Genomic DNA, 288,358 nt, shown 5'->3' with positions numbered 1-288,358 from the left:
GCCACAGCAGAAGCTCATTACAGCTAATGTGATAGAGGCAGTGACAAGATTATTATAATTTTTTTGATGTATGTCCTTTGTTAAATGTTCATACTGCTTAGGAGCCAATAAAATGTATCAACCAATATGGTTAAATAAAATAGCATTTTTTTTACGTCAAATATTTGGATTAAAGGGAAAATGTATGATTGGATCAGAACCTACCCCTATGACTGTGAGGTAATAAAAAAGTCTGCGTAACTCCTGATTTAGTGTCATATATTAAGTGCTGTGACTTCTTTTTTATGTTACTATGTTACTATGTTACAGTCTGTGTGTTTAGATTGAAAGGGTTAAGTTGGGTAAATTGTGGTTATATTTTGTTTTTGTCTGCGCATGTACAGGGTGATTATTTCATATTCGTTTAGCTGCTCCTTGTGAATTCTAGATGCAGCTAGAAAGTCAGCGTAAAAATGTATCAATTTAAGTCCCTCTGATACTCGGCTCAGCCACTGAATCTCTAAGTAGCGGTCGTCGGGAAACTTATTACACTCATTTATTTTATTTGGTTTTGGGTTTTTTTAGCGATGTCAGTCACAATCACAATTTTTGGCGTGGATTCAGGAAGCTGACTTGCAAAGCATGCGATTAAGTTTTCGGCAAGTCGTTGAATCTGGAATTCAGCTTCCATGACGATATTATTAAACGATATATTTCAGAAACAGATACCGATTGGCTAACAATAAAGCTATAAAACTGTTAATAAATATTTGTGTTATTTTAGTTATTGTATTGACATCAGTTAACAATTGAATGGCTATAATCAGTAGTGTATTCGTCCCTAGGCGTAGGGCAGAAGGTCCAGGGGGGTCAGTAGCCCTTCTGGAGTATAACAAGGAACAAGGAGAGAATTGCTTTTTTTGGCAACCAGGCTCCCCGTAGAACCACTGCTCAGTGCGACGGTTAATAGATAGATCACTGATATCCCTACACGGCCCGTTGACATGATGGCCGAGTTGTCCATGGTTTTCTTCTGCCCAGTGGAGCATGTGGAGCACCAGGATATGACAGCATATCTCAACGCCCAGCAGTAAGGACCAGTGACGTACCCTGGCCTAGGCCTAGGGCGGAAGGTCCCCGGGGGTGGCAGTCCTCCTAGCACAAAACCTGCAGGCAATCAAGTCCTGCTAAACAATGGGCCAGTTACAAGGGGGATCTTTGATCTCCAAAACTGGCCTAATCAAGCTATGGAGACTGCGTCAGCTCAGCACAGCCACCATCGACTTCATTAAAACGCGATGGTTATGACGTCATACCCAGGCACCCCGCTAGGTCCTTGTCCGCTTCACCGTGGACTAGGAAACGGGGACATGACCTCCCAGTGAAGTTCCACAAAATGGCGTGGCTTCTCGGCACATCCTCTCCCTCGATTGGAGGAACGGAGGAGAAGAGCGAGTGCCCGAAAAACTCACGGAGAAGCGGACGAAGAAAGAAGACTTTTTGGAGCAGCAGAAGACGATAGAAGACAGAAGAACAAGCAGATGCAAGATAAAAAGTGGAGCTGCGCAGGGGCACGGAAGCGGTCGGCAGAGAAGGTAGGGAGACATTTGAGAGAGTATGAGAGAGCATGAATACGATGGCGGTGAGTGCGTGACAGTGAAAGAACCAACATCATTTAAATGAAAATTTTGATCTCTTTGCTTCCCTTCTCATTTTTAGGGATTCGTACAAATTGCCGAAAAACATACCAATTTCGTTAAAATTCGCACAAATCCAAACGCACAAGTCTATAACTTCGATGGCGGTGTGAACGTTTGCGCCTTTGTTCTTTCTTCTAATCTTATTCATAGCTGTTGGCTCCCTTTTCTGTGTCCTTCCTTTTTTTATGGCGACATTTTACAAAACAATAGATCCATCACTGCCCGGAATACTAAAGAAATGAAATTCAAGAGCCGTTACCAAACCGTTGCAAAGGCTGTAAATTCAAGAGCCGGCAAACTCATCGTTAGGAAGGAGGGAAGCAGAGCTCAGACGAGCAAAATAAATATCCATTACAGTTTATTGTACTTTATTTCGATATACTGATTGCGCAGACATCGGGCGTTAGATCTCCCAAGATACATTGTTGCACGAGGCTATTCTTTACATTCACGTGCGTGCATTTATAAGGATTACATTGTATAGCAAGAATAGCCGAGGATGTGAACGAGCTGCCAGAACTGGGAAATTAAAATGCATTTCTTACAAAGGCAGCTCTCCAAAGCATTCAGTACAGCAGGGCTGTCAATCACAGGTTAGAGTACTTCACCTTGAAGTCCGCGCTCCTTCTGTCTCTCTTTTGAAATGTCAGAATAGAGGTGAAAAAACAATATAGATATATATATATATATTATTATTTTTATTATTATTATTTGTTAATATTATTTTTTTATTATTTGTTAATATAATTTTTTTTATTATTTGTTAATATTATTTTTTTTATTATTTGTTATTTATTTATTTTTTATTATTATTTTTAAAGCTACAGCTCCTTGCCTCCTCTGAAGGCTGGCGATTCTCGCCAGTGATTATGGCGTGAAGCGGCCAATCAGCAGCAGGGAAGTGCTCCCATTGAACAGGGGTCTTGTTAGGCCTGACCCCCCCCCCCCCGGGCAACATTTGCCAAGACAAAGCTGGATGTATTCTGTATTGAAAATAGCAGGGGGGGGGGGTGATGAAAGGGGCAAATGCATATGGTGGTGGGGGGGGCTCTGCAAAATGGTAACAGTGTGCATTTAACGGAACCTTTAGGCTTTGATATGGATTAAAGTGCATATGATGGCTGGAATGCCCCCTTATTTGAAACACGCGTGATGGCGGTATCCACACCGTCTCATCATGATGGATACAGTAATAACCCTTCGTTTCTCTTTTTTTCCCCAAATTTTATTTATTCCCCATAAGAAAATATAGCAATGTTTTGGAATGTAATGTTTTTTAAGCACAAGAGGTTTTAAATATACAGTTATTACAGTCTCGGAATCTGATCGAGGCAAAGACATCAAAACGTGGTTTGTTTAGAAGAGGGAAGATGTATCGCACTTCTTGATGTCTGTTTATTCAGCGTGTATGAACCGTCCTCGTGCTCTGAATATATGTTTGCTTCTCTGGATTCTTCCTATTTCTCTCTCCAGCCGATATACTTGCCTTGTGTCTCCATTCTCGTTTCTTCGCTGTAATCCCCAGCTCTTAATTCTCTGCTCAGAACTTGGCTACTATTTACTTATCCAGAACTATTTTGTTTCAATAAGCCTTTCGCCTACTGAGTTTGGATTTATTTTATTTGGAACTTGTATTGTTTCTGTATTATAAAGTATATATTTTAAGTCAATCCGTTGTCACTCACTGTCATTCCTTCTCTCACTCTTTTTCACTCCTTTTCCGCAGCTCTTCTTGTCTTGCCTCTTTTTGTTCTCCATTTCTTCTGTCTTCTTTCTTGGTTCGCTTCTTCCCACTATCCCCTACGGTAACTTGGCCCCGTGGAGGACGTCCACGAAAGGGGCAGAGCATCTGTGCACACTATCTTTCCCCCGATTGGAGGAATGGGGAAGAGAATTTCTTGGTGGTGTGAAATGAAGTTCCGCCTTATTGTAGAAGTTCTCCAAGAGGCCAGAATAATCCAGACTTTTCCCGTGAATCTCTCTGCAATATTCTGGCCTCTTGGAGCACTTCCAAAAAAGGGCAGAGCCACAGCACATCCCTAAGACAGCCCATCCCCCGTTCCTCCAATCGGACCAAGAAAGAAGACAGAAGAAAGAAGACAGAAGATCATGAAGAGGTAAGACAAGACGCAGAGCTGGGACAGGGACACGGAAAGCGTTGGTGGAGAAAGTAGGAAGACAATGAGAGCATGAGAGAGCGTGAGAGAGAGTGTGAGTGAGCGAGAGTAAAAAAAAAAAAGAAGCTGCAAACGAGAATTCAGTGCTCTCTGCTCCGTTTTCATTCTTTTGCTGGGGGGGGTCTGAATATTTTTTCTGAATTAGTTTTATTTTACTTCTTCTTACCAAACTCTATTTAAAGGGACACTCCAGCCATCACATAGCGTTTAATACAAATGATAGCTGGGTGGTCCCTTAAGATTTACATAGTAATTGTTAGCACTATATAAATAAAAGATAATAATAATAATAATAATAATAATAATAATAATAATAGTATCGCTGTTGCAAATCCTGCTATATACATTTGCCCATTTTCCTGCCCCCCGGCTTTTTTCTGTGCTGGAGGTGTGTTCAGCCGAATACATCTTCCGGCACGTGATACACTTACCACCAGTCAGCTCCGGAGCTGTGAGGGGCAACTCAACCCCCATGTGCATGCGTAGAAATCAATGGAAGCACCTTCCTGTCACATTGGATGCTTTAAGTGGCAAGGATCACCAAACCACAGAGGAGGAGAGCAGCTGCAGCTGAGACGCTGTAGCTTCCACCACAGGTAAGTGCTTTATTGACTTACAGAGTACTTAATTATTAATTTAATTATTTTAGGGAATGTCTAGTCTGTCCTCTGTAAAGAACCCTAATCAGTCTTTGGTCTCGTCTTAGATTCAGGAGCCGTATGCCTACCCCATGCATGTTTAAATTCCCTCACTGTATTAACCTCTACCACTTCTGCTGGAAGGCTGTTCCACTTATCTACCACCCTCCCAGTAAAGTAAAACTTCTGGCATTCCATATATTGCTGGAGAAAATCAGAGATTAATAACAGAAATAGTTAAGACACACTTTTAACTTAAAACGTTGTGACTGTGATATATTCCTCTGTGTCATCTCGGTAGCAGCGCTGGACAATACCCTGAGTGCATTCCATGTTACTTTTCTAATGTGAAGAAAGGCGTCTAATGAGGTCAGTTTATCAATGTTGGATTAAAAACTGTTGGCACGCATTATTGCCAAACAATTTAGTCTTGATGAATCTTTTTTCTACGCACGATACATTTAGCAACAGCCTAATACGATTCCGGTGTTTCACTTGTTTAAATAACGCACATTAAAATAGTATGTTTTTTAACTTTTTTTTTTTAACAGTTTAAGTGGGTTTCCTCTAAGTTAAATTCTTGAGTTTCTCCTTCAGGAGCAACCGACAGAACACAAAAGGCAGATTGGGGGTTACTTTCAGTAATTATTGGTCTAGTAAATTACCTCAAGAGGCCCAATATAACCCCCAGCACTGTATACAGTAATATACCCCCCAGCGCTGTATACAGTAATATAACCCCCAGCGCTGTATACAGTAATATACCCCCCAGCGCTGTATACAGTAATATAACCCCCAGCGCTGTATACAGTAATATAACCCCCCAGCGCTGTATACAGTAATATAACCCCCAGCACTGTATACAGTAATATAACCCCCAGCGCTGTATACAGTAATATAACCCCCAGCGCTGTATACAGTAATATAACCCCTAGCGCTGTATACAGTAATATAACCCCCCCAGCGCTGTATACAGTAATATAACCCCAGCGCTGTATAAAGTAGAAACCACCAACACTGTGTACAGTAATTATGGTTGGTGTTAACAAAAACCTGGTTTTATCTCATTTTCTTCCAATAAACTCCCTTTATCTGCAGACCTGTCAGTTTGTCATGTGATATTTTGGGGGACTTTCACAGTGTAAACACCACACTGATGCTTTATGGCAATTCTAATGAAGTCCGTTCCTCCATAGGCTTTCATTAGTGTCTGACTGTGTGGTTAAGACTTAAGACTGAGCCATTCTATTGTTCCCCCCAGGCAGTATGATAAGGAGTCGGGGTGTTTAGTAGATCGGGGGATCAGGTAACAGAGCGAGAACCTCATACAAATGACTGATATGCAGCTGCCTGAAAACATTATATTATGGGGCAAAAACTAGAACAATATAGTTGAAACTTATTTTTAATCTGATACTAGCAATCCAAGTTGGCACAATATGCAAATGCAAAGGTCAAGCCACATTCGCTTGGTCTGTACACGCGTTTGGAATTCCAGTAGCACAAAGTATAGAACAGTTTAATGCTTTACATGCTGCGAACACTGTTTAGGCGATAAAGCCCTCTTAGCAATCCAAGCAGGAGGGTTCAGTAACTAGCTGTGCCAGGAGAGTTTTACTGATGGCAGTAGCTGCTTTTTGGGTCGCTTCTGCAATCGGACATCTGTCTGCGGATAGATTTACAGCCAGGACCCTGGCGTACGCCTTGGCCGCATCAAAAGGTTTATTGAGATACTAGAGATGCTTAGAAACAGAGTCCGGTCATTCTTTCCAAGCCCCGCCTCTACGTATTACATCACAGCAGCCGGACCTCCTATGACCACCCCCACTCCACTTTAAACTGATAGACCTTCAAGCAAACGCCCGGAATGTGATGTCATAAACTGGCACTGACATAGAAAGAGAAGAGGGCCCTGCTCTTCCGAAGCTATGATCTATTCACAGTTCTGTGCAATACATGGTCAGTTGGTAAATAAAGCATTATAATAGAATAATAATCAGGAGTGTTCCGTGGTTACATGTATATATATTATGTTTCCTCTTACTGGTACTTAAGAGGTGACGCTCTACTGATGTAGCTGCGAAACCCCCTGAGGTCTTATATGCGAGGAGAAAAGGTCAAAAGGCAATAAAGTCGTTTTTTCCCCAAGAAAAGATTAATGTAATCTTAGGCAACAGAGAAATAATGTTGCTGTGCGTATTAAATCATTTATTCAGTAGGGATTTGCTGGAACCCGCAATATATAAAATGTATTTTATGTGTATGTGATGGTGTGTGTATGTGGATTAGTGTGATTTATATATATATATATATATATATATATATATAATATAATGTATGTTGTGTGTATGTGGGTCAGTGTGTATGTGAGATATACAGTATATATATGATATATGTCTGTGTGTCCTCTCCATACCGAGTCCCTGATACATTGTGGTCACCCCAGGATCCACAGGCTATAGCATCTCTTACGCACGAAATAGAATCAGGAGATCTCATGACCGAATTAGTGTGGATCCGGCCCCGAGCAGACTCCCGATGTGATTATTCTTTTGTGTAATTTTTCACTTTTATCTTCATAAAATTGGCTATTTATATAAAATCCCTCGACCAACGCAACTTGGGTGGAGGAGATTAGTCCTGGACATGGATACGGCAAGCTTTGTTTCGGTCAGTTTTGTGGAAAATAATAGATGGTTGGGGGGGTGAATTTTTACCTAACTCCCCAAGGGTTTTAGGTTTGGAATAAGGGGTGTGTTGGATATACCTCTTGGTTACAGAAGGAAGCCCTCTGTTGGTCTCTGATGGATAATCGTGGATGTATAATCCCATCTATCATAGATTAGCTTCTTGGATTATCTCTGGCACTTCCCCACGCCATGTAATCAGAGGAATACTTTGTAACAATGGAAACTAGCTTGTGGTAATCGTTCGTCTCTTATTGTTCTCCTTGTAGACAGGATACAAGATAAATACAGCAGTGGGCGAGAGTAATGATGGCCAAGTCACGATATACTCATGGAAACAAAATATCACAAGCCACCTTCAACCATTACAAATCCTTCTCTCAATGCCAACTAACACAACTATGCCTTATTTCCTGAACTAAAGGACGTGGTGCTGAGAGCCCCAGAGGGGATGCTAGATAAGGGTACATTGAAGAAAATAGGGTGGTAGATAAATGGAACAGCCTCCCAGCAGAAGTGGTAGAGGGAAATACAGCGAGGGGATTAATCATGCATGGGATAGACATACGGCTCCTGAAGCTAGACGGGGGCCGGATGGGGCCGATCTGTTTAAAGAGTTAAAATAAGGATACACAGACTAGATAACGCTTTATCAAGTCATTAAGCTTTGTCTGATTTACCGCTCAAAGAAACCTTTTTTTGGCAACGCATGGCAAACCATGAGACTTAAACACATTTAACATCTGGACTCCAAAAGCAGCCAGTGAGATACGGAACCCAGGGCCGTGACGCATTAACGGCCGCCGCCGTGATTTATGACGTTTCATAACCCGCACCCTGAAAGGGTTCTGCCGTTCAGCACCTGATGCATTTGCCAAAGCTAACGGAAATATATTTTTTGGTATTTTTTTCCCCAGTTCTGAGTTGTAAATATATCGATAAAAAAAAATCCCAATTGTTAAAATTAAATCAATTAAAAAAATGTCTTAAATATATAAATATGGATAAAAATGACTACACAAAAGCTCCCAGGTATGGCAATACCGGTAGAACACAACAAAAACATGCAAATTCCTCTGGTCTTGTAGCTTAAAAAAAACCCTGGTCCTTCAGGGGTTAAATATAGGGCCAGATGCAAAAATTGGGGTGGATCCAACAATTTGTAAGCATATTTTGAACTATACAATCACTACAGGCAATATTGGGTCATTTTCTGGTTTCAGGTCCAGTTCAATAGGAAAAACTGTACGCTTTAACCCCTCTTTAACCATTACTTAAATCTGTCCCTCAACGGAGTGCTAACCCGCCCTTCAAACGCTCAACAAAGAATTGCACGCGTCTAACGAGACATCTCCTACATCATTATCGCCGAAGTGCTCCATTTCGCGTAGTTTTGTCCCTCCCGCTATTAATGTAATGTTTAAAAAAGCAGAAAGCACATAAATGAGCTATTTGACTTTATTCTAATAACCGCTTGCGACACCTTGAAGAAATAACGGACGGAGCCCAAAGAGCATCAGCCGCCTTCCACGAAAGTAACAAAATGCTAACAATTCCTGAGCGGACTGAAAATATTGCTATAAAACTGGAAATCGGTTCTCTCAATGAGCGCCGTTGCGTGGCTTTATTATCTGTAAAGGGCAAATCAGTGACTATATTGATACGCGAGTCTGAAATAGTACTTCGTGAAGGACATCAGGAATGGATTCATAAACCTATTAAAAAAAAATGGATTTAAAAGCGTTTGGGTTTTCAGTTTAACCCCTTCATGGCATTGTCGTTAATGGGCTTAAGGACAACCGGTTGTCCTTAAGGGGTTAAATAACACTTTCTGATCAACAGAATTTTTTACGTATTGGCCCCGGTATTGCATGTGTAAAAAAATAAAATGAAATAAAAGTAAAAAAAAAATAAAAAAAAAATAAAAATAAAAAAATAATAAAATAATAATAATAAAAAATAGATGTATATATTAATTGATTCTAATATTGTAATTAAAATAAACAAGGAAAGACTTGCAGCCACAGCTGAAGAAACATTATGGAAGCCTCTACCATGTTCACTCACACTCATTAATTGTCCCAATAGAATAATCAGATTTTTTTAATTGTCAAACTAATTAGCGAGCCATATTTTTTTCTACGCAGAGACATAATCTGGTAACGCGATCGAACGTTGCGCATGCAAGTAATTAGCTCACATTTCACTATTAACTACATTAATGATAACCAATTATTCATGGACGTTAGGACTTGGTTAACATCTACAAATGAGTTTAGCTATTAGCCGGGCTTTTCCCCGTTAAACTGTCCACATTAACAAGTAATTAGTGTAATGTATTTACGGGCAAATGCCATAGAACAGATCGCCATTGATTAGACCGCCGTTCTGAGATGATCTATTGGTCCATGATGCCTGTGAAAGGACATTGGGACAGTGCCTGAACATCGGGACTGTCCTGTGGAACACAGGGCACTTGGGAGGTATGGTAAATATACGGTTTTGGTCAATGTTCTGTTCTTAGAAAAGATGAGATGAGCTAATTTACACACTGAGTCTAGTTTCTCTTAAAGCCGGAGAGGACAGCTCTGTTAAAGGCATCTAGTTCCGACTGAAACATTATTATTATTATTATTATTTTTTAATTTGTCTCGAACCGATCCAAAAAAGTCCTTTCAGGCCTAACGATCATTTATCAATAAACAACAACTTGGTCTTATACTTTCATTGTCAGAAGTCACTGTCGTTATAATCATATAAATGCCCAACAGACGTTATGGCTGAATAATGTTTGTGATACGAAACTGAAGAAATAAAGATTCTGACTCCTGATTGGGTTACGCAAAGAGGTCAGAGTTTGACATTTAATGACTATGAATCAATATTCTATCCCAACATAAATTGACATAAATCATCCACTTAATATAGAATAGAAACAACATACCAAAAAAACACGTGAATTATGGCTTGGAAATCTAACATCTACCAACGGCAAGCAAAATATTTTGCCAGAAAACTATTGCTGGGGCAGATTGCTTACTTCTTAAAACATACACAGGGGCGCAGCAGTCATGGTCACCCAGGAAACCCCTGTGACCACGTGCCCCACTGTTCTGCCTCTTTAAAGCCACTAGGTACAGATAGGACACACAGATGATCTCTCACACTCTCTCCCCGCATGCTGTGTCTGACTGATCCAGCCTGCAGGAAGTGACATCACATCTACTTCCTGCATGCTGAATCAGTAGCGAGACACACTGCTCTTGCAGATAAGTGGTGTGTGCAGGGGGACAGGCAGGCTCTTTGGGGCAAAGATAGCATATGGTGCAGGCAAGCTGTTTGGGGACAAAAATGGCACTGGTAAGGTGTTTGGGAGCAAAGGGGGCACCTACAAGCTATTTGGGGGCAACGTGTGGGACATGTTGCTTGGTGAATTTGCCCCGTGGCAATTTTGTGAATCGGAGCCCTGTGATTTCAAGTTATACATACACAAAATGCACCCCTTCAGTAAATGCACCCCTTATTATCAGTCAGCTCAGAGTAGTGACCACCGGACCTTTTAACGATCAAAATGTTAAGCATGAAGGTTGTTAAAAGCAGAGAACAAAACGCACATAGTTTGTAGGTTCTCTGTGTTGCCCCCACAATAAACGACGCTCAGATACTGGGCTCTAATTAAGAACTCAACACAAAATTTAGAGACGCAGCGAAATTGACGTGCGATCATTTGTTTTTTTTCACTGCTCACTCGAGTCCAATATCACCGCGAATTAGTCACCTCCCTCGTGGCGGCGGTGGAAGTGTGTTATAATTGACGCCTATATTACAAGGTTTAAACGTCTCGTGGGCCCAAGTTTTGCTGGCTTATGAAACCGCAGTATATATTAGCAAACTGTTCTCAGCATCTGTGCGCGTCGCTCCGTATGTCTCTGCAATCTGTACTTTGGGGGGGATGGAGAAAAGAAAGTGTATATGGACAAAAGTATTGGGACACCTGACCGTTACACTAACAGGGACTGTGATGACATCACATTCTAAATACAGAGACAGTAATATGAAGTCGGCCCCCCTTTGCAGCTGTAACAGATTCCACTCTTCTGAGAAGGCTTTCCACAAGATTTTGGGGAGTTTCTGTGGGAAAGTACATGTGGTTGTATTTCAGTTTTAGTTTGCATCAAGGGGATCTGGACACCTTTTATACCTGGTTTAAAGTAATTGAATGCAATTGTGCAATTACTTCAATCTCAATCGGCAACATGCCCTCATTTGTAACTTGCAGGTACTTGGAAGCTCTAGTGCAGGGGCGTCCAACATGCGGCCCGTGGGCCAAATGCGGCCTGTGAGACCTTGAGGTGCGGCCCGCGCAAGATCGGCAGCCAGGGCAACCGATCTTACGCGAGCCGCACCTCAAGCCCTGCTACTTACTTGTGGGAGGGTCTTCTGGACTGCACACTTGCACAGAGGAAGCGGAGTTCACGTGACATCCTACCTCCTCTGTGCTTTAGCACGCCCCCTCTGTAAGTCTGTAAGCGGCATCGAGGAGCTACAGTGCAGGTAAGGGGGTGGGGAGGGTGTTTGAATGAGTGTGTGTGATTGAGGGAATGAATCTGTGAATGAATGATTATATGAATAAATGAGTGTGTTTGTGTGTGTGATAGCATGGATGTGTAAGTGCTGGAACCTAGGCATGATGGGACTGTGATTGCTGTTAGCAATCACACTCCTATCATGCCAAGTCAGCCAGTACATGCTAAAAACCTGGCCAGCTGCCCCCCTTGTGTATTGATGCTGCCAGCAGTATGGGGTCTGCACATCACTTACAGCCACCCTGTACCAGCATGTATTGGCTGACTTGGCATGATAGGAGTGTGATTGCTAACAGCAATCACAGTCCCATCATGCTTAGGTTCCAGCATTTACTGGATGGATGTGTAAGTGCTGGAACCTAGGCATGATGGGACTGTGACTACTGTTAGCAATCACACTCCTATCATGCCAAGTCAGCCAGTACATGCTGAAACCTAGCTAGCTGCCCCCCTTGTGTAGGGATGCTGCCAGCAGTATGGGGTCTGCACATCACTTACAGCCACCCTGTACCAGCATGTACTGGCTGACTTGGCATGATAGGAGTGTGATTGCTAACAGCAATCACAGCGAGCACAGTCCCATCATGCCTAGGTACCAGCATTTACTGGTTGCCTGGGTTGCCAGCATTTACTGGTTGCCAAGTCATATTGCTAATTTTGTCCAGTTGTGTGTTACCTACTTTTATTAAAAATGTGAGTTTTTATTATTATTTTTAAAGGTGGGGGCCATTTTCGGTTTTGGCTAAGTGAACCCTGAATGTTTTGGTCCAGAATTTTCATTTTAGTTCATCCCTAGAATAAATCTAGGGAATCCTGAATTTGTAGTCGCAAAACTTTCTAGGCCCAGAAATCAGTGAGAGGAAGAGTAAAGGTTTTGTGTCATTTTACTTTATTTTAATCTGCATATTTTATTAAAGGCCATATTTTTTGTCACAGTGAAAAATGAGTGCGGCCCGCGCACGTATACAATTCTGATGAAGTGGCCCGCTGCAGAAAAAACTTGGACACCCCTGCTCTAGTGCTAGCATGAGAGGGCATTCAACCGTAGTCGAGGCCGATCAGTCGAGTTAACCCTTAACTCGACTGGCCACATTGCTTCTTGGTGAATAGACCCAAATATTCCCCTTAAGCAAGGTATTTGAGTGGCTCCATCTTGTTTTAAAAGATCAAGCTCGTTGCTGGCAGGATACCTGACTGTATATAGAGAGATATTTCTGGCATAGCTGGCTCCTTACTGTCACACACAATGTAACAGCAGCCTCCCCTCCCAGCAGACTGAATGCAGTGTGGCCGATACATTGTAACAACTAACCTCACTTCTTTATAGTCTGTTCCTTAGTTAACCTCTTCAATACTCAAGTGCAAAAGTGACATTCTCTTCAGTTTAAACGTTTTTTTGTGTGTGCAATTAACTTTGTCAATGCTGGATTGCAAAGTATGTTTGTAATTAACCCCTTCAGTGCTGAAGCGCAACATTCACATGTGAGGTAAGTTAATAACCTCAGTGCTGGAGTGCAAAATTTCCGTGTGTGGTTAACCGCTTAAGTGCTGGAGTGGAAATCTTCTATGTGTGGATAGTTAACGTCTCTGCTGGAATGCAAACGTTTTATGTGTGTGTAGTTAACCTTGTCAATGCTGGAGTGTAAAATGTGCATATGTTTGTAATTAACCTTTTTAATGCTAAAGTGAAACTTTTATGTGTGGGTACGTAATACCTTCAATGCTTGAGTACAAAATTTCAGTGCCTGTGATTAACTGCTAAATTGCTGGAGTACAAATCATCTATGTGTGTAATGTTAACCCCTACTGCTGGTGTGCAAATCTCCACACACACACAGTGTGTGTGTGTAGTTAAGCTCTTCAATGCTGGAATGTAAAACCTCTTTAATACTTCTTCAATACCGCAGTGCAAAAATCATGATGACATCATGTGAAAAATGTGCCATAATGACTGTGATGCAATGAAACGAGGCGCTGTTGTGGTGTTGAGGACAGTTTATTCTTTTTTTCTTTATTTGGCAACTGTATAGTTAATAGATCCTCCAGTTTAAGTATGTGAAAACCTCTGTCCTTTCAGAATGTTCGTTAACCCCATGACGTGCCAGGCACGTCATTGGTCATTAACTCTACTTTAAAGCATGTAGCGAAAAATTCAAAAGGAAGTAGAGAACTATATAAACAATATGTGTGTACAACGGAACATCACCCTGGATTCCAAAAGGTTAATTTTTTATTAAAGTGTAATGCCACGGGCACTTTTTTAGTCCCTGGATAGAAGTGGGGTCCTTCAACTAATAGCAGAGGATTCTAAAGATCAAACAATTTCATGGGCCCAGTTTGTAAACCTAGAGATGGTTGTTATTGCCTAGGAGAGTCATTCAAACTAGGATTATGGGTAATGAAGCATAAAAATGATTACATGCTAATTCGAATGAAGGGCTTAAAATTCGAGAAAGACTATATTCTCCGAGAAAATAGGAAACAGGAAGTCGGAACCCGCTTACTGGATTTCATTCCGGCCGCGCAGGTCCTCTGCAAAGCTTTTATCGTTAATATCTTATGGCGAGTTAGCAAAGTAAACCTTGTGATTGTGGCAGCAAAATGGCGGCTCTAACATTTTTCTTATATTGCCACCTTAGTGGAAATAAACACGACTATTACATTTTAGATAGGTGCAAGAATTTGGACTCCTGGGCATTTTCCCCTCTCAGTGAAGACATTTACCTTCCAGCTCCTGCTTTCCGTCTCATTTTAGGGTAAATCTGAAGTTTATTTGTCATTTTCATTTCCAAATAGGGAAAGGTACAGAAAGGCAAAAAGGGTAGAGGGGGAATATACAATGACATGGGGCATACAGATAGCAACAGTGTATCCAAAACATACAACAGCGGTCCCAGAGTGCATTTAAGGCTGAAAACCAAAGGTTACATCGCGATGGTAATAGGGGACAAGACAATTATCACCGCCGTAAGACGGGGCAGCTTCGAGTCGAGTAACACATAGGAGGGGAAGTATGATGGGAAAGGGGCAACGGGGAAGATGGGACGGGAAGGGAGGAGGGGGGAGAGAGAGAGAAAAAAAACTATTACTGAGCCGTTGTAGTTGGTATGGTCCAACTACACATTTTGAAACCGCATGGTATTCCAGATACGAGGGTATTCACTTTGGCCTAGCATGGCAGTAACATATATTTACACGTGGTCACAGCACAGGTCACATGTACGTCAGCCGTGACAATAAAATGTAAAGGTGGTCACTTGCCTTGAGTGCAGTTTCTAATGGCAAACGAGTCCACGGCGGCCGTCGTTCCTCTTTCCTCCGCCACGTACTCCAGGGATATCCGAAAAGGTTTCTCCATGTGCCCGATGGCTCCTCGGAGCGTCACCCATCTGATTTCACCGGACATCAAAAAACAAGAGCAGAGAAAGATGGCGATCAGCATCATCGCTGACTTATAAGACCAAGTTCTCCTAAACGGCATATACATTAATAGACTTTCATGCGGACGCTTTAACCCAACCCTGCGTTCAGGCAGCTGCGGCAGCGGCTTCTCCCGAAAAACTTTATGAAGGAGACTCGGTGTTTTGAAAGGGCAGCTTGTGTCAGCCACTTGTGATTTGTACGCTAAATAGGCCAATTATTCCTGTAATTTTATCAAGGAAATTTGTGACAGACGGAATCTCATCAGAACCCCGAGTTACTAAACACAGTGGCCATTATTTGGTTCGCCGAAGTCATAACGTCGTTAGGATTCGCAGATCCCAGCCTGCCTGGGGGATTCCGAAAAGCAACTTTAATCGATGTCTTTATCAGAAGGCTTGTGTGTTTCTTCGGTGGTTAAATCACAAGCCTTTGTGTCATTCCCACCGCTTACAATTTTAACCACAAAGGAAGTAGAAAAGTTAAACTGAGTTTAAAGGAAACACAATGAAATGTAACACAAAAACTAAAATTAGTGATACAAATGAAGAGAACATTTACACAAGAATGTATTCAGAGATGTTACTTTTGTAAGATTTAGTTATATCGTGAAACTGTGATGTAGTGCTTCCCCTTTTGACATTGAAGTTTAAAGTTATTTTTTAATTTGCCTCTTTAATTTGGCCTTAAAACGTGTAATTCATAGAATTTCATGGCAGATCAGACCAATTCGACCCATGCATTTTTCCTGTTTTTTTTCCCTGCTGAAAAAACTCAAACCTTAATCAGCCGCTGGTCTCGTCTTAGATTCAGGAGCCGTATGTCTATCCCATGCATGTTTAAATCCCCTCACTGTATTACCCTCTACCACTTCTGCTGGGAAGCTGTTCCACTGATCTACCACCCTCTCAGTAAAGTAAAACTATTTTGGCAATGACAAAGACGGCCCTGTCGCTTTAAGGCCGGTGGCCACCAGATGACGCGGGTGTCATATTGCTTTGTAAAAAATGACCTTCTATCCTTCAAAACTTACATGAAAATGTATCTCTGATCTATATTCCCTAACAACCGAACCTCATCTAACTTTGAGATTTGCACAAGACGATTTTGCTGACGCTGCAAATATTACAATAAAAGTAGAAAAGCAACATGCTCAACAGCATCCAGCGTCACCATAAATTAAAAGGGACAACCTCAAAATTAATGGCCCTTTAAACGGAACGAAGTCCATTATTCATTCCAAGTTTTCTATACATCTCTTTAGCTGTTGACGGCTTCACTTAATATATACATTATCTTCAGCAAAGAAGGCTTAATGCGAGTGTCCACCTTGTGCCCCTTTTTAAATATATAACGTTCCATGACAGCCTTGATTGGAGTTTTGTATAATATATGGCAATCAGTCGCCATCCCGACTTTTAACCCCCTAAATGCGGGCGTTAACATAGTTGATCCAAGGCAAATACAGAGGTTTTATGAAGAAAAATATTTTAAAGAGTTAGGTTTTTATATTTAATGTAAAAAAAAAACGCATATCGGTTCATCAGTTAAGGAACTACTAGAAGTAATTTTTAAAAAAAACAAAAAAACTATTTTGGATGTCTAAAAAAATATAATTTTCTAAAGTTAAAAAAAAAAAAATAAAAGAACAAAATAATTTATTTTTAATAATAATAGTTCAATAAATGTAGACTTAGGTCTAGATCAAGCACAATGGGCAGGAACGTGTCAGCGCCATTTGGGTAACACATTTGGTTAGTTTTATATAGAATATTCACCATGGTTCTACCAAAGGGTTAATATTTCAAGACTGTAAAGGTCAGCTAATTTAAGTTTAAGAAATTTTAAGTTCTCAGGTACGCCCGTAACCGGCCTCGTTAACACTATGTTAGCTGACACAGCCTCCGACATGATCTTACGCCGCACCGCGTATGCAGCGCAATGGGTTATGATGTCATCATCATCATCATGCTCAGCTTGGTAGGAAGCAGCCGCGAAGGTTTGTTTAGGGGCAGCTGCGGCGCTCCCCAGAGCCAGGCCTAAGACAGGTTACATATTTTTGTCTATAACCCAAAGCCCAGGTCTGGGCCAACAGCTGGCTCCCCCACGTCTACTAATGGACAAGCTGCTATGGAGTCCAGACGTCCGCATGCGACAGGTTTGGTTTAATAAAATATAACTGTCAGTTTAGGAAGCAGAGACCTGACAGTATAATATTCCCCTCCAGGCGAGGACATGTCAGCCTGCCAGTGAATCCTTCCTTTTAATAGATCTCTCAATGACAACCAGCATCACGCGTATTAAGGAAATCTGGAGAATAATTTAAACGGCCTCGAAACTACCTGTTACTTAAAAAAAGTATCAGCGGTATTTGATAACGATAAAGAAATTTAATAACTTAATACAAGGATAAAACAAGATTGAAAAAGTTCAGATCTGTCTGTACTTCCCCTGATGCCCCTCTTTTCTAGGAGGTCACAATGTTTGCTGGGTTTGAGGGCATCGCAGGGTTCTCATCCCCAACCAAGCCGTCCTCTCCTACTATTTGACCTCCTCCTCCACTAGATTGTAAGCTCCCAGGAGCAGCGTCCTCTTCTCCTTTTATACCAGTTTTATACCAGTTTGTTATTGAGGTACCTGATACTTCCGGGTCAAAGGTCACCGGCAGACCGGGACGTACCAGGTACGTCATCGATGATACGCGATCCAGCGTAGCTTTGAACGCTGGGATCGCGAGGGGCAGCTGCTACTGACCGCTGGGTGTCACCAGCGATCCGTAGCATACACTCCCCCTCAATTCCGTGCACGTGATCGCTTTGCAGCGAATCACGAGCACGGAATTTAAATATTAAAAAAAAAATTCCAACGCCGGTCTGGAAGGGGTTAAAGTGGTTCCGTCCTTAAACATTCATGTTATACATTCAATTAACCTCTTAAGGACAGAGTTATTTTTATATCTTGTGTACCCTTGTGACGCTTTTGCAGTTTTTATGTTTAGCTGTAATTGTCTTCTCTCTCATTTAGTGAACACACACAAATTATTTATTGTTTTTTTTTTGCTTTCTTTAGATACCATAATCTAATTGAATCTGTAAAAAATATAAAATGTGGTGAAAAAATTGACTTCTGACTTTTATTTGAAAAATATTTTTCTCATCTACAAAAGCTAATGAAAAAACCTGCTAAGTGGATTATCTTATTTGTCCTGAGTTTAGAAATACCCAATGTTTTTATGTTTTTTTACAAGTTATGGAGCAATAAGTAGAAGTAGCATAATGCGGTTTCAAAACCATTTTTACAAAACGGTTTATTCGGCCCCATGTCCTATTTGGGACTTCTTTGATGTCAGAGACTCTACTCCCATCACTATGGAATAGTGACAATCACAATAATATAAGGATAAGGGTCTTGATTCACCTCTTAAAACCTCCACTATTGCAGAAATTGAGGATTGCAAGCTAATATCTTATTCTATTTCCGGGGCTCTAATAACTCGAATACATGTAGGCATTTAATGAGGGTATCAGATGATCATAGCACAGCATGCGCCGACTCCATGCCTGAACCAATGCCTGTCTACTGAGTACTGCAAAATAAAAATTCAGTATTTCCCCCCCAAAAAATGATCTAATACAGCCAATAATATTTTCCCGCACAGATATAATTGTCTTTTATTAAAATATTTAGAGTTAAAAAAGATACTGTGCACAAAATATCACCAAAGCCTATCTCTCTGTATAATATACTGTACATTATGTATTGTTGGGTTTTGGCCCCCTCCGATAATATACTTGTTATTGATGTTTATACATAAAGGCCCCTGATATCGTTGATGAAGATCCTTTTTACGATGGGGAGTAAAACACTTAGGCTGTGTGGAATTAGCTTGGCTATTAATCCGTAGAAGCCTCTAGAAGAAATCACTACAAGGCAACAATGGCGAGTAATGATCGCTGAGTAACGATACTGTTACTGTCCATGAATGTATCAGCATCATGGTTGGGACGGTATAAATATTGTGGATGTGATAAGCCGCCGTGTTTACAGGCAGCGCCGATCTCTTGTGTGGCCGTACAGTAAAGGCTGGTCTAGCCCTTTGCTTTTGTAGTGGTTCTTTGATACTCACCCAGGCTGGTCCTTCCACCTGGTAGGGGTGGTATTCTTGGAAGCTGAATATGGTATCCAGGATGGTGGCATCTCGGCGCTCATATGTGGTATGGGCTCGAGTAAGAGATATTTATTGAATGAACTGATGCATTCCTGAACTAACGTTAAATTGTCACTGGTGTTTATTCACTTAAAGATAGAATTTGCTTTAAGATCATCGCCATTCTACCCATCTAGCCTACCTATTTTTCCTGCTGTAGAAACGTAAACCTTAATCAGTCGTTGGTCTCGTCTTAGATTCATGAGCCATATGCCTACCCCATGCATGTTTAATACCCTCACTGTATTACCCTCTACCACTTCTGCTTGGTGAATGTTCCCCTTATCTACTACCCTCTCTGTAAAGTAATACATTCAGACTAGTCACATGCCAATCCAATATGTGTAAAAGGACCCCTAACGACCTCCAGCTAAAATTCCTTTAGCTGTTTGTCTTTGGAAAGTATCTGTTTAATGTTCTGCAAGTCCCATTTCTAAGTAGAAGTTGTTTTCTACTGACTCTTAATGAAGCATTTCTAGAGGTCACAGTCTAGAACCCACAATCAAACTCTAGAACCCCAAAGAAGGTTCCCCCCCCCCGGTATCCTATAAACTCAGCAAGTGCGCTCTAGAACGTCCAGCTGTCTGCGTGTCAGTTTTTCTAATTGAATAAGAAAAAGAATAACTAAGTCATTAGTTGGGCCATCGAATTGCATTAAAATCACCGTATTTAGAGCGCGACAAGGACAAGAAGGTTGGTGAAACCACTGGAAACCGGGCAAATCCATCCCAACCATTCTTTTCCCTGTGTGTTCTTTGTTTGAAACAGATACACATCAATCCTCGGGGCACGTTCTGCAATCACTACGATTGTTCATTCATACCAGGCGCTCGCGTCCGTCCTAATTCGGTTCCTCTTAGTCTTGTGTGGTGACCTACGTGTCATTAATAATACAATTACTCCCAACAAAAGACACAGCAGTCACACAAAGCCTTGAGCAGGATTGTGAAGCATGTTTTATATTACTTCTCTTAACCCTTGGGATGCCTGGGAGAACTTAATAGCACAAAAGGTTCCAAAAGTTAATGGCGAAGGTTTATTTATTGTTATTTATATATTTATTTTACATTACATAAAATAATTGTGACCAGAAGAAGGAGATCGCTCCATGACCACCAAGATGCCGGTTCTACATGCTTTTTGGGTACTAAAGCCGTAGAGGCTAATACAGCGAAGGGATTTAAACATACACGGGGAAGCATAGGCATACCTGGAAACTCTCAGGTGTGACCCTAAATCTCAAGGTTTTTGCCCCAATCTCAAGGTGAAGGGGCAGATTTTTAGCAGCACGCATTCTGGAGCTGACTCCTTCCTAATCAGCTTCCTGATGTGATCAAAATTGGTTCTTTTGCTACCAGTATGGGGAAGATGTTCCTCCTTCCTGGAAAAAGTCCTGCGGACGTCCGTGATCCCGGTCTAGTCCCATTCCAGCTACTGCTCGGCCACAATATATAATATTTTTGGAAGGTTAAGAGGTTTCTGTCCGCTGAATACGTATCACGGGGGATCTGACGCCTCCTCCCACTATCACTCAACATTGGAGAAGAGTTTAATATCAGCTTTAAAATCACAGCAGCAGTAAATCCGCCATCATCCGGATAAAACTCTAAGTGTCATGCATGGAATTCCAATGGAATTACGTTTTCCGGATTAAAATAACCAACGTATGAGTGAGAAATCCACAGGAGCAGCCATCTCCGCTTCCCGTTCTCAGGATCTGCGTGGTTATTCCTCAAGTTATCTCTCTGTATGAAGTTACTGATTGTTGTTGATTGGTTCAGCCAGTCTTTGTAAGGGGTTCGGGAAACAATGTGCATTCCAGAAAAGGAAATTCGATTAAATAATGCCATTTCTGCCACACTTAGCATCTAGTTCTACGTCTCGCAAACTTCCACAGTCATCGATGCCCGACCACCATACCTGGGAACTTCTCGGCTCCGGCGGTCCTGGACGGGACGCGTCCAGGACTGCACACTGACGTCAGTGGGCTGCCCCACTGATGTCGGTGGGTGTTCCTGCTGACATTGGTGGGCGGTCTCACTGATGTTGGCAGAGTTCCTGCTGACGTCGGCGGTGTTCCTGCATTTAAACACCCCCATTTAAAGGAAAAAATTGGCGGGGAGCGGGGCATGTGAAGACCCCACTCCCACGACCCGGAGGATCCAGGTCTTGACCCGGAGAACCGGAGGAGCAGAGCTCACGTGGCAATCTCCGGGTTAAACCCAGAGAGTTCCCAGGTATGCCAACCACCCCGCTCATGACCAAGCTCCAGCCCCCCCCCCCAAAGTATCATACAACTCTTTGGGTCCGTGATGTCTTTGTCATTCCAGATCCTCAATCAAAACAATCCATGTCTTCTTTTCCCCAGCCTCTTCTTTGCTCCCAGGGGAGGTTGCCCCCCCCTACATTCAATCAATTGAGTAAGTGACGTTTATTGGCCAATAGTCTGTTAAATGAATATATATATTTTATATATACATGTCTCCACGGTGCCTGATATTTATTGTATGATAATTTCAGTGCGCGGGGGAAAGCGCTTTTATTAAGTGTTCTAACTCATGTCACGGAATCCTCCCGGTGCTGTCGCTACCTATAACATTTCCTTGAGATAATGCCGTAACAAACGTCGAGCTCGTTCCTGCTAATAAAACTCATGCAAATGAGACAACTTTACGCTCAAATCAATCAGGTTTCAACGTAGACACATAATTTAGGGGAAGGGGGGGTTATTCCGGGGGGGGGGGACAACACTTTACGTCAATGTATCATCGCAAATGGTCGTGTCACATGGGGGCATCGGCAGAAAGCAAATCCGATCGTTATAATGTATCATCTCAAAACAATATTTCAGTGTCACCGCTGGGTATTTAAAGTCATAAATATTCTGTATACTCACATACCGGCCATTTTGAGCTTATTCCTCCCCTTTGTAAAAAAAATATGCATTTGTTTGCTAAATAAAAAAAACAGTAGTAACATTTAAACCAAATGCTAAATTATTTGTTACCTCCTAATTTTTTTTGGGGGTAAACTGACAGATCCACTTTATTTCTGTATAAAATGTACTTTTTAGGTAAATTGTACTTTTTCGTTTAGCTCTGCTTTTATTTTTTTTATATCTCCATTATTTAGCTGTAAATAGTCACACATGCCGTGGAAGGCAAGCCGAAGAGCGCTCTATAAACTTCCTAAAGGAAATTCCATTTGCAATTTAAGGTTTCCAGCTGTGCCGACTGCATTATCCGTCGCGAGAGCAGACTCCAGCAGAGACGAGTTAACCTCACCGGCTTCGGGCCCTAAATAAACAGCGCTCAGTCGCCTTAATCTTTCCAAAACGGATAAATCAGGAGCGGTAAATATATCCGAACAATAAAATCACCAGCGGCAAACGCAGAATTTAATACCAGGAAATTATTTTCTCATCTAAACGTGGATTTAAAGGAACTGTCACGGTATTTACATATAAATAAAATAATGACGTTCCCCATCTCACTTTATGACGAGGCTTTGGCTTTGTGCCTGAATCCCTCTTTTTGGGTGGCACTGTTTTCACCTGGCAGACTCTATGTGGGGTATTTGCCCCTTGGCGCATGGGCGCTTACATGGCTCCTTCTCATTATGTGCATTTGGAGGGTGGGTGATATTACTTGGCCATACCTGGGAACTCTGGAGGCTTCGCCCGGAGACTCCTGGTGAAGCGTCACTTCTCGGGGTCTCTGGGTCACAACGAGGGAAACTCCAGGTCGCGGTAGCCGGGTGGCTACACACCCTACTCCCTCGCCGCTTCCCCTCCAAAATGGGGTCTCTTCCAGTGGGACCGTCAGTGGGACTGACATCTACGGGATCCACCACTAACATCAGCGGGACTGCCTGCCCGCCTTCCGAAAAGGGAGAGGTCCAGGTAGCCAGAGCCTGGATGTTCCCAGGTATGTTCTTGGCTCTCTAAGGGACCCAGATCCTCGTGTTCCCTTTTTCCACCCCTGTTGCCCCTCTTTTCTAGGAGGTCAGAATGTTTGCTGGGTATGAGGGTATCGTAGAGTTCTACAGCCACAGTAATGGGTAAAGAAACAGCATTTAGGTTACAAAATTGCATAAAAAATATTTTTCTTCCACGTGCCTGGCTCTGTTGCGTAAATGGGTAACGACTACAATCGAATTCCATGGCTGAGATTAGTAAATACTAGCGAGCTGTGTGCTAAGCAAACAGAGCTCCCGGAAATCTTACAATGCACTGAAGAATGGTTAATATTTTGTTATGTTTTCGTCTAGGGTTCCCAGGTTTGTGCGTCTCGCGGGGCATCTGATATAATATGCATATATATACCGCCACTGCGGAAATTCATTTGGCGTAATCACTTTACAGAATGAGAGTAATTCTGGCTGCTCTCTGTCCTGAGGAGCTGTAAGCTGGGTCACTGCTCCCCTGCTTGGTGCAGATGGGAACGTTAAATAATAAAACTGGAAAATAATAATAATAAAGTAGCCGATACGCGCATATCTTGCGAACCATGTTGCGAAATCTTGAAATTAATGAGAACCAGCACTGGATATGCGAAATGTTACAGAAATGCCTGGGGCCAGAGAGAGAGAGAGAGAGAGGCAGCGTCCCTCGTGTCGGGGTCGGTGATCTATGAATGATCGGGACAGAAATGTCATTGTAAGGCCTGATACAGCGATATATGCGGATACGGCATCCGGGTCTCCGTGCTCGCTTGCAATGTCTAGTTGTGGGGTTCTGCACTCCCCTTCAGTGCCTGTCCCTTTTACTTGCCCCGTCCATCTGCTCTTCTTGTCCATTCTGACCTCAGCCTGCTATGGCTGGGCTTGTCAGCCAGTCCTGCTTTAGTTCCGGTGAGGCCACAAAGTTAGGCCCTGAAGGGTGGCCGGTAACCAAACAAAATATATTTCTGACACCCTTGGAATATTCTGCGGGGGCAGATCCATAACAGCAGCCCCAGGTGCCGGGCGCAGCAGCATAACAGAGAGCCAACCTCACTATTGGGCTATTAGGCTCCATGTGACTCCACCGCTGGTTAAGAGGGAGGTCACTAACATATCACTAACATATCATCTTCTTAACCCGGCAGCGCACATGTTTAATAAGCGGCGCACCAGGATATGATGTCATATCCCAACATCCAGTATTAAGGACGATGACTGCTGGTGGTGTCGCTACTGTCTGCCGCTATTTCCTAAAAAATAAACTCCCTTAAACCTTCGCCAGGCCAGATATTGGCCACGTCCTTACGGCATCTTCCAACGACAGGTAGAGGTCCATATTTGACTTCTCTTGCCCCGATATGGTAAAAATTATCTTTCGGGGAAATGTGCAAATATATCTGTTCATTATATGTTCATTAATGACTCACGGAATGTATCGGGCATCTCACAAAAATGACATTTTGCAGTTAGGTTATCATTAAAAAAAAAACCCATAATGTATTCCCTCCGCCTCGCCAAATATCCACAATATAATTTCGTTTGCGAGGCTGGCTTTTTAGACGCTGAAAAGAAAGATGACTTTTCTCGTTTTCAATTACAAAAGTCTCTAATGTTTTGAGTCATGGTCATTGAGTCTCGTCTTTCGACTCGCTCCCAGCCACAAATAACTAGTCACACGGGCACGTTATCATAATGAAGTCACCTCTGGCTTTGGGGGATTATACGTTAAAAGGAACTATTAACACCGTTTAGGCGGCCGGTACTCTACCTTTTCGCAAAAATATGAGGCTTTTCCAACTCTTTGCAAAGATCTAAATTTTTATCTATTAGACCCAAAAGGCAATTACGAGTCGACGGCAAATAGGCAAGCATTGATTTACAGAGGAAGGAGGTCGGGCAAGGAAATACAAATAAAGCTAAAACCATGGATTTTAAAACACTTTTGTAACCGACTTCAGCAGAAGATTCTTAAGTGAAAGGAACAGAGGTTATGCCTTTTCTGGCTAATAAGTGAACGTTCTAGATTGTGAGCTCCTTTGAGCAGAGCCCTCCTCACCTTTTGTTTCTGTGAGTCCATATTGTTATGTAATGTGCAGTTTGTTATGTCCTTTTGTACAATGCCGTGGAATATGATGCTGCTATATATATATATATATAAAAATAGTTATAATAAGTCGCAGGAGTTTGAGTGAATTTGTTCCTTGCTGTATAATTCCGCTTTTCACATTTGATATTTTTCTCTGCTGTCCTCAGCACTTCTTATTTATTGCCGATATTTGCCCAGGGGACTTGTATGACCCGAGTTGGTTTTTTTTCCAGTGCTAGGCTGTCACTCGGTCTCCAAACGTCTTAATTAAATATATCAGCCTCCACACAGCTAATCTACTTTGAAAGTAATTATCCATGTGGGAAAATGCCTAGAGGTAGTTGGGTTTCATATTTACAAATTTTGGACTATGTTGCCTGGCAAAAATTTGGTCTCATTTCCCCCAAAATCCCAGGAATTCTGCCCTGCAGTGGTGTACTTGGGGGGGGGTCTCCCCCGAGTGCAAGTGTCCTTGAAATTCCATCTCTCCCAATTTCTCACCACCTTCTCTGCTTCCATGTCCCTGTCTCCTTTCCCGCAGTTCCGCTTCTTCTCTTTCCTCTTCTTGTTCTTCTTTCTTCCTTCTTCCTCCGCTTCTTCTCGTGTCTTCTGTCTTCATCTACTTGAACCAAGCCTCCCTGAGCACTTCTTTCTTCCTCCGCTTCTCCCCGTGTCTTCTGTCTTCGTCCGCTTCTCTGTGAACCAGGCCACCTCCACGAAAGGGCAGCACACAACAGCGCAGCTTTTCTGCAGCTCCACTTCTTCTCTTGCCTCTCCTTGTTCTTCTTTCTTTTGTCTACTCCCCGGCATCACCATAAACCAGGCCTCTGGGAGCGATTCTCCAAAACGGCTCCACGCCTTGGAGGAACGGGGGGAGCTGATTCCGTGGAAAAACGGACAAAGAATGAAGCCTCCATGGACCGGGCCTCCCAGAGCACTTCCGCAATAGGGCTGAAGTACTCCGACGGTACAGAATAATGCAGACAGACGCGAGGAAGATTTTGCGAAGCCTGGTTTTGCAGAGAAGCGGACAAAGAAAGAAGACATAAGAACAAGAAGAGGCCAGAGAAGAAGCAGAGCTGCGTAAGAGGAGACTGGGACACGGAAGTGGTAGAAAAAGTAGGAAGACATTGAGTGAGAGAGTGTGCGAGAGCAAAGGTAAGAGTGTAAGACAGTGAGAGTATGAGAAAGCATGTAGGACTGAGTGAGCGTGTTGGTATTTTTACATTTTAAACCGGGGCAGGGGGGGATGCAAATATGGAATCCACCAAGGGTGTCAAATACTCCATGCTTTCCTGGACATCTTTCTCCCCATATGGGGAGGGATAGGACCAGGCCTTGGGGCAGGGGTAGATATGGAGGAGCCTGTCCAGCTGGAGGGATTGAAGGGGTGTCAGAAATTCGACCAAGGCTTAAGACCAAAAGAAACTGGCCCTGAAGCAGCTAGGGCAAATCCTGAAAGTTCTCAGGTATGCCAATATTGTTATGTAATGTAAAGTTTCCCGTGGTCATTTTTCTACCATCCTAACCAATCTTCCAGGTTTCCATTGCAGGTCTGGAAATGGGGGTGAAAAAGAAACAATGTCTCAAATTTTTGCCTGCCTCCTGGCGGATAACTCCTGGCAGAGCAAAGGAGAGCGTGGCAGGTTCTGCCCGCTGGCATCATGACACATGCATGAGACTTTTCCGACTGCCTTGGGAGGAAAGTGCTATTTTCTGCCATTTAAAAAAATAAATTAATATATTTTTTAATAAATAAATAAAGCATGAGTGACCTCACTGACACCTGCCGTCCACACATGACGGCGTTCCCTAATTGTCTGGCAAATGCTGACAGCAGTCCTGTGAGAATTCTGAATGTTGGCAGCTATACCCTACCTAATTTTTTTTTTTTTTTGTTTTTTTTTATTACTTTTTTTTTTATTACGGTTGTATTGCCACCTCATAGCCCCTTTAAAAAAAAATTAAATAAATAAATAAATAATGAAACCTGCTCGCAGCCACAAACATTTATCGCGTATGTTTCATTTTAAAATGTTGCCGCTGCATGAAATTCTGTAGAATATGAATTCCATTGTTTGGTTGAATCAACACAAAATGATATCATTATAAAGTAACTGTGTGCTGAATGGAGGTTGGAAATCCATTACTCATGTCGTAACGTTATATTTTCCATCTGGACTCTTTTGTTAATCTAAAAATGCGTAACTATGCTTATAAAAAAAATACGGGGTATTGCATATTCAAGTTTCCCGACTCGAATATACGGAAAAAGCATAAAACTGTTTATTGATTCTCTGGTGCAGAAGAACATTTTAAATAGGAAATTGTTTGTCAAACCAAAAAATCATTTAAAATTTATATTTATTTATTTAAATGATTTAACCTGATGCGTTCCACATTATCACAAATACTGTACTTATTCCTTCCCCTATGCACGGCATATTAATCACTTACATTTAAAAGCGAAGGTTTATCTGTTATTTACGATGCATTGTCTGCTGGAGACGCCATCCTGCCGCCACATCATGTATTAAATTGCTGCCTTATGTGTGATAACGGCTTTACTATATGGCATTGCACATAAACAATCTCTACCGCTAGAGGCTCTGGGGATATAACTGTGTTGGACGGCTGAAGATGGACACCTGGCTCTACACAGATCATCCACATGCCTATAAACCACCTGACGTGAAACCATAGCTGGGTAGCTATTGAAACCTCAGCGGCCTTTCCTTGATTGTTTTGGATGATCTTAACCTCATTACAGTATTTCAGAGGCTTTAAAAGTATTCAGGTGATGCAATAACGCATCCAAGGCATTAGTAGCAGTAAGGAAGTGTCAGGATCTGCAGGGATTTGGACCAGGAACCTTGTGGATTCCAGACGAATCACCTCTCTGCTTTGGCTTGGCTTGAAGCTCCACTCTTTTTTGCTCTCGGTCCAGATGGATAGCCTGTTCCAGTCCTCTACTTGGCCACCTACTACTCGAGTCCGATTCCTGCTTCAGTAACATCACACAATACCTGCGTCTCCCTACCCTCATCTGCCTGAAGGTCTGTATTGTTGGTGTCCTGTTCCAGAGCTTCTGCCTGGATGGCGTCTTGCCCGCGTCCTACCTACTTGTCAGGGTCCGGCGACCCGACGCGGCAACTTACCTGGATGCCCACTACCCGCGGGCATCGGATCCGGTGTGTCTTCCTCTGTCCGTCCGGCTTCTGCTAGGCGCACGCGCACCCCGTTCTAACTTTATTGTTCCCCGAACACTGTTCGCGGGAACTCGCTGCAGTAGCTTTCCACTCGGGGGCGAAGCTTCCCCCGAGCGGCAAGTTTAAAGCGAGCTTTGCTCAGTGCTCAGTTATTGTGCTTACCTGCTACATCCTGAGTGCGTTTATACCGCCTACCTGGCTTTCCTCTGACCTCGCTCCTGCCTGACCCTTATCCCCTAAACGGCTCGTGATTTATCTGTGCATTTACCTGTCTCTCCTTTGACTACGATTCTGCCTGACCCTTCTGTACCTCGCTGCCCGCTCGTGTACCATACCTCGGCTCGTGTCCTGATTCTGAATCTGCCTGACCCTTTTGTACCTCGCTGCCTGCTTGTGTACCGTACCGTGACTTATCTGACTCTGCCTGGGCCTTATCTGCTAAGTGCCTCTTCCTGCATACTGAGCTCCGTTTCCCTATTTGTCATCCTTCCGGATTGTTCCTGATATATCCTGACACTGCTCCTGCTAAACCTGCCTCTACAAATTTTGTCTCCACCTGGGGTTATTGCACTCTTCCCACTAGGGGGCTGTGGAGAGCCATGGGCCTTCTCTGAGAAACCTCACCCAACAACCTGGACCATATAGGTCTGTAGCACCTGCAGGGTGAAATGACTTCTGGGGGGGTAACCGAAAGTCTTCATTCTTTGAATTTGCCTTAGTGCATTATATATATATATATAAATATATTTGTTTCTGTATTTTTGCGTTGCATGAACATATGGGGCTATAGGGACTATAATCTGACTTTAATACACAATCTGTGTCCCTTTCCAAGGCAGGGTACATTACTGGAGGGGTCCTGGCAAATAGAAACTCCAAATAATTCTGCATTTTATATACCACGGGGCTGTCAGAAGTACACTTTATAAAGGTTAAGACTCTGTGAAATGAACGCAAATTAACAGCTGCTTGCATGTTTGATGGTAATAACAGCAGACAGATGCTCTTAGCCAGAGAACGAAATGCATATACTTTCCCCCCCGGGTCATTCGTAAGGAAGACCCACAGCGTGGTACTGAATGTTTATTAAAGGTGCAGGTCCTGCCGCGTGAACGCAGCCTCATGAAAAGGACAGGCTGTAAATAAATAAATAAATAAATATATTTTTACATATTTGAAATTTGGCTGACATTTCTTAATAATTTTATTATAAAATATAAATTATTTTTATTTTAATATTATTATAAAATAGTATTAATTATTTATAGATTATATGAAATTATTATTATTGATGGTATTTTTTAAAGATTAAATTGGTTATAAAAATAATAATTTTTTTATCCATCTGCGTTATTCTGGTCTCTCGGAGTACTTTTGTAAACGGGTGGACAGCCTCCGGTCCTCCAATCAGACTCCCCCAAAAAGTTGGGAGTCTCTCCTCGTTTTCGGACATTTGTATGAATTAACGAAATTGGCAAATTTCATTAAAATTATAATCCGTACAAATCCGAACGCACCGGTCCAGCTTCACTACGTTTTTCTTGCCTGGTTGGGCATGGCTTTTACTTTACCCATGGTGAGAGGAAGCCAAGAGTGAAATGATATTGGTAAAAATATCAAACAAGAGGATTAAAATGTCTTTGATCTGCCGAGGATACTTCTCTTTTCTATCCGGTATTAAATTTAAAAGGTTCATTAGTACAAGATACACTGAGGGTTCCGTTGGGACATGCAGTGACGGAGGCCTAGGCGATAGAAGTAACGGATCATCTAATCATCTTGATAGAATGTATGTATGTATTCCTGCGATTTCATGTTCCGGATTATTTTCTTCCATGAATTGTTATTATCTTAAAGACACAAGTTGCGAAGTAAAGCCTTTATCTTTCCTTCGAGAACCATGAGAGCAGTCGATGTTTACGCTGCAAAATCCACCACCGCGGCAAAGGACGCAGAGGTAGATGAGGTTGTAAAGGATCGAAAGCATTTTATTTGTCTTTAATTCCGGATTATAAGACTTCTTCGCTCGATATATATTCGTGCAAGTTATTAAGAGCTGGAAACAAGGTAATGACATTGCATGGAAAGCCAATGGAAAGCAGCAGGACTTCCTCATGCCTCTCATCGTTGGCCACATGGACGTCATCACCGGTCCGGCACTGGACAAGCCATACACGTCTCCCGCATGGCCTTTGGCTTGGGTTAAAGGGCATATGATGGCTGGACTGTCTAAGTTGCTGATTGTTGTTGATTGGCCCAAGCAGGCTTTAGGGGGGGATTTCAGGAAAAGGAAATTGATCAGAAACCGCTGAAAACAATTTCGCTGATTGACCACCAGAGAGGAAAAGCTATAAGCGCATCTAAATGCAGTTTGGGTTTGTACTGTTTTGAAAGGCATCTTAATTTAGTGCTGTTGAGGCTCAGGGGACTGAATAAATCAGTGAAAATAAAGTCTTCTATTTATACGTCTACTGAAATTCCCTGCCCAGAGCCGCGCATGCAAATGAGCTCCATGGAATCATTTTAGCCTGTTATTCCTGATGTCATTATGAATACATTTATATTAACATATCCCATGCCTGATGTGGTCTTTGATCATATTGGGGGGTTTTTGTGTCCTTTTAGTGAGTGGATTTAGCTTCTGCTTTTTAATTCATTGCTAACAGAAATAGTTCTAAAGAATCCACAGGCTATGTTGACTGTTCTTGTAATGAACGTCCAAGTAGAATTTTGAGGACATCGTTCCGTGTTTTTGTGACAGAACAAGAAATAATTGTGATTGCGGGAGATAACCACCAAGGACCAAGCTGACCTGAGGTGATTATTTGAAAGAACTACAAGAAAAAGTCAACGAGGTCCAACACGGCTCAACTGAGGTTATAAATTCTAGAATCCCCTTAAAACCTTGACAGGTTCTAAAGTAGGTTGACTAAGGTTCAACAGAGTTCTCTCGAGTCAGGCCCCTGAGTGGAATGCCTAAGTGAAATTGATAGTTTTGAGATACCCTGTGAATAGCAATGGTGTTGTGGACCTAATGTGATGGGGAGAACCATCTCACAAACAAGGTAAGAAAAACATTAGGCGTTATTCACTAACCATGTCTACAGGGACTCCATTTGTACTTCTTCTCCTTTCATGTGGTTCAATCCTTCAAGGCATTTTTCATTAAGCCATTAATGACATTCCAAATGGTCTACCTTAATCCGGAAGAGTTCCAGCTGTGTTGGGCAGAAATTCAATATGGCTGCCTTTGACAAGGCCATGTGCAAAATTGGTCCACTGTTAGCTGCCAAGATCTGCTTTGAATATTATTTCAAACTTGTTTAAAAGAATGGTTGGCATGGTATGGTTTAGTGAAACATGGAGCTCAAGAGCGGCTTGATAAATTATATAATATTAGAGTTATGTGCCAGGCACGTCATTGGTCGTTAACTGGCCGTTTTTGCAAGACGTGCCTGGCACGTCATTGGTCGTTAAGGGGTTAATTAACCGGCGGGTCAGAAATAACTTTCTTAAGGAGGTTGTGATGTAACTTCCAGGTCTCCTCCCTCTTTAAACATGTTTAAAGGGGGCTTTTCTTACACTTTGTGCATGGTAGGACAGAGTGTAATTTCATCAACCTGTGGGGTGTATTGCCCAAGTACATCCCCATTCTATAATGAACCCCCTGTCATGTATTCCCTTTAGGATGGGAGGTTAAAATAAACTGAATATTGTAATAAATTAAATTCCCTTAAATACCCTTTGAAGGCGTACAGACCCTATCCTGTGCCTCTACCCTCCATTAATTTCTGCACTCTAAATGTTGTGCGTTTCAGATGAGGACATCTGTGAGAGTTTATTGAACTTGCATTCCCTCGCCTGCATCTTGCTAAAAAATAAAGCTCCAAGCACCCACCTATTTTCCTAAATTCAACAGATTTGTAACTAAATACAGCATTCAAAACACCATTCCTAGCTCTGAAGAATGCCCAAGTCCTTCACAGAAACATTTTTTTAATCAACTAAAATTGTGCCTCTTTATATTTTTCCGTTGGAAGCGCTTAATTTTCGTGGAATTGGTTGAACATCATTTTCCTTGTATTTTTTCCCAGAACTAAGTTCATAAAATTATTTACGCTCCTTAGATAAAAAAATCAAACTCCCAGAGATTTAATTAGTGAAAAGCGTGATCATAACTTATTAATGGCATAGATAATGCATTCGGTTATTGGTGGACGTTGCTTTCAGATACTGTCTGTAACGCTGACATGGACAGATTACTCCTTAAATTATTACCGTCAATAACAATTATCCTGAAGCAAAAGAATGAGGCTTTTACTCAATTGAAGGAAAAGTGCCGCTTAAATCTTTAAATACTTCTTCTTGCGTGTTAAAGGGAAACTTTCACCAATGCAAGTAGTCATATCTGAGCATATCAAAGGTCAGCATAGAATACTTTGACTTTAGCAAGGTAACCTTCATAGGCTTTCAAGATTTCACATCTGAAGAAGGTATTTATAGCCCTTTGCGACTCTACATATTACTATATGGGCAAATATTTCAAATTCTATGTTTCTATGGTTTTTTTTTTTACAAAAAAAAAAATATTCCAGATTCTGAACACAGTCTGAACCAGTATGGTAAACATTTTAGACTGTAAGCTCTATTGGCCAGGGACCTCCTTTCTTAATGTATTCATACCCAATCAAAATGTCTCTATGACTACTATACTTATTATACTGTAAGTTGTAAAGCGCTAAGTAAACCTATTAGGGCTCAATAAATAAAAAATATACATATTTTTTTAAAAAACCCAACGGTAATTAATTAATTTCCCCATCTCTTTGTTGCTAGGCACCTGCTAATCAAACGCTCCTTGATACTACGTAACCTTGAAGCTCTTTTTATGCTCCTGTAAAAGTCTTTTATGCTTCAAAGCTGCAAGGAGCATGAATGAAGATTCAAAGGTGCTTCCTGAAATAATAATTATTTTTTTTGGTCTTTCTTACAGGCTTCTGAAGTTTTCTACCTAGAGGCTGTTTTGTTCTGTGTGTTTGGAACCAGGTTTGGGAAATAAAATGCTAAAAAAAACAGCGGTTGGCCACAAAATAAACCTGCTCTCCCGATTCCATGTAGATGCTGCAATCATGATCCCAAGCGACTTCAATTTTTTAGGTTTATCACATATTTTTTTAATGGCTGACCGCTGGACGCCCGGTACATTTTTATATTTCTCTTCCAGCATTCTAAGTCAGAGACAAGTAAAGTATTAAGGAAGGAATTTCTCAAATCGCATAATTCATCTTGCTTTCTTCCATAGCAAACCGCCAGGGGACCATATATTAAAGATGCTGTAACTTTTAAAAATAATAATGTTGCTTATTTTCATATCGACAGCTTTCTGGATTTGCCCAGAGCTCAGGGTGAGGATGCTGGACACCTGACACCTGGGGCAATACCTTTTTTATCCTCATGATTCGTAACAAATTCTAATTAGAATAGGTCTTTTAGCTTATTGCATCCACTTAACCCTTGAATTTCAGTCAATAGGAACAGATAAATACTTCCTATTTAGGATGATTTTATTATATTTAGGATGATTTATTATTATGTAACTCCTAACTGGTTTATTTTTCTGTAATTTAACCCCTGTAGCCCCCTTAATTACCCCTGGCCCCACAACACAATGGGATGGCAGAGGAGTAATCATTTCTACTCCCCATGGTTTCTTGTTTATTACTATTTTATAATTTCTATTATTATTTTATCAATACAGTGTTTTCCATGTTGCCCTCATTACAATCAACCCATCCTCAGCTAAGCAGTCATCTCCTAACGTCTCATTTCCCTCTGAACCCCCCCAGTAGATTGAAAGCTCACAAGAGCAGGGCCCTCTTCTCTTTCTGTATCAGTATGTCTTAAAGCGTGTTAATGATGTTGTCTTTGTTATATTGTATCTTATCACCTACTGTAACAGAATTATGGAACCTGCTGGTGCTATATAAATAAAAATCAAAGTGAGGGGGTTTGCAAGTTTCAGATGAGGACATGCAAGTTAAAGTCATTGCATTTACATGCCCTCCTCTGATATTCATGAAAGTAACAAACAGCTTGCAAGTTAGTCAATGTGCGAGTCTTACCATACGAGCAAGCAAACTGAGTCGCATCTGGTCAGATGAGTTATCCATCAATTAATTGCTGAATTTGCTGCTTAAATCAATTTATCTCTACCTCCTGGCATAGTTACCTCAAGTACCTTAATTAGAGCTATTTGGTTGCCACCATTAACTAATTGCTACAGTGTATGTTTTATGCCATTAAAGGGTTAATACTTCAAGTGTCTTTAAGTTTCCTTTCTGGAACTACAGGGGTTACAATCCTCTTTGGTGCGCCCCATAGACACTGGTGCGTTCTGCTAACGAGGTTTCTTCATTTGCTGAGAGACACCCTAACGAGGGTGTTGAAAGCTCCAAGCCTTTAGCTATTACTGACCCATTTCCACCTTCTAATGCCTTCAAATAAAATTCTGTTCTGCTAATGCGCATCAAACAATGAATTGTCCGCTAGAGGATCTATTAACGTTTTTGATCCAGGACACTTTTTGGCGGTTAGCAAATGCACATAAAATGTAAGCAGGTGGATAAAAAAATAATACACAGTAGAAAAAGAATCAGATGGAATCGGGTTGGTCAGTCTAGTCAATCGTGGAAGTGTTGGGTGGATGTCATGATGACGGGACATTATACCCCTGGGGAAAAGTTGAATGGAGTGAAGACTATTGGGATTTGGGTGAAAGATACATTTTAGTAGATGTTCCATAGGCACAAAATGGGTCCCACAAGCCTTCTCAATGACTCTAGTGTTTATGTATGGATACTTTAACAATCCCTGCTGGTGAGGAAGAGTGTATTGGGTTATGGTGGGGACTGCTGGAAGGACAAGGATGGTGTAGGTAGAAGTTCTTCTTTTCCTGGTCCATGTGATAATAGAGTAGACAGGAGATGTGGATGTCATAAGTAGTGGTGGGCGAAAATGAAAAGCGTGTTCCTTGGGAACCCTTTTACCCCCTTCCACAGTAAATTCCACGGAAACAAAGTAGCCAGAAGCTGGTAGTTTCTGCTCGCTGACCCCGCAGGGCGACCTCTTGGCAGAATGTTGCGTGCGTAATCATCATGTCAGGACGGGAACCTCAGAAAACAACTGACACCAAAGGCAGATACGTGGTGCAGAAACTCTATTGTTTCCACGGGTTGGAAAGTACTACTTTTCTCAGAATTTCATGGCAGACCACCAGGATATTAGGTGTATCGAAAAGCTATCACACTCCTTGATACAACAACGTTAATAAGAGTTATGGAACCTCCTAGTCCTAGAGGGGATATGATGTCATTATACAAAAACATGTAGGGACCAAAAACGCAATAGCAGTACTGAATAGAGCCCATGTATTTACACGTAATAATATCTCATGGCTAGAAGAAAAATGCAGGTTCTGTACAAAGGCTAAAGAAAACCGAATTATTGATTGTGTTTACGATATTGTAAGCCTTTGTGTCGGATCCCTTCGACGTGTCGTTTAACGAACCGTAATCCAGGCGTGGTAGTGAAAGCGCGTGGAAGTCGGGAGAAACGAAGGTCGCTGTAATAACGGAAATCAGTAGTTCTAGGAATCCTATTTTTCTTTCTTTATCATCGATGTTAGTTCTTTGAAAGCGGCTGTTACAAAGGGGATTACTGAGAGACGCGTTAAAGGCAAACGTTCCAAATGGATGAAGGAGCACTGATGGTTTATTATTTTAAAAATCATTATTTTTAATTTAGGGTAAAGTAGAGAGCTATGTAGTTAATTTACATAATTTAATTTATAAAGCTGTTTGCAGCTGTTTTAATACACATTATCGGGGCTTTTAGGGCCGTAGAACCCTGCGATCCCCTCATACCCAGCAAACATTCTCAGCTTCTAGCAAAGAGGGGCATCTGGGGATTTGGAATCCAAACTCGGGACACTTGGAAGGTATGTGTTAAAGAGACGGAAACCTCTGCAGATCTTATTAGGTTCTGCTTCAATGATAAAGTATTTGGACTGATCTTTAAAAATACTGTTTTTATTAAAAACTATCAAGGCAGCTACAAAACGATTTACAAACTACAACTCCCATGATGCTACACCGGATATAAGAAGAGCAATGTATTCTTGACTAAGCCAACTATGCCTCAGGTCCAGGGGGTGGCAACAGAAATAAGATCTTTAGAGATTAGTGATGTGATTGGCCCAGACATCCATCTGGCACACTGGGCAAATGCCTGGTGGGCTACTGGTTGATAACCCCCATGATTGCCCCCCCGTTTCTCCTGCTGTAAAGACTCAAACCTTCATCAGTCGTTGGTCTCGTCTTAGATTCAGGGGCCGTATGTCTATCCCATGCATGTTTAATACCCTCACTGTATTACCCCCTACCATCTCTGCTGGGAGGCTTTTCCACTTATCTACCACCATCTCGGTAAAGTAAGACCTGCTTACATTACATTGTAACGACTCAAAGACCAAAAAAAGAACTTGTTAAACCCAGAAAGATCTAGTAATACCAGGAATCGTCCTCAAAAGGTCCAGAATTCATACAAATTCCAATACGACAAATTCTAAACCCAAATTCCATCCTCCGTGACCACCATCTAATCCAACAACACTCAGCAGGAATATAAAAAGATAACAGAATAATAATGATGGCTAAAATCCACGTACATTCTAAACGAGCGCAATCGTTTTAGTGATATTGCGGGTGGAACGCGGGGATTTGATGGAGTAAAGAGAATTTCCTTGATGAATACAATTGCATTTGGTGGATTATTACAGGATCCGCTCTTTAGCTTGAGTTATCGGATCTGTCCGGCGAGAGACATCATCGGTTCTATTTATAAGGAGCCCTCCTGAGTAATTTTGGCTTAACTTACTGGGCTCCAGAAAGGTCAGGTTGGATTGATATCTTAATTCACAAGCGAAAATGGGGCAAAAAATCAAAAGCTAAAGTTCAGACGCGTTAATCGTAACCTTTGAAGTGTTTGGCCGACTTGCCTTAACGGTTATTAACCTCTTAATGACAAAGCCCGTACGTGTACGGGCTCAAAATGCATTGTTTGCAATGGGTTTAGGGACCGCCCATTGTCCTTAAGGGGTTAATCAAGTGTTCCGTTTTCGTTGAGGAACCGTTACAGTATAACGAGATATGGGAATCTTCATTAGCGGGGTAATTAATCACGGCTTTAAAACTCGATCGGTTAATAGACGTAGAAGCAGACCCATTAATACCCCGTCCATCACAGATCCCAGCTGATATTATTATTTATTGTTGTATATAGCGCCATCATATTCCGCAGCGCTGTACAGCGGGATGATACCACGTGAACATTTAAATTAAATATTTCAAATTTCACGTTTTTTTGATGAATAGATGTAGCTATATTAAAAATGATGAAGATGATCGTTCCTCTTTAATTGGCCGTCATACCTGGGAACATTCTAAATGAGGTAACCCTGAGACTTTAAATATTAACACTTTAATACCCGATTGTGAAGATTCTATTTGGTGACATTTGTTACCCAAATGGCTCTAAAACCGGCGCTCGTGGAAACCATGACCTGTCGTTATTTAAAGATAATCTTGATTGAGTCACCTGAATTCAAGCAGGGATATCCACCATAACATAGTGGCAGAAAAAGCACCAACTTATTTATGATCACCGTAGTGTAGGATAGGAAGGTGGCAGCTCGAGACTGTGGGACCTGAGAATCTGCCCCTTCATTAGGGCAAAAATCCTGAGACTCAGGGCACATACTCAAGTAACAAGAGCTAATTACTCATCCTCATAATACGCTTTAGTGGATGGAAATCAGAACGCTCAGGCATTTTTCACCTCTGTCGAAGCCACGTTTAGTCTCTAAAAATTGTCATGTATCGGGTATTGGAAATGCTTCTTTAATAAAGTCTTATTCCACGCGGCTAAGTAGCCAAGGGTACGGTATATTAACAGCTGACATATGGATCTTAATAGTTCTGTCAAAACCGTCCTCATATCAGCGGGATTGAAATTTATAGTCCCTTTTACACAATGACATTTTGATAAATTCAAATACAAAACATTCAATTCAATTTACTGCAAGCTCAGTTTCATTATGATTACAACATAACAGCTGTTTCTCCATATTATCGCGGGATGCACTTTGGGCCTCATGATCGGACCGTATAAAACTAGCTTTATTGGTTTATACATTCATTGATTTAACGACAATATGGACGATACAGGAAGTAAAATTTAAAAATAAGAGAATAAAGCCCTTTAAATCAAAGTCATTATAACCTGAAATAAATATTTACACTTGGAAAGAGATAGAAACATTGAGATATTTATATTATCTGCTAGACTTGTGCATTCGGATTAGTAAGAAACGCAAATTTACAGAATTTTGGTAAATTCGGCGATTCGTACGAAGCTCAGAATTTTCGTCCGAAATTTGTGGGCCCACATTCATTCACATTCTCTCACACACTCATTCTTGTTCACTCTCTCATGTTTTCTAAATGTTTTCCTACCTTCTCTGAGAGATGCGGACGAAGAGATTGATGATAGAATAAGGAAGATAAAAGATGAAGATGATGTGGAAGTGGTTGGCAGAGAAGGTAGAAAAACATTTAGAGAGTGTGAGAATGAACAAGAATGAGAGTGTGAGAGAGTGAATGTGGGCACTGGGAACAAATTTCGTTCCCGAATTAAAATTGTCCCTCAAATTTTTGGAAGAACCAAATGGGCAGGGAACGAAATGTCAAAAACGAAACCGTAACGTTTGTCTGAATTGTTTTTGGCACTTATTTTACTTACTATACTCGAATTTTTTTTTTTTTCATACTGACTGATCATTATTGTGTTTGCTCTGGTTCATTTGGTATAATCCTACAAAGTTTTAGGATAGCTTGCACCTATGTCCACAGGCAAGAAGAGTCCAATTAAAAGGACAGAAGTCAACAAGGAAAATGTCTTTTATTTTTTTTAAATAAAACCAAGAGCTTTTTGAGTTTAAAAATACACCAAAAAAACAATCATATCGAGGGACTTCTTGTGATGCCTCGTTTTTATAATGATTTTTTACTCAAAGAAGAGAAATGTGAGCTCAATACGGATTCTCTTCTTAAGTAGAGACTTTCGATATTAAGCGGACAGGGCAATTGCCTAGGGGCCATCCACGTTCCTAAGTATTAAACACATCCAGCATTTGAAGATTTTTTTCTCCACCAGAATATTACTTGCTATGATGATAATTCTCCTTTTTTTAACCCTAACGGTTAATTTACTGTTTTTTCCCCTAAATTAGAATAATAAGGATACGCTAAGAATCATATATTTGCCTTTTCTAGCCCTTCTTGCGTCTGTAAAACCTATTTTCGAGACACGTTGGCTTTTTAAAGGCTCAAACTTTCCCCCCCCCATATCCGAGGCATCCATCATTCACAAGCCGCAGGAATATTTCCATTTATATTTAAAAAAATATATTACCGGTACAGTCCGTTTGGCGGTGTATACATGGGACGAATATATTTTAGTGGCACGGCCAATTCATCATGTGTTTCCGAATCACCTCTGGAGGCTGATAAACATAAGTCAAACGCAGAGCTTTTTCTTGGTACAAGAAACCTGCGAATTAGCCCTGATTCATGGAGCCTGCGCGGGCTTCTCTACGTAACTCATGTTACCGAAACTATTATTTCTAGAGGGGGGAAAAAGAAGTGTAATTTCGGGGTGGAACTGCTGGAATTGTTTTAACTTACTGATTTCGTGAGCATAAACTTGGACGTTATATATATATTTTTTTTCCGGAGTCAATTCTTTTTATGAGACAAGAACAGAGATTGATATTTGCCGCTGCGGCCGCAATTTAATATCCAGAAAAAAACAAAAAAAAAGAATTATTTCCTTATATATGAACTTTAGGTTTGGGAAAAAAAAAAAGAAAATAAAAATGTGAGTTAATAAACAGGAAAATAATCTGTGCTTCCAAAGTACAACTTTTGGTACAAGCCGCGGAATATTTATCGCTGTTGTAACGTTATAAATATCTGTAAATCTGATATCAGGTTCACATGGGGGAAGAAATCCAATGTTCTAGAGTAAATTATTTGTAAAAATCATAGTGTTTTTAACACATTTTATTATATATATATATATTTATATATATATATATATATATATATATACTGCGACCGGGTCCGCCACTCTAAGGGGCCGGGAAGCCCCCACCAGGGCCGGCCTTAGTGGTCTGCGGCCGCGCAAGGCTTACATTAAAACATGGGGTTTTTTTTTTTAACTTTATTTAACATCCTCCATGTTAAATAAAGTTAACAAAAACTTTATTTAACATGGAGGATGTTAAATAAAGTAAAAAAAAAAAACCCCGATGTTTTAATTTAAACCCTGTGCGGCCGCACACCCGTAAGGCCGGCCCTGGTGGGGGCTTCCCGACCCCTTAGAGTGGCGGACCCGGTCGCAGTTGCGGCGGGCTTAAGGGGCAGGTGCCCCTTATGCCCTGCGTTAATGCGGCCGAACTGACTGGGCCTATTTTAAGGTAGGGGCCTGGAGCTGCAGCTCCATCAGCCCCTAAGTCAAGGCCTGAGGACGAGTCTTGGGATATTTTGCAGCCTCTGTAAGTTGAGAGTAAGGCAAGACACGTATCTCTTTATTAAGTGATGAGAGAGGACATACTTGCGAAAGAGCACCATGGTGGTTCTTACAGTACTGGGTTTACTATATTTTTAGTGTAGAATCATTCAATGATATATATTATATAAAGTATATTAAATAAAATACCTTTTTCCTTTAAAACCCTGGACCCTGTAGCCATAGTAAAAAAAAAGACATGCCTGGGGTGAAATATGATGAATTGTGGGCACATTTAGCACACACTGTATATTCTTTAATCTATATCTATATTCTTTATCTATATCCTTAGTGTACGATACATTTGTATCACATACATATCCATATACTCAAGGTATATAAAATGGTCCGGTTGAGTTATATTTTCTTACTGTGTACGTCCAATATTTAGACGGAAATGCCTTTCTGTTATCTACAGTATAGGAATGGAGGCATTTTCAGGCCATAGAACTGAAATATTTCTGGAAAACCGGTGGCAATAATTTGGACACCAAAGGAAATGGAATATTTATCGCGAGCAAATGGATTTTTAATGCATCAAAGCTCTCTCCGCCGCACTCCTAAAATACACAATAATGGAATATTAGTACATAAATACACATCCATAAAGAAAATAGTTTGTAAAAATCCTTACTCGTGTGATATATAAACCATAGCGGTTCTCTTGCTCCAGGGAGAAATAAAGTCCCTATGTACGGAGTGGTGGTTATTTTGTATTTCTTCATATACTTTTAAAGCCTTATCTCCATTATGTCTTTTCTAGGCCAAGTTCTACGTTGTTTCCTCGATACGGGAACTATATACACATACAAAATATTTCAAACAATTCCAGGAGGAATATCAATAATTACTAGAATTCCCTATTTTACACATTATATATATATATATATATATATATATATATATATATATATATATATATATATATATGTGTGCACCATACGATATTTTGTTGCAATTTTTATTTATTTATTTTATGTCTAGTAACATTTTCTTCTCTCTCATTTAGTGAATCCACGCACGTTATATATCATCCTTTTTCAGGACGAGAAGGGCTTTCTTTAGATACCATTATTTTTGATCATATCATCTAATTATTATAGAAAAATTAAATGTGGTGAAAACAAATTTCAAAAAAACACTTTCTGCCTTTTATTTGAAAAACCTGCTAAATACCGTATTTGCTCGATTATAAGACGAGGTTTTTTTCAGAGCAAATGCTCTGAAAAATACCCCTCGTCTTCTAATCGGGGTCGTCTTCTAATCAGACCTCAAATAGAGGTCTGATTAGGAGACTAAGATCCAGATCCCCCGCACCGCTGCAGGGGACCTGGATCCTCCTGTCTCACCCGACCCCCCCATCATACACACACTTACCGGTGCTTCCTGCTGTGTTGCCGGGGCAGCGGGTTGACGTCTACGCGATCCGCGTAGACAACGTCCGCTGCAGCCGGAAGGAGGTGTGGCTAGCAGCGGGGGTTGTCTGCGTCCGTCGCGTAGACCTTCCCCGATTGTCAGAGATCAGAGTTCCCCGCACCGGTGCGGGGAACTCTGATCTCTGACAGCCGGGGAAAGCATACACGACGGACGCAGACAACCCCCGCTGCTAGCCACACCTCCTTCCGGCTGCAGCAGAAGGCGACGTCAACCCGCTGCCCCGGCTGGAAGCACCGGGGAGAGAGGGGTGAGAGAGGGGGAAGGGGGTGAGAGAGGGGGGGAGAGAGAGTGTGTGTGTGTGTTAGTTAAATGGGGGTATAGGGTGTGTGTGTGTGTTAAATGGGGACATAGGGCATTTCTGGAGTGGCGTTAAGGGGGCATTTAATAGAGCACTCTGCCTCCTGAAATGCCTTATACCTCCCTATATGGCACTCTGCCCCATAATATGCCTTTTAACCCCCTAAATGCGAGAGTGGCATATAGGGGTATGAGGCATTTCTGGAGGCAGAGTGCTCTATACAATGCCTTTTAACTCCCTTAATGCCACTCTGAATCCTGGAATGCCTTATACCTCCCTATATGCCACTCTGCCCCATAATATGCATTTTAACCCCCTAAATGCCAGAATGGGATATAGGGGTATAAGGCATCTCTGGAGGCAGAGTGGCACATAGGGGGTCAAAAGGCATACCATGGGGCACAGTGGCATATAGAGGGTTAAAAGGCATATCACGGGCCACAGTGCCATATTGGAGTGGCAAGCCTGGGGGCAGATGTGCGTAACTGGGGGGCAGGTTGGAAAATACAAGGAAATAAAAACAAAAAAAATATTTTTCTCAATCATAGCTTTTATTAAAAAAAAATAGTTTACATGAATTAACATTTACCGGTAAAACTTTTTTCCTTTGGTGTCGTCTTATATTCAGGCTTTTTCTTTTTTTCCTAAGTTAATATTCAGATTTTGGGGGGTCGTCTTATAATCAGGGTCGTCTTATAATCGAGCAAATACGGTAGATTCTAATCTTGCCCTGAGTTTAGAATAGAAATACCCAATGTTTTGGTTATTTATTTTTTTTTTAACAAAAAATGCGTCGATTGCATCATTTTTAGAGCAGCCCGTACATGTACAGGCATTGTCACAAATTCATTGAATTCGGTGCCAGTACATGTATAGGCTTTGTCATGAAGGGGTTAATTGGACCATGCGCTTTTGCAAATTCTTATTCCTAAAATCATTATAATAGGCAGGAGAGCAATTTAGACCCAATCCAGCAAAAACGCCTTCCCTCCTTCCATTTCTGGTTCCTCGCGCATGTCTGGAAGGCTGATCGGTTCCACCTTTGGTCTCAATCAGACGTTTCCCCAGATATACCATCATATACCTTAACACATCATAACTCTTTTACAAATGTTTGTTTGCAGCATATGGACAGAATTATTCCAACGGCAAATTTCTTTTTCCTAATCCATTAAAACATTATCCGTTACAAATCACCAAAGAATGGATAATAATGATGGCTGCAATATGAATGAAAATGTTTTGTGCACCAAAAATATAGTTTTCCTTAAAAAAAAAAAGGTATCAGTAAATATTCATGAATACAAACACACAATTGTGTGACATTTCCCTGTGCTTTATGTCTTGGCATAAAACCGCAGCCATCTGCAAATGGTAAAAATGTATAATTTTCTAACTTAATAGGGGAAAACATTAAAAATCCACCACGCATGGGATGCCATCACTGAACCTGTTATGATGAGAGTCTTCCAGCTCTGCCGTATCAGCACAGTGTATAATTTATATGAATATAAAGTGTGTTCTTGGAAATTGTATGTTGATATCATGTGGCATGGATGTATCAGTGTAATGCCCACACACCATATAATGTACTGGAAATCATTCTACCTACACTACCAATCAAAAGTTTGGGGTCACTCAGCTGTGTCATAGAAAACAAGGCTGCAACATAATTACAAAAGGGTTTTCTAACCATCAATTAGCCTTTTAAACTTAAACTTGGATCAGTGAACACAACGTGCTATTGGAACACAGGAGTGATAAAGGGCCATTGGAACACAGGGGTGATGGGAGTGATAAAGGGCCATTGGAGCACAGGAGTGATGGGAGTGATAAAGGGCCATTGGAGCACAGGAGTGATGGGAGTGATAAAGGGCCATTGGAGCACAGGAGTGATGTGAGTGATAAAGGGCCATTGGAACACAGGAGTGATGGGAGTGATAAAGGGCCATTGGAACACAGGAGTGATGGGAGTGATAAAGGGCCATTGGAACACAGGAGTGATGGGAGTGATAAAGGGCCATTGGAGCACAGGAGTGATGGGAGTGATTAAGGGCCATTGGAACACAGGAGTGATGGGAGTGATAAAGGGCCATTGGAACACAGGAGTGATGGGAGTGATAAAGGGCCATTGGAACACAGGAGTGATGGGAGTGATAAAGGGCCATAGAGTGACAATAGGCTTTGTGACGGAAGCCTCCATCATTGGGGCCACTGGAGAAGCCTGACTGCCAGCCTCCTCCCTATTGACTATGGGCCCTGGGTTTGTAGAGACTTCTGTGGCTACCCCCAGCAGTATCATCTCATCACTGGCTGAGGGGATTATCTCCAGCAGACAGCCAGGGTCTGCCACCAGGGAGTGACCACCATTCTTTCAGTTTAAGTCTTCCCCCCACCTATTGTATTGTTAATCCCGTTACAGCCCCTGTTGTCTCTGGGAGGCAGATTAAGGGGGTTGTTTGTGTCCCAATATCTTGTTTTATGTTAATGTATGTTTTGCTGGATATATCCAGCTCTGTGTGTGAGAAATAAATCAGTCTTCGTTTGGTTTTACCCTACATTGAGTCTCGGCGAGTGACTGGGGAACCGGGGATAGTGTGTTGTCCCAGGCTAAGGGAGCACAAGACAGCGGAGGCAGTCGGTCGGACTAGCCAGCTCCGTTACAGGCTTCTAAAAGTATAATAAAATAATAAGGCTCTGTTAGTGGCGATTACAGATTATCGAGCTGCTGTCCAGAAAGCAGTTTGTGGTTTCTTAAGACTACAAGAAAAATCAAAGATAATTAAAGGCGGGAGCGCTAATTAAATCCTTACTCGAAACGAGAAACTTGAAACGGCAGAACCACATATACCGTATATACCAAAATGTATTTAATAACATTTAAAGCCAAAATTGATCCGTCGCACGCTATGAAAGAAAGGAAGGCTCTATGGGTGGGTAGGAGGTCAACAATGGTTGGGTCAACACCAAGTGGAAATAAAAGCTAAATATTTAACCCTAGCTTTCACAGATTTCACACATTGCCATAAGGCACCAAAGAATAAACAAAAAAGTGTTCAACCTTTATTTTATCTAAACTATAATAATGATGTATATATATTTTTAGGAAGAAAAACAATGGTAATGATAAGTGATGATTGCAGTATGGTTCTGTAAATAGAAAAAAAAACATTTTAAATTAAATTAAATGGTCATCACAATGACCTTTTGGTGGGACATGGGAACCACAGACATTTGACATGAAAGAGTGCAAAAAATTTTTTTTCTAATTTAAAAAGCTGTTTAAAAGTTTCATTTAAAATATAAATACATTACATGCATATTTCCTGTTAAAAATGTTCTATTTTAAAATGATTATACACGATTTTACCCTGAAACAAGGAATAATAATTTACCCTGAAACAAGGAATAATAATTTCCTCGTATTGCTTCCATTTTTTTATTGAACATACATAAGGAAATTTGGCAATGTCCAGTGATGACCCCCCCCTCGATATGGAAACATTGATTTTCTATTAAAAATCCAATAATTTTATATAGAATAAACATATTTCTCAGCCTTTTGTTAAGATGCAGCAGATGTATAACTCAGGTTTATGGCTTTTTTTTCTTTCCTTTGATTGATGTTTCAACATAAAATTTTACATGAAATAATCAATATTCATAGGGGGTCGATCTACATGATGGAATGAAAGACGATTCATATATGATGCATGCTGGTATCCTACGGAATTCTAAAAGGAGCCATTTAACATTTAGTCAAATGGAATTAGGGGATCAATTAATCAGATGTGCATCTAGGTTAGGTCAGCAACTTGTAATTTGGGGAATGGACCCAGCCTAATTAGTAATGGGAATGATGCAAGTCATATTAAACACGCACATTACCCTGATATGCTAAAATTAATAAACTGTGTACATGCGCACTAGAGCTCTCCACCGTTGGGTGGGAAGGTGGCATTCTCTCCTTGCCACCACACAAGACTATCTGGCAGCTCTTCTACCTCCACAACACTATCCGACAGTCCCTTTCAGTCATGCACATGCAAGGTTTTCCTGCAGCCTCTCCGCTTCTACACACAACGCTATCCAAGAGCCCCTCACCCTACCCCCAGCTCACAAAATTATCCAAGAGTCCCCCAGCTCAAAAAACTATCCGTCAGCTTTCTCAGCTTGCACACAACACTACGCAGCAGCCCCTCTCCTCCCCAAACACTAAACACAGTACAGATTTTTGTCTGTACAGAGATGCATATTCCACAAATGGAAAAAAATAAAAATAAAAATATATATATATATAATAACAATATAGTGGTAACACCATAGCTACATAAACTAAACTTTATGTAATCATAGAAATAAATATTGTGTCAAGTGTCTTTTTTGCAGATCTCTTAACAGAACATCCTTAATTGTCATTTTAATGGAATAAAACTACACAATTTACACATTAAGTTAGAAAACCACATGACTCTGAAGATAAACATTGAAGGTTATCTTTGTCACATTTTGGATTGTGTTCTTAATATGACATCATATTTCTATTGTGAAACCTGGCAGGACAGCAGCTCACCGCTGAACACAGAGCCAAGACACAAAGCTACAATATATCAGGGATGGTCTCGGCTGTGACCTGAGCATAGATTTCTTTTTAGGCTTCATTTATTAGGCGTCGTAACATTAGATGTCAGCATGCTATATTCCGAGACATTTATCTGAGTGATAAATATTATCGATGGTGCAATTAACATTTCAGGTGTAGGAAGTAGAGGGTTGGTGTCTGGAAATAACCCAGGAGAGCAGAACTGGTATTTTACAGTATCAAGGTTTCCTAAACGAAAAGGTAAAGATATTCTGAATGAAGTCACCTGGACTCAAGCAGGGATTTCAGCTCGTTAAATCGGAGTAGACCGTGTCACCCTGAGCAACTGCCCGCTCACCCTGAGACCAGGGAAAATAGACCTTGGGTTTCAGGGGCAAACTCAGTGCTCAAGTATTTCAGATGGACGAAGGACATTTGTTTTGGTGCTTGTGTTTAGAAGCATAAGGGCGGAGCTTCTGGGCACACCCACTCTCCTGATTGGCTGAATGAGGGAGATGCTATGCCCGCAACTCTGCTCTTTTGCAGAAGTGCCCTAAGAAGTCCCGATACTGCAGACAGATTTGCAGAGAAAGAGACGTGTTTCTGGGTTCTTAAGGTGCTTCCGCAAAAGAGCGGACACACGGAGACAGCCTCTCACTCGTTCCTCCAATCCGGGGAGTGGGTGTGCCCAGAAGCTCCGCCCTTTTGTAGAAGTGCTCCGGGAGTTAGCCTGAACACATCATACAGATAAGGTAGGAGACATAAAAAGAGAGTGAGAGAGAGCATGATAGAGAGTGTGAGAGCATGAATGAGTGAGAGAGTGAGTGAGAATACACGGTTACAATTACATTTTCTTTAAATTAATATAAAACTTTAGAGGTGTGGCCTTTATTGGGTTAAACATTTACGGAAAGATGTTTGACTTGATACAATGGCATGTGTTATGGAACCCAAACGAACACGCTTGGTATAGCACCAGAACTATAAAACTATAAAAAATAATTTCTTAAAAATAAAATTGATTTAAAAATACTTTAAAAATGTCCAAATGCATTGTATCAAATTGTTGTCTAAAGAGGAAAAGACCATGGATGAGTTTATTAACGCACTCTGTGGATGATAAATCACATTTTGACACATAGGCTGATGAATTTTTTTCCTGTCATATATTCCTCTGGGGCCCCCTTTGCCATTGATAATTTAGAAGCCTATTGTGTAAAAATATTGCCCACGGTCAGCTGAAGATATTTTAGTCCGCAAGAGACTTTTGTTATATGTGATGATATGTAATGAACACTATGATTTGCTATAAGGCACGTATATTAATCATATATATTGGGCATTGTGGAAACTCCATTGAATGGCATATATTGGCCTAGGCACAGGTTTCTAAACAGGCACTCCACGTCCATCATGGAGGTGCCTCGTTGGTGAGGGATTACGCAACTGCGATTAGTAATGTAGAACCCTTCAATATATCACTGATCCTATCCACCAGTGTCCACCCTGTGCCCATTTTGGCATAAATCTCCAGTGGTATATTCTGGTCAGCCTAGCCCTAGGGCAGCTGATCCTGGACGCAGAACCCCTCTCTGCCACATCACCCGGGTCCGATCGGCCTATTGGGCAATTGTGGTCCCCAGTGCATCAAATGATCAGGTTACACTATGAAGGATGGAGCCTCAAAAGCATTCTGTACCCATTGTCATGCCTTAGGAGGTAGAGGGATGGGATATGAGAGGAGAAGATGGCGGCACCAGAGGTAAGTGATGAGGGCTGCTGTGGCTCTGTCCTTGGTCAGGATTATGGCAGCCCAAGCCTAAATACACCACTGAATACCCCACCACGGACCTGCCTATGCCAGATATACCAAGAGGTTTATGGGAACCATTGCCATACCTAGGAACATCCAGGCTCCAGCTACCCAGAGCACTCCCTTTTCGGGATGCAGGTAGGCGGTCGCATTGAAGTCAGTGGGCGGTCCTACTATTGTCAGTGGGCGGTCACGTTGACATCAGTGGGCGGTCCTACTATTGTCAGTAGGCGGTCGTGTTGATGTCAGTGGGCGGTCCTACTATTGCCAGTGGGCGGTTACTTTGACATCAGTGGGCGGTCCTACTATTGTCAGTGGGCGGTCAGATGACGTCGGTGGGCTGTCCACTATATCGCGTGCGTTGCTAGCCCCACACGCAGGAAAATGTCGTGATTGGAGGGGCAGTCGTCGAGTCTCTACGACCCAGAGTGAACCGGAGACCCGCCGCTTCACCCGGAGTCTCCAGGCGAAACTCAGAGAGCTCCCTGTTATGGCCATTGGCCAAAGAATAGCAAACCAGCTAAAAGTGAGCATACGTATGCTGAGCTATATCATATACCCAATGCAAATAATGTCACGTCATATAATACAATATTAACATACAGACACTTTCGTTTAATTATTTCTTAATTAACGTTACGTATCTATTAACCCTCTCCGGAGCAGCGAGCTTGCAATACATTGGGTTAATAAACATGTATTTACGGTTTACAGCTGTCATCAATCTCTGGGGAACGTGGTTTCAGGATCCACAAATGTGCATTGTGTGCATTTTTTTTTATTTTTTAATTCAAACACCCAGTAAGTTTTATTTCTGCTCATACACATCAGTCTATATTCCTCTAGCCGTTAAACTGCAAAAAAAAAATATCCTCGGGATATATGACTTGCAAAATGGAATAAACCGGATTGTAAAGATTAAGCAGAGGTGTAAATTACATTTTCCGAGGAAGCTCCCCTCAGCTGCTCCACTATTTTTTTTTCTTTTTTTTCTTAAACGTCCGCACAAACCCAACACAAGCGATCAAATTGTCTCCGCATTCCGTATTCCGCGGCTAAGTATATTTTTTATTTTGTGATTTGTAGGCAATGCGGTGTCAAACTTACTGCCAGATGCTGGTATCCTGATAATAAATCTGTTACCTTTTGTAGTAATAAGTCAGAAGAATTTATTTTTTATTTATTTTTATTTTTTTACTGGATTTCACATAAAAATTACAACTTTGCTAAAGTAATATTTAGAACAGAGCTAAATAATGGTGAGAGGGCTTGTTACATCGTAATTCATTTCTGCGTCTTAGTATATAGCTCCAGCTGTAAATGTAAAATTTAAATTTGTTTAAAGTATATATATATATATATATATATATATTTTATATAATTTATTATTTATTTTTTTCAAATCTAGGACAGATATTTATAAATTAAAAATGTTTATCACCCTCACTTATTTTATTTTATTTCCCATGCTTTTTCACAATATTGATTTTTGAACAGCCTGCTGTTCCCAACATTGAATAGTAACATGATGTCATAAGACACCCCGATACCTCCTTTTTATGCCTCTGGCAATGTTTAGCTCTCATTACCAATTCTGTAACAAACCAAGGTATACTTGCTGTGAAGTTAAACATCTAAAAATGGACATGCGCAAAAAATAAAATGTTTACTACATAAAGCCAATGCATAAGAAACTGTTACTCATTATGATGTCATATTAAATAAACAAATGATAATATTATTCTTTATTGGTACCGTCCCTTTATGTGTCTGGTAATAGCTGCCACTTTTGTAGACCAATAAATATTTTAAATCAGGGGCACATGTTTAAAACAGTGGTTCTTTCTGTGTCTGTGTGTACACATATACACCTATATATATATTTATACACACACAATATGTACACTGTCATTCAAATGTTCGGGGTCACTTAGAAATGTCCTGATTTGGTTCACTAAAAAAATAACATTAAATTGATCAGAAATCCAGCGCAGACGGGGTTAATGTTGTAGGTTTAAGTTTAAAAGGCTAATTGATCATTAGAAACCCTTTTGCAATTATATTACAGCCAGAAATTTCCTTTTTTCCATGAAACCAGCTAAGTGACCCCAAACCTTTGAATGGTAGTTTATATGCACACAGCGCACTCCTAAAGCTGCTATTGAAACCTGGCTCCTTGACCAGTTTGACCAGTTGCTTGTGTCTGGCTGGTCACAGAATGTCGCTGTTATGGACCCTTTTCCTTGCGCCAAAGCCATTAGTCTCCCCAGGCCAAGTTGATCGAGGTGTACCTTGCCCTGCCCTTTGCCAGGGGGACTACAATCCCCATCCTTTCCAGGCCAAGTTGATCAGAGTGGTTGTCTGAAAACGTCACTGAGAGCACCATAACTTTGCCCTAAGGTGAACTTCCACCAAATTTACAGCACTTTCACTGACGTCCTCTCCCTCCAATCGGACAGATTCGCACGAAGAGAAGATGAAAGAGAAAAGATAGACGATGGAAGAAAGAAGACAGGAGATGCAGAAATGGAAGGTAGGAAAACATTAAGAAAGGGTGAGAGATAATGAACCAGAAAGAGAGTGAGTGAGAGTTTGAGTGAAAGAGCCTTATTTTCGTGGCTTTGTATAAATTCTTGAAATTCTGTGAATTTGAAATTCGTAGGAATCCTAATGCAAAAGTCCACCGAACATTAATATTATCAACTGGCTAACGCTTGATGTATTAGAACATTTAATTTACTAGACTTTTGAAATTGCTGGTATTAGACTACTATTATCTTATTATATTTAAATACATCCTATAAACACCAATTCACTTATTCCACATAATAATTTCAAAAAACTATATGAATTCCAAATCAATTAATTGATAAGAGTACACATTCATTAAAAAGAAGACCCTCGCATCTCTTACTGTTTTGATATCGGCAGTACTTATGTCAGGGGGTATATTTACCCCCAGCTGCCCCCTTTGTGGCTGCCGTCCTCACCACAGGGGGCGCAGCGCCTTCGAATGCAGCCTATGGAGGTTGTGGCAACTTGGCACAGTCTTCTGTAGCATCAGCGGTCCGGGTCAAGGTGACCTCTCTTGTATCCCATTTTTTTTGTTTTTTTTTTAATAAAAAAAGCTTAAAAGGTGATCCGCCAGTAAGAAAGAATAAAATGTTTCGTGATTACCAAGGGAAAAGGGCTCATTTTCTAAGTATTGTTTTCATTTAATTGATTTTTTCCCCCTTCTGATAACCCAACGCGCATGTACCGAATAAGAATATGCATTGATAATTTTGTTTTTTTAATATGTATTTTTATGGCGTAGATAATTGTTACAAAGACGAGGAGCCATCAAACGGCTGCATCAGAGACGTGGGAAGACTCCGCAGAATTCTAACCAAGATACTTCATGATAAATATCAGCTTACATCAATAAACGAGGCATCAGGGGAGGACGGCGCAGCCAAATTCTCATTACTTAGTGATAAAGAAGCAAGAATGATCAAGGGTAGCGATTTTAATAACTTAGAGGAGATATATATACTAGTATCTTTTATTCACTATAAGCAAAACCATGCTCTGGGGCCCCTGGAATGTATAAATAAACTAATTGGCGGCGTTCAAGGGTCTTAACTTTTGTCTGTAGGTAGAACTTTCGACTAAGGAGCGGAATTGGGGGGGGGGGGTTTGTCAAATCTTCTCATTCCTGTATCTACCTAAACCTTTCATCTGCATATGCTTTCCATCAAGAGTTCCGGTACTTAAACCTTTGAGATCCGGTTTGGGTTAATATAAAAAGAGTCACGTAAAAGATTTTAGAAAAAAAAAAAAAACTACTTTTATAAAATTAGAATGTGTGTAATGGGGCGGTTTCCAGGAGAAATAGGATTATTTCAAAGTTGAATTATTAAAGGCAACGGAAAATTGTATTAGGCTGGTCAGTAAGACAAACATTGAAGAAACCACTGTGGCCAAAATAGTAAAAAAAAAAAAACTGTGGCCAAAATAGTAAAAAAAAAAAAAAAATAACAATAAAAACGGTGGCCGAAATAGTAAAATAAATAAATAAATATAAAAGCATTTAGTAATTACAATTATTCAGGAGGAGGCAAAGCTATAAAGTTATAAGAGCTGCCCAAACACACGCAGAAGAGAGAATTGCCCCAAATGTTTTTTGGATACATAAATGAAAAAAAGAAAAGTATAACAAGGATTTGTTAGATTAAAAACAAAAGAAGGAAGGTGTGTCGGAGGATAAAGATCTAGCTGACGGCCTCAATGAATATTAATAAATCATTCCATTCTACACGGAACCTTCTCAGTTCCTCGTCATCATTCGAAAACATCTAGATCCACGCACCCTTCCACTTTCTGCCCAGTGCTTGCTTGTTCCACGTCCAGAATCGCCCACAATAAACCCAGCCCCGGTCCTCCCCGTCACTTGCCCTACGCTATCCGTCCCCGTTGTAAAGCTTCACAAGGTCCCGCTGGCTCACAAACCAGAGTCGCATTGGTATCTAGAACATCTCCAAACACAGATTGGTCAACGAATATTCGTAACAACGACTCATTGGACCATCGTTCCTTTTGGAACTCCAAGGCTTCCTTTTCCTTGTACGTTAACTCACCCGCTCTGCTTCTGTCGAGACTGCGTTAAGACTTCATAACTCGTGCTGTTGGCTGGCAGGAGTCGCACCGTGTACTTTCCACCTCTTTGGACGTAGACGCTGATCTCCACCACGCAGTGTCTGCTGTTACTCCTTAACCACGGACTAATGAATATTGGACTGTAAGCTCCAGATGCATCGAGGTATAAAAAATGCCCTAAAATGCAAAGAAAATAAATTAAAAAATTTTTATTAATTAATTAAGTAATTAAAGCAAATGAATGCATTTTTCAAACACAAGTTAACTGGTAATTACAGTTGGAAATTACATTTATGCTACTGTTCATATATTTTTCTAGTATATACTATATGGCCCTCTATCAATTGCAGGCTGACGTCTTGGTGAGTGCAGCTGAACTCTTTTATGCTCAAGTAGCATGCGGCCGCGCACTACAGCACTATCCTGGACCATGTGTGCTGTTGGCCAGCGGCCCACTGGACAGTTGCCTGGTTTTCCAGGTGTTCCGTCCGGGAAATGTGTAGAATACAATCATTTTTAACAGCCATTACATGTAAAACAAGGGTCTTAACATGAAGAGCCCCACCTACCATTTGACATCACTACGCAACGCCATATGCAAATGTCCCTGAGCCAACTGAAACTTTTTTTTTCTCTTGATCTATATTTTTGCTGTAGAGGTCGACTTTTAGAACCCCCAAACCTTTCCTAAATATTAGGACTGAAAATAATTTTTCAGTTTAGCCACGGTTTTTGGTAAATATAAAATTCCAAAAAATATCAATTTACGGAATTCATATTGTCTTAGATCTTTTTTCAATCCGAGAAGCTCTGAAAGTTATACCTTAAAAAAAAATCTCTTCTCCGCCAGTAGGATATTTTGGAGTGTTTACAAGCTTTTCATTGTTTTCTACTGAATAAACACGGACAAAATGCGAAACGCGTCAGTGTAACGGCATGAAAGGATCCCTTGCAGTGACACACTGGCACAGCTTTCTCGCCGACGTTCTATTGTGTCTGCCGCTTGTAATCTATTGTCCTCTCAAATGCCAGAAACAGTTGGCTACGAGAAGGCGCTTTGTCTGTAATTAATGATTCTGAGTAGACTTTATCAATCTTTTGCAGCAAATTAAAATGACCCCTCTCAGGGTAGATATACAGTCTCCAGAAAGTTATAAGACTTTTTACCTGGTAACACTTTATTGTCAGAACAATACTTATTTCTTTAACAGTTTTTAAGGTGAGTGGTGAGTTCGTACCTGGAAGCTCTCAGGGTTTAAGCCTGGGTCTCAGGGTTTTTGCCCCAATCTCAGGGTCTCGGGGTGAAGGGGCTGAATCTCAAGGTCACACAGTCTACAGCTGACTCCTTCCTATTTTACCCTGCGGTGAACAGATTTAAGACTCCCGGTTGGTGCTTTTGCTACCAGTGCGTTATGGTTGATATCCCTGCGTGAAAGCAGGTGACCTAGTTAAGTGTATCTTTAAATAATGACAATTCATGGTTTCCACAAGGGCCGGTATTTGAGCCGTTTGGGTAACACATTTGGTGAGTCACTACTACATAGAATCTTTATGATTGGCAATTAAAGGGTTAATATTTCAAAAATCGCAGGGTTGGCTCATTTAGCTATTCCCCAGGTAGGATTGTGCTCACTTATGGATAAAATGAAGATGATAGAAATGATTACTTTGCATGGTGGCATCTTTTTACATCATACATACCGGTCTCTTGGAAGACTAAAGGAACAAATTATCAAATGAAACTATTCGGTGTTATTTGTAGCGATGGATTTGAACCTGTAACAATTACATTTAGATTTGCTGCGTTTGATCCAGGGAGATATCCAGCTGAAAAGCCATTTTTGGATGTCCTGGGGCAAAATGTATAATAGGGGCCAATGTAGCAGAAGAGTAGGGGACCTCTTCAATGTAAATAACGTACCTTACTGTTAAATCTATTTTAATTTATTTATTTGATGCAAAACTGCTCATAAGTTCGTAAGAGTGCTGACCTTCAAAAGCTTGAGAAAGGGAAGAAAGAAAAGGAGTGAAGAGGAAGGAAAGGAAAGAAAAGGAAAATAAATGAAAGTGAAAAGGAAAGGAGAAAGGAAAAGAGAAAAGAAAGAATTAAAGGAAATCAAGCTAAACCGGCACACATTCAGCCAAATTAGAAAAAATACTCTCAATGCCAAAATTAACCCCTTAAATGTACGGGCTCAAAATGATTTGTTTTCAATGGGTTTAGGGACCGCCAATTAGCCTTAAGAGGTTAATAGACAAAATAATTAGTGCTTAGTCTTTAGTGCTTAGTTATTGGTCGATTTCATGACTTTACCACCCTCACTGCAAAAATGCTTTAAAAGTGAATGATCTCATTGTGGATCTGTGTGGCAACCTGATCATCTTCTGGAAACAAATCAGGTCGCTTCTCTTGAAGGTTGGAGCTCTAGCCCATTTTTTGTTTTGGTCTGCTAAAGGAGATTGCAAGCTCTTTAGAACGGAAATGGATTAGTGGAGCAATTACTTGAACAGTCAGAAGTGTGTTGTAAAGCGATTGCTATCAGTTACCGTTTTCTTCATTATTATTATTTTAAAGACAATGCAGTATTATCAAACAAGTCAGCTTTCAGTAATACCCAGATGGTTGAAGGACCATGAATGAGGTCCATGGACTTGAATGAGCTCATTTGAGCTCAATTTAAGTGACTGGAGGATGCAGTGCATTCTCCATCCACTGGGGGCTGCTGCAGCAAAGGAGTATACGGTATATATATATATATATACACTTTGCTCAGAGGACATTTCACAATCCGAAACTCCAGATGCGCAGACACGAAGGTGCAAGTATTTGCATGCACTCGCAAACAACTCGTATATTAGTGAATATCCTAGGTGTTTAACGAGTGTTGGCTCGATGTCACAGCAGAGCTTGTAGAGATTGCAGTGCCACTAGGGCCCTTGGAGTGCAATTGTGATTTCATTTCTCTACTTCTAAATATTTTACAGTTGGTCTGAAATCTAGCTAGATATACAATAACGCGCACATAACATAATGTTTCTGTGCTTGATAATGAACAGGTTAGGATTTGCGCAATTTAGATTGTTACATTAATAACAATAAATTACCCACTCGCTGAAAGAATCATTATCTTCTCCAGGAGCGTACTGCACTACAATATTTAATCATCACCATCAGTACATTATTCTGACTCATTTGTTTTACTATAGAATGCAATGGTAAATTAATTTCAAGTTCCCATCCTTATCTTTTAGTTTTACTTCAACACAGGCAGAAGTGAATTATTTGTAAAGGAAATAGTAATGTTGAAAATCATAGCTTGTCAATTCATAAATCATATTTAAAGAAAAGAACCTAGAAGAAAAATAATCCCCCCCCCCCAAAGGTGAGGAAGGGAAGAAAGAAAGAAAAGGAGAAAAGGAAGAAAGGAAAGGAGAAAAGGAAGAAAGGAAAGGAGAAAAGTAAGGATGGAAGGAATGGATAAACGAAGGGGAAGGAAGGAAAGGAAGGAAGGAAGGAAGGAAGGAAGGAAGGAAGGGAAGGATAGGAAATGAGGAAGGTAGAAAATAGTAACAACAACAAAATCACCCCCCTACACACACACACAAGAAAGGAATGAAGGGAGAACATAAAAGGTGAAAAGAAATTAAGGAAAGGGGGAAAAGGCTACTAGCCCAATAAGGGACATACCGGTGTTACCTGCCCCAGGATTCCACCTGCATCATTACCTATACAGATAGGCAAAGAAATTCTGCGGTGTGCGCCCCTGGTTGACGGCAGTCGTGACAGAAGGAGAGGAGAGTAAAAGGATGGAAGGAAAAAAGGAAATAAAGGAAAAAGAAGGAGGGAAAGTAGAATGAAGAGAATAAAAGAGGGAAGGGAGAAAGGGAAAAACATTCTGAGCTGATAGAAAAGATAAATATAAAGTTGATGAGTATCGTTGCCAATAATGTATTTTTTTTAAAAAAATCCCTTAAATATTTAGCAAATAACGTTCAGCTGATTCTTTCTATTGTTTTTTTTTTTACTTCACCTGGCATTCTGGTGTTAAATGACCAACCGGGCAACCAACCTCTTGCATTTGATTCACTGCACCGTTTTATGTGGCATTGAGGATTGTATTGGGATCCATTTTTAAGATTCCTTCTTTTAGCTTCATAAAAACCTACCAGGGCTCCAGACGTACTTTCTGGAAGTTCAGCGGGGCAATGATTGAAAACGCTTCTGCTTCGCCATTACGTGTAACGGTAAAACCGATCCACGTTATTTAAGAAGGAAGACTAAGGAGGTTCATATAAACCCCTTAAGTCTGACAGTAAAATGCGGAGTGGATTAGCCATGGAAATGGATTTTCACTTTTCAGACCGCGCAGATCCATTTTAATGCCTCCGTTGGCTCCTTTATTAATAAAACTGCCATAAAAATAAATACTGTAACCTTTCGGCACTCGCTTTACAACCACTTAGTAACTTTTTTGGCGTCTGAACTTTTACTATTTTTTCCTGTGAGACCGGCGTGTAATTGAAACGACAGAAATGGATTATATAGCACCTATAAAGGAAAAGCGTACATGGCGGAGAAGAAGAGGAAAGGCGTTCCTGAGGAGGAACCGTGCCAGTTGTCTAATTAGGATAGAGGATTGTTACGAGACAGGGCTGTAATTCCAGAGCAACGGATCTTGACGTAGGTGGACTAAGCGTAGAGCGGCAGATCGGAGGGGAAGCCATCCTCATGGACAATCAGGTCCTAGGTGTGGTGCAATGGCCCTGACACATGGAAGATCTCTTATCTCCCTGAGTTTTAAGGGGCCACTCCAGCTATTGTATGCACTTTAATGCATATGATAGCTCAGAGGTCCCTTTATATCTTTGCGGTGTCCCTCTAGCGCATGCATTTGCCCCTTTGTCCATGTCCCAGCTACTTTTCATGCAGGAGATGTGTTTGCATGCCCTCGCCCGTTATGTACTTACAGCGTTTTCCTGACGCTTTTCCAGGCATTTTATACACACACATACACACACACACACACATACATACATACAGACACATACATACACACACACACACACATACATACACACACACACATACATACAAACACACACATACATACACACACATACATACATACACACATACATACACACACACATACATACACATACACACATACATACATACATACATACACACACACACACATACATACACACACACACATACATACACACACATACATACATACACACACATACATACACACACACATACATACACATACATACATACATACATACATACATACACACACATACATACATACACAACGACAGTACCATAGGTAGAAGAACCTATCAGGGATCAGGGAATGATTGGATTACAATTCTGTTATTCAAAATGGACGCCACAGTGTCTGTAAATGCCATTACAATGACAAAGGTGATATAAATTAAATTAGGCGCTTTTACATCCTCATTAGACAATGACATCGATAAATAGGTTAACGTTCCCCTCTCAGACAGCTGACTTAATCCTTTCCTAAAGTTCATAGACGCTCGTTAACATACCCAAACGGTCCGTGTTGTGACACGGGTCATATATCGTGACCGGCTCGGCAGGGAAATGTATTTCGGGGCGACTCGTAATTTCTGTTTGTATTTTAGAACTTGAGAAATTACTTTTTCTTTTTCTGTTTCATCAGCAACAACGATAATTGAATTGTTCTTTTTTAAAATGGCTAATTAAGAGTAATTTTCTCCCCCCCAAAAATCTAATATTCCAAGTAATGACTTGCGCTACATTATTATGGCGCATACCTTTCCCCATTTTAATTAAGTGCTAATGACCCATGAATGGTTTAAAATTTGATTAAACTGAGGGCCATGTTACCAATACACATAATAAAATGTTTTTATTGGCATATAATAACCTCAAAAATAATAATAATCTGTGTTAAAACAAGGGGTTTTGGATAATGTCATTTTTACAAATAACCTTTATTTATTAAAACTGCCCAAATGTTGCATTTTTTTTATATTGGTGGCATTTTCTTTATTTTCATTTAAAAGTTGTTTTTTCACCCAATTGTGGCAAAATTGGCATAATAATTAGGGTCCCATTGAAATGAAACGTGTTCTATTTTCCTAACCTGTATATAAGAAATGACAAAAGCAAAAAGATACCACCAAACGGGAGGTAAACCTTCAAAATCTGGGAGCAATAGCTTATTGGGGAGGAATAATAATTCTGTATATTGTATTTGAATTCATTTTTTGTATTAATTATACTATACTGTTAGATGTAGGATTAGTAAAAATAATAAGTATATTTTACACATATCGCTGGATAAAATAATACCAATACTAATAACAGGATTAGATTATACATAAAAACAAAGAATTTTTGGACAATTCTATTTTTTCCTGATCTAAGTGGCCCGTTTTTCTACCTGTTGCATGATCTCATATGTTACAATATCTCATGAGGGCCATTTATGAAATAAAGATCTGCAGAAAGTATCACTTTCAGGCTATTAAAAACAGTTAGAGGGACCCGATTTATTGCATACTTAAAGGTAGTGGGTACTGATATATATATATATATACATGGGAACTTCTTAGACTAGGCTCCCTGGAGCTCTTCCTCTCTCAGGGGAGTGGCTTTGTGAAGGGGTGGAGCTAGTTATGCATGGGTGGGGAGTAGGAGGGACTTGTGTAGGGAATAGGCTGGCAGTGTTCTTGGACAAATCCTAGTCCCATTCCAGGAGAAAGAAGAAAGTGACTCGGGGGATCCAGGGATTAACCGAAGCCTCCGGGTCAAACCTGAAGAATTCCCAGGTACGGTGATACATATAAAACACGTTTCTATGGCAACGGAATGACACAGGAAGGCAGTACATGCATACAAACGGCTTAGTTTACAGTCCAGAAATTCAACATGAAGCAAAAGTTCCATCAAAAGAAAAAGTATCCAGAAAAAAATAATTAGAATAAAAAACTATTCTGGCACCACTCTTGTGCAAGTTTTATTAACAAAAAAGTAAATTAAGTAGAAAAAAGTAAATTAAGTAGATTCATGAAAGACTGTAATATTTCTGCAATCATATATATATTTTTAAAAAAAATTATGAAAAAAATGTCCTCTGGGCTTATTTTTATTATTATCATTATTATTCTGAGCAACCGAGGTTGATCCCAATGGTTGGCTTGGTCTTGGCTGACAGAAGATGAGGAGCAAGAGCAAGTACAACTGATGCAAAGGCTTCCCATCGTCGGGTCCTCGCGCATGTCCTCACTCTGGAGGGTGAGTAGGATCAGCTTGCGCATGCTGTGCTCCGGCAAGTTTATACAGCTCAGTTTTTGTGGCCACTATTCCATATATTTTCTCCATCTTCCATCTTCCGGAGACCACGAATTGACCAATTTGTGATCCTGAGATGAACATGAACTCAACCCTGCCAACTTTCAAAAACTACCACTAATATAAATCTTGGAAAGAAGAACTTCCTGCTCCATGGAAACCCCCAGAGGACTCATTAACACGAAACGCAAGGTTTCAGAGGAAAAAACTATTGAAAAAATTCCATAGGGACTACCGAGGAAGAAGGTAAAAGCGAGAGGATTCCACCATATATAATATTTTGACTTTTTTATAGTAGACATATTGCTCGCTTAAACCAGTGACCATAATCTATACATTAATTCCTCTTCAAGTGTTTCAGAAAAAATATTTCACATAATATTAATATATTAATATATTATTTATTATATTAATATTATTTTTATTCATTCATATAACTATTTTCAGCGCTAATTGGATTCTACCGGAACACGTTGTATATCAGATGCAAATATTATGGTAATGAGGCGTACGCCCCAAAAAAACACATATTTGGGAGATCCTCGTTAAGCATTTCCGAACACCAAAAGGCAGGTAAATGATGGTTTTCCACCTGAATTGACTCTCATTAAACAGGTTTCTGTGATATCACATGCAAACAAGCAAAATTTGCAAAATGCCATATTTGCAGTTTTTCCATAAAACTGCAAATGCAAAGAGCCGAAAAGCTTAACTATTTAACTGCCAATTTTTTTTTTTTTTTTTTGTGAGCTATGTGCTTCTCTGGCGCCCGTTAAAATCAGGTTTAAAGTTGGCACGGATCCGGCTGCGTGACGGACAGACTGCAGCAAGCGCGAGAGAAGATTTACCGCTAGACGGAATGACAGAATATGCTGCAGTGCATCAGGTTTAAAGGGACCCTAAAATACTATGACATCAGACTCTGAATATTTAATTTAGCTTCATAAATCTAGATGGTGTTTTTGTTAAGATGAACCATTCCTAGCTCTTATTGTATTTTATTGTTTTGGTTGTATTTTATGTGTATATTATGAGGTTTTGACCCATCTTCATGGATAAGCACTCCACTCACTACACAGGTCCCCCATTAATGGTGTTCAGAAAGGTCTAAAAGCAAAGCAGTCCGACTGATTCATCTCCACATCAGTGGCGTTTTCTGACCTTGGCCCACTAGATGTAGGACGAGGCTGGAAGGTCCACAGATAGCAGCTGCTCGTCCACATAAAATGGAGTCTGATTGTCCTATTGGGTGATCATGTCCCTTGTAGATGGGATTTAGGATGCATTGTGTGCCTTTAAGGTATGGAGAACCAGGATAGGACATCATATCCAGGTGCTCAGAAGTAGGCTTAAGGCACCATGGTACGCAATACATCCATGGTAGGAATTGATAAAATTTGTACTTTGACATAGCAGGCTAAGCAATATACACTATATGGAAAAGTATTGGGACACCTGACCATTACACTAACAGGGACTTTGATGACATCACATTCTAAATACATAGACATTAATATGAATTTGGTCCCACTTTGCAGATATAACGGCTTCCGCTCTTCTGGGGAGGCTTTCCACAAGATTTTGGGGAGTTTCTGTGGGAATTCTTGCCCATTCATCCAGTAGAGCGTCTGTGAGGTCCGGCACTGATGTTGGATAAGAAGGACCGGCTCGCAATTTCAGTTCCAGTTCATCCCAAAGGTGTTGGATGGGGTTGAGGTCGGGGGTCTGTGAGGCCAGTCAAGTCCTTCCACACCAAACTCATCCAACCGTGTCTTAATGGCCCTTGCTTTGTGCACTATATGGACAAAAATATTGGGACGCACCTCTTAATTATTGAAATCAGGGTTTGGGCCAATTATTTCGAGTAAAGGGAAATCAAGACAATAGTTGGACAATGCTCTGCTTCCAAGTTTGTGGGAACAGTTTGTGGAAGGCCCTTTTCTATTCCAGCACGACTGTGCCCCAGTGCAGAAAAGTCTGTCGACTAGCAGATTCTACATTTTCTTCCTTTTTTCTCCCCCCCTTCTGGCGCATACTAACCGTATACAGAATTCCTTAGAGCCATGATCCTACCTGGGTACTCTCTGGGTTTGACCTGGAGACTCTGGGAGAAACACTGCTTCCCCAGGTCTCCGGGGTCACTTTCGTCTTTGGTCATGACCACTCCCCTCCCACTTGTCATTCTACTCCCCACCAATTAAAGACTATCACACATAGCTAGCCCCGCCTCATACATAGCTAGCCTTGCCTCTACATCCAGCTAGACCCATCCCTCCATGAAGCCACTCCTCCAGGTAGCCTAAACTGGGGAGCTCCCAAGTACAACCATCATACATTAAACACATCATGCTTTACATGTACCGTGGATATCTTATGGGCAAATTCTGACTGAGGATCATGAGATTCATAGCTTAAAGGTAGTTGGATAGCTGCTTGTTTATCCAATTTGCTACTTTGGTTTTTGAAATTCTTTTTTTTTATTTACATACAAAAAAAGATGTCAAACAAGTAAAAAAAAAAAAAAGCTGATTTATAAATATAACATAAATTTATCGTCATGGGTCTTGCAGGGTGGCAAATGATGTCATACGGTTTTGTGGACTTTGACCTATTTAAATGCGGAAACATTGAATTACACCGTTTGGATACTTTCATCATTGATAAAAGAAAGAGAAGAAGCGAGAGACGGGATCTAGAGATCTTTAGTCCAATCCAGGGTTAAATACGGTGCGGCTTTTACTATAATGATGTGCCCCGTGGGCTGTCTGCCTTTGATCCATTTCTGCTTCGAGAAGAGAATCCGGCTGACTGTACGCGGAATACTAAATGCCGTTCTGTTACATATCTATGGCGCAGGAAGCTGCTGTTATGACACGTAATTACTATCGAATTTTTTTTTATGTCCTAAAAGTAGAATTAAAGCTAAAAAAAACCCCATAACTTAAAAAAATATATAAAAAAATATTCTTTAAAAGTAACAGTAGAGGGTCAAACAGGAGTCAGATGTTAGTGTCAAGCTATGCTTTGGAGCCAGTGTTAAAGAAGAATATTCACATACGGCATTATCTTAAATCATATTCTTGCACCCATTTAAAATAGATATCATCTTCTTATTTCTTTCATTTAACTATATTTATTTATTTTTTCTGTTGTGCTGTCTTGCGGCAACATTACTTTAAATGTTAAAACAAGAGGCCGTGATCTATTAGTGACTTAGATGTAAGGTTCAAGAATTTTTTCATTATTGAGAGGGTAGTAGATATATGGAAAAGCCTCCCAGCAGAAGTGGTAGAAGGTTTAATGGGGGGGGGGGTGAAATTTGTTGCCCGGTGTCCACATTCACGCTCGTGCTCTCTAAATGAGAGCTACTCTGACCTTTCCTTGATCCTCACCACAAGAGCCGCCATGTTGGCAGAAGTTATGTCTGCGGAGATGAGGAAGATAACAGACTGATTGACAAGATTGAAGATGAAGAGAGAAGAGAAGGAAAAAGATAGAAGACAGAAGATGATGAAGAAAAAGAAGATGTGGAAGCCAAAGTGCTCGGCAGAGGCATAGTTAAAATAATTTTTGAATTATAATTTTATTAATTGACTGTGTTGGCAAAAAAATGTCTGACATTCTCAAAACAGAAGAGAATGTGGCCACGTCTATTGTTTTCTTATTGGCTATTTTTCAAAAACATACTTAAAATTCCAATACATTGGAAAATGTGTACAAATTCTGAAATTGCATAGGATAATAATAATAATAATAATAATAATAATAATAATAATAGTAATACATTTAAGAAAGCTGCTATTTGTCTGAATTTTAGGATCTGAGCCTTAAACAAAAATTTAAGACTTTTTTTTAAAACTATTTTTGTACCTTGAGTACATTTTTTCCAATAAAGAGGAAACCAGAATTCAAAAACAAACATTTCAGCCATAAACTGACAAACTACATACAGCTTATGAAGGTTAGGCAGGATACACTGCCGTGTCACTCCTTCAGTTCCTCCATTTCCATTGACAGGTAAATAAAAAGCTGTCTAGACAACATCAAAATAAATTGAGAAAGAAAAATAAAAACTACTGCAAACTATAGGACTACTTCATTAAACTTGCTTAAAAAGGAACTAAATCCACCCCTGAGCCCATGGCTAAAAAAACCCCGTAAATTGTTATTATTTTTCTTAAATTATGTTTTTATATTATTATTATGTTTTATTTTAATTTTTTTATTTCCCAACTTATTTTACTCTAGAATAGTTGATACGTTGGAAGATGTGCCAAACATATTAAGATAATTGGTTCCATTCACTAAGAAGTTGAGCGATCAGTCCAGTTCAGGGTTAACGTGACTCCAGTCGAGTTGTTTGCAAGGACATGCAAGTACCTGTGACTTTAGATCTTGTGAGTTACAGGCGAGGGCATGTAAGTTCAATATGAACTGTAACTCGCAAATGTAACATCCCTGCTACATTTAGAGGAGGTCACTGGGGGTGGGGGTAATTAAAAACCTTTTGTGGGATGTAGGGGCCCTAATGGGAATGGGGGTTAAATAATGTAAGAAACCCTACCAGAGGCACACACCCCAAGCTGTGTCTCCCCTCCATCGGGTCAAACCATATTTCCAACCATATTAAGTATCATATGGCAAGCTGTCTTGTTGTGGGTTGTTTGAAGCGATCTCAGGGTCACCCACACAGGGTTAATCACAAAGAGGATATGAAATATGTGCCTCTGGTGGTAAAGACTAAAGTCGGAGACCAATTGGGCTGCAGATCCGGGCCATCAATGTTCGTGGCTTGGATACACCGTGACATTGTCATAGCCGGTGGCCGCTCGTATCAGCCAGCCGACGCACGTTTGGCATTTAGAAGGCAATGGCCTTGGCAAAACTACAAAGGTATAAGAGGGGTTAAAACTATAATATGACTAAATGCAGTAGCTTGTATACTTTGCACATAGCTTTCAAGAGTCTGCTCCACGGACTACTTAGTAGTCAGTAGAAGTAGCGATGCCCATTTCTATGTATATTTTTTCCCCTTTGCTCATTATCCTTATCGTTGGTGAACGTGAAAAATCCCTCTGAAATTATAAGCGAGGGATTAGGCAGGAAGAAGGAATGTGGGTAACCGTAAAGGTCATTCCAAGCGCATATCCCTGTTAATAGTAATGGAAAGCAGGATCGGGCCAGCGTTACACAATCATCATACACATGCTATGAAATGTCAGTTTTTTTAAACATTGTAATGGGTTCCTTGCAGTCGATGTATTACAGAATAACACCGTGAACTTGAGCTTTATGATTTGCTAGATTCAATTCAACATTTCTAGTAATGTAAATATTAAGCCGGGGATTTCATTCTTTTTATGAGCCAGCCATCCACTATATAGAATATTTTATTTTCCTTAAAGATACATGAACAAAAAAAAAAAAACAATTGCGCCATATTAACAGTTTTTTTTTTTTGTGTTTCATTTTTGGTCCATTTTTCAACAACACATTTCCTACACTGATATTTGGAAGTTTATGATTCAGAACCGAGATTTGTTGAGACTCGCTCTCTGTCACCCTCTGTCGCACTCTCTCTCAATGTCTCCCTACATTCTCCGCTAAAAGATCCCGTGTCTCCACAGCTCCCCTTCTTGTTTATCACGTCTTCATTCTTCTTGGCCTTGGCCTCCTGGAGGACTTCCACATCAGGGCGGGGGAGAAGGATAACTTCTCCCCCATTGGTGGAATGTGCGGAGAGCTCCACCCTGTTGAGGAAATGCTCTAAGAGGCCACAATAATGCAGCCTGACCTGTGGAAAAAGAGAAGCATTTCTGTGTTTCTCTTCCTCCGCTGATCCGTCTGTATTATTCTGGCCTCCTGGAGCACTACTGCATTTGGGCGTAGCCTCGGCCCAGACCACGGGCACAAACTCCAATCAGGGGAGAAGTTGTCCTTGTGGTGCATGCAGAGGCCCCACCCTGATGCAGAAGTGCTCCAGGTGCCAGGGAAATTCAGAGGATCACCAGGAGAAGTGCAAGAATGAAGAAGAAGCAGAAGAAGGTAGGGAGGAATTGAGAGGGAATGAGAGAGCATGACAGGGGGTAACAGTGGGTATTTTTGGTGAAAAACAAAATTAAAAAGAAAATTTTGAGCTTCCTGGTTTGTTTTTGTTTGTTTGTTGGGGAAGCTCCTCTTTTTCAGACATTCAAAGGAAATTGGACAATTTTGTTAATATTTTGTACAAATCCGAATGCACAAGTCAGCAAAATGTTATATAGTTTGTTAACTTAGCTGAAAGAGCATTATGGGAGATGTAGTCCTGCATCAGCTGGAGGGCCGCAGGTTGGACGCCCCTGGTCTATGGTAAGGCTTGTGAAGGTCCATAGAACATCATTAAATTTCCCACCACAGACCCCAGTAAATGTCCACCATGAGCAATGTTGGTGCCTACCCCGGGGCTGGGGGGGAGCGATGTTCATGCCCCAGTCCCACACTTAGTTGCCCCCCGCAGTGTGGTGCTACTTATGGCACCTCAATCTCACCATCGCCAAGTGAGGAAGAGAAATACGATCTTATGATTCTTATCTATATTATGAACACTTTCCACAGCAGCTGTTACATTGTCACCCTCTTCATCAAGTGAGATTTTGCACTCCGGTACTGCCCTCAAAATAATTAGGGCAGTATATATATATATATATATTGTACATGTTGTGGTAAAGTGTATGGGAGAGTGGTTGATGGGATATATATCTCACCTGGTTACCTCAGCCAGGCATGGTAGCAAACCCAGGTGCTCTCAGGTGAGGCTTCCTAAGCTCGTTACTGGGGAGGAAGCCTTAAAAGAGAGGGCTGTTAGGTTTGCAGAGAGAGGAGAAACTGAGTGAAAGAGCAGCTACAGCCAGCGCTGCAGCCCACCAGGTATGAAGCTTTACCCATGCAAAACCTGTTATTTTGCTTTGTGCCAGACCCTGGCTTGTAGAGAGGTATCCTGCTGTTTAGTTAGAGCCGGACAGGCTTAGAGTTTGTTTTGTTTATACGGTGCTCTGTGCCTACAGCATCTAAATAAACCCGCTTTACGTTTGAAACCGGTGTGAAGACTGTCATTGCCGCCCCATGCGTGAGCTGTTCCCTACAATTGGTGGAGAATGCGGGCATAGTGGTGCTAGGAGCAACGGCATGACAAAACACTGCATCTGAAATTTGTGGACATTTAAAGGGCCGGAAGCATATGTCCTGAGTGAAAGCTGCAGCACTGTACGGCCCATCCGGCACAATGGAGGAGGTGATAAAGCAGCTGATACAGGCTAACCTGAGACATGAGCAGGCTTTTGAAGCCCAGCAACATGCGCAACAGCAGACTATGGCCCAACAACAGGAAACGAATCGCCTGTTAATGGAGCAGATTGCTGCGCTCAGAGAGACTGTTGTGGCTCAGCCCCAACGAGTGGAGGCAAGCCCCCTTGAGACTGTGGATGTGAGGAGGGCCGTTCAGCGGGGCTTACAAAAAATGACGCCCGACGATGACGTCGAGGCCTACCTCACTGTATTTGAGAGAGTGGCGGAGAGAGAGAGACTGCCAGTTGCAGAGTGGGCAGAAGTGATTGCACCCTTTCTGACTGGTGAACCGCAAAAGGCCTACTATGACCTCGGGGAGCAGGATGTCCGGGACTTTACAAAACTAAAAATGGAGATCCTTGCTCGCCTGGGTGTTACGCCCGCTGTTCGGGCCAAGAGAGTCCACTGTTGGAAATACACCATGGACAAGCCTGCCAGGTCCCAAATGTATGATCTTATTCATCTTGTACGTAAGTGGCTGGAACCAGAATCCACTACACCAGCCCAGATGGTGGAAAAGGTGGTAGTGGACCACTACTTCCGCGCCCTCCCGGCAGAGCTACAACGGTGGGTTGGGCATGGAGACCCCAGAACTGCTGAGCAGCTTGTCAACATGGTGGAAAGGTTTATAGCAACCGAGGACTTCCTCCGTGAGGTCCCTGCAGCACCAACACCTTCCAAGACCGTCAGACCCGCGACATCTTTGGGTAAGAGAGTTCCAGCTGGAGGTGTATGGAAAAATGTGAGCGAGAGCAGGGCTCTAGAGTTTGGGCGAGGGCAAAAGACTGATCCTGAACCCCTGGGGCCCCACAGTCCTAGAAAGGGCTCCCTACTAAAGAGGCCAGGGACCCCCCAGTGCTGGAGGTGCCATGAGTGGGGACACATAGCCGCCTATTGCCCTCTTAACTCAGAACCCATGGTGTGTGACGCTAGTCGGCGTCAGTCCCTATTTGCAGAACCTGTTTGTGCAGCCGTTCCAGAGTCAGAGACTGAGCCACATTTTTGTATGGTGACAATAAATGACTGCTCCGTGAAGGCACTTTTGGACTCGGGTAGCCTGGTGACTTTGGTTCGGGCCGGTCTTGTGGCTATGGACTACGTGCCGAACAAGCACATAAGAGTGCAATGCATCCACGGGGATATTGTCGCTTACCCTGTGGCCCCCATTAAGTTGGTGACCCCATCTGGAACTGTGACCTACGAGGTCGGAGTTGTAAAAAGACTTATGCATCCGGTTATATTAGGCCGCGATTTCCCCTTGTTCTGGGAGTTGTGGAAAAGGGGGAACGTTTCTGCAGCTGGGGAACAAACTCCGGCAGAGTCTGTACCCTTCCCTGTAAATAATGGGTCATGTGAGACGGCCATTGGAAACAATGATACCAGTAAGGGGCATGATGAGAAGGATGTAGGCCCACCTGAAATGTATAGTGAAGGTTCTTTCCCCTTCCAGGTGTTAGCTGGGGAGGAAGAAGAAGAAACTTCCCTACCCGGCCAACAGGTCTTAGATTTAGAAATGTCTCGGGGTAACTTCGGGACCGAGCAAGTGAGAGACCCCACTCTGGGAACTGCACGGTCAAATGTTACCGTAGTAAATGGGGTACCACAGGAACCCGAAGCTGACCAGAAATTTCCACATTTTGCCATGAATGGGGATCTAGTGTACCGGGTCACCAAAGTTAACAAGGAAATTGTGGAACAGCTTCTGGTGCCAAAACCATACCGACACCTGGTGCTGGACATAGCCCATAACCATGTGTTTGGGGGGCACTTGGGGACTAATAAAACACAAGAGAGGGTCCTCCAAAGGTTTTATTGGCCTGGGGTATATGAAGAAGTAAAAAGGTATTGTGAGTCATGCCCCACATGCCAGAAGAGTGCCCCAACACCACACTTCCGTAGCCCCTTGGTGCCACTTCCCATAATTGAAGTACCATTTGAGAGAGTTGCCATGGATTTGGTAGGGCCCATTGTCAAATCTGCTAGGGGACACCAATACATTTTGGTTGTCTTGGATTATGCTACCCGGTACCCAGAGGCGGTACCCTTAAGAAACATGGCCTCCAAAAATATTGCTAGGGAGTTGTTTTACATGTTCTCTCGTACGGGGATCCCTAAAGAAATTCTTACTGACCAGGGTACGCCCTTTATGTCACGGGTCATGAAAGACCTGTGTAAGTTGTTTAAAATCACTCACCTCCGTACCTCAGTGTACCACCCTCAAACAGATGGGTTAGTTGAGAGGTTTAACAAAACCCTAAAGCATATGCTAAAAAAGGTGGTAGAAAGGGATGGTCGGGATTGGGACTGTCTATTACCCTACCTCATGTTCTCTATCCGGGAGGTGCCCCAAGCGTCTACAGGGTTTTCCCCCTTTGAGTTAGTCTATGGCCGACATCCAAGGGGTTTGTTAGATATTGCCAAAGAAACTTGGGAGACCGAGGCCACCCCATATAAAAGTGTTATTGAACATGTGGCTCAGATGCAGGACCGAATAGCGACAGTGATGCCTATAGTTAAAACGCATCTGCAAAGAGCACAGGAGGCCCAGAGCAGAATTTATAACAGATCTGCCAGGTTGAGGGCCTTTAATCCTGGGGACAGGGTCCTGGTTTTAGTGCCCACCGTCGAAAGTAAGTTTTTAGCCAAGTGGCAGGGTCCCTATGAGGTTGTAGAGAAGATGAGTGAGGTGAACTACAAGGTCCATCAACCAGGCAGGAGAAAACCTTTCCAGGTTTACCACGTAAACCTGATCAAGCCGTGGAAAGATCGGGAGTCTTTGGGGGCGACCCAGGCAGGGGTCAAAGAAGTGGGGCAACCAGTTCCCCCAGTAATAATAGGAGAGGCACTGTCAGTGCCCCAGAAGCAGGAGGTGAGGGAGTTCCTGCAGGAAAACAGACGCAAGTTTTCGGACCTACCTGGCCGTACCCACCTCATAAAACACCATATTAAAACTGAGCCTCACAGTAAAGTGAACCTGAAGCCATACAGGATACCAGAAGCACGTAGAGAGGCGGTATCCTCTGAGGTCAGGCGCATGCTTGAATTAGGTGTTATTGAGGAATCTACTAGTGAATGGTCAAGCCCCATAGTGCTAATCCCAAAGCCCAACGGGACGTGGAGGTTCTGTAATGACTTTAGGAGATTAAATGAGGTCTCAAAGTTTGATGCGTACCCCATGCCCCGAGTGGATGAACTGGTTGAGAGGCTTGGGAAGGCAAGGTACATCACAACACTTGACCTTACAAAGGGCTATTGGCAGATACCGTTGACTGAGGAGGCTAAAGAGAAGACTGCCTTTTCCACTCCAGAGGGCCTGTTCCAGTATGTTGTAATGCCATTTGGGTTACATGGGGCCCCTGCTACCTTCCAGAGGCTGATGGATCTGATTTTGAGACCGCATCGTGATTATGCCGCTGCTTACCTGGACGATGTGGTAATTTTTTCGTCTGACTGGAAAAGTCACCTCTGTAAGGTACAGGGCGTGTTAGACTCCATTAGTGATGCAGGCCTAACCATAAACCCTGAAAAATGTGCAGTGGGTCTGGAGGAAGCAAGATACCTGGGTTATATCATTGGTAGGGGGCTGGTTAAACCCCAGATCAATAAGATTGAGGCGATACAGAACTGGCCTAGGCCAGTAACTAAGAAACAAGTGAGGGCTTTCCTTGGCATAACCGGGTACTACCGTCGGTTCGTGCCCAACTTTGCCTCAATGGCAACACCATTGACAGACTTAACGAAGGGTGATAAGTCAGTGATGGTAAAGTGGAACCCCGAGGCAGAGGAGGCTTTTCAGAGTCTGAAGTCTGCCCTATGTGACCAGCCAGTGCTCGTTTCCCCAGATTTTAGGAAACCATTTCTGGTTCAGACAGACGCGTCTGCTACAGGTTTGGGAGCAGTTTTGTCGCAAGTGGTTAATGGGGAAGAACACCCAGTGCTGTACCTGAGTAGGAAACTGACCCCAGCAGAGGCAAATTATGCCATAGTGGAAAGGGAGTGTCTCGCCATCAAGTGGGCGTTGGAGTCCCTGAGATATTACCTGCTGGGCCGGGAATTCGTGTTGGTGACTGACCATGCTCCTCTGACATGGATGAAACAGAATAAGGAGAGAAATGCAAGAGTGACCAGATGGTTTCTCTCCTTGCAAAATTTTAGATTTACAGTGGAGCATAGACCAGGGAAGTTACATGGGAATGCGGATGCGTTGTCCAGGGTGTACTGTATGGTTGCTGACGCTGTCCAGACCTCTGGTCTGGAGTCGACGGGGGGGATATGTGGTAAAGTGTATGGGAGAGTGGTTGATGGGATATATATCTCACCTGGTTACCTCAGCCAGGCATGGTAGCAAACCCAGGTGCTCTCAGGTGAGGCTTCCTAAGCTCGTTACTGGGGAGGAAGCCTTAAAAGAGAGGGCTGTTAGGTTTGCAGAGAGAGGAGAAACTGAGTGAAAGAGCAGCTACAGCCAGCGCTGCAGCCCACCAGGTATGAAGCTTTACCCATGCAAAACCTGTTATTTTGCTTTGTGCCAGACCCTGGCTTGTAGAGAGGTATCCTGCTGTTTAGTTAGAGCCGGACAGGCTTAGAGTTTGTTTTGTTTATACGGTGCTCTGTGCCTACAGCATCTAAATAAACCCGCTTTACGTTTGAAACCGGTGTGAAGACTGTCATTGCCGCCCCATGCGTGAGCTGTTCCCTACAATGTGTATATATATATATATTTCCATAATGGACAATATGTCATATAATCTTCCTTTTAGAAAGACATTCTACCTGCCTCTGTTAAAGCGAATTGATTCTGGTTATCGATAATAATAATAATATCGTGCAATTTGCTGTCCCGTTTCCAGATGGCTGCGGAATCATTCATGGTAATGGGCTTTCGGCTTTCAGACATTCATTCACCTTTCGTACGCGGCAGAGGCAAGTTATCATTTTTTATAGAGCGCCTGTTCCTTTGTCAAACGTTATCTCTTTCTTTAATCTTATCAGAATGCCCTGTGATTTCTGACACTATTTATATAAAGTCATTTTATGTCCCGGGCCCTATCTTTGTTTGCGCGTCATTCAGCCTGACGACATTTGATGGAAGGTTTCAAGTCTAAGAGATTATGTTGAACTGAATGGCGAAAGTGTATTTGTCGCGGGTTCTTCCGATGAAGATTGAAGATGAGCTAACTATTTCGGTCCTCGAATGGATGCCGTAGCAAGCGCTTGCTTCTGCTAGACCTGGCCAAAGAGCCAGGCCAAGTGTGGAGGTCACCGGGAACACAAGGAGTTAATTCTCCATCTCTGATCTCAGAAACGTTAACCTGTTGATGCCGCTGTTTGCACTCAGATGAAACGACACATTACTGAACGGATATTCTAGAATGCGTCTACAACCAGTGGCCACCATACCTGGAAACATTCTAAATGAGTTGACCCTGAGACTCTTTATCTATTAATCGGTTAATGGCCCATCGTGCAGATTCTATGTAGTGCACCAAATGTGGTGCTCATGGAAACCTTGACTTTATTTGTCGTTATTTAAAGATACACTTAATTGAGTCACCTGTATTCAAGCAGAGATATTAACCATGACATACTGGAAGCAAAATCACCAGGTTGGAGTCTTATATATGATCACAGCGGGGGGGGGTAGAAAGGAGTCAGTTCTAGATCGTGTAACCCAGAGAATCTGCCCCTTCATCATGTTAGAAATTTGCTACTAAAGTTTTGGATTCCATTTACAGCACATGATGTGATATAGGGAGCAGTGTGACATCATAACATGTTCTCCAATAGGGAGCAGTGTGACATCATAACATGTTCTCTAATAGGGAGCAGTGTGACATCATAACATGTTCTCCAATAGGGAGCAGTGTGACATCATAACGTTCTCTAATAGGGAGCAGTGTGACATCATAACATGTTCTCCAATAGGGAGCAGTGTGACATCATAACATGTTCTCTAATAGGGAGCAGTGTGACATCATAGCATGTTCTCTAATAGGGAGCAGTGCGACATCATAACATGTTCTTTAATAGGGAGCAGTGTGACATCATAACATGTTCTCTAATAGGGAGCAGTGTGACATCATAACATGTTCTCTAATAGGAATCAGTGTGACATCATAACATGTTCTCTAATAGGGAGCAGTGTGACATCATAACATGTTTTCTAATAGGGAGCAGTGTGACATCATAACATGTTGTGCCGATGGAACACCCACCTCCAGCCCTTCAGCACCAGCACGGTGACCGATATGGGCACTTCTCATACACCTCCTCCAGTAGTCCTGAGAGATGGGATATATCAGGACTATCCTGGCATAATCTGCACTGTTGGCAACTATGACTACATTCTCTTGTACATTTCTTAAGGGTTTTTTTTGTGTTGATATTATCGTGCAAGTCCTGTAAACTATTATTAATAAAAATAAACTATAGGCTGTTGGCTGAAATTAAAAACTATAAATGATATTAATTCAATGTTTTCCTTGTCTTCTAATATACATTTCCTTATTGATCTCGGCCATTGCTCCCGGTAAACAAAGCTCCTCTGTTTCTTTTGTTCTCGCCTTCAAAGCGCACTCCTGAATTTTATTGAGCTTTTGGAAACCACGCAGATTAAATACAGCAGCGGGTTTGAGAAAATGAAACCAAGTGACGGATAATTATCGTTACAGTCTCTGGACACGAGGTCTATAAACTTTCTGGGGATCCGTCGAGCTTCTTTATTAATAAGACACTTTCACAAATAAAAACTTGCATTTTATTTGACAGGAAGATTTATGGTAACAATGAAAAACAATGAATTGTTTCTCTGTAATTTACTGCAGTCCACGCTGAAGGCAGGGCTGCCAAAAATCGCTTCTTCTGCAGGCCGAGAAATGAAGACATTGAGTGCTTTACCTATACAGCAGGCCGGGACTGGGAAAGGCCCCGGTGGGCCGCTGACCGCCGGTACCCCGTGCTCACCCGTTCTGACCCTTGGTTGTATAGGCCCGGCGGCGCGCCACGTGAAAACATTTATTTATTGCGTAGCCGCGTATGACATCATCAGAAAGACACCGGCTTTAAAGTGCCGGCTTGTCATCTCCAGTGCGGCCCTGTCCTGGGCCATTTTAAATTACCAAAGAGGGACTTTTTATGTGACCTCATGTGACCAAAAATGACTATGTAACTGAACAAGGCAATTAGAAGAAGAATAATGTACTTAATTATTTTATACTCTTTAATTCATGATTTTTTTCACATTTCTGGAGGTTTTAGAGCTGATTGTAAAGCGCTACGGAATCTGCTGGCGCTATATCAATAAATGTAATACTCAGCAAATATTCTGACATAAGATAAAAATATAGTGATACATTTCTATATTTTCCTATTATAATCAGTGATGTGACATTTCTTAACGTATTAGATAATAAATCATCTATTATTTTTTATTATTATTATTGTTATTATTATTATTATCTTTTATTTATATAGCGCCAACAGTTTACGCAGCGCTTAATACAATACATATATTCAAGGGGTCTGACAAGACGAGAATTGATAGACTAAGACAACCCGATACATTAGGCGGATATTTATGAATTATTAGATTAGCTTACTTTTAGCTTCATATTTCTAGATTAGGTCCCGTTATCTTAGAGACCTTCCCAGGGTATTAATATAAAGGAAATATATACGTAAGGGCATTTTAGATTTATAAGATGGTATTAGGCAAGGAAATAGTTAATAGGCTAAGATGTTTTACTAGTTTTAAATACCGGTATAAGATGATGTCAAAAGTTCTGTTTTTCGGCGAACCGGAGGTATAAGCAAAACTCGTGGCATGTCTATGTGTTTAACCCTCTACCTGGGGGGGCAAGGGAAGTTTAACCGTTTAACCACAGGAAAAAAGTTTTACATTTTTAGCTTCACCTTAACAGGTCATAGGAAAGAGGGGCAATTAGGGCAGGAAAGTGGGACACGGGGACTCGGGTCTCAAAGAGGGACTGGCCAAACCACACAGGGACATCTGGTCCTCTAAATCCCCACTAAATTTCCAATTGTTCTTTAAAGAGGGGAAACACTCCTTTTGTCACCCAAAAATTCCAATTGGGTTTCTCACGGTATATCTACTGCTTTTAGAAAAGGGAAACCATGTTGCCAAAAATCTTTAACTGTGGCAACAAAATACTTTTAATCTGCACAAAAAAGTTCTACTACACTAAATCACGTTGAACTGTCTTACTTTTAATCTGCACAAAAAAGTTCTACTACACTAAATCACGTTGAACTGTCTTATGCCCGAGTCATAAAACAATATATTTCAAAACTTATTTAATACCTGTATATTGCTTGACATATATAAATATTTATATATATATGCATAATATATATATATATTGTATAAATACAATGTCAAAAAATCAGAGTATTGCAGAGTATGCGGTGATACCTTTTTTATTGGACTAACATAATATTTAAGAGACAAGCTTTCGAGAATTATCCTTCCTTCATCTTACTAATCAACATGATAGATGTTACAACTTAAAACAAGTGATGGTATAAGAGAAGGGGGGGTTGAGTGGGGTGTCGTAAAAAGTGGGTTCTTAATGCTGATTCCCTTCGGGATGAGGTTCATTTTCTTACACCGGGTAAGAAAAAATATATCACTGTTGATATTGTATAAATATATATATATATAGTGTGACAAACCCTATAGCATGAGGGCCATACATGTCACTTTTAAGGGTCTTAAGCACAGTCCTCTAGGGCAATCAGAGTCAGGAACACCAGTTTTTAACAAAACAGCGCTTTATTTGTAATTGCTGAAACCCCAAAAACCAAATCATAAAACAAAAACCTAGCTCCCAATTGGAGCCCTCTCTAACTAAACTATGCTGGTGCAGACTGACCAGCCTAATCACCCACTATCTCAACCTCCCAGCCAGACCCAGCTACGCCAGGCTCTGGAAAACCTCCCCCAGACAGCACACAAAAGAGTCCAGGCAGGTATTGCCTCACTTGGCTCAGGGATGATCTTGTTCAGGGCCTCTCCTTGCCCTGGGAGTACAGGGAACTTCCTCTTCCCCCAACAGTCTCTCTGAGTATCAGGCTCCAGGGGTTTTTAATGTCCAGCACCTGTGCCTGATGTCAGCCTCATAGAAATCCCGGACCAGATCCTGTGGACTTCTTGCCTCATGGAAAACCCGGCATGGAGTTTCCACAAAATGGGGAAATGGAGCATTGGCCCACCCTGCTCTCCAATTGCTCCACCCCAGGGACCCATACGTATACTCTGCATAGCAGCTGTACTCAGACACCATGCTGATCATCTCCCTGGGGTTCACACTGTCACAATAGTAATATATATTGTGACAGTCATGTAGGATTGGTGGTGGAAGGGAGGTATGTTTCTCCTAGATTCCTTTCCTATGTGAAGTAACACCTGAGTCTTCCACCTGCTAGGTGATTCATTTAGGTGAATTAGAGGGTGGATATAAAAGGGAAGCCAGGAGGGCAGGTAGCTCTCTGGCTGAGGACACAGAAAGCCTGTCTGTGGGAGAGACATGTGAGTAAAGAGTGAGTAAAGAGTGAGTAAAGAGTGAGTAAAGAGTGAGTAAAGAGTGAGTAAAGAGTGAGTAAAGAGTGAGTAAAGAGTGAGTAAAGAGTGAGTAAAGAGTGAGTAAAGAGTGAGTAAAGAGTGAGTGAGTAAAGATTGCTGGACGTATTGTGTTAAGTTGGCAGAGAGAAGCTCTCCAGCTGGTAGTGAGGGACATCCTTTGTATAGTAAGTGCCGGACAGGCAAGGTTTTTCTTTTGTTGCTGTGTTATATTTTTTGTCTTTGTAACCTTTCCAATAAACCTGACCCTGTGTCAGATTGCACAAACCTACTGCTGTTTGAATGAAGACTGGCACTTGTCCCTTGACCTCAGCGAGAAGCGATCCCAGCCCTATCTCACAATATATATAGTATTAATATTTAAATATAAATATATATATATATAACAGAGCGATGTATTAATATTCTATTAAACATATTCGATAAGGCTACAGTCTGAACATGATTTAATAATTCATGTTAATAGATTCATGCAATTAATAGTTTCAAACATTGGTTTAATTAAGTGACAAGTAAATATAGAAGCAGTCACTGACGATTCCGGTGGCGGCGACTGCTTAGTAACCAGCGTTGATTGCATACATTTATTTATTCATAAATCTGACCCGAGCTACGAAATTCCTGCATCCACACTCGATATGAAATCATCTATAATTTATTGCCGAACTTTTACTGTGAATGCATTTCAATTCACTTAAAAATAAATAAATGAATAAGCGTATAATGAATCGAAAATACAGCAGAAAGGAGACTATATCAATGGTAATAAATTAAGATTTTTTCTGTTTGATAAATGTAATTACTTTTGACGCGCCTGCGGATTATTTTCAGTACATGATTGATTTATAAGAATCAGTTTCACTGTAAGTAAATGATTTACGTTCATGTTTTAGTATTAGGGTTGAGCCTAGGGTTAGTTGTGCGAGGGAGAGGAAGAGATGTGGGGTAGTATGCTTAAATGTATGGTGTTAGTATGTGTGTGTATGTGTGTGTGTGAAACATACAAAACACGGAATTTGGTGGCCCCATTGGTCCCCTAAACTGCCCTAAACTTGCTGTAAACTTTAATAAGTCATTGGCCTCATTGTATTAGCTTTTACCCCTTCTGCCTGGAAGCAGATCCACTTATCTACTACTTTCCTGGTAATCTTTAGCCTGCAAACCATTTATCCTGTTAGTTGCGCTTCTCCGAACTATTTCCAGAATATCATTTTTTTAGATGAGTTTCTGAAAACACTTCGATCAAGAGACCAAAAAACCAGCCTGTACCCCATAGCACATGATTTTCCGTACCATTTTTAGTGTCTGTTACCTATTCATTAATTTTTACTCAGCTACTTCTTTGTAACAGACATTCGCCTGCGAGGGCCATCCAGGAATGTGCGCTGAAGCTGAAAACGTACTGCAAATGGGCAAATAAAACATTTTTCAAGAACGGTAAACGAGCTCGCAAGAACAAAGGCGTCCAAAAATAGAAATTTATGGCAACTTGTAACAGCATTTAGCGGAAAACAACCATTTTAGTGCAGCTCAATCTAAGTGTTTAGCGTAAGACAATTTTCATATGCACATTCCTATATCCCATGACGTTAACTCATTATATTTTATTAGCAATAAGAAGTGATATATTGGCCCTATGAAATCATATTATTCACGTGCGTCCTTGCACCTCTGCTGGACAGCTGCTTTAAAACTAACGTAACGTCAGAGGTTCTTACAAGAAATTATCAGAGTTTACAAAAAATGAAACTCTGCTGCAACAATATCACGTTAATTCATACTAAAATGTTACGTAGAAACACAGTCATTTAGGTTGAAAAAAGACACAAGCGTATCAAGTTCATCCTCGCTGGTAATCCCGTCCTTATAACCCGTTATATCCTGTATATTCCTCATATTATATATTATATACTCTCCCCCGTATAACTAATCCCGTCCTTATAACCCGTTATATCCTGTATATTCCTCATATTATATATTATATACTCTCCCCCCGTATAACTAATCCCGTCTTTATAACCCGTTATATCCTGTATATTCCTCATATTATATATTATATACTCTCCCCCCGTATAACTAATCCCGTCTTTATAACCCGTTATATCCTGTATATTCCTCATATTATATATTATATACTCTCCGGCCGTATAACTAATCCCGTCCTTATAACCCGTTATATCCCTGTATATTCCTCATATTATATATTATATACTCTCCCCCCGTATAACTAATCCCGTCTTTATAACCCGTTATATCCTGTATATTCCTCATATTATATATTATATACTCTCCCCCCGTATAACTAATTCCGTCCTTATAACCCGTTATATCCCTGTATATTCCTCATATTATATATTATATACTCTCCCCCCGTATAACTAATCCCGTCCTTATAACCCGTTATATATCCCTGTATATTCCTCATATTATATATTATATACTCTCCCCCCGTATAACTAATCCCGTCCTTATAACCCGTTATATCCTGTATATTCCTCATATTATATATTATATACTCTCCCCCCGTATAACTAATCCCGTCCTTATAACCCGTTATATATCCCTGTATATTCCTCATATTATATATTATATACTCTCCCCCGTATAACTAATCCCGTCCTTATAACCCGTTATATCCTGTATACAGGGCCGGACTGGCCCACCGGGATACCGGGAAATTTCCCGGTGGGCCGGAAGGTCCGGTGGCTGGGCGGCCATGAAGACAGCCGCTGAGCTGCCCCCAGGCTGCCCGAAATCTAATCAAAGCGGCCGCTGGGTGCTGATGCGGTCGGCCGGCATCAGCACCCAGCAGCCGTGTGCGATGGCCGTCTAGTGATGGGAGCAGTGTGAGGAGTGAAAGCTCCGCCCCCTCGCACTGACCTTTCACCCCTCACGCTGCTCCCATCACTATGCGGCCATCAGATTGCTGGGAATGTAATCTAAACGGCCGGTGCGTGCTGATGCCGCCGGCCGCCTCTGCTTTAATACTTTTTTTTTTTTACTTTATATGGCGAGCCGATCCAACTTACCATATAAATAATAAAAAAAAAGTGTTAAAGTAGCTCCGGCCGGTGGCATCAGCACGCATCGGCCATTTAGATTACATTCTCGGCAGTCTGATGGCTGCATGGTGATGGGAGCAGCGTGAGGTGGAAGCTCCGCCCCCTCGCGCTCAGACTGCTGCAGCACCGGATGTCAGGTCAGTGGCATCCTGTCAGCATAGAGGAGAACAGTGTGCGGCTACCAGGAAGTCAAGAGAAGTAGAAGGTGAGTAAAATAATGTATTTTTTGTACTGTATGTTTTTTGTATTTGTTAAGAACAAAAAAATCGGCATGTGTGTGTATGTAAGTGTGTCCCCCTATATGCCACTCTGCCTCAGAAATGCCTTATACCCCCTACATGCCACTCTGTCCCATGATATGCCTTTTAACCCCCTATATGCCAGAGTTGCATATAGGGGTATAAGGCATTTCTGGATGCAGAGTGACATAGGGGGTCAAAAGGCATATCTGGAGGCAGAGTGGCATAAAGGGGGTTAAAAGGTATATCATGGGGCAGAGGAGCATATAGGAGGGTATAAAGCATATCGGGGAGGCAGAGTGGCATATAGGGGGCATAAGGCTTTTCTGGAGGCAGAGTGCCCCATGATATGCCTTTTAACCCCCTTCATGCCACTGTGCCTCCAGAAATGCCTTATACCCCCTATATGCCACTCTGTCCCATGATATGCCTTTTAACCCCCTATATGGCAGAGTGGCATATAGGGGGTTAGAAGGCATATCATGGGACAGAGTGGCATATATTATTTTTTAATTAATATGGCAAGCTGGATCGGCTTGCCATATAAAGTAAACAAAAATGTCCCATGATATGCCTTTTAACCTCCTATATGGCAGAGTGGCATATAGGGGGTTAGAAGGCATATCATGGGACAGAGTGGCATATAGGAGGGTTGAGGCATATCAGGGAGGCAGAGTGGCATATAGGGTATAAGGCATTTCTGGATGCAGAGTGACATATAGGGGGTCAAAAGGCATATCTGGAGGTGGAGTGGCAAAAAGGGGGTTAAAAGGCATATCACGGGGCAGAGGGGCATATAGGAGGGTTGAGGCATATCAGGGAGGCAGAGTGGCATATGGGGGGTATAAGGCATTTCTGGAGGCAGAGTGACATAGGGAGTAAAAGGCATTTCTGGAGGCAGAGTGGCATATAGGGGATTAAAAGGCATATTACGGGGCAGAGTGGCATATAGGAGGGTATAAAGCATATCAGGGAGGCAGAGTGGCATATAGGGGGCATAAGGCTTTTCTGGAGGCAGAGTGCCCCATGATATGCCTTTTAACCCCCTTCATGCCACTCTGCCTCCATGAATGCCTTATACCCACTATATGCCACTCTGTCCCATGATATGCCTTTCAACCCCCTACATGTCTCAATCATAGCTTTTATTAAATATGGAAAAAAATAGTCTACATGAATTAATAAAGAAATAAAAGTTTCTTACCAGAATATCGTGAAGAATAATGTGATCAGTGTTTTGTTCCACTGAATAAAATGGAACTCTTTCATCTAAAAATGTTCGCAGTAGTAAATGTTTTGATCCCATTCTGTGTAATGTATTTCATTTATTAGGGCCTTTTAACACTTTTGCTTTCTGGCATTTTAATACAAATAATGAGATAAAAAGAATGGCACATAGTGTGACTCGGGTGTGTATAAGGGGTGCGTGTGGGTATAAGAGCTTCACCGTGAGATAAACTATATGGGGCTGGTCTCCAAATTTTTCCATGGGCTGCTTTTCAGTCCCAGTCCGGCCCTGCCTGTATATTCCTCATATTATATATTATATACTCTCCCCCGTATAACTAATCCCGTCCTTATAACCCGTTATATATCCCTGTATATTCCTCATATTATATATTATATACTCTCCGGCCCGTATAACTAATCCCGTCCTTATAACCCGTTATATCCCTGTATATTCCTCATATTATATATTATATACTATCCGGCCGTATAACTAATCCCGTCCTTATAACCCGTTATATCCTGTATATTCCTCATATTATATATTATATACTCTCCCCCGTATAACTAACCCCGTCCTTATAACCCGTTATATCCCTGTATATTCCTCATATTATATATTATATACTCTCCCCCGTATAACTAATCCCGTCCTTATAACCCGTTATATCCCTGTATATTCCTCATATTATATATTATATACTCTCCGGCCGTATAACTAATCCCGTCCTTATAACCCGTTATATCCCTGTATATTCCTCATATTATATATTATATACTCTCCGGCCGTATAACTAATCCCGTCCTTATAACCCGTTATATCCCTGTATATTCCTCATATTATATATTATATACTCTCCGGCTGTATAATTAATCCCGTCCTTATAACCCGGTATATCCCTGTATATTCCTCATATTATATATTATATACTCTCCGGCTGTATAATTAATCCTACTTGAAAACGTGAATTTTTTGTTACATTCCATTGAAAGAACATCTCAGAAATAGCATTTCCTTAAGAGACATAACTTTAGAAAGCTGATTTAGAAAAATAAAAACCCTTCTGTTTTTTTATTAAATATGATTCGCAACAATGTTAAAATCCTGAAGCTCAGGATATTTCAAGCTTCAGTCCCAGTTTATATCAGTTTTAATTATTCAGATCTGCGCGGCTGTAAACATGATGTTAGAACACGGAACTTTGCATTTACTTTGTGGCTTTTTGGTCGTCACATAGTAATAGTTCCAGACCGATTGTACACACAGCAATGTGCTCTCTAATTAATTTTGTATTTGATTTGCTTTTACTTGGCGTTTTAACCCAGTCACGCTTCACTACTCGCTTATTTAAATCGGCTCTTGGATTTGCTTGACTGCCGTTTCATTAACAGTGAAGCCTCCAGAGTCAACAGGCCCCTCGTACTTTAACTTCTCCGAGATTTTAAAATATTCTTGAATACGTATAAAAACCATTACTAAAAAGCATCTGGAAGTGAAGTCCCCCCAGTTTTAAGAGAGGCCGTTTCTCCCCAGGCAGCTGTTAAATTAGGGACAGAGGTTATGTTTTGCTGCAAAATGGGTGATTTGGAGAAAACTTCAAAGTGTGGAGAAAAATAGGACAAAGGGAGAAGGAGTTTGAGAAAGGGAATGGAAGGCAGAGGCAGTGTGTCCAAATATTCATACTGTAAAGACTCAAACCTTAATCAGTCGTTGGTCTCGGCTTAGATTCAGGAGCCGTATGCCTATCCCATGCATGTTTAATACCCTCACTGTATTACCCTCTACCACTTCTACTGGGAGGCTGTTCCACCTATCTAGTACCCTCTCAGAAACCAAGAAGCAGACAAAAAGGTGCATGTAACACTCTGGTGGTATGTATGTGAGCATTAATATATATGTGAGCATGAATGTCTATGTATAAGTGTGTGGTAACATGAATCTGGATGTTAAAGTGTTTGTATGTAGGAGCATGAATGTGTAAGTGTTTGTGTGCTAGCATAGATGTGTGTGAGTATAGATTTGTGTGTGTAAGCATTTGTGTGAGCATGCATGTGTAAGTCGTGTGAGATGGAGTGTTTGTTGGCATGAGCGTTTAAGTGTGTTAGCATGGATGTGTATGTAATGTGTTTGTGTGTGAGCATGAATGCTACGGAATTTGATGGTGCTATATAAAACAATAAATAATAATAATAATAATAATAATAATAATAATAATAATAATAATAATAATGTGTATATATAAGTGGAGTGAGAGGGAGTGTGTGTGCGTGTGTGTTACTGAGTATGAGTAAGTGTATGTGTAAGCACGTGTAAATTTGTGTGAGTGTGTTTAAGTATGTGTGTCAGAATGTATGTTGCAAGGGGCAAAGAAGGCACAGGCATGGGGGGTAATGATGGCACAAACAAACTGTTTGAAGGCAATTATGGCACAGGCCACCTGTTTGTGGGCAAAGATGGCACAAATTTGAGGGTTAGGATGGCACTGAAAAGCTGATTGGAGTAAAGGTGGCACTCACAAGCTGTCTGGGAATAAAAGTGGGACATGTTGCGTGGTGAAATTTCTGCAATATTATTGTAGATGTCAGGGTCATGAAAAGTCATGATGTAGTTGATGTTTTACTTCATTTTTGTCTGATCAAATGATGTCATCGAAGGTGTTAATCGTGAAGGTAACTTATTTCTATTCTTTTTGTGTGGTTTTCACCTAAACCCGTAGTATCTCATACTGCCGCTCATCATAGGTTTCATAGACCTACCAAGAAACATCCTGTTCAAACATGAACGGGTCTAAAGAGAAATGCGTTACTCGTATAACGGGAGTCCCCCGTAGGATAAACTATAAAAAGATACTACGCTTTTATTGACCAATTGTACAGAAGACATTCATTCAAATTATTTTTTAGAGCCAGAGGGGGGCTATGCCTTTTATTACTTCATAACTGAGGTCTTCATCTGCAATATCTCTAGGAGTGTGAATAATAAAGCTGTTTATAATTTCATTGAGTGATCTATTCTTGTGCTAATGGTTCAAGCACTGAGTCTAGGAATTAGAATTCCTTTTTGAAGGGCATCTGGTCTAGGTCAGTAGGTGGACATAGGGTCAGTAGGTGGACATAGGGTCAGTAGGTGGACATAGGGTCAGTAGGTGGACATAGGGTCAGTAGGTGGACATAGGGTCAGTTAGAATCTTCACCCTTCGATGTTCAGGAAGTTCTAAATAATTAAGTGAATGTTTTGTCCGATTAAGAAAAATCTTGATATTTATTTATTTTTATTTTTGTTAATGAAAAAAAACTAAATTATTTTGAAAGGATAAAACCTGGTTTCTAACTGTGAGGCCAGTCTGTAGCCAGCGGTAGAAATAACCTGGATCCTCGTAGAGCAGAGAGGAGCCGCGATGTTAGACTCTTGACCTGCGAAGGAATATATGCACGCGCTTGCTACATACACAGACCCCACGATGTGGATGACACGCCACGGAAGTCACGCATGACTAACGCATGATATTTGTTAACAAGGAATGGAACATGCATGTATGGCTCACGTTCCCGACCTTGGCAGGTAAGGTCAATACACATTAGTGGAATTTTTGGTATCTATTATACAGTAAGTCGGCATATGTTATATACAGACACAAACTTGGAAAACCAAGAGCCCTTTTAAGGTGCCCCCCCCTTAATTCATAATGCACCTTACTTATAGATATTCCCCTCTGCCCCCCATATATGCCTCTCTGCCCCCCTGAAATGCCACTCTGCTCCACTGATATGCCACTCTGCCCCAGATATGCCACTCTGCCCCCCCTGATATGGCACTCTGCCCCCCACATTTGCCACTCTGCCCCCCCCGGGTTACCAATGCATCCCCAGACTCCCTGGTGTTTTCTCCCACTTTTAAAGACTTAAGGTGTGGGGGGGGAGTGCGCCCTATAATCAGGCCAATCCGGTACTTCCACGGAACGCGTTTCCACTGCTCCGGAGTCCAGCAGCTTTACGCCACTCCAGCCGACGCTTGGCATTGTGCACAGTGATCTTTGTGTTTGTGTGCAGCTGCTCGGCCATGGAAACCCCTTTCTCCTAACGGGTCAGCAATGGGTGCAGCTGAAACACCTGAACATAATAATTAGGAGGGGGGGTCCACATACTTTAGGTCATATAGTGTTTATGAACATGAAATTTATGTGAGATGCAACAATGTAAAAAAAACGGAATCATCCGAATACGAGATGCCGTCTGGGTCTGTACATTTCATCGAGTTCAAACTATGACTACTCTTTAGAAAGTAAAAACAAACAAATTGATTTATGCAGAATTCAGTTTGCCGCTGTCCTCTCAGTAATTAAATCTAGGTTCCGTGAAAGCTACAACTTAGAATTTTCCTGACTTTAGAATGCTGCGGCAGAACTCACAGTCTGTGAGAAGACAGACTTTAATAAATAATAAATAATAATAATCACGGCATTTTCCTGATTAAAGGCTGCTCTCCCCCCCCCAATTTAAATATTTAAAAATAGGGGTGCTGCCAATAATCGGGGTTTAGATATTTTTATTAAGTGTTTCCAGCGAGGTCAATGGGAATGCCCCCTGACATCAGCGGGACCGCCCGAGACATCAGCGGGACCGCCCGGGACATCAGCGGGACCGCCGGCGACATCAGCGTGACCGCCCGGGACATCAGCGGGACCGCCCGGGACATCAGCGGGACCGCCGGCGACATCAGCGGGACCCCCGGCGACATCAGCGCGACCGCCGGCGACATCAGCGGGTAGCCCTGGCCTAGCCGGAACCCAAACGTTCCTAGATATGGTGATACAGCCACAGCCGAAAGAATGCCAAAACGTGTTGCAAACCCCAAAACAGACAAACAAATGGGTAATGAATATTCAGACGTTTCTTTACATTTTCGGAGGTTTGTACGAATGCAGGAATTAGGGGAAAAAAATCATTAAATTCATTAAAATTAAGTCAATCCCAAAGCTCAAATTCATGTTGATTGCTTAGTGGGCTTTGCTTTTTCTTGGTAACCTAAAAAAAAGATTCAATATTCTAAAAATAAAAAAAATAGAAATTAAAGGGAGGGGGATTCCCGACTTTCCTTATCCCTGTGAAACCCAAGCAGTGTCCCAATGCCGCTGGGTTCAAACGACGCTTATCATCCCTGCACAATGTTCCAGCAGTCTAAATTTTTATTAAAATCCTTATTTTGTTTAATGGGTTGGCTGTTTCCTTAACACGATATTCAACGCCATCAGATCCGTGTGACGCCGTCACGTTAAGCAAATAAAGCGAAAAACAAAATTATACAGCGTCCAATTCCCGTTGTAACCCTAGAAATCCGAGTACGTTAGCGCTGGCAATATAAACACATTATTTTAATAAGTTGTGCCATACCGGGTAATTTCAGAGAAGGATTTAATTTTCCAGCCAGAAACATTACAGGTTCATTATGAGACCCACAGAAAATCGATTTTCTTTTTTTTTTATTGGCAAATTCAATTAAACTTATTAAAAAAATACAAATATTTGCGTCTGTTTTTTGTTTGGCATCCCACGTTAAGTACGTAGACGTTATAACGCGGTATTGTTACAATGTTTCTCAATTATCGGAGCGATTTTCCAATCAGCCCCAATCAGCCGCTCCTTAAAGTGAAGCTGCACTTGATTGTCGGCCGTTGGAGAGAGTCTAAGACCCGCTAATTCCTAATTAGAAACATCGAAATGACTTTAACGCGAGGGATAATTTGAGATTGTTGTCTAAATGACAGATAACGAGGAGGAATCGTATAAAAGCGGAGATTGTCTGGGGAATCAATCCCTTGTTATTAGTGTAAGTCGCATGAATGTGCGGTTTTCAGATTTCATTTTCTAGATCATTATGAACAATAAGCAGTTAGGACCTAGAACAGATGCATTCTGGGTATGTATCATTAATTAGTAGGGATGAGGCAAGAGGGCCAAGCATCACAACATACAATTTCTTGTCCCTTTAACCCTGTTGCGAAATCTGCCTGAATCCATCAACAAGCAAATTAACAACCGGAGACAGATAACATAAAGATAACATAACATATATAGTTTCTTTTAATAATTAAACATATGAAAATGGGCATACTTGGTCTCCGGGTGAAGGTCTGCTTTCCATGGTCTCTTTCTCCAGTGAGAAAGTTCATGTGAGGGCACAATGACGGTGCTTGGAGTAATGTAATCTCCTCCGATTGGTGGAGAGCTTCGCCATATTGCCCTCTGTTTATCTGAGGGAAATATGACGGCACTTGCAGTGACGTCCTCTCCCCCGATCGGAGAATCGGGAGAGGACTTCACCGCAAGCCCCTCCATATTTCCCTTAGTTGGCGCCATTTTGGAGAAAGTTGCCGGGTTATGTCCGCGGAGATGCAGGTGAAGAAACAAGATACCGGCTTAAGGATTAGGGATTGAAGATTGAAGAGAAGGGAGAAGATGAAGAAGTTGTGAAATCGGAAGTGGTCAGCAGAGAAGGTAGGGAAATATTTAGAGAGCATGAATGAGAATGAGAGTGTGAGAGAGTGAGTGAATGTGGGCACCCGGCAACAAATTCTGTTCCCGAAATAAAAATGTCCCCAAATTTTTGGCCGAACCAAATGGGTATTCCATACCGAAAAACTAGTCCAAATCGTTTTGGGCCCATTTGCACATGTCTGATATACAATCTCTCTAACATTTTGGAGAAGAGCAGGAGAAGAGGGTAAATGAATGGTAAACAAACAAATGAATGGGGAGTTGGGGACTTTCATCCCAGAAATATGAATTTCTCTTTAAAATATTGCTAAAAACAATACAGTTGGTTAATGACTTTATAATAAAAATTCTCATAACTCTAGCTGCTTGTCACCATAAACTGACGCGCATAAAGCGTTCAGATATTGAAAACATGTTTTTCCGTCTCTATGGAGATTTGAACCTCTCAGAGCTTCAAAGAAATGAAGAAAAAAAATTCTGAAATGTTTAAGTTGAGTACAATGTCAAGTTTTATGAGTTTGCAAGTTAATTTATAAAGTAAAAATAGAATCGTATCGATCGGAAAACCTGGCCGCTTAATTCAGTTATCACTGTCTAAAATATAAAAGGTGTACGAAAGAGAAGAGAACGCTCAAAAACCAGATGAGGAAAGATTCCGTGCTATTCATGGAAAACGGCCATTTATACAACCAAGAGGAGGAATCTCTAACGGGGAAATATTGTCAATTTTACTAAAATTGGCATATTTTTATGAAACTTTTGCCTGGGAGATAAGAAAGGTCCACGAGTCAACCCATTAGTGGAGATTGATCATCTTGATCATCTATTTATGTTCTAGACAGAGGATGTACGGCTTGGGGAAAAGAAGAGAGAGAAGATGGGATAGAAACATAAAGGAATTTAACAAAAGTACAGGAGAGACGTTTATTTCAAAGGAGAAGAACTGTAAGAACAAGGGGTAATCTAAAAGCAGAAAGACAGAGGCTTAGATGGAATGGGAGGAGAGAGGGTAGTAGATAAGTGGAACAGCCTCCCAGCAGAAGTGGTAGGGACGCATACAGCGGGGGGGAATTTAAACATGCATGGGAAGGGCATATGGCTTCTGAATCTAAGACTGATTTAGGTCTGAGTCTTTACATCATGAAAGATGTTTCTATGTTTCTCTAAGCTGTGTCATATATCAAATTAAGTTTTCTAGATTGTAAGCTTTTGAGGTTACTTACACACAAAACCTTTCTTCTTTTGAAGCCATTACATTATTATAGATACTGTAATACTCTCTCTCTCTCTCTCTATATATATATATATGTATATATAGATATATATAAAAACAGCCAGACAGGTTAAAAAAAAGATATTAAAATTGTCTTAAGAAATTCTTGGAATTCCATTATATATTTAAAAAAAAAAAACATCTTGTTATTGAAAAGTAATGATAAAATAAGAAAAATAAAATCCTGCGGTGTCTTGTTGCCACTCGCTGGGTTATTACGCGGGGTTTTAAGTTGTTGTTGAGAGGGAATGATGGGCGGTGAGTTAAATCTGCGTAACTATCAGCCTGCAGGTATATGTGCAGAACGCAGTGACTCGTGAATGAGATTCACCGGAGCTCATGAATGAGATTCACCGAAGCTCATGAATGAGATTCACCGAAGCTCGTCCCCGCTTTAAATGATATGTAAACCGGAACGGACCCGATAACGGCACCCTGGTGCTCGGTGACCTTTACACCCGCTAGGAAAAATAAATAAGTGGAACGATTATGCAACACGATATCCGCCAAGAACACACAATTTGGATTTCGTAAAACATTTTTTGAGGGGTATTGATGGTGAAATGCTGGAATTTAGGGTCAACAATCAGCCGGCGTAATAAAGATCTATGAAGTAATAGTAATAGGTGGATGCACAAAAAAAACAGAAAAAAAGGGAAAAAAAACAGAAAAACACAAGGTGCCTCAGATAATGAGATCCATCCCCGGAACAATGCCAAATGAAGCTATACACGCTCTTAATCAACAATGTCTGTTTCTGGTTAGTCCTGATGAAGACCATTGTGCTCGGAATGTCAGGATAATTACTTTCATTCATTTAGCATTATTAAAGAGTCTGCATGGTCTATCTTCATCTGTCATCAAATCAAAGTCCCTCCAACCTCAGCCCGTAAGATTGTGCACAAGACGTTCCGTGATCTCATTGTGAATTGTCACGGGTTCCTGAGTAAGGTTCCATCCTAGTCGTCCTTTGATTCCTTCAGTTTGACCGGTTCTGGATCGACTTCCATCCTTCCAAGCGATTGACTTGGTTTTGATGGACTCAGCAACTCAACTTGTCTCTTGCCTGAACAGGACCTTGTAAAATAGACCCCATATTTATTAGGAGAGTCTGAGTTTGTGATAAAACATAACGGCCGGTGGAGGTTGCCTGAAGTTGCCTAACACTGCAACTTCCAACCATTTGGAATGAAACAGATCAGTGGCTCATTAAAGGGTTTCGCCTCGCAGGGAAGCCATCTTTTCTGCCTATTCTGCTGTAAACAACTATTACCTGGACCTGTTTCTCATCAGAATCATTTCTTCACCAATTAGAGCTGGAAGTCCACCTCCATACCACTCAGTATGAAAAAGGTTTTGTAAGAAAGGGATTGGGCAAAATGTGAAGGTGGGTGGAATTCTTGACTCTTAATGCTTCCAAGGAAGCGGTCCTCATTGTGGTCTCCTTTGACGCAGCAATGGCAACAATGTTCCCTCACTGATACTGTTACAGTGACATCATTTTTGTGTGTAGGAGGAACAAGAGGGATCCTTTGAGTCCAACCAAGAGCTTTAATCTGGGCACCAAGAGCTTTAATCTAAAAAACCGCTCCTTGAGAAACCCTTTGAGATCCGGAAAGTCAGGAATACGTCTTTGCTTTCCCGGCCAAAATATTCAATAGTCCTGGTTTTAGGTGCATCATGTGCAGTAGATGACACGTATGATGCAATAATGCCAACATTTCGATAGTCCTCAACATTTTATATCCCTTGCTTCTCTCATACCGTTGGTTTAACCCCTTAAGGACAATGGGCGGTCCCTAAACCCATTGAAACCAATGCATTTTGAGCCCGTACATGTACGGACTTTGTCATTAAGGGGTTAAGACACACATTGTCTCTGGCACAGCCTCACGGCCGGTGCTCATAATATATAGGTATACGTCTAAATTAACTGGGTTGTTTTATCGCCGCGAGACTGAATTTCTGTTTTGGCTTAATTTACGCCCTCCGAATATGACTAATAAATATCCTTGTGTTACTCCATAATTTAAGGATTTTCTTTTGCGGGAGTGAGGAATGTAAGAGATTTGTAGGGGTTTGGGAAACCTTGGAACGACTCCATAAATCAAATATTGCTTAGGAAACTCCAACCTTGAATATAAATTAAACGTTTATCCGTACTGTAAACACCGTTCATGCATTCCCGCGCAGAGAAACGCAATAAATCAAACGGTGGAGGATAAAAAATATATAAAACTAATTTACCGGCTAGTTGTTGTGTTTCTGCGATGACGCTGAATTAATCAGTAAGGTGTGATGGCTTTCTTTGGGGGGGGGGGGAAATGTACTCAACAAAGCAGTGGGGCGGAACTAATTTTTTTGTCCTTTAGAAATGGAAGGTGATTTGGTGGGGGGAGGGGCTAAACAGGCGGAAAAGCTTTAAAAAAATGCATTAAACTGAAAAAATAAGTAAAATAAATACGTTGAAGATTTTTAATGATATCTAGGTTTAAAAAAAATCCCTTTAAAATTAATCAGCCACCTACACTAAGTTTATTTTATTTTAAGTGTTATCACATGTGAGATAAAAAAATAATTAAAAAACCATATAATAATAATAATAATTATTATTATTATTATTATATTTTTATTTAATGTTCCATTTTTACATTTTTTTAGATTAATATTTTCCAGGGTTGAGTTATGCTAAAGCCATAGCCTGGGTAATTTTATGTTCATTTTATCTTCATTTTCCACTATACCTCCAGTGCAGACTGTATCAGAATCCTCATATCAGCCCAAGCAGGAGTCTGCCCGCAGTCTTTTAGCAGATTGCGTCTATTGAGCCTCTAGCGTTAAAAATTCAAATACACGGTGCGGCAGCAAGATGGCAGCTTCCACGCACAGGAACATATTTAATATGTTTACCAAAAACAAAATAAACAATTCCTATGATATATAAAAAAACATTAAATCTCTTATTCTGGCTCTGAAATAAAGGACCATGTTTTTTATGTGTACTTTTTTCTTAAGGTCTTTTTCTTCCTGATGGGTAGAGTTGATTCTGGACAGAATGAAATCGTAGAGGGATGCTTAGATTCCTATGATGCCTTACTGAGGTTGATATTTGGACTCTATGGTTTCAAACCCTTCAATAATACCTCCAGCTTTCTATGATGTATACTAAACCAGCACATAAAACTGTGTTTATCTACCCCACTACAGCATCAAGAACTATTGGTAAAGCTATGTGCATATAAAACAGCACAGCTATTTGGTTAGCGGTAGGCGAAGGTGCAGGAACAACTGCGTAACTCTGGATTTTATCATGTGAAAAAAGTTTACTAGCATCCTCTGTTACCACTTTAACCCGTCATGTATATTTATACACTTTAATGGTTATGAATCAAGAGCTTTATACCAAAATTCATATAAAAAGCAATGTATATGTGTATATATATATATATATATGTACGGTATATATATATAATATATTATATATTATATATAATATATTATATATAATATATATAATATATTATATATAATATATAATATATAATATATTATATATATTATATATAATATATTATATATTATATATATTATATATAATATATTATATATTATATATATTATATATAATATATTATATATAATATATATATATATATATAATATATTATATATAATATATATAATATATTATTATATATAATATAATAAAGGGTCCTATGGGCAGCTGTTACATAGCTGACTAGTATTGGTGATAATTATAATGTTAGAACTAACAAGGTCATTCTTAAATAGATTGTTAATAATAATAACAATCAAGGCATTTTCAGTTAAAATGTAACACTTTCCAGAACGCTAGCGAAATGTGAATTCAATTACGAACTGATTACATCAACAAATTAGGACACAGCCATTAGCGAAAGGTCAAAAAAAAGCTGTAGATTAGTAGAACATGTTTCCAGTATATAGGGGAAGTGGGCTACATAAAACATAATTACACACAATTTTAATAAGTAGATGGGGGAAAAAAAGCGTAAAACAAAAGCCGCTACTTTTCTTCTTTGTTAGAATCTGTAAAGTAGTTAGATCTGTTAGAATAGGCTATCTTGTTGGGTACAGAAAGGCGAAGGTTCACGCTGTTATTACAATATATCTGCATTGATAATATATAATAGACGTGAGATTTAAATGGTTACAATTAACATCTTTGGTAACAAACTGACACACGTTGTAAGCGCCGGTTCATGCTTATTATGAGTTAAATTATTTGAATGGTCGTTTTGCGTTGCGATGTGAAGATGCTCTTTGTACGTTGGAGCAAGCTATCTAAAGTTAGAGTTATCCAAAGTTCTTCCAGCTGGGTCTCAGCGGATGGTTCAGATGACAACCTTGTATTCATCTGTGGGGATTCTAGATAGCCGGACAACGGTAGACCACTAGATACGCAACAGAAGAACTCTGTGTCCGGAGGTGCGTAGTTCTGATAGAACGTTCTGTGCGATTACCGGTGTTTGAGGCTACCTTAGGACATTGTAGTGTCAGGACTTACCTGAGATCCAGAAACCGTGTGGCTACATCCCCTGCTCCCCAACTAGACTGCGCCTGCTGCTTCTACCTCTAAGTAATGTTTGGGACATCATCGTTATGCATCTTGTAGTCTATAATAACGCCTTACTCCTGAGATTCTGTCCAGTTCTCTAGGTTTTTTTTACCCGGCTTAACTTGACCTCGCTCTTACCTGGTATCCTGACCCGGCTTGCCGTTGGGTTCCTGTTTGCCAGCCAGCTCTGCTCAGGGGTTCTGCTCCTGAGCACGGTGACGTAACATGTAGGCTTGCCAGACTATCGAAGGTCTCCATCTTTATCAAGGAACATATACGAGACCTTGATAGGAACTTAATCGGCTCTACCTAACCCATACAGAATGCAGTGATTGCTAGCACCAGACATGTCCACAGGTCTAACTCCGGAACCCAATGTTAATAAACGAAACAAAGCAATGGAATCATTCCAGACCAAAGTTAAAGGTGCCATGTGCTACACTATGTAGGATATGTGTGATGACTGGGCATTAGCTGGGTATATACAGTATATATATATATATATATATATATATATATATATATATATATACCTCTAGCTGTTTCCTGAATAATAAAATTTCTCATTTTCATAGATGTTCCGCTGGTAGAAGAATAGTCCTGTCTCAATGTTCTGCTGATGATTAACAGACAAACGTATCTGACTCGTTGGCTTTCATCATATCTCCCTTATCTCCTTCTCTCCTTATTTCTCTATTTCTTCTCTCTGCAGCCCCTGTTTTTATTTTATTGCACACATCAGTCACCCCCCTAATTTCTTTAAGATCTTTTTCTGACTTACGGCGGGATTTTATCCACTAAACCCTAAACTTGACCCTAAATGAACTGCTAAGTCGCTCCCTTTCTGAGACAGGTGGTAAACTTCAGGTCGAATTCCAGAAACTCATCTATCTTTAAAGTCAAGCTGAATCAAGCTTAAAAAAAAGGAAATAAAAAAAAAATCAGCAATTCAGGGAACCGTTAACCCACAAGTTGCTGGGAATTTGTATTGGAAACTTGTGTAGCGTTTGATAAATCAGCCCTGAATTACCGGTGCGCAAACTTCGGCAACAAATGTATCTTCTCCTAGGTTATGAATTCAATTATCGCATCGCTTAAAAATGAAAAATGCTATTTTAAATGGTCAGAGTGATTTACAGATTGGCGAGGCAGCCGGCGGATTATCCATCACCCTGAACCTGAATACCAAAAAAGAAACTAAATGTGACTTACAAGGACGTTGGAACAAAACTTCATCGTTTAAAACCAGATGGAATTAAAGGAAATTTCACCAGCGCCCAAGACGAGACCAACGAGCGATTACGAGTCTTTACAGCAGGAAAAACCGGCAAAAAATAATGGATAAAATAATGGCGTTCCATAAAGAGGCAAACTAAATATATTAAATACAAATATCAGAATATAACATAATGCTGTATATACGGTCTACTCGATTAGTGTATCTAACCCCCCCCGGCATACAAAGGGTTAACAGGTCACAAACATATTGATAAACATTTCAACTTCCGGCCCCGGGTAACATTTCGCTAATTCGGTTACGGCTGGAAGAGACATCGCCGAAATGAATTTACCGTTGACATAAATTATTATGAGTCATTTTTCTTCTAAAAACGAAAAAAAAAAAAACAAAAAAAAAACACATATTGTAACAAGATAAAAGAAATCCATAACCTTTTGGCAAAGCCTCAAGTTTATCTACAATGGGAAATGATGGAGGTTTAAGTTTGCTGTTTTGGTGTTAACCCTTTGTAGATTTCACATACTGGATTTAACACTTTTAGCACTAAATACGGTATCAGAAATATAATTCTTCGGGCTGTTGAATGACCAAACCATTTTTTTTTTTATTATGTAAGCTTTCGCTTTAATTTTAATTTTTTTAGGGAATTGTTCAATGTCACGTGGAATAAAACCAGACCCTGATAGGTTGTTGCCATAGTAACTGGGGGAAAAAAAAGTGATGAAAACTTCGGCAGAAAGAATAAAATGACCAATCTCCTAAGAATGATTTCCGTAACATGTTAGGTATAATTATTATTATTATATTATTATTATTATTATTATCTTTTATTTATTTGACGCCAATAATTCCTGCAGCGCTTCTTACAGTCCCTACATTCAAAGGGTCCGACAAAACCAGAATTGACGGACTAGATGCTGCCCCGCAACACATTTAAATACATAAATGGATTTAATAATTAATAATAATAATCAATATTAATATTACTTTTTCTTGTTACATGACTCTACTTTCTTTTTAATAGGAAATGCCAGAAAAAGTCATTATAGAAAAAGGGACGTAAAAATCGCTACCTTTTGCAAAAATATCGGCTTCTCACGCTCGTTTCATCCTGTCCCTGAGTCACTATAGATGACGCTGAATAATAATTGCATCATTTTGCAGCTGCATGGGGATCTGATGATGTCATTTGAATCATCCCCATCCCCTGTTGGTAATTCTGCAGAGCAATTTTCAAACCGAAATATGCCCGCTCCGCTTTGGAGTAATAATGTGAAAACAATCACAGGAGTTATTAAGCATTAGAATGCTCCCGGGGCCGCGTTCCGACATTCCGAATGCGCGAGGCTCGCTGATAACCATCTGTCAGCAGCTGCCGGCCGAGACGGCCACGGTTCACAGCACGGCAGGCGGCGCGACAGAGGTCCCATCGAAACCAGCCGAGGGTTTGTACCGCTTGCCAGTCCGTGCGCGCATGCCTTTGGGTAGCTTGTTATTAACCTTATGTCTTACAAATAACTGCAACGTGCCTAAACGGGTCTAAATCCTACCGCAACCGCGCTCCAGTATGCTAACTATCCTTACTATTACCTAAAAACTAGAGGGAGCAAGATGGAAAGTAAGGGAGGGTGGTAGATATGTGGAAGAGCCTCCCAGCAGAAGTGGTAGAGGGTAATACAGTGAGGGGATTTAAACATGCATGGGGTAGGCATACGGCTCCTGAATCTAAGACGAGACCAACGACTGATTAAGGTTTGAGTCTTTACAGCAGGAGAAACGGGCAGACTAGACGGGGGCCGAATGGGGCCGATCTGCCGGCAAATTTGGTGTTTCTATGTAATTTTTCAGATCTGCGTAAAATCTGCCCCAGATAATCCCTAGTTATAACGCTTGAACGCACGCCATTCTCTCTCTCCTTGAAATGTCTTGTTGGTTGGGATGGAAGCCGGCTTCTGATAGACTTTATATATGGTGATAATTACTCTGTATAGTGCTCGGCTCTCTCAGTGCCTCTTCTCTGCAAAAAGATTAAAGTAAAAATCAATTCTAGGTAACTCCCCAAACATTACGTTTAATTGCGTTGTCAAGAACCGGCGGAGTTAGCGGTACGACTGTAGCCGCGGGTCATTCTGCTCCGTGACACCGGCAGCCTGCGACCTTTTAACTCCCTATTAGAAGTGGCTGGCGGGGTAACAATAATGTTAGTGTGACCCACTACAGCGCAGGTTTCTCTCTAATCCGATATACCCTACAAATTTAGATCGATGACGACAAGGAGCAAGGTAACAAAGTAGCAACGGCAGATCGGCCCCATTCGGCCCCTGTCTCGTCGCCCGTTTCTCCTGCTGTAACGATTCAAACCTTAATCAGTCGTTGGTCTCGTCTTAGATTCAGGAGCCGTATGTCTATCCCATGCGTGTTTAAATCCACTCTCGATTTCAGACCAGATCTAAAGTTACATCACGGCGTAAATGATATCGTGTCATCATCATTATTATGGTTCCTTTCTATAGAACCAGCTCCGTATTGTGAAATCCCAATTCTGCCATTTTTTATTGTCTCATGGAAATTAGTATCAAACAGGGCTTGTGCTGCCATCATAACTGGATAAAGTAGCTGCCTAGGGCCCCTATTATTCACAATGGCCCCAGAATTTTGAATAATAGGGGGCCCAAGAGAACGTTGGGCTGAGACACTGATGCTTCAAACTTATATGACTATAATGCATAGAAAAAAATGCGATCAGATGTGTTTTATGGTTTATGTAGAATAATTCTGCTCCCCACTTTCACTATAGATGGGGGCCCCTTTATCGCCTAGGGCCTCTTTAAAATCCACCAACTAACTATACTGTTCATGGGACTGTATTTGCTTTATATATATATATGTTTAATATACATTGTATGCATGGGATCTTCTATCAGAACATTGGGAATGAGGCTGTAAGTCAGGAACCCCATTTATATGTTATTTTTATGTAAATATCAAACTCAACATTTAATCTTGAATCACCTTTTCCTGGAACTGAGTGCGAGGACCTCCTCGTATCATTCCCTCAAACTGGATGTTTTTAGAGCGTTGTAGACTTGTGCATATATATCAAAAACAATTCAGACATTACTCACACTCTCTCATGCTCTCTCACACTCTCGTTCATTCTTTCTCATTCACTCTCTCTCTCTCATTCACTCGCTCTCAATGTCTTTCTAACTTCTCCGCCAACCGTTTTCGTGTCCCTGCATGAAAGGAGACGGGGACACGGAAATGGTCTGAGGTGAAGGTAGGACATTCGCATGAATTAAAGAAATTGGCAAATTGTGTTAAAATTAAAAAATTGTACAAATCCGAAGCACAAGTCCAGAGCGTACTGAAGAGTTGAGCTGACAAAGTCTACTACACACACAAGCTGTCGTGATACGGTATGTATGGCTGTTAATATACCTTGTAAACATTTTTAAGACTAAAGCGTATAATATCTTTACTAACTAGATAAATGAAGCACCTCCTTTCGGTAAGTTATCCATTCCTAATGAAACAAGCTGCGAGCAGATGTTACATAATTAATGTTCAATCCGAATTCCCATGAAGGTTGAGCCCCCGCAGTGAACATATGCAGGTATGAAATTTTCATCAAAAGATGTTCAACTATTTAATGAGTTTTGAAATGTATTTGGGAACTTCTTATGTTTTATGTATCGCCGAAATTCTTCAACTGACCGAGTAATAAGTTTAGCAAAGAATGTTTCGTAAGAGCAAATCTGGGCCGAACCTCGAGAATTTGGTTCTATGGCCAACGCAACCAATGGAATGGAACACAAGCCTGGGTTAGACTGGGGGTGATGAGGCAGGTCCTGGCACTTTAAGCACGGTGCCGGCAGCTTAATGGCGGAATGGTGTTATGCTCACCTAGCCAGGTGTGTCCAGCTCAGGGCAGCACCTGATTCTGTGTATGTTGGCCAGCACGGTTTGCCAAGTGTGCCCGGTGGCCAGGGGCGGGCTGGGCCGGGGGGCAGGGGGGCAATTGACCCCCAGGCCGCCCGAAATCTAATCTAAACGGCCGCTGGGTGCTGATGCCGCCGGCCGGCGCTACTTTAATACTTTTTTTTAAAATTTAATATGGCAAGCCGGATCGGCTATTAAATGGAAAAAAAAATAGTATTAAAGCAGCGCCAGCCGGCGGCATCAGCACCCAGCGGCCGTATGCGATGGCCGCCAAGTGATGGGAGCAGCGTGAGGGGTGAAAGCTCCGCCCCCTCGCACTCACCTTTCACCCCTCACGCTGCTCCATCACTATGCGGCCATCAGACTGCTGGAAATCGAATCTAAACGGCCGCTGGGTGCTGCTGCTGCCGGCCGGCGCTACTTTAATACTTTATTTATTTATTTTTAATATGGCAAGCCGATCCGGCATATTAAATAAATAAAAAAAAGGATTAAAGTAGCTCTGGCCGGTGGCATCAGCCCCCAGCGGCCGTTTAGATCAGTTTTCCAGCAGTGTGATGGCCGCATAGTGATGGGAGCAGCGTGAGGGGTGAAAGGTGAGTGCGAGGGGGCGGAGCCACTTCACTTGACTTGCCCCCCAGGCCTTAGGCTGCCAGCCCTCCCCTGCCGGTGGCCTGTCCGGTCCTGGCTCCATCAATCACAATAAGGAACCGTATCTGAGATCCGTTTTATTTATAGATATAGAGGATGTTATATGATTGTGTTCTCATGTTAATTACTTAAGTTCTTGGGAAGTTGTCCACTGTGGGTCTCCTGTGCGTATTGTCAGCTTTCCCAATTGTTAGGCGACTCTGGGGTACTTTTTACGACAAACCTCCCAGTACCGGCCCTGGAGTAAGATGTTTTCCAGCGGTAAATTACTTATTTTAGCTTTTATCCCAATCAGGTAAAATATATCAGAAGTGGAAACGCCACGATCGAACAAATATGAAAAGCTAGAGGCTTTCAGTAGCAGATTAGAGCGCTCTCTATTCCCAGCATGAAAGAGTTAATAGATGGAAGTCAGCCGTTTCAGGTAAATCCAATTCACCTGCGCTGCAATGTTTAAAGGTCAGCCGCTGGAGGCATTTGGAGTCTGACAACAGGGAGAGAGGCCTGAGGCCCCAAGACTCCACAGCAACACACTTACACACACAGCAACATACTTACACACACAGCAACATACTTACACACACACAGCAACATACTTACACACACACAGCAACATACTTACACACACAGCAACATACTTACACACACACAGCAACATACTTACACACACACAGCAACATACTTACACACACACAGCAACATACTTACACACACACTATCACACGCACACACACACAGCAACATACTTACATCCACACTATCACACGCACACACACAGCAACATACTTACATCCACACTATCACACGCACACACACAGCAACATACTTACACACACTCTAACACACACACACACAGCAACATACTTACATCCACACTATCACACGCACACACACAGCAACATACTTACATCCACACTATCACACGCACACACACAGCAACATACTTACACACACTCTAACACACACACACACAGCAACATACTTACATCCACACTATCACACGCACACACACACAGCAACATACTTACACACACAATAACACACACACAGCAACATACTTACACACACAGCAACATACTTACACACACACAGCAACATACTTACACACACACAGCAACATACTTACACACACACTATCACACGCACACACACACAGCAACATACTTACATCCACACTATCACACGCACACACACAGCAACATACTTACACACACTCTAACACACACACACACAGCAACATACTTACATCCACACTATCACACGCACACACACACAGCAACATACTTACATCCACACTATCACACGCACACACACACAGCAACATACTTACATACACAATAACACACACACACAGCAACATACTTACACACACACAGTAACATACTTACACATACAGTTACATACTCCTTAATCTGGCTTTGCATTTATGTTGTGCTGAAAGTGTGTTGATGGCCTTCAAATGCTACGGCACCTGCCCTGAATATCTGGCAAGTTACTTCCTGTTCAAAAAAGGCACCAGAGAAATGCCAAGTTAATTGTTCACCGGGGAGAAATGAGGAAAAAGAAATGGCGACGCAGATCAATCACTATTTTTTTTAATGGGCAAAAAGTCAGATTTCCCAAGAGCGTGATCTGTCCCCTGGTTTTGTGGCAAAGGGGGCCGCCAACCCCTGGACCTGATGCCCTAGGCCCGGAATAAATCACTGAGAAGAACTATTATTTCTACTGAATGAAAGCCAAGCCGTGATTTCAAACTGCATTATGTAACATGTATGTGGATCTCTATACACCACTTAACCCGCAGATCTGAACGCACGCTAACAACATTGACTCAAAAGCCGCTGCTTTGAAAATAATACAAAGATTGGATTATTATGGAAACGACTCCTTCTATCTTTTCGTGATGAGATCAGATTAATGCATTGACCATTCGAGTGGCTCGCGTCGTCCTTCCAGGCAAAGGGTTCGGTGAAAATGCAAAACAGGACTCTCTCCCTCTCTCCCTCTCTTTGAAGCATGATATTCTATTTGTGTTGGAAGTTCGTCTTCATATAATCATCATCATACCCTAACAGCCCCCGACAAATATTCAAACTTGCAGTAAAAGATAAGAAAAGGGTATTTTGGGGATTAAGGACCACATTTCACGTGGGTTTTATTGAATCCATTGCGCACCAAAAAGTTTCCCATGCTTCCCATGCCATTGGGACACAGGAGTGATGGGAGTGATAAAGGGCCATGGGAACACAGGAGTGATGGGAGTGATAAAGGGCTGTTGGAACACAGGAGTGATGGGAGTGATAAAGGGTCATTGGAACACAGGAGTGATGGGAGAGATAAAGGGCCATTGGAACACAGGAGTGATAGGAGTGATAAAGGGCCATTGGAACACAGGAGTGATGGGAGTGATAAAGGGCCATTGGAACACAGGAGTGATGGGAGTGATAAAGGGTCATTGGAACACAGGAGTGATGGGAGAGATAAAGGGCCATTGGAACACAGGAGTGATGGGAGTGATAAAGGGCCATTGGAACACAGGAGTGATGGGAGTGATAAAGGGCCATTGGAACACAGGCGTGATGGGAGTGATAAAGGGCCATTGGAACACAGGAGTGATGGGAGTGATAAAGGGCCATTGGAACACAGGAGTGATGGGAGTGATAAAGGGCCATTGGAACACAAGAGTGATGGGAGTGATAAAGGGCCATTGGAACACAAGAGTGATGGGAGTGATAAAGGGCCATTGGAACACAGGAGTGATGGGAGTGATAAAGGGCCTCTGTACGCCTATGAAGAGATTCCATTCAAAATCAGCCGTTTCCAGCTACAATAGTCATTTACAGCATTAACCCCGTCTGCGCAGGATTTCTGATCCATTTCATGTTATTTTAATGGACAGAATGTGCTTTTCTTTCAAAAACAAAAGATTTCTACGTGACCCCAAACATTTGAATGGTAGTGTAATGATATACATGCGCCCACAAGAAACAAATAAAAGTCACCTGGTACAGAGAGATGCGTGCTTATTAACTGTTCTAATTTTAACCCCTTCACGACAAAGTCCGTACATGTTCTGGCTCACAATCCATTGCCATTAATGGGTTTAAGGACAACCAGTTGTCCTTAATGGCTCATTCCAGACCCACTCGCTTATTTCCAGGCAGTGAGTCGGATCTCACAGCATCCGACCCGGAGCATCCCCTGTATTTATTGGCGAGTGTCCCTTTAAGAGATTGTTAGCACACAAGAATAGGGTCCTCTTATCCTTCTGCCTCGGTGTTAATTTTATTGCCATTTTAAGTGGTCTTTTGTTTTTTTTCTGCCCCTTATTGTAACAGCGCTCCGGAATGTGCTGGTGCTATATAACTAAATGGAATAATTGTTAGGCGTCTCTGGGGTACTTTTTACGCCGCAGGATCCTTCATTTGACAAACCTCCCAGCACCGGCCCTGGAGTAAGATGTTTTCCAGCGGTAAATTACTTATTTTAGCTTTCATCCCAATCAGGTAAAAACATATCAGAAGTGGAAACGCTACGATCGAACAAATCTGAAAAGCTATTTCCATTATAATAACTCCCACGCAGATCAGCGCCGGGGATCAAATGGACGGAGAAGATACTTAATACCCGATTGTCACAAAAAAAAGATGAGATTTCTCGTCCAGCTGCTATTTTATGATATCATTCGCTCACGTGGTCACTCGATTTAAAGAATCAAAAACAATTACTGTCCAGAAAAAAAGCTTTAAATATAAGAAAACACTCTTAAAAATATTTTACCGCTGTATTTATCGACCACGTGTCACATGGCTATAAAAACGGGTTGTGCAGCAGCGTCTATTGATCCAGCGGCTGCACTAATGCCAGTTGGCGGCCGCTGGCCTTAAAGTCACAGGGCCGCCTAGTCATCCCCAGTCCGGCCCTGGAAACAAATAACCAGTCACTGACCATTAAGTTAAATTGTGGATGCAGAATAAGGAGTAAGGAGCATACTCAACCGTTCAAAAGTTTGGGGTCACTTAGAAATGTCTTGTTTTTGAAAGAAAAGCCAATTGTGTCCATTAACATAACATGTAATGGATTAGAAATCCAGCGCAGACGGAGTTAATGTTGTAAATCACTATTGTTGCTTGAAACGGCTGTTTTTTTAATGGAATCTCTTAATAGGCGTACAGAGGTCCTTTATCACTCCCATCACTCCTGTGTTCCAATGGCCATTTATCACTCCCATCACTCCTGTGTTCCAATGGCCCTTTATCACTCCCATCACTCCTGTGTTCCAATGGCCCTTTATCACTCCCATCACTCCTGTGTTCCGATGGCCATGTATCACTCCCATCACTCCTGTGTTCCAATGGCCCTGTATCACTCCCATCACTCCTGTGTTCCAATGGTATGTTTAAAAGGATAATTGATGGTTAGAAAACCCTTTTTCAATTATGTTACAGACAGAAATGTCCTTGTTTTCCATGAAAGTGACCCCAAAGTTCTGCAGTGTACCTGGGAACTCTCAGGGTTGACCGGGAGTCTCTGGGTGATGCAAATGCTTCCCGGGTCTCCTGGTCACTTCTCTCTCTCCAGGCAAAGCTGAGCGGTGTTTAGCCACGCCCACACCCTGCCCACTTTCCATCTAACACATACTGGTGGGGGGGGGTTCATAGCCAGGTAGCCACACATACATAGCCTGCTAGCCGGAGCTCCGGGCAGCCTGTCCTGGTAAGGATTATCAGTCAGCGTGCAGCGTGATATATTGAAGAAAGATCCTTGTGTTAGATGGCGGCGGAAACCTAGGCAGTGAGTAGAGGACTCGTCCTTAGGGGGATGAAGATAAAGTGGGCAGAATTATAGAGGTTTAACTATTTTTGCCCTTTTCTGCTCGTATCCAAGCATATTTTTTTGGAACTGAACAATGAAAGCGGTGCACAAAGCAGTATGTGTTCTACTCATGGAGCTTCTTCCAAAGATGCCGCGATAGTCTGGTTATTGACTCTGGCAACGGCACCGTTCAGGGAACGAGATTACTCTTTGGTAGCACCGGTGATGATTTTCAGCCACGCGGCTCCTCCTAGGGACAACCTGGCAAGGGTTGTATTTACAGTTTTCTTTCCCTGTAACCCAGCAGGTGATTCCCGTGCGCCCGTCGGCACGTATCAGACGTTCTTCGAGCGTTTTCCTCCTCATTAAAAACACTGTGCTGAATACATCCCGCAGCGAGAGCTCCTGAAGCACATATCACTTTGCTTTATGTTACAGGAATCTGTGCCGGTTTATTTTCTATTAAATATTTAGATCTAACAATGAAAAAATAAAGGAGTTTTGAAATTTATATCCAATTAATACTAATTGGTAGATTTAAATACATAAAGTACAGGAGGGAAGTTTATTTCAAAGGAGGAGAAATGTTAGAACAAGAGACTGTAATCTAACACGAGAGGGTCAGAGGTGAGAAAGGGTGGCACATAAGTGGAACAACCTGCCGGAAGAAGTGGTAGAGGGTAATACAGTGAGGGTATTAAACATGCATGGGATAGACATACGGCTCCTGAATCTAAGACGAGACCAACGACTGATTAATAGCCCTTTGTTTCCTGCCCTTTCGATGCAATTCAGAGGGCTTTTTCGAAACAAAATTCATTGTCACTCATGCTCTTTCACGCTCTCTCATGCTCTCTCTCTCACATTCTCTCACATTCCCATTCATGCTCTCTCTCAATGTGTCCCTACTTTTTACGCCAACCGTTTTTTTTTTTTGCCACCTGCTTCTGTGGTTTTTTTTATGCCTTTCCCACAGCTCGGCATCTTCTCTTGCCTCTTCTTGTTCTTCTGTCTTCTTTCTTCTATCTTCATCTGCTTCTTCCCGTTATTGGCTCTGGTAAGGAGCCCCCCCCATCACTTCCACAAATAGGGTGGGGCCCCTGGGCTCCTCCTTCCAGTGCAGAAAGGGGAGAGGCTAACAGAGCCAATGGCAGGGAGAAGTGGACGAAGAAAGAAGACAGAAGAAAGAAACCAGAAAGACAAGAACAGGCAAGAGAGAAGTGGGGCTGTGTAGAATGAGGCAAGAACATGATGCAGGTGGTAAGGAGAGATTAAGAGAAAGCTCAGAAATTCTAGTGATTAAGGTTTAAGTCTTTAAAGCAGGAAAAATGGGTGATTAGGCGGGGGCCAAATAGGGCCGATCAGCCGCCAAATTCTATATTTCTGTGGTTCTAGAATATATAATTATAGCAGAGAATAATTATCACAACAGCCTTTATTCTTTCTAACAGTTTGCAATTCTCCTAATGCTCTAATTTCATTTGCTAATATTTTACCTTAAAAATCTTATGTATTATTTTCCGGACATGATAAATCCAGCGCTTTACCTTTTGTACTTTAATTGTATGAGTAAGAAGCTAATTAGCTTTTGGCAAATTTTCCCGACACTGTAAGAAATCTTAACCAAATTATCATCGCTAAGGCATTATTTACTGAACCGGAGAACTTTTTTTTATGAAGATGATCACTTTTTTTTTTTTCATTAACCTCCCTGTAATGAAACAAACAAGGCGGAATATATATTGCATTCATTAAAAGAATTAATTATTAACAGATTTGTTTAAATATACAATATAATGATCACTATAATATGCTTTAGAGGGGGTTTATCACCTTTTCTAAATTCTATAGTTCTATAGAATAAAGAAAAATATATAATTGTATATATAGGGTATATATATATGGTGTATATATATGGGGTATATATATATATGTAGGGTATATATATATATATCGGGTATATATATATAGGGTGTATATATATAGGGTATATATATATATATGGTATATATATATAATATACCCTATATATATATATATATATATATATATATAATATACCCTATATATATATATATATATATAGGGTATATATATAAATAGGGTATATATATATATATAGGGTATATATATAAATAGGGTATATATATATATATGGTGTATATATATGTATATATATGGTGTATATATATATACCCTATATATATATATATATATACATACCCTATATATATATATATGGTATATATATATATATATATATATATATATATATATATATATATGGTGTGTGTATATATATATATATATAAATGGTATATATATGTATATAGGGTGTATATATATATATATATATATATATATAGGGTATGTATATATAGGGTATATATATATATATGAGATGAAGCCTACACCTTTTGGTCTCATGAACGTTTGGCTTCCCCTGACAGCATCATTCTCCGTCCCTTCACTTCAGTTATGATGTCATATCCCAGCGGAGGTACAGTGCACCTTGCGGCCCGTGACACATGTATGATCAAAACAACGCAAGATCAGTTTGTTACGTTCACCGTGAATGAACTCGTACGGGCAGAATCTTTCTCCGTGGTCCATCAGGAAGCTGATTTACATATAAATGACTTCACATTGTCTCGTATAAAGGATTCCATTCATAACCCTGAACCCACAGAAGAGAATAATATGATTATATTCCTTAGCAATTGAGAAAGACAAGTATGTATATAAGAGGGGCACTCGCTACACGAACCCCGCTGCATGCCTGCTGACACGTAGAATATAATAGGTATGTGGCTAATGTATGTGATGCTGATATATGAAGGTTATTATTGGACGAATAGCTTATGGAATATCGACAACTGCATTCCGTTCCGTGCCTGGAATTTTTATTTTTTTTTACAAAAAATGCTATTTTTTAGGCAAAGTAATAACCAGACAGGACTGATGTGGAGCGTACAGCTCCTGGAAATAATTTGATCCTCAGTTTCATTTTCTGCGACGTCTTCCATCTGTGTGAAACATGTGCTTTCGACAAAATGCCTTTAACGCGCTAATATGCGGTAATGCTTCCATATTTTTTTTTTCCCAAAATAAAAAATCTTGACCTTGCAAATATTCTGGGTAAAACATATTCTTACTAAAAGGCTCATAATCATCCATATCCCGGGATTTTAGTGGCTCTGAGCAATTTTAAGCAGCACGGTGAGTTATGCTCCTCGCTAAAAGGCAAATAATGGCGCCCATATGGTATATAGCCCAGAGTCTCTCATCTATTACGTCTGAGTCTCCCTCACTCAGGGGTGAGTCTAGGGTTAGTGACGCCTAGGTACAACATTTCTTCAGCGCACCTAACACACACACACATTCTAACACCATACAATTATACATACACACTGACACAGCCTCTCCCTGTTCTCCCTTCCCCCTCTCCAAGGTGCCACTTACCCTAGGCTCACATACTGACGCATACATTCACACTTACACAATACACTAATACCCACACACACACTCTTAACACCAAATACTAACACACACCTATACATAACACTGTACACTGACATACACATACTCTTACACCATATACTAACACACACTTGTTAACACCATACATACACTAACATACACACAGCCTAACACCATACACTAACACACATACTCTCTAACATCATACAGTAACACGCACGCCAACACAATATGCTAACACACACTCTAACACCATATGGTGACACAAAGTCATGCTAACACCATACACTAACACACACACACTCTAACTCCACATAGTAACACATATGCACTCATGCTACTGCTTTACATTGACACAGACACTCTAAAACCATACAGTGGAACGCACGCACACACACACGCTATCACTGAACACCAACACACAGCACTAATCCTATATAGGGATACAAGCTACATGCCTGGTAGACAGTACACACATGTGCACTCAGCCACACTCCTCTCCAGTATGCTATGTGCTCATTCATGCATCCCGCGTTCCGAGATTAAACCCAAGGCAGCCTGGATGAGCGCGCCAACATGGGCAGCACCAAGGCCGCCATATTGGAATCTCCCAGCAACCGGCACTGTTCGGGTAAATTTGTTGCCATCCAGTCATTTTGGGTGACAATTCCTCTTCTAGACTTCCTGAAGAAGCGTCAGAAGTTACCTGAACTTTAGGTGTTTCATTGAGAACACGACCCGGGGTGATTCACATGTCAAAGGGGCAGGTGTGTGTGGCAGGCAAATATCATTAAGGGCAAAAACTCATCACAGAACAAACATTTTCTATTTAACGAAGTGGCAGCCGAACGAGAGAAATCGTAACGTTTCAAATACGGCCGTTTATTCCGATACTATTTTCTAAGTCATTTAACTCTTCTGTGTAACATCTGCCCAGATTACAGATTCATACCACTTCATACTCGCTACGCACCCATCGTAATAACATGCGCCGCCGCTAATCGGTCTGTTTTATTATATTACAACGGAGGGGGAGTGAATTCACGGTAGATGGGAATTTGTGCAAATTAGGAGATTTTGAGAGACTTTAATTATTATTTTTTATTTTAGAACAGGTTTTTTTTTTTTTTATAACACATTTCCGACCAATAAGAAAGCAGGAATAAATATGCAATCACCATAGAAACCAACGAAACTTGTGGATTGCTGGATTTTAACACATTGAATGATTTTAAATGAATAACTAGCACCGTTTCATCATTTTTTTAAAATTACATTTTTTTTACGGTAAAAAAACCCCCAAAAAATATTTCTTCACAGATGGAATTAAAGGGCCATCACAGTTGATGTGTGACAATGAATAACTCCTACCGCTTGATGAGTTTTCAGAATAATCTTGTCTGGGGCCGTTCTGGATGTTCGCTCGCAGTAACTCCTCCGCACTGCTAATCCTCCATGTTTTCTCAGTTTTGTGCATAGGGGGCAGGTATTCCAGATCGCAAGGGGACTCAAAATTACAGTCAAATTCTAGAATCAAATAAAAGGGAAAAAAATAAATAAAAATTCACACAAAATGAATATAGTTTTTTTTAAGGTGAGATAATAAGATTTTTTTTAGCATATTTAATGGTAAAAGTTATTACACGTATTTACAGTGGGTGACATAACAAGTATAATAACAATTTTAACTTAGGTTAGGGGGGCCCTGCTCACAAGAGCTTACAATCTAGTTGGAGGTGGAGGTATATAATACAAGTGCAAGTGTTTGCGATGGGGTGTAGCTGGGAAAGGGGAGGGTGGGGCCAAAGGCAGGCATGGGTGGGGTGAAAGGCAGGCATGGGTGGGGCCAAAGGCAGGCATGGGTGGGGCCACTCATACATCACAGACCTCCACTGACTTTACAGCTCCAGGGGCCAGTCAGAGGAGTTAAGAGGATCTCCGCAACTGGCCCATGATCCCTACCCATTGAAAATCGGGACTGCTTTGAAAAAATGGGTAGGTGGAAGCTGTAGTTCTCTGTATCTTGTAGACTTATTATAAAGTGCTGTATTTCTCTGAGTCTGTATATAGTTAATGCAACATTTAAGAGAATAATTTTTCCGTTTTCAGCAATTTTTTGTAAACTCCTTTTTGATTGGATCGTTTCACCAATCGCTTATTGACGAATATCTCCAATATGTGCCGTTCATCTGCGCTGAATTCGAATTGATTGCGAGACACAGCCTTGGCACCGCCATTAAATTATCTCCAATTATATATTACTATTGATAGAGTGTCTTATAGCTCAGTTTAAATGGGCATTATTACTTATTTCTTTTCTGTTTTCACAATATATTTATGCTGTAAATTGCATCAGCGTTCATCGATTTGCTTTGTCACTCAATGTATGTACGAGTGAACGATATTAAGAGGAAGAATGATGTTGATGGTATTAATTCATTAGCTAATGCATGTAGTAGAAATACTAAAATATTTGATTGATAGAAACCTCTGATGTCTCTCCTTTATGACCCTGCTACCTAAGTAGCGGTTTAGTGTTATAAGCATTATTATGTCCTTCTCAGCTGTTTCATTGGACAAACACAAAGCCAGGTGAGTACCCGTCCACACATAGAAACCCAGAACCTGCCAGCGGATCGTCCCCATCCGGCCCCCCGTCTAGTCGCCTGTTTCTCCTGCTGTAAATTCTCAAACCTTCATCAGTCGCGAGTCTCGTCTTAGATTCAGGAGCCGTATGTCTATCCCATGCATGTTTAAATTAGCCTCTACCATTTCTGCTGGGAGGCCGTTCCACTTATCTACCACTCTCTCAGTTCTCTAGTTTTAACACCACAGTTCGTTTCTCTGATGTCAGTCTGGGGCAGGGGGCCAAATCCAGCCCATTAACAAAGTAGCCTAAAACACATTTGGCCGACAAATGCTCTAACGTACATGCATACTGACCCGAGCTTGGCAAACCATAAAATGGAAAGCATGGAAAGGAATCCGTCGCTCTCAACTGAAGTCCTTGTTACTGAAAATGCTTTGGTGGGATCACCAGTAAAAACTCATATACTGGTCCAGAATCGCCCCTGCCTCCTCGCTATCCCTCCCTGCATATCTCCCACCTCCTCTAGATTGTAAGCTCCTTTGAGCAGGATCTCCCTTACCATGATGGCGCTATAGAAATCAGTAAATAATAACCCCCTATTTGTTCATTTTATGTAAGGCTTCATCCATTGGATTCTTTCGTAGTAAGTTTCATGAATCGGGTTCCATTGCTGTGTATCCAGCATGGCCGCCATGAACTAAAGCACCGGACCGGCATCACAAGTGACGATCAGTGCTATCCCCTCATTTACTGATTTACCAACATTTCTTGCCCCCATATATATAAAAATATATATATCTTTAGTTTTACGCCACTGCCAATTATACCTATTTCACAGAGAGCACTGGATTTAACATTAAATCCATACTACTAATACAGTTAGTGCACACGTGAGCACTTCTTTCTTTCTTATAGTCTAAAGCTCCGATAATTCCAATTCCTGGCAATCTCAGAGAGCCCCGCTGATCCTAATTAAGAGACAATAAAACTCTACAGCATTGATTGTGTGATGCACCTGTCAAAATATACGAGGGGAGATAAAAATTTAAGTTACAACAACTATTAACCGCCGAGATACATCAGACTAATGTTACATTATGATACATTGTGTTTTTACGGTTCTATTGTACATTGTGGTAACAATCATTGGGAACATTCTGTAAAAGTGGACGTGCCATGTGGAAAACAGTCTAATAATTTTGGCCCCATAAACCTTTTGTTTGGAATTTGGCCCTTTCCATAAAATCCATACAAATCATTTAGTGGCAGTTTTCTTCCTATTTTTTTTTTTATTTTATTTGGAAAAATAGAAAAATCGGGCCTTACCAATATATAAATATTAAAGGGACGCTTAGGCCTCATAATATGTTTAATATCTGCCAGGTCACCACTTTTTTAGGACGGGAAGCCACCAAATTGTACATACAAGAGAAAAAAAATTTCAATATTCATGATGCTGAAGTTAAAGGGAGAGTACGGGTGGGGGAAAGAAGGCACTAAATTAATCTTCACATTTATTAAAAAGTATCATTTTACAATGTAAAGAAACCCAAAAAGTCAGATTTACACCCTTGTTATAACGCATGCTGCGGCGTGGTTTGCATCCATTTTTCGGTGCCCGTTTTCATTGCTGTTCTGTGATCTCCTACGGTTCCTGTCCCTTTAACTTGCCCCGACCAGACACTCTGCTTGTCTAGTTAGACCTCAGCCACCAAGCTTGTCGGTCCTGCTTTAGTTCAGGTGTTGGATCTGCTGACACCATCTGTACCATCTAGACCAGACCCCAGTCTATGGATCATTGCAGGCGAGACCTCCCCATGTGACAGAGGGAATGCCATGCAACTGGACCGGCGGCCCTATGGCTAGTTGGCCAAGTATAACACAGCTTCATCCATGCTCTTTTATAAAATAGCTTTTGTTTCATGTGCTGATGGTAAACAGACCTCCGTGAGAGTGCAAAATACAGCGTTTCAGGGGACTTGTGATCTTTCCGCGCATCTCACAGTTACAAAGAATATACACTACTGTCCAGAAGTTTGGGGTCACTTAGAAATGTCCTTGGTTTTAGCAGAAAAGCCAATTTTGTCTATTAAAATAACATGAAATCCAGCGCAGATGGGGTTAATGTTGTAAATGACAATTGTAGCAAGAAACGGTTGATTTCTAATGGAAATTTCTTCATAGGCGTACAAAGACTCTTTATCACTCCTGTGTTCCAATGGCCCTTTATCACTCCCATCACTCCTGTGTTCCAATGGCCCTTTATCACTCCCATCACTCCTGGGTTCCAATGGCCCTTTATCACTCCCATCACTCCTGGATCCCAATGGCCCTTTATCACTCCCATCACTCCTGGGTTCCAATGGCCCTTTATCACTCCCATCACTCCTGGATCCCAATGGCCCTTTATCACTCTCATCACTCCTGTGTTCCAAAGGCCCTTTATCACTCCCATCACTCCTGCGTTCCAATGGCCCTTCATCACTCCCATCACTCCTGTGTTCCAATGGCCCTTTATCACTCCCATCACTCCTGTGTTCCAATGGCCCTTTATCACTCCCATCACTCCTGTGTTTCAATGGCCCTTTATCACTCCCATCACTCCTGTGTTCCAATGGCCCTTTATCACTCCCATTACTCCTTATGTCCCAATGGCCCTTTATCACTCCCATCACTTCTGTGTTCCAATGGCCCTTTATCACTCCCATTACTCCTGTGTTCCAATGGCCCTTTATCACTCCCATCACTCCTGCGTTCCAATGGCCCTTCATCACTCCCATCACTCCTGTGTTCCAATGGCCCTTTATCACTCCCATCACTCCTGTGTTTCAATGGCCCTTTATCACTCCCATCACTCCTGTGTTCCAATGGCCCTTTATCACTCCCATTACTCCTTATGTCCCAATGGCCCTTTATCACTCCCATCACTTCTGTGTTCCAATGGCCCTTTATCACTCCCATCACTCCTGTGTTCCAATGACACGTTGTGTTCGCTGATCCAAGAATACGTTTAAAAGGCTAATTGATGGTTAGAAAACCCTTGTTATGTTACAGCCAGAAATGTCCTTGTTTTCCATGAAGTGACCCCAAACTTTTAAACGGCTGTGTATATAAAAAGTGTGATGTGATATATCGTGCCATTTGTCAAGATGCTGGCAAAGAGAATCTGATGAATAAAGTGTCGTAAAAGAACTTCTTCTAAAAAGCAACAAAACAATCGTTTAACGTGAGTTATATTCACTGCTATTCAGACTCTCTCCACACAGGGCTGGAACAATAGATTGTAAATGAAAAGGCTGCTTGCGTGAGAGAAATGGGAACCAGAATCAGTCTGAATTGGTCTGACACGCGGCTCTGAGTGAAAGGACTAAATGCAATATATCCTTCTGGATAAACCACTACATGAAAACAATGGACAAATGTTCAGAACACCAAGAAAGTTGATAAATATTCCACGTATCCCGTGCCGACATCTTTTCTTCCACTTTATGCCAGAGCTAAGTGATACTCGAGTGTTTTTTTATTTTTTCGCTGTTTCTTGACAGAGCTAATTGAAGAGGAGTCGCTGACACAATGACTAGAGACGTGTTTACATTCCACCGGCTGTCTTCTTCTTGTTGGCCATGTCCACGTCTTAAAGGTGGGCAGCCCCTTCTAATGCAGTCAGAACAGCCTCCTTGGTGTAAATGGGCCAGTTGAGGAGAATAAAGATCTCCCCTTTAACCGGCCCATTGGGCAGCGCGATACCGGGGGGGCCTGATCGCCCAAGGATCAGCCTAGACCAGGATACGTCATGGACGATGATATTGGGGAACTTACATGAAAAATATATCCTACTAATACGTAAGGACGTACAAACAGATGAGAAGCTTCTAGGATGACCCAGAACAATATATTGGGTACAATATATGATGATTGGGAAAATGACGTTGACCAAGCCGAGATTAGGCAAACATGTTGAGGTGCCGATACACAAAATGTCCACATGATCACTCATGAGGCGGTCCAGTCAGTTGAGGACAGAAGTTCAGTGCACCATGGAGGAAGAAGAGAACCATATGGCGAAGCTTTCCATCAAGGACGTATTGGTGGAGGATCTTCATGGTTTGAATGTAGGGAAGGTCTGGTAACGGTAATAAGGTAGCCCAAAATACATCTGGCAGAGAACATAGTCTATGTGTACTATCCAGTCTAGTGCAGATATTTGCAAAGAGAGAATCTCTGCAAAAACCAAAATGCAGAAAAAAGATCAAGTCGTCACAGAGATGCCGACTTTAGGTCACCCCTTTGCCTCCATTACACTGGGGTTACACCATTATGAAGTGTAGTGAAATCAAGGAGATGAGACATAACTCTCCTGTAATCTCCCCTGTCTGATGGCACCCTGATCTCGTGTGTACCCCTCCGGTGCAAAAACCGTATAAGTGACTATTACGTCCTTGGTCACCCAGGGCTTGTTTACGAAGACGTAATAGTACGTCCTATTCCACGAAGTGGTTTACTCCATAACTTCCTTTTTAAGAACAGATGCTCAGACTTGCTGGGCATATTCAGGTTGGGGTCTTACTATTGACTTTGGTAAAACTGGATACTTGGGATAGGCTCATCGGCCTGAAAGTGCCTCTTGTATTCTCTGTTTATTCCTTAAATATATGAGTATACGACATACGCCTATCCCACGCATTTTTTTATTTCTTTACTGTGTTAACCTCTACCACTTCTGTTAGGAGGCCGTTCCACTTATCTACCACCCGTTAAGAGCTATAATTCATAATATGCCACATTATTTACCATTTCCTTCAAGACACATGAGGTTTGTTCATCGTCCTTGGCTGTTGCCTCCTTTACAGCGTTGGGTAGAATTTAACCAAGCCATAGAAGCAAACATTTAGTTTTACTCTTTGGTTATATTACAGGAATGTAGAAACCAAGCATAAAACTCATTACTTGTGAGCCAAGCAAAATTAAATCTGCTCATTTTACGGTGTATTGCCTTTGCGTTCTGGCCAGAGTAGACATATAATGTTTGATTTAAAAACTATAAAAATCTAAGGTAGAGTTTCCCGAATGTAATGAAGTGAACTTCCATAATTACTAAAATATATCTGTATTACAAAGTCTGACAGCATCCCTCCCGTAATAAAAGAGACCAATATTCTCCTCTGTCCAAACACGCCGGGGCATTTAAAGCACATCGGCCCACGCGTTAAGGGATTACTTACAGTCTGCTATGATAAAATAAGCCCATTTTATAGAGTATTTTCACTAAATGACCTATGGCCAATCAAGGCATATCCTTCGCTGTACCACTTCCGCTGGGAGGCCGTTCCACTTATCCACCACCCTCTCAGCAAAGTGCAGCTTCCTTACATTCCATCTAAGCCTCTGACCCTCTAGTGTTAAATGACGAGCTCTTGATCTAACATTTCTCCTCCTGTGCTTTGTTAAATCCCTTTTCAGAAAAAGTACATTTAATTAGTTGATTTTATTTAGTAAAAATGTGGCATTTTAATTAATTAACTTTTAAATAATGTAATTTTTTTTAATTTTTTTTGTATATGATTTTTTTTAATTTGTTGATACTTTTTACATTTTAACCACGAAAGACTACACTGAGAAAGCTTTGGTTTATATAAGAAAATTTAAACTAGAAATAATAATAATAAAAAAAAGAGTTCTTTTGGTTTATGTTTTTCTCCCCATTCCGTGGTGTCCGCCACAAAGTGCATTTTTAATGTGTTTTGGTAGCCTGTTCTCATGTTTATATCCAGCCTTTCCTGGAATCCCAAGATTCACGCTGTTCTGTGTTACGCTGGCACCTCCCGTCCGCCCGTGTCACAGTAATAAGCCTTCTCGGCGGTCGTAATAAGGGACCTCATTAGTACGTGCATAATGACCGAATACCGCGCTTAGTTATTCCGGCTAAGAATGTTTCCCGTGATTTATTTTCCAAGAGGATTAAATGAATTTAATGCGAGCTGACGCGCATTTATAATAGAGAAGGGGCCTAACGCTGTAGGGTTTACTCATCCCTGGAAAAATAGATGTTGGTCCATCGGTCAACAATGCAAATGTCACATCAATATACAGGACGGCACGGAGGGCCAACGTGTCGTCCACCTGGTGGTCGGCGCTCGGGCATTCCTGCCGCAAAATATATGCTACGTAAGCTAGGAGTTGGCTCGTTAGTTGCCCTTGTTTCTAGGGCAATTTACATTAAGGCTGGAGACTAGGGCACCGTTCTTAATATGCCTAATCCAGTGGGGTATTAAGGCTGGGGCTGACCAAGCCACCTCCATCACTCTGCTGAGCCGTTCTCTCTGCTTAGGGTTATCATATGACCGCGTGTATGAAGGATGCGTGACGTGGATACCCCAAGCAATGGAGGCTTTGATGGTGCGGCACAGGACTCTATGTTGTCAGTGGGCCAGTTACAAGCATTATCATTGAACGCCCCAACGTGCCCATAAGTGGCAAATGGCCTGAATGTCCAGAAGGGCAATTGGACCGTGGCTTTGTGGAACCGTAGATGCTGAACTCCTGGACCTGCCACCTTAAGCCTTGTTGGTCTAGACAGAATATGCCGCGTATAAACTTTGACCCCCAATGCGCTGTGGCCACATTTTCACCCACAAGTTTCAAAAGGTCGATTTTCTGAAACAAACGATTTCAGAAGACCTGAATCACGCCATCGCTCAATTATTTTAAAACTTAGTTGCTCTACCTATTTTCTGATGACCCATATGCACCAAGGTGTCATGGATCTTCTGCTGACAATGGGAGTCTCTTGCTTGCCCACGGGGCATAATATTAATTGATGCAACACTTCCTGGGTTGTCCCTGAAGAGACCTGGACGCTCCATCTAATCTGACCTGCTGAAAATGCGTTATTATACTCTCAGGTCCAGTTTTGGATAATGTGTCAAAGTCTCTATATTAAGCCCTGATGGTCATTAAAGTCGGGTCACATTTCACCCCTAGGCTGTCTCTTCCACAGGGAAAACTATTTCACTAACCTCAAGGTACTATGATATGTATGTGAATAGTCCACAACGGAGGGTAAATATTTTCCACTCTGATCCTAAAATATTTAACGGTACCTTCATCAAATTCCTTTGACTTTAGAAAAGGGATCAGTGGAGGGATCCGGTACCTCCACAGAACCATCAAGTACTGGGTCAGGGTGACATCATCATGAAGCCCGTTCAACCCTCCCGCATCTGGCAATTGCACTCCAATATACACTACTTTTCAAAAGTTTGGGGTCACTCAGCTGTTTTCATGGAAAACAGTGAAATTTCTGGCTGTAACATAATTGCAAAATGTGCCAATGGAGCACAGGAGTGATGGGAGTGATAAAGGGTCGTTGGAACACAGGAGTGATGGGAGTGATAAAGGGCCATTGGAGCACAGGAGTGATGGGGGTGATAAAGGGCCAATGGAACACAGGAGTGATGGGAGTGATAAAGGGCCATTGGAACACAGGAGTGATGGGAGTGATAAAGGGCCAATGGAACACAGGAGTGATGGGAGTGATAAAGGACCATTGGAACACAGGAGTGATGGGAGTGATAAAGGGCCAATGGAACACAGGAGTGATGGGAGTGATAAAGGACCATTGGAACACAGGAGTGATGGGAGTGATAAAGGGCCATTGGAGCACAGGAGTGATGGGAGTGATAAAGGGCCAATGGAACACAGGAGTGATGGGAGTGATAAAGGACCATTGGAACCCAGGACTGATGGGAGTGATAAAGGGCCAATGGAACACAGGAGTGATGGGAGTGATAAAGGGCCAATGGAACACAGGAGTGATGGGAGTGATAAAGGGCCATTGGGACACAGGAGTGATGGGAGTGATAAAGGGCCAATGGAACACAGGAGTGATGGGAGTGATAAAGGGCCATTGGAACACAGGAGTGATGGGAGTGATAAAGGGACTCTGTACGCCTATGAAGAGATTCCATTAAAAATCCGCCGTTTCCAGCTACAATAGTCATTTACAACATTAACCCCGTCTGCGCTGGATTTCTGATCCACTTCATGTTATGTTAATGGACAAAATTGTCTTTTCTTTCGAAAACAAGGAAATGTCTAGGAGGTAGTGTATATGTGAATATAAATCCAAATTCTATTAACATGGAATCTCATTAGGAGATTATAATAGGGAACAAACCTTTACTGTTCTACCTTAGAGGTGATAGTGAGCGCGAGCGTTTTCGTAACACATCATCACCTTCTTGTGTTTATGTCGAGAAAGTGACATCATTTGGCATCCTGACAAATCATCTGATTACTTATGTTGTGTATTCGCTATGAGTGCCCCTCATAATAACAATCCCAGGGAACTAATACTGAAAGTCACTCTAATGTTTCCTTGTAAAGGCGACTGAAATTATCTGCAGCGAAGCTACTCAGCATAAAACAATAAGAAGACATCCTAACCGACCGTAATATCAATAGAAATAACACCAATTCTCATCATACATCCACTCAACAGCACATCTGATCTCAAGTTACATCCTCGCAGCATATTCTGCTAGGTTTTCATTGTTTGGGTTTTTGTAAATCTAGAAATAGTCAGGAAAGTCTAACATAAACATCTAACCCAGTGGTATTCGGCTCCAGTCCATGAGGGCCGCAGACATGCCAGTTCATGAAGTTCATGCAGAGATGAAGTTTGTGCCATGTTATCGCAGCAGAGATGCGGACGAAGAGAGAAGATAGAAGAGAGGAGAGAAGATGGAAGGCGGAAGGCAGAAGATAAAAGATGAAGAACAAGAAGATGCGGAAGCAGAAGTGGTCGGCAGAGAAGGTAGAGAAACATTTAGAGAGGAGAAAAAAGATAAAAGAGAGAAAAAAAGATAAAGGAGTGAAGATGAAAGATGGAAGGTAGAAGAAAAAAGAAGAACAAGAAGATTGCGGAAGCAGAAGTGGTCGGCAGAGAAGGTGGGGAGACATTTAGAGAGGAGAAAAAAGATAAAGGAGAGAAGATGAAAGACAGAAGGTAGAAGAGAAAAGATGAAGAACAAGAAGATGCGGAAGTAGAAGTGGTCGGCAGAGAAGGTGGGGAGACATTTAGAGAGCGTGAGAGAGAAAGTGAGCGAGAATGAGTGTGTGTGCGTGAAAGGGCCAGTGAACTTTGGACGAAAATTCTGAAACTTTTTCCTTTGTTTTCCTTGGGCTCCGGCCTCAGATTTGTGGCTTCTGACGAATTGCAGAATTTGGCAAAATTCTGTAAAATTTGCTATTCATAGTAACCCAACAGTCTTATAAATACCATTACCGTACCGTTACTAATGGCAACTATCTACGGGCGGACTGGAGATAAAAGCCGGCGATAAACGTTGGACACGCTAGGTGGGTCGGTGCCAGATGTCCAGTCTGGACCCGCAACTATTTCTTAAAGGATTTACAAGACTTTTTAAAGCCACCCTCAGGTGCTACTGTTGTTTGGTGTCGGATCAGGAAAAATAAGCGTATTCATTAATGAAACAATAACCTGGAGCGCTCAACCGGCTCCTGGCGCTACTAGAGATCGGAAATGCCAGGAACTGCTTCATGGCTGTCTGTAATAAAATAAGAAGGATGTCTTGGCTCGGCGTCCAAAACCTCTATTAAACCTGAGTTCATTGTGAATTCTAAACAGAACGCTGATGTAATGGAAGGCTAGCTTTACCGAGAGGGTGGTAGGTAAATAGAAAAGCCTCCCAGCACAGGTGGTAGAGGCTAATACAGTGAGAGTAGATAAACATGCATGGGATAGGCATACGGCTCCTGAATCTAAGACGAGACCGACGACTGATTAAGGTTTGAGTCTTTACAGCAGGAGGAACGTGCAGATTAAAAATACATTTTCATAAAACAGTCCTAGTTTTTGTCCCATAATATAATGTTTTCAGACCGCTTCATATCAGCCATTTCTATGCGTTCTCGCTCTGTTATCTACTAGACAAACCCCCCGACTCCTTATCATACTGCCTGTGGGGAACAATAGAATGGCTCAGTCTTAATCACCCAACCGGTTACTCTGGCTAATGATAGCCTATGGAGAAAAATATTTCATTAGCCATAAAGCATCAGCTCAGTGTGGTGTTTTAAAGTCACCTAAAATATCACATGACTGACAGCAGATAAAGGGAGTTTATTGGAACAGAATTATATAAAACCAGGTTTTGTGATTGCTGACTGACATTACAGTATACAGCGTTGGGGGTTATATTACTGTATACAGCACTGGGGGTTATTACTGTATACAGCGCTGGGGGTTATATTACTGTATACAGCGCTGGGGGGTTATATTACTGTATACAGTGCTGGGGGTTATATTACTGTATACAGCGCTGGGGGTTATATTACTGTATACAGTGCTGGGGGTTATATTACTGTATACAGCGTTGGGGGTTATATTACTGTTTACAGCACTGGGGGTTATTACTGTATACAGCACTGGGGGTTATATTACTGTATACAGCGCTGGGGGTTATATTACTGTATACAGCGCTGGGGGTTATATTACTGTATACAGCGCTGGGGGGTATTACTGTATACAGTGCTGGGGTTATATTACTGTATACAGCGCTGGGGGTTATATTACAGTATACAGCGTTGGGGGTTATATTACTGTATACAGCACTGGGGGTTATTACTGTATACAGCGCTGGGGGTTATATTACTGTATACAGCACTGGGGGTTATATTACTGTATACAGCGCTGGGGGGTTATATTACTGTATACAGCACTGGGGGTTATATTACTGTATACAGCGCTGGGGGTTATATTACTGTATACAGCGCTGGGGGGGTTATATTATTGTATACAGCGCTGGGGGTTATATTACTGTATACAGTGCTGGGGGTTATATTACTGTATACAGCGCTGGGGGTTATATTACTGTATACAGCGCTGGGGGGGTTATATTATTGTATACAGCACTGGGGGTTATTACTGTATACAGCGCTGGGGGTTATATTACTGTATACAGCACTGGGGGTTATATTACTGTATACAGCGCTGGGGGTTATATTACTGTATACAGTGCTGGGGGTTATATTACTGTATACAGTGCTGGGGGTTATATTACTGTATACAGCGCTGGGGGGGTTATATTATTGTATACAGCGCTGGGGGTTATATTACTGTATACAGCGCTATAGGGTATATTACTGTATACAGCGAGGGGGGGGGGTTAAACATTTCCATCAGACTTCCCCTTTAAGATACAGAGTTTTGCATAGAAGTAGAACTATCAGTAATCGTTAGGACCGTGTGAGTTAGGAATGAATTCCCCGTCTTTTATGTAAAGTTCTAACCAACCTTCTGAGAATAAAATGCACACTAATGAGTTACCGTGTTTTGCTCGGGGACTGTTGATTGTAAAAGCTTCTTTCATAACCCAAGAGATGTTCCAGGTGTAGATGTTAAGAGGATTACTGGAGGAATATTTGGCAAAATTAAAACCTGGAATAAAACCAACAAAAAAAAAAATGTCAGCACTTCCAGAAATTCTGAATCAAAATTCTCAATTAAAACTCCATGCGTCTGATACCCATATCGTACGTCGCTCTTTCTATTGTTCCACTAACATACAGTTTCCATTAATGTTCTAAAATACTTTATATACCTATTACCACAAGGACAGCCATTTTAATTACATCATTATTCCTCCCCATTATGTTATCTCTCTCTGTTAAGTTGCTGATTGTTTCAGGCACCCTTCGGAAGGGTGGGGAGAGGAAGAGGGGATAACGTCGGAGACAGAAACATATTATATGGCCACATTTTGCCACCAATCTCACCATTTGTGAGGCAAGATTGTTCCTTATTTTCAACAAAAAAAAAACTGCAACATAATTACACCTCTTGAAAAACACAAAAGTGCAAGTTATGAGTAATTATAATAAATTGAGCCGGGACAATAACAGATCCCCAATCCACCCCGGAGCAAATCCTTTGTGTACTACATCTCCCATGATTCTCAGGTGCCTTAAGGATTGACTGAGCATCATGGGACATGTTGTTCCTAAAGATGTGCTCCTCATCTCTGAGCCACTTGACTGATAGGCAGGTGAGTATACCAGAAATATGGATTAAATAACCACCCCACATTACTACCCCCATTACTACCCCCCCACTACTGTACCTAAGTTTTCTCCCCATTGGCTCGTCTTATAATAGAGTAAATACGGTATCTTCACACCATCCCTTGGGATTGTACATTGCTGCAACATTTTTCCATTGAGATATCAAATTCTGAAATGTGACTATAGAACACATAATATCTTTCAATTTTGTAATTTTTATGTATTATTTTAACTTAAAGTTAGAATTTAACCACAAGTAAAACTGTACCATAGATGACAGAAGGACAGAGAAATCCGGAGCGCTGCCTCTTGTGGGGGAGTGGCTTTCCCCTAAAAAGGCCTTTAGTGGGTGGGGAGCAAGACACAGTGGGTGGAATGTAGGTGGAACGTAGGTGGGGAGTAGGCGTGGTAACAAACCACGCCCCTGCATGAAGAAAGAGGAAAGTTACCCGGAGACCCAGGGCAAGCAACACTTCAGTAAGAGACCACGGGTCAAACCTTTGTATGTATAAAGCATGTTATATATATATTTATATCTATCTATCTATCTATCTATCTATCTATCTATCTATCTATCTATCTATCTATCTATCTTTATCTATATCTATCTATCTATATATATATCTATCTATATATATATATATATATACACACCGATATATATGTACAATTTACATTCTTTGCTCGGAAAGATGCACCGACTTGTCGAATTACATTATGTTAATATGTTTGATGCATTCCGTGCGCTGCGTATTACACATTAACTAATAAGGAATATCTTCCAATAAACCAATTGCACTTAAAGACTGGAATTAAGCAGAAGGCTAAATCTCACTTAACTGGGATTAATAAAGATAATGAACAGACTGGAGGCCTTTTATTACTCTTCCGTGGACTTGGATGACTTCCAACCCTATATGGAAGATTCATAAGGTTCAGCGCCATCGCAGCCCTATTATTCCGCCATAAAAGACAAGCATTTGTTTCTTAAGTAACGTTTTAGGAAATCAACAAGATACGGCATTCAGGAATCGCTTTAAAAACTCAAAAAGCACCAGAAATCAATATAGATTGGTTTGAAGGGGGTTATAAATAGGTAGCCAAATATATTTTAACACAAAATGCTATGTTTTACTATAATAAGAACAAAAAAAGGGAATTTGGTGACTCTATAGGAGAATGAAGTTCATGAATTTATTCAAATATCTGTACATACACTGGCGTAACTACAGGGTCCAGGTCTATCCTGGTCGGAAGCGTCCTTTTTAAACTTATTTGGGGAGACAGGAACGTATAGGGGTCATGTGACAAACATACATATATATATATATATATATATATATATATATATATATATAAATATATATGTATAGATGTGTAATAGTGTGTGTATGTGAGCGTGTAGGTGTACTTGTGTGTGAGCATGGATGTGTACGTTTGGGTGAGATGGAGTGTGTAAGTGTGTGTCATTGGTGTAAGTGTGTTTACATATGTTGTATGTTGGAAGGGGCAAACAAGCCACAGACCAGTTGTATGGGGGCAATGATGGCACAGACTAGCTGTTTATCTTGGGGACCCGGGGGAATTTTTCGCCCCCAGTCCACTTGTCCCATAACGATTAGAATACAAAACATATGTACATAGGGGTGTAACCAGAAACCACGGGGCCTGGGGGTGAAAAATTGCTAGTCTGTGCCATCATTGCCCCCATACAACTGGTCTGTGGTTTGTTTGCTCCTTGCCCCCCCCCTTCCAACATACAACATATGTAAACACACTTACACCAATGACACACGCTTACTAACTTCTAACTTCACAGGAATGTACAACTCTTCATTTTACAGAGAAAAACAGAATTTGACGGCAGATAAGAACCATTCGGCCCATCGAGAAATGAAGTGGTTTTGGCCAAGATCTTTGTCCTCAGAGAGGAGCGACTAAGAAAAGTTGAAAGAAGTAACGACACTTTAATGCCGTTCCACAGCTTTTCTCCCATATTTAATCCTCATTCGTATCTTCTTTCTCCATAATTTCTTAAACTTTGTTCCTTCCAATTACCCCTGATTGCTTTTTGATGTTCTTGAATTACCCTGCAGGTTCATTTGGCAAAACGGCAGTCAGGCAAAGCCTCTGAGATGGAAATAAACGTAGCACATATACGTTCCAGGGTATCAAAGCTCAGTTCTTCTTATTGCAGTCGAAAAGATAAAAAAAATCTCTATCCTGAGCTACTTTAAATGCGCCGTACTGCAAGGTGAGATCAGGAACGCCGTCACGGCATTGGGTTTATAATATACGATCTGACCTTTAGCCGGTATTATGAAATGTATATTGTATATCGTACACTGAAACTTAAGATCCGATCCCTACAGATGAATAATGTAACAGCCTTTAAATTCATTCATAATCGCATTCATAGTTCACCCGCACTTACATTTCATTTTTGTAGGTTTGGAAGTGGAGCCGCCATCAATAGGAGGTTAATGGTACAATTTGAGGAGCTCTGGATATATATTTATCAATTGACCGAGATCATTGATTATCTGTATCCAGCTCGCAACTGAATGATTACTGAAACTAGGTTATTTTGCAAAAAAAAAAATGCCCACTGTCTTATATATCACGTTGATGCATAAGTGTCAGTAAGAGTGCGTGTGTGTAATGGGGATGAAACTGCCTAGGATGCCCAGGGGGTCTCAATCCTGCTATAGTTGGGGTATAAATGTACAATTTACTTTATTTAGGCCACGCCCCCACTCCCTGTCACTTCCTCCACTGTATTAACACCTGGTGCTGCTGCTGGGAGGCTGCTCCACTGATCTACCACCCCTTTATTTCTTCCTCTCCTTCCTATGATAACCTAGTTTTGAAGGCATCAGAGGACCAAACGAATCTATGTTCACTCTCTGAGGTCCAGGCACTCAGCCTTGATTTATGTTTCTCTCCATTTGCAGAGTAACCTCTTTGTTCGCATACAACATCTGGCTCTTAATATTGATATTGAAACATATTGTGATATAAGGTTTTTCTTTTCTCTCCCAACCGTCCACAAATCAGTTTTACAATTCATTAACCCCTTAAGGACAATGGGCGGTCCCTAAACCCATTGAAAACAATGCATTTTGAGCCCGTACATGTACGGGCTTTGTCATTAAGGGGTTAATTGATTGTCAAAAAGTAATAATCCCGTTTTATAGGGAGTGCATTACTTTCGGCTCAAATTATTTACACTTTATTACTCTCATAAACCACTTGAAGTCTTAAATCACCTTCTAAATATAGGTATGGGATCACCGAGCATGTCCGATGCAGGGTAACGAACGGCCAAAGCCACGGCGCTTCCTTTGGTGATTGACGTTCAGCCGAAAACATCATTTCAATAGAAAAATCATTATTATTATGTTATTCGTACATTAAAAACTGCCGGTGATATAGAGCTAAACAATAAAAAGTATAAAATCCAGGATTTAGCCTTTTTTCCCCTGTTCCCGAGAAGCTTATTGATCTTCTGTATTAATATTTAACCCTTTGCACTGATTTTCCGGCGGGTAATTAATTATCAAGCTACATCAGATATTGTTATAATCTGAAATAAATATATTAATATTAAATATTAATTAAAATAAATATTAAATTAATAGATGCCATTTATTATAATTATTATTAATTATTATATATAAATATATTATATAAAGATATTAATTATAAAGCTCCTTAATAACTGGGCGCTTGCTAATTTCCAAGCATCAACCCTTTCTTGGATCCGTGTTAAAATACCGATTTCCTTAAAAGTTATTATGGCCTACGATCATAATGTAACACTTTAAATGGCGAAGCAATGAACAGCCCAAAAAAGATCATAAAATGTGTACTATATAAAGTCACTCGAAACTTACTGAACTGTTATAAGGCAGTATGCCGCACCGTATATTTTTTTCCTTTTGCGCTATGGAAAGCACACTCGGAGAGTGTTAAAAATAAATTTTTTGGGAATATTACGTTACGTTCATGGCTTGGGCAAGTATATGCGTTTAGACATATACCAGCCAGGCATAGGCACTCTAAAAGGGGTTGCGTATAGTCAAGAACACGCTAAGGGGTGCGGTAGGTGCACTAGGGCAAGTAGAAGGGTCATGTCATTAAACATTATGTGCCCCTCAGTAATAGTAGCGTGGCAGCTCTGAACATAGGGGTTCTGTGTACGGTGTAAGAGTGTGTGTTAGAATGTGTGGTGTTAGAGTGTGTGTTCAGGAAATATGTTAAAATGGTGTTAGAGTGAGTGTGAGTGTATTGTGTGCGGGTCTCAAATTGAGGTTAAATGGGGCAACTTGTCACCTTATTTTATTTACACAGATATGCAGGAATGGGCTGAGTGATGCATATGGGCGGAGGTTAATGTATAAGATGTTGTTACCATATACATCATTCCAACAAAAATTCCAATAATAGGGCACCCTTTCTATTTTCTATAGTAACAGAATCCACTAGCATAAAGCGGAGAAGAAGGAAGGGAAAAAAAACAAAGAAAGGAGACAGGATAGGAAAAGGAGAGGGGTGAGAGGAAAGTGAAGATGCCACCATGAAAAGAGATAGAGGAGGAGAGGTAGATCAGATTGAAACAAGAGAGAAGAGAAAAGTAAAGAAAGGAGAGACGTGAGAAAATAAGAGCAAAATAGGATTTCTATTCCATCACTTGTGATAGATTTATGTCGGGCAATTGAATTCGGTCCCTAGAGACGAGCTGCTTGTTAGAACTATTTCCCCCTGGCATGAATATTAGCTTTTTGGGGGGGTTCCATATTTGATAGGTTAAGCGTCTTCTCAGGTTTCACGATGGGGAATCCCACCGCAGGAACGAACGCTCTTGCTGGGAAGGAACCCACCATGAGTGTCAACTGCAGGACTGCGTCCTCTGTCGCCATGGCGATGCTGCCAAGTACGTGGTCCACCTTCTAAGTATACTTGAGGCGGCCATGCGAGCGTGTGGTCGCCTCGCTGTGTACGGCGGGTAGAAGAGGAGGATGGTGGTTGAGGGGGGAACAAGAAGGATTGTTTGGACAAGCACAGGACAGGCAATAAGGTTTTGATGCATCGTCAATGAAACAGAGTTCCTAAATAATTAATCTGTTCACAAGAAAAGGACTCTAATATAATATTTATAGAGAAAAAAATGTGTTCAGATGCTTAAGCGTAATTCATATTCATGTACTACGCGACAGGAAAAAAAATAAAAAAACACCTAAGAAATATTTTTTACTTATATATGAACGCCATCGTGCTAAACACCCGGTCTGGGAAATTACAAAAAAAATACATTTTTCAAAGTTACCATTTTTTTTTCACTGATGACATGGGACAGTCAGGAAAGTTTAAACCCATCCACTTCATATATTCACTAATAATGCATTTAAATATAAAGTTTTTTTATATATATTTGGAAACTTTTACTGCCCCTTAACTGAAAATAAAAACATCAACAGTGCCGCTCATTCTCATCACTGCCAGCCACTGTGCACCATGCCACAGCCACCAGTACTGCATGTAGGGTTGCCACCTGCCCAGTCCCAGAATGAAGGGGACCTAGGATCGGTAAACCGGCTTCTTTAGTGGGATATATAAGGAAAATGTCTGCCATTCTCCAAATTCTAACTTAATTTAATTTATAACATTAAATAAGCTTCTTATCGGGGAGTGTATGGCGTAACCGGGCTAAACTTGAAACTGGAAATGTTAAATATTTTCACTATCCCCCTATAGTATCAGCGCTAGGGAACCTGCTGGCATTATAAATAAATGTAATGTTTTGTTGGAAACACAATGTCTCTGGTTTTGTAGACAGAAAGGAGAGAAAACAGACAAATAAGGGAAGGAGCGATGAAAGAGTGAAAGAACATAAAGGAGAAGCGGAAGAAAAGAGAACAGGGGAAAAGAAAGAGAGAAGAAATGAAGGGGAGAAGGAATAAAAAAGAGAGAGGAGAGAAAATAAAGGAAAAAGAAAGGAGAGATGCAAGAAAATTGTAAGAGAGAAAAAAAGAGAGAGAGGAGAAAATAAAGAAGAAATAAAAGAGAGAAAATAGAGGAAGGAGAAAAGAGAGATGCAAGAAAATTGTAAGAGAGAAAAAAAGAGAGAGAGGAGAAATTAAAGAAGAAATAAAAGAGAGAAAATAGAGGAAGGAGAAAAGAGAGATGCAAGAAAATTGTAAGAGAGAAAAAAAGAGAGAGAGGAGAAAATAAAGAAGAAATAAAAGAGAGAAAATAGAGGAAGGAGAAAAGAGAGATGCAAGAAAATTGTAATAAGAGAATAAAGAAAGGAAGGGAGAAATTCAAATGGAGAATGCCACCCAACGCACGTTTAAAGGACCTGAAATCATGAGTTTGACGGGCACTATGTGATTTATTCACCAGGGGATGACTAGGGCTGGGTGTATTTCCTAGGGGGTAACAGCCATAGCTGTGAATATTTGGGGTTTGGCATAGAGGTTACATGAATAAGAACCGATTACAGGTGCCCGGTGTGAGGGGCAGCCATATTTGCTCTACCTGTCCTAGTTCCAATGATGATCATTGTATGATAACCACTGGGACTCCTTAAAGAATTCTTGGGGGTAATTTCTGCACCGCTTTTGCTCTAAACATAGGTAATATAGACTCCTGGCAGGCATGATGTCATCTCTATGCAAATTTGTGTTGCGCCAATCTTTAATTTGCACGTCATTAAGTGAGACAACGGAGCGTAAAGTCATTCGGAGTCACATCTAGGAGTTCCGACTAATGACACAGCACCAACCCCATAACTCAACGATCCATCGCGAGTCCGCAAAACAACCATTGAGAATGAAAGAAACCAACTGGAGTGAAGCCGAGTGGACCTGACGGCTCTTAAAACCTGAATTCTTCAAGCATCTGTCCTCCATTAGCCTCATAACTGAAATCACTTATGAAATATCTAGAATATTTTTCCAGTAAAACCATGATAGTCTTTCATACTCCTTACCTCCATTAACCCCAAACCAGAAATCTCACGTGAAATATTTCTCTGTAAATGTCTCATTCTACGTACAACATCACTGAAATTATTTAAACTGCCCTCAGTTGCTCCCTGCTTGTCTACTGCAACCAACATTTATGTGAATGTCTTATCACCCGATATACTTCAACGATGGGGGGGTACTTTTTCAAGAGCTGGTGCTTCTCCCCCTCAGATATCAGCCTCCCTGTTACTAAATATACTGAATATATTAGACTCTCTCTCTCTCACCCTCTCTAAATGTTTCCCTACCTTCTCTGACGCCCACTTCCACTTCTGCCGACCACTTCTGCTTCTGCATCTACTTGTTCTCCATCTTCTCTCTTTCATCTTCTGGCTTCTCTCTTTCATCTTCTCTCTTTTATCTTCTCTCTTCATCCGGATCTCCACGGACCTAACCTGACCCAACCTGGCACAACCTTCCGCCAAAGTGGCAGCGCTTTCTGTGACGTCCTCTCCCTCTATCTTCGAACGGGAGAGCGAGTGAACAATGAATGTCGTTCCCAAGTTAAAAACACCCCACGATTTTTGTCCACATTGAATGTACAGGGAATTAAATCAATTGCCTGAAACAAATGGGCCAAAACGAGCCAAAAAATCCATCCAAATCCTTTTTGGGTGGATTTTTAATCAAAGCAATTGATTATTTTTCATCCTGTTATTTATGGACGCTTATTATTGTTAAACAGACAATAGGATCCATGACGTCATGATACAATGTTTCACCGGCCCTTAACATACGTTCTTGGTGTATAAGATAAGCGATGATATCTCTACGAAAGAACAGATAATCTCCTTTCAAACTTCACACAGACCATTTCCTTCCATAAATCTTGCCTTGGATACTAAAGTCATTGCCGAGTCTTTTAGGTTAATTTAAAAAAGAATAAAATTTACTCTTCAACTTAAGCACTTTACCCTCGTCTTGCTATTTCGTTGATTTTATTTTTTTGTGCAGAAAATGCCAAACTCCTGAAGTGCCCTTTATCTTACAAACAAGAGGCAATTCAACTTTTGCTCACTTCGCGCCGTGTAATCCCTCAAAGATATAATCGCGCACGGCCAGACTTATTTTTTGGACCTTCTTCCGACGTCGAGGCTCTTAGGAGCACCTCCTCCATGATGTTCACCAAAAGTATTTAGTTTCAGTGTATTTGTAGATTGCTTTCATTTAAAACATGAAAAAAAATATATTATTCTGTATTTTTATTTGTAAACTTATTTATGTTTTGGATGGAAAAAATCTTTTACTGCCTAGCGGGACGTGGCCCTGACTTTCTTCTTTGAGATCCCCGTCTCTAGCCCTTCCTTGATCTTCTTTACTAAAAAAAGGCAATTTCATTACACGATGGAAAAGATTCTGGGGTAATTTTTAATTTGGGAACAGAATTCGTAGCCGTAGCCCACCTTCCCTCTCTCACTCACTCTCTTGCACTCTCGTTCACTCTCACACTCTCTAATTGTTTCCCTGCCTCCTCTGCTTCCGCGCCGTCATTTTGCCCTAACTTGAACTCTGGGAAAATATGGGGACGCTTGCGGTTGGCGCAATCGGAAGTTTGGGGAGAGAACATAAACCGTATTGCCCTGAGTTCAATGAGATTGTGAGAGAGTGAGCGAGAGTGTGTGGATGAATGTGAGTGAATGTGGGCCCATGAATTTCAGACCAAATTCAGAGCTTTTTGCTTTGTTTTCGACCTGCTTTGTGTGTCTGGGGTCGTCTGGCCTCATTTCTGTGGCTTCACAAATTTACTGTAAATGTGCAATTCGTAGAAATCTGAAACGCCATATAAACTGGGGTTCCAGTTTCTAAATATGGGGGGGCTTTTTTAAATTGAGCACTTAATAATTATGCTGTTTATAAGACTTGATTGTAATTACTGTACACCGTATCAGACGATTACAGATTACTAGTTAGACCTCATGCATTGTGTACAGCACCAGAGAAGGATATTGGTATTCTGGAGGCAGTCCAAAAGAAAGTGGACTAAAATGGTGCATAGTCTACAGAATAAAAATGACCACTAAAGAATCTCAACATGTAAAGATTAGAGGAAAGAGGGGAGTAAACAAAGCAAAAGAGGGAAGGATAGTTTAAAGGAAGAAATATTCCAGGTAAAAAAGCCATAGGACACGCTTCTTAAAGCCTTCTAATCAGTTATGTTCCTCAAAGACTCTACGACAAACTCAGTTCCCTTAGACTGCAAGCTCTTTGGAAAAGGTACTTTATTAATTATATAATTGCACATATTATACCAAGTCTTTGAAAACATCTAGGGAGTCTCTAGGTTTCCAGGTGAAGCGCCAACTCTCAGAGTCTCTAGGTCACGGTCTGAAATCTCTCATTTATACATGCCCCACTACCCCCCATAAACCACTCCCCTCTACCAACACAATAGAAATATAAAGTGGTTGAGGCCCCGCCCACTGACCATGTCACTTCCTCTCACTGATGACGTCATCAGCACTGTCCACTGATGACGTCATCAGCACTGTCCACTGATGACGTCATCAGCACGGTCCACTGATGACGTCATCAGCACTGTCCACTGATGACGTCATCAGCACCGTCCACTGGTGATATCAGCTCCACCATCGACATCATCCCACCGCCTGAAGACCCTTAACGAATAAAAATGTACATGCAGAAGTTTCTTATCCATACGCTCGGTATCTGTATTAGGATCGGTGATTCCTGACTAAGGCTCGGCAGCATTTTAAGTCCTATCAAGTCATCCCACCCTCTGCATTTTATCTAAAATATACTTTTATTTCACCCCTTTCTTCATATCATACTCACCCCTCCAGCACTCAGAAGTTGTTTGATATATCGCTCTCTCACCTGTGTTGCTATTAGAACTATGATTCCTATTTGCTGTTGGCTGCAGATATAATAATAAAAAAAAAAATATGCTGTGGATTTCCCCATAAATTGAAGCGATAGTCCTCTCCTGTGAAATGAAATGACTTGATAACTAATGTGAAGAAAAATGCCCCTTGAAATAAAAATCCAATTTGTAGTCCATCAACGCCAGCGCTGCCGGCCTCTAAAACCTCGCACGGTACTGTATGTACAGAATTGATATTATATACCGGTCTCACTACATTAACCCCTTAAGGACAATGGGCGGTCCCTAAACCCATTGAAAACAATGCATTTTGAGCCCGTACACGTACGGGCTTTGTCATTAAGGGGTTAAATTCAGAAAATCGGGATCTACCTGAAATGGCCTGTTTCAGTAACTTGTTTTAGGCCGCAAAACAGCTTTGTCTCAATTTGATAATACGCAGTAACAGCAAATTGCTTTCATCGTATGGCGGGCATTGCATTCTGGGAACTGAACAAAAAAAAAATAGTTTCTACGCCATGTCAGGATAAGGAGGTTTAGAAAAATATTGTAACCGATACGACGGAAAAAAAATCCTCCTTAAGCAAAAAGTTGTGCATTCGGAATCCTAAAACTTTACATTTTAATGAAAATTGCCAATTTTTTTAAATTCGTACAGATGTCCGTAACGTGGAGGGATCTGCAGACCTGGAAGCCACCATTGCTGTCAGTCATGTGATATGTTGGGTGGTTTTCCCTGCTGAAACACCACACTGAGCTGATGCTTTATGGCAATGCTAATGAAGTCCGTTGCTCCAATATAGTGTCTGACTGGGTGATTAGACAAAGTCATTCTATTGTCTCCCACAGGCAGTGCGATGAAAAGCCAAGGTGTTTGTCTAGTGGATTGCCCTAAAATAGCAGAGAATACCAATGGCTACTATACAGCTGCCTAAAAACATTACATTATGCAAAAACGGCTAACACCTCTGGCAGGGATCTGTGCATGCGCACATGGAGATGATATATAGGCAAACATTCTGAGCTTAGGGGCATAGAGGAGTTTGGGGCTTGGAGGGGGGGTGTTCTTTTTTAAACGTATAAAAAGTGTATGGTTTGATGCTACCACAGCCCACATTTAATATCTGGGGGTATTTGCCACCTGTTTTTTTTTCTCGTTCTCGTTGAAGCAAACGGGTAATTTAGTAGCTCAAAACAAACTTGGCAACTGTAACGTAATCTGGTGATGCAGAATGCGTGTTTACGAAAAGTTAATACTAAAAAACAGAACACAGAAATGATCCAAACTTTATGGAATGGCTACCTGAGGTAATTGTTACGCAAGACCCCCTGGTGGCTATAAGCGGAATTACAAGTAAAGCACATTTCAGCTAATGGCCAAAAATCAGAGCAGCGCAGAGAGACCACATTATACTCGGGTTACATAACTCTCAGAGAAATTATAAAATTGAAAGGGTATTTTTAGCTCCTTACAGCAGTTTGTATGTATATAAATAAGCGTTAATGTAACGTCGTGTCTCTCATGGCCGCGAGGGATATTCAATGTGTTAGCCTATTACACGCTAAGAAGCATTTTGTGGCGCTGAGGTTTAAACCAATCGCAATCACAGCATGACTGTTAATGAACAGACAGGTCTGGCGCATTAGTACCTTATTCCGCCAAAGGAGTTTCTATAGAAGTTATTTTAGGAGAGGAAATTTTAGCAAACCAGACTACACAAAGCCACAGACGGAACTAAATACATTTTTAGCAGTATAGCCTTCACCAGCACAGACCTCCTGCCAAGTTCCAGGTTATGATGTCATTTTAGGGCTTTGAGGTCATACATCAGGTGAAGGTGTTGGATAATGGATGTCAGCATAAATACACCCATCTGTGACATCACAACCACATGTCCGCTGGCACTAGATCTCCTGGGCAGTAGGCAGGCGCCAGAATACTTCTAAACACCTAGACTACTTTTTATATTCAAAAAGCTTGATGAACAAAGAGCAGTTGAAACACACAAGATCATTACTATGACATCATATTTCATTTTCTTGCTAAGGATAATAGGGGGTGCAGCGGCGCAGTGCCGGGCGACGAAAGGATGTAGTATGGGTCAGTGAGTCCATGACAGATGCAGTATGGCTCAATGGTCCATGTCACATTGGTAAATAATATTGGTGGGAGATGGGTGGGATGTTGAGAGCTACATGGCAGCAAATCTAAGATGATTTCATTAATTGCCCCCGGCCACCTAGTTCAGCTTTCACCCGCGTCGCCCGACGTCCCCTTATTAGTAAATTTCCCTTGAACTTTCCCCCCCGAAGGTGATCTCATCCTCGTGTCGACTCTCACGGGAGGACCTTGCTGCATCTCCGAGCCCTTGGGATACAAGAAAGATTAAACAGCCTGCTCCTCGTTTATTACCCGTTTTAATTTCAGTGTCATCTGCAAAAAAAAAATAAATGGGAAGATTGCTTCCAGTGCCCACATCAAGGTCATTAACTCCGAAAGGGAGAGAGAGAGAGAGACGTTCAGGTACAGCAGCCGTGAACGCCAGCCCTGGCATCGCTTTACAGCGGCCCTGACTGATTACTTTAATATATACGGTGTATATAGGATGGCAACAAAGCTAAGAGAAAAAAAAAAACATATAAAAAGAACAGCTATTGTAAGATCTCCGAGACCCCGCTAATAACATGTCAGTGTTTGCGATACGTGCACACGCGAGTGATGTATCACCTAACGAGGGCCACAGACTTCTATTAATCTTTAATATTGAGCCCTTTTTTTTTTTTAGATCCTGAATTATTCTCATCTGTTGACCTTCTGTTGCTCCGACATTCCCGCGCTCCATGACGTGAAACCGAATGCATTTATAAATGCCACGGACCCTCTTTTATGATTAACCCCTTCCGCTTTAGAGACCCGGCACACATTGCTTACTGTAAAAAAAAAATAACATACAATATTCATTTCCCCCATTTATTAAGGCTATTTGCACACGGCTTATGGTTGCAAAGAAAGTTTTTTTTCCTCTGTAACTTCTAGGTTGTAAATCTAGTGTAATTATTGGACACGTATGCATTATACCCAGAATTTTATGGCAATTCTAATGTATCGTTTTTTGTTTTTTTTTTGCCGTCGAGACGACATGTGCCAGCAGGATACCACCCCATAAACCAGCCACTAGGGGGTGACACACAAATTAAATTGCTTTTTTTTGTAGCCTTTGCAGACTAGAATTTATAATGTTACATTGTAACACCCAGTGATATAATTATAATGATACATTTATTTTTTTAGTTTATTTCTTATATTGATCATTATTTTCTTTAAATATTTTATGTCCTTTTGTTTTTTTTTATTCATAATCCTTGCATACAGAAACGACGTTCCCCTAAAACTCTGAATATTTACAATGTATCCGAGTCTGTCTCCTCCAAGGTTACAAAGCTAACATATTACATATCTCTCTCCTTATGTTCCTCGTAAGGCTGACCTGAGATCTGTGGAACCTGAATGAAGCCCACGGTGCTCAGAATGGGCCTTAGTGGGCCGTTGACTGTGTGCCGAGCAGGGATAGGTCCTGACGGCATTTTTTGAATGTGGGGGGAGGGGTTAATGGTGGGCAATTTAGGTGTTTGGCGCCATTGGGGCAGTCTCCATTTTGTATCACCTACCACTCACTGTTTGTCGCTCTGTCTGTCTCCCTTTTTTCTTGGGCTATCCTGTTCTTCTTTTCTGTGTTGCCTGTGTTTTTCTCCCCTCTTGTCTTCCCTGCAGGTCGTCATGGATCCGGAGGTGGAGAAGATCCTGGAGGGAGTCCGGCTGGCGGCGTTGCAGCGGGGCCCGGAGTGGCTGAAGGCGCAGCTGGGTCCAGTTTTAGGCCAGACCGGAGGACAGCAGAGGCCCGCCCGGAAGACCCGGCCACCGCGTCGCCTGACGGACGGAGGGGCCTCTCGGGCCGAGGATGGTGCTGCAGGATCGTCTGGCTGTGCCGCGGGAGTTGAGCCCGGTCACGTGCGCTCCTCCGGCGGCACGGCTGAAGGCGGTGTCCGGAGCAGGCGGCGGCGGCGTCCGCCGCAGCGGTTGAGCCCTGGCGGGGGCTCGCCGCCTCATCGTGGGAGCAGTGGCGTGGAGCGGTCGGCAGTGGGCCGCGGCGGCGCGGCAGGCCGCTCCAGGGCCGGCAGCGTGTCCGGGACCGGCCGCGTGGAGCGGGAAGGCCCGATGTCGGCGGCGGAGGTTCCCAGCCGGGATGACGGCGTTGAGCCTGGGCTGTCGCCCAGTGAAGATTCTTCGGGGAGCGGTGTCCGGAGGAAACGTGGCCGCCGGGACGGCCGGGTGCGGCCTGCACAGCGGCCTGCGGTGCTACAAGCGGGGAGGAGCAGCGCTGGACGGAGCAGGCGAGTGCACGGGGCAGCGGGGGGTGCTGGTCTCGGCCCTGCCGTTCTGGGCTCTGGGGGTGGGGGGATTGGGGGGTCAGTGGTGGATTCTGCAACTTCAGATTTGGGTCTGGGGGGGGTGGTGTCAGGTGGTGAGGTTGAGGCTTTGTCTGGGGGTGTCAGTCCTGTGTCCTCCAGGGGCTCTTCTGTACGGGGGGGTGGGGGTTCTATGCGTTCTGGTCGGCGTTCCCCTGGGGCTTCCTCCCGGGTTCCTGTTTCCAGGGCCCGTTCCTCTGTGGAGGTGGTGGCTTTTCCGGGTGATTTTTCCCGTAGTCGGGGTCACTCGGTTGTTGGGGGTAGTGGTAGGTCGGGTCGTGAGTCTTCTGGGGGGCCCCTTGGTAGTTCTCCCCGGGGTAGGTCTCGGCGTTCTGTCTCTCGGGGTTCTTCGTCTTCCGATGGCTCCTGGGTTGGTGTTCGGGGTCGGCGGCTAGGGAGGGTCGGTTGTAGGCGTTCTAGGGGGTCTAGGGGTCAGCGTAGCAGGGAGCGTGGGAGGGAAGGGGTTCAGAGCCCGTCTCGTGGTAGGGAGGTTAGGGGTCGCTCAACCACAGCTCCGTTCAGGCGTTTATCTACTTCCAGATCCCCCGCGGATGCCAGGAATCGGTGAGCTGCGTTGGAGCAGCCCGAGAGTGTGGCTTTGGCGGCAGCCTCCTCGACGGGTTTGGTGACACCTCCTCAGGACAGCACGGCCCAGCGGTCCGGAACGGCTGGGGGCCAGGCTGGTAAGTGTGTGGCGCAGCGTGGCGCGGCGATTGCTGTCGCGCAGGGTCAGGATAGTTCGGTGGCTGGTTTTCTGGATGGGTTGCGGGCGTTAGTCGCTACGTGGAGTGGTGAGGGCGTTGGCAGTCCGCAGTCAGGGGTGCAGCGTGCCTGGGTTCCAGGGTCGGTAGGTTCGGGTGGGGACAAGGTCTCCGTGGCCGGGGTTGTAGGGTCGGCTCCTCCATCCAGTAATGAGGCTACGGGTGACGCCGCGGTCGGGGGGTCCGGGGGTGAGGTGGTGGCTGATAGTGGGGACGTGGTTTTGGCCAGTGTGCCGGAAGCTGCGCGGCAGACCGCTTATGTTTCTTTCTCGGGCCCTCTTGGGGTTCATTTGAAGCTAGAGTTGAAGGAAAAGATTTGGAAGGGAGAGTTCGTGGAGCTGTTTTCTTTACTTCCTCTCGAGGAGTCGTTTGAACCTAAGGAGGATGATAAGAAGGAGGATAAGAAAAAGGAGGAGGAAAAGAAGCGTCGGTACCGGAAGATCCCGAAGACTTTCGGGAACTGGCTCCGCGCTTTTTGTATTTTGGCCAGTGTTATTGGCGAGAAAACGCCGGACAAATGTTCGGCGTTGTTCTGTTATGTTGACGGGATCTGGGAGGCTTATCGTGTGTACGGGGGTTGGGCGTGGTGGCGTTATGACGAACAATTTCGTCAGCGCCTGGCGGCTAACCCTGGTATGCGGTGGGATCAGATGGATCTTCCGCTTTGGCTTAAGCTAATGATGGCCCAGAAGGCGTCGCCCTTTCCAGAAGGGGCCGGCGGGGGGTCGCAAGGAACCACGCCGGCCGCAGGTAAAAAAGGCACTTGTTGGCAGTTTAACGACAGCCAATGCAAGTGGGGGGCCTCCTGTAAGTTCCGGCATGAATGCTCCGGCTGTGGCGGTGGACATAGTTTGTCCAAATGTTTCAAGCGGTCCAAGGCCGGCAGCTCCGCTGGCCAGTCTGGGGCTAAAGGGGATAACGCCGGTGAGGCACGGCGCGATGCTGCCGTGGCTAAGCCGCTACGGTAAGCGGGATGACGCTGCGTTTTTGGATGCTGGGTTCGCGCATGGTTTTCGTATTCCTTTTTTGCCCCGGGAAGCAAGGCTGTCTCGGCGCAATTTGAAGTCTGTGGCGGCCTTTCCGGATGTCGTGCGCGACAAGATTGTTAAAGAGGTGCGGTTGGGCCGCATGGCTGGCCCTTTCGTTGAGGCCCCGTTGGCCGGTTTTAGGGTTTCGCCGCTTGGGGTTGTTCCGAAGCGTGAGGTGGGTAAGTTCAGGTTGATACATCACCTGTCTTACCCTAAGGGTTTTTCTGTCAATGATGATATCGACAAGGAGCTTTGTTCCGTTTCTTATACCTCGTTTGATAAAGCGGTTGATTTGGTGCGCGATGCTGGCCCTGGGGCTCTTATGGCAAAGGCGGATATCGAGTCCGCCTTTCGCTTGCTTCCGATACATCCGGATTGCCATCACCTGCTGGGGTGTTGGTTTGATGGGGCTTTTTATGTCGATTTATGCCTTCCGATGGGCTGCTCCATCTCGTGCGCTTATTTTGAAAGGTTCAGTACCTTTTTGGAGTGGGTTGTGCGGGAGGAGGCGGGTTGCCGGGCATTAGTGCACTATTTGGACGACTTCTTTTGTGTTGGCCCGGCTGGCTCGGGGCAATGTCTGCACCTGTTGCGCTCCTTGCAGCTGGTGGCGCGGTCTTTTGGAGTCCCCTTGGCGGCGGACAAGACGGTGGGTCCTAGTACCTGCCTTAGTTTTCTTGGTTTGGAGATTGACTCGGTAGCCGGGGTCTGCCGTCTTCCGGAAGATAAGTTGGCGGTGTTGCGGGTTGAGGTTGCTCAGGTGCGGGCCGCTAGGAAGGTCACTCTGCGGCAGCTGCAGTCGCTCTTGGGGCGCTTGAATTTCGCTTGCAGGGTTATCCCGGTGGGGCGTGTTTTTTCTAGGTCTTTGTCTCGGGCTACTGCGGGTGTGCGGTCCCCTCATCATCGGGTGCGCGTGTCTCGGCCTATGCGGGCTGATTTGGCTGTTTGGGAGGTTTTTCTTTCGCGTTTCAACGGGACGGTGTTTTTTCAGTTGCCATCGGTGTCAGCTGACTCGTTGTCGCTCTACACTGATGCGTCTGGTAGCATAGGGTTTGGGGCTTATTTTGACGGGCAGTGGTGTGCTGCTAGGTGGCCGTGCCATTGGCATGCGAGTCCTCTGATCCGAAATCTGGCATTTCTGGAGTTGTTCCCGTTGGTGGTGGCTCTCACGTTGTGGGGTTGGCAGATGCGCAATCGTCGTGTGGTTTTCTTTACGGATAATTTGGCGGTTGTTCATTCTATTAACCTGTTGTCGGCATCTTCTCCCCCGGTGGTCCGGTTGCTTCGGTGGTTTGTGCTCTTGTGCATGGAATTGAATGTGTCCTTCAAGGCAAGGCATGTGCCGGGGTATTTGAATGTGATTGCGGATTCTCTCTCTCGCTTGCAGTGGTGATTCAATTTGCCCGGTGCGGTGTGTGCAGCGGTTTCTGCGGGTGAGGCCGGCTGGGGGGTTGTCGTTTCTTGTTCACGCGGATTTCACGCCTTTGTCTCGGTTTCAATTTTCTCGAGTGATGAAGTTGGGGCTCGGAAGACTTGGTGTGGGGGCGGCCGATTTTGGGACGCACTCTTTTCGCATCGGGGCAGCTACGGAGGCTGCACGGCTTGGTTTGGGTGATGAGGTGGTGCGGCGTATCGGGCGGTGGGAGTCTGGGTGTTTTCGGAGATATATCAGGCCGCATAGGTTAGGTCTGGGGGACTGATTGTTTTTGACTGGTAGTTGGTTGGGGTTTTTTGGTCATGCCTACCCTCCCTCCTTTTTTCCTGTTTTTGTTTTCATTGCAGGGTCCCGGTTCGTTTTATGGATCATCGGCCATTCTCACGTGTATTGGGCCCGGAGGCGAGCCGCGGTTAGAGACAGCGGTCTGCAGCTGGGTTTTCCCAGGGACCAGGTCGACGTGAGGTGGTTTGGTGTGCGGGGTATGTTGTGGGAGGGGGTTCTGTCATTGTTTTCTAGGTATCTGCGTTTGGGTGTTAGTCCCGATGTGCTGGTCATTCATGCTGGGGGCAATGATTTTGGGATCACTCCTCAGCGTGAGTTGGTTTGTCGAATGAGGTGGGATGTCGAGCGTATCTTGGGGCTGGTTCCTAAGGTTAAGGTTGTGTGGTCTGAGTGTATCCCGAGGTTGCGCTGGCGACATGCTAGGGATGTGGAGGCGATGGACCGTAGTAGGAAGAAGGTGAATAAGCTCATGGCGAGTTTTATTCGTGGGTGTGGGGGCGTTGCGGTGCGACATGTGGCCCTTGAAGGTTTTGGAGTTGGTCTGTTTCGTGGTGATGGGGTGCATTTGTCAGATCTTGGTTATGATTTTTTCAATCTGGCAGTGGTCGAGGGTGTGGAAAAGGCCTTATTTCTTCTTGGTGGGGGAGCCCATCCAGCTTAAGGTTTCAAGGGATGGGCTCTTGGCGTAAGCTTACCAGGTATCTAGGGGGTTAATGCTGATGGGAGAGCATTGGTTTTGGGAGGTTTCCTGGTAGCCTCAGGTTTGGGTTTGGGCATCTCGGTATGTCCTTCCCTGTGTGGTTCCTGGATAACCTGGTAAGCTTGGGATGGTTTACATTAAATGGTTAATGTTTAATTATGTTAATTTATGTTATTTATTGTTCTGTGTGTTGGTCATTGTCCTGTTAACGCACCTATTTTTGGTTTTAGGTCTGCGTGGCAATGGCCTGCATTTAAATAAATTTTGGCTGTGGCCTTTTTACACCCAAAAAATCCATGGTTGTCGTGTCTTTATTGGGGGGAAAGGTTGGTGTGTTTTTTGCAGGGGGCCTAGCCCGGGAGTCGAGGCTACTACAGTCATCACAATGCACGGCGCCATATCGCATGTTACAAAGTGTTCTTGGAGAATAAATCCGAGTCCAGAACCAGTACTGGCGTAGAGTATAAGCAATAAGGCACCATAGCTCTCCAAAGCTCTGCTTGAGCCCATCACGTAAGACTGTAGGTCTGTGTATGTTCACTGACAGCAGAAAGACCCATTCGGCCCCATCTAGTTGGTCGTTGGTCTCGTCTTAGGTTCAGGAGCCATATGCCTATGTCAAGCATGTTTAAATTCCTTTACGGTACTAACCTCTACAGCAGGGGTGTCCGACCTGCGGCCCTCCAGCTGCTTCAGGACTACATCTCCCATGCTCCTCAGCCAGCCGTTAGCTGAAAGAGCAGTATGGGAGATGTAGTCGTGCAGTAGCTGGAGGGCCGCAGGTGGGACACCCTTGCTCTACAGGGATGAGCCTAGGATCAGTGGTGCTTGGTGGATATTTGTTTGCTCCCCTTAAGTAAAACACACAAACACTAATACGCACACTCACTCTGACACCATACACTTACATATATATATATATATATATACTCACTATCCTTCCTCCTCTTTCTTGCACCACTAACCCTGGGCTTACCCCTTATACTTTAACATCATATATTGACACACACACATGTTAACATCATACACTAACACTTACACACACCTGACACCAAATGCTAACACACACTCATGCTTACACCATACACTAACATACAGACTAACTCCAACGTCCTGCCCTAACACACACTCTAACACCATACACTAACATAAGCACACTCTAACGCTACACAATAACGCGTACAATAACACCCTGCACTCCCACAAACACCACACGCACCATACGGTAACACACAATCACTCTACCACCATATACTTACACACACACTGTCCAACACTACACTCACATAAACATGCTAACACCATGCACTTATTACTGGGTACCAGGATTGTCGGGGCAATTGTTTTAAAAATACATTTTAATGAATCAATTTGAGAACTGATTGTTCCTTTAATACTGAACAGTTCCCTTTCTGCACTTCTTTAAAACTTTATAAATCTCTAACTTGTCAAACGGTGTAGAAGAGGTGGCCATTAAGCCTCCACAGGAATAGGGACAAATTACTGAACTTGTGCGGTGAACGGTCTCACCGAGGTAAATTTATATTATCTTCCAAAATGCTATTATTTCGCTAATGATTTCAAGCTTCTAGTATACATGCTTTAGTTAAATATGCGTAAAAACGCTTATTCATTTCGTGAAGTCCTGAAGACGGCTTTAGTTAAAACATAAAATGTCCTGTAACTTCTTCCAATTAATTAATTTATACATCGCTTTTTATTAAATAATAAACTATTTACTGTTATGCGTATTTTTGTCTCTGTATGTCGGTATGATCTACATCATATATGTGCTTTGTGCGTTCCTTGGGAATTGTAGAGGGCAAATTACAGGTTTTCTGAAAATATTGCATATTTTCACTGTATTTCCCATGGAAATCAGAACAAGGTATGAGCTGCAACTAGCATGTCTCATTACACGTGAATTACAACGAAAAGTGGCAAAATGATGCGTTACATTCCAAATTAAAGTTACATTTGAACAGGTTACATATACATAGCTCGCGATTACCTCCTTTGTTCCCAAACAGCTTGTGAGTGCTATCATTGTTCCTTGCCTCCTCCAACATACACTATGGCACACATATGTAAACACACTTATTCACATTTTCTCATGCTAACACACATGCACACACACTCATTCCAACACTCCCACTCCCTCTCACACCACTCATGCTAACACACACTCTTCACACCTGACCCTCACATTTGTAAGTGCTATCATTGCTCCTTGCCCCCCCCCAAACATACACTTTGGAAAATGTACATAGAAATGTATACAGAAATTTACACATGCTAACACACACACTTACTCATATTCACTAACACACACGTACACACTCATTCTAACATACACATACATACTTCCTCTCATACCATTTATGCTAACACGCACTCCATCTCACACCCATGTTCACACACACACTGATACATAGACATTCATGCTCATATACACTGATACATAGACATTCATGCTCATATACACTGATACATAGACATTCATGCTCATATACACTGATACATAGACATTCATGCTCATATACACCTATATATAGACATTCATGCTCACATACACTGATACATAGACATCCATGCTCACATGGATACAAACATACATACTACCTCCTTTTTTCCTTTCCCATGATCTAGATTTTTGAATGGACACGGCGCTCACATTATCTCCTCACCTGTAATGAAATCCAGTTGCAAGATGTTGGGAAAAAAATAGTTGCATCAATAAATGTCGGACGGCTTATAGCTGTTATTAGAATGATAAAGGGCTCTGCCTGCTATCACACTAATAACACGGTTATCTATTTACAGTCAAATATTTCAAAAACACACAAGAGCCTCCGAAAACACAAAGAAAAATCTCACATCTAATCCCATAGTCTAAAGAAATCGACATGATCTAATTTTCTCATTTGTCTTCTTAACGCGGATCTTTCTCTTGAAAACAACTTTCGATTAACAAACAGGGAATATTACGGTACGCGATGTTTTAACCTTTCGTATGAATAATTATTTGTTTCCAAAGACACGGATTACAGGAAATACATTGCGAGAAAATTGGAAAATTGGATTAGATCTTCCAGTAGTCCAGACTAAGCATGTGGCCAATAAGATAGGTTGTTGGGGGCAACATAGGAGGGAAATGGGTGGGGCTTATCAGTAACCACACCCATTCCATCATAAGCCCCATTCACATACCTTTCATAGTTTTAAATAGCCAAAGGGGTGCGGTAAGGGGTGTGGTAAGGGGCGTGGCTAGGGTGTAACCCAAAATAATTCTGAGCTGCTAGAGGGCCAGGGGGATATAGGGATGAAAAAGGGACTATCCTTCTAAAGAGGGACACTTGGGAGTTATGAGCCTATTCTCCCCTGCCTTTGGGATGGTTTCTCATTATTCCTCACCCCGTTTATGACTATGACCCTACAAAAAAACCCTCAGAGACACTTTTGGGCACCTGGAGTCTAAATCGGGCGCCCCGCAAATGAGACAGCAGCTCCAAGTAGGATGAGTTAAAAAATGGGTTAAAAATAAGCAAAATAGAAACATAATTGTAAAAGGGGGAGATGGGGTGATTACGAGGAGGTATTTTTGATCAATTTACCTCATTACGTTAAAAGCTGTGAAGGTGACAGAGCATCAGCTAATTTTTTGTTGGGTGAAGTCTGTTTAATATTACTCTAAGAAAAAAATTGTGAAGATTTTATTCTTTGCCTTTGAGGAACTGGCAGCTTGGTGAAGCTGACATTTACGATGGCAACAGTTAAGACGACATGGGCCACATGGGACTGATCTGCTGGCAAAATCTATTCCTATATGCGTTCTATGTGTATGTATAACTATATATATATATATTAATTATACTAAGGGAGGTCAGAGCTTTTCTGGAAACATTTAGTTTTCGTTACTATTTAGATCGCTAAATAAGGGGCATGTAATGGGGGAAAAACATGTTTTATTTTCCATTTGTCACATTATTAGTTAACGTACAAGAAATTACACGTATTCTATAAAACACAACAAAAAGTACTTCTTTCAACACCAAACTACCCTATACAACCTCTAAACGCATGTCGAAAAATGCTTCAAAGACAATGGACGTCTCTACATGAAAGTATCAGATGTACTTAGAATGCAGATCACTGCAGATTTAATTATATACATAAAACGCTAGACATTCCTCCTCTGTCGGGTCATTTTATTTATTAGTAGATGTATCAATAAAACCAAACACGCGGCAAGATGAACAACACAGATGTGAATCCGGAACGCTCGTAGCTATTGAAACGTTGTGGTTGCTGTTTTCTGAGTTATAATTCTCAGGTTATAGGTTTTGGGTTTTTTTTTTTTTTATAATAAAATTTAGTATTCGCCCAACAGACATGAATTCTCTTCGTACAACTGTTTCTCCTCGGCTACGTTTCTGGAAGACTGCAGTCAATCATTTGGATTTTATTTTGTCCTGATTGAGTTTTATTTCTAGGAGGAGGATTTGTTTCCTAAAAAAAAAGCTGAAAATATCTACTATAAAAATATAAAAATATATATATATTTTAAAAAAATAAACAGAATAGCACAGGGAAATTTGGGTCTATTTAGATTAAAAAAAAGCCCCCTTTGGAACTTAAATCTCTGTCTCCGTCTACCTTCTCCTGATTCAGGGCCAGAACGGGTGATGTCAGGGGTGCGCTGGCACTTTAAGGCCAGCAGGCGCCTGGTGACGTAAGTGCGGCCAGCGACTGCAGGTTACGTTTTTTTTTTATGCTTGCATAGCATGTGTATTCAGCTGGTGACCTCATGTTGCAATGAGTGCGTCGGCCCACCAGAGTTTGCCGATAATTTACGTTGTGTATATATATATATATAAAGTGAAGAGCGCCCGGTTTGCAAGCTAACGGGGTTCTAAACAAACCCCCTAAAATGAAAGTACCCCTCGTTAGTCATTTGAAATGTTAGTATATTTTATATCATAGTTACATAGTTCGTAAGGTTGAAAAAAGACCTAAGTCCATCAAGTTCAACCCTTCTACCTAACCTTCCTATTCTTGATCCAAAAGAAGGCAAAAAAACCCCTAATTAAGCTACTTCGAATTCTGCCATCAGGGGGAAAAAATTCCTTCTTGACTCCAAGAGGCAATCGGATTTCTCCTTGGATCAAGAAGCTCTAAAATTTCATGCGACTGTTTTCCTGGTTCCTGATCGATTGATCATTTAATGGATTTTTAATTGGGGCTAAACAAGCGTCCAAGCCATCAAGATTCCCCGAACAGGTGTCCACACCTGGGAACTTTCTGAATATTTCACCTACATTCCAGCAGAGACATCCCCAACACTCTCCGTCCACTTCCCTCTTAGACCGCGACGAAGTCCCACCGATATCGCGGGCATTCCCACTGACGCCGGCGGGACTTTCTGTACCCATACTGTACCCATAAAGTTCCCAGGTATGGATATCACCCATAACATACTGGTAGCCAAAGTACCAACTGGGAGTCTTATATATGGAAAGGAAGGTGTCAGCTCCAGACACTGCGACCCTGACAATCTGCCCCTTTACTCTCATATTGGGGTAAAAAGGTGTCATAAAGGCTAAATTGGCATTTTTTTTTTCAGTTCTGTCGATTTAAAAACAAGGGTCCTCTGTGACAGGTCTCCTGCCGTGATATATTCACAGCTCAGTAGTGCGATCTATCACCCCCCCCCATTAATTTTTGGAGCACCAAAGCTTTAATTGGTATAATAGTAACAGAATACTGTCCTTCTACACCTCATTTAGAGCTATTCAGTTATAGCTATTATTATAAGTATTTAACTCACTCCGCATGCCCTTAAATTACCGGGGCTTTCATAACACATCAGGGTAAAATCCATTAGTGAGGTGTCTTAGGAGGTTAGCAATTTTCCTGTCTGTAATACACATGTTTTTTATTTAAAATTAAGGAAGAAGTTGAGTTCCAAGACCTGTCACTGCGAAACTTACTGCTAACATTAGGCTACCCATAAAAAAAATTATGAAGTATGCAATTATGGGTTATTGAAACCAATTACCCTTCCCCGCTACCATGATGACATCCGTGAGGTTCAACCACAGGGCAGGCACAGTCTGGTGAGACATACATTACTGCTACTGTAACACGAGCGCTGTTCCATACCTCTTCATATGTCTCGATTTGAATGTATTTTTACCGTATGTGACTATGGTTGGAGATAAAATCATGAGCTGTGTGAAAGATTAAAATGGCCGCAAATATAAGAAAAGGGATAGTGCAGTATAGGCAGCTTTTAGCCAGGTATCTCAAGTAGTGATATGAAGAGTGAGTGGCCTAACTACAGGGCACCCGGGCAACTTCTTGTTCCTGTCTCCTAGTTCTGCTTCAAAATAGTTTAGAAAGAACCCCTCTGTATGTGAGCATGAATGTCTCTGTATAAGTGTGTGTGAACATGCATGTGTATGTATACGTGTGTGTGTGAGCATGAATGCGTATGTATAGGTGTGTGTGTGAGCATGAATGTGCGTGTTTAAGTGTTTGAGTGTGACCATATACATGTAAGTGGGTGTATGAGAGAGCATGCATGTGTAAGTGTTTGTATGTGAGCATGTATATGTAACTGGTGTGAGATGGAGTTTGTGTTAACATTAGTGGTGTGAGGAGTGTGTGTGTGAATGACTGTGTACGTGTTTGTTAATGAGTATGAGTGTGCATGTTGGCATGTCTATACATATGTGAGTGTTTTTACGTATGTGTGCCAGAGTGTATGTTGGAGGGGCAAAGATGGCACCGATAAGCTGTTTGGGGGCAGTGACAAGATGGGGTAAAGATTGCACAGGCAGGCTGTTTAGGGGTTAGGATGGCACTGATAAGCTGCTTGGGGCAAAGCTGGCACTGCACTCACAAGCAGTTTAGGGGCAATGGTGGCTCTCACAAGTGGTTTGGGGGACAAAGGTGGCACTGTGGGACATGTTGTTTGGTGAAGTTAAGGGGCCCTGGGGCAATTTTTGCAAGGTTTCTAGTTACACCCCTTGTGAAGAGCTAGGGGTAAAGGGAGAGTTGCTGCAAATGTTTCATGATTTTGCTCCTTTTCACAGTAGATCCCACAGGAAGCAGCGGTGTATTCTGGTCTAGGCTTACTAAGCAAGGGTGGCAAGTCCAGGGGGGGCAGTTTTAGAATGTGGGCAAAGTAATTTTGTCTTCTTCAGTAGTGTAAATGTATACATATAAATGCATTTAAAAAATGTATAGTTTATATATATAATATTTTATCACTTGGTGTTGAAATCCATCGGCACAATCTCGGAAGTACTATGCAATAACCAGAGTTGAATATATACCTAGGTACTACCCAGGGTCCTTTCTCCTGGTGCACAGAAAGCCAGTGAAGTCCATATTTTATGCCTTTTAGGATTTTTTTTTTCCCGGCAAATTCCCCTGGTAAAAGTGCCATTCTTGTTGCCCATTTCAGAAACAATATTTAGCACTCTTTTGTTTACCTGTATCATTTTCTGTAGTTGTTTTTGATTTTTTTGCTTACACAACAGGTGCAATCTACATCTTTTACGCATGGGTCACTTTTATCGTGCTGTATTCCTGCATTGAATGAGTCGGTACTCATTACACAGCAGTCTCTTCTCTTAATTGTTTTCCGCCGATCTAATTCCGCTAAATATTCATTGTGCTCCCTGTATCCTGCTACTGGTTTATTTCATTTCTTAGAGAGATTTCTGGACAATATTTTGCAATTTTAGCTGACGTGTTTCCATTAAACATAGCTAATGTATTTAAAGAAACTACAAGGGGTTTTCGTTTTTTTAAAAAATGTCTGTACATTAAACCGTAAGCGCTTGCAAATGGGTGCCAGTTGAAAAAAGCAATCAACTTGCAGATTCATTAGATTATGAGTTGCTTGCACATTACAAATAAATTGGAACTAAGTTTCTAGGAGGTTGCGCGGGAGGATGCGTTAGTATATGTACTCCTGTGCACCAGCAGCCCCCAGTGGTTGGAGGTTGAATTGCATCCTCTATAGAGGTAAATGGGCCCCACTGACTTGAATATGGTCTATAGACTTGAATGGGGGCCTTTCAAGTCTATAGAGAATGCAATGCAATGGGTGGTTCTGGTGCATGGGAGTTAATACACACAACCATCCCACAAGCCGGAGGGTAGAGTAGAGGCACCCGATGGGGTTTGACATTTTATTTCCCCTCACCCCAGTGGGCATACCTTCAAATGACATATAGTTTATTTGAACTCCCTCAACCCCCCTGGCAATGAGATGGGTGTCGAGGGTGCGGCATTTGGTCTTTGCCTCCTATAGGGTAACTTTCTATATTTTAATCCCCATCATCCTAAATGGGGGGAGGGGTGTACTTGAATGCTATAGCCCAGGTTGATTTAGCTACCTTGTCTTATCCTGCATGAGGTGAAGAGGGCGAAATTGAATTATTTATTTTGTCCTCTGCTTTTCCTGTAAACGTATTAAGTGGATTTTCAGTGTGAGATACAGTGTTTCCAAAAAAGCATGCTACTTTCAGATGAGGACACGAATGCTTTTATTCAACTCACATATCCTCGCCTGAAACTTGACAAAATGTAAAGTCATAGGCACTCGCAAACAACTTGCATTATAGTGTATATAAAAAGAAAATAAAAATACAAAATAGATGAACTACAGAAACAAAAAACAATAATGTGCCTAAGGTGCTGAAGAACCTCTTGTGGTATTCACCATAAACCCACACAGCTAAAAAACAAACAATAATATAAAAAAGGGTAAGGTCTGTGCTGGCATATCATAAGTAAATAGAATTAAAATTAATAAGTAATTTGAAATAATAAAAATGTGTATCAAACAATGTGCTTCAAATATATCAATACAAATATGAAGAGATAATTATACACAAATTAAGTAATAAATGAAAGTCCAACAAACTTGAAAAGCAGCAGCCCAGTCGTCTGTATTAATGTAGAGTTCTTGTAAAAAGATAATAGACGTTCTTGGTAAATTGTAGGAGGAGAAACTATAGAATTTCTGAGTATTCAATCCTATAGTTTGTCCTCCTACGAATTACCAATAGATGGTAATTAATAATCTTCATTATTATTATCTTAATTAATACAGAGCACTGGGTTGCTGCCTTTCAAGTTTATTGGACTTTCGTTTATTACTTCATTTGTGTATAATTATTTATTCATATATATTATTCATATTTAGATACATATTTTATTATTTTACATTTTATTGTTTAAAATTTTTTCACTTATGGTATGCTTAACCGACTTAACCCCTAACTTAACCCCTAACCAGCCACTTTTTAGGACATTTTATAGGAGGCATGTTTAATTTAGAAAACTAAAATTCTAAAAGAATACAGCGATGGAGAACATGGAATTTTCCAGTAAGAAGGACAATTATAAAAGAGTCACAGAACATCACGGTACCTTTACAGAAAATCCAATCAGACGCATTTCACAACACATTCTCTTGGAGTTGGTATTGGATTAAACGCTAATGTATTTTACGGTGAAATCTCCCAGACGTTCGTGCCGCGCATGGACTGGAGTAACGGAGATAAACGTCATACATTAGGCCTAAAACAAGTTCAATCTTAAAGAGGAGAGATACATCTCTGGCGTTCATCGGACACCGGAAACCAACTCGCTTTCTTCTCTCCTCCAAGCCGCACATTTTGGACTCCTTAATCTTCTCTGATACATTCATTATAGACATATCTGGGAACGCCCTGGGTTTGACCCGGAGGTCTCTGGGTGAAGCACCGCTTCTCCAGTTCCCCGGGTCAACACCCGAATCCTCCGGGTCGCAGAATCCTCCCTGCCCATTTAACCTTTAAAAGGGGGGTGCTTCCTGCGGTATCTGTGGGAACGCCTCCAATGTCAGCAGGAATGCCCCTGATGTCAGCGGGAATGCCCCCTACATCAGCAGGACCACCCACTGACATCAGAGGGACTGTCTACTGACATCAGAGGGACCGCCCACTAACATCAGCGGGACCGCCCACCGACGTCAATGGGCAGTCCTGGCCGCGTTCCGCAAGCCCAGGCTCCGAGCAGCCAGAGCCCAGAGGTTCCCATGTATGATTATAGATCATATACTCATGTTGCATGCTATAGGGGCAGCACCTTGACAGCACCATTTCTTTTCCCATGATCTTCATGCTTATTCCTCCCCATTAAATTCCCTTTAATTACCTCAGCTTCTTTATGGTAAAAAAAATTTTTTTTAAATAGAATATCTCCATAAACCTTGACTGGCAAAAATAAAAACCCACGATAAAAGTTGATATACCAAAAGTTGATGACCATTGCTATTTAAGACCCGTTCCCGCACGCCGAAACTGCATGCGCCGGAGGGTTTCATTTAAATAACAATCATCGCCCTTTAAATTTTGCAAGCGGCGATGTCTTCAGGGAGCGTTTGTGTGAAAAACAAGAATATTGACGAGACACTAAAAGACAAGAGGAAGGAAAAACACAACTTTTATAACGGCGTAACGTCCTTTTGTGCGGAATCTTTATTGGATCCCCGTTGGAATGATGAGATTTATATGTTGTTGTTTTTTTTCCTCATAACATTTCCATCTTATTTCTTCTACAGCCATTCGTGCCACTTTAATAGCCCGTAGCCATAAATATACAGTAAAAGCACGATATCTCCCTGAAATAATTTACAGGCCCGAAAGTCTGCATTACTGTAAGTATGAAGTAATTATACTTTTTAACCGATTTTTCCCGGTTCTTCTGACATTTTTTAAAGGGTTCGGCCTGTGGGTTTTGGATGACACCCCTATAAATTAATCACTAGGCCCAGCCCGGTTATCCGGCACACCGGGCAAATGCCAAGACTAAGGTCCTCTTCTCCTTCTCCACCAGAATGTCTTATTGTATCTCTTTGAAGGTCATTATTCATTGACCCCATATTGTAACAGATCGACGGAATCTTAGAAAAAAAAATGGAATGTTTTTAGGACGAGAAATCAGATATCTTCGTAATTTTTTTTTTTTTTTCTCGCCTGAATTCTTCTGGGGAAAGCAGAAAGAAAATAGTCTTGAGAATTCTGCCACCAGCAACAACAACAAAAAAAAGGGACTTTTCTCTCATATCTACCCGTGATGAAAAAAAAAAAGAAAAGAAAATGAGTTTGCTGTTTATTTTGCTCCCAAAGATAAGGAATTTAATTTATTCCTGTCAGAGAGAGTCTTCTAGAAGGGAAGGAAGAAAGGGACAGCCGCCTTCTTCTTTTTTTTTTTCTCTTTTAGAAAAGATAATGTCTTTCTAGACAAAGAGCAAACTATTTGAGAAAAGGATCGGTATAAAAAAAAAAAAACCCCGCAGGTGTATCGAAAAGAAGAAAATAAACAGTTTGGAAGACAGCACAAGTTGTTAGTTTAATAGCCGCGGACAATCAGCCTGCACAGCACGACGCGGCGTTCCGACAGATGAACAAGACGAGGTGTTACAACGAGGCTGTGCTCGCCAGCCGGTAAACAGCGCTTTGGAAACCAAAAAACACATGAAAATACCTTAAAGTCAAACGTCTTTAAAACAGGGCAAAAGGGGCATCTGTCTAGGGTTCAAACATCCTGAGGGGCCCATGAATAGCCCTTTACCCCACTAACTGTCTTTAAAGGGCCTGGTAGAGGGGGTGTGTGGAGGCTCCGCTCCTTTTGCACAAGCGCTCCAGGAGACCAGGTTTACAAAGCGGACAGCAGGGGGGGGAGAAGCGGACCGAGAGAGAAGAAAGAATACAGAAGACAGGAAAACAAAACGAGGCAACAAACGGAGCTGCGGAAAAGCAGATGGGGACATGAAGGTGGTTGGCGGAAACAGTAGGGAGGTAATGAGAAAGGGTGTTAGAGAGAATGAGAGAACGTTGGTGAGAGTTAAAAAACAATGGAATGCAAATGGAAATTCGTAGCTCTCTCTGCTTCGTATTTGTTTCTTTCGTTGTAGTCCGTCCTTGTGTTTGGACATTTGTACAAATTAACAAAATTGGCAAATTTTGTCAAAACTTGTATGAATAATAATACACAGTGACGTCATGTTCATTTTATCTGAAAACCCCTGGATTTAGTGAAAACACAAAATAAACCTTAAACATAAGTAAAAAACAAACAAACCCCGTACCCCATGCAGAATATTAACGGGGTTTAATGTCTTTCCAAGAAAATATTTTTTCAGGCCTATTTAGACCTATAAACTCAGACCTATAAACTCCTAAGGGTTGATCCGGAGTCTCAGGAGTTTTGCCCCAATCTCTAGGTCTCAGGGTTATACAGTATGGTGTTGACTCCTTCCTATTCTCCCCTGATTTGATCATATATAAGGGTCTCAACTGATGATTTTGCTCCAGTATGTTATGGCTTCCATGAGGATCCGTATGAGACCCATTTGGCGAGTCGCTACATAGACATCTTCACGATGGGCGATCGAAGGGTTAATATTTTATGTTTCTCAGCTCATTAAGAAAGTTCCCAGGTATGTTCATTAGGAACGGGCCCCAAAGCGAGCTGAACGCCTTCATAGATGCCCTTCTGGACCGACGTAGCGAACGATACCATATAATTATAAACCATATCATTATAATTAAAACTTCTAGTTTAATGAACGTGCCATTAAGCGGTTATTCTAATACGATGTAAAAATAACATGTTAGTCTTTGTAGCGATCCTTCGGTCATAATGCGGTAGCGCAGATCAGCGTGTAATATTAATTAAATTCTGAAATTTAACGAGCTGATGTAGATAGGGATGATTAAATACATCGACTTTAGCAATATCTGCGGTATGTCTACTCCGGAGGATTACATGGTAATAAAAGGATGTCAGTGGGACAGAAGCGACAAGCCGGCGAGGTCAGAAGCCTTCTATTATATATTTGTCCTCTGAGATTGGACCCCCCTCCCCAAGAAAACAGGTCACTGGCTATAATACCATGTTTAAAGGTTCATCAATAAGGGAAAATCATATTTCCTTTTAGATTACAGACGACTCATCACTTTGAAGATGTTTCTCATTACATGTGACATTCAGGGGCCATCAACCATAAGAAACCCGACGAGCGCACGCAACGACGACAATAAAATCGTATCACAAAACCCCAACGGGCTTTTGTGTTAGTAATAGTAGCCGTTTTTTTTTTTAATCTTTTGAACCTAGATACAAAAAAGCCGAACATTCTTTTGATTTGGTGACCGCGGACCCGTCATCTTGGGTAAATACTCAGAATCCTTGGGTTCTACCGAAGGTCTTCATATGGCGGAGGGGTCAGAACATATTAACACGATGTTCTACAATAAGAACCTAGAATCCCTTGATGATTGAGCCACGGAGGAGAGAAATAAGGAACCGATTCCCGAGTTTAAATATATATATGCAACATTGTATGTTATCCTGAAAGAAAAATATCTATTTCTTCACTTTCTCTTTAAATTTTATGGCTTAACAGAAAAAAGAAAAAAAATCTTGCAAAACGACTTTTCAGTTCATGCATTATTCATGAGATCTGTCGTTTACAAACCGCCCCGGATTCCGTTTAAAAGTCGAAACGAGAAAAGCTTTCCTTATAGTTTTGACATCTTTAGAAACTAAAGACAATGTTTAGAGAACAAACAGTTTGTGGGGGATTTAAACACGGATGGGATAGGCATATGGCTCCTGAATCGAAGACGAGACCAACGACTAACTTTGTTTTGAAGAAAGAAGATAGCGGATTAAGGTAGAAGATAGCAGACTGAAGACAGAAGATGAAGAAGACGCGGAAGCGGCAGTAGGAAAATTGTGAATGTATCAGCAGATCTGGGTACTTCCTGGGTTAAGCTACCCTGAGCGCTCCCTCTTCCCGAGGACTGGTGTTGTGAAGGGGCCTTCAGTGGGAGGGAGCTGGGCGTGGCACAAAGAAAAGTGGGCAAGGAGTAGGCAGAATGTAGGCGGGGAGTGGGCATAACCAAACAAACGCTTGTGAGAGAAAGTCCTACCCTGGACCAATGGGGAAGAGAGGGGCATGACTGCTGACCCATGCATGAAGCAGCAGTAAGGAAGTTCACCATTGGTGGGGAGGCTGCAACGTTGTTACATAGAGGGGAGAGGTGACTTCCTACCTTTTCCCATGGGACAGCAGTTAGGTCTCCTGGCTACGCGAAATGCAAGGTCAATATGACGTTTTGCCCATAACCTGCGTGTCCCGCAATGGGGCTTATGGCACCTGCCGGGCTAGGGCTTATGCCCAAGAACTGCCTATGGCCCAATAGCTGGTGGGTTGATGTAAATAATCAATAAAGCTGTGGCCAATGCCCTAACCCACAATCAGTGTCTCGTTATTGGGTTTGGTTGGATGGGGCTGAGATATGGGTTTCATGCTGTGGGTTAAGCGGTAAAGTAGAAACAAACCCGGAGACCCTGGGGAAGAAGGGCTTCACCTGGAGACTCCGGGTCAAACATGAGAGCTCCCAAGTATGCACATCAGTAAACGTCACACGGTAAGTAATTTGCAACCATTTTCACGCTCCACCATGCTTTCCCCAAGTCAAATAAGGGGGACAAAAACTGATTTTCTTAGTAATTTCCAAAAATGCACTTTGTCTGTTTATCCTTTTACCCAGCTCTTCTTAAAATGCACAATTTACCCAACAAAAATATATATTTTATCGTATTTGCAATTTTCGTACAGTTAAAATGCAAGGCGTATCAGCAATACGTCGCTTAGCTTTCTCCCCTAAATGCGCATTTCCATTACAATAATGACCGCGTTTACCCACACTACTGTCGGGGGGGCAATCAATACACTTTATAATTAGAACTCGGAGTATATTATTTTTCTTCGTTACATAAAACTACCGTACGGGCGCCACAATTTTTTATTTTTTTTTTGTAAAAAAAAACAACAAAACAATTACGCTGTAGCTCAAAACAATTCATAAATAGAAATATTCTATCAATGCAAATGTGATAATGTTGCCATTTACCAAGATTAGATTTGTAAAAGTGTAATTCAAGCAATGCTTTTGTGAGATTTTGCGTGTTTCAGAGCGTTTTTTTCCGTAATACCTTCATTTACATTTCAATTTAGCATAATGTATTCTTTACCGAAGCTAAATGCTTTTCAAACATACTCGTCAATATCAGCCGAGCAGGTCTCTCTCTCGTTACCGAAATACAGTTCAATGGCTTGGATCAAGCATAAAAGAATACAATTAAATATTTGCGATATTTAACCCTTTGAGTGCCTGGGGTCAGGGAAGTATTTTTTTTTCTCTTCGTGTACCGAGCCACATGTTTATGTTGTGCTATAGTTACATTTAGGGGACAATCACAATTTACACTTTATATAGGGAAAAGCTTTTTTTATTCAAGTTACGCTATTCATAGATAACTAGTTTAGGGCAAACCATGCATCTGAAAAACACACAAAAAAAACAACCCCCCCTATTGTTTCCCCATAATTTCCAAACCGAATTGTAAAAGCAACAGAAACAAAACTAATTTCTTAAATAGAAACATGTAAGGTAAATGTATCCAATGCAATTTAGGCACAAATAAGAAGGGGTTAACTTTCATAACCATGCTAATGAAACACGAAATAGGTTTTGTTTTTTGTAATTTTATTTACATTTATTGTAACAATTTCAAATGTAATTGTAACAAATGTTTTTTTATCCTGTTTGCCAGCCAGGTGATCTTACGAAGCTAAATAGCTCCAACGAGTCACGATGTAGCGAAATAGTTCCACGAACCCCCCAGAAAGGTATTATTCAAGTAAAAGAAGATGAAACAAAATTACATTTTGCTTTTCGACGTCCAAACTCAACGTGGGAGTATTTCCTCTCTTTAATTAATAACACTTTCCCTGCTTTACCATTGGTTGAATTAGGGAACTACCAGCTTCCTAAAACACAATGCAGAAAAATTTTATGTTTCTATGAGCCTTGAACACAGAAAAATTCATTAATACCTAATTAGCAAGGGGCATTGTGCATAAAGCTTTTGACCCTCCGCTGCTGATGGGTACTCACATCTTCTCGCCCAACATGAGAAAATCTCATCTTATTTAAATGAGAAGAATTTCAATTATACTTGTGCCCAAACATCTCCAAAACCTGATATATAATGCAAGGAAATACTCCACCCAACAAACTTTCACTTCTTTGCATCTATCCTTAGGTATGAGCATGTGTGCTAGAGCATTATGGTCATTTTATGCAAGGAGCTTTGTTCAAGGAACAAGAAAACACAGAAACATGGAATTAGTTGACAGATCGGCCCGTTTCGGCCCCCGTCTAGTCTGCCCGTTTCTCCTGCTGTAAAGACTCAAACCTTAATCAGTCGTTGGTCTCGTCTTAGATTCAGGAGCTGTATGTCTATTGCATGCACTTTAATGCATATGGCAGGGGGGGGGGTCCACCTTTTCATATGGTCTGTTTTGAAGCCGAATGCATGCCGGTGATATACTTACCTCCAGTGTGTAGGGGTCGGTTTAGACCAGGGGTGTCCAACCTGCGGCCCTCCAGCTGCTGCAGGACTACAGTTCCCATAATGCTAAGAAGCAGGCTGAGGGGTATGGGAGATGTAGTCCTGCAGCAGCTGGAGGGCCGCAGGTTGGACACCCCTGGTCTAAACCGACCCCTACACACTGGAGGTAAGTATACCCCTGGTTTAGACCCTAGCGCACGTGTAGAGTCTTCCCATAGATTTCAACGGGAACACTGATATTAATCAGTTATAGCGAAGTGCTTCCATCGCCCATTGATTGACAGCATAGAGCAACCAATCACTGGCAAGAAATGTCAGATCTGTGTCAGGTAGGTACTAGATTTTTTTAGTTATTTTTAATTTTAGAATTATGCTTATTAAAGTACTTACAGAGGGTTAGGGTTATACGGAGAGTATTTTAATATGCATTCTTCTATATTAGGGGGGGTGCCAGCGACATTAAACTGTCCCTTTAACCTCTAACTCTTCATTTACTCCCCTCCGAGTAAAGTAAATCTTCCTGACACGACAAAGATTAAAAACATTATTCTTCACTCTTTACCATTTCTCCAGATGGAACATTTTGTCATTCTTATGAACCGACAGTTTAATAAAAAGAAAAGAAAAACACAACTTTTTTGTAGAAATGTGTTTAAGGAATTAAGATCCTCATAGATTCCCCCTTAAGGCAGTTTTTTTGCGAAGCGCTCCGTCAAGAGCAATTAACTGAATCCTAAATTAGGAATTTGCCGAAAAACATTCAAGCCGATTCCTTAACAGCCGAGCGGACTTAACGGCTCTTCAAAGGACCCAGTCCTCCATCATAAAACATCGCTCTCATTTATCGACATAATGGCAGTTCTAGAATAGAAGGGATTCGTGTGAAGATTCTCTTCTAATTGCTTGTTACATTATAGAAACAGAACGCTTGGCCATTATTGACGGGGCTCTTTTCGCGAAGTTCGGAGGAAGGCTTAATAGTTAATCACAGCCCTTCAAGTGGATCTTATTAAAAGGTTTAATCTCCTATTTCATGAATATAAAATGATCGACTTTTTATTCAATGGCAATAGCTTCTTCTAGTTCATTAGGCAGCAGTCTCAGTATTTTGTGTTCTGAAAGGTAATGGGAGACATCTATATGTAATTGTCTTGTCATTGTTGGAATGATTTCGCGGTATGAGGCATAGAGCACTGTGATTGGCCCAAAGTATATGCCCTACCCAATGTGACTGTCAATTTACACCAATTAAGAGCATGCGTTCTTTCGTTATGGAGTTAATCCTCCCCGGCTGCCTCTACTGAAACTAGGAAGCAATAGTATGTAATAGACGTGCAAATGGGCCGAATTTCTTCCATTCCTTGCCCATACTCTTTGACGGAAAATTCTGGGGCATTTTTGATTCAGAGTTGAAATTCACTGCTTGGTGCCCACATTCACTCTCACTAACTCTCTCACTCTCACGTTCTCATTCACTCTCTCTCTCTCTCATGCTCTCTGCTGACCACTTCCGCTTCTGCATTTATTAAAATAAATTATCAAAATTCAGCAAATTTGCTATTCATACAAATCCTGCACATGCTCAGTAGCACTCCCATTGACATCATTGAAGCACTAGCCTATCCTGCATAGACTAACAATACACCAGTGTTCAACACTTTTCATGTCAGAAAAGTAAGTCAAATCAAGCTGTAAAATTACCCAAGAAACTCTTACTTGGCCAAGTCTGGCTTCTACAATATTTGTGTTTTAGGCCCTGGGAAGTCAATGATGTCTCTAGAGGTCAAGCTAATGGGAGTTAGTAGTCAGGGATGGACTGGCAATGGTAGGGTAGCTGGCACTTTAAGGCCACTTGATGGCGTAGACACAGCAGACACTAAACATAAGTTGGAATAGACAGCGCTACGGTTTGTAGTTGGCTGATGTTGACTCTGGAATTATTAGCGTAACTTGTAAAGTTGACTAAGCTGACGTATTTAAACTTGGCTTCGAGGATATGACTTGACCAAGATCTCCACAGGCTTGAGGGACCCACTTGGTTTTATGGGTCTCTGAGCGATGTTTGAACCTTACCCTCTTCAAGGACTCATAAATCTTCTACTTCTAGGTCCATTACCTGAATTGAGTATCTACCAATAGATTGATATTCTATGAAATGGAATTTTAACCAGCAACGCTTCATATAAGATCCACAAACAAAAAAAAAATATTTAATGGACTTTAGAGAGCCCAATAATAGAAGGCATTGGAAAATAAAAGCTGGCACTGCACTTTTGTTGATACTAATGTATCATAATGTGCAGGACTCATTAAGACAAAGTAGATTGCTGAAGAAGATCAATCTACGGAAAACAACATTAAGCGTGAGTTAGGAATGGAAAATGTGTTATGTTATCTAGAAATGATGATTGAGTACACAACGATAACGGATGTTTATCAAACCCCTTCATCTATATATAAACAGTGCCACGCTAATGTTAAACAGCAACCATTTTCCGAGGGAAAGCAATTTCTATGAAAAATAGGTCGGGTTTATGACATAATTATATACGCAGCGATGACATGTTTGGCTTTGTACTGATGTAGTATAAGTGGAAATACTAATCTCCTGTGAGAGGTGTCGAAGCATCTGACCTGATTCAGATTAGGAGTCAAGGTGTCTTTCAGAACTAAAATGTCTTATAGAACGCTACGTCAATATTCTATGTGTTTATACCCACCCAGCATCGGCCAACCTCTTTAAAAGTTTAGAAAATGTTGGGGTTTTTTTTTGCTAAAAAAGGTTCATTCACAAAAGAAAAGTTTCTCGTCTCCTTTTGGTTTGAGCTCCCTATAAAATTGGAGAGAGATATATAGGGTCTACCTTCTAGGTTTGGAAGGCCAACCATTTTGTATCTCTGTTAAGACTCTGATAGGGTGGCTTTATGTAGCAAATGATTTTATGTGACTTGGCCAGACCCCCCCACGAATTAGATGAAACCGAAACAAAAAGCTCCGACTTTTTATCTGAAATATATGGGCCCACATTCACACACTCTCTCATTCTCGTTCATTCTCACGCTCTCGAAATGCTACCCTACCTCTGCCTATCACTTCCTCTTCTGCCGACCACTTCTGCATCTTCATTCTCTATCTTTTATCTTGTCTGTTCTCTTCTCTCTTCTATCTTCAAACTGCTAACTTTAATCTTCTATCTTCGTCCCCATCTCCACAGGCATAGCCTGGGAACATGTTTCAAAATGGTGGCGTTCGGGGGAGAGGACGTCACGAAAGCGCCATCCTTTGGCCCTAACTTGAACTCAGGGCAATATGTTAGCGCTTTCGGTGACGTCCTCTCCCCGTGGAAGTTATATCTGCGGAGAGGGGGACATTAAGATAGCAGATTGAAGATGGAAGAGAGAAGAGAAGGCAAAAGATAGAAGATGAGGAAGTTGTGGAAGTGGTCAGCAAAAGCGTAAGTGGTTGGCAGAGAAGGTAGGGAAACATTTAGAAAGCATGAGAGAGAGAGTGAACTTGAATAAGAGTGTGAGTGTGTCCGAGAGTGAGTAAGAGTGAATGCGGGAAGATAAATAGACCAAAATGAACAGAAAAATTTGCATATTAATGCAGGTAATTTTCTCTTCTTTCTTCTTAAATATTGCTTACATTACCCAGTTACCTTAAACTACTTATGCATAAAAACGATGCACCTTCTCTGCTTCTTTTTTTGAGATCCGACAGAAGAATTGTGCCATTTTTTGCTGTTTTTGCAAGCTAGCAAAAGTGTGGGTTATAAAAATATAATAACGTTAGCAGAACATTTTACAGAAGATGAGTAATTCATTTGTGATGACGATACAGAGGGAAGAGGTGGAAGAGAAAAAAAAAAACACAAAACACTTTTAGTTAATTACGTCCACAGAACCCATGCTATATAATTGCCGTTACAGTAACGTTGTAAAGTATAACGGTATCTCAATTCTCAGAGGCCTTTTAAACAAATTAAAAGCTGAATATTGAATTTTGGATAGACGCATTAAGCCAACGGGTTGGTTTCAATTTCCTCGCAGTTAATCATAGAATATACCTGTTTTGTCTGCATTAACAGACACGTATGATGTAGTTAGGCAGATGTAGCATAATACATTTCAACATTATCCAGATCACGCCGGAACATGTAAAATGATTACTGATTATACATAGAAACATAGAAATATAGAATGTAGAACAACGAGGAAGCATTAATACACCTTTGAAAGTGATCTTCTTAAAGGCATAGTAAAGCCACACACTAAATGTAACATTAATAATAATAATAATAATAATAATAATAATAAAAAAATAAAAAAATAATAATAATATAATAATAATAATAATAAAAATCTTAATATCAGCCTGCATTGGAGTTTACATTTTTAACACTTAGGAAACCTGACTTGAGCAGCTACTCACCTATTCACAAAAGTGGAAATATTTTCATGTTGACACAAGTGCGGTTGAGACGGACACTCTAGGTCTCTTGTCAAGTTGGACCAAGAGGCAGTCAAGTTCCATAAACTGCTGTCATGCTGATCCTTGAGTCTGAGAGTTGAGCTGGTTGTGGGGAAAAGCCTCTCACGTGAGTCTTCCAGTCATGTCATCGTTAGAACTTGGTAGTCAAGTTGGTGTTTGTCGAGTAGGGCAGCCATTTTGAGTTTAATGGAGTTTTTGGGCCAACTTGCTGCATTCTAAGAAATTAAATTGACTTTGGTGAGTTGGAGTACTTTTTCAACTCAACTGCCAACTTGACTCAAGTGAAATTCCTGAAAATGGATGAGTTTCTACACTTTATAAAGTAACTGTGAGTTACCAGTCAAGTAGAGTCGAGTAGACTTGGACCACAATCGACTTAAGAGTTGAGATAATTTTAGTACATAGACTTAGTTTCAGCAAACTCAGTTCAATTGCCTGGACCAGCTTGGCTCAAGACTCTGTGTGGCTTTTACTCAATGTGAGTGGTTGTTTTATGGACATACTGATAGAGCTCATTTTGAAGAAATAAAAAAATCAACATCCGTGAAAAAAAATATGAAAAAGGGTGAGAAACAATGATTTTGCCATGACAATCAAAGAACATTTATTAATTCTAAATAGCTGTTCATTCAGTACCATCAATGAATCGTAAATCAGTGGTGGGCAAGTCGTGGATCAGAGAGAGAACCTAATCCAAAAAAGTGGAAACAATGTTATTTCAAATAAATCAAAATAAAACCTTAACCCATCAACCCAACATAGCTGATGTCCCAAGAAATAAGGCCTGATACATGCTGAGGAGCACAATGAAGTCTCTATGTCGGTTGCAAGGAAGCACAAAGATGTCCTCCAACTGCTACTCCTGATAATAAGGCAAACGGTGAATAGCAGCACAGCGATTAGAGGTTCTGCCACTACTAAGACAAGAGTTCCTCAAGAAATTTGGAATCAGGTAAAAAACAAGCGGACTAGATGGGTCTGATGCGCCGGCAGATTCTACGTTTCTCAATTAAAAAAATCAGCCATTAGCCATCAAAAATCATCTCATTCAAAGAGGAGATCAGAGACGTCTTATTGTTCGTTAAATTGCTTTTATTGAGCAGATCACAGAAATTGGGACATCGCGGTATATTCGTGACATTGAGATTCAGTAATTGCCGTGTATTTCAACAATCTGCCTCTTTCCTGCTATTGTTCTTTTAAAAGGGAGCAAATAATGGCTACATTGTAACAGTATTTGTGCTAAAGCATTGATTTATCCCATGCTTTTCGGGGTTTAAAGCTTTTACCTTTGCAAATATCTCTGTTCTTAAAAACACTATTTTAAATTTCTTTATTTTATGTTATTATTAGACAAATCCTTTTAAACATTTCTAATAAACTAACAATCAGCAACTTCTGTTCTGTTATTAGTTAAGTAAAGCGGCTAGAGACATATTGGTCCAAGAGAAGATGGAGTCTTTACTCGAAGGCGTTACTTTTTGTTGGGCCAACATAAAATAATATGTAGGAGCATAGCTTCCCGGACCACGGAAGAAGACACTTTGGGGGCTAATGTGGCTCTTAATTTTTTGTTCTATGTTGGTCCAATGAAAATTCTCACCTTTGGTTAAAGCTTCTTCTACAATTTTAGATTCCTGTTTGTAGGAACATAGAATGTAAGATAAGAAGACCCAATCGCCCCATGTAGTCTTCCAGATGAACACGAGAAGAGGACACTGGTCTTGTGAGCTTACAATCTACTAGGAAGATCAGAGGCAAATCTGATTTCACAGCAGTATTGATTTATCAAAGGCCAACGAAGACCTTTATAGGGCAACCGTCTCGGTCACAGCTTTTAGCATAACTAACTTCATTGATTAAATCTGCCGTTAGATTGTGCTCTTTGGTCTTTAGTCAATGTAATTGTTGGAGATAATTGTTGGCGCTGTTCACTCGATGAAAGCTGACATCTGTAGCAAAAGGTGGAACGGCTAATCAATTTATCTCTTCCCCTAACTTCAGCAACTTAAAGGGGAGGAATAAGCGTGTGGATACAGAGTATAGAAAGTTGGGATCTCTTCCTGCATGTCATACATAGGACCGGATCAGCCATTCACTCCAGCGGCAGATCGGGTGGATATTTATTGTGTTGTTAAAGGTAGGATTTTGGAAGGTGATTGATTTACCTTAAACATTAAGTTTTCCTGGTACTTTTTTATATAACTTTGTGACCTACTAACTAAAATAAAAAAAGAATTTCTCAAAAAAAAATAAAACATTTTTTGGGGTTTTTTTTTTCGTCATTGCTCCCCAACCATCTATATGAGTATATGTTTATTAACAGAATGACCCTGACTCTCAGCAATCAATACATTTGAACAAAAGCAGATAACATAAATGAATTTAAATGGTGCATACAGCTAATTTAATGAATGCATTGCTATCTTTAGTTATTATTATTTGTGTTGGCGATAAAGTTAATTAAAACACAATGTATTTAAAGGTACAGCATTCCATGTCAATGGTAATTGTTCCTCCTAACAGTGATTTTTTGATAAAAGATTTTTTTTAAACTTTTTTTTTTTATATATAATTGCCTAAATGAAATCACACTTTTTCTCGGTAATTGGATCCAAATTAATATATGAGTATCAATTAACACGAGGCGTAATTGATGGCATTTGAAACAGTTCAGCTGAAGACCTAATTAATGTTTAACATTTTTTTACCCAATTAACATTGATTTTGTTTATAGTGACCTACAGAGAAAAGGAGAATGTTCTCACTTCATCATTCGCTCTGATCATGGCCTACTGATATGTATTGTCCATTAGGAGAAACTTAGCTATAAAACATTCTAGATAAAAATCAATTAGTGGACATTTCCTAATGTAGACAATGACATCACCTTTTTATTTAAGTTGTCACACATGAGATAAACTTTTGGAATCCTCAAACCTGAAAGGGTTCCGTGATAACTCAATTTATTATTGAAGAACGCTTTGATTAATATCATGATTATTTGGGTTAAAATGTACTTAAGGGTGTAAGATTAGCTCAACATAGACCAGGAAAGTAGGAAGACTAAGTAGCTTGACTTGTACACTGTGGAGAACCCTCTATCAGCACTTGAGACCAATCATGGGCAATCTAGAACCTGAATTAAGGAGCAATTTCCAATGTTCCTAGAGGTATAGTACATGTCGTCCTTACGGAGCCTTATCAGTGAGGTGAGGATAGTGTACCTCTAGGCACCGTGAGCAAGGAGGTCAACTTTTACTCTTAGAGAGACCCCATAAGAACTTCCAATGGAAACAATAAAATAGGACGGAGATCCAGGGGGTACCTTTCATTCACATCAATCCTTTCAAGTTTTAAATATCCATGCAACAAAAAGCCCTTTAATTTGTTGTTTAAATTTACTTGGTATTTCACTATACAATAATACAATATAATATTTAAAAAAAAGACATTTTAAAAAATAAATCATTCTCTAAAAGGATCCAGGCTCCTCTTATGCCTTATTAACCAGGGGGTGACATTTGTTCTTCTATTCTGCACTCTTTTCTGTGTGCTGTGTGGTGGGCTAATTAATTAACCTTTGGGTGGGTATAGCACCCAACTATACCTCCTGTTCAGTGGGATGGAGGGGTTGAAAGTAATATAAATAACCTACGGAAGGCATGGAGCTCAACCTTTGCCTTCTCATCCCTAATCCATCTATACATCACTTTGCATTACCTTGGCACAAAGAGAGTGCAACTTCACCTAAGGGTTCGTCCCCTGATGATCAGCAAAGGCCTAGAGTTCTCATCTGTGGTCCAAGTAAAGGTCCCAGCCGAAAAAAAAAATATTAAGAAAAGAAAATGTAAAAAAAGGCAAAAAAAAAAGATCCATTCTGCACCCAATGACAACACATTCCGATGTGGCCAATGGTTATAAACTGTTGTGCAACAGTGGCCTCAAGTGGACGGAGGATGCATTACACGCCTCAAAAAAAAGGATTTTTACCGTATTTACATTACATAGCTTAAGATAAGATAATTTCTCCTGATTCTCAATGGTAAAAAGCTGGCATTGCATGGGATTCTTGTCTGGTACCTGGATCTGTTCGGTCATCAAAGTCCACATTTCTATTTTAAATTTTTTCTCTATTTCTGTGATGTTGGCTCAATGTAAGCCTCCAGACACGTTTTTATCACCATGGTCTTCCTTCATAAGACTTTTGTGCGTAATAGAATTAATATTATATTTAAACAAATGTTTCACCTACAGTATATTCCAATGTATTATATTATATATTATATATTAACAGATTATAAAATATTTCAGCCATAAGTGAGTATAATGTATAAAAAAAATCCCTATTTAATCTGTATTCGCTTTTCACATGAATGATTGAGTGGATAGAAAGTTTAACGACAACGGGATCATTTTCATGTATGTTTTTATTTTTATGCTGTGAAAAGTTCAGTTTATCCTACATAATGTATCCTTTTATATTTAACATTTATAATTTCACTATAAAATAGACTGTTATATAAAACTGATTGTGTACCTTAAATGATGTTATACACATAAAAGTATACGGCTACATCTTAATTTGGTAATAAAAAACAACTCGACCATAAAACTAGATATATAGAAAATTGGTGGATAGATAGATAGATAGATAGATAGATAGATAGATAGATAGATAGATAATGGGTGGATAGATTGGATAGATAGATAGATAGATAGATAGATAGATAGATAGATAGATAGATAGATAGATAATGGGTGGATAGATAGATAGATAGATAGATAGATAGATAATGGGTGGATAGATTGGATAGATAGATAGATAGATAGATAGATAGATTGATAGATTGATAGATAGATAGATAGATAGATAGATAGATAGATAGATAGATAGATAGATAGATAGATAGATAGATAGGGCCAAGGGCGGCAGGCCTAGTTGGCATAATTTCCGCCTAAATGGTGATTGCAGGATCTGGGAGAAGTTAGGGTAACTATTGGGGGATTGGAGAGAGGACGTCACCGCAAGCGCCTCCATATAAGAATGAGCGTGTGAGTGAGTGCACGGGGCAACGAATTTCCTTCCCGAAATAAAAATGCCCCCGAATTTCGTCCGAACCGAGTGGGCAGGGAATTAAATGAATTGCCTGAAAAGAAATGGGCCAAAAACAAACCGAAATATTTGTCCGAATTGTTTTCGGCCCATTTGTACTAGTTTATAGTGATACTTTTTATTAGAACACAGAACAAAAAAATAAACATAGCTGAGAAGATCCCTTTTCTATGTAAGGCCAGTCCATATATATATGTATATATATATATACATATATATATAGATAGATAGATAGATAGATAGATAGATAGATAGATAGATAGATAGATATAGATATATATATAGAATCTGGTAAAAACTATTTCGCTCACCTGTTAAGGCCTGTAATTTATTGTTTTAAGGACACCATCACTTAATGGGAGTAAAGATACGTCTCTGTAAGGAGTGATATCAGTATCGTAGTCCTGGGTGTCTAAGGACAATGAAGTGCTGCTGTCTGAAAGGCTAATTAAGAATAAGCGAAGGCACAAACTGGGTTTCTGACAAGCATCGACTTCCAGTATAAACTAAATTGATAGAGTGCAGGAGTCAGACCGGGCTCAAGTGATACACGGTATCGAGCAGTAAAGGTCTCCGATGGGAAGATACGCCGCCACAAGCCAAGCCGCGGGAAAATAAAACTATTGATTATTTGGATTCTATAAGGATGCGTGAAGCAATTTATTAGCTCTTCGCATTCAAAAGGTTAGACTTAGAATAAAAAAAATGCCAAGACAATGGGATCTGTTGTAAAAAAAATGCTGTAAAGTAAGAATGCTTTCAAAAATAGAGGTTACGAGTTTATTTTTATCATTTTAACAAAATGCAAAGTGAATGAACAGAAGAAAAATCTAAATAACATCAATATTTGGTGAGCTTCCTTCGCCTGCTCGTTCACAGACGCAGAGTCCCTACCTGGACAGAGACGCAGTTTGCAGGCTGCAGACACGGGGTCGTTTATTTCGAACATGTATTGCAGCTAGGGCTAGTTAATACTCCAGCTGTTTAGACCAGAAAGTGAGATTATTATGGGAATAGTGGCTGTAACTGTAGATTGGGCTTGGGGGGGTACCCTAAGTCTACAGGACAAACACAATAATATTCAGCAGCCATATTGCTGGCTGAACGTCATGGGAATTGTGGTTAAAGTCTTGGGCTGTGCAGCTCCCATGATATACAGTCAGCCATTACTGAACACCTTAGGAGTTGTAGACTGGAGTAGTTGTGGCGAATCTTTACCACCCCAGCTATTGTAAATTTATCATGTTGCGCAGGTACAAGTGGGTCCGCTAGCTACTACTACCAGTCATACCATTTTTCCTGTTAATGGGTAACTAACATTTACCTCCCACCTGGAAGCCCCTCTCTTAAGTCCCATGGATGCTGCATCAGAAACTTTCTTACAAATTTTAGCTTACTGCGAGGGTGGTAGATAAGTGGAACCGCCTCCCAGCAGAAGTGGTAGAGGGTAATACAGTGAGGGTATTAAACATGCATGGGATAGACATACGGCTCCTGAATCTAAGACGACACCAACAACTGATTAAGGTTGGAGTCTTTATCGCAGACTAGACGGGGGCCAAATGGGACCGACCTGCTGGTACATTTTAGGTCTCTAATGGCACAAAATGACCCAAACGTAAATGAAACCCATCAGCTATATATATATATTTATATTAAATTTCAACATGCTTTTTTATGCAAATCTCAATATTCAACCATTATTATGGTAAAAAATCATCGATTGTTTGAATTTTCTTCCATTTGTAAGGAAATTGCATTATCCCTTGTACAGGGAATGAGGTATCAAATTAATTCATTTTACGCACTTTAAATCAAAAGGCTATATTTCCCAGGTATATAATATTCAGGAAATGAGTATCCTCGATATAAAAATGATTTGTTCACCTTTCCTCTCTGTACCGCGTGTAAGAGACGGGGCTGCAGATATATGGAGGTGTAATGTACTGCGTCCTTCCGGGTGCCACATTATATTACCAATGTCAGACGCTCAAAGCTTTGTTTTAATCCCTGTAAGTGTTAATGGATTTCCTCCGTGACTCCTGCCTAGATTTAACCAAAAATGACCTTAACGGGAATCTTCCACAAAATATTTTATTATTTTTTTTCAATAAGATTGCTGTTTTCTTTTTTAAACACAGTTTTAGTTATTGCACCAATAAAATAATGTTTTCATGCAGCTGCATATCAGTCCTGATGACCCAGTTGGATGCTGACTATGGAGGAACGAACTTCATTAGCATCGCCATAAAGCATCAGCTCAGTGTGGTGTGTGAGCCGGGAAAGTCACCCAAAATATCACATGACTGACAGCAACATCATTATTGTATACAGCGCTGGGGGTTATATTACTGTATACATCGCTGGTGGTTATTGCTGTAAATACAGCGCTGGGGGTTATATTACTGTATACAGCGCTGGGGGTTATATTACTGTATACAGCGCTGGGGGTTATATTACTGTATACAGCGCTGGGGTTATATTACTGTATACATCGCTGGGGTTTATATTACTGTATACATCGCTGGTGGTTATTGCTGTATATACAGTGCTGGGGGTTATATTACTGTATACAGTGCTGGGGGTTATATTACTGTATACAGCACTGGGGGGTTATATTACTTTATACAGCGCTGGGGGTTATATTACTGTATACAGCGCTGGGGGTTATATTACTGTATACAGCGCTGGGGGTTATATTACTGTATACAGCGCTGGGGTTATATTACTGTATACAGCGCTGGGGTTTATATTACTGTATACAGCGCTGGGGGTTATATTACTGTATACAGCGCTGGGGGTTATATTACTGTATACAGCGCTGGGGTTATTACTGTATACAGCGCTGGGGGTTATATTACTGTATACAGCGCTGGGGGATATATTACTGTATACAGCGCTGGGGGGTTATATTACTGTATACAGCGCTGGGGGGTTATATTACTGTATACAGCGCAGGGGGTTATTACTGTATACAGCGCTGGGGGTTATTACTGTATACAGCGCTGGGGGGGTATTACTGTATACAGTGCTGGGGGTTATATTACTGTGTACAGCGCTGGGGGTTATATTACTGTATACAGCGCTGGGGGGTTATATTACTGTATACACCGCAGGGGGTTATTACTGTATACAGCGCTGGGGGGGTATTACTGTATACAGTGCTGGGGGTTATATTACTGTGTACAGCGCTGGGGGTTATATTACTGTATACAGCGCTGGGGGTTATATTACTGTATACAGCGCTGGGGGTTATATTACTGTATACAGTGCTGGGGGGGTTATATTACTGTATACAGTGCTGGGGGGGTTATATTACTGTATACAGTGCTGGGGGTTATATTACTGTATACAGCGCTGGGGGTTATATTACTGTATACAGTGCTGGGGGGGTTATATTACTGTATACAGCGCTGGGGGTTATATTACTGTATACAGTGCTGGGGGTTATATTACTGTATACAGCGCTGGAGTTATATTACTGTATACAGCGCTGGGGGTTATATTACTGTATACAGTGCTGGGGGTTATTATTATTATACAGAGCACTGGGTTTTATGCTTGGATAATATAACGAGACATTGACATCCATGTACGGACAGACAGACACATTATATTTTTTCCTACTAGTTTCACAAAGTAGCCGTTTGTATCTGTTCTGCCTGTTTTTCTATCTCTTCTTAGACCTCAGACATTAAATCTTCAGTCCTCGGTCTCGTCTGATATTCCTTTCCGTATGTTTCCCCATCGATGTGTTTTGGATCCTCGCTATAATTTTCTACTTTCTGTACATTTCGGAGATATTTCCTTCCTTAAATAGTGAATAATTACCAGAAGTCCATTTTTCACTCCAGCAGAAAGAGGAAGTGATGTCGGCGCGTGTCAGAAAACGAACGGCATCAGCGAATGATTGATTATCACTTTACAGGAACCTGCCAATTCGAGTCCGTTTTATAGACAATATCTGCCTACATGAAATTAAGTAAAAAAACCAAAAGCAAGCAATTTATTAATGTCAGGGAAATAATGGAGACGTTATATGAGCGCCTTATGAAATTACCATACACTGAAAAGAAATTAGAATATGTTCATTTAGCAAAAAGAAATGGAAATCACTATTTCTCTCTTTTCTCTCTTTTTTCTCTTTTAATTTAATTACCTTTTTCTTGCTTTCATTTATTTTTTCATACAGCATGGTTGAGTTTCTGAAGGTCCCATCAATCAGTGTTATCCCGCGATCTGATCCCACAATGCAAAATTATCTTCAGCAGGTTTAGGTGGGAAGACACTGATGTCCTTCACCTGACAAACTGGAAGGTCAAACGCTCTTGACCCTTCTAGAAATGAGCATTGCTCCTCAGGGTTATCCTGACGTAAGGATCCCAGTCTCCTTCCTCTTCCACATGAAGGTAGATTGCCCTGTTGGGTGATCTGGTTCTCCAGTTCATTACTGGTCCATGGGCTGGTTGCCCAATTATACCATGGAGGTCTTTGGTCAGCACGGCCGCCATATTGAGGCAGAGCGTGGGGTTATGACCATACCAGGGAAATCTCTGGGTTTTCGCCCGGAAATTCTGGGTGGAGCGCAACTTCTCTGGGTCCCTGAGGTAGCCGGAGCCTGAATGTTCACAGGTATGGTTATGACATCATATCACAAGACACCGAATAGAGGATGGTGGAAGTAACAAGGGAGAAGGGGCGAATCGTCTCAGCTTATTTTGCATCACAGTGGTGTCCTCATCTAGGTGGACCTGTTGTCAAGTGAGGTTGGATTTTTTTTACATGTGTTGGCGGAAACAGAGGAAAGAAGATGGAGTGATGGAGAAAAAGCGGAAAGTGAGGTTAGAAGAAAAGGCTTAAGTACAAAATTCCATGGCCTACATATTGCCTTATTCCACCAACAAAGAATGCATTGATGTGGATTTCTAAAAATAATTAAATTACTTTTTTTTTTTTTGAGAAGCTGCAGCTCCAGAGCTTCAGTCACATGCTTCTTCCTTGGCCCGATGTTGGATCTCGGAGCAGCCATTCAGTGGCAGGAAAGCGTTCCCATTAAAATCAAAGGGGTTGCTTTCTGTGCGGGTGCATGGGGCGTCTCATTGGACAGCTTCGGAGCTGAGTGGCGGAAAGTAGAGTCCCGGAAGCCAAATAGTAACAGGGCAGGTAAAGGGGCAAATGGCCAGGTAACGGTAGGTAAAGGGGCAAATGGCCAGGTAACAGGGCAGGTAAAGGGGTAAATGGCCAGGTAACGGTAGGTAAAGGGGCAAATGGCCAGGTAACAGGGCAGGTAAAGGGGTAACTGGCCAGGTAACAGGGCAGGTAAAGGGGTAAATGGCCAGGTAACAGGGCAGGTAAAGGGGTAAATGTCCAGGTAACAGGGCAGGTAAAGGGGTAAATGGCCAGGTAACAGGGCAGGTAAAGGTGTAAATGGCCAGGTAACAGGGCAGGTAAAGGGGCAAATGGCCAGGTAACAGGGCATGTAAAGGGGTAAATGGCCAGGTAACAGGGCAGGTAAAGGGGTAAATGGCCAGGTAACAGGGCAGGTAAAGGGGTAAATGGCCAGGTAACAGGGCAGGTAAAGGGGCAAATGGCCAGGTAACGGTAGGTAAAGGGGCAAATGGCCAGGTAACAGGGCAGGTAAAGGGGTAAAGTCTGCAGAATCCCTCCATGCCTTCCCAAAGCGGACAATACAAAATATAAATGGACCACTCATCTTAAATATGCATTATAATGGCTGTAATCTCAATTTGGCTGGCTTCAACCCAAAAGCAAAGTCTCCACTGCCTCCGGATCAACGCGTAACAGAAGCGCATTGTTCTATAATAATACGAACTATTATGGATTTCCGTAAACACGTAAAAAAAATTATCCGTTTCCAAACCATAGGGTAGAGCAGGTTCATAAACAATTTGTTCCCAAGTTTGCTTAAATGAGAAGTGTCCAAGGAACATCGTGTCCCCGTACGTCAATTTCTACTTCTCTTTCTAAAAGATGCGACGTTTATCTGACTTTAATCAGAGCGCTGAAAGATTCATGCTAATGTAAAAAACGCATCAAAATATCAACTCCGCTCTACATTTATTACCACAATTTTAATTAAATTAGCAGTTGCAAAACACTTTTTTTTTTTTTGAAGCCCGATGACAGTGACGTTTATTTATGTTTCGTGGTTGCGGTGGAAAGGAGTGGAGGGACCTACTGGCTCTGTATGACGGATGGCTAATTATCCTAGAGGTCTCCAGAGGTATCCTAGAGGTGCTTGGTTGGGCAGGTTAGTCTTCAAAGGCTCGGCACAGCTCTCCATGGTGTTGGGGACATCAGTGATCCCCCATTGAGTAGTGGGAGTCCGAGGCTCCCTGTTATGCGGCAGAGGGGCTGCTGCTTCCTTGGACCGGCCACCCCCTAGACCAGAATACGCCACTGGTGGCAATGGTACTTAATTTTGAATAAACTAAGAGCAAACTATCAGCACTCAACTCCAAACCTGCAAAGTATCTACGCCCCAGATAACTGAAACAACGGGTAAAAAAAAAAAAGATTTGTAAAATAAGAAATTATAATTAAAGGCAAACGGGGGGTGTCATTGATGAATGAGCCCTCTAAACATAAAAAAAACAATAAATTGCTTCATTAAAGGGCTTTCATAAATAGATATCGCTTTCCTTTACCCACGCATTCAATCCAAAGTCTTATGTGATTCTAAAAGCAACTCTAGCCCCAAGACAGTATTTTTTAATGCTTTTTTTATTGCATGCAAATTTGGTGTATTCTTTAGCTATTGGTGTTAAAAAATGAGACTTCTCAATTTTTTAACACTAATAATGCCTCTCATGGCTGCCTCTTCATGTACACGCTCATGATCCGTCCAGTTTAAGTCCTTGAAGCAGCAGCCAATCACACGTATACTAGCAATACATGTGATTGCTTGCTGCTACTCCCATTGCCTAGAATGGGAGTTCCACTGAGCATGTGCAAGGAGCATACTGAGGTATGCTCCTGCTTTCAGTCGAGGCAGCAGAGGGCGGAGTTTAATGAAGCATAAATCTCATTTTCTACTCAATGTATTTATTTTCTTTCAGATGAGTTCTGTTAATCTCTATCAATGCAGGGTGTCCTGATTTGAGAACATGTAATTCACCTGTCTTCATGCCAACATATCACGAAACCTGCATCAAAGGAAAGGTTGCTTTATAGAATGATGAAGCAGCTGCGAGCCATGATGAGATGAATCCAAACACTGCTTTCACTACGTAAAGAAAGACGACCTAGAGGTTTGGTTTTCTTATATTTTCTTGCTTTTCATATGAGACATTTTTTTGGTACAGTTACCCAGCCCCCAGAGAACAAGCAGATCCTCTAACAGAGGCTACCCTGTGTTGGCAATGGACTATTTAGAGGCTACCCTGTGTTGGCAATGGACTATATAGAATATACAAAAACATCCTCAAAAAATGCAGAAATTCACCAGTTTTGGGAGCACAGAAGTCACAGAAAGTGGCCATCAAAATGACACATTAACCCTATACTGCCAGAACAAAAGCTACCCTTCCACAGGGTATAAATATGAAAAAAAAAGGAAATTGTAACATTGTTTCAATGACAGAAATGTTCCGAGATAAAAACATCCAATTTAACTATTTAAGAAATAAACAATATTCAACCCATTGCTATTAAACGAATGTTTCGACGGGCAATCAATCACCGTCTGCACTGAAACTGAAGATTCTTGCTCAAGACAATTAATCTCAATTCTCTTGAATCTGTAAGATTCTATTAATGTGTGTAAAATATGCAAACTGCACCAAAACACCAAATACTCAATTCAGAATATATTTCTTAATATAGAAAAAAATATATATATATAGATATAATATGCATCAATAAATGTGTGATCTCAGCAGAGATAGGAATATTATTCATAAAGGTGAGAATTTTTTTTTTAAAAAACTGGGATTTCTGCCAACAATGAGCAGGACTGCTACTTATAAATCACAGAATCAGTATAAATGTGCCAAAGTTAACCGATTTTGTACAAAATCACTGCTATTCTTTGCAGCCATGCTGCATTTTCTCCCCATGTCTACAAATAGTTAAAGTGTTTAAAGCTCCATAGGGAAGCAGTAGAGCATTTGGGGGTAAGGGGGGAAAAAAAGTTAAAATCTATATACAACTGGGATTTTTGTTTGCTAAAAATGTACATTTTTTTTGCAGGCAAACATGCATAAATAATTTAATCTAATTTAAACTATTTAATGGTTCTTTATTGGCAGAAATACTATATGTGAACTGCACCATCTTGTGTTTGAGTGGATTTTAAGTCAATTTTTCTGTAAATTGGTAAAGAAATACATTTACACAAATTTTATGTTTTAAATGCAGTTTTAAAGCAATGTATTTATTATATAACAACGCGCTGTGTTTCTTTGTAAATAGAATGGATTGGATGAACTCACCCTTTCTTAAAATGTGAAAAGTTAATCTTGGCTGTGATGCTCTGAGGGCAACAGATAGGTTCTCCTCTCTCCCAGGGTAGAAGGCAGACCTTTGGGGCATCAGTCTAATCCTCAATCTACCTTCCTTGGACTTCAGCCACCAGCTCATTAACTCAGTCAGGTTAAACTCCAGTTTCCTTTTCATGGCAGGATTTGGGATGAGGTTTCCTTGGCCCTCACTGGAGTCATTATTGCTCCCTCCAAGGACCAGAGGACCCCAGCTTATTCCACATCCCTCCCTGACCATGTCTTCTCCAACCTCAAGCAAGAGCTGCTTTGATCTGCGTAGACTCTTAAGGAATCCAGATTTCAGGACCTTGGACAGCAATGCTGGCTGGTGCCTTGGTGTCTGCTGGTCATTCTTCAGGTCCTGGTGATCTCTACCATGCTTGGAGAAAGATCTCACCAGGGGCCAGCAGTCTAGGGACAAGCTGGAGCTTGCCTGGAAGTTGGTGGCGCCTGCTCCTGCAGGAAAGAGACCCAGAAGGTCTCTCAATGAGTTTCGGAAAGCAGCTGGTATGACAAAGTCCACTGCGAGGTTTTTCCTTTTTAACCTGGTGAAACTGGGTTCTTTGGACCCTTGGAGGACACGGCTATGGGGTGCTACACCAGGGCGCCTCTGCAGGGTCAAGACACAGCTCCCCAAGGACCACAAGAGGAGAGCTGCAACAATAAGAGGACCTATCCGGACTGGCATCGCTCAGCTGAATGATGCAGTTGCAGATTGAGGTCCAAGTCTTCTGCTCGCTGTCCTACAAACACTAGTGCATCAGCTTAGAACTGTGTTCAGTGGTCATTCTATGGCCCAGGGGCCTCCTGGAAGACCTTTAGAAATACCCCACCCCTTTCAATAACTTGGTTTCCTTCCTTGGGGTATCATGCAGTCATCATGAAGAGGGCTGTAGCGGAGCTGTCCTTGGTGCTAAAGCCAGCTAAAGCCTGCCAATGAACATGTTCCAGCAAAACAAGAGGTGAGAAGAAATAAAGGTCCCCGTGGTTTTCCCTTCTGTGAGCCTCTGATGAGCACCTGGAGTGCACTCAATCTGTTAACATTGTATCTCTCACTCCAGATTCTATTCTCAAAGTGTTAAAGTGATCCAGGATTCCTAGGTCTTCCCCCAAGTTTCTTCCTGCAGCAACTGTGACAGAATCTCACTGCCACCCTCTGGATGTCTTCTTCAGTGCAGATCCTCACCACTCTCCACTTGTACTTGTGGCTTGCAGGATCCCTTACTTAAGACACAGACACTGCTCACTCCACAGTCCAAATACTCAAAAAGCATCTGCTGTCATTGCTGATGTCATAGGATTGTTGCTCCCTCCAGCCAATTGCATTGCTCATGCTTGCCTCATATGTAGATGAGTTAGAGCAGGTGGAGAGGGGGGAGAGAGAGAGAGAGAGATGAGGGCTTGTCATTCAGCAGGGAGACTGTGTGGTCTCAGTTTCCCCCAATCAATTGTATGTTATAGAAATCAGCAAAGCCAGCAGCTGCTGGTCTGCCCCTCCGGCTGCATCCGCACAGTGCAGGGAGATGAGCGTCTGCAGCATCGTACCCACGGCACACGGCTACAATATTAATGCATCGCTGCGGAGGAGAGCCAACGCAACACCGCTGCCCTGTGTCACATTGTGCCGTGGGATTTGGCTTTATTCTGGTAGCCACAAGAATAAAAACAAGAGAGTCGGAAGGTTTAGGGGTGATCTAAGGAAGTTTTACTTTACGGAGAGGGTGGTAGATACGTGGAACAGCTTCCCAGCAGAAGTGGTAGAGGGTAATACAGCGAAGGAATTTAAACATACATGGGGTAGGCATATGGCTCCTGAATCTAACACGAGACCAACGACTGGTTAAGGTTTGAGTCTTCTGGGTTCTAGGTTTCTAGTCCCCCATATAACGTCCTGTATATTTATGAAACAGAAACTCACGCAAAATTAGCTGATTCTATAGGATCCATTCAATATTAGTCAATAATAGCAGTCAACATGAAGACCCAAAATAAAGTAACGTAAAATATATACATCGAGACGTCCTTGGTAGTTAACTGGTGCCTTCGTCTCCAGTACTTAATCAAAAAGTGCGGAATTTTATTTAATCCGAATATATCATTTCATTTAACTTTAAAACACACGAAGGCGGTGTAGGTTATACAGCACGGTCCAGAAATATCCCCAAAAGCAAAAGCAGCTAAAGTCCAGAAAATCTGGAACAAAAATCAAATATGTGTCGCGTCAACCTGAATTACGTCAAGGAGAGCAGAACTGTCTGCGAAAAGGTCAAGCGGCGTAAGGGGGATAACTGATTAGTGTCTTACAACAAGTGCGTGAAAAAGGCAAGGAATGCATCCATATCCTACTGAGCTACAAAACCCCTCTGTTACAATAAATTATATATATATTTAAACATAGAACCTGCCGGCGGATCGGCCCCATTTGGCCCCCATCTAGTCGCCGGTTTCTCCTGCTGTAAAGACTCAAACCTTAATCAGTCGTTGGTCTCGTCTTAGATTCAGGAGCCGGATGTCTATCCCATGCGTGTTTATATTGCCTCACTGTATTACCCTTTACCTCTTCTGCTGGGAGGCTGTTCCACTTATCTATCAGCTTCTTATTGAAGTAAAACTTCCTTATATAAATTAAAGAACAAATACACTGGGTTATATATATAAGAGTTACTGGGTTATATATATATATATATATATTCTTCTTGCTGCTGGCTGGGGCAAGGTCACCACGCGCTACTAGTCAAATCTTCTTAAGGAATCGTAAGGAGGCACCGGGACATTGCTGTCAGGTAGCTCAGGTGCACCCCATCACCTGGCTGCACCTGGGACAGCTGCCCCTCTTACCCCTTGATAGTTACGACCCTGACTTACAGTGCATGGGGTATCAGCAACTAGAACCTATCTATCTCTATCTATCTATCTATCTATCTATCTATCTATCTATATCTATCTATCTATCTATCTATATCTATCTATCTATCTATCTATCTATCTATCTATATCTATCTATCTATCTATCTCTATCTATCTATCTATCTATCTCTATCTATCTATCTATCTATCTATCTATCTATCTCTATCTATCTATCTATCTATCTCTATCTATCTATCTATCTATCTATCTATCTATCTATCTATCTCTCTCTCTCTATCGATCTATCTATCTATCTCTATCTATCTATCTATCTATCTATCTATCTATCTATCTATCTATCTATCTATCTATCTATATATCTATCTATCTATCTCTCTCTCTCTATCGATCTATCTATCTATCTATCTATCTATCTATCTATCTATCTATCTATCTCTCTCTCTCTATCGATCTATCTATCTATCTATCTATCTATCTATCTATCTCTCTCTCTCTCTCTATCGATCTATCTATCTATCTCTATCTATCTATCTATCTATCTATCTATCTATCTCTCTCTCTCTATCGATCTATCTATCTATCTCTATCTATCTATCTATCTATCTATCTCTCTCTATCGATCTATCTATCTATCTATCTCTATCTATCTATCTATCTCTCTATCGATCTATCTATCTATCTATCTATCTCTATCTATCTATCTATCTATCTATCTATCTATCTATCTATCTATCTATCTATCTATCTATCTATCTATCTATCTGTCTCTATTGACTAAAGAACGGGTTTCTTGGAGAATAGTAGTTTAAATTCACCAAATTCATAATGCGTTATTAGATTCAACAAATACCTATACCTAGGTACCCGCGAGGATGCGCTACCAGGAGCTCTCCTTATTATAGGGGGGGTGGCTTTGCCTATGGGTGGGGCTAGCCATGCATAAAGCCTTTAGGGGCGGATAATGGGTGGGGAGCTGGAGAAAGGGGGCAGGGAATGGGCGTGGCCACATACTACTCCCTGTCTGGAAATAGAAGAAAGTGACCAGGAGACCCAGTAAAGCAGGGCTTCGCCTGGAGACCCCGGGGAAAACCCACAGACTTCCCAGGTATGCAGTGAAATTTTGGTGCAAGGGGAGCTTATTTTATCTTGTTAAATCAGTGAAATTCCCAAAATTCTTGGATTATGGAGGCCGTCTCACCTCCTTTATGCAGGAGAAACTTGCCACGGTTGGCCCTTCATAGCGCATAGTGACAGAGTTTGACACACGACTCTACTTTCATCCCCCATTCCAGGAGAGAGTCTACAATAGTGTTAAATATATAGATTCCTATCAATCCTGTTGTAGTCAAGAAAAGCTGCCATGACTATAACGAAATTTTAGTTTAAGAACGATAAAGAGAGATTAAAAGAAATTTTGAACTTTAAAAAAAAAAAAAAAATTTACATAACAACCTGTTAATTAAATTTCATTTAATTGAAAGAAATCAAGTCAAGACTAGAGAAAGCCGTGTTTCTCACATCATATAATTACCTTTTCTGTTATTATACCGAGCGAACATGGAACAAATATGTTTTTTTTGAGATTTTTCTTAGAACAGCCTGAATTTGAACAAATTACAAGCTCTCCTGAAATAGTTTGCGGTTTTAAGTCGTAATAACAGCCTGGAAAGTTGCGACAAAGTACCCAACTCTCCTTAGAACCAATAATTTATTGTGCTTTGTCGATCGGAAGCTTTGAATATAAAAAAATAAAGGAAAGGTAATATATTTTTAACCCCTTAAGGACCATGGGCGGTTCCTAAACCCATTGAAAACAATGCATTTTGAGCCCGTACATGTACGGCCTTTGTCCTTAAGGGGTTAGGACATATAGTAGTTAAATGTACCCAGAACTATACGAGATGGAGCGGAACATATAAACCAAGAAATATTTGTTTGAAGAAAGGTTCATTACGGGTCCAAAAAGAATATTTCTTGCTGTCCGCAGTTGAATAGAGATTTATTTACGAGGGGAAAAAGGTATATTTCATCAAAATTTTAGACACCGAGATGTTTCTTCCACGGCGCCGGCATTTAAAACGTTCCAGGTGACATTCATTTCATACGTGTGCCGTAGCCTCCCCCGTGACTGCATGTAAAATCCAGCTTATTTATAGAGAAAGTAACGCGTCTTTATTTCATTTTTATACAGATGGATTTTGGTTCCAAGAGAAAAAACGTTACTTTTATCCCAAAATCCCCAGACTCGCAGATTTACTAGGAGAGAAATGATGAAACGCATCACGTTTTTTTTTTTTCTTTTCTCGCTAACATTTCTGTTTAAATTGATTCATTTTGCTATGAAAGCGCCGGCTCCTCAATCAACCGGATAAATATTGAGACGTAAACCGATGAAAGTATTTTATAGGCAGCCGAACTCGGTTGGGGCTTGGCTGCTGGTCTGAGATCCCTTTACATTGTTTTCATTATTCAAATAAATATTAATTTCAATTGGAAAAAAAAATGTGTACAAAAATCTTGCATTTGCCGAATTCCATGGCACAAACTAGTTTAACTTTATACATTTTTTACAAGAAAAAAAAAATCTGATTTTCTGGTCATTTTTTAAATATTTTTTTTTATTATTTTTTTTAAAATTTTTAATATTATTTATTTTATTATTTTTTTAATTATTTTTTATTATTATTTTTTGTTTTATATAACGCCATCATATTCTGTGACGCTGTACAATGGGTAGACAGGACATAACCAGTAGTATATAACCTAACAATTTGACTTACAAAACAAGAAGCGCTCTTCCGCCATTAAAGTGCCAGGGCTGCCTTGTTATCCCCGGCCGGGTCTGATTGATGAACGTGATTTGACAACCAGCCTTATCGGTCCCTAAGAGCAGGTCACGTTAATTACCATATTACAGATAGAATAAAGTCTTTAAAGTCCAAATTATTATTTACAAAAATGGGGAAATACATTTTTTCATTAACTAGGCAGAAAATGGACAAAAACAGTAAGAGGATACATTCATTGCTGGTACCATAATAAGCAGATTGGGGAAAAAAAACCTTTTTCTAGGTTTAGTGATAATAACCGAGGGCCTGGGAAAAAATAGGTTATTGGTTCACTCGAATCCAAACTGTTTGTATTTGTGGTTTGTGTTAGGTATGTGTGTGTGTCTGGGTATGTTAGCGTGTATCTATGTATGTGTGTGTGTGTGTCTGGGTATGTTAGTGTGTATCTATGTATGTATGTGTGTGTGTGTGTGTCTGGGTATGTAAGTGTGTATCTATGTATGTATGTGTGTGTGTCTGGGTATGTTAGTGTGTCTCTATGTATGTATGTGTGTGCGCCTTGATATGTTAGTATGTATGTATGTGTGTGTGTGTATGTTTGTGTGTATCTATGTATGTATGTATGTATGTGTGTGCGCCTTGATATGTTAGTATGTATGTATGTGTGTGTATGTTTGTGTGTATCTATGTATGTATGTATGTATGTGTGTGCGCCTTGATATGTTAGTATGTATGTGTGTGTATGTTTGTGTGTATCTATGTATGTATGTATGTATGTGTGTGTGTGTCTGGGTATGTTAGTGTGTATCTATGTATGTATGTGTGTGTGTGTGGGGGTATGTTAGTGTGTATCTATGTATGTATGTGTGTGTGTGTGGGGGTATGTTAGTGTGTATCTATGTATGTATGTGTGTCTGGGTATGTTAATATGTGTATTCTAGTGTGTGAACATGTGCCCCACCCCCAATTTTGGCCCCCTCCAGTTGCGGATACCGATGCACTCTTTATTTTAGGAAATTTGAGAAATGGCAGATTGAAAAGAGCATAGATAGGTCAGCTCTACAAATATCAAGTGAGAAAAGTACTTTTACAGCAAATTAATCACATCAAGCAAATATTAACCTTTATTGTGACAGAATAAAATCAATAGACTGAAACCGGGCAAATTAAAGGGGAAAACCGCTAAACACAGCTTAATTAAGGAAGATACTTACATTCTGGAATATATTCATCAGTATATGATACACTTTTATTTTGTCCCGTTCGCGCTGGTTGAACTTGGGAGTTGCTTAGCAACCCCAGTAACGATAACTTGGTCCACACCATGGTTGCATAGCAACAAGGGATGCTGATATCACGAAATGGTATTGGTCGAGCGATGTGCAGCTTCCGTTTCCGATAGGTGGATATCTATATGTTGGCAGGCCGGACTGGCGCATCGGGCAAATGCCTGGTGGACCACTGGCCAGACAGCCCCCCCATACAATATGGGGACCCCAGCTGGATAGGCCCATCCAGGCACCCCGTTAGCATACAAACATTCCCTGCATTTCCACCATTGGTCGCACTTATATCATAAGATGGCCGCTAGGGCTGCCCCTGTACACCGACATTCATATGCCCAATAAACCTCTGGAGAAAGTGGCCATTGAGTGACGAAATACATTGCGTAGGCTTTTTGGGTGGACTGCTGAGTATCTTGATCACACTCCCAGTATTTGTTAATGAGTGTGTTAGTATGTGTGTGTCTCCGTATGTTACTGCATTTGTTGGTGTGTGTGTATGTTAGTACGGGCGTGTAAGTATGTTACAGCAAGGTGAGCGTTAACGACAATTTAGCCACAAGCCTAAAAGATATAATCGCACTGGATTATGGGTAACAATGAACAAGGAAAAAATGGCAGTATGTGTGTTAGTATATGTTTGTGTAAGTATGTTTTGCGTACGCTAGTATGTTAGTGTGTGTTAGCATGTTAGTGTTTGTAAGCATGTGTGCGTACGTCGGTATATTAGTGGGTGTGTAAGTATGAAATAGAGGGGGAGACAAGAAAAAGAGTAACACATTTGGAATCATTAGTTTGAACAAGGGTTTGATAATAAATCCTGAAGGCCAATGTAACTCCTCAACCACTCAATAGATGTTGCTTACATATTTTTGCTGCCCCTACGGCATCTGCTAGCTCTATGTAAATTAATGTAATGCAGCCATAATGTACGATGGAAAGAGTGTTTATAAATGATAAGAGATGCGCCAAATCCCACACAGGCCATCAGAGAACATAACGGGTCAAAGGGCAACCAGAGAAGTTTAATATTAATAGGGCGCCAGACCCTGAAGGTAGTCACCCAAGGGGTCTTCAGTCGCTCAGTACTTCAAAGCCTTTGCTTTTAACATTCCGGAACTATCTACCTGCAATGTGCCAAAGGGCTAGGACAACGCTAATGGCAACACAAACCCAACTGGGGCATTATAGACCGATGAAGCTGACAAATTACTGGAAGGAACGACACAGAGCGCAATGATCGGCCGTATTGAGGCAAACAATATACTCTCTTATATATATATTTTTGACCATATAGTGTGTGCATGTATGTGTATATATATATATATATATATATATATATATATATATATATATATATATATATACATATATATACACACACACATATATACATACACACTACCAAAACCCAGAACTTTCAGAGATGGGAAGCTGGCCTTTCACTTAACAGGAGTAGGCTAAATTTTATACTAAATATATAAAGTTTATACCTAGACAAACTTTTAAGTGGTTAAATAGGATAGCAGAGGGATACAATCTAGGTCCTTTGATTTTGTGTACAGCGATGAGCTAGAGTTGGATATTGCTGATATTTTTGAAGACAATAGCTCATGCCACACGTTAAGCTGCAAAACGATTTAAACTGCGGCATTAACGGCCAGGCCAGGAGAGACTTTATAAATGGAAGGTAATGGATTTGGTTAAAAACGGAAAAAAAATCTACACAAAAATCACTTTCGTTTTAGCAGGTTTTCCCAAAATAGGATTTATGTGAAGAGACGACTGCATCACAAAATATGAAAAACCGGAGCGGACGCCGATGCCGCCACAGCTCCAGTGTAAAGATGCCGTCCGATGTTCCCTTCAACACCCGATAGAATTATTAAACACCCCACAAGGGAGTAACTGGCAGAATACAAGCAATAAACTATAAAGCGCAACATAGATGTTTAACAATCGAACCAAATTAGCCCGGAGAAAGCTTGCCATGTTTTGGGCTTAGTGGAGTTGAATACAAAGTTACAGGATGTGCGACACAGGATGTGCGACACAGGATGTTTAGCAGACTTGCAGTAAGACTGTATCCAACAAACCCCCCCCCCCCCATTACATCAGTATTCCAAACTTGGGAGTTTCATAACTAATAATCATGCGCTCTCTAGGGGAGGATTTGTACATCGCTACTGCAGACACAGCGCATGAATAAAAATCTGCAGCATTTGCGTAACTCCTTCAGGCCCAGAGGTTGTCATGAAATAGGAGTGTATTTAGGTTAGCGACATCACTGGGCTCCCAATATTTTCTCCCCCTTACTAATATGGGGGCAGATCACACCGATCAGCAAGCAGGCCGCCATAACCCTACATCACTGCTTGCAATGCATGCAGTCAACAAGCATGGAGAGCAAGACAGGGTCTAGAAAGAGTCTACCGAGTCTTTTCTAGCAGCGAGTGAACTTCTGGTGGGTGTCAGGACTGACTGGGCATTCCCTGCAAGACCATACATAGCCCTGCTGCGACAAGGGTATGTCTCTGCAACAAAGTCAGGCCTTACAGCTACGTCCCAATGGGCTTCTCTGCGCAGATTTTAGAATGTGTAGATATAACACGTTAACGAATGGTTAACCGGCGAAACTTAAAACATGTTTTAACCCCTTAATGACAAATACATAGTTTTCAATGGGTTTAGGGACCTCCCATTGTCCTCAAGGGGTTAAGAGAACTCCATTAGCCATCAAGCTTGGACATGAATACAACGCAATAAAGACATGTTATTGATAGCATTTCATGAATTTGTTAGAATGAGGCAAGAAGCAGCAATTCTTCACTAAACAGTCATACAGGCTTTAAAATGACTTTCCAGGCATGCAATGTTTGCCAAGGTTAAGCGGCTTTGGTTGACAGGACAGCAGACACCTTCTCCAGTAATTTGCCCCAAGCAGCCTTGTTGGCGTCAGTGAAGTCCTCTGGAAAGCGAGCAGCCAGGGCAGTCTCGATGGCTTCAGACAGCAGCTGCAGAGGAAAGGAGAACCCATTAGAGAGAAACTAGCAAAGTTGTTTCTAGAATTAGAGGATCCAGGAATCACCATGAGATCTACAGTAGAGCAAACGCTAGTGTGACACCCGCTGCTTAAGTACTTCCTAATCCCAAACATTGGCATATAAAGCCCAAGCCAGTAGAAGGGGAGAGTTAATGAGTTAGGGACAAGTCTAGTTACGCTGGATTACATATTGCAATGGAAAAGAAAACCATGTAATGAGCAGTAGAACAATACTTAAAAATGTTATAGTCTGACAAAAAAAAAACAACAAAAAAACACGCGCATTCTACTACAATAGAGGAGATCTGGGAAGTGGGTTCAGCTTTCTGTTGGGGTTGGCAGTCGTTACCTACGGATCAGCATTATATCACGACTGAAAGTCTTACAACTGCATCGTTGGATCCCGTTAGAGATACAAGCTAGAGAACACCATGAACAGAATGTTTTCCATAGCTGACCTATCCTGATGTTAATAAATAAGTAAGAAAATAAAATTGTTTGTTAAAAACATGTATGTTTGATTATTTGATGGGGGAGGGGGGGTAGATATAAAAAGTCACTGTATTTGCTCTCCTTTATCAATGTTTTTTTGAACAAGTTTCCATAAATCCCACCACCCGGTCTATAACCCTTTAGAGGTAAAGTTACTGCATCAGCAAATATAAGGTAGCCGGGACAAAGGATTTAACACGAGTCTTTTGATTACCAGTAACCTGTAAGCACAATATCTTCAACCATAACAGCCCTAGAGATAATCGACTCAAGAATAAAAGCCATACAACCCCGTTACCCGTTCATAGCTTCCCCTCCTCCGGGGCAATCTTCACCTAATGAGCTTCAAGCCCGCTTTTCTCGCTGTCAGACAGAAACATGGTGCTGGCGGGTCTGGGATCTACCGGATCTTGGTTCAGAAGCTGACAATCACCAGACTGACCATCCCCTAATTACCCCTAATTATAGGGGAGAGCCGGTGGAGCACAGGTGTTCTCATTCCTGGTTATTAATTGATTTGGGCTCCGTTAGGGAGATCCCTCTGGCTCTTTGGATAAACTAAGGAATGGATTTAGGAGATTGAGAGCTTGTCCAATAGTATTAATGATTACTCCCCATTCTCTTAGTCCATGGTGCCCACCGCTGGTTCTCATGGACCCTCAACTTCGCAGCTTATCAAGATATCTTAAAAAACACTCAGGTGACTCTGTAATTATCTGAGGGACTAATGATTAAGTTCCATGCGCAGAAGTGTGACAGGTGAGAAGCGTTAGTCCCTTGAGCAGGGCCAGCCGTGCTATTCGGACACCCTGTGATGTCCCCCAACCCCCAGTGGAGCTCCTCATCATCATCATCATCTGTGTCCCACCTCTCTTTTCCTCCCCCATGTAGCTCAGGTATAGATAAAAAAAAACATCATTCATGAAAACCCCAAAGACCAGCCCTGGCCCCGAAGTGCACCCACAGGATTTGCCCCATACTTGCCCTTAAAAACCCCAAATTTTATTATAGAAACATAGAATTTGACAGCACATAAGAACCATTCAGCCCATGTAGTCTGCACATTTTGCCCCCTGATGTAAAGGACTCAAACCCCTATCATTTGTCGAATCCCATGCCTGTTTAAGTTCCATCACTGGATTAGCTTCTGCCACATCTCCTGGGACACTGTTCCATTTATTTACTACTCTCAAAGTAGAATTTGCTTACATTGCTTCTAAGGAACTGACCCTCAAGCTTTAGATTATGACCTCTTGTCATCACAATGCTCCTCCTTTCAAATAAGCTTCCCTCCCGTACTTTTTTAAATCACTTTTAATATTTAAATGTTTCTATCACACCCCCCCCTCTTTCTTCTCGCCTCCAAGCCGGACATAATGAGATTCCTTAGCCTCTCGCTGTATAACCCAGCACCCTGCTTGCTTTTTTTCCCAGACACGTTATTGCATTGTGTGCTTCCCTTTAAGTCATCAGAAATAATCGCTCCTAAATCCTTTTCTTCCGTTGTCACTGCCAGAACAGCGTCCCCCATGGTATAGTCTTGCTTGGTTTTTTTTTGTTTTGGTTTTTTTTTTAATGTCCCAAGTGCATTACTTTACATTTATTAATATTAAACTGCAGCCGTCACACTCACGACCATTCTTTTAATTTACTTAAATCATTTACAATTTGACTCGATCCACCTGGAATGCCCACCCGGTCGCAGACCTTTGTATCATCTGCACAAAGACATACCCTACTACCCTACCGTCAAGACCTTCTGTAAGATCGCTAATAAAAATCTTAAAGAGTACGGGTCCCAATACCGATCCCTGAGCTACCCCACAAGCAACAAGACCTTCCTCTGAATATACCCCATTAACTACAACCTTCTGCCTCGCCACTCAACCCATTTCCTTATCCATTGTTGGCATCCAAACCCAAAACCCTGCAGATTCATAAATTATCATTTTTACTATTAGTTTTCTATGGGTGAAAAAAGTCTTACTGAAATCTAGATTTAGGTGATACCCTGTAGACATTGCCTAGATTATCTTTGGTCTCTGCTCTTAGTTACCCTGCCAAAAAAAAAAGAAAAAAAAATTGGCTTGGCAGGATCTCCCTGTGGAAAACCCATGCCGTTTCTGACCATGTAAACCATTTACTTCCCGATATTTAACAAACTTATTCTTTAGCATGGTTTCCATTAATTTCTCAGCTATTAATGTATTACTTATCTTTCTCGTTATCTCTGCTCTTTTAGTCCACGTTTCTCTCTAGGACTCCCTTTTCTTCCTACCTCTTCAGTTTCCCTATCGCTCCCCTTCCCTTCGATCCTTCCCATTATCCAAGAAGCTAAACAATGTTATAGTTTATTTTGCTAAATTGGATCTACGTGAAGAAATTACTCCATCACAAGCTATAAAAAAAACTACCAATTAGTGAAGCCAAAGCTTTAATGATCAGAGCCATGCTCCCTTGAAGAGAAGGGGGGGGGGGAACTTGTAATATTAGTACCCTACAAGTGAGTAATTGACAGAACCCACTCAATGAGTATTGACCATAAGGTAGGTGGTCGACAATCAGACTATAGAACCAAATTAGCCTTCAGAAAGCTTGACCAGGGATTTGGAGTTAGCGAGGTTTGATGCCAAGTTCCAGGACAGCACTTGGTGTTACATAGACTATATCACCCCCCCCCCAACAGCACTGCCGCTACATCAGTATTCTGCGCTTGTGTGTTTTATAAGCGTGATAATCATGCGCTCTCTAGAGGAGGATTTGTTTTCCACTACTGCAGACAGCACAGCACATCATGGAGAAAAAAAATAAATAAAGATACAGCATTTGCTGAAATAAAACTAAACTCAATAAAGACAGCCGTACAAGCGACAGAGCCATTTATTGACAGCTTTCAGTTAGCATTTCAAGCATTTGTTAATCCTCTGTCAATGAGGCAAGCAGCATCAATTCTTCACTAAATAGTCATAGAGGCTTTAAAACGACCTGGAGTCCAGACACGCGGCGTTCGTCACAGACCGTTCCTGAAGGTTAAGCGGCTTTGGTTGACAGGACAGCGGACACCTTCTCCAGTAATTTGCCCCAAGCAGCCTTGTTGGCGTCAGTGAAGTCCTCTGGAAAGCGAGCAGCCAGGGCAGTCTCGATGGCTTCAGACAGCAGCTGCAGAGGAAAGGAGAACCCATTAGAGAGAAACCGTAGCAAAGCTGTGGCTACAATTACCGAGTATCCAAGAAGCCCCAGTACAGCAAAAGCTATGACATCCGCTGCTTGAGTACTTCATTGCATTTCCAATCTCTAGCACTAGGGGCTCATGCGCAGTCTGCTAGAACAATACAGGAGGAGATCTGGGAGGTGGGTTAGAGGGATCCTGCTTGGGCCACTAGATCACTGAGGGGAGGGGGGGGAATCATTGGAAATGGAGGGAGACTGGTTGAGCTTTCATTGAATGAATAACCTGTCCATATATTTAACCTCTATGGTTGACAATGGAATCCAGCATTACTTGTGTAAGTACAGTAGTTCTGGAAACCCCATTCAGAGAAACAATCTGTTCCATTTGCTGATGAGAATTAAATGCAAAGGTAACCATCAGTTCATTGAACCAGATGATTGAAGTTTACTGGAAAGCATAGCCGCTCCTCGACCAAATGGGATCCCAGGCAAGAAACGGATCCCCCGGCCTTAATGACAAAGCCGTACATGTACGGGTTCACAATGCATTGTTTTCAATGTGTTTAGGGCCCGCCCATTGTCCTTAAGGGGTAAAGTTGAAGATAAGGCTCATTTTCCTTACTTTAGGTTTAACTTCTATCTAGAGACATTCAGGGCCAGCCTTGGGCGTTGTGGCGCCCTGTGCGGACTACTCCTCTGGCGCCCCCCTCACTGCCCCTTCTAACTACCCCCCTCTGCCCCTTCAAACTACACCCCCCCACCACTTACCTTGTTGCCGGAGTCCTGCAGTGAGAGTGGGAGGCATCCGTCTTCTTGCTCTGGCGAGGGGCCGGCCTTTCATGTTGAGCGCCGGAATAGTCCGGCACTCAACATGAGATGCCGGCACCGCGACGGAGTCACGGAGAATAAGGGGCGCCGAGTGGTTGCTGAGAACTTCAGTCCCGGGCAGGCGCCCCTGCTACCATGCCACCCTGTGCAGTTGCACACCCCTAAGGCCAGCCCTGGAGACATTAGAGACCCCATTTTTTTCCCCCCATGCAAATTCCCTTTCTCCTATAAGTTAGCGAGGGTGAACCTTGGAGTTTTAACCCCTGTGGATATCTGTACATTGATGGTCCTATACAAATAAAGTAAGAGGAATGGCTCATTGTGTTAGGGAAGTCAATCATCATCTTCACCACCTATCCCTGACAAGGCATCTTACAGCCCCGGAAGAGCATGTGGTTGGGCTCCCAGGGACGACGGCAAACAGTCATACACAAGGACTAGTCTTGGTATTGGAGATTTATATTCCGGTGCGCGGGCACCTTCTGTGGTACAAAAAAAAAAAAAAAAAAAGCCAAGTAAATGTCTTCCAGTAACAAAACCCCAAAAACAGGCCTGACAACCAACGCTTACAAGATCTATTTACCCAGAAAGTTGGAAAAGTTGACCGGTTGTGGTCCTGCATCAATCCAGGCTCACCCTGGTTTAACTGTGCTAACTGTCCCAGCAAGTAACGACACATCCGAGAACGAGAAAGCCATTTATTGAATAGCAGACCCAGACCAGCAATTACGTAGCAACAAAGATTTTTTACTGGCTATAAATGACTTTTTAAAGCAGTGTTTGTCAGACTGCTCAGATTAACCGGCTTTGGTTGACAGGACAGCAGACACTTTCTCCAGTAATTTGCCCCAAGCAGCCTTGTTGGCGTCAGTGAAGTCCTCTGGAAAGCGAGCAGCCAGGGCAGTCACGATGGCTTCAGACAGCAGCTGCAGAGGAAAGGAGAACCCGGTAAAGAGAAACCGTAGCAGAGTTGTGGCTACAATAACCGAGTATCCAAGAATCCCTGTATGAGCCACAGTACAGCAAACGCAATGTGACACCCGCTGCCCGAGTATTTCCTAATCCCAAATGGATCAAACCCAAGCCAGCAGAACGGGGAGAGTTAATGAGAATTTAAGCACAAGTTTGGCAAGTCTAATAACCGGATCACAGATTACAATGAAGGAAAGAAATAAATGGGCATATCTCACAAGTGGTAAATACATTAAACATTTATTATCTGGAGCAAGTCTATAACTACATACAATACACATTCGCAGAACTACCAGATTTTAGATCAGACTCGGGAAGGACTGACCATAGGGGCTCATGCAAAAAAACAAAAACCCAATCGAGATCCAGGAGATTGGTTAGAGGAATCTTGTTGGGGCCACCAGACCACCGAGGGATGAATTTTAATAGAAGGCTGTTCGTATATCGAACGTCTATGGTTGACAATAGAATCCAGCACCAGATAACCTTCACTGCTGTACCATTTAAAATCCATCTGGGGCTCTTAAATGGAATGGAGGTTTGGGTGCTCAAATACTGCAAGGGCTGTAAAGGTCTTGAATACACGGCTTATTGACATGGCACCCTCTGGGCATAGTAACTGGCATGTTTATGAAGGGCTTTGTCTTCACTTGCATTGGGCAGGGATAGCGATGAGTTTGGATTCTATTGATGGGCATCTGTAGATATGAATCTATATTGAGCTGGATGTGAGTGATGGCTGGAGTATTCCAGCATACGATTACCTTGAAGTTTCCCGGCTCTACTTTCAGTTTGTCCACGTGTAGCTCGGTCAGACTGGCCATGCTGGTGGGAAGGTTGTCCACGTTCTTGATGGCATCTCCAAGGGCATTCATGATTTTCCCACCGTGCTTAAGGAGGTCGGCAGATTTAGGGGTCAGGTCAAAGTGGCTGAAGTGAGTCTTGGCTTCTGGGTGACTTGTTAGAAAGCTAGAAGGAAGAGTTAGTGGTTATCCACCAGACTACATATGATGCAAGAGTAACCTTTCCACAAAGAGAAAGCCGTGTTAAAGAGGTTTCAATAAATGTTTTAGGAAGAACGATCACATCAAGATTAAGAGACTGCTCATTTTAAGGAAATTGATACTGAGCATCTAGCAAGCAAGTCCGCATTACACCGGAAAGGCACGGCTGGAAGGATCTTGGATCACTCAAATTAGGATTTTGTTTCTAGGAGTTTAGTAATGGGGGGCAAATATATGGTTAAAAAAAAAATAAAAAAAAAAAAAGAAAACCCACACCCCAATACACATTACATAAGGGCAAGAAGATTTGCCCCAAGCACATGTTAACATACCTGAGAAGTCTAAATACCCCCTACACCACTGGGGCAGATAAGCGCAACAAGTTTCAATAAATGCAAAAAGTTTATTTTATTGCAAGTGTATCTTAAATTACACATACAAGATAGATACTTTGTATAAGTTTATGTACCAATTCAATACACTACACAATGGAGACAAATTCAACCACCCCACCCCACCATCCATCCATCCATCCACCCATCCATCCATCCATCCCATCCCACCCCACCATACATCCCACCCCACTCCCGTTACCTGTTCATAGCTTCCCCTCCAATGTTATCGGCCTCCGGGGCAATCTTCACCCAGAGAGCCTCAAGTCCACTTTTCTCGCTGTCAGACAGAGACATGGCGCTGGTGGGTCTGGGATCTACTGGATCTTAGTTCAGAAGCTGAAAAACACAAGACTTACCATCCCCTAATCACCCCTAATTATAGGGGAGAGCCGGGTGGAGCACAGGTGGGTTAAACATTCATGATCATTAATTAACTTCTTCTTAGAAAATCTGTTAAAATATGGATTTAGGATTACCTGCCTTACATTGATTTAGATCCAAACGGTTACTTAATCCCTTCCTTATATATCAACGGACGTATTAAACACATATATAGGGATTACAAATCCAAAAAATATGTTTAATTTTCGGGGTATTTTGGCTTCTTTTGGATCAAAAGCAGAGATGATAAGTAGAAAGGTTGAATGTGATGGACCTAAATCTGAAGGTTAGCCTGGATTTTAAGGGTTGAAATCGTGGGGAATGTGGAAAGTACACTCAGTGATACTCAGTAGTATTATGATGCGGCCGCAGACTCAGGCTGCCACTTGCCTCTTTTGCCCTCTAAGTGTTTTCTGCAGCAGACAGGTAGATGTTGGTTGTTGAAGTTGGGGATTGTGTTTATTTGTCATTTCACTGCATGTCTAGACGGACAGTATGGCCCTTTATCACTCCCATCACTCCTGTGTTCCAATGGCCCTTTATCACTCCCATCACTCCTGTGTTCCAATGGCCCTTTGTCACTCCCATCACTCCTGTGTCCCAATGGCCCTTTATCACTCCCATCACTCCTGTGTTCCAATGGCCCTTTATCACTCCCATCACTCCTGTGTCCCAATGGCCCTTTATCACTCCCGTCACTCCTGTGTTCCAATGGCCCTTTATCACTCCCATCACTCCTGTGTTCCAATGGCCCTTTGTCACTCCCATCACTCCTGTGTCCCAATGGCCCTTTATCACTCCCATCACTCCTGTGTTCCAATGGCCCTTTATCACTCCCATCACTCCTGTGTCCCAATGGCCCTTTATCACTCCCGTCACTCCTGTGTTCCAATGGCCCTTTATCACTCCTATCACTCCTGTGTTCCAATGGCCCTTTGTCACTCCCATCACTCCTGTGTCCCAATGGCCCTTTATCACTCCCATCACTCCTGTGTTCCAATGGCTCTTTGTCACTCCCATCACTCCTGTGTTCCAATGGCCCTTTATCACTCCCATCACTCCTGGGTCCCAGTGGCCCTTTGTCACTCCCATCACTCCTGGATTCCAATGGCCCTTTATCACTCCCATCACTCCTGTGTTCCAATGGCCCTTTATCACTCCTGTGTTCCAATGGCCCTTTATCACTCCCATCACTCCTGGGTCCCAATGGCCCTTTATCACTCCCATCACTCCTGTGGTCCAATGGCCCTTTATCACTCCCATCACTCCTGTGTTCCAATGGCCCTTTATCACTCCCATCACTCCTGTGTTCCAATGGCCCTTTATCACTCCCATCACTCCTGTGTTCCAATGGCCCTTTATCACTCCTGTGTTCCAATGGCCCTTTATCACTCCCATCACTCCTGGGTCCCAATGGCCCTTTATCACTCCCATCACTCCTGTGTTCCAATGGCCCTTTATCACTCCCATCACTCCTGTGTTCCAATGGCCCTTTATCACTCCCATCACTCCTGTGTTCCAATGGCCCTTTATCACTCCCATCACTCCTGTGTTCCAATGGCCCTTTATCACTCCCATCACTCCTGGGTTTCAATGGTACTTTATCACTCCCATCACTCCTGTGTTCCAATGACCCTTTATCACTCCCATCACTCCTGGGTTTCAATGGTCCTTTATCACTCCCATCACTCCTGTGTTCCAATGACCCTTTATCACTCCCATCACTCCTGTGTTCCAATGGCCCTTTATCACTCCCATCACTCCTGGGTCCCAATGACCCTTTATCACTCCCATCACTCCTGGGTTCCAATGGCCCTTTATCACTCCCATCACTCCTGTGGTCCAATGGCCCTTTATCACTCCCATCACTCCTGTGTTCCAATGGCCCTTTATCACTCCCATCACTCCTGTGTTCCAATGGCCCTTTATCACTCCCATCACTCCTGTGTTCCAATGGCCCTTTATCACTCCTGTGTTCCAATGGCCCTTTATCACTCCCATCACTCCTGGGTCCCAATGGCCCTTTATCACTCCCATCACTCCTGTGTTCCAATGGCCCTTTATCACTCCCATCACTCCTGTGTTCCAATGGCCCTTTATCACTCCCATCACTCCTGTGTTCCAATGGCCCTTTATCACTCCCATCACTCCTGTGTTCCAATGGCCCTTTATCACTCCCATCACTCCTGGGTTTCAATGGTCCTTTATCACTCCCATCACTCCTGTGTTCCAATGGCCCTTTATCACTCCCATCACTCCTGTGTTCCAATGGCCCTTTATCACTCCCATCACTCCTGGGTCCCAATGACCCTTTATCACTCCCATCACTCCTGGGTTCCAATGGCCCTTTATCACTCCCATCACTCCTGTGTTCCAATGGCCCTTTATCACTCCCATCACTCCTGTGTTCCAATGGCCCTTTATCACTCCCATCACTCCTGTGTTCCAATGGCCCTTTATCACTCCCATCACTCCTGTGTTCCAATGGCCCTTTATCACTCCCATCACTCCTGTGTTCCAATGGCCCTTTATCACTCCCATCACTCCTGGGTCCCAATGGCCCTTTATCACTCCCATCACTCCTGTGTTCCAATGGCCCTTTATCACTCCCATCACTCCTGTGTTCCAATGGCCCTTTATCACTCCCATCACTCCTGTGTTCCAATGGCCCTTTATCACTCCCATCACTCCTGTGTTCCAATGGCCCTTTATCACTCCCATCACTCCTGGGTTCCAATGGCCCTTTATCACTCCCATCACTCCTGTGTCCCAATGGCCCTTTATCACTCCCATCACTCCTGTGTTCCAATGGCCCTTTATCACTCCCATCACTCCTGTGTTCCAATGGCCCTTTATGACTCCCATCACTCCTGTGTTCCAATGGCACGTTGTGTTTGCTGATCCAAGTTTACGTTTAAAAGGCTAATTGATGGCTAGAAACCCTTTTGCAACCCCAAACTTTTGAATGGTAATGTTTAGAAATTAACCCTTTTGAGTGTGGGTCTGGTTTGGATTCATGTGTTCAGTTACTTTATTCGAACTGTAAACTGTCAGTTTTTGTTACGCGCGTAACTGAATTTCAGTTAATGTGTTTAAACTGTAACAGAAAACCGTCGGTTTTGCAGGGAGGATAAAATATCGTTTCTGTCGACATTTTCTTTCTGTCCGGATATCCCTGGAAAGTAGTTGGTGAGATTTGGTAGCACAACACATTTTAAACACAAGTGGGAGTATTTTGTATCCAGAGACTCAGGTGGCCACTTCTGTCTCCTACCATCTTTTTTACAACTTTTTTGTTACACATAGAAATTGCCGGCAGATTGGCCCCATTCGGCCCCGGTCTAGTCGCCCGTTTCTCCTGCTGTAAAGACTCAAACCTTAATCAGTCGTTGGTCTCGTCTTAGATTCAGGAGGCATATGTCTATCCCATGCATGTTTAATACCCTCACTGTATTACCCTCTACCACTTCTGCTGGGAGACTGTTTCACTTATCTACTACCTAATCAGTAAAGTAAAAGAAAAAAACAATAAAACTCTTATTTTGCTCTATCTTTTGCAGTTTCGTATTTCTGAAATATTACTTTAAAATGAATTTAGACACAAAAAAAATGGATTTACATCAACATTTTTAATTTTTTTTATAATATTTAACAAGTCACTGCTAAATGCTAATTATACTTTTCTATTCCTCTCTCTCTAGAAATATATATTTATTTATATATATATATATATATATATATATATACACACACACACACACACGGTATATATATATATATATATATATATATATATATATATATATATCTCACAATTAACTCTGATTTCATATAAAAAAAAACTAAATAATTTAAATAATAATAATACTATAATATGTTAAAAGGGTCAGTAATGCTCATTTATTGACTTCTTCTCAGGGACCAGTACAGCAAACACTGATACCTTTCCTTTAGGTAAATAGACCCTGGGATTTTTTTTAACCCTGAAATGATAGGGGTGAGTATGTAAAGGTTTAAGAAATATAACTTTTCAGGCTCACAATTAAGACACTGGTGTGGAAATTAAATCATATGGGAGATAACGAGGCTGGATTTCTAATTGGGATCTCTTTATAACGGACCCTCTGAAATAACCTGAATGTTTTGTCGTCATCCTCACAGGTTTACAAGTCAAATATACCAGTAAATAAATAAAATATAGATTATTTATTTATTTATTTTAATTATTATTTATTCTAAAGCAACTTCAAGATGAAGCTGACGGACGACGAGAAAGCTCTTATCCTTCCCCTCTGGGAGAAGATGGCACCTGAGGCTGGTTCGCTGGGAGCTGAGGCTTTTCAGAGGTCATTTTTGTTATTTATTTATTCTTTATTATTTTGTGCAGTTTTGGTGGGGCGACCATTGTAATTTTTAACTATTTATTTTTTGCCCTTAGGGTGGGATGATTGGTGTTTTTTTGTTTTTTTTTCTGTTATTTTTTTAAGCTTTAATAATCATGATTAGTAATTCTGTGCTTTTGGGTTAAACCCCCTAAAATCATGTCTCCGTGATGACCAGTAAAGCAGCCATTTAGGCCAATGACTACATACATCTTCATGATGGGCTACTAAAAGTTTAACGTCCACTCATGTAGAAACTTCCCAGTTATATACTTTGCCCTATAGAGAACCCGACACTGCCTTAGTATGATATCCCTCATTTATTTTCTTCTATATTTAATGTAATCCCTTCTCTCCAGGCTTTTCCTGTCATTCCCTCAAAAAGCCTTAATTTTCCAAGGCTGTGATATAAGCCAAGATTCTCCTTATCTTTTTGCTCTTGGAGAAAAGTTTATCAACGCTCTAGGAGATGCCATCAAGAACTGGGACAACCTTCAGGAAACGATGGCAAGTGTCACGGACCTGCATGTGAACCGTCGTATCATGCCTGACGACTACATGGTGGGTACAGCGCTCTTGTGATAGTAGCCTCCGGTGTGCTACAATGTAACGGTTGTTGTACTTGGTAGGTAAATGGGGTTATTTGGGTCTCTCCCAACCCCCTCTATACTCCAAAGCAAACGTTCAAACCTCATGACTCTCCTTACGCATGCATTTTCCATATAGTGTTATAGAGTGTGTGTGATATCTATGTTCTATATTCCACAACTGAACAGATAGTACCGGAACGCAATCTTCTGGCTACAGACTCGGGCTGCCGCTTGCTTCTTTTGTATATTTTTATATTTCTAAATGTCGGTTTCCGGCTGATCTCCGTGCTATGGTAAGATGAGGCTTTCTTCAGAGGCACTCTAGATCTTCTCACAATTTAATTAAATCCCAGGGTTAGTGGTGAATCAATGGTTCAACTTCACAAAGCAACATTCTGTGTTCACTAATCTTAAGGGGCTTCTAGTTTTTGCCCCATAAAATGTTTTCAGGCAGCTGTTTATCAGCCGTTTGTATGAGTTCTCGCTCTGTTACACTCCGACTCCTTATCATACTGCCTGTGGGAAACAATAGAATGGCTTGGTGTTAATCACTCGGATGGACCCTTTAACTAATGAGAGTCAATGCAGAACAGACTTCATTAGCATTGCCATAAAGCGTCAGCTCAGTGCGGTGTTTGAGCCGGGAAAGTCCCCCAAAATATCACATGACCGACAGCAACGGCGGCTCCAGACCTGCAGATAAAGGGAGTTTATTGGAACAAAATGAGATAAAAGCAGGTTTTTCTCAATGTCATTACCGTATACTGTGCCTGTGTTTTTTTTTTTTTTTGGTTTTTTTTGGTTTTTTTTACAGTACACATTTCCCAGTGGGACTTCTCCGTTTATACTCTGTGTTTGGTGCCTTTTTTTAATATATATTAAGGTCTTCATATCTGGATACAAAAACAGTCAGGACTTTTTCCCTCTTTTCGCTCTTTCCCTACAGCTCCTTTCTCATTGTCTCCAAGTAACTATCGCCGGTCACTTTCCTGACGACTTTAACATCAAAGCGAATGCTGCGTGGAACAAGTTTCTCCAGATCGTTTCTGCTGTCTTGAGTGGCAGGAAAGTCTGAATCTGTGAAGAGTCCAGCAGACGTGAACGGCGCTCTCCGTAACCTTAATGTGGGCGTCCTTCTCACCCAGCCTCGAAGAATGAGCTTTGGCAACAAGTCTGACATATGCAAGCTAAATTATTTCCTTAAATAAAATGTTAAGTGCTAACAAGACTCCATTGGTGTGCGGGTGGCTTTTATTTTTTTTTTGTCTTTTTATTTCTTTTTGTTTAATATATATATATATATATATTTACACCGTCCTCCGGAAAGGCAAAGTTACAAACCCTACCCTGTGAGAAGTTTTTGGCACCCTAGTCCTGGGCTCGCTTAGCAGTATAGGAAAGAACGTCAAGGTGCTGCCCCCTAGATAAATGGTGGTCTCCTATATTGTTAATGCAATAGAGCCTAGTAGGGCTTTCTACATATATATTGTGCGTGTGTGTATATGTATATATATATATTACTATACATATACATACATTTTTTGTATAAATTAATGAAATATATGGATTATAGTAAGAATGGCGTTCTGAGTATCACAGCTGGGTGGGCATTAAAAAAAAAAAAGTTTTTCCTTGTTCTGTAAGTGGCAACTTTTTTTAATAACTATCACACTGACAAGCTTGAAGCGGAAGTCGTTTTGGTAAGATATGGCTTTATATAATGATTTCATAGATCATACAGCGCTACGGACTATGATGGCGCTACATAAAACAATAATCAACTGTCTTTAATTCCAGATACTCCAAAGAATATAAATTCCTCCGTGCCGACTCTTCGAGGCTCTGAATACTTCTATTTATTCTGCCTGGAGAGTTTTCTTTTATAACTGGTTTATCAAAATAAAAAAAAATGTATAAAACAAACTTAGGCCGTTTCCCGTGAAGATAATTTCTCTCGGTGAGTCTGGATTGGTAACTAAGTATCGAGTAAGCCTCGAATAGCCGTCCTCATTGCTGTATACCAGCGACGTGGTCCTCATGAGTGTCCATACGGCGGGGTAGGCCTGTATAGCATTTCATGGTACTGGGTCTAAAAAGTAAAATTTTGGGGGGGTTTATTCAGTTGCGTCTCCTCTGGGAAGGCCAAGGTTTGCCCTGTGCAATGCATAATTCTATTATGTGAACTAAATTGGCTTTCGAAGAAGAAAAATCCTCATGCAAATGATGTTTTATGGAAGATAAGCTCTGCCCAAGTGGCTCGACCGAGAAAACCGACCCAAGTGTCCATCCGAGGAGATCCTGGACCACGTGCCGCCGGGTACATCTGATAACCGTTACCGAGGAGCTCTCCGAAGGACGAGGACCTGGAGGACTTACGGAAAATCAGTTTTCGTGGTTAATATCCTTAATGTGCTATGTTTACCAATTAAATCAGTTTTAACCCTTTGAGTCCCAGCGCAACGGTAATGCCCTGTGGTTGAGTCTGGCTCCACGTGCCTAGCCCTCTCGCATTGGTGGCCAAACACCAAGTTATTATTATTATTTATTATTATTTGTTGTTTTATATAGCACCATCATATTCCGCAGCGCTGTACAACGGGTAGACGGGACGTAACACATCACGTAACGATGTGCCTGCTATATGCGATGTCTCCATTATCAGCTCGGTCATTTCTCAGACGTGATCGATAGGCATGTAATCTATCGGTCCTGGGGGATGATGGTATTGTGGTTTAGATTGATGTTCTCCACGATGAAGACTAAGTAAGAAATGGACTACAAGGGGAAAGTGCGATGTCCGTCAAGAGGAAAAGTATGAATTACTGTCTTTAAAAAAACACTAGAATCCTTTCAGTGTCTGCAAAAGCCCAACAAATCCTCTACTTTAACAGTTCAGTTAAATAAAACAATATAAATATAATAGAAACTAACCTTGTCATGGAACAAGTTTGTTTATTTTGTTATTTCCCTTTTTCCCTTTAAGTGGCTGGTTGCCCTGGCAACTTTCCAATTCTCATAGCTGAGATTGGGCTATTCCTCCTCCCCTGCAACTTTTCTGTACTTGGTTTGTTCTAGGTGTTTTCCTGTTCCCCTGTATCTCTCCCCTGGACATTCTATCTCAGCAGCCTCTGTGAGTACAGGTTCTGATTATCTTCTCCCTTGCAAGGCAATCCGTTTTTACCTTCCCCTTGCAGAAGCACTTCCACCCATAACAAAGCACCTCCTTCTAGAGAAGCACTTTTCCAACACTATACAACCAACAAGTGTCTTTATTTCTGTGACTTTCCCAATAAAGCTAAGAAAATACAGAAGACTTTGTGTGCTTTTATAGGGGACGAGTTAAGCTATCTGACCTTATTCATTTCCTGGCATTTGACATTCATATCCAGGCATCTGACCCTGGGGTTCCAGAGTAAACCTTATTGGCTACTTTCTTAGGATCTGCATAATTTCTCCTCCCTATTACGTTATCTCTCCTCTGTTAAATCGCTGATTGTTGGCGATTGGTTCAGAAAGCTTTTGCAATGGAACTTCAGGACAGGAAGTCCTAATTATGCCACATTCCGGCCCAAAACTTCCTATTAGCGCTATTCTTTTAAACACCGATTGACAAAACATTCTACAAGATAAAGGTAGTTATAATAAATGAATGTAACTATACTAAAAAACCCAAAGACTACAGTTTTCAAAAGCTGGTGCCAAATAAAAAAAAAGTAATAAAATTGTAAAATTAAATTCTTTGACTATACAAACAAGACTGTGAAAACCTGGCATTTCTGTCGCAAAACATCTTGTTATTGGTTTTACCGAAGAAAATGAACCATATGTCATTTGGGGTGAATAAACAGACAGCAAGCCATCGTCATCCATGACAGCACGCTTACACCTTTCTAATGAGAAAATATCATTTTCCTCTTTCAATACAAAGCAAGACCCTCAAAGACTTAGCCCAAGACTAAGATGTACGCAGCTCCCGGTATCTTTTGCCAACCAAAGCTAACCGGCGGACGGCTTAGACTCATGAGAGCTACAGTTTTGTGGCTTCAATTGCTTTATTATAGCTATGCCAGAGGGATGAGCCACGCATCAAAAGGGATAGCCTTTAATCCATTGTCTTGTGTGAATTACATCAAAGCAACCGCGATTATCTCTATTTCAGCCAGTTCTGAGCTCCGGACGTTAATCTGCCCGACTTTCTAGGTTTATACTGCATGGAAGGCACATAATCCTGCGATCAATATAATGTTGGACGTGACCTTCATAATTACCCCCTTGGTTCCTTGAGAGTTTGGGCCAAGCATATATATTACCGGCATTGTGAAAAGAAATCGATAACAAGAAAACAATAGAGCTTTATCTAAGATTGTTGATGCACCAACAGATAGCAAGTGTATTCACTCCCTGGGACTTCCATAACCACATGAAGACGACCTTCACAAGAGGTCAAAGGCATGAGCTGGATCTACAGAAGCTGCGTGGCCCTAGCCCGGTTCACTTTAGCCAACATATTGCTTTACAGTATTTCTATTGCTATCATTATTATTGTTTTCTGTAGTGTCTTTGGCACAGTGAATTTAAACATGCGCGGGATAGACATACGGCTCCTGAATCTAAGACGAGACCAACGACTGATTAAGGTCTGAGTCTTTACGGTGGGAACAAAGAGGCAGACTAGACGGGGGCCAAATAGGTCTTATTCTAGGTTTCTATGTTTGCAAAAGAACCTTTCAATTTGAATTCTATGTTCAGAAACAAAGGATGGGACATTAAAATGACCAGGGACCTTCTACTTCCACAAGTTGAATTCAAGATAAGCAACATTTTAGACACTTTTTATCTACTTTGGTTACCATATTTTCAAAATATTTTAGATACATTTAGATATTGGTGGATATTTCTGAACAAAGGTGAGGTGGACTTTATGACCATGTCCCGGTCCATGTCCCGGTCCATGTGAGGTTTAGCAGGAATAGATCAAGTAACTTGGTCAAGCATTCCTTTTTATACCTGATTTCTTCTTTGGTTACCATTTTAAACAAAACAGATACATTTGATATAGATATCTCTAGATGGATTTGAGCATGGTAAGTGTTTGGAAGGTGGTCTCCATGACCATGTTCTGGTCCATGTGTAGAAAGGAATTGGTCAAATATTGGTCAAGTTTTTTTTTTTTTTTTCCTACTTTCTTCTTAGGTTACAATATTGCCAAAGAAATGTAGATACATTTGAGAAATAGATATTTGTAGATATATTTGAGCAAGATAAGGGTCTGGAAGCAGGTGTTCATGACCACGTTCTGGCAAATGTAGGTATAAAAAAAAAATATGTCAAGTAAATTGGTTGTGTAGTCCTTTTTGTATCCACTTTCTTCTTTGGTTTCCATAGTTAAACAAAAGTAGATACATGTAACATGCATATAATTATACATATATTTGAGCAAGATCAGTGTTTGAAAGCAAGTCTACTTGACCACGTTCTGGTCCATGTAGGTATAAAAAAGAAGTAGAGTAATTTGTTCAAAGATTTCCTACCCACATTTTCATTTGGTTACCATATCTACAAAAAAATAGATAGATCTGATATTTATATATTTATAAATATGACCAAGGCAAGGGTTTGGAAGCGAGTCTTCGTGGCCATGGTCTGGTCAATGTAAGTATAAAAAGGACTAGGTCAAGTACTAGTCCAGTAAGGTGGCCAAGTATCCCTTTTTATATCTACTTTCTTCTTCGGTTGCCATATTCTAAAAAATATATATATTTCCAGATTTCCTAAAATATTCGTATATAAGGTTACGTTTATAATACATAACAAAATAACAAGAAAGACAAATCCTAAAAGTTCCTTTTTTTTCTTTAAAGAACAAAGTAAAACGTAACGGTCACATGGAAGATAAATTACGCACGAGAGCTTATTTTCGCAGCAGTTGGCATATTTTAACGCATTAGGTGGAAAAAAAATTAGAGCGGGATGCAGAATATTGTCCATTTGTAACGTCTTTCTGCTATTTCACGAAATGGACCTTCTGGCAGGGAGGTGATTTTACTCGTTGGGTGAAAGACGGAATTCATGATCAATTCCAAAAATGATGTTTTATTACATTTAATGGAAAGAAGATGTTCATGGGTTTTTTTTAAATATATAATATATTTTTATATTTTACGGGCAGTTGTCTAGAAAAAATAAACTAAATCTGGGTGTTATTTAATGGTTTTTCACAAATTTAAAGGATATATAAAATATATAATTAACATTACAATTTTATTAACGATAAATATATCACTAAGAGATACTAAGAAGAAACTTTTGTTTTGTTTCAATGATTATGGGGTAGAAAGAGAATTGTACACACACTTTTTGGGGATGAAGTTAATTTTGCCATGGATTTGGTGCTTTGTGCAAACCCACCAGCTTCTAGAAAACATTCTATTCAGCGATTAAGATTAAGAATTAAGATTAAGATAAAAGGCTATTGGAACACAGGACTGATGGGAGTGATAAAGGGCCATTGGAACACAGGAGTGATGGGAGTGATAAAGGGCCATTGGAACACAGGAGTGATGGGAGTGGTAAAGGGCCATTGGAACACAGGAGTGATGGGAGTGATAAAGAGTCATTGGAACACAGGAGTGATGGGAGTGATAAAGGGCCATTGGAACACAGGAGTGATGGGAGTGATTAAGGGTCTCTGTACCTCTATGAAGAGATTCCATTAAAAATCAGCCGTTTCCAGCTACAGTAGTCATTTACAACATTAACCCCGTCTATGCTGGATTTCTGATCCATTTCACGCTATTTTAATGGACGAAATCTGCTCTTTTTTTCAAAAACAAGAAAATCTCTAAATTACCCCAAACTTTTGAATGGTACTATCTATATATATATATTGTTTTCTAGGAGCCAGGTTTTTTTTTGATAATTTTTTTTATTTCTATATATTTAAAGTATAAACTCGGTGAAAAGATGCCGCTGCCTCGCGCCCCTACAGTCACCCACTGATGTATTCCAACCACATTCCTACCCTGAATACTCATGTCTTATTTTTTAAGGAAGCAACTGAAAAACGTAATATTCGGGGATATAATCTGTAATTATGGGGAAACAGCTTATTGATCCAAGGAGAAATCTGACTGCCGTTTTGGGGTCAAGAAGGAATTTTTTCCCCTGGTTAGTGCAAAATTGGAAAGAGCGAAGCCGGGGTTTTTTGCCTTCAAACAAATTAACAGATATAGGAAAGGCTGAACTTGATGGACGCAGGTCTTTTTTCAGCCTATATAACTATGTAACTCAGTAACATGGAGGCTGAAGGAAATCTGTTCTTGGGCCTCAGAGAAGAGGGGGCTTGGGAATTTAACATATGGGGCTTGGAGGTTTTTGATGGAGGCCATGTTGGTGCCGTGAATTCCTTGGTGGACGCCATATTACTCTTCGGGATCACCTTCTGCTCTGTTGAGTATGATGTCCACGTTTAGCGGACTTTTCCAGAACATTGATGAACGGCTTCTTCCAAGTGTCATCACAAATAATTGAAGAATGTGCGTGTTTGTATATTTCTATAGCATAATTTATGATCATGTGATATATTATGAGTTGGTAACAATCTCGTCCATCCACTGCCCATCTGTTAATGTCAGAGAACATGAAGTTCTTTGTGACTTATTACCCGTCGTCTTAAGATTTATGATGATGCATCTAACGCCTTTAAACGTCTTTGTTACAAAAATCCATTAAAGCCGATAGATAATGACTGTGTAAGAAAAAGTGTATCCATTAATTACAATTTATAACTTTTGGAAAACATTTAATGGAACGGCGAGCAACGCAAACAAAGAGATCGGAACTTCACGGCGAACTCTATTGCTATACAGCATTGGAAAGCCAGAGAAATAGGAATTTTAATAAAAATTGCAGAATGTGCCTTTTTGGGGGAACAAAAATAATAATGGAATCAAAAGGGATGTGATTACTTCCATCGATTTATTCCGCCCCTTAGTCCCACTGTCATGTTCAAAGAAAAAATAAATTAAGCACAAGTTAGAATGAGAGGCCTTGATGTAAAACTAGTAAAACTAATATAAGGACGTTTTTCTTTACCAAGAGGATGGTAGATACGTGGAACAGCCACCCAGCAGAAGTGGTAGAGGTTTATACAGTGAGGGAATTTAAACATGTATGGGATAGACATATGGCTCCTGAATCTAAGACGAGACCAACGACTGATTAAGCTTTGAGTCTTTACAGCAGGAGAAATGGGCAGAGCAGAAGGGGCCGAATGGGGCCGACCTGGGCAAATCCTGTACTTCTATCTGTGTGTCTTCTTTTGCTCTTCTTCTGAGAGTTAAGCTCATTAGCCAAATGTCTCCCGAGCTATAAGGGCACCTTGGCGATAACTTTAGGAGGGTCAGTCTATAATCTTTTGGAAATGTCAAGGTGGTCCGCACCCCACAGAGGACGTCGTGGGTGATTTTTAATTTAATAGCAGCCGTGTGATAAAGACCCTGAGAGACTGCAACATATTCCAGCAGATGATGTCATTGATTACACTTCTGTATTTTTTAACAGAGGACAAAACAATTTGTAATTTAACCTTCGTTAGCCTGATTTATAGGGACTGAGATGTTTGAAAAAAATATGTATTTACAGAAACTTAAAAGGCAGTGAGTGGCTCTCTGCATAATACTTCTACTAATGTCATATTTCAGCTGCTAACTTATGCTTGTCAAATAAATCAATATTATTATTATTATTATATAATAATATGATTAATAATAATAATAATAATATAAGCCTAAAATAAAACAAATGGCAGAGCAAAAAGAGAGAGAGAGGCTTAGGTATGGTGTTAGAAAGTAGAAAGTATTTCTTCACTGAAAGTGGGGTGGATAAACAGAGTAGCCTCCCAGCAGAAGTGGTAGAGGGTAATACCGTGAGGGGATTAAACATGCATGGGATAGACATACGGCTCCTGAATCTAAGACGAGACTGATTAAGGTTTGAGTTGTTACAGTACAAAAGATAGGCAGACTAGATGGGGCCGAATGGGGCCGATCTGTTGGAAAATTCTTGCAGCCGGTAGAAAAATATGGAGTAAAAACACCTCCTGCATAGACCCAGCCATGCTGCAAAGGGCTTGTTGTGCGACATCGAGTAACATCACTCTCAGTAATCTCAGCCATGTATCAGCGGCATCACCCGGGATCCTTCTTACCTTTATTAGCCAACAAAAAAAATGTGTTCCTTTGTGGATCTGCTTCTGTGCCCTGAATTTTGTTCTTTCTATCCGGCCAATTCTCTCGATTTCCACTTGCGCTAACCTGGGAACACCTTGCCTTCTCTCTGTTATCTCCTCTGTTGTCCCTTTAAAGCCGCCTGCCCTGACTCCTAATGGAGCTTTCATTTATAAATCCCGACCAAACCGCGGCTCTAACTGCCAACTCAAGGATTTTTTAGAAACCAGCTCCTGTCCTTGAATATTTTTATCATAGTAATTGTGCTATTTAACAGTAACCTCGTTTCCATATAGACAGTCTTTCAAGATGCAAGTATTTGCATGCCCTCACCTGAAACTCACAAAGTTGCAGCACTGATAAGCACTATAAATAATTAGTATGAGCTACGCAGAAGAAAAAGGGCTAAACCTCTTTTTTTAAATCAATATACTTTTCTAAGACGGCGTTTCCAGTTGGATGGTGCTGCTCTAGCTGCTCTTTTGGATGTAACACTTTTGTAACAATGTAGCACTAGAAACAATTTCAAGCACAGCCTAATGTCCAAACCCTTTCTGGAAATGGCTGTTTAATCATGTAGAATATTGTCGTTTTTTTTTTTATTTATTCATTTTGCTGGGAACACTTAATTGTCATGTGACAAAGAAGCATTCACTGATAGGTTGTTGCCATAGAAACAGAAAACACCTCTTCAAACTGATAGATCTGCTTTGGGTATTGCGGAACGGCACCTTTAAGCCATCACTTTTTGTTGATTTTCCGTAATGTCGATTAATATCTTCAATGCAATTAAATGTATTAACAGCTCCGACCAGATCTATTAGAAAAACTATTCTATGTCTTTTTTTTTAACCCCTTAAGGACAATGGGCGGTCCCTAAACCCATTGAAAACAATGTATTTTGAGCCCGTACATGTACGGACTTTGTCATTAAGGGGTTAAGCAAAGAATTCTTAGATGATTGTTTCTTTATAACGAGTATAGGAGCGCCGCGCACTTTCTTTGCTTTGGTACAGGGAACAAGAGGCTCTTTAGGTGAGATCGTTATCCTAAGTGCGCCACCCAGAACACTTTAACCCCTTAAGGACAACGGGCGGTCCCTAAACCCATTGAAAACAATGCATTTTGAGCCCGTACATCTACGGGCCTTGTCATTAAGGGGTTAAAACCGGCAGGGAAGTCACGACATTGATTGAGAGGCCGAGTTAGTGAATTGTTCTCGAGTATCATAAAGTTACCGAGTATTTAGTAGGAAACAGAGATCAGCCGGCCGTCCGTGCTGGACGGTGACGGTGATGTATAGTCCGCATTGCCAGGTCCTGAACCAGGCTGGGAGGAAGTGACAGAGGGGATCACTCATCTACACCGCAGGATTCCCACTCAAGACAGATCATTTCCTTAAGTACCACTCTAACGCGTGGATTTCAAATTGCTATTTTATCAGTCTTGAATGGCAGCAGGAAACAATTCCAAGAGAAGCCTTGGCCATTAAATGGAGCGCCTGACCTTGAACTGTGCTGGAGGTTACAAGAACGCATTAAAAGTAAAAAAAAATAGAAGTTTCTTTTGACTTTTTTTGGAGTGTGGCTACAGGATGGAGTTCACGCAGGACTGGATTGGCAACTTGGGACACCGGGGAGATGCCGACAGAGCCACACACTCCACCGATCAGCCACCTCGGCTACGGGAGCATAAAAGCGCAGCGTGTGGCTGCGCATATCCAGACATAGGTCGCACTTAAGTGATCAGGCGGCTGTTGGCCTTAAAGTGCCAGGGCAGCCCATCAACGCCAGTCCGGTCATAGAATGTTAGTCCAATAAAAAGGTATTATTTTATATTCCAACGCTAATTTCTTTTTTAAATTTACCCTACTGGACTAACATGGCTATCTCAATATATATATATATATATATATATATATATACGGTGTATATATATACACACACATATACACATATATCTCAGTATATACATTTTTCAGCTATAGGACCACAGCAATTTTTCCTGCTTTTTCTTTGTATTTCTTCAGCCATTTCTTTCTTTCTTTTCTCATTAAACGTACAAGTAGGGTGTTTTTTTTAACATATTCATATATATGTAAGACAATATTGTTTATAAAAAAAATGATTGTTTTTTTTTTTTTAAAAACCCACTCAGGCTTGACATTGATATAAATGACCAAAATTAGTATAAATGTGAAAAAAACACCTTAAAAAATATTAACTTAGCCTGATTTGAAAACCACCCTATATTCCTATATAATTTTCATATTTTTTGTTTTTTTTAATTGTTTTTATTTTTTTAACCCCTACCTAACCCTAAACTTTATAACTAATTACCCGCTACCTAATATTCCAATTAACCTCTTTGGGTTATTAAAAATAAAATAAAATAAATATATATATTGTTTGAAGCATGGGTCTTGGGACCCAGGGAGTCTCCCTATTTGTCCTTTAAGGATGACATGTTTCTATATAAGTATTTTTAAAAACTTAAAATTTTGACACGAATTCATCAATAACATAGGTTGGAGTGAATATATTTCATAGACCAAAATGTTGCATCTCTTTCGTTTACTAAAGGGTTAAAAAAAAAATATTTTTGTAACGTGTTTGAGAAATAACAGGAATGTTTTTTTTTTTTCTATCCTGCTTTTCTCTGGATGTAAAATTAATCTAAAAATTACATTTTCTTCTTTGCTCTTTATTTAATTTGCCGTCTCGTTAGGCGCAGCTGGGAAGGGTTAATTGCACGCCATCTCCACGATGATATCATCCCTGCCGGCTTTCCCGTGATTCTTCCTAGAGATCTTATTAGCAAAATGGGAAAGCTGTGTTGACGCCTCGTTTCATTTCAGTATCCCACGCTTTTATAACATTATATCCGATATTAGGTTGATCGCTCACCAAAATATTTGCAACAAATCAATCTGACGTTGTAGTAAAGGGGATCAGCCACCCTTCCCGCCTAAGTCATTTTATTCTGGCGAACTAAGCCTAGGGTGGCACATCTGAATGATGATTCCTCCCCGTAAAACCGAGTATTTTTGAGGTTTTCTTGTTGAATTTTATGACCCGATATTCATTATCAGCAGACCTGGAGGCGCCGTTGTTGTCAGTCATGTGATATTTCGAGTGACTTTCCCGGCTCAATCACCACACTGAGCTGATGCTTTATGGCGATGCTAATGAAGTCCGTTCCTCCATAGACTTGCATTAGTCAGAGAGTCCAGCTGGGTGATTAGGACTGAGCCATTCTATTGTTTCCCACAGGCCGTATGATAAGGAGTCGGGGGGTTTAGTAGATTGGCGGTCAGATAACAGAGCGAGAACCTCATACAAATGGCTGATATGCAGCTGCCTGAAAAAATGATATTATGCTAAACTAGAACGTTAAAAAAAGAAAATGCTGCAATATTTTTGAAAATATATTTAAAATCTGATAATACTAATAAAAACATTTTGGTGGGCGATACCTAAGTAGTTTTCGTATTTCTGCTTTGCTGCTAAAATCGGCCCCTAACGCTTGATTTCTCTGTTTGCCTTGATTTATAGGGTTTTGATATTAACCGGAAGGGTTATCGCGTGCCGTCGAGTGCTTGGTAAGAGACTTCTGTATCTTCTCAGCTGCGGGGTCATTTTCCAAACCTCTTCCCATTACAGCATAATAATACTTCAATTATTGATTCATCGTTCCAAGGAAATCACTTAAATCTCACGGTTCTAAATTGAAGTGAATTATGAAAACTTTAGTTATTGTGAACTGCATTAAATACATAAATTACTGTTCTATGAAACAGAGATATAGATATCTATGTTACGGTGAACGTTCTTGGAAATTCAGGTCGACAAGAAGCAGTTGATGATATTTACAATCAAAATATCACGTCGCACAAATTCACAAATCAGACCACAGTAGTAATTTAGGTTAAACAAAGACAAAAGTCCATCGCTGTTGATTTAGAAGGTAAAAAAAAACCTCATTAAATGGATTTCCAATTATAACTCAAAAGAAGAATAATGTATTTCATTTAAACGATGTCATCTAAAAAAATGCCAATTATAAACCTATTTTCAGCTTTCTAGGGATTTTTGGGTCCCATAAATCATCCTACAAATCCAAGCAGGAAGTTGTAATCCACTTCCTGGACTACCCCTGCATTGTTTTAAAAGACTTCCCATGAGCCTCCAGTGCTAGAGACTGAGTCCCTCTGAAGAGACCTCTGAGATGGCAAAAGCTTCACGTTATCAACACACAGACAGTAATATAAAGTTAATTCCCCTGTGCGGATATAACGGCTTCTGCTCTTCTGGGAAGGATTTCCACAAGATTTTGGGGAGTTTCTGTGGGAATTTCTGCCCGTTCACCCAGTAGAGCGTCTGTGAGGTCAGGTGCTGATGTTGGACGAGACGCCCACCTCTAAGTCTTTGTTCCAGAAGGTGTTGGATGGGGTTGAGGTTGGGGCTCTGTGCGGCCGGTCAAGTTCTTCCACCCCAAACGCATCCAACCATGTCTTAATGGACCTTGGACTGGGGCGCAATCATGCTGGAACAGAAAAGGGTCTTCCCCAAACTGTCCCCACAAAGTTGGAAGAATAGCGTTGTCTATAATGTCCCATTCAACACGCCAAGATATGTTGGACAATGCTATGCTTGCAACTTTCCTTAAACGGCCGTACCTAACTCACTACTAACAAATAAGCAATGAGTTTGCAAAATCCATCATATATAAGTAGACAAAAAATGTAATTTGCTGTTCATATGAAAACAATTTATTTTTAAAAAAATATTATAAATGTTAAGTATTCAAATTTAATTTTGGTGCATATGTTTTTTTAAAAAAAAAATATATTATTACTAAGCTTATAGGACTAATTTATACATAAAAAAATAATAATGAGTGAGATTCACTTGCCAAAACTATCTTTCAGAAAATAAGAAAAGAAGTTGATCAATATAAAAAAAATCAATAATATGAAACACGCCGGGACGTTTGTCAGATGGGCTTTTTTCTTAATAGCATTTTTGAAAATAAAAATTAATATAAATAATATAAAAAAATAATAAAAAAATAATAATAATAATAATAAAAATTCTTTTGCCATTATTCACAAGTAACATCTACTACAGTAACGAAATTGTAAGAATGTCTTTGTCGTACATTGTCTAGATTTTACACCTCAATGATGTTTTATATCTTTTTCCAAAAAAAGAGATTTAAAGAGAAAATAAATAAAAAAAAATAAAATTTAAAAAAATCGATAAAAGGCCCCCCAGTGATGTTGCTGCAGAAACAGATGTATCCTATTGTTACAAGAGATATCCCTCAGGATCCCCATGAGGATCTTTAGTAATATTTTACTACGCCAAAAAAAAAAAAATAAGAAAGATAAATAAAGTAAACCTTAAAAAAAATTAAAAGCGTAATAAAGTCCCCAAACACCTTGGACCTTTTCCAGTAGAAATATAAAAATGAATCCAAAAGTATAAAGCATAGACAAATGATTCCTGTTCTTTTACCAAAACTTTGTTACATTAGATCGTACAAATCTATGCCCTATTTGTTTTTTCTTGACCCAAATTAGAAAAAAATGTATATTAACAAAAAAAGCCTGAATGTGGATGTTTTTGTGAAATATTGCTTTTGACTTGATGAAGGGAGGCTGACTCTCTATAAAACAAATATGCCAATACATTTTGTTTTGGAAAATAAGTAAAAAAAATGTTTTAGGGAGCATTCTTGTTTAATTTCCTCGAAAACATAAAAAATATGAATTCAGGCTATTACTGTGCTCAATAACGTAGTATAAGCTAAATTGCAAAATAATGTGTTTTTATTATTATTTTTGCAATATTTTTGTATCTTGGGCCTAATGAATAGTACTTTATGTATGAATGTGGTTTTAAAAGAAAGCCTTAACGGTCATGGAAAAAAAAAATGTATAATTTTTGTGGGCATACTGAACATGGAAAAAGGGAATAATAGTTGATCATAGATATGGTAAAACTGGAAAAACCTCAAGGAGGGCTAAATATAAAATGTTTATTTTATTTTTAATATGAAAATAATTCTTAAATATTAATATTCTATCTTTTGTGTTATGTACACAGCCCTTAGTGGCTTCTGGCTAGCAAGATTTTGTGAGCTGATCAAATAACAGGTAGAACTGCAGGAATTAAAAACCAAGCAGGGTATCTAAGAGTCTTAATCCACATTAAAACAACAAATATATAAAATTATGTTAACAGAATCAAATTCATCACTGGCTTTATTTCATATTTTATAGCGCCATCTAGTGGCCATTTTAATTTTCACATCTTTGAGACAAAAATTTACCTCCACCCCATGGATCATATTTTATCCCATTGGGTAATCTCATCTGTTCTTCAGGATCAGTCCTAGACCATATTGCATCCCAGACAAGAAACCCTGGTGGATGTTGCCAACGTAGACAGAGCTCTCTTGTGCGCATTATGGAGGCTTCCATTGCCCCCCCTGTTAAATAAAAGACCAACTTAAACACATTAGAGGCATTTTATGGGGTGATTGCGGATGCCCTCCCCTGGTCCAGGAGCTCCAGGCAGCTGCCCGACTCGCCTGGCACTAAGACCAACCCTTCTGTTCTTACCACAGAATATTTTCCTTTTTTTTATGCTGTTGATTGTTTAGTTTTGGGTTAGCGGGGTAGAATGACTTTTAAGGATATTCTTTTTTTGCTGTACATATGTAATATATTATGCGACACAATAAAAAGGAGGTTGCATTTTTTTCCATTAATTACTTAATACTTAGTAGTTTTTGCTACTAAGTATACTGCATCTGGAAAAAAAAGCCATCCTGAAAAAAATCATCATATCACTTGTGCGGGTGCATTAAAAAGTGAGTCATCATTGAATAAACTAATGCAAAATGCAAAAATGGTTAAGCATGGGGCTAAAAGCATTAGATAGGAAGAGATTAAAAAATTTGCATGCAAAAAGTGCATGAATTATACTCTCACAATGATAAATGATGATTTTTTTCCAGTGTTTGTCTGGTTGTCTTGGTTGTGAGCGCCATCATGTGGCAGGAAGGGGTACTTGCAGAAAAAAATCTAGGTAAAAATATGAAATTTGTTGGACTTTTTTTATTCAGAAATGCATTGCCCAAGAAATTTCTCTCTCTCTTCTGCTCCTCAGAATCCTTCAAATGTACATTTATCTAATCTAAAGAGAGACTTGATTTACTGAGTTGGTGGCGGCTATGTGGAACAGCTTTCCAGCAGAAGAGGATTGAGATCCAAAGGACCTCTGAGATTTGTGCTTGTATTTAATTTAATAAAGTGTTAATTTATATAAGGAATATTTACATGACTGAGGGAGGTGATGGATATGTGGAACAGCCTCTCAGCTAGATACAATTACACACGTATATACGTACACACATTCACTTTCAATCCATGCAGCTGATTATACTCCTCCTCTTATAATTAAGATGTTTTTTCGCATTATTCAAACTATATTCTCTCTCAGTTGGCCCCGGCCCATTCCATGATATCAGGTAATGGTCACCGTGATATTAGGAACTCTGTGTTTTGTCCCTATTCTGAACAAAAAATATTGGGGCCAGAATCCGGCATGTGTAGTGTGACCAAAAATGGCGCCATGAAATATGGGGCTGGTATTTAATAATTCCCAGGGCTGGTTTTAATTCTCTCTCCGACACTGAACATCCCCTTGTAATAAATGCTGACTTTACCAGTACTCTACTGCCGCCTAGTGGGCAATTCGGGTACAACATCAGGGATTGGTTATAACTAGACTTGGGTGCCGGGGGAAAATTTGTTTTCGTGTTCGTTTTTTTGGGGGGGAGGGGAGGGTTCTTCATATGCAAATAAATTTACCCGTTTCCATGTTCATCTAACGTTTTCGTTTTCGGAAATCACAGTTGGTTGCTATGGAAACAAGAAATAAACACATAGAAGAAGTTGAATAGGGAATTCGAGACCAATGGATGGAAGAAAGATGGTCAAAATTAGCTTAGAGTTAAGTACTAAAGTACTGAAAAAAATCCTATTAAATTACTTCACTTTAGAGAGTCTTAGACACCGTGAGAAATGGCAGACTGAGAGCCACCAAGTCTCACACAGGAGCATCTCGCTCAATAAAATGCTCAGATGCAGCACGGCAGCGTCACATAAAGTTTAAATTGCCCTCACTGTATTACCCTCTACCACTTCTGCTGGGATGCTGTTCCACCTATCTACCATTCTCTCAATGAAAACTTCCTGACATTATATGTTAGCATCTTAGAGTCATATCTACAGTGAGGCTTTGGTCAAAATCGTGTTTGCCTGAATCGTTTTACAGTTGAATCCACAGCTCTGTTTGGTGTAGATTTCACGATTTTCCAGTAAAATGTAACCAAATCTGGAGCGGCAAAGGCCACCTGAATCCATGGACACAGGGCTCGGGAATGACCTCACCTAACACTCACTCATTCACTCACCTCGCACTTCCATTCAGAGCTTTCTGAAACAAACCCTGTGAATTAGAAGAACCCGAAGTCATGGATTAAAAAAAACAAACATTTTTTTTAATATATTAATAAAATCAGATGCCTTCAGATTAATATTAATTAGCAAAATACTACAGAAGCAATAATCTTTACACAGGTATACTGTAAATATAAATATATATATAATCAAAAATGATAGCTATATTTCTTAATGCTACTACAGTGAATACTGTTTTAACATTTTAAATACTGGGGTGGTAAAAAAAACATTTTATATCAATAGGAGAGAAAGACAAAGGTCATCATCCTAACTACTGAAAGCTCATTCAATTCATCAAAATGTATTCCAAGTTAGAGATTTAATTGCCTAGGCGTGGAAAAAAAGTCACGACGGACAAGACAGTAAAGCAGTTAAAGAGTTAAAAAAAAAGAAAAGAAAAGATGCAGAGTGAGTGTGAGAGAGCGTGAGAAAAAGCGAGTGAGTGAAAAGGCAATGAAGTGCAAGCAGAAATTTGAAGCTCTCTGCTTAACAATGATCAAAATTTGTCAAATTTGGTTAAAATGTAAATTTGTAAGAATCGGAATGCGCGAGTCTATTAACCGACGCCTATGTGAAGTCCAAAAGGGTTCGTCATCCATCTATGATTCTGGGACTTCTGTAAGAAGACTGCAAGTCCCGACCTCGAGGCGTCTTCCTAAATGGAGAATCTATATGTTCGGCAGTCCACGAGTCCGATGCTGAGCCGCCTTCCCGCTTCCAGCGAGTTTCCTGTAGAAACGTCATTTCCGGAGCCTCTCACCGTAGGAAAGTAGGGATTTTGTAGCAAATCAGCTTTGCAGGGCAAGGAGCTCGTTAAAACGCGATGTCCGTGGCAAGGGTTTGAGACAACGAGGCAGAGGTAGTTTTAGAACGTTGTGTGGATAGTCACGTGGATGAAGGGTCTTCAGGATCCTTCTCATAGCTAAGGTAGATAGGGTGGCTGCGGAATTGCCCACCAGATAGTAATAGATGTCTTTCCCTAGTATGGGCGCCCATGATTCTGGATCATGCTGCAGACAGGGCTTCATTCCAAAGTCCAAGCGGTGAGAAAACCACAGCAGATACTCTAAACACTGGCTTTTGGATTCCATGTTGTCCTCCGATGTCCATATCTGCCCCAGAATTACATCCAGCGCTGTCTGGCCCATGCCGTCTTTGACCTGTGGAGATGCCCCCGAGGCTAAAAGGATGAGCACCTGGTCGGGTCCTCCCAGCTCACACGCCAGGTGCAGAGGGGTCTTCCTGCAGTGCGAATGGTTGAGTTTCTCCACATAGGTATCAGCATTGGTTATGCTCTGGACGACCTTAATTATTGAGATTAAAATGTCCTTCCTGTCAAGAGAAACAGCCAGAGCCAGGTGATAAGACCTAGGAGGGTTCATGTAACCTTTCAGCCATGACACATCCAACGCCTCCTCTTTAAAGCGTGACAGCAGGTACCGGGCGTACAGCGTGTGGTCGTGGATTATGGCGTGACTGAGAGCCTTCGACGGGGAGATGTACCAGTCCTCCTCATCCTCTTCCCAGTAGTAATACGGCAGAGCTCTCAATTCCTCCAGCCTTTCAGCGTCTTCTTTGTTTTCCACCGCTTGGTGAAACATTGTTGTCGCAGAGAAGGAAGCAACAATGGCGGAAGAATCCGGTTTCAAGCAGGGACACAAAATGTGTCTCTACCATACCGGGGGCTCTTTGTGTGGTTTGACAAGGATGCAGGGAGCTGTCCGGCTCAGACGGAGCTGGGAAATTGATCTTAATTGCCTTCCCTTGGGGACTTTGTAATATCTCCTGCCACATTCTGTATATTTACATCCTATAATATATTATATATAATATTACATCCTATAATATATTCTGTATTATATAGAAAAACATTTATATATAAATATATAAATATTTTTTATATTTTTTTTAATATATATATATATATATATACTGATTTTTATTTATTTATAATGGTTTAAATGTTCTAAAACATTAACATTCTATTGCCATGAAATCGATTCTTTTTTATTTGTTTAGTTTGTTTCCTCCCCCTGATGCCCCTCTTTTCAAGGTGCTGCGGATGTTCGCTGGGTATCGGTGCTATAAAGCCCTAAAAGCATGGCAAGCGCAACAACATTCTTGTCCCAAACGCATTAACACCGGGTATGCACGAAAGAGGCACATAAAGGATCCAGTCATTAGGGATGTGATGATAGTGTTAGCTATGGGTTAAATCTTCCAAATAAAATGACTAAAGTCTCCCAAGCACACAAAGTATCACGGTAGAATCCCAGGTTTTAAAACTTGCATCCATGTTCAGCCAGTCCCGTTTTATGCGCATGGTGCCAATGTATTAGGGTTGCCATATCAGCATTTTCTCTCTCCAAATATTTAATTTTTACATGTTGCTGACCTCCGCTTATCAAATGCTTCCCTGCCTTATGGACACTGTATAAACATGATTAAATTTATTAACTTCCTTGAGCGTGTTTATGCCTCAAACTAAATGTGCTCTGGAAAAACGCTGATATGGCAACCATACAATGTAGCCAATGAGTATTTTTTATTGTTCACATCTTATTTCCCCCCCCCACTAGATTTTGACATTTTGCTGGTGCATTAACGACAAATTTTCTTACATATACTGAGCTGCCAAACCCCGGCCAAGCAGCTCGAGCCTTCAGGAAGGATTATTACTCTCTCAGAGTAATCAATGATTAATGTCCTTTGCCGTGGTTACTCAGAATAACGGAGTCAGCAGCTTGTCACGGAACAATCGAACCAGAATAACAAGAAAAGAAGTGCATGCCCTCTGTCCCTCGTTGAAAAATTAGCCTGGTTTTTCATTGGGGTATTAATCCTTCCCGCGGTATTATACAATTATTATTAAATTATTATTTATATAATATACGATTAAATACGATTAATATACGATTAAATTATTATTACCGTATAATATATAATATAAATTATATATTATACGATTACATTATTATTACCGTATTTGCTCTTAAATTGGAGGTTGTCTTCTAATCAGACCTCAAGTAGAGGTCTGACTACAAGACTAAGATCCAGATCCCCCCGCAGCGCTGCAGGGGAACTGGATCCTCCTCGTCTGCGCGCACGATGCGGGCAGACAACCTCCGCTGCTCTATGAAGGAGCGCCGTCCTTCCGGTGCTCAACCATAGAAGCCCCGGCGAAAGTCCCAGATAGCAGCAGAGGTTGTCTGCGCACATTGCACAGACGTCCACCGGCTGCCCCACTAGACACCAGGGAGTCTGGATCACAGGGAGTCTAGGGATGCATCGGTAAGTCGGGGGGGGGGGCATATAGGGGGCATAACTCATATCGGGGGGACAGAGTGGCATTTGGAGGGATATAAGACAAATCTGGGGGGCAGAGTGGCATATAGGGGGTATAACTCATATCAGGGGGGACAGAGTGGCATTTGGGGGGGGATATAAGGCAAATCTGGGGGGCAGAGTGGTTATAGGGGGTATAAGGCATATCAGGGGGGCAGAGTGGCATATAGGGGGGAATAAGGCGTATCTGGGGGCCAGAGTAGCATAATTGGGGGGACAAATAAAAGGAAATAAAAACAAAAAATACATTTTTCTCAATCATAGTTTTTATTAAATATGAAAAAAATAGTTTATATGTGAATTAGTATTTACTAATAAAACTTTTTTTCTCATAGGACAGCCTTATATTCAGGCTTTTTCTTTTTTTCTAAACTAATATTCAAATTGCAGGGGGTCGTCGAGCCAATACGGTATTTATTCTTTTATATCGATATCGCCATCATATTCCGCAGCGATGTACAATGGGAAAAACAGGACAATACGAGTTATATAAAAACCTCGAGGCTGCGGCTGATCGTTTATGTGCAAGGCATTGTAGTCTTCATGAAATTTGAGGAGTCCCTCTTCGCCACCAGTCCAGATGATTCGTATATCGTCGATGCAGCGGAGGTATCCCAGCGGTTTGGTGTGGCAGGTGGAGATGTTGTCCTCCTCCAGTTTGGCCTTGAACAGATTGGCATATTGTGGAGCCATTCGTGTGCCATTCGTGTGCCCGCAACGGCCCCCATTTTTAAGGATTTTTTCAACCCAGCCAGAAATATTTTCTGTAAGGGTTCCGACTCCTGAAATTATGGGTCTTCCGGGGTTTCCCTCTTTGTGTATTTTGGGGAGCATGTAGAAGGAGCCCACTTTGGGGTCAGTTGGCCCCAAGCCTTCCACCTGTTGCCTGATTTTGCCTTTTATGTTTTAGTGTAGGTGTTTGTGGGGTCCTCCTGAGGTTGGACATGGTGTCTGTCATCAGAGGGTTGTCTGTGTGCCTTCTTTTATGTAATCATCAGTGTCCATAATAACCACAGCACCCCCCTTGTCTGCTGGTTTAATTGTAATCAGAGCCGGCCTTAAGTGTTCTCGCGCCCTGTGCGGACTACTCCTCTGGCGCCCCCCATCCCCAAAAAAAGAAAGGAAAAAAATATCCTCCCTCTGCCCCTTCTCACTGCCTTCCCCCCTTTGCCCCTTCTCACTGCCTCTGCCCCTTATCACTATCTACCCCCTTTGCCCCTTATCACTATCTACCCCCCTGCCCCTTATCACTATATCATAGAGGATGTTAAATTAAGTTACAAAAAAAACAAACAATGTTATAATTTAAGTCCCGGACGGTGCCCCTGTTGCCATGGCGCCCTGTGCGGCCGCACAGGTCGCACACCCCTAAGGCCGGCCCTGATTGTAATGTCTTGATTGTTCTTAAGTGATCTAATGGCCTTCTGCTCCTTCGTAGTTAGGTTGGCAGTCTGTTTGGTTTGTTTCTCCATGGAGGGTGATCGTTACTACGGAGATTAAGAAGACTGATGGGTATTCGGGACCCCCAGCCTCCACAGTTTACCCGGAGATAAAACGCCCTCCTGAATTTGTAGTCACTTCAGGGATCAAAACATTCTGGGCCCAGAAATCAGTGAGAGGAAAAGTAAAGGTTTTGTGTTATTTACTCTGTTTAAATCTGCGTATTTTATTAAAAAGGATGAGTGGCGCTAAATTGTGGCTTCAGGCGCCCCGTGTATGATGACATCACATACGATTCTATCCTATATTATCTGCCGAGCACTGATGTCATCTTTATCCGGTACACATGGATGCCGAGGAGTTAAGATTCTGTCTATTTTATCTATTTCCAGAAAAAGGCCCAAAATCCTCAGCACCAGGCCCATGACGCTCGTAATCCGGCCCAAAAGATTCTAAGAAGTGCTTTTTTTAATCTCATGGACAAAATGTGAGAAAATAACGTATATATCATACTATCGCTTCATAAACACGTACCGAGTACGCTGCATATATAGTCTGAAGAAAATATGCTTATAAAATGTTTTTTTTTACCATTTGCCAATTAAAAAAAACGTCCCAGGATTTCATTTTAAAAATCTGGTCAAGACACCATGCGGTTACCATGGCAACCCATAAGCGCACAAACATATGTAAGTGTTCAGCTGTTGCCTTGGATACCTGTCTGGATTGATGCCCGTGAAGGATAGCTCAGGAACAGAGGCATAACTACAGGGGTTGCCGGGGTTGCCAGGGTGACCCGGCCAACCACGTGTTCCTGTCTTCTTTGTGTAAGTGTGTTTACATATCTGCACACGAGGGGGGGGCCGCATCCGCCATGTTTTCCAGGACACACATAATATTTACATATTGCCGGCCAGCCCAAATAAAGTGCTGCCCTGCAGTATGTGGGATGTATAGACTTGTGGAAGGGAACCAATTAGTCAGATATACATCCTCCATAATGCAGGGCAGCATTTTATCTGGGCTGGATGGCGATATGTAAATGTGTCCTGGAAAACATGGATGTGGTCACCATAATGTGCACCAGAGAGGGGGTCAATGATGGCGCAGACAAGCTGTTTGGGGGCAAATATGGCACAAATAAGATGTTTAGGGATTAGGATGGTACTGATAAGCTGCTTGGGGACAAAGGTGGCACTGTGAGACATGTTGCTTTCTGACCCCGGGGCCCTGTGCTTTCTAGTTACTCCCCTAGTCAGGAAAATGTATTGAAGGCTCTCTGGTTTTCCTTAAGTTTATTCAAAGGGGTTATTAAAGCCACAGGGGGTATTTACCATCCAGATCATGAAATACTTTTTGTTATGTTATCAACCCCTAAAGTTATTGATCAGTGATACATAACTATACCTGGGGACTTTCTAAATGAGCGGACCCTGAGACACTTGAAATATTAACCCTTTAATCAGTGATGTACTTGGGGGGGCCTGATGACACAGAGGTCCCAAGTCTCCCGGGAAGCCCCTCTCTCTCAGCGTCTCCCTACCTTCTCCACCGATCGCTTCCGTGTCCTGGTCTACTTTCCTGCAGCTCCACTTATTCTCTTTTCTTTGTATGAGTCAGTGAGAAAGTATGAGTAAGAGTGAGTGAGAGTGTGAGTGAGAATGTGTGAGTATGAGTAAGAGTAAGTCAGAGTGTGAAAGTATGAGTGAGAGTGTGGGAGAGAATGTGAGAGCATGAGTAAGAGTGAGTGAGAGTGTGGGTGCTTTTACAATTTAAAGTATTTGGGGGGTGCCAAATCTAGGATCTGCCCCAGGTGCCAGATACTCTGGGTATGCCCCTGCCTTTAATAGCCCGTTGTGAATATTCTATGTAGCAACTTGCCAAATTTGTGACCCAAATTGGTCTAATCTTGGAAACCGTGACTTGTCACTATTTAAAGATACACTTAACGGAGTCACCTGTATTCAAGCAGGGATATCAACCATAACATATTGGGAGCAAAAACACCAACTGGGAGTCTTACATATGATCACAGCGGTGTGGAAGAGGAAGGAGTCAGCTCCAGACTGTGAATGCTTACTAGACTTGTGTTCATCTTCGTGAAAAAAAAAACCTTCGTATTCCACGAATATTCCCCCGTTCCCGTGCTGGCATCAACCAATGATGGGCAGCCGCTCTTCATTGGTTAGTGCCTTTGGAGCCCCCATGGCGGCGACCTATAGAGTCGATCTTATGGACCTTTAACTCCTGACGCTGAAGACATTGGTCTCCCCAGTCCAAGTTGCTCTGAGGTGTAACTAGTCCGGCTTTTTGCCGCAGGGACTAAAATCCCCGTTCCTCCGCGGCCAAGCTGCTCAGGGCCGTTGTCTCAGACTCAGACAGCCACTCAGAGACACTTGGCTTGAAAAGAACAGGGATTTTAGTCCCCCTGGCAAAGGGCAGGCCAACATACACCTCGGAGCAACTTGGACTGGATTTAAATTTTAAAGGTCTATAAGAACGACTCTAATGGTCGTCAGCAGGGGCCTCCTCTAGCATCAACCAATGAAGGGCATTTTCATGTTCTCCCGCATACGAATGCACAAGTCTAATGCTTACACCCCATGGTTTGTGCCACCCCTGGCAGATACCCCTGGCAGATACCCCTGGCAGATACCCATCCAGCAATGGACAAAAAAAAACCATTACAAACCCTGTTGTTTATTTACACTTTATTTGTATCTGTTTAGTTTGATACACATGGCAGTCAGCGGATTTTAATTGGCACAGTTGCCCTGGAGGTAATACTTGATTATTATTTTTAAATTAAATGAAATTGCGCCACCTATAGGTCGGCAGTGCCCATGCACCATGAATACAGCCCATGATGTAACAATGACGTTCCATAGACATTTATCTTTTTCCATAGCTCCCTGCCATATAATGCCAGATCCATTTTAATTTGATTAAAAATCCAATATTACTTTATGGAGTTTCCCTATCAGAGTGATATCTGATTTGATTTGCCAGTTATGTATTTTTTTTCTTGCTTTCTATAGAAATTAGCAAATTTGGTAAAGCTGATACCTTCACTAGTTAACAGAAGAATAAAGATTGCAAGCTTTTGAGCTCTGCATCCGCTTGCAATAAATTATACTTCTAATAGCCAATAAAGGTATCACCTTTCCCAATTTGCTCTCGTTCTTTCTGCTGCTAACACAGTCTATACCTTTATATAAGGGACGCCATGCCATGTGTGCATATAAGGAACACCGCGCATGCACGCTCGCACTCTCTCCCCCTTCATGTGTACTATACATACAGAATTGTTGTCATAGACATGCACATAATCAGAACATACAGTCATAAGTTAATATGTTATAAAAGCAGTGCCCAGTTCAGTTTTAAATACCCTTTTTTTTTAAATAATAAAATAATTATTGCCCCTCCCCCACCCTTACATGTTACAGGCTACGTAATAAAACATATTTGCCATATTCAGAAATATACAGGTATATATTCTCGCAGGGGGTCACATAAAATGATTTATGACACCGCTGTTGGTCATCCAAGCAGTACGACTCCTTTCGCGTTAGTCCAGCGGCCTAATGAGCATGATAGGAGTTAGACACATCTATACGCTCTTAACATACAAATTTGTGATGAATTCTCAGATTTTATGGCATTATTTTAAAAAAAAAACAGACAGTTATCAGTTAACAGGGCCAGCCTTAGGGTCTCTGACAACTAGGCGCTCCCTCCCCCTCCCCCACTGCTTACTGGAGTGCTTTTAGCAATGCAAGCAATCTGACACATTGATCTGACTCTCTAGGGCTCCCCCTAGTGTTAGCACCACTCATAGGCGAAGACGCCTCTCATGCGCACACAACCCTCTGTCTATTCCCTCTTCTGAAGCTCCATGATACGGACCCCACCCTTACACTGACATCAATCAATAGCATGTCCGCGTGGGCCGATCCGTGTCTGCAGAGAAAGTGACCTTGTATAAAACCAATCTGATTAAAATATGTATTTTTTTATTATTATTCTTCTTTTCCGTTTAGAATTAACAAAGAGCAGGACTGACCCCAGGATCTGACTTCTAGCGTGACCCTGGCAGTGGCTTTAACGCTTGCGGGATGGGAAGGGCTTTGATGCTCTTTGGGAAATGAGAAGGTTGCAGGCACTGCAGAATGGTTTGCATGGCCCGTAGATACAATGTAGCCGGTTTATTCCCCACCAGGTAGTTGAATTTGTCCTCTCCGAGCAAGGGAGCCCAAAATTCGGGATTCTCCTGCAGGATCTTTCTCATCTTGAAATTCAAGGATGGTGAAAACAGGAGGAGGTAATCCAGGCAGAGCTTTTTGGAGACCACGTTGACCTTTGAACTCCACAGCTGCTCCAGGATTATATCCAAAGGGGTTTCCCCTTTACGGTCCAAGATCCTCGGGGAAGCCCCGTTGCCCAGGAGGATTAAGACGGTCTCGGCGCTCAGCAGTTCGCACGCCAAGTGTAGCGGGGTTTTCCCATCCGAAAGATGAAAGCAGCTGGCTCTGTTGATGTAGGACTGAAGACTAGGTAGCTTATGGACCATCTTTATGATCATAATCAAAATATCTCTTCTGTCGTAGGTAACGGCCAGAGCCAGGTGGGGGGCAGAAGGAGGGCAGCAGCAGAATTTGATCCCCGGGACCTTCAGCGCCTCCTCCGGGAAGTGAGATAGCAAATACTTGGCGTACCGTAGGTGATTATGGACCACGGCGTACATGAGAGCATCCGACGGCGAGTAGCATCGCAGGCTCGCGTCTTCTTCCCAGTGGAAATATTCCATTGTCCTCATTTCCTCCAATTTCCAGACGGGTTCCTGGTCCCTGACCGCCTGGTAGAACATATAGGAATAGAACCTGCACTGCTCATCTTGCAAGCTGACCTGGTTGCTGCACATGTCTTCCGCACGGACAAGGGTGGAACAAAAGGGCAATTAACGTCTCCCGCAGTGCTCCGACAAGCAGCGCTCTAGTGTCTGGCCATCACACGGCGATCGCATGGGGAAAAGACAAGCATCCTCTTACGCCACCATTGCAGCAGGTCTGTCTCGCAGAGCAAGCTTCCTGCCTGCGTTTAACCCTTGCGGTGCCGTATCCCTCCGAGTTCCTTCGGTGCGTCCATTCGCCTGGCGGTGGAGCGTGATCCCTATTGAAAGCAGACGGGTCATCTCAGAGGATTAAATAAACTGGGTAAGAAGAAAAAAAAAAAGGGGGCAACGGTTCTATGAATCCCCCCCCCCCCCCGGTGTGACGGTTTCCTGCAGGGGTTGGATGCTTCTCCTGCGGTGCTGCTTCATGCATTGATGATGTCAGGGGGGGGGTTACGGTGTCATTCACAGCTCAGCTAAAACAAAGAGTCTCATTAGGATAAGAGATGTATCTCAATGTATCCAGATCGCTTTAAGCTGTCTCTCCTTTGGATGTTACGCCACAGATAGAACCCTAATGTGATGAACGGCTTGCAGCATAGAAATGATCAGAAACGACTAAAGGATCTTAATATGTAGAAACTGGGGGGGGGAGAAGGTGGGGGAGAGACATTTAAATAATAAAGGGGATTAAACAAAGGAGGGGAGTTTATTTCAAAGGAGGAGAAAAAGGAGAGACCAGAATTTAACACTAGAGGGTTAGAGGCAGATGGAATGGAAGGAAAATTTACTTTACTGAGAAGGGTGGTAGATATGTGGAGCAGCTGCCCAGCAGAAGTGGTAGAGGCTAATACAGTGAGGGGATTTAAACATGCATGGGATAGACATACGGCTCCTGAATCTAAGACGAGACCAACGACTGATTAAGGTTTGAGTCTTTACAGCAGGAGAAACAGGCAGAGTAGACGGGGGCCGAATGGGGCCGATCTGGCGGCAGGTTCTATGTTTCTATATAAGAAAAGGTTATTGTACAAAAATTGCGCAACAGTAAAATCTCGATAGGATGAGCTGGAAGAAGACGTTGTGTACGGTATATTGAGTTTATTGAAGATACACAATGAATCGGTGACGGATACAACTCCGGTCGTCGGCAAAATGAAATCAGGATGGAGAGACGCGTCCGACGGGGATCGGTGTATGGGAGGCGAATTCTACCTTTCTTTTGGCAATAAATTCATACAGATCAGACAACCCTGGGGTTCATTCTTTATAACCTGAGACACAACAGTTCAACTCCCTGGCTTCCCTTTGGACCATCTCTAGATCTATCCCAATGAGCTTCCTTTGTGGAAAGGGCAGTTCTGCCCCCCCCCCATAAAAGTATAAATTATCGACTTCACGATTTTTAGCTTAAATTAATTTATTAAAACAAACAGTTTTAATAGTATTTGTTTCTATCCTGGCGTTCTCATCCCCCCGCACCTTATAAAGACTGTACAGAAGTATACTATCAGCACATAGTCAACCTCATATATACAGTTTCAGAAGCATAGACAGACTGACGCAGATAGCAGACGCACAGACAGAGGGGACGCTCGCAGAGGACAGTGCAAACTCACAGAGGGGGGCGCTTCTTTATGTACCAAGGAGGCGGGGAATGGTGGTTTTCCAAGTTGGTGATTGGATGTTGCCTATTTGCTAAGATTGGATCTCAGTATTTGAATAGGAGGAGGTGAATTGGGTGATAGGAAGGGGGGGAGAGAAATGGTTTTGGAGACAGGTGGGAAAGGAGAGAAGGAGAAGAGTCACTGGATCTCATGAACCTTCACAGACCCACGCGTGGGATTTCCCAACGGGAACCTAGAGGTGGCAAATCTAACCTTCTGGTCTCTACCCGCGGCCTGCGTTGGATAGACCAATGTCGGTCACCACATCTGGCAGTTTAAACAGTTAAACAGAGTCCCGCCCCCTGAGCTCAGGGAGCCAATCCGAACTCAGCATTGCTTAAACTGTATGTGGCAGGTGCCTAATGGAGGAAAGCTCATTGTACTTGGTTTACTGACCCATATAGAAAAATAAGGAATTATCGCCTCCTTAATATTACGCCTGTTTTGGTTGTCATTCCTCTACCTTCTCCTCCTCCATCCTTACAAAGGCTGTCTGGACCAGCAACAATCAGCAGCTCAACAACCTGTGAAAGATAACTTAATGGGGAGGAATAATCATGTGGGTTCCGAGAGCCGGGAGTTAAGACGGGCGCTTTCATAGTATACATATAACATGGGTTTCTAATACATATTGATTGTGTATGTAGTGTATCAGTAAACACTTTCTCATTTGTTTATATTGGGTATAGAACACAGTGTGGGATTTGGGGAACTGACGGATGCGCTTCAATTCACCCGAAGCGTGTTATGTGTCTGGGTTGCCCTCTCGCTGGCTCCTTCTTGGCCAAAATAAATCCATTCGAGAGTTAAAGGAGTATTTTAATAATATTTCTGTCTCAGGAGGTAATGGAGGACCCAGTTTCTCCTTTTTACAAGAAGCTTTGTTTCATAGAAAAATAGAACTTGACGGCATAAGAACCTTTCTGCCCGTCTAGTTGGCCCCAAGTCCCTCCATGTTCTCTCACATTCCATGAATAGACCAAATAAGACAATTAAGCGGAATATTGTCGGCTAAATGATGTTCCATGAGTGTACAGACCACCAATAAGGCGTTATGATGTGGGCGGTACCTATAGAGCTAACGAATACTGCGTCGCATAGAAATCTATGTAACGTGGGCTGCCTTACTGCGCCACCTAGTGGCTCCCACGATCATTGCAACTGCAGCTACTTAAGTGAGATGTACTGCAGTCTCCTCCTGTCTGATGGCAGACGTGTAAACGAGTATAAATACTCACAGTAATAGATCAGAAATTCATAAAGCTCAGCGATAGAAATAATGATTTGGAATGTTGAAGTCCTTATAGTTAGTGTGATAGGTGTCGAGAAAAATTGCAGCAATTATCCGCCCGTTTGTTCATTTATATCACGAGCATTATATGCATTCCTGGGAATTCTCAGGATTTTTTTGCCCCAATTTCAGGGTGAATGGGGTAGATTCTCATGGTCGCGCAGTCTGAAGCTGACACCTTCCCATACACTGCATATTAAACACGGAAAGGACATTTTTTTTTTCCGGTACAAAATTATTATACACAGTTATGTTTGTTTGTTGTTTAAGCATAGAAACATAGAACGCGTCGGCAGATAATAACCGTTTGGCCCATCTATCCTGCGTAGTCTGCCAACTCTTCTACATTACTAAACTTTTTACAACATTATTAAAAGTAAAGAGAGACATACGAAGAAAGTAGAAAATAACTAACTTTCCTCTTATCGGCTTCAAAGAGTTTTCAAGAGAAGCAGCTATGATTGTCCGCTATTGATTTCATGGGATAATAAGAGTTAAAAGGAATTCTCTCACTCATTCATTGTTACATAGTTACATAGTTCGTAGGGTTGAAAAAAGACCTAAGTCCATCAAGTTCAACCCTTCTACCTTACCTTCCTATTCTTGATCCAAAAGAAGGCAAAGAAACCCTAATTAAGCTACTTTGAATTCTGCCATCAGGGGGAAAAAAAATACTTCTTGACTCCAAGAGGCAATCAGATTTCTCCCTGGATCAAGAAGCTCTAAAATATTAATGTTATTCGATTTATATCCCTGTATATCGTGCCTTTCTAAGAAAATATCGAGCCCCTTTTGAAGGTATCTAATGTATTGGATAACACCACCTCCCTTGGAAGTGGATTCCGTACCTTAATTGTCCTCACTGTGAAGAATCCCTTCCTTTGTCGTCTATGAAACCTGCGCTCTTCCAGTCTCAGAGGGCGACCTCTTGTTCTTTGTACATTCCTGTTAAAGAACAGGTCACCGAAGAGCTCTTTATATCGGCCCCACATATATTTATATAATGTATATCAGCCCCATGTATATTTATATAATGTATATCAGCCCCGCATATATTTATATAATGTATATCGGCCCCGCATATATTTATATAATGTATATCGGCCCCGCATATATTTATATAATGTATATAAGCCCCGCGTATATTTATATAATGTATATCGGCACCGCATATATTAATATAATGTATATAAGCCCCGCGTATATTTATATAATGTATATCGGCACCGCATATATTTATATAATGTATATCGGCCCCGTATATATTAATATAATGTATATCGTCCCCGCGTATATTTATATAATGTATATCGGCCCCGCATATATTTATATAATGTATATCGGCCCCGCATATATTTATATAATGTATATCGGCCCCCGTGTATATTTATATAATGTATATCGGCCCCGCATATATTTATATAATGTATATCGGCCCCGCATATATTTATATAATGTATATCGGCCCCGCATATATTTATATAATGTATATCGGCCCCGCATATATTTATATAATGTATATCGGCCCCCGTGTATATTTATATAACGTATATCGGCCCCGCATATATTTATATAATGTATATCGGCCCCGCATATATTTATATAATGTATATCGGCCCCGCATATATTTATATAATGTATATCGGCCCCGCATATATTTATATAATGTATATCCGCCCCGCATATATTTATATAATGTATATCGGCCCCGCATATATTTATATAATGTATATCCGCCCCGCATATATTTATATAATGTATATCGGCCCTGCATATATTTATATAATGTATATCGGCCCCGCATATATTTATATAATGTATATCGGCCCCGCATATATTTATATAATGTATATCGGCCCCGCATATATTTATATAATGTATATCGGCCCCGCATATATTTATATAATGTATATCGGCCCCGCATATATTTATATAATGTATATCGGCCCCGCATATATTTATATATTGTATATCGGCCCCGTATATATTTATATAATGTATATCGGCCCCGCATATATTTATATAATGTATATCGGCCCCGCATATATTTATATATTGTATATCGGCCCCGCATATATTTATATAATGTATATCGGCCCCGCATATATTTATATAATTTATATCGGCCCCGCATATATTTATATAATGTATATCGGCCCTGCATATATTTATATAATGTATATCGGCCCTGCATATATTTATATAATGTATATCGGCCCTGCATATATTTATATAATGTATATCGGCCCCGTATATATTAATATAATGTATATAAGCCCCGCGTATATTTATATAATGTATATCGGCCCTGCATATATTTATATAATGTATATCGCCCCCTGCATATATTTATATAATGTATATCGTCCCCGCGTATAGTTATATAATGTATATCGGCCCCGTATATATTTATATAATGTATATCGGCCCTGCATATATTTATATAATGTATATCGCCCCCTGCATATATTTATATAATGTATATCGGCCCCGCATATATTTATATAATGTATATCGGCCCCGCATATATTTATATAATGTATATCGGCCCCGCATATATTTATATAATGTATATCGGCCCCGCATATATTTATATAATGTATATCGGCCCCGCATATATTTATATATTGTATATCGGCCCCGTATATATTTATATAATGTATATCGGCCCCGCATATATTTATATAATGTATATCGGCCCCGCATATATTTATATATTGTATATCGGCCCCGCATATATTTATATAATGTATATCGGCCCCGCATATATTTATATAATTTATATCGGCCCCGCATATATTTATATAATGTATATCGGCCCTGCATATATTTATATAATGTATATCGGCCCTGCATATATTTATATAATGTATATCGGCCCCGTATATATTAATATAATGTATATAAGCCCCGCGTATATTTATATAATGTATATCGGCCCTGCATATATTTATATAATGTATATCGCCCCCTGCATATATTTATATAATGTATATCGTCCCCGCGTATAGTTATATAATGTATATCGGCCCCGTATATATTTATATAATGTATATCGGCCCTGCATATATTTATATAATGTATATCGGCCCCGCATATATTTATATAATGTATATCGCCCCCTGCATATATTTATATAATGTATATCGGCCCTGCATATATTTATATAATGTATATTGGCCCTGCATATATTTATATAATGTATATCGGCCCTGCATATATTTATATAATGTATATCGGCCCCGCATATATTTATATAATGTATATCGGCCCCGCATATATTTATATAATGTATATCGGCCCTGCATATATTTATATAATGTATATTGGCCCTGCATATATTTATATAATGTTCTCATATCCCCTCTGAGACGCCGTTTTTCCAGTGTATATAATTTTAACTTTTTTAGTCTCTTTTCATAACGAGTATCACCCAATCCCCTTATTCATTTCGTAGCCCCCCTTTGCACTTTTTCTAATTCCATAATGTCCTTTTTAAGGACCGGTGCCCAAAATTGTACCACATATTCAATTGCAGTACAGAGGCAAGATGATATCCTCCTCCCTTGAATCAATACCTCTTTTTATGCATGCCAAAACCTTTTTGGCCCTCGCAGCTGCTTGCTGGCATTGGGCACTGTTGTCAAGTCTGTTGTCAACCGTTATTCCTAAATCCTTCTCGTTGGTCATTTCCCCCAAGGATATTCCATTTAAAGAATAGGTTGCATTTTTATTATTTTTACCATAATGCATTACTTTGCATTTCTCTATATTGAACCTCATCTGCCACTTGCACGCCCGGCCCCCAACTCTGTCTAGATCTTCCTGCAATGAAGAAACGCACAAATCACTTACACATATTCATTAATACATTCATACACAATTCATTCACACATTCATTCATGCATTCTTGCAGTCATTCACACAATTCATCCACTCATTAAATTCATTCTCTCACTCATTCACACAATCCATCCACACATTATTCATTCTCTCACTCTTTTTTTATTTCAATATTCTTACTAAAACCGTTTCTCACTACCGACCTCTTCCCCTTCTCACTATCTACCCCCTTCTCACTATCTACCCCATCCACCACTTGTCAATATCCACCCAACCCTTTGTAGTTCAGTTACTCTGCTGTCCTGCTGTGGGAGCGAGATACAGCTGTCTTGCTGCTCTGCCGCGGTGTGCGCTGCCTCACTGCTGACTGCTGGAATATGACGTCGTATTCCAGCGCTCAGCATGAAATGCCGGCACTGCGCCCAAGACCCTAACGGCAGCAGGTGGCGGCAAGGAGCGGAGGAAACAGAAGGGCCGAGTGGTTGCCGAAAACTTTTTCATGAGTTGGCGCCCCTTTCTCTCCTCTGCTGCCATGGCGCCCTGTGCAACCGTACAGTGCGCACACCCCAAAGACCGGCCCTGCCAGTTACCAACCTGGCTGGGTGCCACAACTGAAGGCTTCGCGTGCCCGTTGTGGCACACATGTCATAGGTTTGCCATCGCTGTCATATATTATACAGTAAGACTGTACATCATCCATAATTTGTGTTATGGATATCGCTGCTTGAATGCAGGTGGATAAATTAGGGGTATCTTTAAATAAAAGGGTTAACACTTCAAGAGTCTCAGAGACGGCTCATCTAGATGGTTCCCAGGTGAGCCAGTTCTGTTTGGGCTATTTGGGCGCTGGATATGACATCATATCCAAGTGTTTGGCTTCATTACATCGTGAGAAGTAAGGTAGCCTGCCCCCGCTTTTCCGGACAGAGGCAGAGGTCGGCGGGACAGTGGGATTTCTGCGACAATGGAGAATGTATACTGAGCATGCGCAGTCTACCTCCCAAGCTCCACCCCCCCCAGTGTCCTGATTCGCCAGGGGTGGAAGTTGGTAGGTATGGGATTGGCTCCTGAGTATTGGGGGGGTTGAACTGTTAAACTGCCACTAATCAGGTGTGGTAATGGTGACTACGATGGATGTAGCGGCCCAGCTGACCTCCTTTATCATGCGATCGGACGCTTATTTACCTTAAACTAAGTATCCCCGAACAGCGTAACGTGTCCTATATACCTTCCATTGGGCCAAAACACGGGGATTTAAAGTTCCATAAGCATTCAAGACCTCGGCGGTCTCTTCCTCAGATGGAATTTTATACAGGATACCACAGTCACGTCACTCAGGTCTGGTAACTACAGATGTCTGGATCGATAGTTTTATTTATTAATTCATATAGCGCCATCATATTCCGCAGCGCTGTACAACGGCTAAACAGGACACAGCACGTAGTACATAATAGTTCGAGGTTATGGAGGGGCCCTGCCTTTAGAGCTTACAATCTAGAAATGGTTATATTTTTTTCCTCATTGGGGGCAAATCCCGATCGCTCCGGGGAGGACAAAGGGTTAATATAGTAAAGGTATCGTGTCAGAGGAAGATTTACCCCCTCGGCCACCCCCTCCTAGGCTGCCGTCCTTGACATAACCCGGCAATCTGTATGTAAATTGGCCTGTTGGGGAGATCAGAGATACCGTAAATGCCCCAATGAGCAGCCAGGGGTACCACATCCCCCAAGAGGGCAATAAGCCATCCGGTTTTGGGCAGGTGCTGGGTGCTTATGTGTCCCAGGGGCCCTGCAGCGTGTGCGTTAATGCCCCCCACTGGGGGACGCTATTACCTGTTACACCCAGACAGTGCAGCACTTAATGAGCCCACGTGGCCGGAATGTTGTGCTGTCAGGAGGCAGGGGAGGGGCCTGGGGACGTCACGAAGAAGGCTGACCCCCTTCGGGGCGGTGAAGCGGGCGGTAGGCGTGACTTGCGGCTAAGTGATTGACGGTTTGAGTAGGGAAGTGGGCGGATCATTGCTCTGAGCTGAGCTGTTAGTCAGCTCGATCCCCGAAACCTCAGAACCACAGCCGGACTCTGCGAACGTTCCGCCGTCTCCAGGCAACCGGACCTCGGGTAACTCAGGGCCCCCCAGCTGGCCCGTAGAGGGCGGGGAGGACTGGGGATGTTTTTTTGGGACTGAATACCGCTGTATGTTGTGTCTAGGAAGGGGGTGGGGGAGTATTACCCCATTCTGGCCTGAGGAGGGGTATCGTAGCCAGGAAGGCCCCTTGAGGTGTTACCCCGGGGTGTGAGTATAGGGTGAGTGTTCGGGAGGGGGGCTCACCCCGTAAAGTAACAAGGGCGAAGTAGGCCAGAAAGAACGTGTTGGGTATAACTTGGGGAGAGAGGTAAACAACAGGTTAACTGTGTTTATAGAGTTTAGTGTAGACGTCATCAGACAGGGGTGACGTCACGTCTGCTGCCATACACTACTACTGGGAACTAGGCCAGAAATTTACCCCAGGTCTAAATACCTCCAGGGGTGAATGAGAAGCACAGGCTTTATTTATAGCCCAGCAGCATTTAATGGAGGGGGGTGCATAGTGTCCTGTCTGCACCAGCTGCCCTGCCTTGCAGTGATGTTACCTACAACCAAGGGGTTAATCCCCTCTGTGCAACTGTCTAGGGGGTTAGTCGTGGGCTGCTAGGTGGTTAATCTCTCATAAAGCTGGGGCATCTAAGGGGTCACCCATTGGCAGGCAGTAGTCTGACAGCTAAGGGGTTAATCAACATGCCTGTCTGGGGCATCTAAGGGGTGGCAGGTAAACCAGATCACTGGCAGCTATGGGGTTAGCCCCGGCAGACGGTTCATCCTGTGTTGTTTGGCAAGTTAGAGGTTAATCCTTGGAGGGCAGCCCTTTGGCAGCCAAGGGGTTAAGCACACACTATTCTGCTTAAAAGCAGTGACATCATAGTTGATATTTGGTAGGAAAATAACACAGTTTTGCCCCCTTAACTGGCCCTCCTGCCCCCAACTGGGGCTTTTTTTCTCTCTAAATTAACCATTATCGTGCCAGATTGGTTCACTATGACCAGGGTAACTGGAATCTGAGCACCTGGAAATATGTCAGAAGCATGTAGAGACGCATGCTGGCCTGCTACACGTAACAGTCATGTGTGTGCGGTGTTAGACAGTGGGGCATACAGGGGGTTAATCTCCATGTAGAATATACCCCTAGTTCCTCTGTGACTATAGCAGACAGCTGTCTTTATTGTGTTGTTTGTCATCTTGGTGGGAGGAGCTTCCTTTCTTCCTTTTGCAGCCAGCTGATTGGTTACAGGGGAGAGCCTGGCTCTGATCAGCTGTTCCGTCTGAGGGGGGAGGGGGGACACGGTTTCTGTTTATGTTGCGTACCGATGACATCAGCCGCAGGAAGGAACTGGTACGGTAACTTCTCTATACATGAGAGCCCAAACCTGACAGTATACCCAGCTGTACGCGTTAATTATGTATATTTTTAGAATATATTTTACCAAAAAGGGCACTTCTGAGTTCTGTTTTTTTCTTCAAATGTTTAAGGTGTCCTTTTTGCAGGGAATCAGTTGTTTACCACCCCTGCCCAGTGTCCTCCCCAGCAGCTACCTGCTGATCGCTAAGTAACAGCGCATGCGCAGACCCCAGGAGCCCCACAAATGCAGTCTGTATATCCTTATGATTTGATAAGGAACCTAGCGGCCCCCAAGTGCGCTACGCCATCATGCACGGTGTATGAACCTGCATAAATAATCTCCTACTCCACTGACCATGGGGGGGGGCGGGGGGTATTATAAGAGTTCCCCTTTAAGGCTTCAGAGACCCATCCAGGGGCTCTGGATCCTCCTCTCTGGCAACCTCCGCTGCTGCCGGCGCTTCCTGGGGCTTCTATGGCCGAGCGCCGGCATCACATGGCCCTAAAGGGACAGTTTAATGTCTTTGACACCCCCTACTATAGAAGAATGAATATTAAAGTACCCCACAAGTACCCCAGACCCTCCGTCAGCCGTTATGAATAAATAGTGAGTCCGGAGCTTAGAAAGAAGTCTCATCACTAACAGCCGACCATTCCGCCAGTGGCTCGAGTGATAGGACCGCATTTCAGAGCTTGGCCCAGAATGTCCTTTTGTATTTAACCCCATCAGTTCCGGTTCTTATAAATCATGTCGGGGGTTCTGAGTTGTAGCTCCAGTCCTGTATTTAGTGGCCCCTGGCGGCCGCCTCGCACGCTCTAGGAGACGGTGAGTTCTCACTTTGATGTTTTATTCCCCCCCCTTTAGGTTTTTTTTGTATCAGACCTTCGTGCGACCGGACGATGGGCCGCATCTTCTTGGACCATATCGGGGGCACCCGCCTGTTTTCGTGCGCAAACTGCGACACGATATTAACCAACCGCTCGGAGCTGATATCCACTCGCTTCACCGGAGCCACGGGGAGAGCCTTCCTCTTCAACAAGGTGCGGAACCCTTTATTATTACGGGTTGGGGTTAACGATGCTCCGCGGAGTGCGGGTGAGAGGCATGGCGGGTGGAGTGGCGAGGCAGGTAGGCACCACGGATGTCGCAAATCCACGGATCTGATGTGCAGGAGTGTAATTACCAGGAATCCGCTTCTATGTGGAACTCGACGTAATTATTATTTCCCGAGTGACTCGTCCACCTGCTACGATAAACACTAGTGGGCAGTGCCGTGATTAACCCCTTAAGGGCCTGGCTGTGTTTTACCTTTAGCACCCGTTTGTGACCGAGGCTGTTTTAACACTTTTGCGGCGCTCGTGTTTAGCTGTAATTTTCTCCTCTCCCATTTAGTGAACCCACACAAGTTATATGTTATTGTTTTTTCAGGACAAGAAGGGCTTGGTGAAAGCTTTTACGCATCTAAAAAAGCTAATGGGGAAAAAAACTGCTAAATAGATTCTACTATTTGTAAATGTTTTTATGTTTTTTGACTTTTTTTTTTTTTGCAAGTTATGGGGCAATAAGTGCAAGTAGCACTATAACAATATGTGTTCAGAAACATCTCCCGAGTACAGCGATACCCCACATGCAGGGGTTTGTCTGGGAGTTACAAAGCCACATTTGGGAAGTGTCCTTTTTTTTCATTTTAGTCAGTTTGTGCCTATGGCCCGTCATTGGTCGTTAAGGGGTTAATGGACGTCCATTGTAGTGTAGTTACAGCAGCTTTTGGCGTACGCCGGGCATCGACATGGAATTTCAGAGGCTTTGGTGGCCAATGATTTGTCTCAGACAGGAGTTTGGCACAAGGTGGGGGGGCACCAGGACAGTAAATTAATCGATATTCAAATACATCCACCTTTTAGACACTTAATTTTACTTTACGTTATCCCTCGCTTATTCTCTCCGTGGGGGCCGGGTGTTTGGGGGCTTCTCTGATGGCATTTATTCTTCCTGAAATATGAAAAAAGAAGGGTTAAACGTAATGCAGATTATTCTTCAAATTGCTGCATTTATCCTCCAACAGAATCGCGTGAGTGTGAGTATATGCGTGTGTGTGTGAGTATAGGTATGCATGTAATTGAGCGTTAGTATATATGTGTGTCTGATAGTATAGGTATGAATGTACATGAGTGTGAGTATATGCGTGTGTGAGTATAGGGTATGCATGTAATTGAGTGTGAGTGTGTGTTAGTATAGGTATGAACGTATATGAGTGCGAGTATAAACGTGTGTGAGTATAGGTATGCATGTAAGTGAGTATGAGTATTAGTGTGAGTATGCATGTAAGTGAGTGTGAGTATATGCTTGTGTGTGTTGTTTTCTTATGGAAGATGAAATTACCGCTATTCTACACCCGGGGGCGGCACCGACATGCAGTGTTGGCAATTTGAGGTCTGCAACTTTATTCAGAAAATTGGGCGCTCAGACCCAAAACCGTTCGCCATCACTGGTATAGGGAATAAAGTACGCCTGAAGAAGAGACCTCGATGGCGTCGATAGCCTGGAATCTGTAACACTTCCGTTAAGCAATGAATGTGTCCTAAACACCATGTATGCCGATTTGGCGCATCCGTTACGTTCTAGTAACAGCTATGAAGGTGGCCGATGCCCGAAAGCGTTTGACAATACCAATCGTGTTTCCTCCTCCTTCATGTACGTTCATTTTACGGGTGAAAGCCGAAAACCACTCAAACGTCGTGTAAACAATGTGTCTTTTTGCTCCGGCAGGTGGTGAACCTGCAGTACAGCGAGGTCCAGGACCGCGTGATGCTCACCGGCCGGCACATGGTGCGCGACGTCAGCTGCAAGAACTGCAACAGCAAACTGGGCTGGATCTACGAGTTTGCCACGGAGGACAGCCAGCGCTACAAGGAGGGCCGCGTCATCCTGGAGCGGGCCCTGGTCCGCGAGAGCGAGGGCTTCGAGGAGCACGTGCCGTCCGACAACTCCTGAAGCTCCCCATCGCCTTTCTGCTCGCTTTAGTTTTCTTCACCGAAAGTAAAATCGCGGATGAAAAAAAAAATCATCTAAAAATTTCCTCCCAAACTCTGTTACTTTAGCCTTTGAGTCGAAAAAAAGCTGATCTGAAAGAAGAAAAGGGGGGAAAAAAATGGATTTAATATTTTTTTTTCCATTGTGAGAAAAATACCAACTCGGTCTCAAATTGTACAATTTCTAGTAAATGTATATATAGGGGGAGCCGGGGGGGGTCAGGATGGCTTTTAAGGTGTTTTTTTTTCCTCCCCAAGTTGGTTAAATACCTTACTTTGCTCAGTGTCGTTTTTCTGAAATATTCATGAATTATTTAGGGATTTTTCCTTCCTCCAATTAATGTAATTTTTAATTTTAGATTTTTTATTATTATTATTGTTTATCCAGACCCCTCCCCCGTTTATTACATAGGGTTTGTACAGAGAACGTATAGGTTCGGTGTGGTTTGTGGCTTGTGCTCTCCCGGGCATTGCACACAAGTCGGAGCTTTTTTTTTTTTTTTTGCATTTTCACCATTTTCATAAAACTTTTCGTGTTTAAATTGTGATTGGTGTGGATTGAAAACAAAGAATAAATAAAAATAAATGTATTTTGAAACGCAGCAATGACTAGTTTTACGTTAAATAATATAGCGCGCTGTGCTAGCGTAATAAAACGGATGGGTGATCTGTCTTTATATTATATGGTGTATAGTCTTTTTTTAGTTTTTATTCCTCAGATTTGCGATTTGGCAAAAAAAAAACTGTTTTTTTTTTTTTTAGATTTTAGAGAATTCGAAACCTAAAAACAGAATTTTTAACCCCCATTCAGTCACCCATTCTTCCTGCTGTAACGACTCAAACCTTAATCAGTCGTTGGTCTCGTCTTAGATTCCGGAGCCGTATGTCTATCCCTGTATTATCCTCTACCGCTTCTGCTGGGAGGCTGTTCCACTTATCTACGAAACCCTTCATGGGGGGGGGCAGTGTAATTGCAAATACAGCTGCAATTTTTTATTTTTGTAACAATAAGTGGCTTCCGTAAGGACGTTTGACGCCATTTGTAGCATAGATGTAATTACATGCATGGCACGCTGTGTCAGCTTCTCTGTAATAGGCTTCTAGATTGCGAGAAATAGCTTCTAAACACCAGAGGCTCATGGGTAATTTGATGCATTAAAAATAAAGCCAAGGTGCTGGCTGGGGAGGGGGCTAGAAAAGAGGCAAATGCATGGGGGGGGGGATTCTGCTGAATCCCACCATGTATTTGCAAGGGGAAGAAAAGCATCCTCTAGATCAGGGGTCCTCAAACTGCGGCCCTCCAGCTGCTGCAGGACTACATCTCCCATACTCCTCAGCCAGCCCCTTAGCTGAAGGAGCATTATGGGAGATGTAGTCCTGCAGCAGCTGGAGGGCCACCGTTTGAGGACCCCTGCTCTAGATTGTAAGCTCTTTGAGCAGAGCCCTCCTCACCTGTTGTTTCTGTAAATCAGATTATTATGTTATATACTACTTATGTCCTGTCTACCCATTGTACAGCGCTATGGAATATGATGGCGCTATATAAAACAATAATAGAGGACACAGCTGCCACGTGCATTAAAGTGCATTCAAGGGCTGGAGTGTCCCTTTAATAAATCAGATTCCTGAACCTGCCACTAGATGGCACTAAGCGCTCATATCTCAGCCTGACCCTGAAATGCCATATTTAGCATTTTACGCATTCTGCACTAAAATTACAATCTTTCAAACAGTTGCATGAATGAAAGGGTATTCGGAATCTATGCTTCAGTTTGTTTGTGACTTGTGCCGTGAATATGATGTCTCAAAAACTAAAACACCCTTCTTCTCTTCCACAGAGATCATTCCCAAAACCATTGAAGCTGCTGTTCCGCTTCCATAAAACATAAACTGCACTCTATCCCCTAAAGGTTAAATCTCATATAACCACCAGACAAACGTCTTTATTACTGTGAATGGCAGCATTAAAAAAAAAAAGAAACATTAATTTGTACAGCGCTGCGGAATATGATGGTGATATATAAAACAACCATAAAAATATGAATTATAATAAAAAGTAGTAGTGGTTACTCCTAGCATTAATACCATCTAGGGAGGGGCCGGGAAAAGGTCACAAGTAATGATCTTTTCTCTCAAATGTCAAGAAAATGCGAGAAAGCGGGATTCAGCGTCCGGTCTGTGGGTCAACTTTTTCATTCTATATTCTTGTTCGTCTAAAGGTGCAGTTCCACTTAGACAAGCAGCAAATTGCTGGTGTGTTAAGCCAATAAACTTTAGCAGGTCTGTTATGTTATTCTTTCCAATTTTTTTCTCTCTCTATGATTACAACCTATCAGAGTCTGCTTTTGTGTCACATGATATATAAGTGTCCCTGGGGAAAATAACCAATCAGGCAAGCTTTTGCATTGGGGTTTGAGCATTTAACAATTCTCAGAATGATGTTTCTAATGTTAAGTTATGAAAGGGTTAAAGGGACAGACCAGCCATCAGCACGTTCGTTCACGTGATTGCTGTGCCCCCCATTGCCCCTTTTAAATTTTCCTGGTGCCCCCGTTGCCCCTTTTCTCTGTCGGCCGAACATACTGTATCTCACGCCGGGTGACGTACTTAAGCTAGTCTGCTTCAGCGCTGGCTTGTCATGTGTTCTGGATGTCCAATGAGACACCCCACGTGTACATGCGCAGACGTTTTACTGGGAGCCCTTTCCTACTACTGATTGGCTGCTTCAAGCAGCTTTTATGTTACTAATAGAATGGTAGATAGGTGGAACAGCCTCCCAGCAGAAGTGGTAGAGGGTAATACAGTGAGGGTATTAAACACGCATGGGATAGACATACGGCTCCTGAATCTAAGGTGAGACTGATTGAGGTTTCATCTGCAAATTCAAAGTTTCTTAAAAGGAATTCTTTTTCCAAATTTGTAATCCACTTGGCGAAAAGATTATTATCCTAAAATAAACATTTTTTTTTTTTGAAATATATATTATTAATCATTTTTTTGCTCCACTTGCGGGCCGGTTAGAAGCAGTCACTTCGCTGAGGTTATTGAAATAATATTTCCTGGGTCTCGCTAATGGAAATCCCCTGCGCGGTTAATGATGTCAGGTTTTACGCGGCTCTCCCGCCAGCGCTCCGGAGAAACGTATAGATTTTTAACGCGTAACAGGTGGAGATCCGCTCGCCGCCTCGCATCTGGAAAACATCTGATTAATACGCTGGATACCAATCGCCACCGGCGCTCGCCGGCAGGAAAACTGTAAAAAATACTCACGGCAACCCCATGGAAACTTTTACTAACAGCCGGTATCCATGGAAACCTTTTATTGTTATAGCAAGAAATTATATATATATATACAGTACAGACATATATAAATATATATAATTAATAAAGCATGATAAAAGCCAGAATGTAACATTTTCTGCCCCAATGCAAACATACTTAAAAGGAATCGCCCACCATTTTTTTAATTACTGGGATCAGATTAAAAATATTTCCAAAAATATTCGCTCTGTTATCTGATCCCCAATCTACTAAAAAAACACCCCTGTGGGGAACAATAGAATGGCTCCGTCTTAATCATCCGGTCAGACTATCTGAATAATGAAAGTCTATGGAGGAACGGACTCCATTAGCATCGCCGTAAAGCATCAGCTCAGTGTGGTGTTTCAGCCGAAAAAGTCTCCCAAAATATCACATGACTGACAACTCTGGGGGTTATATTACTGTATACAGCGCTGGGGGTTATATTACTGTATACAGCGCTGGGGGGTTATATTACTGTATACAGCGCTGGGGGTTATATTACTGTATACAGCGCTGGGGGTTATATTACTGTATACAGCGCTGGGGGTTATATTACTGTATACAGTGCTGGGGGGGTTATATTACTGTATACAGCGATGGAGGGTTATATTACTGTATACAGCGCTGGGGGTTATATTACTGTATACAGCGTTGGGGGTTATATTACTGTATACAGCGCTGGGGGTTATATTACTGTATACAGCGCTGGGGGTTATATTACTGTATACAGTGCTGGGGTTATATTACTGTATACAGCGCTGGGGGTTATATTACTGTATACAGCGCTGGGGGTTATATTACTGTATACAGCGCTGGGGGTTATATTACTGTATACAGTGCTGGGGGGTTATATTACTGTATACAGCGCTGGGGGTTATATTACTGTATACAGTGCTGGGGTTATATTACTGTATACAGCGCTGGGGGGTTATACTACTGTATACAGTGCTGGGGGTTATATTACTGTATACAGCGCTGGGGGTTATATTACTGTATACAGTGCTGGGGGTTATATTACTGTATACAGCGCTAGGGGTATATTACTGTATACAGCGCTGGGGGGTTATATTACTGTATACAGCGCTGGGGGTTATATTACTGTATACAGCGCTGGGGGGTTATATTACTGTATACAGCGCTGGGGGTTATATTACTGTATACAGCGCTGCGGGGTTATATTACTGTATACAGTGCTGGGGGTTATATTACTGTATACAGCGCTGGGGGTTATTACTGTATACAGCGCTGGGGGGTTATATTACTGTATACAGCGCTGGGGGTTATATTACTGTATACAGCGCTGGGGGTTATATTACTGTATACAGCGCTGGGGGTTATATTACTGTATACAGCGCTGGGGGTTATTACTGTATACAGCGCTGGGGGGTTATATTACTGTATACAGCGCTGGGGGGTTATATTACTGTATACAGCGCTGGGGGTTATATTACTGTATACAGTGCTGGGGGTTATATTACTGTATACAGCGCTGGGGGGTTATATTACTGTATACAGCGCTGGGGTTATTACTGTATACAGCGCTGGGGGGTTATATTACTGTATACAGCGCTGGGGGTTATATTACTGTATACAGCGCTGGGGAGGGTTATATTACTGTATACAGCGCTGGGGGGTTATATTACTGTATACAGCGCTGGGGGTTATATTACTGTATACAGCGCTGGGGGTTATATTACTGTATACAGTGCTGGGGGTTATATTACTGTATACAGCGCTGGGGGGTTATATTACTGTATACAGCGCTGGGGAGGGTTATATTACTGTATACAGCGCGGGGGGTTATATTACTGTATACAGCGCTGGGGGGTTATATTACTGTATACAGTGCTGGGGGTTATATTACTGTATACAGCGCTGGGGGTTATATTACTGTATACAGTGCTGGGGGTTATATTACTGTATACAGCGCTGGGGGGTTATATTACTGTATACAGCGCTGGGGAGGGTTATATTACTGTATACAGCGCTGGGGGTTATATTACTGTATACAGCGCGGGGGGTTATATTACTGTATACAGTGCTGGGGGTTATATTACTGTATACAGTGCTGGGGGTTATTACTGTATACAGCGCTGGGGGGTTATATTACTGTATACAGCGCTGGGGTTATATTACTGTATACAGCGCTGGGGGTTATATTACTGTATACAGCGCTGGGGGTTATATTACTGTATACAGCGCTGGGGGTTATATTACTGTATACAGTGCTGGGGGTTATATTACTGTATACAGCGCTGGGGGTTATATTACTGTATACAGCGCTGGGGGTTATATTACTGTATACAGCGCTGGGGGTTATATTACTGTATACAGCGCTGGGGGTTATATTACTGTATACAGTGCTGGGGGTTATATTACTGTATACAGCGCTGGGGGGTTATATTACTGTATACAGCGCTGGGGGTTATATTACTGTATACAGTGCTGGGGGTTATATTACTGTATACAGCGCTGAGGGTTATTACTGTATACAGCGCTGGGGGGTTATATTACTGTATACAGCGCTGGGGGGTTATATTACTGTATACAGCGCTGGGGGTTATATTACTGTATACAGCGCTGGGGGTTATATTACTGTATACAGTGCTGGGGGTTATATTACTGTATACAGTGCTGGGGGTTATATTACTGTATACAGCGCTGGGGGGTTATATTACTGTATACAGCGCTGGGGTTATTACTGTATACAGCGCTGGGGGGTTATATTACTGTATACAGCGCTGGGGGTTATATTACTGTATACAGCGCTGGGGGGTTATATTACTGTATTCAGCGCTGGGGGTTATATTACTGTATACAGTGCTGGGGGTTATATTACTGTATACAGCGCTGGGGGGTTATATTACTGTATACAGCGCTGGGGAGGGTTATATTACTGTATACAGCGCTGGGGAGGGTTATATTACTGTATACAGCGCTGGGGGTTATATTACTGTATACAGCGCGGGGGGTTATATTACTGTATACAGCGCTGGGGGTTATATTACTGTATACAGCGCTGGGGAGGGTTATATTACTGTATACAGCGCTGGGGGGTTATATTACTGTATACAGTGCTGGGGGTTATATTACTGTATACAGTGCTGGGGGTTATATTACTGTATACAGCGCTGGGGGTTATATTACTGTATACAGCGCTGGGGGTTATATTACTGTATACAGTGCTGGGGTTATATTACTGTATACAGCGCTGGGGGTTATATTACTGTATACAGCGCTGGGGGTTATATTACTGTATACAGTGCTGGGGTTATATTACTGTATACAGTGCTGGGGGGTTATATTACTGTATACAGCGCTGGGGGTTATATTACTGTATACAGTGCTGGGGGTTATATTACTGTATACAGCGCTAGGGGTATTACTGTATACAGCGCTGGGGGTATTACTGTATACAGCGCTGGGGTTATATTACTGTATACAGCACTGGGGGTTATATTACTGTATACAGCGCTGGGGGTTATATTACTGTATACAGCACTGGGGGTTATATTACTGTATACAGCACTGGGGGTTATATTACTGTATACAGCGCTGGGGGTTATATTACTGTATACAGCGCTGGGGGTTATATTACTGTATACAGCGCTGGGGGTTATATTACTGTATACAGTGCTGGGGGTTATATTACTGTATACAGTGCTGGGGGTTATATTACTGTATACAGTGCTGGGTGTTATATTACTGTATACAGCGCTGGGGGGTTATATTACTGTATACAGCGCTGGGGGGTTATATTACTGTATACAGCGCTGGGGGTTATTACTCTACACAGTGCTGGGGGGTTATATTACTGTATACAGTGCTGGGGGGGTATATTACTGTATACAGCGCTGGGGGTTATATTACTGTATACAGCGCTGGGGTTATATTACTGTATACAGCGCTGGGGGGTTATATTACTGTATACAGCGCTGGGGGTTATATTACTGTATACAGCGCTGGGGGTTATATTACTGTATACAGCGCTGGGGTTATATTACTGTATACAGCGCGGGGGGTTATATTACTGTATACAGCGCTGGGGGTTATATTACTGTATACAGTGCTGGGGGTTATATTACTGTATACAGCGCTGGGGGTTATATTACTGTATACAGCGCTGGGGTTATATTACTGTATACAGCGCTGGGGGGGTTATATTACTGTATACAGCGCTGGGGGTTATATTACTGTATACAGCGCTGGGGGTTATATTACTGTATACAGTGCTGGGGTTATATTACTGTATACAGCGCTGGGGGTTATATTACTGTATACAGCGCTGGGGGGGTTATATTACTGTATACAGCGCTGGGGGTTATATTAATGTATACAGCGCTGGGGGTTATATTACTGTATACAGCGCTGGGGGGGTTATATTACTGTATACAGCGCTGGGGGTTATATTAATGTATACAGCGCTGGGGTTATATTACTGTATACAGCGCTGGGGGGTTATATTACTGTATACAGCGCTGGGGGTTATTCGTTATACTGCATACAGCGCTGGGGGTTATATTACTGTATACAGTGCTGGGGGTTATATTACTGTATACAGTGCTGGGGGGTTATATTACTGTATACAGCGCTGGGGGTTATATTACTGTATACATCGCTGGGGGTTATATTACTGTATACAGTGCTGGGGGTTATATTACTGTATACAGCGCTGGGGGGGTATATTACTGTATACAGCACTGGGGGGTATTACTGTATACAGCGCTGGGGGGTTATATTACTGTATACAGCGCTGGGGGTTATATTACTGTATACAGCGCTGGGGGGTATTACTGTATACAGCGCTGGGGGTTATATTACTGTATACAGCACTGGGGGTTATATTACTGTATACAGCGCTGGGGGTTATATTACTGTATACAGCGCTGGGGGTTATATTACTGTATACAGTGCTGGGGGTTATATTACTGTATACAGCGCTGGGGGGTTATATTACTGTATACAGCGCTGGGGGTTATATTACTGTATACAGCGCTGGGGGTTATATTACTGTATACAGCGCTGGGGGGTTATATTACTGTATACAGCGCGGGGGGTTATATTACTGTATACAGCGCTGGGGGGTTATATTACTGTATACAGCGCTGGGGGTTATTACTGTATACAGTACTGGGGGTTATATTACTGTATACAGCGCTGGGGGGTTATATTACTGTATACAGCGCTGGGGGTTATATTACTGTATACAGCGCTGGGGGTTATATTACTGTATACAGCGCTGGGGGTTATATAACTGTATGCAGCGCTGGGGGTTATATTACTGTATACAGCGCTGGGGGTTATATTACTGTATACAGCGCTGGGGGTTGTTACTGTATACAGCGCTGGGGGTTATATTACTGTATACAGCGCTGGGGGTTATATTACTGTATACAGTGCTGGGGGGTTATATTACTGTATACAGCGCTGGGGGTTATATTACTGTATACAGCGCTGGGGGGTTATATTACTGTATACAGCGCTGGGGGGTTATATTACTGTATACAGCGCTGGGGGGTTATATTACTGTATACAGCGCTGGGGGGTTATATTACTGTATACAGCGCTGGGGGTTATATTACTGTATACAGCGCTGGGGGTTATATTACTGTATACAGGGCTGGGGGTTATATTACTGTATACAGCGCTGGGGGTTATATTACTGTATACAGCACTGGGGGGTTATATTACTGTATACAGCGCTGGGGGTTATATTACTGTATACAGCACTGGGGGGTTATATTACTGTATACAGCACTGGGGGGTTATATTACTGTATACAGCGCTGGGGGTTATTACTGTATACAGTGCTGGGGGTATATTACTGTATACAGTGCTGGGGGTTATTACTGTATACAGCGCTGGGGGGGTTATATTACTGTATACAGCGCTGGGGGTTATATTACTGTATACAGCGCTGGGGGTTATATTACTGTATACAGCGCTGGGGGTTATTACTGTATACAGTGCTGGGGGTATATTACTGTATACAGCGCTGGGGGGGTTATATTACTGTATACAGCGCTGGGGGTTATATTACTGTATACAGCGCTGGGGGTTATATTACTGTATACAGCACTGGGGGGTTATATTACTGTATACAGCACTGGGGGGTTATATTACTGTATACAGTGCTGGGGGTTATATTACTGTATACAGCACTGGGGGGTTATTACTGTATACAGCGCTGGGGGTTATATTACTGTATACAGCGCTGGGGTTATATTACTGTATACAGCGCTGGGGGTTATATTACTGTATACAGCGCTGGGGGTTGTATTACTGTATACAGCGCTGGGGGGTTATATTACTGTATACAGCGCTGGGGGTTATTACTGTATACAGAGCTGGGGGTTATTACTGTATACAGTGCTGGGGTTTAGTAGAAAACTATATTTTTTCCACTCCCTTCGCTTTATTCATTAGCGCTCCTGCGGGAGTTATTGCAGTAATAGGGAAAAGTGTGACGTTTCCATGGTAACTCCCATGGGACTGTTTTTCTACCCACAAAAAAAAAGACATGCCGTTCTGTGCTCGGAATACACTGGGAGATCATGTATGACATCACAGGAGATTAGAAAGTCGGTAAATAAAATTCGGAGGGGAGAAATAAAACCTCCGCCATGTACCCAGCATTACGGGGGTCTCACTAATACGGAGATATCAGGAAGAATTATCAGGAAGGGCTAAGAGATCTCAATATATCCGGCATGGGGGGAGAGAAGAGAGAGGGGGGGTGGGAGAGAGACGTTTAAATACATAAAGGGATTTAATAAAGTTCAGGAATGGAAGGAAGGTTTACTTTACTGAGAGGGTGGTGGATAGGTGGAACAGCCTCCCAGCAGAAACACCAAGAGTGATCTCATCTCGTGTATAATGCATCATGAATGTCCATCGCTAAATCACAGATTCCACTATGAAGAAACTCTTTTTCATGCTAACATCCAGTGTCCTGTTAGGAAAGAACGTGACAGTGATGTCATCAGTATGCAGAGTTGTAATCTGACATCATACCCCGCCCACATTACATGGTGTCATCATAACATCATTTCACCCATATTTCTTTTTATTCATATCTCCACTAAGGATGGTGCTCCACATGTGCAGGACTCTCCTGACCAAACCGGGGCAGTTGGCAAGTGTACGTCTTGTGTTGATCATAGAAATTCGTCATCTCGTTGCATCTCACCTATAACTCGCTGCTTAGTGAATACAACCCTAAAATATGCTATTTTAATATATTAATTATAATATTTCATTATATTCAGCGCTGCTGAACTCATTTTACTGCCTCTGCAGCAACCTATGATGTCATAATTGACCAGGATGGGGTCAATTGGGGATTTATGCCAATTATTACAAGACACAATGACATAATGCAGAGTGTGCTTTATTACATCACAGCGTAAAAAAAAAAATACGATTAAAACCTGAATATTGGGAGATCTTTAGCAAATAGAGCCCCAAATCACCCCCTTATAATACTGACTAGAAATGGCCTGGGTGCCCACCACCCATTAACGAATCTTCCAGTGGAGGCTGTTACCCCCATGTGTCATGTGACCCAGCATCCCTTCCTGCATGCTGGATCAGTCTACACGCAGCACAGAGAAAGAGAGACACATAGACCTAGACAGGCTGGTTGGTGACCATGATGGCACAGATAAAATGTTTGGGGGCACTGATAAGCACTGATAAGGTAAATGGTGGCAAATATGGCACAAACAGGCTGTTTGGGGGTCACTTACATGCCGGGGGACAAAGATAGCACAGATAAGATGTTTGGGGGCACTGATAAGCTAAATGGTGGTAAAGATGGCACAAACAGGCTGTTTGGGGGTCACTTACATGCCGGGGGACAAAGATAGCACAGATAAGCTGTTTGGGGGCACTGATAAGCTAAATGGTGGTAAAGATGGCACAAACAGGCTGTTTGGGGGTCACAGACAAGCTGTTTGGTGGCATAAAAGGCACAGACAAGCACGGATCAGGGGTCCTTATGCCATTACTGGAGTCTTAATATTTACCCTACAAAGAAAAGACGATGACATCGCGGGGAACGTCCCTCGGTTATATGTTATGGGCCGCAGGTTTCACGGACGATACGGAAGGAAAGGGGTTAAACGCCACGAGCGACATGTAATTCCACTCGGCTCGGTGGATCGCTTTCTCCGTCCTGCAATTTTTTTTCCATCCCTTTCCCACCCGCTAAGGGCTGACATTCGAAGCTCTGCCTGAAAACCTATTTGAAACGCGATTCTAGCGAACAAGATCTACGGAAAACTATTTTAGATAAGCGATGACATCATCAAAGTAAATAACCGGAGAAAGCTGTGGATGAACATCGGGTTGGACGTGTCACCTGCATGCAAGCAGTGACATCGATCTACACGTGTCTGATCAGTATCGGTAATGAATACCGCTACACGGAAACATAGAATCTGTAAATATAGAGAAAGAGAGGAAATTGATGATTTTCGTTGTTCTGCCACCTTTTGCCCCAAATCTCACATTCCCTGAAAAAAACCTCTTAAACGTAATATTTCTATTTAAATTTCCCATCGTGGACCATGTGACGGAGTATTAAAGTCCATTCATGTCCTGGTAAGCCCCGGGGGTGGGGGGCTGGATTTTGCCCCACCCCGGGGGGGTATTTTGCGTCTTGTTGCCTCGGCGTAGGTGTGATAGACAAGCTGTTGGTCTGGTTTGGTCAGTCAACTGGTTTGATGGTTGATGCCAGAGGAGGCCCCTGCAGACGACCAATGGAGTCGCTCGCACGGCCCTTTAACCCCTGACGGCGAACCTGCGGATTTCCGCTCCTGTTAACCCCTGCGATGCCGCGTAGATAAGGTAGGCTAGATGGGGAAGGGACCGGGGAGAGTAGTAGACGATGATTCTTCGTGTTGTGTGTCTTCGTATACGTTGTGCAGCCGCCATGTTCGGTATTCGGGCTGAACAACGAAAGCGCACCCTTCGCGTTCGTTTCCATGTCCGCCCGATTGCACAAGTCTATAGTGTTTAGCAGGAGAGAGCCGGGCCGGATCGGGTCTGATCTCCCGGATCGGGTCTGATCTCCCGGATCGGGTCTGATCTCCCGGATCGGGTCTGATCTGCCGGATCGGGTCTGATCTGCCGGATCGGGTCTGATCTGCCGGATCGGGTCTGGTCTCCCGGATCGGGTCTGATCTGCCGGATCGGGTCTGGTCCGCCGGCCGTTCTGTGTTTGGTCAGCAGAGGGCACTGTGGAGTCAGGGCTGAGAGCTGGAAGGACGTAATTGAAGTTATTCTTGGAAACTCTAACGTGCATTAACTGCTTGTAAGGATATGCGCTGCCCTTTATTATCTCCCGTTAATTGCCCTCTCGAGGCCAACTGGGGGGGGCGGGGGGTTATAAGGGGAAGCGGCAGATTGGAGGAGAAAGCTGACCCCTTATATATTTTTTTCTTGGAAGAATCTGATGACGATGATGATGTCACTTTATGAATATTTGGTTATTTTTTACATCGTTTTGAGCCCCATTTTCACCGAATCCATATAGTTCTGGGGGGGGGGGTTGGCGGCTGCCGGTAAATTCTGATTACAAAAATACAAAATAAAAAAGAAACATCGTATACATACAGGCTGTCAGAAAATGTCCATTAGTCCTGTGAGTGATATTGAAGCTATCATGCCTCCCAACTGTCTCGCTTTGCGTGGGACAGTCCCGATTTTGCCCCTCTATCCCGCTGTCCCGCAGAGCTCTACCTTTTCCCTGTACACACTATATAGATTTCTGAATTATAAGGAATCTGCCTCAAACTACCTCTGAGGGGGCTCTTTAAAACCCCAAGCTGCTATTTCATACCTCCCAACTTCTACCCCCGGGGTATCAGGATGCCAGGGTGTGTGTGTGTGGGGGGGGAGTTGGCGTTGCTTTGGAGGTCTATTGAGAACCAGAAGAGTTCATATTTAATAAACAGCAATTATAGGGTTAAAATCAAATATACATCACACTGTCCCTTTATCTATGTATTACGTAGGGTAGGGCTCGCTCAACTGCTCTACATACTACATACATACATACATACATACATCACACACATATATATATATATATATATACATCACACCACACACACACATATATATATATATCACACATACATATATATATATATATATATATATATGTACACATCACACATATACATGTATATATATATGATAATGCTAAGGTATATGTGTACCGTGTAACCCCGTTTATACCTGATATTTGAATAAGCTGCGTGGATCTATATATATATATATACTGTCTGTACATCCAGCCCGTCCCCCGCTCCTGTGCGTACATCTCAATGTATAGATGTTTGCAGTGATTGCTCTCCTCCCACAGCTGGAGATGTTTGTCACCGCGCTGCGATCACGCATTAAACATCCATTTAGCGTTTCCATTGTCACTGCGGAGCCGGGTGTGAACGCGCGGCGCTAAATATAGCCACGGTGACTGTCTGCGGGAACAAAGCGCCGCATTACATCGCGCCCGCCGCACATCAGACCCTTTCGGCCCACGCGGTCTACCTAGTCCGTCCTGGGTCTAGTCTTAGATTCGGGGAGTTGTATGTCTTTCCCATGCATGTTTAAATCCCCTCACTGTATTAGCCTCTACCACTTCTGCTGGGAGGCTGTTCCAATTATCTATCGCCCTCTCAGTAAAGTAGATACAGCATTGCTCTACATTCAGGATTTCTGAACAAAGAAACAGGCGAAGAAAACCAGAATGAAAGGAGGGGAAAAAAAGCGATGAGTGGGGGATGCGGGGAGATGCGGTTCTGTGATCTGATTGGCTGGGAGGGATGACTGAGACTGAATGTTACAAACTAAAGCTGATTGTATCCAAGGGATGAGCCGCACACACAGACCATTCATGCTTTTTTGACGTCAACAGCGGGAGGCGTGTCGCTGCGGAGCCGCGCCCCCTATGTTATAAAAGGCGGTGCAGGCGGCCAGGCTGGGGCAGAGCGTTAGTGCTCCGGTTGAGTGTCGGTTCCGCGTTACCGAGCGCTTTATAACCCCCAACTATTTGGCTTTATTTGTGTGATCTCTTTAACCCCGCCACTGCCAGCCTCTCGGGACTTCATGTCTGTATTTTATCCCATTCACTGGTAAGTCTTTTATTATTAATTGGAATGCTGTTTGTTTGGTTTTTTTTTGTTTTAACCCCTTTGTGGATTTTGAAGTCGTGGAGAATCGGTGAAGGGGGTGTGAAGAGAAAGGTGTAGCTCGGACTTTGCACCGATTCCGGGGAGGGGGAGCTCGAAATAATTCTGCGGTGTGACCACCGAGTGGAAAAATGAAAGGAGGGGGGCTGCTGCGTGTTTCCTGGCAGAGAAAGAGTTAATCCAAGAGGCGCTGGCTTGGTTGGCAGTGTGCCAGTTAACCCCTTTTAGCGCCTGATTACAGCGTTAAGATCCATACGTCCTGCAGGCAGTTAAGGGGTTAATGCTGGGGGTTTCGTCTTCGCTCGACCACCTCTTCTTAGCTGCTGGATTATCATCAATGGGAAAGTTAACCCTTTGGGTTGCTCAAGCCGTCATCTAGCCCTCTGGCGTGCCAAGAGTTAAATTCGTCTCATTACGAGCTTGTAAACCCCTTCTCTCCTACTGAAAGGGTTAACCAGTCAAGTGCCCTCTGTAGGGTAGCCGCAAAGGGTTAATGCGGTTTAGTGCAATGTAAAAGATCACTTGATGGACTGTTTGCTCTCTTTCAGGTTAACCCTGTCTGTTTCTGCCTTGTTTTGGTCCTGTTTGTGCATGTTTAACCCTTTAGCCGCCAGTTTATTGTACACATGTAGTAGCCAAAGGGTTAATGGTGAAAATCTCCCCTTTTGCCGGCGCCTAAACCTTTCGCCGCTGTCTGTTTAATGGCAGCGAGGGTTTGTAATGTCTTGTCTTTGTCTGGGAATGGGGAGGAATAAAGCAAGCAGTATATACATCTGTAGGGACTGTATATACAAGGCGCGCAGGACACGGCGGGCTGTCTCCAAATTGTTTTAATGTTCTGTTTGTCTTGCGCCGGGTCTGTTCTATACCATAAGCCGACGTTCCAGATCCGTGCCTTCCGTCCGGAACCCTCCTGGAATCTTCAGAATCTGAATTGTAACTAAGTGACTTATTGTATCAGTTTTTCTCTATTGTAACTGTTACAGTCTGGCCCCCGGGGCCTCATCTGGACAGTCCTGCTGTGTGATGGCAGCGGGCTGCTGGTTTGCCCCCGGTTCCCGTCCTGTAATCTTTGTTCTGGATCGCGCTGTCCGGCTGGTACTTGGCACCAGATCTCGCTCTAGATCAATGGGGTGACTTGTATTCTGCACCCACCCTTCGCTGCCCCCCCTCCCTATGGGGCCAATGCAGGGCCGGTCACCCGCTCTGTCATTCTGCCCCTAGTGGCTTCCTCTAATACCCCTTTGCCCTGTCCTGACAATCTATCTGTCCGTCTGTCATACATTCCTGATGCCCCCCCCTCTCCTCCTTTGCCGCTACTGCCTGAAATTTCCCAAAAAGTTTACATTTTTGGGTAATAAGCAGCCGCTATCCGCCCCTGAAAAGTGACCAATCCAAACTACAAATATTTGGCAGAATTTCCTCATTTGGTCCTAATTTCCACCGACCGACGCTTTTCCACTCTTCTTTGTACGTTTTTTCTGAGACCCTCTGCTTAGTAGATTTGCCCCGTTTTGGGGGTCCTTGTAGCCGGCTCGGTTTCGGTCCCCCGCCCCCCGTCTGGGTTGAGGTTCCGCTGTTTGCAGAAGGCGGAATGCGGTTCGCGCGGCAGGAGATCCGATGGAATTCGAAACTCGTAGTTATTACCCGATTCTGCGCCCAGCGATGACAGCTTCTTAACGACGGCAAATAAAGGCGAACGACGGCAAACAGTGGAAAAAGTTACATTGCCCCATCAAGGAAATCTATAACAGGTGCAACGGCCGACCAGCACTGGTGGCTTTAACGTTTACAACATTTAACAGGTAAAAAAAAAATCTGCCAACAGATCGGCCCCATCCGGCCCCCGTCTAGTCGCCCGTTTCTCCTGCTGTAAAGACTCAAACCTTAATCAGTCGTTGGTCTCGTCTTAGATCCAGGAGCCGTGTGTCTATCCCCTCACTGTATCACCCTCTACCGCTTCTGCTGGGACACCGTTCCACTTATCCATCACCCTCTCAATGAAGAAAATCTTCCTTCCGTCCCAGCTCTGGCTTTGGATTATGAATCGCGGATTCCTTAGCTGGTCTTTTGCGGAGAATTATATCTGGAATCAATAATCAGCTGGAGATCAAGAAGATTTAACCAAAACGCGGAGACTTAGCCCCAGACGTGAGGCTCTTTTTGTCAGCGGCCGGCGAGGATGGAAAATTCCCTGCTTAGTCTAAAATCCCTCAATCCCCTTCCTGCCCTCCCCGCTGCGGTGGTAACGCGCAGGACAATGTCTTTCTGTTCCTCTGTGCCGTGCGTGGGTTAATCATTTGGGCTTCAATGTGATTTTTATACCAAGGGACCCTCCAGCGCCCCAGGAAACCCCCCTAAACTATGCGTTTATAAGGGCTTTAATATGCGTTGTTCAAACTGGAGAAAGGAAAAGTACTCCAGCTGCAGAGCTGCAGCTTCCCACATCCATCTCCTGATGTTCTATGCCTCTTCTCAAATCGCTGCCTTCCGTCGTTTGGCGGCCGCTGGCCTTAAAGTGCCGGTGATGCCTCATGATCCCCAGTCCAGCCCTGGCTGTGAGTGTTGAGACTGGCATGTCTTAGCTGATTGGCTGAACAGCACATGGGGTGAAAGAAGCTCGTTGGTGGTTCCTGAGAAGCCTTCTCAATGCGCTCTGCTGTAACTTTATATAAAGGGCAAACTGTCCGATGTAACGCTGGTATTTGTACGTTACGCTTGTGTATAAACCACCAGAAGGGGAAGACGCTTGCCTCGTGAGCTTACGCTCTAATCAGAGGGTTGTTGCTCTAGATATGCTCTGTATATTTCATGGATATCCTGTCCCTTAGATTGGCCCCAAAGCCCCTCGCGAGACCGCCGTAGAGGTGATATATGGAATGCTGCTTTGCCATTGTGATCCCTTGGGTGCCCCTTGTGGCCATGTGTGGCATTGCAAGGAAAGGTGGTCTCGCCTGTTTCTGTACCCCTTCTCTTTATCGTTCTGAAGACTAAGGGGGTCTGAGTTGCTCGTTTTGGGTGGGGGGGGGTAATAGTTTTTGCTGTACTTTGTGTAAATCTTTTTTGTAACGATGCATTTTTCTTGCAGCACTGATTACTTGCGATCAGCTGAAATGACCGAAGTAATAATGAGCGCGCAGCCCATGGATGAGATCGGACTGAGCCCCCGCAAGGACTCCTATCAGGTATGTTGGCAAACCTGCTTTATAATCTACACTGAAAAACTGCAATACCTGCCAACTGTCTCGGTTTACCCTAATCAAATCAGACTTAATGATATCTGAACAAACCAACTGGTGTTATATCGCAGCTGAAATCTCTGCTTGAGAACAGGTGACTTCGCTCAGAACGCCTTTATCTTCTCTAGTCATGCTTTTCATAAATATCCTAATTAATGGATTTTTAGATAGCGCCATCCTATTCCGCAGCGCTGTACAATGAGCAAACACGACATTAGTATATAATGTAAACGAGAGGTGAGAGGGCCCTGCTCAAAGAGCTTACAATCTAGAGATCGGTCCTTTCACTGGACACCCTGATTGTTTATAGCCCAAAAAGAGCCCGATCTGCTAAGCATCGCGTCCTATTGAGCAGCGCCACGCGTTTTCGGAAACGTCCGTCGAGTGGTCTCACACCTGTGAGGGTCGGTCATTGCAGCCGAGTCTCTCCGCCGCTTGGACTTTCTAGAAAGCGCGTGGGATTTGTGAATGAGCCGGCGGGCCGCCGATTGCTCGCTTGTGCGTGAAAGGCCTCCGGCGCGGCACTTTGAGGAATCCGGCGCTGACGTCTCGCTAGCCAGCTGCTTCTTTTAGATCAGCTTTGAGCAGGTCTCGGTGGTCTCCATGAGATCTCTGCATGTCGTGGGGTGATTCAGCGGGGTCATTTCATTGGCTGCACGGATAATAGCGTTCTTTAATCAATTACGTACTATAGAAACTGAATTTGTCGGCGGATCGGCCCCATTCGGCCCCCATCTAGTTGCCAGTTTTTCCTGCTACAAAGACTCAAACGTTAATCGGTCGTCGGTCCCCTGCGCCTGTCTCGTGCATTTTATGCGGACTGTCCCTTTAAATGGCGAATATTTAACCCCTGCTTGTCTGGTAGCTGACTCTGCGCTGACATCCCATATTTTCCTTTACATTAGAAATGGCGCCTGCACAGTGGGGGGGGGTGCTTTGTGATTTATAGAGGTCGGAGGGTCACATCTTTAACGCTGCGTACTGTATAGAAGTGGGGAGGGCTGCATGTTTAACCCTCTGTGTGCCAGAGCCTCGACACATGTTACTCAAAGGAGGCAGAGACAGATTTGCTAGTTATGTTTAGGTCACAATATATACGTTACCGTTCAAATGTTTGGGGTCACTCAGCTGTTTCGATGGGAGTGATAAAGGGCCACTGGGACACAGGAGTGATGGGAGTGATAAAGGGCCATTGGGACACAGGAGTGATGGGAGTGATAAAGGGCCATCAGGACACAGGAGCGATGGGAGTGATAAAGAGCCATTGGAACACAGGAGTGATGGGAGTGATAAAGGGCCATTGGAATGCAGGAGTGATGGGAGTGATAAAGGTTCTCTGTCTATTAAAAATCAGCCGTTTCTGGCTACAGTAGTAGCTTAATGGAAACAAATTTGCTTTTCTTTCAAAAACAAGGAATTTCTAGGGGCCCCGAAGTTTTCGTCCTCATGATGGGAAATGCAAAGTTTCCGCTTTAACATAACCCGGGGGTTAAAAAACAGAAAAAAAACCCAAATTCCTGGGGGATGTTGGTTGCTCGGGTCCCTTGAGGCTGTAATGGTGCCCAGAGGCTTCCAGGATACCCCAGAGACTAATCTATATTCCTCCATATCTCGCGGGCGCTGCAGAACGACTACAGCAGCCCAAAGACCCCCCAAAAAAGCCTTGCACGGTTGGTACTCTGACTTTTTCCTCCCCGAGGAGGAACGTCTTATCCTGCGTGCCACAAAAACAAAGACTGCGGCAGATGCTTGTCTCGTCTCTGCCATTTCTGCTTATTTAGTGAAACTGTAGCTCGGGATCTTCAGTCCGGTTTCCATGGAGATTTTCCATGACTGGAGTCCAAGGTCACTTCTAGGTGTTGGATACGAGACACCTGATCGCATGGAAATGTAGCGAGGGGTCTCCTGGAATGAGTCTGGGGATGCTGATGGACGGGGGGGAGAGGGTTTCTTTGGAAGCAGAGACTAGTGACCGGCTTTAGGAGAAGGGACATAGAATCCTCCCGCAGATCGGCCCTATTTGGCCCCATCTAGTCGCCCACTTCTCCTGCTCTAAAGACTCGTTGGTCTCGCCTTAGATTCAGGAGCCGTATGTCTATCCCATGCATGTTTAATCCCCTCACTGTATTACCCTCTACCACTTCTGCTGGGAGGATGTTCCCCTTATCTACTACCCTCTCAGTAAAGTAAAACCTTATATCTCCTTTAAACCGTACTCGTCTGAAAATAACAGAGGAAGTTAAATGAGGACAGAAACTGTAAATGTCTCCGCTCCGTTGCTGCAAAAAACCAAATGGTTCTGGTAAATTGAGTTTGTGGCGCTGCGGAGTATTTTGTTCCACATTCACTTTGCATTATGAAGTGCCCTGTATAATGTATAGGTAATACAATTTGTTGTTTCATATCACTCACTATAACCTCAGGGCTTGGCTGGCCCTCTATAATGTAATGTTAAATCAGTGAGGCTTCTCACCTGTTGAATTATACATTATACAGGGCCAGCTCACCCCTTCTATCAGGAGAAACTGCTAGTGCTGACCCTTCATAATGAATAGTGAAGATAATCGAAACCAGAACCCCTCTGTTTATGGAGATGCTTTTGTCTATCTACAAAACTAACGGGGTTAATGCTGTAAATGACTACTGGAGCTGGAAACGGCTGATTTTGTTTTTAATGGAATCTCATCATAGGCGTACGGAGGCCTTTATCACTCCCATCACTCCTGGGTTCCAATGGCCCTTTATCACTCCCATCACTCCTGTGTTCCAATGGCCCTTTATCACTCCCATCACTCCTGCGGTCCAATGGCCCTTTACCACTCCCATCACTCCTGTGTTCCAATGGCCCTTTATCACTCCCATCACTCCTGTGTTCCAACGGCCCTTTATCACTCCCATCACTCCTGTGTTCCAATGGCCCTTTATCACTCCCATCACTCCTGTGTTCCAACGGCCCTTTATCACTCCCATCACTCCTGTGTTCCAATGACCCTTTATCACTCCCATCACTCCTGTGCCCCAATGGCCCTTTACCACTCCCATCACTCCTGTTTTTCCAATGGCCCTTTATCACTCCCATCACTCCTGAGTTCCAATGGCCCTTTACCACTCCTATCACTCCTGAGTGACCCCAAACATTTGACCGGTAGTGTGCACGTAGCTGAAGCATTTGAGCGACAGGCTGTGGACGCAGAGGTTTCGGTAATAAATGTCTTGGCCGAGGAATATAGGTAACCGTGACGATTTCTCCCGCTGTCGAAAGGATGACTTTGTGGAAACTTTGGTTTCTGCCGCGTCGGCTTCCTCGGCAGCTGTTTTCGGATGACCTTCGCGTTGCAGTCATGCAAAAAATGCTTATTTTCATTTTTTTTTTTAGTGTTCAGATTTTAATTTCCGTGCTTTCAAGTAGCGCGACCCCAACACGCGGCGATGCTCCCTGCGGAACGGAGCTAAAAAAAATCTTCTGGTTTAAAGAAACCATTATGCCTTCAAAATTGTTTGTTTTTAGTGCATATTGGAGAATTTCTCAGGATCTCGTATGCGTTTTGTATTTAATTAACCATTCCTTAGCGCCTGAGACATTGTCTTAAGTCCTTTTGGGCTCCTCCTGAAGCCTGGCGCATCTTGCACATGCTCGGTAGCAGTTGACTTCACTGAGGCAGGAGCCAATGGAATACAAGCTAGCAAACAATCAGCGTTCAGATAGCATACCTGTGATTGGCTACTTGCTACTGAGCATGTGCACCAGGCATACTAAAGTATGCTCCCTGCATTCAGTAGAGGTGGCTGGGGGAGGGGTTAAATAAAACAGAACTCCGAAAACTAAAGAGTACTGGCTTAATAATGTAAGTATTTTGTGGTCAATATATGTTGAATATACCCTGTAAATGCAATACCATGGTGACCTCTCTTGGAAAAACACTTTTTTTTTTATAGCGCCATCATATTCCTCAGCGCTGTACAATGGGTATAAATTCTATAATACTATTACTCAATGAAACATTATAGAATGTGGGCACCGTGTAATTTAACCTTTGATGTTCCTTACATTCTCCTGCCCTCTGGCACAACTTTACTGCACAGACAAAATATTTAGCAGCCATAGTTTAATCTATTTTTCATAGTTTAATTGTTTTGCGTAAAAAAAAAACTTTTTTTTTTTTTTTTTTTTTTAACAAAGCAGGATTTCCAGATTTTTCTGCCTGGTATTTTTTTTTTGCTAAAAGTGAATGTTTTTTTGTTCTCATGCGAAATCCCACCCTTCCTGACGGTCTCATAATTACTCTTATTTGTACTCTGCTAAAATAACTTTAATCAACGGCTTCTGGCCAAAGTCCCAAAGACTTCTGATTTTGGCTTAAAAAAAAAAATAGATATATATATTTTCAGGATGTCCAGATCTGACCTTTCAGGGCTTTTCTATGTTCTCCATTCTGCTAGAAATTCATAAATATCATCACAAAGGGCATTGAAAAGTTGGGAGTGTAGGACATCAAGATGGAAAACGTACGTAGTATGACTTCTACGTCATTTGGTCTCGATGTATCAGTGATTTATTTATACGATTAAAACATTTTTTCTCTCTACAGATTTTCCCAGATCCCTCAGATTTCGATCGCTGCTGCAAGCTGAAGGACCGGCTGCCCTCCATTGTGGTCGAACCCACGGAAGGCGATGTCGAGAGCGGAGAGTTAAGGTGGCCACCAGAGGAGTTCCTGGTGGAGGACGAAAAAGACGACCGCGACGAGACAAAGAATGAAAAGCAGGAGCAGTAACTGAACCGGCGTCACCGTAACTGAATCTTATTTTGTCGGAGGACGCGCCCGCCAACGGCTTGACTGTGAATCCGTTAGAGGTTTTATGTTAAAGACGACAAATTCCAAGGTGCACCTGTGGGACTTCTTGTTTCTTGTGAGAATACCGCCTTCGATGTGATCAAAATCAGGAAGTCTCGAAGAAATATTTTCGCTTTTTTTTTTCTCGTTCGTTCTCTCCAATATTCAGAGATTGCTATCTTGAGTTTGGTTTTTTTTGTGTCCTGAACCTAGAGGCAGCCGCGTCTCTTTCCCACGAGACGTCGAGACCAGGAGATAACTGTAGGGTAGAGTTCACCTCCAGAAATGGCTCCAAACTTCTCCAAGGACGTACATTTAAGTCATCTCTCAATGTGAAAGTCCGTTCATAAGAAATTGAGATTTCCAAGATAAGCTTCCTAGGAAAGTTTTCTTTAGAAGAGATCCGGCTTCTTTCATCAAAACCCGCCGGTCAAATGACCTTTTATGACCATATCATGAACTTGGAGAACATGCGCAAGCACTCTACAACGAATACAGGGAAACTATTATAATGCACACATATCATGTATCTTACGTCCGATCCGTTTCTTAATCTGTGTATTCTGATTGGATTCCAAATTGGCCATTAGAATGATTATGTGGGGGAGGGGCAGTTCTCCGCTATTGCCACCATCACTGTCTACCAAGAAGTTGCTACTGTGTATTCACTGTTCATCTGAATGGACCCGCACTTCATTGTCCAGTAGCCGTCTTGCGCGAGTATACAGACACTTCACATTTTTTGGGGAATTTGCCCCGTTGTGGATACGATTTGTTCGATCGGTGTGGTGTACATAGATCTTGGGGGGAGGGGAATAACATAATCATTCAAATCTGCTGACATCGCCATACAAATCTATGAAATATATATATATTCGGGAATAACAGGCAATATATAGCGATAGATGACTTTTAGACGGAGGTATTCCTGTTACGATAGCACATTTAAGTCATCAAAGCATTCTTTATTTCTTTTCTTTAGCCGTAGGAAGTTGAGGGACGTTAAGAATGTTTCCTCGAGGATCTCCTGTGCTGGTTGCTTTCATGTGATGGCCGACGGTCCTAAAAATAATCATATCCGTTCCCTTCCGTAGGGATAAACCCCCCCATGTACTCCATTAAAGTGGTCCGTCCTTCCGGATGCCATTACTGCGGACACAATAGGGTTTTCTCCATTATGCTCCAGGCTTCCATTAGCTTCCCCCCCCCTTTTGTTGCAATAACCATTGAATCGTAAGAATAATATACCTCGGTTTAAAATGCTGGTGGCTATGGAGGAAGTGCTGGGTTTTTGGGGGGTTTTTTTTGGTTACACCAGTCAGCCGGTCCGCCGTTATTTGTAGCGTCTGGTTCTGGTTTCATTAATATAGCAATAACTTGTGTCTGTGCTTTTTTTTGGTCGACGCAAAAATGTAAAACGTTTTATCTCATGTGTATCTTGCTAGTGACACGTGTAGAGCGTTAACGGCAAAAAAAAAATAAGTAGAAAAAAAAAAATGTCTTTATGATCTCGTCTGGGGAAAAAGTTCTCCTCGTCCACCGACCGAAATGTCTCCGGTCCGGACCCGACGGTGTCCGTTCTCTTGTAGTCTATCTTCGTAGGGTGTTTCGTGAACGGTTAAATGTGACGTCTAAGCATGAACGTAACACGAGTGTCGTCTGTTATACGAGGGCGACGGCGAGAGGTCCGCTTTGTGACGACTTCTTCTTCTGGATCCACCATCAGGCGTTGCTATCAAGTGTCCCGTTGACCAATGGAAGGTCCTCTCCAGGAACCTTTGTGTCTGCATCCTGTTAGAGTATTGTATTTTTCAACTTTGTTACTAATGTATCTGCGAACAAAAGCACTCCGGTAAAAACAAAAAAATCTGTTGTAAAATAGTATATATATAAATATATTTCTGTAATTTTTTGAGGCTCAGGGAGAAGCTAGCGTTTTTGTTTGTTTTTTTTTTTTCTTTCAAACTACTTTTTTTTGTCACTGTGACAGTTGTAAATAAAGTTTTGAAATTGCTTTCCAAAACCGGCAATGTTGTATTTATTTGCATGAATCCGCTATCTTATAAAATACCTTATTTTATAATTTATTTAAAGTCTACAATCCACGCCCTCCAGCAAGCTCAGTCTTGCAACGTTTTTACGTTTCTACTTAAAATGCACATTTTTGGATTTTTCCTTCCATGTATTTCTTGCAGATGTATATCCGTGCACAGTCATGTATATATTATAAACGTCAAGTCGAACCGAATCCGAAGACCTAACCCTTCCGCCATTAGGATCGCAAATCTCTTTAATGGAATCCGAGATCCTGAAATCTTATGATTTATCATTAAAAACTCCATGTTCTCAATCTAATATGGGTATTCATTTTCTTTGTCCTGTATGGCATCATTCCCACTTGCCCTTCCCCACCACCATTTTGCCTGTACTCTGTTGCCCTCTCCCCTCCCCCAATCAATTTTTATTTTTTTACACCCATATCTTCCTTTTCCCGCAATCAGTAACTCCGTGATCTGGTGCGCGACGGCTCGGGTCAAGACGGCTGCCTGGAGCACTTATTACTAATGGCTTATTGGTCAGATCCTTAAAGGGCAAGTCCCAAAAATATTCTCATTTTATTACAATAAACTCCCTTTATCTGCAGACCTGAGGGCCGCCGTTGCTGTCAGTCATGTGATATTTTGGGTGACTTTCCCGGCTCAAACACCACACTGAGCTGATGCTTTATGGCGATGCTAATGAAGTCAGTTAGTCAGTGTCAGGCTGGGTAGTTAATACTGGGCCGTTCTATGGTTTCCCACGTGCGGAATAAGGAGTCGGGGTGTTTGTGTAGGAGATCGGAGCTCAGATAACGGCAAACTTATACAAATGGTTAATATACACCGGTCTGAAAATATTATGGGGCCAAAATTAAGTAAACTTAGATAAACAAAAAAAGATTAAATCTCTTAACTAAATAAAACTTAACGGCACGAGAGTGAAAACTACAAAGTGGCTGTCCGTTCTTGGTGGGATCTCAAATGCTAAGGAGCACATGGGCTTTCTGGGAGGAGAACTTCATCTTGGTGCCGCATCTACTAGACAGCTTTACAGCCCTTACTGCGGGGACTGCCCTGACTGTACCAGATATCTCGGTGGTCTCACATATTTTGGGGTCTCTCCTATGAAGGTATCTCGGATCTCTACAATCCCTTTTCCTAAAATAAAGATACTGTGCGGAACCACGCGGTGACCCCCCCCCCTACCGATTCCTGCTCTCTTCTCCTTTGATCTTTTTATCTTTTTTTTTTTTCTTATTGCAGTTTTTAGAGCTCTTCTTCTGTGTGGCCCCCGAAGCCGTCTAGACGCTTAAATCCGTTGTAAGCCGGTGATACGCGGGATGCTCGGCTGTGGTTGCAGAATAAGTTTGTTGGTTGAATGACGATTTGCTTCGTTATAGAGCCGTGGCCGTTAAATCTGTTTCTCTAATTGAATAAACGGATCAGCGATGGCTTTCGTCTAGACCTGTTCCTTCTAAACAACCATTTCCACTCGCTCCAGCTGAAGATTTATTCCGTTGGAACTTTCTACGGCGCCTGGGTCTGGCACTTCAGGTGCTCGTGATCAACCTCGGCTAAAGCAGGAGAGCGGGATCTCGGGGCCGTGAAAATATTAAGGTGCCCGGCGTAGGTGAATACTATGAACCGATCTCCCCAACCGGCTCGTTAACGCTACGGAGGGCTGTGTCGAGTCAGCAAAGTCCTTCATTATTTCCTTCTGCTCCTACTTTGAAAAGGAAGCAGCAAGTTATGATGTCATATCCCGGCCCCCACTAGAAATGGCGGGTAGTCACCTCCGGCAATGGCTCGGTGTACGTTGCGGGAGGTATAAGACTCCCGTGCAGAAAGCTCTTCCATTAAATCACCGGACTGAGCGCATCTCCTGCTTACCGCCCGGAGCGTCCGTGTTCGACATCAGAGACTGATCTTTGGAACAGATACACCTGAAGTAAAGCAGGACTTGCAGCCTCAACAAACCGTAAAGTTGGGAATAGTCCAATGGTCATCCACTGTCAGGCTTAAAGAGTAACAGTACGACGGATCAACTTATCAACACAAAAAGTATCGGGCCAAAGACATATCTTTTAATGGATCAGAGTAAGAAGTAGCACCGTGGTAGCTTCAAAGACCACAGAGGCCCCTTTTTCACAGAATTTTATTCAGAAACTTAGAATATTCCGGCAGGTCAACCCCATTCGGCCCCCGTCTAGTCGTCTGTTTCCCCTGCTGTAAAGACTGAAACCTTAATCAGTCGTTGGTCTCGTCTTAGATTCTGGAGCCGTATGTCTATCCCACGCATGTTTAATCCCCTCACTGTATTACCCTCTACCACCTCTGCTGGGAGGCGGTTCCACTTATCTACTACCCTCTAATTGAAAGTCTCCCATTTTGTCAGTGTTTTTCTGTGTTACGCTCAGTCCAGGGCAGCTACGTCCCAACCACACAAACACAGTGCATGCGCAGACACGGCAAATGCGATTAATCTCCAGGACCCTGCATAAAGAGCAGAAAATCAACTCCCAGCTTCCAATCTCGCTTCCCAACGCAAATGCCCAAACATACTACTAAAAAGGTAGAACGTAGAAATCATTTTTTCCAATTGATGATAATAATTTAACTCTTTCAATGTGGTTTTCGTTTAGTTTGGAGCAGGAGGGAGTAGCAGCGCGGATCGAGCGAGTGAAGTCGTGGCGGTGCCAGTTACTGGACGTCATTGTTTTTGTTCCGTGTTCGTTGCTATGCTCGGTATTTCGCGTGTTATCGCCAGCTGTCATGTTTCTTAGACATCTGATTTGGTTAATGACGGACAGACATAAAAACAGAGGCCAGATTCTCTAAGTGCGGAGCTGAGATCTAAAAAATGAAAAATAATTCGAATTAATGATTTATTATTATTATTATTAATATATTCATTATAATAATGATCATTTTTATTTATTTTTTAAGAAATAATAACAAGAATAATAATTGTAATAATGGATTCTTCATGAAAATAATAACACTTATTGTTTATATTATTATTATTATTATTATTATTATTTTCATTTTAAATGGCATTCATCTAAAAAAAAAAATAGAATAATATAATATATTTGAATTCATATTATTTGCTGAGTATGCGCTGAAGTCTTGCTTTTTTTTTAGTGTTTTATTATTCTAGCAGCAACCCTGGAATCTGAATGTGAATGCTTTTTATACTTTTTGGGTTGTGTGCTCCCCTTTCTGTATCTTTTTATGGTTTTTCGGGTGCACATCCGACCACCTCCCCAGTAAAAAATTCACAATTTAAACTATACAAACGGAGCAGCCAATCAGCAACAGGAGACAGCATGCATGCCGAGAAATATGATTTGCTAAACACCATGTGACCAAAATGACATCCTCTAACGTGACATTACAGTGACATCACAAAACATATGTTGATGATGTGACATCATAACGCTGCCTTTCAGTGACATCACTGCCACCTTTTCCCCTGTAGGCATGAGACAGAAGGTTGGCAGTAATACTGGGCATTTTTTTTTGGTTTTGCCTATATCCCCCCCCGTTTCCATGGCTTCTGTAGTCTCTTGCCCTGTGACATTGAGGATCACAACTCACATGATGTTTAAGGACAAGTAACGCATAATGTGACGTTTTCACGCACTTTTCCTCTACTCTTTGCTTCCATTGGGAGTTACCATGGAAACAAACAAAAACGTGCGATTTCTGCAAACGCGCAAGAGCATTTTTCCTCCCTTGTACTAGATGAGTGTGTCTTCTTCCTTTTTGGAGGGAACTAGGGGGGCCACTAGACGGGGCCAGATGGGGCTGATGTCCCGGCAGATTCTATTTTTTCCTGTTAAATGATGTAAAGGTTAAAACCACCAGTGCTGGTCGGCCGTTGCACCTGTTATAGATTTCCTTGATGGGGCAATGTAACTTTTTCCACTGTTTGCCGTCGTTCGCCTTTATTTGCCGTCGTTAAGAAGCTGTCATCGCTGGACGCAGAATCGGGTAATAACTACGAGTTTCGAATTCCATCGGATCTCCTGCCGCGAGAACTGCATTCCGCCTTCTGCAAACAGCGGAACCTCAGCCCAGACGGGGGACGGGGGGGACCGAAACCGAGCCGGCTACAAGGACCCCCAAAACGGGGCAAATCTACTAAGCAGAGGGTCTTATCTGCTGTCAAATTCTACGTCTTTTTACAATAAACCCTTATGTTTAATCCGCATAAATATTTGTTTCTATCCTTTGTCGGCTCCTTCTGCTTCAACTGATGGTTTTATTTTAAAAACATTGTAAAAGTGGAATCTTTTTGTAAATAAATCTGTTTCAAAGTGCTATTTTTTTTCACAGTGGACGCACTCAATGAAACTTTTCTGGCCAACTGTGCTTCATCCACAAAGGTATAGAAGGTCAGAGACAGGGGCGTAAAATCATGGTTGCCCCTCTAAAGGCCACTAGCTGCGGTAAACCCTTAAAGATAGCGGCACAGAGAGGGCAGAGATCGTCTGATTGGATGATCTCACACGCTGTCTGATCCAGCATGCAGGAAGTGACATCACATCCATTTCCTGCATGCTGAATCAGTCTGCACAGAGATAGGCAAGCTGTTTGGGGGCTAAGATGGCACAAAGGAGCTGTTTGTGGGACATGTTGCTTGGTGAAGTAGGGGGGTATTTTAATGCCTGGGGCCCTCTGGTTTCTTGTGACACCCCTGGTCAGAGACCATCCATCCAGGACTTCTTTAATGCATGGTAAAAGGGGCCCCGGGCCCAGGATACCCACAGCAGCCGGCCCTTGGACCCCTCCAACACCCGCCACAGTCCATTGATGCAGGTCTGTGCAGCTACTGGTACAGACCTCCTAGAGCCCTAGGGCCCATTCAGTATAAAGATGGCCGTGCATCCACCTGGCATTTAATTATGATGTTTCACCTCCCCCCCCCAAACATTACTAATTTCTTAAATGACCCCGTTCCTCTGCTAAATGCTCTGACTCCTGTTTTTATAGGACATTTCCTACGTGCTAAGCCCGCCTATTTCTGACCCCAATGGAAGTGTACTTGTGATTGGTTTCAGCAAAGCTCCACAAGCTGTAACATGTTAGACAGGACTCTGTTGCTAAGCAGCACTGGCAAGTTAATTTACCTTCTAATGCTGCTTTTAGAAGGGGGGTGAAATGACCTGGACCTGCAGCTTCTCCTTTTATTTTGTTATATTGAAGAACTTATGGGGGAGGTGGGGGGGTCGCCTGGGGCACCCAGGGGGGGGGGGTTCCCTTTAACTATTATTAAAATGAATCAACTAATCAGACATAAGGATGGCTCGTGGCTCGCGTATCACACATTACATCTTTGGCTCATGAGCTCTCCAGTAAATATTTATTAAACGTAATAATAATATAAAAAGGAGTCAGAAGCGGACGTTGGGAACGTAACATTCGTCTTGGAAACGTATTCCTCAGGACACTGAAATGTTACCAGGTAACCTTTAAACGCCTATTAATAACCGGTGAAATCTGGGCTATTGTTAGGTACTATAGCTTAAAATACCAAATACCGCTCAGAGGTCTCTGTCTTCCCCTGGGCCGCGCGTGACGTTTCACTCATCTTTGTTCAGGAGATATTAATAGAGGGGCCGACGCAGAGACAATAAATTTGGGACTCGGTCCCACGATGACCTGTTGGTTTGGATCGAAGCCTCGGCAGTTCCAGCAGCCCGTGGGCCTGTTTAACACTCGGAGAGTCAGAAAGGACAAAGAAAGGACTGATCGCCCTCTTTGGAAGTGAAGAGGTTAAATATTGTCTCGCAAAAAAAAAAAGTCATCCATAGAGTCAGGTCGGGTGATTAAGACTAAGCCATTCTATTGTTCCCCACAAGCAGTATGATAAGGAGTCGGGGTGGGGGGTTGTCTAGTAGATTGGGGCTCGGATAACAGAGCGAGAACACATACAAGTCAGGTTAGGTGATTAAGACTGAGCCATTCTATTGTTCCCCACAGGCAGTATGATAAGGAGTCGGGGGGTTTGTCTAGTAGATAACAGAGCGAGAATCATACAAACGGCTGATACGCAGCTGCCTGAAAACATTATATTATGGGACAAAAACTACAAATGTTTTAATAATAAAATAATATTTTTAATCTGATATTAGTTATAAAAAGAACTTGTGGGCGTCCCCCTTTAAGTGTGTGCAAAAAACTAAACTTTACCTGTCCGTTTAGATCCAATATGAATATTTTTTGCCCCCAGAAGACTAAACAAAGATTTAGAAAAATTCCAGGCTTTAGTAACTCATTTTTCGCTATTTTTTTCATATAAAGGTGCTCCCCATTTTTTGATAAAACAGAACCAAAAAATTGCATGCAAGCAACGGGCAGGAATAAAAAATAATAATAATAATAATAATAATAGTGGAATCATACACTGATCCATTGTAGTTTTTTTTTTAGGATTGGAAATGAATTAAGGCTAAAACACAAGGTTCCGTCTATAGACCGCGGAATATAACCATATAAGGAATATATAGTAGATAGGATTATAGCCGGTTGAACCCATTCACCTCTGATCCGCATGTGTCATTAATTAGGGAGGCGTAGGCCAGAAACATGTGGAAATCATCGTTTTCTTTTTGTAAATAGGCAAAAGTCTTTTAGTTGCTCAATGGCTTAATCTCCCTCTTAAACGTACAACGTAGAAGGTTTTCTACCCCTAATTAAGCTTTACGTAGACCGACCCGTACAATATGACGGCCGATATCTCTCTTTTTTAGAGATTTTTGGATTGCCCCTTTATTAATATTTACCGAGGAAAAATATTTTATAACCTTAGCAAAAGAAAAATTGAATGTTCCTGCTTTTTGGACCATACCATTCCCTGCTAGGGTGACCAGCTTTCAAACTTTGGACCAGAATCTCTTCTACAAGTAAAGTAACTGTGCCCAAGCTGAGGGTCATCATCTTTGGGGGGGTTCACATGGCCCTTCATCCCAGAGTCTGCTGGTATGGCGGCTGATTACTGGATCAACTATTTGATCTCCAGTTGGCGTGGAAGCGGCATTATAGATGGTAAGTGTCTCTCCCCTAGCGTTAAGTTGCTGATTGTTGCTGATTGGTTCTTGCAGCCTTTGTAAGGGATGAAGAAGGAAGAGAACAGAACAAGAAACATTTTGCTTATTGGATCATTTAAAAAAAAATCCAACTCTTTGCGTCCGATGACTTCTTAGCAGCTCGTATAAATAAATACGTTCTGGACGTTCTGAACCTAGCTTGGTCTGAAGCTCTGATTTAGCAGTTTGACTCACGGCACTTAGTCACAATGTGACATCCTTTTGATATTTAAAGCCCGCCTTACGTTAAATGGATGATGAGGATGTGAGTGGAGAATACGGCACAGTCACAAGTTCATCGATGGCTGCTGTTGGGTAGAGGAACCAGAAAAGAGCCATAATTAGAAGTCCTTAGACCAGGGGGATCTACAGATACCACTCATAGAAACATAGAACCTGCCGGCAGATCGGCCCCATCCGGCCCCAGCTACTCACCCATCTCCCCTGCTGTAAAGACTCAAACCTTAATCAGCCCCCCTCCAGCTACTTGGCTTTGCCGCTGCATGCTCCCGCTTGCTGGCTTGGAGAAGGTTCCAATGGAGGGTCCGATGCGAGACCCTACCACACACCTGTGCGCACGCACAGAAAGAACTCCCATATATTTTAATAGGAGCGCTTTCTTGTCTTTTCTCAGAAATCCCTGCTTGAATAAAGGTGACATTCATTCAAAATATCTTTACCTTCTGACAACTCGTGTTGTCTATCATTACTAGAACCATTTGGATGCCGCCATCAATGACCTATCACTATAACCTTGAGATGGGCTAATAAAGGGTCAATGTTCTAGTTCTAATAATTCCACCCCCCCCCCCGGTAATGCAGACAGCGGTATCCGCATCGCGAGCTGTCATTAGACCGTCCTGTGCCGTTTCATGGGGCTGATTAATTAAACCGCGAGTTTTCCCGGACACTTCCATGGATCATCCCTGCAAAACAACACCAACGAATTGATATCATGACCTGCGTGCCCATTCATCACTCCTTAACACATGCAATCTCCTCCCGTTTCTATGATGAGAAAACGTCATAAAAGGATATGCAGGTAGGGGCGGCGTAAATTTCATGGAGAAAAGGGTAAATCGTGGAGTATATTCAATTCTAATTCCCTTTCGATTCAGAAAGTCATGTATTTTTGCAGCACAGATATTTGTATCAATCAGTCATTCCCGTGTATTATTTTACAATAAGCAATACATATGTATTAAAGACCATTATTATGCCTTCTTAATTCCCTGTTCTCAGGATCTACATGATTATTCCTCCCCATGAACTTATCTCTCCTGTTAAGTTGCTGATTGCTGTTGATTGGTTCGGGCAGTCTTTGTAAAGGTGTGGGGGGATGAAAAAAAGGAGAGAAAAACCCACTTTTGAGAACATTGCAGGGATTGGCCATGAGTGGTCGGGTTGCATCTGGTATTTGACAGCAATAAGCACGATTGATAACGAGGTGGCCCTAGCACTTTAAGGCCGGTGGCTGCCTGATGACGTAATTGTGGCCGGCGGCTAGATTCGCCTACTGGCCGAACGAGGCAGCACCCAGTCTGGTTGACCAGCAGCCCGCTGGGCCTTTTCCTGGTGGGCCAGATGGCAAGTCCATAGTTTACTTTGGTCATGCGCTGACCTCTGACATCCACCCACCACACACAAAGCTTTTGATACAATTGTTACCAGCCCTACAGGGGCAATTGCTATTCAGAAGAACAACTGAGTGCAACCAGAAGAAGACGTGTCCCCAGTGGTCTTCCTCTGATATCGATGAAGGAAGTATGTATTCCTTATATTTTAATCAAGAATATCAGGTTCAAGTTCGAGTGGCTTTGGTCACCCCGTCAAGAGGTTTATAAGGACCTCATGTGCAAACATGCCAGACACATCTCTATCTTTATTTATTTAATCTGCATGGACTACCTGTGTTTGAAACCCAAACCATGAAAGTGGAGGCTTTACTCACTAAAGCAGAACTTTAGATGAGAGCTGGGGTTTCAGCTTCCCGACTGCACTAGACATTGCGAAGGGGCAACTCCTCTGAGCTTCTGCTGCAGGAAGGGCTGAGCTTTCCCTGTATAATGTATAGTTAATATATAGAAATGTTTCCTACCACAACTGTCCTGCAAACCCACCTGCCAACTTCTGCTCCAAAAAAGCCCTAGACGCATTGTTTTAGTTGAAGCCGTGATCTTGGTGTTTGTAGAAGAACCTCAATGGACCACTGAGCCCTCGTTCTTCTTCTTCAGGGATTGCACCCCCAAACGGAATGTGACATCTTCAATCCCCTTCCAGCCAAAAGGCCAGGAGGAGGTCTGGATCTTCTCGGTCTCTCCAACTCTAAGAGGGGAACCACCAAAGTTTTCGGCCAGAAGGCCAGCCCACCTCCCCCCCACCAAAAACACAAAAAAGTGCCATTTCAGGCTTCACCCTCCATCTCTCAACCAAAACAGCAGGGCTGGCGGAGAAAAATAACAAGTTACTATATAACAGGTTTCACCTGAATCAGCAATTATGAATGAACGGCTATCAGCACAGGAGAGATTCGGGATTAGCATTTACAATACAGCGCTCACCTCTCTGAGCCGTAAAGATAATGATTTTATGACGGAAAAAAGTCATGACACCCAATCGGAGCGGAGATTGCACGCAGTCACTGCTCTTATGATACTTATTATATTATAAAAGATTTTGGAGGTTAGTGCGATGGAACTATGTATCAAGGCTGAAGCCAAACACATGTTTTGAAATCGCTGAATACATTACGTTGGTTTATAGAGCGCCAGACGGTTCTGTATTACAATAAGGGGACAGCGAGTGGGCATCTTCCACCTGGAGTCACCTTTCTCACCAGCATCGAACTAGCTATCAGGCTTACCAGGCGAGCCGCTGCACAATTCTTACCCTCCTCCCAAGCCAAGTCACATGATATCCATTGTACAGCACTAAGGAATATGATGGCGCTATATAAAACAATATATAATAATAATGATAATGTATTAATATAGCCTGGGGTCACCGGCTCCATACACATGAAACCCATACTGTGTTTCTACATCCTGGTCCTTCTGTTGATAATGAAGGCTGATGGTCACCAAGCAGGGGGTTACAAAAAGGGAAAGCAGTATTATAAAAAAACATGATATATCTGTAATTAAAGCTAATCTGAATAAGGACACCTGTATTCAAGCAGGGGTTTCAGTTGTGATACCCAGGAATGGGAAAGGGTAGAAAAACGATTCAAAGATTTTAACCATCAGAGTGCCAGTTATGTACGTGGTATGTAGCTATCAAAAAAAAAAGCGCCAACTGCATATCACGTAGACAGCGGCTCTTTGGGATCACCCTCTCTGAGATCGCATGTTACTGTAGGGGAGTAGAGGCTTCACCAGCTCCTGAGCTTTCTTACTTCCTTCCTGTGGAAGTCTTGGGGGTTTAATAATACCCACGAGACTTCCTGTAAAGAGAAAAGCCGGGCTTTAATCTTCAATGGCTTTATAAGATTAAAAGAGCTGCTGATTGGTCACCGACTGACAAGAAAAATAAAGAGATTAATGGCCGACGGGCAGTTTGAGTCTGGTGATACAAGTGAGAAAATCAGCAGCTGAGATGCTCCGACTGTGTGCCCCTTTTACCCCGAGGTTAGGATAAAAGCCCTGAGGTTCAGGGGCAAACCCTGAAAACTCCCAGGTATACACATTTCTATTAAATGTTTACGATGTCTGCATTACAAAAGCTGCAAAGATACATATTTTTTTCTCTTAAAAGTAACACGTATTTTTCAAACTTTAGTGCACACCGTAACTCACGCTAACCCTACACCCAGAACCAGCTCCTGTCCTGTCCGCGCAGGCATCAAATCACTGTAACTGCTGATAAATAAACATTGTATCCATGTTTAAATACCGTGGCATGAATTTATATTGTGCTGTAAAGGATATTTTTCTTTTTTTTTTCCATTACCACTCCAGTTTTGTTTGCTTTAAGTGTTTTTATAGGACCGTCTAAAGCACAAAGAAACGAGTGTAATATAAGTATATGACGTTACTATTGTCACTTGTTATACATTAACAGCTGCGGCTGCTTCTAGAGTGTTTATTATTGTCTTAACGTATCATGCTTGTTAAATCATTACTTTTGCCCGGCAAGCGTGCGCGGAAAAACACGGCTGCCCTCCCTAGGAAAGAAGAAATTGACCCAAAGACCCGAGGAAGCATGGCTTCACCCCAGGGCCGGACTGGGGGTAACAAGGTGGCCGTAACACTTTAAGGCCAGCAGCCACCTGATGTAGGTGCGACCAATGGCTGTGTGCGGCCGCATGCTATGTTTCTATGCCACCCTAAATGCCAGATCGCCAGGCGCTTGGCAGCTTCACCTGGAGACTCCAGCTCAAAACTAGAGAGTTCCTAGGACCTCACTCACAGTAAGGGGCCACCGACCTCTGGGTCGGTCCAAACTTCTTCATACAGGGCTAGTCTGACTCGGTGTAGCCCAATCGTCGGGACAGGAGTGCTATTGAGTGACCTTGGAGTAACAGCGCAGCTCCAGGCAAGGTAGGGGTGACTGGTAGAGTGAGGTGTGATAGAGTGAGTATGTTTGAGTGTATGTGTGTTTGGAGTGAGTGTGTATTTGGGTGTTAGTGTGTATTACCAAAGGGGCAAATGGGCCACTCAGTTGTACCTGCCCCAGGGCCAGAAGGTGCTAGTCCTCTCTTGTTGATGAGCTTGCCTGGGTCACTTGAGTGTCCCTTTAAAGTTTAACTCGCTGTGCAAGTGAAAGAAAGAAATGAATTTCAGTCCGCTGAGCCTCGGTGGAAATGCATTTCCTGTCTATTGTATTTTTCCACTGTTACTCCTTGTTTAATAAATGCTAATCTCACAGAAATCTTTCTCGTCTTTCAGGAAATCCACAGTGATTAAAAAGCATGCGTTTAAGGAAGGTATAATTTCACTTTCATGTTTTAGGAGACCAGAGGACCTGTCATAATCAATCACCCTGCAGAGAATGGACAGCTAAGGATTCTGGGTACTGACATCGTTTTATTCGCATCTGTTTCTTCATCCTAAATATTAAGTATCCCTAAATATGAAGGCGTTTTGACCGCTCGTTTCTCATCAATGGTCAACTCCTTAAATCTCATCTTTACTGGGAACTCGAGGTTTGACCTGGAGTCTCTGGGTGAAATGGTGCTTCTCAGAGTCTCCTGGTCACTGTCCTCTCTGGGCAAGGGAGCTGCATTAAGCCACACCCACTGCCCGCCTAATTCTCCTCCTACTCCTCATTTAAGGAGCTGACCTTGTCCTCTTATGTAGCCATTTCCCCAGAAGAGGGAGAGCTCCGAGTATCCTACCCTCTCAGTCATTCTTCCGGTACCTAGTGATTCGGTAGCTGAATATCTAACATCAAAAAGGGATGTTGTAGGTGACTAACCTGCTACCTTGCATGAGATTACCTAACTTGTCTTGGTGGAACAAGCCAAATGGCAAGTGATTGAGGTAAATTAGAGCAATGAGAGTGTGGCAGCAGCAGTTTAATGTTGATAAATGTAAAATAATGCACTTGGGACGTAGAAATCCCAAGGCGGAATATAGCGTTGAGGGCCCCATTCTGTCAGTGACAACAGAAGAGAGGGACTTAGAAGTAATTATTTCTAAAGACCTAAAGTGTAAGCAGACAATGCAATAAAGTAATGGAAAAAGCAAGCAGGGTGCTGGGTTGTATAGCAAGAGGGAGGGAGTTCTGATACTCTACAGATCTCTGGTCAGACCTCATCTAGACTACTGGGGGCAGTTATGGAGACCCCCATCTCCAGAAGAATATTGACATTCTGGAGCGAGTTCAGAGGAGGACGACTAAAATGGTGAATGGTTTGCATTATAAGTAATATGAAAAAATAAGGGAGCTCAAAATGTCCAGCTTGGGGGAAAGAAGAGAGAGAGGAGATGGGATAGAAGCATTTAAAGGGATTTAACAAAGTACAGGAGGCAAGCTTATTTCAAAAGAGGTCATAATCAAAAACTGCAGGGTCAACGATTTAGATCTAATGATAGAGCGCTAAATAAACAGGATGGGCAAAAAGCTATCCTGAATGTAAGACAATATCAAGGACTAATTAAGGTCTGAGTCCTACATCAGGAAAGTACGTGCAGACGAGACGGGGTCGAATGGTTCTTCTTATCTGCCATCAAATTCTATGTGAGAAGTAGTGGGTACCACCAGAGGAGACCACCGGGACAACCAGTATTATTACTGTGCCACTGTGAGGATCCAGAAACACACGTTAAACACCACAGCTATTTTTATTTGTAGTTAAATCGCTAATAATCCACTAATTGGATTACTCAATTGGATCAGCAGACTGCTAGCTCATTTAATGACATGTTTAACCCTTATATTCCGGTCACGGTACCCGTCGTGCACTCGTGGGCGCGGAGGCAGCCAAAGCACGTTAGTCGCCTGAACCTTGTAAATTAGTTGTTAGGCCATTTTACGGAATGGTTGAGGTTTCCACAACGACTTCTGAGATTGACGTCTCACAGCGTACAGCGACCAGGATCTGGAGGTCATCCAGGAGAACCATGGGAAGTTTGAGACTTTTCTGGTGAGAAACATGAAGTGTGCATCTGGGTGAGCTGCACTGACCCTCGTCTTTTTTGCAGAGTCTTCTTTGTAAGGCTCTCTCAGGTTGTACGTGACCCCTATATAGCACACATAACATGTTATAACAGCCCCAAATTAGTTCAGATTTCCTCCCAACCACGTTTCACCACTGTTGGCACTGCTTCCTTTGGTCCTCTGGGTCCGTTCCCTCTCTCTCTCCAAGCAGTACCGGTGTTGGTTGTGGCCATTTCCCCATCCCATTTTTTTATACTCATGCCCACTTAAGGCCAACCAGGGCTAGTCCCACCGCTATGCACAGCTAGGACACCGCAAGCCCCACATCCGAGCATGAAGAACCCCACCTCCACTCCTGGCTGGTCATCAGGAAAGACTGAGAGATCTCATTATGCATGGCCTGGAGAGATAGAGGGGATGGGATAGATACATCTAAAATTATAAAGGGTTTTTACAAAGTACAGGAGGGGAGTTTATTTCAAACTAGGATAGGTGTAAGAACGAGAGTCCATCATCTAAAACTAGAGGGTCTGAGGCTTAGCTGGAATGGAAGGAAATTTTACTTTACTGAGAGGTTGGTAGATAAGTGGAACAGCCTCCCAGCAGAAGTGGTAGAGGGTAATACAGTGAGGGTATTAAACATGTATGGGATAGACATACGGCTCCTGAATCTAAGATGAGACCAACGACTGATTAAGGTTTGAGTCGTTACATCAGGAAAAAACGAGCGACTAGATGGGGGCCGATCTGCGGACAAATTCTCTGTTTCTATATTAAAACCTGCCATGGTTTACCCAAGACTGGAGAGATAATGAGTGTGAAGGAACTTGTATTTTTACTTTATTGGTTTGTGTCAAATAAGGATTTAATCACAAATAATGGCAATTTAGGCCAGGAGGGGCTCTACAAAACATTGAAAAGCCGTTCCTTTGCAAATGGTGTAGCTGCCATCTACCACACTGAGCACTGGGATATGACGCCATGGGACGCCAAGCCACCTGAGAATCTGGCTCCGGCTACCTGGAGCCTCCCCTGGGGGGATGCGTGTAGGAGGTCCCACGGACATCAGTGGGGGCCGTTCCCGCTGACGGTGCGGGGCACATGGGATTGCTGGAGGGGGTCTGCTCCGCGTCCCGGAGTTTGCCCAGAGAAGTTCACCCGGAGAAGTGGCGATTCACACTGAGTCTCCAGCCAAAACCCGGAGAGTTCCCAGGGTATGACCATATCCCGGCACAGTGTGCCACGTAGGAAGCTCACTATCGAGGCGGTGCCGGTAAGTGGTGCACCGGAGAGCCTGATTGCCCAATGGCAATCAGCCACATGATTATGCGGTAGACGGGCTACAGCCCTAGAGCTGGTGAGATTAGGAGAGAATAAATCTCTAAACATATCTCCTGCAAGCCAAATAAATGGGGGGGGGCAGGGAAATGTTTATGGGGGATTCTGTTTCCTTTCTGTCTCCCTTACAGCTCTGGAGCTGCAGCTTCTACTGAAGGTAAGTCATTTACATTTTTTTTTACTTTATGAAATGTATATTAAAGTGATTTAACACGCATGTTCTGGCTGGGACACTGGAGCGGCCCTTTAAACTTACTCCGGTGTGTTTATGTAGCTTTTTTTTTGCACAGCATTAATTATTGAGTGGAAAAAATGGAGGGGGGGGTAGATAAGGTGTTTTGGAGGAAGCGGGGCAGCCGCAGAGGAAGCGTACGTTTCTAGAATATTTTGCAGCAAGACTGCAACTCATCTGTGCAGCTGCAGCTCGGGTAACCATAGCCGCCTGTTAAAAATAACAGAGGAAGTTAGAACGAAGAGTTGTGTCTTTCTGTTCTGTTGTCACAACACACCAAAGACTTTAAGCACAGGAACGTTTTACGGAACGCGCGGCATGGAGTGGAAAATGATTACGAAAACACAGAGAACGCCATCACGATCATGAAAATGTTATGCAGTCTGGGCAGCGACTTAGTTACCCAGAGCAGCACCCTCTGCTGCCCCCTCTTCGGTCGCCGTCCATACTGCTGAGCGCCCAGGGTATGATGTCATAGCCCAGCGTTCTTAAAGGCACACTGTGCACCTTGTAAAGCGTCCTATGGGGGCTGGTTTTGCCGACTCAGCGCAGCCCCCCCATACTGTAAATGGGACAGCTGGGGAGATCAGAGACCTCCCTTGAGTAGCAGCACAGATAAGGGGCAAATCACCAAAGAGGGCGATCCATGCCCGGTTTTCCAGCAGATGGGCTGCGGCCCCCCCTCAACCTGTTGCCTTGGGATACGTTACTGGGCCTACTGTCAGTGGATTAGGTGCAGAACCAGTCAAGTCTCATCAGTAGGACCTCCATCTATACATCTACCCAACATTTAAATGGCCGAAGAAGGACACTTTAGCTTTAAGGGGTGTTATTTGTAGGGCTTTTCCGAAACATTTATTTGACTTTGTGGCCTATAGCTATCCATGTGACTGAGTGAGATGATTAGAAGAAGAATAATATATTCCAGTTACACAATTTACATAGAAACATAGACTCTGACAGATAAGAACCATTGGGCCATCTGTTCTGACCATTTTCTCAGCGGAGAAAACCTCAAGCCTTATTTGGACCTTGACCTCTTCTTATATTTAGGATATATATATACGGTATATATATATATACTCCAATTTTGCAGCAGTGAGGATCAAAGGCTGAAAATATGTACAGAGGCTTAGATGAGAGAACAGTCTCCCAGCAGAGGTGGTAGAGGTTAATACAGTGAGGGTATTAAACATGCATGGGATAGACATACGGCTCCTGAATCTAAGACGAGACCAACGACCAACTTTACAGAAGGACAATTCCGTTTCCATTATAGCTGCCTTTTGGCCCAATACATGATTCCTGCTTTGTCCAAAGACTGCATCCTGCATACCCCCCCCAGAATTTCAGGGGGCATCTTCATAGGGGACATGGTTTTGAGGTGGGGCGGCGCTAGTGATGGAAAGAGTTAAAGGCAGTGCCAGCACCAAGCAATTTACTTATTCTAACCATCGAGATGTAGTGAGGCAGAATGTTCGGGTATGACATCACACAGCTTCAATATGTGGTAAGGGGGCCACGTCGTAGTTGCTCCAATGGCGCAGACCTCAATCAATTTCTCGGCTCGGTGGTATGGTCAAGGGGGAGTAGAGGATTTCCCTCACCAGCCCTTGAACCCCAGGTTGGTCGGAGGGACAGTGCCCTAAAATCGTGACTATCTTATTGAAAGCAGGGTACTTGGGAGGTATGCATGTCCACGTGTACATGTTCTGTACATCTGTACAGCTTAGGGTTACCTAAGCAAGAAGATCGACCAGCCACCATTTCCCGAGTCTATGTTTAGCAGCCGGGCTGTGCGCAGGTACAGGTTCCGTACGCAGAACGTTCGGCTCATTTCTAAATCAGTCTTTGTGTTACGGGAAGAGGTATTTAGCAAGTTTTGTTTTTGTAATCGGAATGAGGAAGACATTTTTTCATATTTCTCAGTTCGAACCTTTACTCTAAAAAATGTTTTTTTTTAGGTTTTGAGCGTTTAATTGTTGTACGTTGACAGATGAAGTGTAACCTGCTGGCTATCCCTGCCCAGAGATGGACCCTTGTAGTTACTTTAACTACAACTCCCAGTATGCAGTGGGACTACTACTCCTACAATGTAGCCAAACTACATTTCCTAGACTGTTTAACCATTTAATGCCATTTGGTTCTTGCAGACTGTGTTCTTTCAATTTTGCCTGCCATCAGAGTTTGTCAAATTTGTCTTTAGTTGAACTTAAGAAGCTTGTCCCGTTTCTGTGGCAACAGCCTATCTGTGCCTGTTTTTATATCTCATGAGAATTAAGCATTCCCTGAAAATGCATGGATGAGGTAAAATGTAACGCAATTAAATAACTATGCCTGGGAAGGGAGCCAATTGGTTGATGCCAGAGGAGGCCCCTGCAGGCGACCAATAGACTCACTCGCACGGCCCTTTAACTGCTGACGGCGCAGCTTGGCCTGGGGAGACCATGGTCTTCCCGCTCCAAGAGTTAAAGGTCCGTACAAGCGACTCTATTGCTCGTTCGTACGGACATTTAACTCTTGGAGCGGGGAGACCTGTGGTCTCTCCCGGCCAAGTTGCGGCGCCAGGATTTGAAAAGTCTGTACGAGCGACTCTATTGGTCACCAGCAGGGCGCTCGTCTGCCATCAGCCACTGAAGTACAGGTGCACTTCATTGGTTGATGGCAGAGGAGGCCCCTGCAGGCGACCAATAGAGTTGTTCTTACGGACATTTAAAATCCTGGCGCCAAAGCTACTGCGTAGTACGTACCGCGTTAACTCCGTATTAACCCCTTCTAAAAAAATGGAAAACGAACACGAAGAATGTACACGAATATTCTCCCAAACAGAACACAGGAACGGGTGAATATTCATGGAATATGAAAATGTTTCCCCCTACATAGACAAACACAAAGAGTTGGCCAGCAACCCAAGTCTAGTTTCCCCCAAAAAACGGTCCTTAATACAGGCTCCCGGACCCCAAACGTAAACTTCTCCCGAAACCTGTATGTTGCTATCTATCCTTACTATGAAGAAGTCCCGTCTACTCGTGTTTACAGAATATCAGCGCCTCATGTGTATATACCATGGGAGGAGCCATCTTAACTTCCCTTCCTCAGAAATGTTTTGTATTGGGGGCAAAATTAGCCCCACCCAATGGGCGTGGCAAAGGCAGAATGAGGCAGGACATGATGGGGGAAAAAAGCTGGACAGGGATAACATACGCCACTCATACCAATGCCTGGGCATCAGCAGAATGAGGGTGAATATTGACAGGGTTAACATGACAATTGCCCCCTCCTGCCGACACCCACATTCCTCCTCATTAACATCCCTCCCCCATTATTATATGGACACTCTGGCCGTCGTATGCACATATGATGTTTGCGTGTCCCCTGTGGAAATGCACGTGTGACCCAGTCAGTCTGTTCCATCCCACTATAACTGGGTTGTCATGGACACTGAGCATCCCCCTCCCCCATCACAGTCACTGGACTTCTGTGAGCCAATCAGGAGCTGATTGTGGCAACTGTCAGTCTCGCGTGCGATTGCTATGGTGCTCAGCAGGTGAGAGCAAATAATATCCCCCCTCTAGAAGCTTCTGGAACAGGAAGGGCAGGAGAGAAGTGAGCAGGGGAGTGAGGAGGGCAACAACATGACTAGCAGGCCTAGAAGTCAGCCTGTCAGATGGCCTGAAGAAGCTGACGTTCCCCATGGTGGTCCTGAGCCCTGCAGAGTATCTCAACACACAGTATGAGTGACACGAGAGCAGAGCTGCAGCCAATCAGTGGCGAGAACTGTCAGACCACGGAAGAGACAGGGAGCTGCAGCTTCTACCAAAGGTAATTATTTGCTGAGGGACATTGAACTGTCCCTTTAATACCAGCGGACATAGATCTATTCTAACAATTGTCTTTTTTTTTCCTGACCAACGTGGTCCGATTCCTCCAAGCATTTCAAATTCATCAAAGAGTAGCGGGAGGTTGTTTTTTTTAGAATTTCGACCTAATTCTTTGCGGTTAAAAAGATTCTCTCATAATATTCCAGGATTTCTTTTTGTCCTTTAACCTCACAGCGTGCAGCAAAGCGTGCGCATGGTTTTGCCGTTGAAAGTAATTAATCACCTTCCGCGTTTAATTGTCGGATTCGCCTGTTTAATGACATTTTGCTGCTCGGCCTTTTGAAAGGAGGATTAATCACAGAGGTTAATGTGAATTTATCCCGTCATCCCCTGGAGGTCTGTGTGTTATCCGTACCCAAAATAACCGGCGCTTCTATCCCATATAGGACTGTCCCCAGATGCCCCCTTCGGAGCTACAAAGGTCAGAGATATGATGTCATATGCTGATGCTTCATGACTTAAAGGCTTGGGACAGTCTTTATGATGGGAACGAGTTGGTTGAGGAGATCCAAGGTCTCCCTTGTAACTGGCCTATTGACGAGCGGCACACCTGGGGGCTTTTGCCGTTTCCCTGGACTTGCCTCTCCAGGCCTAGTTGGCCTAGGCCAGAACAGGTCACTTTCTGGTCACTTTCACGTAAATTTTCATCAATACTCCTTATTTCTGGGTTGTACCAATATTGGGTGTTTAAAGGGAAACACCATTTTTTTTTTCTGTAGGCAGACAGTAAGTAGTTGCAGTCGATCGGCAGGCTGCAGAAGTGAGGTCTGCAGCATGCGCGGCCTGTCTTCTGCGTGGCCCCGTCGGGCTTCAGGAAAGTCTGTGACGCGCCACAGGGGCAGGTCCATGACGCTCAACTAGGGAAGGGGGAAGCCTCGCGCCGCGGTTCTGAAGCACCACAATGTTGTCCTTTTGTGTGTATCTAGTGACTTCTGAAGCTGTGTTTTGACTCCTGGCCTGAGTGACTACTCTCTGCCTCGTGATTTTGTACTTTGATGACCTGATCTGTATGTCTGGCAATCATGACTACCCTACTCAGACCGATATATAGATATATGTGTGTGTTTATATATATGTGTATGTATATATATATATATATATATATATATATATATATATATATATATATATATATACAGTGAAGGAAAAAATAATTTGATCCCCTGCTGATTTTGTACGTTTGCCAACTGACAAAGACATGATCCGTCTATAATTTTATAGAATAACGCATTTCAAATTAGTTATAAACTGATTTGCATTTTTCTTGCATGGACTGATCAGTTGGCAAACGTACAAAATCAGCAGGGGATCAAATAAGTTTTTCCTTCACTGTATATATATATATGTTTTTTTCGGCTGTCAGTTCCTTTTTCCCAGTATGATTTACCAGTAAATACAGGTAGTAGCCGACGTCAGACGCCCCGTACTGGATGCCGGAGAATTGTTTCTATTTTTACAATAACACGTGACTTGCCTAAAGATGCCATTTGCAACATTAATATTTACACAATCGCGCTGTGCCCTGCGTCACAAGCAGCGATCGGTGCCGTGTTACTCTCTCAAAGAGGCTTCCAGGTCGTGAGAACTGGCTTCACGGATGGCAGAGGATCAAGGCCCCTGGGAATCAGCGTAGCTAAATGGACAGGGAGCATGTATGTGTGTGGGTTAGTGCATGCTCAGGGCATGTCCGTGTTTTGATTGGGGTATGTTAATTGAGGGGGTGGGAGACCCTAGGTGATATAAGGTGCCCTCTGGGTGACCCCGGTCACTGTCCTTTTTTACAGACACGGCCAACAGTCTTACCTGCTTCCCACCCTCCCTCCCTATTTTTTGTGTACTAACTTTCTTTCTTTTGTCACAGCTGGCGGTTTGTGTGTCCTTGCCGGTCTGGTTTTGGTAAGTGATGGAGTTTGGATGCTGGTGTAATGGAAGCTCAATCCTCCCCTAACCTCTGGTGTTTTATTGGACGTGCCCACCGAGCTTGTTGGACGGCTGGTGGTTAGCATTGGTGGTGGGACAGCGAAAGGTAGCTGTCAATTTGGTTTGGACGAGGGGGGAGGTGAGTACCTGTGGTCTGGATTGTGCAGTGTGAGAGGCCGGCAAGGACGAGGTTAATTCGGTTCCTGTGTTGGTTATGTTTTGAATATGTTATGGTAATGTGTTATGTATATTTTGTATATTTGTATTTATTGGTTATTGTTTATCATTCTTATTGGTTTATGGTGTTTTGGGCCAACACAGTGTTTTATGGTTTTATAATAAAATTGTGCTGTGGCCTGCTTTATCCAATTTCGGTCTCCGTGTCGTTATTTGGTGGGTTAAACTGGTATGGGGTTACAATGCACAATACACACTACCTACATACATGGGTAGGTGAGTACTCGTGTGAAATTTTTTAGACTTTTTGCAACAAATATTACATAAATATACTTTACAAACATCTGAAAATAACATCAGGCTGTAAGTATATAGTGGGAGTGCCCCTTTAATAGATATATATATACTACCATTCAAAAGTTTGGGGTCACTTAGAAATGTCCTTATTTTTGGAAGAAAAGCACATTCTGGCCATTAAAATAACATGAAATGGATGAGAAATCAAGTGCAGACGGTGTTAATGTTGTAATATTGTAGCTGGAAATGGCTGATTTGTAATGGTTTTTAATCTCTTTATAGGCGTACAGAGGCCCTTTATCACTCCCATCACTCCTGTGTTCCAAATGCCTTTTATCACTCCCATCACTCCTGTGTTCCAATGGCCCTTTATCACTCCCATCACTCCTGTGTACCAATGGCCCTTTATCACTCCCATCACTCCTGTGTTGTAAGGTGTGGCTAGAGAGAGAGGGAGAGGGTGTGTCTAGACCAGGGAGGGCATGTTTGGATCAGGGAGTGGGTGTGGTTGGGTGGGACAGTCTACAGAGATTAGAGGAGCCCCCCTAAACGGCCCTTGATCGCCACTGCCCACAAAAGCGAGGCAGTAGGGCAACAAATCGGGACACTCGTGATGCATGCATACACTCCTCACCAAGAGAATTTCAGGCAGGATTCTTATATTATAAAGAAATGGGTATTTTAACATTTTCCATTTTTTTGCTTTTCAGTGCTTTTCACTGCATAGTAAGATATCTGCTGCACCAATGATCTGATTTCTTCTTTATCCACATCTCACGGTGGTCACTGCAGGGGCAGAGATGTCACAAGGATTGTGGCCTCGGTGGCTGGGTGAAGACCCCGGGATTATCTGATATTTTTTTTTATTTTATATATCTCAATTTTCTCCTCCATTTGATTAACGTCAACATTGCTAAGGCTGGTACTTCCTGTTATGTTACATTGTGGTAAGAAACTGTTCACCGCACGCAAGAAAAAAATGTATAGAAATATTTTTCCCATCTTAAAGTGACAGATTTTTTTTAGTAAAATAAAATAAAAATGATCTCCACCACTTAAAGACCAAATAACATTTTAGGTCTTTGTAGCAAAAAAAAAATTGCGTCACTGGCGAATTTTACATTTAAATTAAGATTCTGTGTTTTTAACTAAAACAATTACTTTTTACTTTCCCATTTTGAACTTCCAATGAAATTTCCTCTACCCTTTGCGTGTTCGGCGGAGCAGCAGGGAAAAGTCAGTCCTCACTGCTGTATCGCAAATGGACTCCCTGCTTGAATACAGGTGACTTCACCTCTTGACAAGTCGTGGTTTTCATAAGGAGCGTCAGCGAATCATTGCAGTGGAATATTTGTGACGGGCTGATTAAGGGTCAGTACTTGAAAAAAAGGCATTTAAGTTTATTTAGGGAGATCTCATCTTCGGTGCTGAACCTCGTTCAGAAATATTCTATTATTCAGGTTTATTTTTTAGAATCTGTCCAATTCGCTCTCTTGTTGCCTCTATATTTTGAAATGTTCTCTCCAGGCTTGAATCCTGAGTCTTTACAGCAGGATAAACGGGCGACTAGACGGGGGCCGAATGGGGCCGATCTGCCGGCAGATTCTTTGTAACCAGGATTTTATTCACACAAGCTTCACATGTCAATAGAATAAACTGAAACTAACCAAGAGCGGACCAAGGACGAGACAACCTTAATCATCATCTGAAGCCATCACGTTGAGAACTGACAGTTCGTATCTTATCTTCTCCAAACATTAGACGTCACATTCCACGAAATCCAAATCACGCTTCCGTTTGCCGATTACAAAGTCATCAAATCGACGATAGCAGCCCAGGTATCCAGTGCTGGTTTAAGGATGAAATATTATGTGTCAGGATAGTCTTTTTGATTAACAAAAACACTACGAAATGCTTAATCTTGTTGTTAAGGAGAAGCTGCAGCCCCCTCCATGGTCCAGTTTTTGCACCACTGATTGGCTGCTTGAAGCAGCCAACCACTAGCAGAAAAAAGTGTTGCTTTCAAAATCAATGGGAGCGCTCGACCTCAGTGACTCTCATCGAGCCGACTCTGGAGCTGACTGGTGGT

General features: G+C 42.0%; 7 protein-coding genes and 1 long non-coding RNA gene across 8 annotated transcripts; 4 read left to right on the top strand and 4 right to left on the bottom strand.

The window, feature by feature from the left end:
* Positions 1–66,221: 66,221 nt before the first annotated feature.
* On the bottom strand, positions 66,222–177,895 carry LOC128483063 (ALK tyrosine kinase receptor-like). Its single transcript, XM_053459103.1, has 5 exons — positions 177,160–177,895; positions 123,323–123,433; positions 110,754–110,909; positions 67,039–67,209; positions 66,222–66,328 (listed from the first exon to the last, which is right to left on the bottom strand). The coding sequence occupies exons 1-5, from the start codon at positions 177,893–177,895 to the stop codon at positions 66,222–66,224; spliced, it is 1,281 nt and encodes a 426-aa protein (XP_053315078.1).
* Positions 177,896–190,713: 12,818 nt separating this feature from the next.
* Positions 190,714–194,347, bottom strand: LOC128483062 (hemoglobin subunit alpha-3-like). The gene is made up of 3 exons (XM_053459102.1): positions 194,253–194,347; positions 193,419–193,623; positions 190,714–190,842 (listed from the first exon to the last, which is right to left on the bottom strand). The coding sequence occupies exons 1-3, from the start codon at positions 194,345–194,347 to the stop codon at positions 190,714–190,716; spliced, it is 429 nt and encodes a 142-aa protein (XP_053315077.1).
* A 4,338-nt stretch (positions 194,348–198,685) lies between these two features.
* LOC128483061 (hemoglobin subunit alpha-3-like) lies at positions 198,686–200,481 on the top strand. The gene is made up of 3 exons (XM_053459101.1): positions 198,686–198,780; positions 199,176–199,377; positions 200,353–200,481. The coding sequence occupies exons 1-3, from the start codon at positions 198,686–198,688 to the stop codon at positions 200,479–200,481; spliced, it is 426 nt and encodes a 141-aa protein (XP_053315076.1).
* Positions 200,482–217,829: 17,348 nt separating this feature from the next.
* Positions 217,830–218,806, bottom strand: LOC128484676 (ankyrin repeat domain-containing protein 9-like). The gene has a single exon (XM_053461148.1). The coding sequence runs from the start codon at positions 218,768–218,770 to the stop codon at positions 217,958–217,960; it is 813 nt and encodes a 270-aa protein (XP_053317123.1). The 5' UTR covers positions 218,771–218,806; the 3' UTR covers positions 217,830–217,957.
* Positions 218,807–226,035: 7,229 nt separating this feature from the next.
* On the bottom strand, positions 226,036–226,884 carry LOC128483060 (ankyrin repeat domain-containing protein 9-like). The gene has a single exon (XM_053459100.1). The coding sequence runs from the start codon at positions 226,876–226,878 to the stop codon at positions 226,036–226,038; it is 843 nt and encodes a 280-aa protein (XP_053315075.1). The 5' UTR covers positions 226,879–226,884.
* Positions 226,885–235,677: 8,793 nt separating this feature from the next.
* On the top strand, positions 235,678–237,314 carry LOC128483070 (uncharacterized). Its single transcript, XR_008351037.1, has 3 exons — positions 235,678–235,767; positions 236,958–237,129; positions 237,215–237,314. It is a non-coding gene; the product is annotated as an uncharacterized LOC128483070 (long non-coding RNA).
* Positions 237,315–237,753: 439 nt separating this feature from the next.
* On the top strand, positions 237,754–240,148 carry YPEL5 (yippee like 5). Its single transcript, XM_053459110.1, has 2 exons — positions 237,754–238,124; positions 239,854–240,148. Exons 1-2 carry the CDS (start codon positions 237,984–237,986, stop codon positions 240,076–240,078), a joined length of 366 nt encoding a protein of 121 aa, XP_053315085.1. The 5' UTR covers positions 237,754–237,983; the 3' UTR covers positions 240,079–240,148.
* Positions 240,149–254,425: 14,277 nt separating this feature from the next.
* Positions 254,426–263,429, top strand: LBH (LBH regulator of WNT signaling pathway). The gene is made up of 3 exons (XM_053459111.1): positions 254,426–254,560; positions 257,706–257,802; positions 262,446–263,429. Exons 1-3 carry the CDS (start codon positions 254,535–254,537, stop codon positions 262,629–262,631), a joined length of 309 nt encoding a protein of 102 aa, XP_053315086.1. The 5' UTR covers positions 254,426–254,534; the 3' UTR covers positions 262,632–263,429.
* Positions 263,430–288,358: the final 24,929 nt, after the last annotated feature.

This window comes from Spea bombifrons, chromosome 3 (genome assembly GCF_027358695.1).
Source record: "Spea bombifrons isolate aSpeBom1 chromosome 3, aSpeBom1.2.pri, whole genome shotgun sequence".
NCBI classification, from domain to species: domain Eukaryota; kingdom Metazoa; phylum Chordata; class Amphibia; order Anura; family Pelobatidae; genus Spea; species Spea bombifrons.
Note: the sequence above shows the minus strand (reverse complement) of the source record. Positions and strands in the feature narration are given on the sequence as shown.

Bases quoted from the DNA above. Each gene is read 5' to 3' on its own strand.
- LOC128483063 (XM_053459103.1), bottom strand. From the start codon at position 177,895: ATGCCAGTCCGGATAGGTCCTCTTATTGTTGCAGCTCTCCTCTTGTGG. The intron at 123,434-177,159 runs GTGAGTTCATCC...GTTTTATTCCAG, and splicing joins TTTTCACATTTTAAGAAAGG to GTTTTAATTTTGCCAAATAT. The intron at 66,329-67,038 runs GTAGGGAGACAT...ATACCTTTGTAG, and splicing joins GGGATCTTTTAGCGGAGAAT to TTTTGCCAAGGCCATTGCCT.
- LOC128483062 (XM_053459102.1), bottom strand. From the start codon at position 194,347: ATGTCTCTGTCTGACAGCGAGAAAAGTGGACTTGAGGCTCTCTGGGTG. The intron at 193,624-194,252 runs GTAACGGGAGTG...TCTTCCTTCTAG, and splicing joins GGAGGGGAAGCTATGAACAG to CTTTCTAACAAGTCACCCAG. The intron at 190,843-193,418 runs GTAATCGTATGC...TTTCCTCTGCAG, and splicing joins TAGAGCCGGGAAACTTCAAG to CTGCTGTCTGAAGCCATCGA.
- LOC128483061 (XM_053459101.1), top strand. From the start codon at position 198,686: ATGAAGCTGACGGACGACGAGAAAGCTCTTATCCTTCCCCTCTGGGAG. The intron at 198,781-199,175 runs GTCATTTTTGTT...CCTTCTCTCCAG, and splicing joins GGAGCTGAGGCTTTTCAGAG to GCTTTTCCTGTCATTCCCTC. The intron at 199,378-200,352 runs GTGGGTACAGCG...CTTTCCCTACAG, and splicing joins TCATGCCTGACGACTACATG to CTCCTTTCTCATTGTCTCCA.
- LOC128484676 (XM_053461148.1), bottom strand. From the start codon at position 218,770: ATGTTTCACCAAGCGGTGGAAAACAAAGAAGACGCTGAAAGGCTGGAG.
- LOC128483060 (XM_053459100.1), bottom strand. From the start codon at position 226,878: ATGTGCAGCAACCAGGTCAGCTTGCAAGATGAGCAGTGCAGGTTCTAT.
- YPEL5 (XM_053459110.1), top strand. From the start codon at position 237,984: ATGGGCCGCATCTTCTTGGACCATATCGGGGGCACCCGCCTGTTTTCG. The intron at 238,125-239,853 runs GTGCGGAACCCT...TTGCTCCGGCAG, and splicing joins GAGCCTTCCTCTTCAACAAG to GTGGTGAACCTGCAGTACAG.
- LBH (XM_053459111.1), top strand. From the start codon at position 254,535: ATGTCTGTATTTTATCCCATTCACTG. The intron at 254,561-257,705 runs GTAAGTCTTTTA...TTTTTCTTGCAG, and splicing joins GTATTTTATCCCATTCACTG to CACTGATTACTTGCGATCAG. The intron at 257,803-262,445 runs GTATGTTGGCAA...TTCTCTCTACAG, and splicing joins CCCGCAAGGACTCCTATCAG to ATTTTCCCAGATCCCTCAGA.